We start from the raw sequence: 254,399 nt of genomic DNA, 5'->3' as shown, positions 1-254,399 counted from the left end.
TTTATTAAAGTAAAAGGTTAATGTCTTTCATGTTAGATTCCATCTTAAAACTAATTGGTATCAAGTGAAGGTGCCCAACTAATATTTAAACACATGTCCATTCACACACACAATCAATGTGGGATTTCCCACTTCAACACTCCCCCTCACGCGTAGGGTGTCCGGGCCGATTAACCAATCCCCTCTCACGTGCAACTCACGTGGGCCGGGCCAAATTCAAATTGTGTGAATGGACAAGACTTTGATACTATGTTAGATTCCATCTTAAAACCAATTGGTATCAAGTGGAGGTGCCCAACTAATATTTAAACACATGTCCATTCACACACACAATCAATATGGGATTTCCCACTTCAACATTTCAAACTTGTGTCTCAAAACCAAATAAATTCATTTTAACTATTTTGGGTGAATTCAATCTTCGAATTTGTGTTTTTGGATAAGTCATTTTTATTCTAAAATATCTTGTGTTAACTACACGTTTAACAAACAACTTTCAAAGAAAAAGTACACCAAACATATGGTATTCAATCTGAATACAGTACTACTTTTAAACAACCCATAACTCAAAGGAAAATATTTTACAAACTCTCGTACCGGACTCTCGGTTGGTTATGAATTATTTTGACTTATTAAAAAAGTACAATCGTTTATAATAGGCAAAATGAATTTATATTCATAATTTTAAGTATTTATTTAAATAAATCTTTAAAATATATTTTGGATATTCCGATCAGCCAATTTTAAAAATGAAATAAATATATCCAAACTTCAAATTACATTAATCATTTTTAAAATTTATTTTTATAGATTTCTCATTACATGAATGATTATTCTACACGTACAATTGATCTTTAATTCAGTTTAGGAAGGGTAATTTTGCTTTAAAATAAGAATTATGTGTCCAAATATAGGGTTGAATTGAAGATTGAATATATTTATTTTAATTTATAAAATTGACGGATCAAACTATCGATATTGTTTCTTAGAGATATATTTAACAAAATAATCAAAATTATGGATATAACAAATCATTTTATCTTGATCATATCTATCTTTTAGAGCTTCCTATTTGAAACAGTCTTCATCAAATTTATGATTGCCATTTATTTTCACAAGAAACTCAATCCATATTTGATTATTCACGCGTAACACAATGCACGGAAAACAAATACAAAATCAAATTATTTATTTTGTCCATTTTATTAAATGAACATCAATTTCTTGTGTTACAAGCAAATCTCACAAGAAAGAACACAAACAGTACACCAAACATACGGTAAATCAACCCAATTAGACTAAGCTTCATTATTGAGACACAAACACCCAAACTCATGACCTTAGAGTCGGAAGACGCTCAAGACGACGGACTTCAATGGCATTTAGGTCCGGCGGTAGAATTCTTATTTTCGAGGAATTTCTTGAACCACCCGACGGAGAGTTTCGGGTATCTGATCATTGTACTTCGGTCTACATCATATATACCCATCTTAACCGTATACCCATTTGCCCATTCAAAGTTGTCCAAAAATGACCAAGCAAAATATCCTTTCACGTTAACCTTGTGTTCACTGCCCAAAACAAAAAGAAATCAGTTTTATGTTATGAATAAATTTGCTGGATGGTCAAATTAAAATTGGACTTACCATATAGATCTAAGTACGTTCCAAATATGGTCCTCAAAATATTTTATCCTCATCAAATCTTTACGCCCATTTTTGTCATTACCAATACCTTTACAAAATGTCAAAATTCAAACGTTGTAAACCATACAATTAATTAATTGACCAAATCTATCATGAAAAACAAAACAAAAGGAACTACTTACCATTCTCTGTAATGTAGAGTACTGGATCGTTATATCTATCTTTGGTGTAATTTAGAACATATCGAATTCCTTCTGGAAATATATATAACCAGCTCGGAGAAGCCTGCAAATTTAATTATTTTTATTTTAGACAAAAAGATACTATTATTTTCTTTATTTTTCTTTGTAATTATTCTTTTTACTAACCTGTAAACCAATGGGTTTTCCATCTCTAAACTCTGTACATAAGAAAAATAAAATTGTGAATCTTAGAATTTGTATGGTTAATTAGGAATTTATCTCATTGTTGAAAACAAAAAACTTACTTGTCAAATTAACAGCACTTTCAGTTGCAAATCTAATATGAGTTGGATCAGGGTCGGGAGTAACATTTGCAGAAGCAAAATTTGAAGTGTAATAATTTAAGCCAATAAAATCGGCGGATCCCTTTAATAGCAAAGCTTGTTGCTTGGTGAAATAGGGCAACCGATTTCCAATTAGAGTTCTCATTATCTTTGGATAATAACCATAGGTTAAAGGTTCCATAAACCTAACAACAATAAAAAAAATTCATCAGCATTAAGATTAAATACGAAGGTGTTCTTTCAATAATGGCGTGTTAACTAAATGTTTTGATTAATTAAGACATAAGTAATTGACTTAATTAAGGGTGGCGTTATTTGGATAGCAATGATTGCTATTTGCTGAGATAGATCAAAATGTCATACTTTGATAAAATTGTCCAAAATGGTTCAGAAAAATCTTGCTCTAACGGCACTCATGGTTAATTAACTTTGTGAGTCATTAAATCTTTGAATTATTTCATTTTCATCATAAAATATTAATATATTTAATTTTTCTTTTATTTCATCGGAAAGATTTTTTTGAATTCAAGTTAATTTATGCATACATGACAAGATTTCATTATTTATGATAAATCACACGTTATTATTTTATATAAAATTATAAATAGCCAAAAATCAACTCGATATTTATGTGTAGTAGTTTTCAAAAAATTATTTCCATAAAAATTTAATCATCAAAATAAAATAAATTAAAATAAAATAATATGACAGTTTATTGAATCCAAAGCCATCCATCATCACTTCACCTATTAATTAATACATACATATAATTTATTTTATAAAACAAATTTGTAAAGGCAAGAAATATAGCTTATGTACACTCACCAACCATAAGAGAAATCAAGGTTTCTTTGGGCAGCTGCGCGATCGGCTGCACTGGTGGAGTAAGGTTCGGGCCAAGTTACATCAAGTGTTATTCCAATCTTGCCATTTTGACCCTATATATATAGCATGATATGTGAATAAAAAATATTATAAAATTTCTGATCTAACCTTGCCTACAAGTTAATTATGTACCTTTTCCTTATACGCTTGAACACCAGCTGCATGAGCAAGAAGCACATGGTGGCCAACTATATATGGTTCAACCGCTGAGTTTCCAGCTCGGCATGCCTTATTGACCCAAGATGAGCATCGCCCCGGGGCCAAATCGCCACCATCATAGCCATGTACAGTGAAAACATACGGTTCATTTATAGTAATCCAATGCTTCACTCGATCGCCAAATCTTTCAAAGCAAACCTTGGCGTAATCCTTATAATCAGATCTATAATTTGAAGTTATATATTAGCCATTTCAACTTGTAATATATAATTAGAATACATTAGACTTGCTTTTAATGGCACGCTTACACTATCTTAGGACTTAAGAAGCCGCCATACTCATCTTCAAGGCCTTGAGGAACATCCCAATGGAAGATTGTTGCAAAAGGAACCAAGCCTATATGTATGTATCAAAACATTAAAAGAATTAATATGAGAAAGTATACTAATTGTACAAATTGCTTTTCTTTTTATTATTATATGATTTTGAGGGTATTTATACAATTTTTTTATCCTCTTTAATTTAATTAAAACCCATCTTATGCATATAATTAAAAAGTTGACTTTTCATTATTTAAAAATTCACAATTTTAAGCAAGCTATAAGAACTATGTAACATGAATGGTGGGTGAGTTTATTCTCTTTCTATGTAATTAATATTTAAATAATTTTTGTTGGATTTACCCATGACTAAATAAGTTTAGAGATAAAAATTAATTTTACATAATACTAATAAAAATAAATAAATAGTTCAATAAGTAGATTAAAATTAATAGTAACACAAGTTTTGTGCACTTGATGTATCATTCTCAAGCTGTGGAGTTTCTGCAATAAGGTAAAGCCTTGAAATGTGAACTAGAGTTGAAATGGTTTGATATGCATGCATTAAAGTTGATCCAAAACATTAAAATCGCCTAGAAATGGAGAAAATGATCACCATTCTGTAGAGATTCATTGATAAGTCGGTTGTAGAAATCAATTCCTTCTTCATTCACTCCTTTGCTTAATTTCCCACCTGCATTTAAAATTATAATTAAATGTTATTCTATGTTACAAAATACTTTTATATTCTGTAAGTTATATAATTGCTTCACCCCATTAAATACTATACTTACTAGGTATTATTCTGGACCATGAAAGGGAGAATCTGAAAGCATTCATACCCAGATTCTCATTCATTTTTTTCAAATCGTCCTGAAAAAACATGACAAATCATTTTATATCATCTATAAATATGAATATTATTAATTTGAAGGGTATAAAGTTCATACTTTGTAGAGATTGTAGGAATTAGTGGCAACATCTCCATTGCTACGATCATCTATCCGTTCGGGAAACGTGTGAGTAAATGTATCCCATATGCTAGGTCCTCGTCCCTTTGAGTTTGCTTCACCTTCAGTCTGAATTTATATAAATACACTTCATAAGTTCAAATCCATCACAAAATTATCACACATATTGGAGTAATAAATTAGCGACGCTTTTGGAAAACTCCATCGGTAGTAATATGTACACTGTTTTCTAGCAGCAGAACTTCTCCTTGAAATAAATATGTAATGAAACAGCATGGAAGTAGAAAATTATTAGATATACGACGTACCTGATAAGCAGAAGTAGCTGTGCCCCAAAAGAAACCTGGTGGAAAATAACTACTGTCAAACTTGGAAACCGGCGATGTGGGACTCTCCGCTTGATATGTCGGAACCGGAGAGTTAACTATGAGCAGCAGAAGAAGCAGCATTGAGAGATTGGAGCTTTTTGCTTCCATTTTCATATTTATATTCAGTACTGTTTGGTGTTCTTGTTGAGACGCAGCGATCCCTTTATATACACAAAAATAATGGCATTATTGTAAATTCTGGCAAATCAGAAATCAGATCGTGATGAGTCGGATGGCTGATTTTGGACATGTAAGCAAGATACACGGTTGACTTGGAAAATGAAGGGGGTTTTTCGTCTACGCCACCAAATACTAATACAATGGATGAATGTTTTGAGAACCATACAACCAAGATCGGATAAAATTCTAACCTAAACTTGTATCATAATATTTTTATGGATTTATCTAATGAGATGTTAAAAAAATTAAGATAAATTTTTTTTTATTTCTTTTTTTTAGCATCTCATAGGATAGGTTCATAAATTTTCTATAGATCGGGTGTAAATAAGAATTTCCCACAAGATCGGTGAGTTCAACCTGATAAACCGCAAATTGGAAGCTATTCTGATTTTTTTTTCAAATGTTAGAATCCATTAAAATAAGATTAAAGTACAATCAAAAAAATCATATGATAAAATTTAACAATATAATCTTTTTAACTCTAATTTATTAAATGTTAAGCAAAATAATACGCAGACAGAAATAATAGTTTATTTATAACATAAATAAAAATAGTGAAATCAATTGAAAATAAAAAATGTAACTAAATCGAATTGAATCACGTGTATCACACGCTTTCCTTAAAACAGATTTACCCTCACCGTATGTGAATTGCAACTGTTTCCCGGGATAAAACGAAACATAACAACACCGAAGCGTTGTTCTCAACGAATTAGAATTATCGTCCGAACTCTAACAGAAAGAATATAATTTTGGAAAGGAAAATAATTTTAAACTTTTTTGGATCTCTTCTTGCATTGGAATTGATGGCTTTATATAGCCATCAAAATTCCATAACATGCATCTCTTTTATTGTATAATAAGGGAGACATGCTACAAAATTTAAATAGTAAGTTATAAAACTTAAATTGACAAGTTAAAAAAATAAGCCGAGTGTTTTGTAATTTTAAAATAAAATTAAAAATGCAAAATAAAACTTGCACGAGCTAATTTTGTTGTTGCATTCGCGTGCGCAAATCGAGCGCACACGCATTGTTTCTTGAAATTGGTTAATTGAATTGCGAGGTTAAAGGATCACTAGCTTGTAACTAAACTAATAAATAATTCAATATAAAGCACATCAAGTGAAGTTTCCCAACTAATGTGGGAATAAATAATTTCATGTTTAAATTTATTTTTTAGAGTGACTTTTGAGCATCAATTCTCATTCATCTTTTTAACCATTTTGAATATATATTTTACGGTTTTGATCTACTCACGGTAGAGAATACAAAACCACCAAGATCCGACACTTTCGAATAGTGGGTCCATCTTAAAATTAAACATTAAAATGACAAATAATCATGTCATTTTAACACCCATGTTTAATATTTTTCAACAATAAAAACTTAAAAAACATCAAACAAAATCAAACAAAAAATTAATCAAAAATGAAAAAACTCAAATTGTGGTCTCGCTAAGACTATATTTAATTTTTATTAAATATTATATATATAGTTCAGCTATTTCAGACTAAAAGACTATATAAATCGGCGAGGATTAAACTATAAAAATTGACTGGTATGAGAAATTGAATCCATGATTTAGCAAATTGCTACCACGCGCTCATACTATTTGAGTTATAATTTATTGGTTATAATAATTTTATACTAATTTATAATTAAAGAAATTATAAAAAATTGTCATTTATAATAGTCTAATTATATTTTATTATTTAAAAGAGTCTTTTATTTAAGACATATATGATCTTTTTTTAGAGCTAATAATAGTATAATACATATATGATTTTTAAAAAATATATAATACATAAAAGTATAAATATAAATATTTTATTTTTATTTTAAAGGTTAACCGGTTGATTGTTAACCGGTGATCATAATGATTTGTTTTTCTGAAAACTGCCAGGAATAACGAACACATGATCTATGAAAACAATCATCATTTCTTTTCCTAAATTACAATTATATCCTTATTAACCCTAATCCTTAGCTTGATGCATTAATTAAAAAAAGAAAAAGAAAATCCTGTTTAAGCTTGAATAAAAAATGAATGGTAGTTTGGCATGACTCTTGCTTAATCTTTCAAATCAATATACAGTTCTGATTTATATTCGACTCAGCTACTCCCAAAACCTGTTTTAGTTCTTTTCTTTTTTTAATAGGAACAAAGGATCACTTTACCCCCTTAACTTGGTAAAAAATATCAAAAACGTCCAAATTGGCAAAATTGGACCATATTTATCTCGAATTTTTCAAAACCGGCTCAAAAACCCCCCTATGCTGATGTGGCACCTTAATTGAAGAGTGTGTTTTATAAAAATCATAATTTATTCTAATTAATTATAATTAAACTCTAATTAACCGTAATTAAACTCTAATTATTCAGGGGCTTTTTTGAACTTTTTCAAAAAAAATCAATTTTTTTAATTTCCGACAAGGAGGAGGCTCCTCCTTGCCGGAAAGAGTAGCTGCGTTGGGTTTTCTCGGTTGTCTCAAAAAGTGGCTTTCTCTGAAACCCAAATGACATGGGTTCGCCTCAGGCAAACCCAAATGCAAAAGCATCTGGGGTTGCCTCAAGCAAACCCAGATGCAAACGCATGTCTCAGGCGAACCCAAATACAAACGCAATTGGGTTTGCCTCAGACAAACCCAGATGACGATGGATTTGCATCAGGCAAACCCATTGTTCGTCGGAACATGAACAATTGGTCTCAAACAGCAGCGGTGTCGACGGACCGACAAGTAGAATTTTAAAAATATAAATTTTATGATGAATATGATATTTTTTATTTCAAATAAAATTCAAAGTAATTATAGTATCCATCAAATATTATAAAAGAAATTTATTTGAATCAATTAAGTTTGGTAAAAAAATTAAATAAATTTTAATCAGCGTTAAATAAAAAATATTATTTGTTAAACATATATGAATTTTATTATAATATAATTAATTTATTAATTATTAAATTTAAAAATTAGTTTCATTTTAAAATTAGCTCTAATCACCAAAAAATATCAAATCTATGCATTTTGTGTCAGTTATAAACAAATTTAATTTAAACATGACAGCTGTCATGCCAGCCAATTGTATAGTTGGCAGTGACGTGGACGACAGAGTGTCAAAAAACCGGTTCGATTTAAAAATGGCTAAAAGAAAAACAGAATATGTAAGGTTTGGCTATATCTGGTAGTTTTTAAAGGTTTGGCTATAACTGACACAAGACGTATAGGTTTGCATTTTTTGACGACTAAGCTTATTTTATATCAATAATTATATTTATATTTATATAATTAGAGAATCAATGTTGCATAATCATGAGATCTCGAGTTAAATAAACTATTTATACAAACGTATATTTTTTAAATCTTTATTATTAAATTCTAAAAATTCATTTTTTGATTCAGCCGTCATTTTCCCTTAAAATATCGTAACGAAGTTGAATCATCATATAATTTATAAAGCATCATTAGAATTAATTTTTGATTTATATGAGTTTACAATTTATATGAGTCCGTAACAATATTATTATATTAAGTTCATATTAAGTTTGAATTTTTTTATCTAATATTAATTAATTTTAATTTTTTTAATATAAGTTTTAAATAAAACGTGGGACCATTATATAATTTTATTAACTGTCTCATTTATGGCGGAGAAAAGCTGTGGTTACAGAGGCAATGGGAGAAATAAAAAATAAAAATCTTCGCAAGGCATAGTAGATTGTATAATATATAAATTAAATATTAAAATTATTCTTTTAAGAATTCGGGACATTTAATTAAAATTATAAAATGTAAAATCAATAATTCAGAATTACTGATAAATTGCCGAAAAATAAAAGATGATAAGATCAATCTCCGGAATTTGAGATCAAATCTTTTTGATATTTTGAAAAGTTGTAAATCTATTTTAACTTGGCTTAGTTACTGAAAATTTATTCAATTTTTAAAATTAATTTAATATTTTTATAGTCGATTTATCTAAATTATATGGCGTTGCAACTGACAATTCTTTTTTTTTTCAATTTTAAACAATCTTTACACATTTGATTGCTATTGTAAGCACAATTAAATCAATTTTATAAAATATATAGATTTTCAGTGAATTTGTCAAATTAAAATATGAAATAAACTTTTAAAAGGTCTAAAAAAAATGTTTTTTTAACACTATTGAACCTATTATAAAATGATAAGCATTAAACTAATTAAGTATTCTCCAAAGCAATAAGAATTACGGACCGAAGGAAATACACAAATAGAAACTATACATATTTTTTTATCCATGATACACTATATAGCACTTGAATTAATCAATTATTAACTTCTCTCTTCTATAAGGAATACAAAAATAGAAACTATACATATTTTTTTTGGCTTAATCGCCAAAAAATGCCAAACCTATACGTTTTGTGTCAATTATAGTCAAACCTTTAAAAATCACCAGATTTGTCAAACCTTATATGTTCTGTTTTTTTTAGCCATTTTTGAATCGAACCAGTTTTTTTGACATTGTGTCGTCCACGTCACCGCCAACTAAGCAATTGGCTTGCATGGCAGCTGAAATATTTAAATAAGGTTTGGCTATAACTGACACAAAATACATAGGTTTGGTATTTTTTGGTGAATAAAACTAATTTTAAAATTAAATAACTAAATAATAAATTATATTATAATAAAATTCATATATACTTAAAAAATAATATTTTTATTTAACGCTAATTAAAATTAATTTATTTTTTTATTAAATTTACATAATTCTAATAATTTTTTTTTACATATTTGATGGATATATAATTAATTTAAATTCTATTAAAAACAAAAAATATCATATTCATCTTGAATTTTTTTTTTAAAAATTGCAGTCGTCGGTTTTTTGACACCGCCACCGTTTGAGACCCAATTGTTCATCTTCCGATGAACAATCTGAGAGTAATATACACAACAAACATACGACAGTATTCATAATTCAACTATACACACATAAACATAAAAATAATCACTGAATAGACTGCTTATTTAAAGGATGAGTGTAATTATTTTCTCATTTTTTTTTCTTTAAAAAGTGAAGCTCATTGTGTTGTAATCAATATATATCATGATGTTTATAAGCATAAACGCATATGTCATTTTACTCGGCATAACCAAAAATTTATCTTAATTTACACATAACTATTTTATTTATTATCTAAACCTAGTCATAACAAGATCTCAACAACATTAAAAATAATAAATCAAGTTCAAAATCATCATGAACATTAAACCCTTTCACCAAATTTAATTCAACATTAATTCCTAAGTAATACATTAATTCATTTTTTTAATAACATATTCATTAAAATATATTATAATATAGATTTATTAGATTTAATTAGGTTTAATAAAAAATTAAAATTAATTTTAATTAGTATTAAATAGGAAATATTAATTATTTTTAAATATATATAAATTTCATAAATGATATAATTAATTTACTAATTATTAAATTTAAAAATAGGCATGAATTTAAAATTAGGTTTATTTACCCAAAAAATACCAAATCTATTTTTTTTTGTCAGTTATAGCCAAACCTTATTTAAATATTTCAGCTGACATGTCAGCCAATTGCTTAGTTGGCGGTGACGTGGATAACACGATGTCAGAAAAACCGGTTCGATTCAAAAATGACTAAAAAAAACAGAACATATAAGATTTGGCTAAATCTGGTGATTTTTAAAGGTTTGGCTATAATTGACACGTATAGGTTTGACATTTTTTTTGGTGATTAAGCCATTTTTTTTAATCCATGATACACGCTATATAGCATTTGATTTAATCAATTATTAACTTCTCTCTTCTATAAATGGTACATGATCTCCAATAAGTAAGTACACACCACTTAATTTAAGGCTTAATTACTTAAAAAACCTCCATCTTGTAATATTTTTTCGTTTATACCATGACCTAGGAAAAAGTTCATTTGTACCCTTTTTTTGATTTTTTGTTTTCAACTCTACCCTAAAGCACTAAATTGAACTTTTTTTTATCTAGAAAAAGCTTAAAATAATCCTTCATTTTTCAACTTATTTGTATTTTTTCAAATAGAAAAAAGATGATATAACCCTTCTATTTAATTATTTTTAATATTTTCATCCTATAATTAATTAAATTATCAAAAAATAAAATTTTGGGGTACAATTGAAAACGAAAAATCAAAAAAAGGGTACAAATGAACTTTTTCCTAGGTCAGGGTATAAACGAAAAATTATTTCAAGGTGGGGATTTTTTAAGTAATTAGGCCTTAATTTAATCATTAGACATTTTGTAACTTTGAAAATTTTAGATCAAATTATTTCCAGACCCCTCGCATTTATTATAATTCACAGTTTGATACTTCTTATTTGAAAATTAAACAATTTTATACCTCAACTTTTATTTTTTAAATTATAAGATCCTTCTGTTAATTCTGTTAATAATTTGATATTTACTTTCAAGTGATTTGCTAACTCAGTTTCAACTATATAAACGATTTGGTATCTCACTTTTAATTATATTAACGATTTGATACCTCATTTTCAAACAATTTGTAAACGATTTGATACCTCACGTTTTATTCCATTTTAACATAAAGGTTTTATGATTTATAAAATCAAAGTTGAAGTATCAAATTGTTTAATTTTTAAATAAGAGATATCAAACTGTGAATTATGAGGGGTCTTAGAATAATTTGCTCAATATTTTATTTGCTTCACGAATCATACGCCAACTATATTTTTTATATGAAAATAAAAATCTTCAACGATACATATCTGCAGTCCATAATTGAGTGATAGTCTGTATATAAAATTGCATGATCAAGACTGCATATTCTTACAAGCAAATGATACAGCTCATATAATTAATAATTGAATAATTTCACAATATACATCAGGGAACTACCTCCAATCGGCATTGAAATTGAACATTATTTATAGTTATTTCACAGGTTAATATATAGTTTAATCTCAAAACTTGTACTCATTTATTTATACTAGTGTCATTTTACGTGTTTCATACGTGGCTCGTAGTGTGACTCGTCAAATTATCAAATAAATATTTAAAATAATTATTAATTTAAAATAGTTTATTTTATTAAAAACTTTAGATTACTATTTTAATTGTTTTAAAAAAATTAATTGTATTTAAATTTTATAATTATAGATAATTTTAATAAAAAATATAAAGTAAAAATCAAAATAGTAATTCATTAAAATAGTTTATATTATTTAGAATTCTATACTATTATAAAATAATTAAAATAATAATCATTAAATAGTCAAAGTAGTATATTTTAATTAATACTCTATACAATTATCTCAACATAATAGTTTATTTTGTTTAGTACTCTAACTTATCTTAATATAATAGTTTATTTTAGTTATTACTCTAATTTTAATAATTATCTTAATAGTTTTTAATTAATAGTTAAATTTTATAAGTGAAAAGAAAACCCTCCCCCCCCTCCGTACTTTTATATATAATATAAATAACATCTAAATTTAATGTTTGACCTAGCGAACTTATGAACTTGTTAAATAATTTTTTTAACCTTTGAATTTAATAATTTGTAAACTTTTAACCCCTACTCATCCACCTGACTTTGGCGCGTGTGTTCAAATAAAAATTGGCGCGTCAAGTCAGAAAAGAAAAATTTAGATGGACAAAATAAGATGGCTTAATATGTCGTTTGATCCTTGAATTTGTATTAATTTACCTACCTGGTCCCTAAACTTTTTGTTCAACCCATCAGACCTGTAAACTTGTTAAATTATTCTTCTTATCCCCTAAACTTGAATATAATCTTAAATTTATATTAATTTATATTTTAATTTTAACATATATTTGAATTAATTAATAATTGTTAATAGAATAATTTTATATAAAATAATTATTTATTTTTCATACTTTATATACTACCTTTTTTAATATATATCGTTAATTTTTTATTTATTTTATATACATTATTTTTTATAATAAAATTTTAATATAAAATAGTTATACTTTATATAATAATTATTTTCATTTAATCTAATATTATTTTAGTTTATTTTATTTGTTAATTTTAATTATTATTTTCTTATATAATATTTATGTTATGATTATCATCATTTATTTATGTTTATTATCTATTCATTTTAAATTTATTTTTTTATTCTATAAAAAATTACATTTACAACTACAATATAATAGTTTTGCTGGCCATTTAAGCTGTCTCTAACCTGATTCAAATCTCATCTCGTTCGTTGTAATTGCAGAATAAATAAAAATAATTGTTAAAATATGGAAAAATAATATTTTTTTATTAATTATTAATTAAACTAAATATATATTAAAAATAAAATATCATTTAAAATAAATTTAAAACTCTCAAGTTCAGGGGTTAAGAATGATAATTTATTAGAGGTGTGATGGGTTAAATAAAATGTTCAGGGGTCAAATAGGTAAATTAGTTGTCACGACCCAAATTATTGAGTTAAGATTGGCGCTAGGAAATGGGAATGGTAGCTCTGAAACCCGTAGAAGCCTAAAAATCACAAATACTTGTTCGCAAACCATTGACAAATAACGATTATACAAACAGAAGCAAACATGTATACCTATTTTACACCAGTCGGTTGATACAATACATAAGGGTATTTCACTTCTGTATCAAGTACGTACTAGTCTGACTATATACGAACATAAATAGTGTATTTACTTCACATGACGGCTAACTAGCCCTGTGACACAAAACTATATCCGACGTAGCCAACGACAACTATAAACATAACAGCAAGTATAAATAAAACCATATGACTTCATGCTGTGACGGCTAGCGGTGTACAAAACCGAACCGAAACCAAAAACCGAACCGAAACCGAATCGAAAATCGCCGGTTCGGTTTTAGAATTAAGATTTTTTGATACACCTCGGTTCGGTTCGGTTTTGAGTTTTCAAAAACCGAAAAAACCGATATTTTAAAATTTATTAATTTTTTATAGAAATATTACTATTATTTTTAAAAATAATACTATTTTCTTTAATATTTAAGTGTTATTGTGTGTAAAACATCACAATTGATTTACATTTGAATTTTAAATTTAATTTTTTTATTTTAATTTTAATTTTTTATGGGTAAAATTTAAAGAAAAAAGAATTATTTTCCTATTTCGGTAAAACCGAAAACCGAACCGAACCGATTTTTTTGTTCAAAGTTCCGACCGGTTTTAAAATTCTTAAAAAACCGATCGGTTTTAATAATTCCACTTCCGAACCGAACCGAAAAACCGAATACACACCCCTAGTGACTGCTACGACTGACAACCAACTGCTGCAGCTTCTAAATAAGATTGTGCACTATACATGTCCAAAACAAGACTCCTGAAAACATGTTAGGAAGCCTTGTCTGTCAAACTATTAATTAGCAAAACAATTGATAATTTATTTTTGTAAGTAAGATCTGCGAATCAGATAACATGTTGTCTGTTCCATGTCAGGTCACCAAGTTTAGTTTTTGATTTATTCCAAATTTTTTAAAAATGTAACTGTTTCATATTCGATTTAATGAGATTTGATGAATTCAAAAAAAATTGAGTTTATTGTTATCTTTTTGGTGGATGTTGATCGAAAAATGATCAAAAACACTTATGTGTATTAATTTTAAGATACTGAAACATTAATTTAAAAAAAAAACGTTCAGATATTTAAATTAAAAATTTAAATTAATCCAGATATCGCAGGTGTAATTGTTTTTTAAAAGGTCTAATGCCATAAAAAAGCTCGACCTTATAGCCACTTCGATTCTACCCTGACGTTGAAAACTTGTTAATTTTATCCTATATATTTTGCATTTTATCATTTCAATTGTACCCTAATTTTTTTTAATTAATTGATAAAATTATTCAATTAGTCATGTTTAAAGATAAAATTAAATTCATTTTCATTCAAAAAAGTACAAATAAGTCCTTTATTTTTAAAAACTAACTAAAAATCATAATCAATTAAAACCAATTTAAATTCTTAATTAATTTTACTAAATCTAGATAAATTTTAAACATGTACAATTAATATATGTTATACATGGAGAATGTATTTGAATTTTTTTCAAATAAAAAAAACATCAATTTAATATTTGAGGGTGTAATTGAAACGATAAAATGCGAAATAGGGTAAAATTGACAAGTTTTAAACATCAAAGTAGGATCGAAAAGGGGTTATATAATCAGGTTTTTTTTAGGTATTAGGCCTTTTAAAAAAAGGGTTAATTCCATAAAAGTCACGATCTTTACATAAAATTTAATTTTAATCACGACTTTTTAAAAGTTGTCATATAAAATGATGACCTTTCATTTTTTTTCTTTCAAATCTATCATTTTAGTGTATTTGGTTTTACTAAATTCTTATTAAACCATTATAAATCGACACCAAATATTATTATCTTTTAGTTAGAGTATGTAGAATAAGTAATTTTTAGTCAGAAAAAATACACCGAATTTTACTTTTCTGATAGATTTGAAACAAAATGAAAGGTCGTGCTTTTGGCTTAATCATTCAAAAGCCCTCCAACTTCAAACTTTTTTTCAATTGCACCCCGACGTAGAAAAATCCTCTCAGAACCCCTCCACCTTTAGATAATTATGTTTCAATTGTACCCTAAAGTATTAAATTGACCTCTTTTCACATGAAAAAAATTTAATATAATTTTTCATTTTTAATCTGTATTCTAATTAAACAATAATATCATTAATAATGTAAAAAATCATCCTTCCTAAAATTATATCCAATAACTTTTTAAAATCAAAATTATAAAAAATTTCAATTTAGGGTACAATTGAAAAAAAATCTAAAGATGGGGGGATTTTGAGAGGATTTTCCTACATCAGGGTACAATTGGAATAAAATTTAAAGGTGGGAGGGTTTTGGGAGAGTTTTTCAACATTAGGGTGCAATTGAAAAAAGATCTAAAAATGGAGGGCTTTTAAGTGATTAGACCTTAATAATTTTTAAAGATTGTAATTAATATAAAATTTCGTGTAAATATTGTGATTTTTATAATATTAATTCTTTAAAAAAACTCACCCATTTTCCACTTTTTCACCTTTTCTTTAATGTTTTGAACTAACTGGCTGGCTCCATTACCGTGAACTCTGGCGGCCACTATTAATATCTCGTGTTAAACGTTTACCAAACAAATTTTGCAAAGAAAAAACCCAACACCAAACATATATGGTCATCAATCCATACTAGTATTCTTAATCAACCCGTAACTCAATGGGAAAGATAGTCAAACTCTCAAAGCCAATATAACAATTATTTTAAGACGTATTAATAATAGGATTATTTGAAGAAGAGAAAAAAACCAACCATGTTTATAGCAATTTAATCACAACTTTCAAAATATAAGGAAATCCAATTTTTTAGTAGTTTGACATTTTACAGTCGTAGAATATATTTTTTCTGTAAAATGACAAAAAAAAAACATTAAAATATTTCGTACTATATTTAAAAAAGACTTAATGGCAAAAAAAAACCAAACTTTTACGACTTGTTGCAATTATATCCAAATCTTTTAATTTTTGCAATAATATACAAATTGCATTATTTTGTTACAATAATATCCAAATTGCACTTTTTATGTGAATTGTTTTGAGTTTTTTGCTATTTTTTTGGACTTTTACTATATTATTATACATAAAAACATAATAATAGCTTAATATCTTAATTGAAAACAACAAGTTTAACCATCAATTTGACTATTATTGCTACAAAAATGCAATTTGGATATTATTGCAACAAAAAATGCAATTTGGATATTATTGTAAAAATTAAAAGGTTTGGATATAATTGCAACAAGTCGTAAAAGTTTGAGTTTTTTTTACCATTAGGCCTTTGAAAAATTGTGCTGCAACAGACATAAAAAAAAATTAAAATTTCTTTTTTCAAATATCGATCAAAATCCACATTTGGGTCCGCCGGTGGAATTCTTATATTGGAGAAATTTGTTGAACCAGGCAACCGAGAGTTTGGGGTATCTTGCCATGGTTTTTCGGTCAACAGCATATAAACCCATCTTAAGAGTATATCCACTTGACCACTCAAAATTGTCCATAAATGATCTAGCAAAGTAACCTTTCACATTCACTTTGTAATCACTGCCCAAAAATAAAATTCAATTATCATAGTCTGTTGAACCAATTATATCTATTCTTGAAATTAAAATAGACTTACCATATAGATTTAAGAACATTCCAAACATGCTGCTCAAAAAATTGTATCCTCATCACATCTCTGCGCCTATTTTTGTCATTGCCGATACCTTTAAGAAAATGTCAAAATTCAAAAAAAATTAAACCATAAATTTAGATGGTGTTTAATTAAATTAAAAACTAGATACTGAATTTTAAGTGTTGAATAAATTAATTCCATAAGCCGTTATCAAATACCATATAAATTATTTAATATAAATTGTTAAGCACACTTTACTTAATGAAAATAAATACTAAAAATTTAATATAAATTGTTAAATTGGTTATCAAATACCATATAAATTAACTGATTGGCTCAATTATAAAAAAAAAAAAAAACTTACCATTTTCAGTAATATAAAGTACAGGATCATGATATCTATCTTTGGTATAATTTAAAACATATCGAATTCCTTGTGGAACGATATATAACCAACTCGGAGAAGCCTGTAAATATGATTACTTTTGTATGTTAGACAAAATAAATCTCTGTATTTTTCTTTACCAGTTGTAATCAAAATCACAATTATTTTTCACTTACCTGTATTCCAATGGCTTTTCCATCTCTATACTCTATTTATAAGAAAATGAAATTGTGATTCTTTAGAATTTATATGATTAGTTAGAAATAATTTGGCAGAGAATAAAACAATTTACCCGTCAAATTAACAGCACTTTCAGTTCCAAATCTAATGTGACTTGGATTAGGGTCAGGAGCTGTAACATTTGCAGAAGCATAAATTGAAGTATAGTAATTTAAGCCAATAAAATCATAGGATCCCTTTAATAGCAAAGCTTGTTTCTTGGTGAAATAAGGCAATCGTTGTCCGATTAGAGTTCTCATTATCTTTGGATAATAACCATAGGTTAAGGGGTCCATAAACCTAACCACAATATGAAATTTCATCAGCTTTAAGATTATATATACGAGTTAAATACTGAAATGTTCTTTCAATAGATAGATATATAAATGGCCTAATCACTCAAAAACCCCTCACCTTTAAACTTTTTTTCAATTCCACCCCGACGTTGAAAATTTGTCAATTTTACCCACTTTTGAATTTTCCATTTTCAATTGTACCCCAATATTTTAATTTTTGTTAATTTTTTTACTTAAATGATGAAATCATTCAATTAATTAAGTCTAAACATGAAATAAAATTCTTTTTTATTCAAAAAAGTACAAATAAGTCCTTTATTTTTAAAAACTAACTAAAAACCATAATCAAATTAACACTAATTTAAATTCTTAATTAATTTAACTAAATTTAAATAAATTTTAAAAATATACAATCAATATATGCGAGACATGGAGAATGTTTTAAACAAATTTCCAAACGCAAAAGACGTTAATTTAATTTTTCAGGGTACAATTGAAACACAAAAATGCAAAATAGGGTAAAATTGACAAATTTTCAACGTCAGGGTATGATTGAAAAGGGGCTAAAAGGTCGGGGGTTTTTAAGACATTAGGCCTATATAAATTATATGCTTAGTTAATTAAGACAAAAGTAATTGATTTAGTAATTTCAGTTTTAATTTCGTAAGACGATATGCAAACGCAGCTGCACATTGTTTAGCGCAATCTTCTCGTTCTATGTCAGGTCAGCAGGATTGGTATAATAACTTTCCGGCATTTTTTTACAAATGTAATTGCTTCCGATACATAGACTCAATCATTTAAAAATATTTCATTTTTTTTTGATACTTTTTGGTTTATGGTCATATCATTTAAAATCTTCAATTTTAGCTCATTTTTTAATTTTTTGTTTCAATTATAGTTATTTATTTAAGCTGCAGTGAAAAAAAATGTAAATATACCCTTCATGTTTTTATATTTAAAAATTGTATGATAAAAATACAAATTGAAATAATATAAAGCAATAAAAACGATTTATTTATACTTTTTTTTTCAGTTTGGACAAATAGTTAAACTTACAACTGAAAGTTGAAAAATTAGATAAAATTGAAAATTTTAAAAATAGAGCATTTTCGAATAATTAAATCTGAACATATATATACTTTTAAAAAAATGAGATTTATAGAGGAATATCGAAACCAGTTTGATGGATTATATAGCTTGAATGTGTGCAGGGTACTCACCAACCATAAGTGAAATCGAGGTTTCTTTGAGCAGCTGCACGATCAGCTGCACTTGTGGAGTAAGGTTCGGTCCAAGTTATATCAAGTGTTATTCCAATCTTGCCATTTTCATCCTATATATTGTGGTATTAGCATATGATATATAGGTGCGTAATATAATGATGCAAAAAGAATTATTATATCACAATTATGAAAAAAATGATACATTTATATATCTCAAATAAAAAGTTTAACAAAATGAAGGGTTCCATTGATAAATTTGTTTTAACTTTGTGTATAATAATTCATTTTGCCTGTAAATGAATACAAAAATATTGCAAGATTCTCGATTTGAATCACAAGTAGAAGTCATGTACCATTTGCTTGTACGTTTGAACAATAGCTGCATGGGAAAGGAGCAAATGATGGCCAACCATATATGGTTCAACCGTTGAGTTTCCTGCTTGGCATGCCTTATTGACCCAAGATGAACATCGTCCTGGGGCCAAAGACCCGCAATCGTATCCTTTTGTAGCAAACACAAATGGTTCATTCATACTAATCCAATGCTTTACTCGGTCTCCAAATCTTTCGAAGCAAACTTCCGCATAATCTTTAAAATCAGATCTGCATAATTATTTCAAATAAATTTGATTTACAATAGCTATTTGAACTTCTAATAGTATTATATTTCACTTATTATGGCCATTTGAACTTCTAATAGACTTACAATATGTAAATTAAACTCATTTTTTCATAATATGGTATTTGTTGTGTATGCTTACACTATCTTAGGGCTTAAGAAGCCACCATACTCATCTTCAAGGCCTTGAGGAACATCCCAATGGAAGATAGTTACAAAAGGAACCAAACCTACATGTATGCACAACATGAGAAATAATAAACTGTACTATAATTGTTTACTAAGCACACCTATTTTTTAAATTTTAATATTTATATTTTTTATTAATTACGACTAAATTTTTTTAATTTTTAAAATTATATTTAGTTTAAATTTTATTTGTTTTTTATAGTTGGGCCCAAAATTTTGAATTTTATTTTTAAATTTAAATCTTTCTATCTATAATGAATTATGATCAAATATGAGGAAATTACAAAAATAAAAGTGGGAGACCATATTTTTTTTTTAAATTAATTATTTTTTTAATTTAGTCTTTTAAATTGGTTGACTAATATCAAAAATGGACAGAAAGATTACACAAAGTGAGAGATCATATCGTTTGATTTTCAAAAAGGAGGGACGAAAGTGTGACATATATGGAGAGTCTAATTTGCTCTAAATTTTTTAACTTATCGATTGAAATTATGTTATTATTCTTGGATAATTATTAGTTAAAGTTTATTTTTTAGAAAAACCATTTATAAATTATAAAAGTGATGTTTACTTACTAATTGAATAAATGATAACTAGCTAATTTTTGATAAAATTATGTAAATATTTTTTTTTATTTATACTTCCTCCGTCCCATAAAGATAAGGAAATGGCAAAATGCATTTAAAGTTGAGCGGTAAAGGATAAAAATATCACCATTTTTTAAAGTTTCATTGATAAGCCGGTTGTAAAAATCAATTCCCTCTTCGTTCACACCTTTGCTTAATTTCCCACCTGTAATTTTTATAATTTACAATTAAATGTTCTAAGTTAGAAAATATGAATCGGTAATAATATATTCCCACCAAAAATACTATACTTACTGGGTATTATTCTGGACCATGAAATGGAGAATCTGTAAGCATTCATACCCACATCTTCATTCATTTTTTTGATATCATCCTGAAATAACACGCCAAATCATTTTATATCATTTATATGATATGATCATCGTAATATTAATTTCGTTTCATACTTTATAGAGATTGTAGGAATCAGTGGCAACATCTCCATTGCTACGATCGTCTATCCTTTCTGCAAAACCAATATTTCTTTAGGTTTAGATTCATCTTGTTTGATTAATTTAGAGATAATAAAGACTGAAAATGAAACCTGGATACTTGTGAGTAAATGTATCCCATATGCTAGGTCCTCTTCCCTTTGAGTTTGCTTCTCCTTCAGTCTGAATTTTACTTATCAGAGTTCAATTATTCGTCGCAAAATTATCACAAACTTTCTCACTTAGTAATAAATAATTAGCAGCTATTCAGAAAATTCCATGTGTAATATACTGTTTTCTACTAACGGAGACGCGTGAAAAGATGGCTAACTCAAGTGGTAAGAGCGCTCCACTAATTACAACCGATAGGCTCTAGTTTCGAGTAATCGCGAGAGTATGAGCGAAATCATTTAATTCTTATGAAAATAATTAATAATAGTAATGCGCACATAGATACCTGATAAGCAGAATTGGATGTTCCCCAAAGAAAACCTGGAGGAAAATAACTACTGTCGAACTTCGAAACTGGCACAGCAGGAGTCTCCGTCTGATACGTCGATACTGAAGAGTTGATTATGAGCAGCAGCAGAAGCAGCATTGGCATATGGGAGCTTTTGGCTTCCATGTTCATATTCATATTCAAGGTTTGGTGTTCTTGTTTATGCACAGCTAACGTATGTTTCTTTTATATATGCATAAATAATGGCATTGTTGTGATTCTTGCAAATCTGAAATCAGATCGCAGATTCTAGACAAGCATGCAATATGCATGCTTGACTTAGAAAATGAAAGGGGAATTTATGACTATTTAACAAAATTCTTCTATAAAAAATTAGGTATTGCAATAAAATAAGCAAACTAAACTAAAGATATTTGATTCGGTTTATTTTATAATTTTTTCAAAATTTTGGTTTACTTGGGTTCTTAATTTTTAAAAAACTGTATTCACAAAAAGAAATTGAAAAATTGGAAAACTGAAAAAATTAAACTACATAAAATATAATGTTTTAAAATATAACATTATTATCTTCATGCGCTGAAAAGATTAAAATATATGATATGTTAGAAGATCTACCATAGATTTTAGTTCCTAAGTTTAATATCTTTAGAATTTTAAAACATAAAAATATATGCTTATATTTTAATAAAATATTTAAATATCAAACCAAGCAGAATTAAATTTATTTTTTTAATTTACTTTAGTTTTAATTTTCTTTAAAAAAAACTAATTTACCAGTTTTAATATTTTCACTATCCAACCGAAGGTACACTCCTACAAGGAATATATGAAATATACATGAACGCTTAATTAACCCATGTAGCCATTCCTATATTCTTCGAATTTTGTTCAATAAATCCTTCTTATTTAATTTCACCTTATTTTTATAGTTTTTTTACAACTACCTTTCCGATTTATTAAGTCCCTCTATGGGCGGAATTCTCCGCGTTAGTTTCAGTTGCCGTTAGTCTAAAAAGGACCTCTTGAACAAAAATGGTATAATATAAGAATTTTAAATAAGAATGATATGATTTAAGACTCCTAGATGAAATTTATGTATAATTTTTATATCGTAAATTTTTGCATCGTTAGTACATGGAGAATTCCGTCTATTGAAAATTTAATACGAAAGTCCTATTGAACAAGAAGAAGAGTACCACAAGGGTTCTGCCATACATGAATCTTAATATTTCTTCCTGAAATTCAATTTTAACGTTGGTTAACTCAAATCCTTGCTTGATGCAGCATGCTCAATAACAAAAACTGTTTAAGCTTGAATATAAAATGAAGGGGTCGTTTGTCATGACTCTTGCTTAATAAAAATTTGTAATTTATCAGCCAGAAAAATAGCAATGTAGCTTCTATAATGAGTTGTGCATCATGCCAAATTATATCCCCAGTCAGGGACTTCCTAAAACCATTTTACTCTTAATTTTTAATTCTTTAAGAAAGAGTACAAAATAAGTTTTAACAGGAATTATAGTAATACTTACTACAACAAAGAAGAATCCTAATTTCATAATTTTACATAACATAGTTGACCAGCACACAGATAATTTGAGTCACCTAATTGGTGAAAGAATGGTGTAGAGCAAAAGAAAGGAGACTATAAGAATGGCAACAACTAGAGTAAACCTTGGACCGGTCCACAACTCAAGATTTGACCTCTCCGTTCTCTTGATCGGATCAATCTCTTCCGATATCGGATAATTGGACTGCCTGGGGTTCCATGTCACATATTTGTTCGGAGAAAATTGTGAGAAGAGAGTTTTTTTTCCTTGCTTCTTGAAACTCGACCATGCCTTGTCCCAATCTGTCGACAATTTATCACCTGATCGATCGACCCAGCCAATAATTAACCTGAAAAAATATATGCAAAAATTTGAAATCCAACGAGAGCATACGATTACGCACCGTTATTGTCAGGGGATTGTTGAGAGTTTCTTGGTGAGCTGCAGAGAGGCGTAAATGGAGACGAAGATTTGTGTAATCTTGATGAGCAAAAGAAGAAGCGAATATCCATTTTTAATTTCCTCAAACTACAACAAAGATTCTCCACTCCTTAATCTCTTATCTCAAATCTATTCATCTCATTGAATGACACGTGGCCATCCATCTGGTGGGACCGAATATTACCATTGCGTCTCCCGGTTCATGGACCATGTTTGTTCATAGTCGGCAGTTTGGCCAAACCATCACCGCTGCTGAACCACTTGATCTCGTTAACGCCCAAAAGTTTTTAATTCACCGTTCGATCCGAACAATTAATCCACAGCCGTTGGATCGTGGGGTCACCTGGAACAGACGGGGATTAATTTCTGGCCACCAATTTTTGTTAGTGGCTTGTAATGACTGAAACGTTGCTTTCGCAAATCTACTCATTTGGCCCCCACCTCCGATTAATCGTGGACGATGAAATTGGCTGACTCGCCTTGTCGGGCATAGCTGTAGAGATAAGATGGAATCCTTCATGGAGATCCAGTTCTTTAAATTTAATCAAATCAATTGTTTCTTTTTTAAAATTTTGGGATAGTTAACAAAACATATCATAAAATTTTATTTTTTAGCGATTTAAATTTAATAGACATATTTTTAATACATTAAATTTTAACGTTTTAAAAATTTACAGATAAAATTAAACCTTTCGCTTTTTTACACGCTATAGCAGTGTTTTAAAAATCGAACCAGACCGGCCAGTGATCCGGTCTAAAACCACAAAAAATCGGATTGAACTAGTTTGAACTGGAATTCACCGGATTGAATCGGTAAAAAATGGATGTTGAACCGGTGAACAAGGAGGCGAACCGATAAAAAAACCGGTGAATTTTTTTTTTTTTTAAGTTTATCAAACCGTTTGAACCGGTCAATGAATATATTTGACAAAACTCGAAAAAAAAAGTCCTAATTACTTAAAAACCACCCACCTTATAATTTTTTTTTATTTATACCATGACTAAAGAAAATTTTCAATTGTACCCTATTTTCAATTTTTATGTTTCATTTGTATCCCAAAATTAAAAAATTAAAAAATTTATTTAATTTAAAGATGAAAATATTAAAAATAAGATATATAAATGATTAACATTAACGTTTTATCAGAATATAGGTTAAAAATGAAGGACTAATTTGAACTCTTTTTCAAAAGAAAATATGTCAATTCAACTCATTAGGTAGAGATGAAACATAAAAATCGAAAATAGGGTACAATTGAAAATTTTCCTAAATCATAGTATAAATGAAAAAAAGTTACAGGGTGGGTGATTTTTAAGTAATTAGGCCAAAAAAAATTGACAAAACTAAAATAAATTTTAAAATTATTGATATATAAGATATAATAATTGAATAAACAAAAATATTTTTTGTAAAATAAAAAAAATAAAAAGTCGGCGCGCAGTAGACGATTAATTGAAAGGTCTGAAATCAGTTACTTTTTCTTCACACACACAAAAATTCGGCCAGAGTCCGCCAGCGCCAGTAACGAATTTAGCCATTTTCTGTCTCTTTCCTTAAGCACAAGAACCTCTCTGTATCCACTTCTATTCTAATCCACGCCTGGATTTGTTTTGGAAGTTCTCAGCCAAAATGATAGCCACCGGAACTTCATCTTCATCGGCCAAACCGCCGCCGCAACCTCCTCCTCAACCGCCCCAGTCATCATCTACTGCTACAACCACCACCACGACAACAGCAACTACTAGTACATCAGCAGCAGCAGCAGCAGCTCCTCCTTCTACAACCTCCATAGCAGCCGATAGCTCAGGTGGCAAGAAGGTTAGAAAGCCTTACATCATCACCAAATCACGTGAGAGCTGGACAGAAGAAGAACACGACAAGTTCCTCGAAGCTCTTCAGCTGTAGGACCTCCCTCTTACTCTTTTTTAATTTCACGATTTCCCCTCTTTTCTTAACTTGAAGTCCAATTTTCAGGCCTCGAGTATAGATTTACTCGGGCAGTTGCTGAACACTTTTTGGTTATACAAATCTAAGGACTTCATTTTGACTGCAATGACTTACTTTCAAATCCATTCTGTTTTTAATCAGTACTGATTTGGACTCAAGTTTTTACTTCACTTACTAATTGTCATTTCTCCTCGTGACTAGTTATTAGGGAATTGTGGTTAAATTTCTTGCTGTTGTTTGATTAGTTATGAAGAGACTGTTTGCAAGTAAAAAATGGAGAATTCATGCTGTTTTCGGGTCTTTCGAATTTTATTCTAGTGCAGCTGAGTCCTGAGATTGTTAGCATTCTTTGTGTTCAAATTTAGGTTTGACCGTGATTGGAAAAAGATTGAAGATTTTGTGGGTTCAAAGACTGTGATTCAGGTTTGAGCATGCTGGTTTTCTTCTTTGCAGGCTGTCGGTTTGGGCGTTCAATAACTGGTTATAATTTGTATTTGTAGATACGAAGTCATGCTCAGAAGTACTTTTTGAAGGTTCAAAAGAATGGCACAACTGCACACGTTCCTCCTCCGAGGCCTAAGCGCAAAGCTTTACATCCTTATCCGCAAAAGGCATCCAAAAACAGTTAGGGTCTCACTCATTTATTCATTATGGTACTGCATTTTATTGTAGCTGTAGAATAACAGTATGGCATTCTGTCAATGTTGCAGTTTTATTGCCACTCCCAGCATCGATGGCTTATCATTCCTCAATGGATGTCTGTGCACCTGGATATGCTCCTTGGGATGACACTTCCATGCTAATGAATACTGCAACAAGCGAAATCATGACATTGCAAGACGGATTTACTCTTCATGGAGCTGAAGGTATGCATGCCTCTTTCTTGTTATTTTATTTATAGACTATCTTTAGTGGAACAAGCTTTCCAGCGTTTCTAATGCCGTATAACATTACTGATTCAGATGATCTTGCATCAAAGGGGGCATCGAGGTTAAGTGAGAATAGTGCTGGTGGCTTGGAGAGCCTAAGTAGAACAGTGCCAAGCTCTGATATGCCGAAACAGGGCAAACAAGCACCTGTTCTTCATGGTAATGCTCTGTCATCTAGTCTTATTACGCTTCATGAAAGAAAGGGAACTCTATTTTCGTTACCATTAAAATTTTGTGTTTGCAGGTTTACCGGACTTTGCTGAAGTTTATAGCTTCATTGGGAGTGTCTTTGATCCAGAAACCACAGGTCATGTGCAAAAGCTCAAGGAAATGGATCCTATAAATTTTGAAACTGTAAGTTGAAATCCACATAATGGCAGGATACCCCATATGCTATTGTTTTCTACATTTTAGTGCTCTATTTTATCAAACAGAGGTCAGATTTTCTAGTATAGTTTGGAAGTGTTTCTGTAAACAAACAGTCAATGTGAGGTGTTCTGTTTCTAATTTTGCATCAGAGAGTTTTTCTTGGGTGTACAATGTTAGTTCAGTCTAAATTGTGGTAGGGAAAGTATACCTATTAGAAGTTTATTCTGACATAGAAGTATTATAATCATTCCAAGCCTAAAACTAAACTCATGCATGGTTTATTGGAGTCCGCCTTGTGAGTTCAACGTTCTTGTTTGTTTTACCTCTTCCAGATTACCTACATATCAATATCAAAACTTTTGAAAGGGTAAACACCTTCTCCACAAACTCTTGGTTAGGTTTTCTTCATATGGGGTAAATTCTTATAGAAAAGAAAGGCTGTGGAAATGACTCGTCCCTTGATGTGTATAATCTTCTCATTTCATTCTAGCATTAGCGTTAACACACTTGGTGTTTTTTTGTCTTCTTCCGGAAGTTACAGTACTATTTAAGTGATAAATCACCAAAATGGATCTGATCCGCTAAAGCCTGCAAACACTAATAAACATAGGTCAGAAAGAACGCCGGAGGGGGGTCTCCCGGCGTTCGCTCCGACGCTCAAGTCAAACTTTGTAGTAGGGGAAAGAAGAAGAAAAGAAAGAGTAGTCTTGAGTGAGTAGAAAGAAGTACCTTAGGGTTTCCCCATAGTGTGACTTATATAGACCATGTCTCGTGGTTCTTTTTCCCCTGTTACGTAAGTCCGTGTTATATCCCGGTATTTTGTATCTCAGAATCTCGGTGTTAACCTATTAAGTAGGTCCCGCGTTATATCTCGGTATTTGTATCTCGGAATCTTGGTATTAACCTATTAGAACACCGGAGAGTACGTCATGCTATCATTGTGGTGATGCTAGGTACGGTTTTATTCATAGCTCGATATTGGTATCTCGGAATTTAGGATTTTCGTAAGGTACTTGTTTTTGTATCTCGTCCAATGGTATCTCGGTTACCGATCTGGCATGGTTAAAAACTCGGTTAGCTGGACTTGGTGTCCTCTCATTTTGTCGAGGTTGCTTCGCCCCTGTGATCATATATTATCCATACGTTATCATTAAGCATATTGCATTTTCATTCAGTTAAAAAACTGACCTTTATATAGTTCTGGTTGCCTATTTGATTATTTGTTTTTCTCTTTCATTTGTTTCCAAATGTATGTTTACACAATTGTATTTGATGACTTGCAGGTTCTATTACTGATAAGGAATCTCACTATTAATTTGTCTAGTCCTGATTTTGAGCCAATGGTAAGTGTTAATGCTCCTTAATACAATAGTAGCTCTTAACATCATAGAACCCATTAATGTAAAACATCCTAGTAAAAAAAAAATCTGCGGTAGGACATATTGCGAAACTTTGGTGATGCTAGCATAACATGCTTTCTTATGTTCGACTGATTGGAAGAGCTCCTTTTCATATAGCTGTTGTGATCTCCTTGCATTTGTACTTCAAAGTGTGATTTTTGTTTATCACATGTTCTAAACTATATTAAATGGATATTCTCTTATTTGAAATGACTCCGGTCTAACCCTGGCTAGTTGATATCCTTGGTTGATTCAGCGGAAGGTTCTGTCATCGTATGATACGAATGCCATAACAGTGGGAATTGCTGCTAAGAGCCAAACCAGTGATATATCATGTTGAACTATTTGGACGCTGGTTCCCTAATATAATCTTTCTTCACAGTAAACAGGAGGTGTGGAGCTAGCTTTCTTGGGGCAAAATGAGACAGTTAGAAGTGCATGCTCAGAAATATGTGTAAAGACGAAGAAGCCGTAGAAGAAAGTCGTTTTAATTGATTTGTAAGATCCACCATGGTCTTAATTTGCCGAGACCCACGTAGGTATATACGGTATCTATCAGCATACAAGACTGTTCCTTCAACCAAAAATCTGTATATTTTGTGAGGTTGGCTATTTAACCATTTGTTAAAATAGTAGTAGCATAAGTTTTGATAGTGCTGGTGGTGTGTGACTATAACAACTTCGGCACATATGACTGATAAGTGTTGCCTCCCAAACGTGTTCATGTACTGGGAACCCTTTTTTTTGTTGGGTCATATTTGGCAAACGATATTGATAAAACTCTTGTGATGGGAGATTAGGAATATTTATAGTGAATGAAGGACTCGTTTGAATTTATGTATTGTAAAAATTTAGTATAAATTAATCTCATTGTCGCAAAATATATGTTTGTTTAATGTGGTTTTATAGTAATGTGTTAATTAATTATCCACTTAAATAATGAAGTGACAAAAAATGAAGAGGTGGTTAGGAGAAAGGGTGAATACTTTAGATGTAAAGAAAGAGGCATTTTTTGCCGATCGGGAGGATCAATTTTTTATTTATTATGATCTCGCACAATTTATATTCGAGTTTATTTTGATCATCACAATTGCATACTTGTTTAAAGTAGGTATTAAAGTATGTTTCTCTAGTTCAAACCGCTATCTCGTCATTAGATTATCACTATTTATCTAATGATATATCTCATGTTATACTGTGTGTTTTTTTTTTTAAAATAACATTATACAGTTTCAATGATAGAGCTTGTTTGTACTATTTTTTTTTAATATAAAGATTTAAGTGAGGTTTTGATTCACCATAGATAAGTTAATTACAATGTTACGATGTTACAACCACTATTTAGAACTCTAGAATTGAATCAATCTAAATATTTATTTGTAATTCAGAATTGAATAATTTGATCAAATTGATGAATGGAATTGGAATGTCTCTAAACTGAATAATGGCATAACCCAAATTTTTCATAAGATATGGCCTAAGGGCTTAATGCAGTTCAACACTTGACCCCAAAATCGACATCAACTACCTTCAAACTAAACGATCTGTCGTCTACCATCTCCAAGACACAATAATCAAAATTGATAACACCTACATTTAAATTCAATTCTGGCCTAGGGTTCCGCCAGGCCGCAGAAAAATGCTTCAACACCAGATAGTACACTCTCCGGCGAGACTAGGCCTAACAAATCCAAACTCACCCACTCCCCCCAAATTCCCTACCACCTCCTCCTCATCGTCACAACCACCGCCCCAACAGCAGCAGCAGCATGCTTCGTCCTCCTCCACCTCCTCCGCCCTCCTCCCACTCCTCCCTCCTCTCCGTAGAGCTCAAACACTTCTCCTCCAAATGGCATCCCTAGCCTCCACCATCTTCGAAGTCTCCCCTAACCGCGCTCTCTGGCTCTCCGCTTTCCGCGGCTCATTACCTACATTTCTCTCCTCTCATACTCAATCAATTCCGCCGCTCGAATACACTCCGACTTCCACTAAAGAAGCTCTTACTCTCTTCACTTCCCTCCAAACTCAGCTCTTCGAAGCCGTCGCTGAGCTTCAAGAAATCCTTGACCTACAAGACTCCAGACAGAGACTCGCTCGAGAAATCAAATCTAAAGATTCTGCTCTACTCAACTTCGCTAATAAGCTTAAAGAAGCTGAACGGTTGCTCGACATTCTCGTCGATGATTACTCCGATTATAGAAAATCTAAACGAGCTAAGTCGAAGGACGTTAACCTAGACGACGATGAGGAGGAGGATGATTTTGAAAACGACAATTTGTATGATGTAAGCAGTAGTACTACTATTGCTTCTCAGCTTAATTTGTCTGATATTTTATCTTATGCTCATAGGATCAGCTACACTACTTTTGCACCTCCTGAGTTTGGAGCTGGGAACGCCCCGCTTCGTGGCGCGTTTCCTCCTGCGCCTCAGGATGAGCAAATGAGAGCTTCTCAATTGTATGCTTTTGCTGACCTTGATGTGGGATTGCCTAAGATTGAAACTAAGGAGAAATTTATCGAGCCAATTATTGAACCTCCTCCGCCGCCTCATCCAGCGGAGGCTAATTCACTTGCTAATTTGAGTGGTTTGCTTCCGCCTAATATCACTGTTCCGTCGGGATGGAAACCTGGGATGCCTATTGTGCTCCCAATGGACTTACCCCCGCCGCCTCCTGGATGGAAGCCTGGGGATCCTTTGCCATTGCCTCCATTGGATTCTCTTCCTTTGCCTAGGATGGCTGAGCAACATTTGCAACCTGTTACTGGTCCTCAAGGATTACCTAAGCCACCTGAGACTATACAGGTTCGACATGTGCAGATTGATATTCTTGATCAAGATGACGATAGTAGTGATTATAGTAGTGACGAGGGGAGCTCTGATGATCAAGATTGAGAGGCTTTTGAAAATGCTGGTATGAATGCTAACTATGCTTTTTGTTCAGAATTCTATAATACTTGGCAAAGAGAGTGAATGTTCAAAGTTTAGTTTGATGTCCCCTAACCTTTCCATGTACAAGCTAGGTGGAAATGTCATTATTCTGTTTTCTTCCTGTACTTTACAACGGCTATTAACATAATGCGGTTGCCATATTTTTTACCATCAAATGTTTAATTTGTTTAAATGAAAATCAAACCCTTGCATAAGATTGTAAAGAACGTCTTTATATTGTTGTTGCAGTTGTACATTACTTAACATTTATAGGAGATGACTTAATATGAGTGTACAATAACTTGTAAAGAATTGCTTATATTTGTAGCAAGTCCTGCCTTTTTTGGGGAAAATGAATGTAAAAAATTTCTGCATGAGAGAGAAGATTTTGGATTCCTCTTTCTCAAAATTTGGCTGTGGCTGACCTAAAATCTAATGGATATTTAGGACTTATTTACCCAACTATATGTAAGATTGACGCCTTGATATTTATTTCCATAGAAACTCTACATATCCTGAAAAAATTTATTGATTATTTCTATAGCTTTTACATATTTGTGCTATCATCTCTGTATTTTGTCTATATGGGTTTTTTCTTGCCTCTATCAAAATTGCAACGAGTTATTGTACAAATAATAGGCTCACTTCTAATGGGTTTGATTAGAGTAGCCCTTGAGGTCTATTTATGCAAATCCAGGTTTTGTGCTTGAAACTTCTAATGATATGCATTCTTTACAAGGTTTGTTCATTCTCTTGAGTTTATATTGAGCTGATGAAGCATGTTTTAGAATCATCGTATCCTTAGCAAATGTATTTTCTGTCTTAGTTGAGTGCTTCTTATGAGTCTTAGGTCTAGTATCCTTTGAGCATGTGCAGTAAAATACCGGAGGTTTAATTGGAAAATAGTGATTAACTAATGAGGTTACGCTGACCTTTGCCTCATTTCTATTTGAACCAACTTCCTTTCAGCACTTCCGGTGTCAATATTTTGCTAATGAGATGCAATTATTATCTTAAATGACAAGTTAGCCTACTGATCCAGTTAAGGGTTGTGATCTGCAGATTTGACCACTGAATTATCCTTAATCTAAGGAAAACAGCAACACAATAGTAATTAATAAAGTATCTACTCATGATGGTTGTTGTTTGATCATTTTGTGACATTGTGAGTCATTCATTTTCTTTTAACTTGAATTGATTGCATTACCAATGACATATAGTTCAGGCTAAGCCTTTTTTCATAACTATTTATGGGCTTGCAATTTGATCTGACCATTGAGTTGTATCCTCTATCTTCTAGCCCATATACTCTTAGACCCCACTCCTTGTCTACTAGTGAAGTCCCACTTACCAGTGTTTTCCAGTCGTTTTGTCTCGTGTCTTCATTTTCATCATGTAGAAGCTGTCTTGTCGCAGAAAATTATTTTCTGGTGACACATTCCTTTTATGAATTTTTGTGACAACCAAACAAATCCCTCTTATAGTGGGATCAATAATTTGCAAGAGAGGGCAATAACCCTATCTTCCCTAGGATTGTCCTAGGAAATCATCAGAACTTTAAGCTACAACAATATATTCTACTGTTGTTTAGTATCTTTATTTTCATAATTTCTTACATTTATTGGATTTTATTTTATACAATCATCTTTAGAGAATTAATTCGGCATTTCTTAATTGTAATCAAGATTGTAATCAAATTTGCACTGTTTTGAGGTTCCAATCTTGAACTTATTTGACCAATATTCTTGATTCTCTAATGTTAAATGCAAATGATAGTGCTACAGATCTGTGGATACGAATTTTTCAAGTTGCTTACGTTCATAGGCTCACTCGGTGCAGTGCGCAGACATTATGGAACATTTGTAAGAAGCTTTCTATTGTAATTTGAAAATAGTTTGTTTCTTTCCTTATTTTAATGTCATCCGGAGAATATTGAAACAGAATTTTGCTTGCATAGGTAATTGCTAAAAAATTGTTTTCCTAGCAAATATGTATGCTAAGATATTTGGAATGTCAGTTTTTTTTCCAAAGAAACAAAAAAATCAACAACCTTTAAAATTTAAGGTTCTGAGTCCTGGGTATGGAGCAACTTCATAAATCTTCTAGGAGATTTTTATTGCTTTGACAGGTCTTACCCGGCTCGACCTGAATTAGTTGGGACGATGGCTTCGGGGAGGTACTTGTACCTAGGGGTGTGCATATTTGGGTATAATTGAATTATCCGGCCAAACTGAACTAAAAAATCAATTTGGTTTGGTTTTCAGTTAATTCGGCTCGGTTTTGGTTATTCGGTCTGGTTTTCAGCATGAAATTATTAAATTATCCGAACCAACCGAGTTACTTCTGTAAATGTTTTTACAATTTTAAGGTGTTTTTGTAATTTTTATAGATCTTAGATATCAATTTGCCATCTACATTAGTATTTAATTAAAAACTCGTACAAAATTAATTTACTTAATTTTTATTTTTCACGTTCTTGATAATGAATATTAATGCATTTGGTTATTCGGCCAACCAAAATATTCGACAGAACCAAATAAATATTTTGGTTCAGTTACAATTTTATATATGTAATTCAGTTATGGTTACTGTTATAAAAACAATTGAAGAAATTTGATTACGGTTGATTCAGTTTGGTGGAAATTTTTTGGAGAAATTAAAGAAAAGATAGTTTATGCTTAACTGCTTAAGCATTCTAAATTTGGATATATTCTGCGGAATTTGATAAAACCGACCAAAGTTGTTCCTTAAACTTTGCACTTTTGAGCTAAACATGGTCTATTATTCTATTCTAATTCCCCATCAAATTAAATTCAATACCCAATAACCCAATTCTATCTATTGATTTGAAGTATCCCCACTTGGATTCCTGATTTTAGCAAGCAATGTCTACCAAATTGCACTATTTGCATGCCCAAAATGTCAACCATTGTTGATTGATCAATCAATCCATCAGATGATGTTTTGCTAAAATATTAAGCTAGTCTACTAATCTCATATCATTATTTTCTGTAACATAAATCAAATTATTAATATCTTACTCGTTTAAAGGCTCGTTAAATTCTAAAAAGTTCATTATTAAAGCTCATTAATGTTATTCAGTGAAATATTTTTTTCGTACATGTCGATTATTTTGTAGTATATTTATTTTTGAACATAGATAAGTTTATTTGTATTGTTGGTCATTTTTAATGTAATTGTTTTATGCTGGTGTTTTTAACTTAAGATTTCATTCGAATTAAAGTACATATAATCACGAGCAGCATATGTTTTTCTGTAGTTATTTACATCTAAAATTGTTTGATCTGGTTTATGCAGTTTATGGATATATTTAAGTTTGAAATGAAAATTATAGGTTAATACGTATATTTGACAAAAAGAAAGATAAAGATAAAAATGAGAAAGGACAAAGAAGAAGGAAGGTAGGCCCAAAGAGGTGGGGGCCCATACTTTTAGAGAGAGGTGCAATGCAATAATAGATATTTTGGGAAGACTAGACGACGACGTGTACGGATATTGCCCAATCAGCGCTTTTCTTCTTCAACCTAAGACACCACATGCCTATTTTTATTACTGTTTTATGGATTTTTGTTGTGACCTACATTTTTGGAACAATTTCATGTAAATATGTAATATCCCAGCATTTAGGGTTGTAATAAATTTAAAAATTGCAACTTTCATGAACAAAACAATTTCAAAGATAATCTTTTCACTTTTTTTAAATTAATTTGCACTGTTTTAAATATATCTATTTAAGAGTACATACATTAACTATTATTCAAAATAAAAATTGACTTATGTAAATATATTGGTTAAATTGCAATAAAATACATTAAAATTAAAGTTTAAAAATTAGACTTTTTTTTATTTTTATTCAAAAATTGTAAATATATTTCAATTTGATCAATTTATTTTAAATTTTATAAAAGAGTTGTCGACAGAGATGTTATTTAGTTTGGACAAATTATAATTTTATATTTTATGCCAATTTGGCATTACCACACACAAGATTAAATCGATTTTGAAAAATTGTATAAATTTTCAGCGAATTGATTAAATTGTGATAGAGATATAACTTTTGAAGGTTAATATATATTTCTAAGAAGTCGACAATATTTAGCTTTTTTACATCATTAATCTTAAATTAAACAATCTAATTTAAATTTTTAATATTTATATGTTTAATAATTTGGAATAAATAGTACTTTATTGAAAATGAAATAAATTTAAAAATATTTATTTAATTATATTTTTTTATCACAGATAGAATCTAATTATATTAGTAGTTATTAGTTTTATTTTTAAAACCGGCTTTAAACACTGGTCTAATTGAGTCTCGAAACTGAAATTTCAAAATTACACCGGAGCACTTCAGCTGTTTAAATTGATCCTCAGTCACTTTTAATTATTGAGTGTTTATCCCATGCAATCGTTGCGCCACGTCATTTTCACATCGAGCCAACGAACATTTGCGATAGAGAATTTTTTAATTATTACTTTTTTTTTATTCAATATTCCACATGGCTAATGCACAATTAGTTTGTTGTATGAATGATATGGCGCAACAATTGTGTACAATAATTTTTCTACTTATGTTAACAAGTGTAGAATTTATAGATAGTATTTAATGAAGTAGAATGATATTCCGAGTGCTAAAAATAAATTAAGTAAAAGAAGGTGATAGCTCATATCATATGTCCCATCTTCTTTTTTGATAATTGAAAATTAATTAGTAACAGTAACACATGACTCTCACACTCTTCTTCTCTACTATTACTATTTGTATTTCATCTTCTTCCTCCCCAATTCTTCAAATCCACCGTTATTCACATAACTTACTACACTCTTCTCTAATTCTTCCACCGTCAACAATGGATTCCGGCAACTTCTGCCGGCCCTGATCCCTCTTACCCACCCACTTCTCTCTAGCTCGCTCGCCGGCTGTACTTAAACTTAAGTTAACAAAAAAAAGTAAAAAATAAGCATTAGAATAAGAGATGTTGGATCTTAATCTCTCTGTACTTCTTTCCTCTGATTCTTCCTCTCCTTCTCTTCCTCCGGTGGAGAATTCTGGAAGCTTTAATTCTTCTTCCATAGTCAATGCTGCCGGCGACGAGGATTCTTGCTCTAACGACGTTGTCCAACCCTTTGCTTACTCTTTCAGCATTTTAAACAACGCTGACTGTGATTATGATGATGATAGTGCCGGCGATGGGACCATCCAGCTTTTTCCTGTGGAAGGGCAGTCTTCTGATTCTATTACAAACCAGTGGCTGAACCTGCGCTACAGGGAAATCGCTCCTGCTGAAGTGCCGCAGCATCACCGGCGGCCTCTTCCTCCTCCTCCTGCTCCAGCTCCAGCTCCGGTGAAGAAGAGTAGGCGTGGGCCCAGGTCTAGAAGCTCTCAGTATCGAGGGGTTACGTTTTACCGCAGAACTGGGAGATGGGAATCCCATATTTGGTCAGTTAATTTTGTTATATTAGTCCATAACAATTCATGTTAAGAACATTTTTAGTTATTTCAAGAGTCAATATGGTTTGTGCTTTGTTTTGTTTACTCAGGGACTGTGGCAAACAAGTCTACTTGGGTAAGCCAGTTCTTGAGAAATTATCAAGTTTCATTTTTATTTCCTTAATTGTTGGAGCATTATTTTTATGGATGTACTGGGTGCTGGTTTTTATTCTTGTAGGTGGATTCGACACTGCGCATGCTGCAGCTAGGTAATTCTAGTTACTGGGTCAACTTCTTATTGTGATTAATCTTTGGTTAACATGTGTTGCTTGTTGTGCTTAACTTGGTTCTTGATTTTTATCTTTCAGGGCATATGATCGAGCTGCGATCAAGTTTCGGGGAATTGATGCTGATATCAATTTCAATGTCAGTGACTATGATGAGGATATTAAACAGGTGGAGCTCGTGGAGATTTCAGTGACTGATTTTTTCAATCATTTTTTTTTTGCTGGATTGTTTTTGAGTGTTTGTTTGGGTGCTTTTCAGATGAGTAATTTCACGAAAGAGGAATTTGTGCACATCCTGCGTCGCCAGAGCACAGGATTCTCAAGAGGAAGTTCCAAGTATAGAGGTGTCACACTGCATAAATGTGGGCGATGGGAAGCTCGTATGGGCCAGTTTCTGGGGAAAAAGTAAGAATCTCCTGCTTTGTTTCAAATAAAACTATTGCTGCAACTAATGCAAGTTGTTAGTGTTGCTATTGAATCAATCTATATTATCCTGCTTTAAACTCGTCAAATGATGATTTAAGCACCTGAAATATGCAGGATCGTAATAAGACTATGGCACCTGGTTGTTTATTGGGTTGTATTCTTTGCTTGCCTGCAGGTACATTTATCTTGGGCTATTTGACAATGAGCTAGAAGCTGCAAGGTTTTAATGATCATACTTTGAGTCTTCCTTTTTCTCTATAAGAGATGAAAAGTTGTGAATCTTAGCCGTCTACCTTCTTAATACATGAGGTGCTGCTTTTCTTTGGTATCCAGGGCTTATGACAAGGCTGCCATAAAATGCAATGGGAGGGAAGCAGTCACCAACTTCGAGCCTAGCACGTATGAAGGTGAAATATTGTCCGATGTCAACAATGGAGGTACTCACTGTTACTAAAAGCTGAGTTGATCTTCATCTAAATTTTGAGAGTTGGTTTTTTGTCTAGCAACCTTTGACATTTTAGTTTTGTTATAGATGGCAATCCAATTCTTGACCTGAAGTTGGGAATGGCTCCTCCAGTTACCGCTGGTGGCCAAAAGATAAACACAGAGACGAGTAGCTTTTGTCATCAGAATAGCTGGGATGGCAGGCATATTGACAGGAGACCAATGGTAATACTAATAACATTTTCTGATCTCAGTCTAGCTATGTATTTGTCTATTCTGCAGGGTTCTATTAGTAGCACCATTTTTTCTGGGAATATCATTTTTTCTACTGTTCTTTAGCAGATTTTTAACTCTGTTTCTATAACATTGAAGGATGAGCTTCCGTATGACGCGTCATTGTCATTTCAGCACCCTTCTGTATGGGGTGGCTTGCCTTCCAATTTCTTTCCCATATATAAGGTATTCTTCTCTAATCTAGTTTTCATTTTAAGTAACACCTTTAGTTTTTTGTATGTTCTCTTGGTTCGTTCACGGGAAAGCACTCATATGAATAGATTGTAGCACCATGCATTCAACCTGCACATAGCATCTTACTTAAGCTGTGTTTTTGGCTGCATAACATAAAATAAAAATGAAAGTTGCTGCAATTCTACAACCACAGAGAGCTGAATATGACTATGTTTTATCCACTTGTGTGCAAAATGAAATGATAATTGATAGATATAAAATTTAATTCCTCTTGTTATAACAGGAAAGAGCAATAGAGAGGAGGATGGAAGTGGATCCAGTGCCAAATTGGACAAATTCACTGCCTCTTTTATCTGCTGCAGCATCATCAGGATTCGGATCGTCGATACTTACGGCACCTTCAGCAGCTACTGGCCAATTTCACTTACCAAATTCAACAATTCCCCATCATCATTTTCCTCCTTCCATCACCAATCCCACCAAATTCTCCCATTTTTATTGTAGGAGCTGAAGGTAGCCAGTGGTCAAGTTTTTTTCTTGGATAGAAAAAAGCCATAGCCATGAAAATGTAATCTCAATTGCAATTATGAACAAGAATCATTAGATTCAGCATTTGTGTTTCTTGTAAAGCTCATTGTTAGCGAATTTGGCCTACACATTCTCCATCACAGGCCATAAATTTCATATTACAGCTATCATAGATTTTGTTTTCTTATTTCTTTTCCAACTCCTTGTAGTTCTGTTTTGAGCATTTAGATCTCAAAATTAGTGCAATAAACATGAGCTGAAGATCCAAAATTCGGTCAAATTTGAAACAATTAGCAAAGGTGACATTGATTATGGTAATGTTGTTTTTAGTCAGAAGATCCAATTTGGCCATCGAAATGGTTCAAGTTTTGTTGTATGAGAAAAAGCTGACAAAAAAGTATATAAAAAAATTGGTACTTTTTTTAGCTACAGTTGATTGGTGCATACATTTTATGATATGAAGTACAACAGACTTTTCATGCATCTAATAATCCACACAGTGCCTTTTTTTTTTTCTTTCTCTTCTGCTATTCCAAAAGCCAGACCAGTGCAGAATTTTGTGACCCAAAAATGAAAAAAAATTGTCTTTAATTGATCAAAATGGTCGAAAAATAAATTATTTGACATTGGATCATAAATTTAAAAACCGGATTGACTCTTTACTCAATTTACTTCATACTAAAGAAAGGGCGTTATCCTCATTTTCAAAATCACAATTTCTTTATGAAAGTCCAAATCAGTGAGTCCTTTTTTTCTCATTAGTTTAGTATTTCATTTTCTTTACTAAAAAGAACACGTCTTTCAGATTTGTTACTTTTATTAATGGATATTTTCCTTTTTAATAGATATCATAATATCTTTTATGGGATTTTTGATGTTCAATAACAATTTGCTATTTTCTTCATGTATATGTGGACGCATTAATGGAGCGTAAGTTTGAAATATAACAATAATCTCTTACTAAGACTAATTCAAACATAAAATAGTAAATTTATAGTTTAAAATTATTGAATGGACCAGACGGATCACAAAATTTGCACATTCAAAGATTTCTATCAACGATATTAAAGATTAAAGATATAAGATTCATTTAATTAATATACAAATTATTTTAATAATCTCTTACTGAGACTAATTTAAAGATGAAACAGTAAATTTATAGTTTGAAATCGTTGAATGGACCAGATGAATCACTGAATTTGCACATTCAAAGATCTCTGTCAATGATATTAAAGAATGTGGATATAAGATTTATTGAATTGATTGAATTATTTTTTTGTATTTCTTGAACATATTATTTTATATAAAATATGACTAAATTATATTTTTATTTTCTATTAATTAAATATTTATTATTATTAAAAAAACAGTCATAATTTTATTCTTTATCAAGTTAAAGTTTTTTTTGAAATGGCAGTCTCTAATTAAAAAAAATACTTCATGTACCTAATTGATAAACATTTTAGAAAAAAGAATATTAAATAGTTTTAGTTATCTAGATAATATGAATTAATTTATAAAATAAATCACATTTATTCTTATTTAATGTAATAATAACTTTTTATCTTTCAGGCACCTTTTGGACTGAAGGTTTTTGAAGTATATTAATTTTAAATTCAAAAAATGTGAAATCTCATCATTTAGATAATATAAAATTTATTTAGAGGGATTTTTTAAAATAATAAAATAATACACAATTTATTATGCGTAAAAAATGATGGCTATTAATTTCTCACCTCCTATGTGAAAATCAAATTAAAAATTTTAAAAGATGATGGAATTTCAATATTCAAGATTCTCGTCATTTTTTAGCATATAAAACAATTAATATTTAAAATGACCATGCATTATGCAAAATCTATAAATTTTAATCGTCTAAAATCTATCAACCCAACGTTATTTTTGGTATTTTTTAATTTTTTTTATTCAATGCATCTACTATAATTACTGAGAATAAGAGTATATACGTTAATTATTCGACTAATAAATAACAGCAACAATTCGAAATAACAAAAAGTAAAAATATTGTCTATCAATTTGAGACGTAGAGAATATATTTTACACAAAGCAAACGAATTTCTTTAGAATTTTAGTAAAGCAAGTAATTAAGATATAGTAATATAATAATAAATGCTAATAGTCCTTTTGTTTTGTTGGCAGGGATCTATGCTTTCCATAAGGGATATTGCCTAAAGAGGGGGATACCTTGACCATGTTTTAAAAGATTGCCATTTGTAGGCAGATGCTAAGAACTGACTGTAAGCTATAAAGATGAATAAACTGATGGGTTTAATACTAAGCTCTTACATTCAATAAATCAGCTTTACTCCATTTTGTCCCAGTTTTTAAGGCTCTTACACCTCTTAAGAGTTGGTCTATATTTATGTCAGATGATATCAAAGCCATTTCACTTCATATCTACTTTTACACAAATCTCTTAACTATCCAACAAAAAAAAAGCAAAAAACTATCAAAAACATTCTTAATAATCCAAAAAGAATCATAAAAGCCATTAATCTCTTAATCCAACAATCTTGTTCCTAGTCTACAAGTGGAATGCTCCATGTTCTTGTTAATGCAAAGGAGATTCCTTTCTTTTGAGACCATTTCTTTGTTCAAGAAGATGTCTGTTCTAAAAACAGCAAAAACATGTTAATCAAATGGTTGTTAAGGTTGATTAGTTCATCTCATTTAATGATGTTTTTACAAATGCTATATCTAAGCATGTCAAATCAATTAAACAACCAAATGAAAGAATACTCCTTTCTAACCACAACTTAATTTCTGTTAGGAGTATAACAGCAGATGTTCATTTTGTCCTATAAATTTGATATAAAAGATCAATTAAATTTCATGGCTTCAAAAAACACTTTGAACTTGGAGAGATTGTTAAGTAGACCGAGTCAGTCACGTCATTCATAGACTAAACTAATTATATTATAACACATCATTAAAATGATGGTAAAATTATAATATTATTTAAAATCTAATTACATTTATTTTACATTTATTACAATTTTACTATCATTTTAATGAGATGTTATAATATAATTGGCTTAATTTACGGATGACGTGATAGACAAATTCTACCTAAGATTTTTTTTTAACTTGATATTTTAACTTGTTTTAACTTTTTAGATGAAGTGTCAAAAAAATATTTGGAAAATTACATACTAATTGGAACTAAAGAGACAAAAAAATTATTGGACAATTTAAAGTTAAAAATATTATTAAACAATTTGAAGTTGACAGAGTAAAACGTCAAATAAACCAATTTATGAGGTAAAATGAACTTCTATTGGAAGTAGAACCAAATCCATTGACTTCTTTAGCTATTTGATTCGAAATTGATTTAAACAAATCGAGGTCGAGTTTGAACTACAGCTACTTGAGTCATGTTCAAGCATTAAGATACTCAAATCTACAAACTTAATCAAATTTTAATTAATTATTTTTCATTCTTTATACTTGTATAAAATAAAATAAAATCCTCATTTTATACTAATTTTTAAGTTTTGAATATTTATACAATACTTTCAGCCAATTCTAACTCTGATCTCCATTATTTAACCGACCTCAAACTCGAACTTCTAAAATAGGATTTGACTGTAATCAAGTGGAGTTTCAAATTTTAAAATTGAATCCATCTCGACCTTGACACGATATCATAAGATGACACCCCCAGTTTCTATCAATCGATCAGTACCTTCAACCGATACTACAGCACTGTACTACTGTTGAATTCCAACTCTAAGCTATTCCGTTCCCTCCCACTATAAGAAACAGAATTACAAAACGCCGTTCTATTACCAAGTTTCAAGTGACATAAATTGCTAGCAATTCTCAAGGAAAGATGCATCTCAAATAACAAATATCAATCATATACTATATTTCTGTTTTTCTATTGTACTTAATAACAGAAGACCAAAGTAAAACTAACCAAAACTCGATGATGCAAAACCACGAGGCTTAGACATATAAAACACAAGCAAAAGCTGATTAATACCATTACGATATTTCATTCTCATGAAGTTGATGTATTCTTATATTTCTACAAACAGCAACAGATTCCACTGATTTAACACTTGTCTAAACTAGGTGGCTCCGACTGAATTCTACCTCATGCCTACTTGTCAAGTAATGAGGACGTTCAACCTCTATCAATGGACGATTACGACAGGATTTACTGCATCGCTATAGCAAAATGCCCCAACTATATTTGCCAAAACCGGTATTCTTGGTCCAGCTAACCTGCACATACAATACAAACACCACTTAATCGTCTATTTCGAGTTAATTTGCATGGAAAGTGCAAGCTTTCATAAGATAATAATACATAATATCAAGTAATGAATAATTATTTTCTGCAACAATTAAAAAGAGTAACCAAGGAACTGAGGCATAATAAGCTTGTTTATCACTTTTTCAGAGCTATGTAAACAAAGAAAGGAAGAGGATGTAGCTTACCTGGTGGTTTCCAACAGAGCAATGTGCAAGAAATCCGATTTCATTCAAAACAAGGTCAGCCGAGCCATTTACAGTCGCATCCTCCATAGTCTATTCAAGCATCAAGGACCTTCAACTTCAGTAAAAGAAAGTTACAGGGCAAATCCTCTATTGTATAGATTGCTGGAACTGGACATCTGATATCTCAAATCCTCGTGACTAGGAATAACTTTGTTGAATCCCAGCCTCCCATTCATGAGATATTCTGGTGTACCCAAATTATTGACACTCTTGATTTCATCCCAACTACCCCAACGGCCACTTGACATATGTACATTCCTAACTTGTTGAGCTGTCATTTGTGCAAATGGAGATGGATTGTTGGGAGGGGATTGGCACATAAACATTGATGGAATATTGTAAGCATCATTTGGGGGAGAAGAGAATCTACTCATGTGATCTGATAACCTATGGTTCTGCTTGACAGAAACTTGCTGCTGCATCAGCAACTGAAGCTCTCTATCATGACTTAACGGACTAAGATGTGATGATAAAGCTGGCCTCATGTCAAAGCCTGAATTATTCATCCTTGCTGCGAGTAGCCCATCACCAACTTCCATAGTTGCAGGATCAAAGAACTCAACATCAGCAGAGCCACCAAATTTCCTAGAGGAAAGTGCAGAATTGTGTGGGATGTAGTTTGCTGCAGGTTCACAAATATTTTAGAATTTTCCAATTAAATACATGCACAAACCATCATACACCGTAAATAACAAACCTTCATAGTTCAATGCCCCATTACTAGGAAAACCCGGTGGTACAGCTCTGCTTGAAATGGAAAATCCTGGTGGAGACGTTGGAGCTTTAGAAACTGCAACAGAGCAATACAAAAGCTTGAAAATGTTAATAACATATACATGAACAGTGATGGGTCTTGCCTGAGAAATCATAGTGCATAAATCCTCTAACAGAAGGTGCCTTTTTCTAGTCCTACTTTTTGTTGAATAGATGTTCTTTCCTCAATATACGGTTTAACCTTTTATTTCCCCCCCCCCCCCCCTTTTATTTTTTCTAAGAAACTTGTATATATCAACTCAGGCACTTTGATATTCACAGAACTAAATGAAATTCAGCGAACCATACTGCACTAACGGATTTCACCAAAGTAAGAAAGAGAATGTTATTGCAAGAAAGATGAAAGGGAAAAGAAAAGAAAGTACATCAGATAGCAACTGACCTGGGAATGTAGAAGCTGCAAAAGGATGACTGCTGAGTAAACTATTTGATTCCACAAAACTATGGTTTGAAGAAATATCACGATATTTGTTGTCCGTGCCAAGAAACTTGCTCTCATTAGAATGATGAGGAGCAGAAGTACCAATTACCTTTGCAGGCCATTGCCCCAGATTAGACCCCTGATCAATGAAATCATCATGTCTGGCAAAAGAGAACCTCGACTGACTGCTATCTTGTGCTTTTCTTATACTTGGCAATTTCAATTTACTGTGTTGTTTATCAGTTTCACTCAACAACTTGACTAAGCTCTGAGGCGACGTCAATGTATCTTCCCATGAATCCATATCCAAAGACAGAATACTAGATATAATGCTGTTTTCCCCTATATCCATAGAAGCCTTTCTGTCAGAACTAACTTTAGCATTATCACATCCTTCCATGTACACATCAGACAAGATACTGGAATAATCACAAGTCCTGTGCACTTTTGAATGGCTACTAAGTTGGTTATCAAAGAACCCACTAGACGGTACTGTCATGCCAGATCTCGGTGGTAATGCAGCATCATTGCATATAATTGGTCCAGTGCTTTGATGTGCATCATTTGTGCTGCTATCATTTATCTCACCTTGCTGCCAAGAACGATAGCTTAAATGTGCCAAATTCTGTTTTGAAGGAAATAAACAAGACGTAGATGGTAGATTATCAGTGTCTCCAGAACATTTGAGCTGCTGATCATCAAACCTTAACAAATCCTCAACAATTGAGCTTTTCCTCAATGCTGGTGAGGCTGAAGACTCAATAGGTATGTTGACATCCTGGTGTGAGCTGTGAGTTGTGGGCAAGTTATGGTTGTAAAACGAATTTTCTGGAATAGTAGAACTAGAGTTCTCATCATTAGGATGGCTAGCCGTGCTAATTGATGATATTGACGAGCATAATCCAGGAAAGTCTCCATCATCAGCTTGAAAATCTTCATCTTCATTCACAGTTGCAGGAGAAGATGGACTAGCAAGTCCTAAACCCCAACTGCCAGTAGATGGTATGGCAATATCACAACTTTGTTCTGCTAATTCGTTTTTTACATTATAAAATCCTTTTGGGCTCACAACTTCACACGCGAGAATTTGAGACCCGCTTGATGTTTCAGGCTTATGATTTCCAGCTGAACTTGACAAACATGCAGCTGGAGCTACATTGGAAGAGACTCGCATCACCCTGATAACAATTTAAAAAAAAAACAGAAAACAATTAAGAGATGACAACCAATCGAGATGCATTTTATAAACCACTTATCACTAAATCTTATACCATGAGGCTGCTGCAGGAAGTATTTTAGATTTTTCAGTACCACCATCGGCACAAGATTCACTGTCAGAGCTCACAACAGTCTGTAGCAACGATAAAGAAAAATATATTAGTTGCAAAGAACTGCACAAATGTATGTCCCAAAATGTATAATACCAACATATCAAGTTCGTTAAAACATCACCAGATTCCAAATTCATTTTTTCCCGCATATCAAGGCAACAACAATCCTTATGCGGATTGGATTATATCTTACCAAGATTATCCAGAATTAAATCACAAGTAATGACTATATGTTCTGAAAGAAATATACATAAAATGAAGTCTTACATTTAAAGAGCTTTTACAATCGAGTAAAGCTGTCGGTAATACATTTCTATCATCATAGTCATCTGTAGGGGATGGTAGCATATTTCCCGCACGTCGATGCAAATTATTTGTTGCACCAATATTTTGTGGAACTTTACTCCTTTAACAGCAAAGTATATTGTTTCAAATTAGATAAATTTAAATTGGTAAGGTCCTAAGACAAACTTAATGCCAATTAACAAACAAATAAGAATATGCTAATACCTTGTAAAAGCAGAAACTAAATCATCTTTTGTAAAACTGTCTTCCTGAGTGCCAAACTCATGCAAATACAAGCAATCTGGGATGCTGCAAGGCTGGATCAAGAGAATTAAAACAACATCAGCGGCGGCTGTACCCTTGGTTTCCAAACTTAACAAAAACAACAGTGAGTATTCTGAAGTTCTGCTTATTCATAAAAACATTTTCCATGAAACATTCCAACATCTACTAATGCCATGAAACAATTGAAATATCAAAGCTAATACTAGCTCTTTTCCAGATCCTAGAAGGAACAAAAGATTTTATCTTTATCATTCTTTGGAACTCCTAATCTCCAGTTTGCTCATAAGCATGGGAATAGGTGAAGGTTGGAAGAATTTTCCGGGTGTGGAGGTCTGTCCACAAGATTGAGCATACATACCAAGTTTCTAAGCCATGAATGACAGTACTTGGTGGTTCCAAAGCATGCCCTGCAAATATAACGTATAGTTAACTATCAAATAATATTTGAGAATATCAAATCTAAGGAAAAACAAATGAAAAATTGAACGCAGAATGCTCCAAACCAAGAAAAGGAAAAACAAATGTTTATGCTTCATAGATATGAAAATATGAAACTAAGGTTAAAAATTAAAGTAAAACTGGCACTCTCCCCAATATAATTTAAGTTAAACTACTGAAAACATTTTCTTTTGGACTGGAACTTCTCTTATGTAGCATCAAATCATAAGAGACTTTATATGTGCTATTATAGTGTAATTCTACAAAGCAAACTAGAAAAACAATAAAATTCACGTGCCCAATTAATTATAAGAAATAAAAGAAATGACACCTCTGCTTTATTGCAATATAAATGACATGTAAAATTGTTATAAAGTAATATCCAATAGAAGTAATCTTCAAATGCAAAATAAAATTCATTTAGGTCCAGCTAACTACCATAAGATCCTTATATACTGCATTCCTTAAATGTTTCCCGAACAATAAAATAATTAAAGATTTGTCCCTGTCAGTGTCAAGAACAATAATGTGCTTACCTTAAAGGTCTACCTTCTAAGACAAAACTGTGCACTGACTGAATACAACGAACAGCATCATCCTCTTTCGAATATGTTATATACCTGAATACGAAAAAAAGAAAACCACTTTATATGACAGCACACCTCGCGTGAGACTCGTCCCACATAAGAGAGTTAGTGTGTGAAATGGGGTGCAGAGAATATTAAAAAATGACGACAGATGTCTAAGACACTTACACGCAACAGCTGTTGTTTGAAGAATGCTGAATAGCCCCAGTTGAAGTTTTAGAAATAGACACCTTCAATACCTTTCCATATTGGCCAAAGTATTCTTTTCGTTGAAGAAGCTGATGGAAATCAATAAGAAGATTTTCTGATCAGATCGAAAAGGATAGCGGAATAAAAAGTAAAGCAGGTATAAGACACGAAGGCAACAAGGTAGATTTGATGATGACATGTTCAAACTGCCACTTACAGCTTCATCAGCAAGGTTCAGAGGCAATCCAATTATGTACACAAGATTCCGCTGAATAACTCTAACGTTGGTGAGATGCATCCTTCCTTCAGGTTGTTTTGGCTTTGCCTTCTGTGATTTTACTTTTCTCTCAGAATTTATTTCAGCAACGAGTCTGTGAAATAAATATTGCATTATAATAGTGACCATCAACAACTCATCATACAAAACAGAAAATTAACAAGGGATGCACATCTAGGAAAAAGAGCCAGCACCTTTCACAGTTAGCAGCCATCCCAACTATTCTTTCTTTGTCATAACTTGAGCGACATGCTGGGCACAGACCCTCAGTTTTCTCCTTTTCAGCCATTTCCATGATATGATTCCAGCACCAAACACAAATCTGTCAAAATACATAAAAACATGTCAACACACAGCCAAGCAAGATGCATCTTCAAGACAAAACTAACTGTTGGTAAAATTACTACAAAAAATGTAGAAAATAAAGTTTAAAACTAAAACCTCATAACCACATTGGCACGGCTTCAATTGTTGATCAGTCAAATCCATCTCCTCGGTGCACAACGGGCACACTTTGTCCCCCTTATCACTCATGATTGCCTAAACATTCAGCAGCAAAGATAGAACAAATCACATTCACATTTGGATAAACAATATTTTCAGTTTGCTATTTTATTCTATTTCGCCAGACGTAACACTAATCCCTATCCTTCACAACACTGACGCAAATGCAACAACAAAATTTGGAAGTGCTTAACATCTAAAAATTAACTAAAACAAAAACAGACTAAAAAACCACAGTTAAATTAAATCTTAACACAAACAGTAAAACTATCAGCAGCATAAATTCAATAATCTAAAGTAGAATTTACCGGAAAAAAACCTTATAATCAGTATTCATCTACATAAACTGAATTACACTATGCAGTGAACAATTCAAATAAACAGAAACGAAATTCGGAAAGCTATACCTAAAAAATTAAACTCGAAACGAAATTAAAAGCAAAAACCAGAAGTCGTCTCTCTCTCTCTATCTCTCTCAAATTCTCCAACAGAAGCCAAACAGCACAGTGTCAGTCGTACATTTAGTAGAAATAAAATAAAAAAGTTAACCTAATGGATCCAGCAAAATTGAGATGACATAAACAGTAAAGCAAACGAATAAATCTGAAGAAATCAAAACAAAATCTGTGAAGCTAAAAACAGGATCCGAAGAGAGAAATGGAGTTGAATGTTAGATTTGAAAATTAAGGGGAAAGTAAAACTTACAGTGAGAAAATGAGAGAATCTGAAGAGATGGGGAAACGGAGGTTTTGGTTGGATAATAATAGAAGGCCACAGAGTAGTGCGAGGAGTAGAAAAGTGGTGAGGTAGTAATTACAAAATCCCTTTTTTTAATAAATACAAAAAAGGATTTATTGTTTATAATCATATGAGATGATGATGGATAGATGGATGGATGTGTTTGTTGTGGACTCAAACTCAACTTCCATCATAAGCCCATCCAATGCACCATGTTAACGGGCTTATTGGGTAAGGCCCATAGGGGCTTAACGCCACATAAGATTGGATGAGTGAGCCCAGTTACTCAAAAATGATTCATTCCATTTGCCTTGTGCAATCGGTCGGTCTGGTGAGTTTCGGTAACCGAACCAAAAAACTAAGGTTGAAAATCGGAATCGGAATAGAAATGGGAGGAGAAGAAATGGAAATGGAAATGGAAATGAAAATGATTGTTTTCATTTTTTGTTTGATTCAAAATTAGTGTATAAATGGAATTAGGTAAAATTAAATTAAAAAAATATTTATTATTTATTGAAAAAAAATATATTTTTTAAAATATTTTCTCACTACCACTATATAAGGAGTTTGAAATATGTCTAAACACAATTCACAATAAATACAATTATTCTCCTTTAAGCCTAAACTGACTTTACTATCGGAGAACTAATCGGACAAACCGTCCGATCAGCCATCTATCTTCTTTTACAAGTTAAACGCCGTCGAGATGTCCAAATCCACTAAGAAGTTATTAGATGAACAAGTAAAAGCAAGTGAAGCATCTCTAGTATAAAAAAAAAATTAAAAATTATATTATTTCATGAATACAACTTCTTGATAATTATTTTTTGGTTTAATATTAAGTTGATATTTTTTTAAACTGAACTAAAATAAATTTTTTTATATCGAGTAACTGTGAAGTTTATTTAGTTATTTTTTATAATATAATATTAATTTAAATCTACGAATGTGGATGCTTTAAAATATATTTTATACTTTTTATAATTTTTTTATACAAATTCAATAAATTGATAATTATTATAATTAATAAATATTTGATTCATCATGTATATTAATTATTAGAGTGTTGACTGTATGTTCAAACCACATTGACCGAACAAAAAATATCGTAGGTTCAGTTAAAAACAAAACCTTTTTTTATTTTCTTAAATCAAAAAAAATTGACAAATTCTTTCATATATGCTATTAGTACATTTAAATTATTCTCCTTAATTGCTACCGGTATGATTAATACATTTTGATGGAGTCTAATAGCTTATTTTATTGAAATTTAAGCAGTTCAAGATAGGGAATAGAATCAGGAAACTGTTAAGTGGGAGAAATACTTGCGTGAATCTAGTTCATCAGGCATGATTACACAGACTATCCATAAAATTAGATGCTCTTTATTAATTGAATATGACATTTAATTACGTCATATATCATGCATTCAATGAATGATCAATAAATACGTGGCGACAAGATTCACATAAGAACTATCGTTGAGTGGAGAAAAAGAAGGGCTAATTTAGCTGCCATCAGATAAGGCTCTTTTGTACGATCTATTCCTTCATCCCCTTGTTGAAAAATATGGTGCAATGAATATGATAATTTTCTAGCAAAATTTAGCTATGTTCCTCCATATGTAATTGCTACATCTTTTATTTAGCTCATGATGAGGATGTATTATTTGAGATTCCTTAATTTCTAGGAATTAGTCACTTCAACAGTATTCGACAGTTCTACGATTATTATGCAGAAACTCATTTGAAGCTCTCAAATTTGTGGTGAGCAAACATTTTTTATATCCATCTACATGTTGCATCATCTTATTATATATTTTTCTTTTTTATATTCAGATTTCTTTAATGCTGAATGAAGGAACAGATATTGAGTAATTGCAGCATGATTTTGTTGGTTAGTGATCAGTAAAGCGGCTGTGCTATCGCAATCACTATTTTCTTAAAACTTTGCCGTATATATTCACGAATATGTGTTATCAAAATTTCAATGAAATTCAAATAAATTTGTGGTGTTTCTTTGTCTTAATTCCTAAACTTTTTTATAAAACAATCTAGGTTTACACAAAAGATCAAATGAACGCATCTTGTCCAAACAGATCGAACCTGAGAGAGTTCATATTTCTTTAGGATCCACTCAAGCGTTTAGAAATTGGTGGCATAGGTAAAAGGGAACGAGGAGGCAACCCTCCTAACTTTTAGCCCAGTTACAATTGCATAATTTATACAAAATAGTCTCAGCTGGAGCCCATCAAAAGTTACATTCCCCTGTCAAGACATTATCTAAAATTAGAAATGTTAATATGGATTATGATTCGTTTAGCACGAAACATCATGGTTTAGAATCGAGGCCAAGCGTGTTAGTACTTTTGACTTATGCAAATCTATTTAATCCATTTATGACATGATTTAAAATATGTCATGTTGTGTCAACTAGATGTAACACGTTATTAAAAATATGCTAAATCTACCGTATTTATTTATAATTGACTCATTCTGACGAAAAGTTAATATATGACCTATATTTGATCCATATAAATAGTTAAACAGAATGTGATACTGTTTATATGAATATATTCTATCCAAATTTAATGAACGTGTTAGATAAATTGTGTTATTATAATCCATAATCGATCCATATAACATTAAACCGATTATACGAAATTGGCACACAGTCAATTTAATTTTGTTGGTATCGTACGTAATTGTGTTGACTCCATTATTAAAATGATATTCATTTAACCCTAATTATATCTGAATTGATACGTGCATAAAAATATGAGTTAATGTCATAAAAATTTACCAACTCTACATGTTTTCTCATTTTAATCGCGTTATTTAAAAATTGTCATTTTCATTCACGAACTAGTAATTTTTCTCAAATACATACATCATTCAAAAATCCGGTGAAAACTGTTGAGTTGGCAACCAGATTGACATCCATAACGAATCGGATAGTGTCAGCAATTTTCGTCGAATTTTTGAATGGTGTTTGAATTTGAGAAAAATTTATAGTTTCTGTATAAAAATGACAATTTTTAAGCGGTTTGATTAAAATAAAAAAACGTGTGAAGTTGATGATATTACCTCCAAAAATTTCCACCAACCCGGTTGTACATCTTATCTAAAACGGGTTCATATGCTTTTGTTATGTAGTGATTGTTGGATTCTTCTTTGTTTTGTTTTTGCATGGTATGCTTACAATTAGGTATTGGAGTAGGTGCAAAATATCTTAAATTCATACGTTATTGCCAAACAATATTAATAGCCACTACCATTATTTTGTATCTTTTCTAATTCTGTACAAACATACAACTAGATATAAATTATATAATATAGTTAGTGCTGGTCAGATCTTCAAAGACTTCAACACTAAGAAAAAGCTCATGTGTTATGTTTTACCATATAAAATTTAAGTTTTTTAAAAAAGGAAACTCAAATAATTGAGAATACCAATCTGTAACATTTGATTCCACCAGGAAGTGTAAATGGTAAAGAGAAAAAGTGTAAGCATTAAAAAACCAACAAGAGATTATCTTTTTAAAAAGTTAGGACAAAGCTATCTTTGATAAAAGGTAATGTATTGTAGGCCTTAAAACAATTCCATCAAAAAAGCATATATATCTTGTTCAACTTCAAAGTTTGTTAAAGTGAACTGAAATTATGCATTTGTATTTTACAAAAAATAATAACTATGCATTTCTATGTAGGGCTACAAAAAAATAATAACTATGCACTTCTATGTAGGGCTGTGCAAAATCGCACCAGACCGTAACATTAAACCGAACCGAATTAGAGTTGTAATTATAATACAGTTATTTAATAAACATTGGTTGGTTCGATTAGTAATTATATAAAAGTTCAGTATTTGGTTTAGGTATTTTAAAAATTGAAATAACATAAAAATCAATTAAAAGTAAAATATTTTTTTAAAATAATAATATTACATATATTTTTTTAAAAAATTAATATATATTTCTTAATTATAATTGACTCATACAAAAATAAATTTCACAAAATGGATAAATGTACTATAGATACGTATAGAAAATTATTTAATAATGATTTTAATGTTTAAATTAATTTTAAGATAAAAAAATAAAAGTAAAATATGAAAAGTTGGTTTCTTAACCGAATCAAACTGAAATTTAATAGATTTTATGTAGTCCGAATTTATTAGTCAGTTGAAAATCGAACAATTTTTAATTGGTCATTTTCAACCGGTTTCACACCGAACCGAACAGATTAATGCAAAGAACTAATTATATGAGGAAAGGCTTTCATCACATTCACAGAAAAAGACTTCTTTCTGTTTAAAACAACTCTTCCATATGTTTTTCCTTCTTACATTAGTTTTTATGCATTTCCATTGAACTAGGTTCTTTTTTCTTCTAATTATTTCAACTTCAAAATTGATTTCATCGGTATAAACCAGAAATGGAAAAATTCTTATATAAACTTTATTAATCATGCCATATGTGAATAGACATAATTATTAAAATAATTCTTTAATAAACTCTATTCATCACACCGTTTGTAATTTTATAATAATTATTTTATAATTTCAAGTTTTAATTATGTAAAATTATTTAGTTCATATATAACATACTCTCTCCGTTCTAATATAAATTTTCACTTTTCTTTCCAAATAATTCATTTTTAATAAACACAACTTTTAAAATTATTTTTTATATATTTTTATTTAATACTCTAATATTTATGTCCTTATCTAAAAACAATGAACCTAGTCATTAATATTTAATAAAAATATAATAAATTAGTTTGTAAAAATTTAAAATATTATTTATTTATTTTTAAACTGCGTGATTTTTTATAGTAAAATGAATTACTATTTTAAGCATATAAAATAGTAGAATCAATTCAATTTTGATTTTAATTGAATGTAGTAACTAGCATTTGCCATTTGCAAATCTATCGAACCACGTGCTGTTAGAGAAGTGATTAGTTCCTTAATCAAGATGAACAGCAAATGGAACACTTTACAACTAGATTTACGTATCCAAGTCAACATACACTTTGCTAAAATTTCTTGAATCTTAATTATGGAAACAGTTTTCATAAATACTTAATCATTAATCAATCAAAGATAGAAGAAAACTGTAGACTTGGAGTTCTATTTATGTTCCTACCATAAGGGTTACCAAACTATTTAAAATATCTTACCTAAAATACTCTCTTTTATTGGTAATTTTCAACCAAAATAATTGATTTTTAAAAGTCATGAAAAAATAATAATTAAAATTTGACGCGGAGAATATATTTAATAATTATCTCTTGATTTTTAGTCCAATTTGATTGAAATTAAAAAGTAATTACAATTAATCTGACTTTATAAAGTTAAAATATAATATCAATTTTTTTTATATGGTGTTAGATTGAATATAAAATTAATGATTAAAATAATTTATCATCCATAAAAATAACAAATTAAATAAAGACCTTGAATATTTTTTTCTATTCATCTTATTTTGTGTATTTTAAATAATATTATTTTAAACTAAAGGCTCATATGAGTTGGTAAGACGCTCTCCTAATTTAAGTGAGGTCGTGGTTTCAAACAGTATTCATGTATGTAACCGTTTAAAGTTTAAGGCCAGAGTCTATATCTCGTAAAAGACCTACATTACTAAAATAATAATTAATTTGAATATAAATAATTTAAAAGTCTCATCTCATAATTGAGACCTGTTTAGAAAATCCAATAGAACATGTAACAAAGTGTATTTGGATAGAGACCATTTGATGATGGGTGAAAATGGAAAGTAAACTAGTAAAGTGATGTAATAAGTAGTGGTGTGTATCGGTCGTTTCGGCGATTGAATTAAACCGAACGAAAATAACCGAAACCGAATTAGTATAATTTCCTATAACCAAACTATGACCAAATTATTTTTAAATCGAATCGTAACCATACTGAAATAATATTTCAGTTCGGTCAATAACCAAATTTTATTAAAATTAATTATTAAAAATTTAAAAATATAGTTAATATATAACTTCAAATGCAATTAAGTCTAAAATTCTAAAAAATATAAAAATACCTCAATTTTTTTGTAAAAATTACAAAAATAACATAATTTATTTATATAGTTCGGTTAATTCGGTCGGTTTGGTTAATTCAGAATTTTATATTAAAAATCAAAATAAACAATTTTTAAAATTTATATTCATAACCAAATCAAATTAACCGAAATAAAAACTTCAATTTATCCGGTCCGTTAATTCGATTATACCCGAACACTGCACACGTGACCCCAGTAATAAGGTAAGGTAAAAAGCAGTAGTAGTAGTAGAGAGTAGGGCCCACTGAGTGCATCTTCACCGTTCATCATTCATCATCACACTGGTAAAAAATTACAACCTGTGATGAAGTGAGTAACAGTAACACTACCCTCCATAATATGACTTCATTGGGTATGCGATTGATTAATGAAAGACTCCATAGCTTACCCAACTCTCTTTGTTTTCCCTTTCTCTCTCCAAATCAAAACAGACTAACAAACATTTACCATTTCAATAATCTATTATTATTTTAAAAAATAAGCAAGAAACCAAATAAAGTTGGTTTCTTTTCATTTTGTTTGGTTCAAATTTTGTATATAGCTTCTCTTTTTTGTTTTCACTCCTCACTCAGTGGGCTTCGCTGGACATCAACTTTATCCCACACTCTCTCAACTTTCCTTCTTCTTCTTCCTTTTTCTTCTTGTTTCTTTATCACCATTTGTGTTTTATGCTCTCGTTCCTCTGAAAAACAGTGTGGTTCATCACACTTTTGAATGAAAGATGGAGACTTGCCTTCTCCAATTCTTTCTCCTTTTTTCCTTTCTGCTTCTTCTTCTTCAACCCTCTTCAGCTCAGATGCCAGGTGCTCACTCTCTCTCTCTCTCTCCATACGTTTCATTTTTGTATTTGTTTGTATTTGCTTCTCGTTCTTCTTTTGTTTTTGCTTTTTCTAATGGGTGGTGTTCAAAGTAACTTTGTTTTGTTTTTCTTTGGTGTTTCTCAAGACGTTTTTTTTGGGTTTTTGTTGCTACTCAGGTGGAATGCTAATTTAAAATGATGATAAAATAGAAATATCTTTACTTTCTAATTTAGTGCTTTCCGGGTTTCTCTCCAATTTGTTGTTACTTGTTGTGTCATTGTTATCCAATTTGGGTTTTAAAAATAATCTGTTTTTTAATTGTTTTCACTAATATGAGCAGCATTACTATGTAAGGGTGAAAGGAGATTTATTTGTTCAGTTTTGTGTTTTTCTTTGTTGACAAACACTAGAAACAAGTACAGTTTCTTCTCGAGTTACATGATGCTGTCTAAAACTTGTAGTTGTTCATCTCCATTGTTGCTTTCGAGTAGTAAAATTAATCCTTACTTATACTCAGTAATTCGCGTAATGTTGAGTTATTTGGATGTGGATTCATGTTTTGTTGATTTTTTTGAGAAGCAAAGTAGCAGCTGGCATATACAAATTGAATTGTTATTCATTTTCTTGAAAATTAGCATATTTAACCATATTTGCATATTCTGATGCTATGTGTGGACACTTCATTCGATCAGTGTTCATTCCAGAAACGTGTCGGACACTTGGCGTTTCGGACAAGAAACTTCATTTTTAACATATGACACCTTAAAATAATACCGTTTCACTGTGTCCATGTCCCGGTATCCCGTTTCCCCGTGTCCGTGCTACCCACTGAAAACTAATGAAGCTATTTAAAACTGAAATTTGCTGGTAACATTATGACTAGAATAGCTTTTTTATTTGGCAACTATCGCTTCTTACTATAGTTTCCATTCTTTACAACAAGTTTCTAATCGATAATTAAAATCTTACTTCCTCTACGAACAATGATGTGAACCTTTGAAAACAGGTTTTGTGAGTTTGAACTGTGGAGGCAAAACAGATTTCATTGATGAACTTGGGTTGGTGTGGACTGCGGATGATAATTTGATTTTTGGAGAACCGGCAATAATATCCGTTGCAAATGAGACAAGGAAGCAATATAAGACACTGAGACATTTCCCCGCGGATTCCAGAAAGTATTGTTATACTTTGGGTGTCACAAGTAGGACAAGGTATCTTTTAAGAGCAACATTCTTGTATGGAAACTTTGACAACAATAATGTCTATCCCAAGTTTGATGTTTCTGTTGGAGCAACTCATTGGTCCACGATTGTAATTTCTGATGCTAATACCATAGAGTCTATAGAAATGATATTTCTGGCTTCAGGTCCTACAGTTAGTATGTGCTTATCCAATGCTACAACAGGGCAGCCGTTCATATCTACTCTTGAGCTTCGACAGTTCAATGGTTCAATGTATTATACGTCATTCGAAAACCAGTTTTATCTAAGTGTCTCTGCAAGAATCAATTTTGGTGCAGTTAGTGAAGCTCCGGTTAGGTATGTACAAATATCTGGTTGAAGATGCAGTTCATCCTGAATTTATGTTTATCTGAATGTTTGTTCAAATAATAGGCCATCATTTGTAGTTAACCAAATTGATTTGACATCTGCCTTTGCCGCTTATGATTTAAAAGCTCAACTAGGAAATTTATAGCAGTACATCTGCACTTAAGATATTTAGTTTTAACGAAAAATCTGCTATTGAGAGAGAAAAATAAGACTGTTTTGTTTTTCAGATATCCTGATGATCCATTTGATAGAATATGGGAATCCGACTCTATTAAGAAAGCAAATTACCTTGTTGATGTTGCTGTTGGTACTGTGAAAATATCAACTAACATGCCAATAGATATCAGTAATGATGAAAGGCCTCCCGAGAAAGTAATGCAGACTGCTGTAGTTGGAATGAATGGATCACTAACCTATCGGTTGAACTTGGATGGTTTTCCTGGTTTTGGGTGGGCAGCGACGTACTTTGCAGAAATTGAAAATTTGGCTCCTGATGAGTCCAGGAAATTCAGGCTAATACTCCCAGGCTACCCTGACATGAGCAAACCTATTGTTAATATTCAAGAAAATGCTCAAGGGAAATACCGTCTGTATCAACCAGGATATCCAAACATATCACTCCCCTTTGTATTGTCTTTTAGATTTGGGAAGACTTCTGATTCCTCAAGAGGTCCACTCTTAAATGCTATGGAGATGAACAAATATCTAGAGAAAAATGACGGTTCACCAGATGGTAAGTACAACTATCGTTCCTTAAGCTAAACAGTGTTGTTTTGGATGTCGAAATTTGATGTAATGTTTTGGATTTATGAACTCTGTTTAATATCTTTCCACTTTCTTTTTTACATGGAACATATCATTCTTCATGTCATACATTGTGCTAACTCTTACAATCTAATTATATCTAATGTAATTTTCTGTAGGAGATCGCATTGCAAGTGTCATTTCACTCTACAAAACGGCAGATTGGGCGCAAGAAGGTGGTGACCCATGTTTGCCAGTGCCATGGTCTTGGTTGCAGTGTAGCTCAGATGCACGACCAAGGATAGTCAAAATGTAAAAAAAAATGACTTTGGGATTCTATTTTATGTTTCATTGTGATTGCTTAACTCAAATGCAATATCTCAAATGAAATTTACTTTTATTAGTCTAAATAACACCTGTTCTTTTGCAGCTCATTGTCTAGCAAGAACTTGACAGGAAATATTCCTTCAAACTTGCCAAAGTTGAATGGTTTAGTTGAACTGTGAGTGCAAAGTCATTTGCTTGATATTTACATGCACTTGAATTTTAACTATGGTGATGGTTTAGTCATCTTTTGTTTTTTGTTGCTCTTATGGTCACAGATGGCTTGATGGAAATTCTCTGACTGGTCCAATTCCTGATTTTACAGGATGTGCAAACTTGGAGATCATGTAAATTGATATTACGCATCCTCTGACTTTCATATAAAATTATTGCATTTAAGAAGATATTAATCTAACCAATATCGTTCTCTGGTATAGCCATCTCGAGAACAATAAATTGACGGGTGAGCTGCCTTCCTCTTTGGTCAACCTACCAAATTTAAGAGAACTGTAAGTTATCTGAACTTGGATATCTGTTTTTATAAATGCTTGACAACACGAAGGGTAAAGCAAGAAAAATGGTCGGAAATGATGATAAATAATATTCCCATTGATTAAACGATTTGCTGCAGTGCTTCTCTTTTCTATCCTTCCTCTTACATGTTAATCGTGAATGCAAGTGTTCTTCAATGTTTTTGAGTGCAAGATTTGGTGCATATTCAGATGTCATAGATCTTGATACAATGGATAACCTGCAGGTATGTGCAAAACAATTTGTTATCTGGAACCGTGCCATCAGGACTTCTCGACAAAAACATAGTTTTCAAGTGAGTATCAACTCTATCAAGTAGATATAAAATGCCTCCCCATTCTTAAAATTTTACCACAACCATTAACGTGATCAAAATTTTAGACCTTGCATCATTTTCTGCATTTAAAAGAGTGCTGTTTACTGTTATCCGTAAATTTTATTTCAAATCTTTCCGCTGTTCTGCTGGAACATTTCCAGGTTATGAAATCACCGACTGTGTGATTAATGAGGTGACATATTTAATCAAGGTTCTTGAGTTGCAATGCCTTCAAGCTAGGGGCACTAGATGGTTTTATTGAAATACCAATTTTATCACAATTCTTGGTGCAATCAATATTATTTTACTGGGCCTCAAAGTGTGAAAATGCAGAATTGAAGGAACGGTGTTTCATGATCGATGCGAGTGCCTAGTTTAAACCCGATAGACAAAAGATGTGAATTTCATTACATAATATATGAAAACCATAACACATGATTAGTGAATATCTGTTTCCAAAGTAAGGTCTAAAATAATGTTTACATGTACTTTCTTGATTACCACAGCTACTCTGGAAACCCTAATATTCACGGAGGAGGCAGAAAAAGAAAGCAAATAGGTATCATTATCGGTTCATCAGTCGGAGCAGCAGTTCTGCTGATAGCCACAATAACATCTTGGTTTTTCATACCCAGAGGAAAGAAAGGGAATTCTGATTATGGTATGTGTGCTTGATATTGTTCGAAGTTTATATCTTGTCTCTATCCGTAGGTGGTTAGTAAAAAGATACTTTTCTTTATTTCATTCAGAGCATCAAAGACTTCCCCCACCAGTTCAAAGACTAGTTTCTACCTTGAATGAAAATCCTTCTGAAGGATCATATTGCTTTTCATTCGCTGAGATCCAAGAGGCTACAAAAAAGTTGGAGAAGAAAATAGGCTCCGGAGGTTTTGGAATTGTATACTACGGGAAACTGAAAAATGGAAAAGAAATTGCAGTGAAAGTGCTGACAAATAATTCCTTCCAGGGAAAGAGAGAGTTCTCAAATGAGGTAACTTTTATCTATGTTCATTTTTATTCTGGAATCTAACTTTGTTGTCAATGGCAATCCTCCAAGCTTTTCTGTCAGGTTCAGTGATATGACTGTTTCCTATAGTTCTTTAAGGCTTATGTAAATTTTTTTTGTGAATAAAAAAATGTAATACGTAATAAGAAATATATGATAGTAATATGAGATTCACATTTGTTTAACCATTGAACATGAAGCAAACAAAACTTTGTGCAGAGTGGGATCATCCTTGAACAAATGAAATGATTATTTGAAGACTTCCATGCATATTATTGAAAAATATTATATTTATTTCAAGTCCTTAGCTCTATAGCATCTGTTAATGTTGATTTTTTCGAATGAGTAATTCAATTACCTGGGGGTATATCTGAAACTTGCTTTAGATACTCTAGAAAATCAAGACCTACCTGCATTTTAGATGTATTTTTTTTACCACCCTAGTAATTGCTAAGTCCTTTAGTTGATTACCTGCTGTTCGACTGTAAATTAATAATCAGTAATGAAATCAAGAGTTTGCTCTAAATTTTTCACTTTCCAAGTCATGCTACTTCAGGCTGTATATTTTTACTTAGAACTAAAATTGACCCATAATTTTATGACATAGGTGATTCTTCTCTCAAGGATACATCACAGAAACCTGGTGCAGTTTCTTGGGTTTTGCCAAGAAAATGACAGAAGTATGCTTGTTTATGAGTACATGCACAACGGAACTCTCAAAGAACATCTCTATGGTAATTTCAGGTGTTTTTGAGTTACTCTATATATACGATGTCAGTACTGATCTTCATACAAATTTTGATAGGCTCACAAGGAAATGGTATTGGTTGGATGAAGCGCCTTGAGATTGCCGAAGATGCAGCTAAAGGTTTATAATCCAACCCTTTTCCCCTTGTCTGTATGACTCGACCATCTCTTAAAAACAAGGAATTGTATTGCACTTTTCTTGACGGGAGTCTCGCATTTAGTATAGAATCTGTGAAGTGATCCTTATGCTTGCTTGCATCTCAATGCAGGGATTGAATATCTTCATACAGGCTGTGTTCCTGCTATTATCCATAGAGATTTAAAGACAAGTAATATTCTTCTTGACAAACTCATGAGAGCAAAAGTTTCGGACTTTGGTCTTTCAAAACTTGCATTGGATGGAGTTTCACATGTCTCGAGTGTCGTTCGGGGCACAGTTGGGTATCTGGATCCCGAGTAAGCACTTGTTCTCTTGCTCTTTCCTTTTTTCCCCACATCAAACCAATCATTGTAGGTTGAGCTTATTGTGGATACTTTATTGATCCTTCATAATCATTTTTAATTGGTTATAGTGATTAGTGGCGTACAGACAAAGAAGGATGTGGAAAAATCGAACCAAACGAACTGAAAAATCAGTTCAGTTAAAAACAAAATGTTCTCTTTCCGGTTCAGTTTGGTTTAGGACATTAAATTGTTCTAGTTCAAATTTTAGTACAAGCCAAACTGAAAAATCAACCACATCGACGGGTTTCTAAATTTTCATCTTTTTAAATTCGATTCAGTTAAAAGTAAAAATCGGTTTGATTCGGTTCAGTTTAGTTCGAATATAATGCATGAACCATACAACCAGCCAAACAAGTGGCATGGATTTTGGTTCATGACATAGTTTTTAAAACTCTGCAGCACCTTATAAGCTATGCATACAGGCATACATTTGTGTATGTGTTATCTTGTGTGAAGTAATAATAACTGATATTGATACTCAGGTACTACATCTCTCAGCAGTTAACAGACAAGAGCGACGTTTACAGTTTTGGTGTCATTCTTCTTGAGTTGATGTCCGGAAAAGAAGCTATATCAAATGAATTCGGCCCTAATTGCCGCAATATCGTTCAGTGGGTAAGTTGATCAATGTAGGCCATCACAGCATTACAAACAATGAACTTTTTGAATATATCATAACATTAATTCCTGAAATGTGTTTGATTCGGATAGGCAAAGTTACACATAGAGAGTGGCGATATCCAAGGAATAATTGATTCTTCACTGGACGGTGAGTACGATATACAATCAATGTGGAAGATAGCTGAGAAAGCTTTAATGTGCGTGCAGCCGCACGGACACATGAGGCCGTCAATTTCAGAAGTTATGAAGGAAATCCAAGATGCTATCGCAGTCGAAAAGGAAGCTATGGCAGTGAGAGAATGTAATAACTCAGATGACATGTCAAGAAATTCTGTACATTCTTCCCTCAACTTAGGTTCCTTGGAATTTGGTGGAACTGAGAATTATCTATCCCTCGACGAGTCGGCATCACGGCCAACGCCTAGATAATAGCTCCTTGTTCATCATGCACAGCCGCATAATCCCACTTGCTGCTAATTACAGAAATTTTGAAGATTGTTTCTTGTGGTCATCATATTCTTTGATCTAGGATTATATTTACACTTTACAGTGACATTTGCTATGTTTAGGAAGGAGAAATTAAAAAAACTTGTATATTTTCCATCTTTCAAATTATATGTGCTCCATTTTTGTGTAAATGTTTATTGTGGTAGAGTTCTATTTTTCATTCAGCAACTTGATGATTAATTTAAAGTTATTTTGGTTAGTCAAACTCCATATAATGTTATGTTAGGGTATAATGTGTTTTTAGTGAAACTACATTATATATTTGTAAGATTGCATTTTTCATTACTTGTATATTGAACTTTTCTTGAATGTATAATTCTTTAATATCAAATCTTGCTAGAATTTAAAAATTATATCAATAATGTACTTTTGACAAATTTAATCGACTTTGAACAAAGGATAAATTCACCCCTTAACTTGCCGTGGAAGATCAAAATGGCCCAAATTCGTCAAACTGGATCAAACAAATCACCTTCTTTTTGCGTATATTAATACTTATTTGTATGGTTTTTGTTTTGTATTAAATAAATGCTATCAACATGGAGTTTATTTTGTATTTAAATTAATTATTTACAATTTTATTTTTGGTTTGCAAATCAATTTTCTTAGATTGAAGTTCTTGATGATCCAAAAAATTTTGGTTGTATTACGAGATATCTCTTCGAGTCTCATTTAATGTAATTTTAAAACTAACAGAATAAAAAAAATCCAAACATACGATTTCATGTATTATTAATTGATACTTTAAAGTTATGGCGAAATTTACAATAAACTATGTAAAATTCTAGTGGTTACAATCTATAAAATCATAGTAGATATTCAATTTTATACGATATGTATTCGATGAGTCGTTTAAAATTCATTTCATAATGTAAAATGCTAATTTAAAATATTTTAATAATTAATTTTAGATAGGGAATATTTCAATGAGATAAATAAAATACAAAAATACAAAAATAAAACTATATTCTGTTTAAAGCTAGTCATTATTTTAATTAAATAATAATATTATTGGCCAAAGGTAAAGGTAAATTAGATTAGTCAAAAATGAAATACATTATATTAAATCAAATGCTACAAAAGATTTGGAAAACAAATTAAACCTAACACCTGATTTATGCAAAATAAAAAAATACATTTTAATTCAAATTAAATCACAAACTTTATCCTGATTTGCAATTACAACTCGAACTTTGAAATTGGACAATATCAGTAACAACTTTCAGTTTTTGGCAAATTGGTACACCGAGCTAAAAACAACACTAACATGGACATCGTAATATCTAGCCACATGTTGTTTCATGTCGGTATACCAACTTGTCAAAAAATGAAAGTTGGTTGATGAGTCGGTGACATTGCTAAATTTCAAAATTCATATTGTAATTACAAATTACACTAAAATTCGTGATTTAATTTACAATTAACCTTTTAAATTATCAAGAATTTTTTTATCAGCACAACATTAATTTGGACGAACTCGCATGGCATGTACTTTCAAAAAAGCTCACATATCGAGCTTCAGTCTTAAACCATACTTCAATTAATCATAAAAATCCCCTTGAATCATCAAAAATTTAAATGCGAATCTCGAACAAACACATTATAGTCCTAAATAATCCAAGATTAGACCCATGCAAATAAATAAAATTCACAAAAATCACATCAACTCAAAATAAACTTCAACTCACATCAACTCAAAATAAATACTAACATTTTCGATTTTATTGAATAATAACTCAAATATGATATTAATACTAATATTTAAAAGAAGTCCACGAATTTTTCTTCTGTAATAATGGATGCAGCTAAAAGTGTGTCCTATAATAAAATGATAGCAATACCAACAAAACAAAACAAAATAAATCAACACAGATTGGAGCATTATAAAAAAAATAGAGATGAAGATTTAAAAGATTATTGGTCAATTTTAAATTAAAGGAATAAAACGAGTCAAACTGTCAACCTGAACGTTTTTATTTAAAACTTCAAATTTTAAAATATTTTATTCAAACTCGCGAGTTTGTCCATATTTTACACTAAGTTGAAGCGGAGAAATGATTTTTTGTTGGAAAATAAATAAATAAAGATTCATTTTTCCCACACAATTTGGCATAAAATATCAATTAAAAACAAATTTATGGCTTGAGACAAAAATACTCACAACTTAATTAATTTGTCTCATTTTGCTTTCTAAGCTGAAATGACATAAAATATTTGGAGCAAATAGAGTTGATATGGCAATAAATTATCGGACCATTTGGAGTTAACAAGATTAGATGAGCCTTTATTAAGATTGTTTATTTTATGAGTGTTTTTGTTTATATCCATAAATTTAAGTTTATCTGATCTTTTATCCAAAATTCAAGGGGCAATTTGAACCTTTATTAGAAATGATAAAAGAGGAGAATGAAGGAAAAGAAAGGAAGTAAAGAGAAAAAGAAAACGAACGGTGTTGATAGAACTCAAAATCTGATCAGAGTCGTCTCCTATCTCCTCTCTTTTCCAGCGTCCGATCCTTTCTCTTTCCTCTTTCTCCTTTCCAATCTGATTCCCTCGCGCCTTTTTTTATCTTTTTAATTAATTATAAAGGTGAAACATCACCACCAACGACATTTCATTTCACAATCTCTCTGTCTTCACCTTTCTACAAAAAATGTCTGATTGTTTTTGTGACCTAGGGTTTTTCCGGCTATTATGGCGACGGAGGCGCCACCACCACAACAACTGCTCAGTCCTGGCGGAGGAGGCAGCCATGACCATGAGAGCGGCGGCGACCAAAGCCCTAAGAGCTCTAATAACTCGAATTTTCGCGAACAAGATAGGTATCTCCCTATCGCTAATATCAGTCGTATCATGAAGAAAGCCTTACCTGCTAATGGTAAAATTGCTAAAGACGCCAAAGAAACTGTTCAGGAATGTGTTTCTGAGTTCATCAGCTTCATCACCAGCGAGTATGTACTCATTTTAAGTTAATTATTTTTAGGTTTTTTACTGAGTGATTAATGAATTAATGAATTATTGTAGAGCGAGTGATAAATGTCAGAGAGAAAAGAGGAAGACGATTAACGGTGATGATTTACTCTGGGCTATGGCTACACTAGGTTTTGAGGATTATATTGATCCTCTTAAGATTTACCTGACTCGTTACAGAGAGGTAGGTTTCTAAGAAAATATCCATAATAATTGATTTTGCTATTGTTAAATACTAATTTTGTTGAATTTCCTTGTTGTTGCATGTTTTTATTGGTGAATCTGCTGCTGTTGATGATGATACAGATGGAGGTATGTTAATTATTGCGAAAGATTTACTTTATGTTTTTACTGGTTTTTTCTGTTAAATTTGTGAATGTGGAATTTATGAAATGTTATTTTTGACAGGGTGACAGTAAGGGATCTGCAAAAAGTGGAGAGGCATCTCTGCAGAAAGATGTTCAGCAGCGGGGACCAAATGTCCAGGTGAATTGAAATAGAGTTTATGTCACTCAGTTTTTTTGTCAATATATGTATGTGTTGCTATAGAGTATATAGACAATTTTGAATGCACGATTTGTTTATCTTATTTGACGACATTTGGCGAATTGCAGATTTCTCATCAAGGTTCTTTCTCGCAAGGTGTCAATTATGGAAGTTCTCAAGTAAATACATTTTCTCTTTCTTTCATTTATGAGATAGCATATGCGTCTTATATTCACTATCATGCTGATCATTCTTTAGTGTATGTCGTTATTAATATCAACAAATATATTTTTATGCTTAATGAAAGAATAGGCCTTTAAACTCTGCAACGGGATAGTGTTTTTTTAATAGATAAGATGCTGTTGTTCTATCATGATACTAAAGGATGGTGATAAACGCTTTGTTTTGTTGAATTCTCATAATTTTGTTATAAGTCTAATGCTTATTGCTTTTGTAATGTTGTTTGTGGGTTATCTTGTCTTATGTGTTTATTTTGCAGTCATTTGGCTGTTGGATTAGGGATGACCATAAGAGCAATTGCTTATTTGATCTGCATTTATTAGCTAGTATTAGGCTTGTATTGCGGCTCATTGAATTATTATTTTTTATCTTGTATTGTTTGTCCTATGTTTTCACTTCTACAGTATTTAATCATCGTTGATACACAGCTTATCCAGTGCACTTTGCCTTTTTCATATCATTGTTGCTATTAATTTTTTGCATTAAAAACTTTTCCATATAACCACTAGACTCTCATAATCACTATAGCATGCTCACAATAGTCCTCATCCGCGGTTAATAACATCACGTGTCGCTGATGCATGTAACAGTGCATGTGCAAACACATCCAGAGTGACATGTGCAGATGTGTTGCTATGTCAGTATAAGCACTTCAATTTCTTAATAACCTATGTTATGCTGTCGAAACAGGCACATCTTTCTTCCTGTTTGTCCTTTAGGTATTATTTTGTTCGTCGTCTCTTGATTACACCTAGTTTTTTGTAACTTATATTCTTCATGTTCTGATTTTACATGTCCTTATGAACGCACAGTGATTTAGTTTTAGAAACTAATGGAATTCTTGCTGGACTTGCAATTTCTGTTACTTTTCTGGCTATAATATTTTTTATTTACTGGACTTATGAAAGCTTTGCAGTCGCAGGTCCAGCATATGATGGTTCCTATGCAAGGCACAGAGTAGTAATCACTGGCTTTCCTGTCGATAAATGCCTTCACTTAGAGCCCTATTCAGTATTGCACTCCATGCTCGTAACAAATATCATACCAAAACCCGAGTCCAGTTTAGTCGATAAATTATGGATGGTTTTGGTTCTCCTGTTGGTCTAAAGTTATTTATAGTTAATGATTGCATTAATTAGGCATCATTAGTTGTAGAACGTGTAATTTGAAGAACAATTGTAAATCTTGTGAGGTTCAGTGCCCTATTGTTTGCAGACTGGATATATGCATGTTTCTGTAATTGTATGATGAATTGATTAGCAACCTTTCTATCCATGTTCTGACAAAAAAAAACCTTTCTATGCATGTGCCTGAGAACCGTTAACATTTTCTTTCTTATGATATGTTTGTCTTAACTCTTAAGTGAGAATTAGTTGATTGAAGGTCCGATCCTACGTAGTGGTAAATTCAGAACTTTTTATGCCTCTTCATAATTGATTAATGGATCTTGTTTCCTTTTTTATGGAATAGTTTAAGTTAATTTGGTTTCTTACATTGAATGTTACTATGAGAACCTCAGTAGCACGCACGCTTCATTTTGCCATTCTTGTATCCGTGTCCATGCTACATTGTTGAGAACCATTACTATATGAATTGTGTATATTAATGATGAGTAACTTTTTGCATTTTCATTTTCGCTACTATTTGTTAATATTTGAAAATGAAACTGTTTAATGATGAAGAGATGGCATAGTTCGAGTCGTAAGACTGTAAGACAGTTCCACCTAAGACGGGTAGGTCCTGGGTTCGAATCACCACCGGAGCAGGAGTGAAATCCTTTAATCCTTTTAGAATAGAGTTAAAAAAAACTATTTAATGATGGATATAGAGAGGAATAGTAGCAAATTATTGCTTTTAAGCTGATATAGTTTATTTTATTTGGTCACGTCAAGCTTTCAATTAGCTACCGAGTTGAAAGTGAATTAATATAATTTGGTCTTATGCATAATCAGAGTGAGCATGGACCCCAATGTTTCTGCTTTTAGGCCTTAATTTTCAACTATCACTTGCTTTCCATTTGTCATATCATGTCCATTTTACCCATTTTTTGAGCATAAAAAGACCCCTGCCTGTGAATTCATCAACAATTTGACACTAAGCAATACCTTTTAAATTAAGGGTTCATCTGACGTTACATCCGAATTGGTTTCTATAGTTGCATGTAACTGCATTTAAGATGATGCATGCACATCAAAACACTCCCAAATATTTTTGTTTTACAATTAGAGTTTGTTGCCGATGGTCACATGATACTGAGTGGAAGGCAATGAAAAGAAAAGCAAAAGAGGAGCGGCATGTTAGATGATTGATGATCCTCCTAATCACGGAGAGGGCAAGGGCAATATACACATACACTTATCATTTTATTGATTTTTATTTTTTTGTCTGTTTTATTAATTTTACTATTAAATAAAAATAATAATAATTCATCCACAAGTAAATAAAATAGTAGTATTTATTTGGTAAAGAAAATAGAGGAACCCTACCTATTAGGGCTTTTTAATTTAAATGAAAAAGAGAGGCCCCTTGCATTAATCCTATTAATCATATTCTTGTACAATTGTCGGCCAGGTCATCACAAAAAAAAAAGATACCTATCTAGGGGTTCTTGTTATTTATTATTTTTATTTAGCAGTTAAGAGCGAATAAAAATACTTGCCGCATCAAAGTTGAAATAATGGTAGATGAGAGTTTAGAAAGATTGAAAGTGAATGATAAAAACCTCTAATATAAAAGTGATATAATACTTTTGGTGTAATCAAAAGAAAAATACTTTTGTGTTGAAAGTAAATTACTAATGGAAATTGATTCAAGTGGTAAGCGGTTTGATATCGTTTAAGCAATGTCTCGAGTTCGAGTCTTGTAGATGCAGAAAATTCCCACTAGCAGACTCGCCCACCATTACCAAGCGTGCGCGACGCGGGTCGGATCCGGATTAGTCAAGGCGAATCTTTGGAAATTAGATGGGTCACCAAAAAAAATTATATTATTTTTGCAAATTTTGTAACTTTTTGTACATAATAAATCACCATATAGCATTTGGTTGTGAATTTGCTTGACAATTAACCTCAGCTGTAAAACTCTAATAATTTAAGGATATGATATGATATTGACATGCTAATGGATCAAACTTTCCACGCAAATCTTTCTGTTTTACTTTGTTTTTAGTAAAAGTATAATTTTTTTATGACAAATGCTACCAATATTTACTTTCAACTTGAATGTGTTTAATATCTAATTTTTATTTCTAAAAAGTTTGATTCAAGTTTTGAATTGTGACTTTGTATAATACAAAAGGAGCACTTAAAAATTCAAAGAAATCGAAATTTTCTAAGAGCATTTAATAGGAAATGAAGTTGGGTAGATTTCCGTAAGAGATACTACATAATCTTTTTGGGATCAGTAAGTTATTGAGATTACTTTCTGATACAGAAAAAAGAGGCAAAGCCTAAGAACACCTAATACATAACAGGTCTATCATAGGACACTCCATGGAGATCGTGCTGAATCCATGGAATAAGGCTGTCCGGAGGGGACTCGTGATAAATAATCCCGATACCATCATCATAACCCAAAGAAGCTAAATGGTCCGCCGCAAAATTTGCTTCTCTGTAGACATGCAAAACACGCACTTCCCAGTCTCTATTAATCAAAGCACGAATAGCTACTAATAAATTGGAATACTGAGCTGCAATACCAGTTCCATTAATCTTCTCCACTACTAGCTTATTGTCCACCTCTAGAATAATTCTCCTCGCCCCCAGACTCCAGCCTAACAGTAGCCCATAATAAACACCCTTGAACTCTGCTCCCACAACTGAATCCAGCCCTATAGCCATGGAGAAACTACCCATCCAACCTCCCATATCATTACGAACGATACCTCCTGCTTTAGCAAAACCTGTTTCAGAGTTAAAAGCTCCATCTGTATTAATCTTAGACCAACCAGTAGGGGGAACACACCATCCAATAGAAGAAACCCGTTTATTAACCATAGGATTCAAATGAATAATATTAGCTGCTCTAGCCAAATTTATATATTTCACATGATGCAAAATTTCTGAATGAATTTGAGCAACCGGGATAAACTTATTTCCCATCACGGAGTGATTCCTCCAAGACCAAATTCTCCAACTCGCCACACCAAAAAGAGAAACCCAGTCTAACACGGACTCATTAACCGCAGATCCGGACAAATTATCAAGCAACCAATCATCAAAAGAAGAGTTAAAGAACTGACCTCTATCCGGCAGAGCAACAAACCTGTTCCACACTTGTTTGGCAAACCAGCAACTTCTCAAAACATGATCAACGTCCTCTTCTCCATCTCTGCATCTACTGCAGCCAGTCTCCGAGGTTAAATGACGTCGATATCGTTCAACATTCGTAAGCAGTTTCTTGTGCATGACCAGCCAAAGAAAGTGTTTTATTCTCTCCGGACCCTTCCACCTCCACACAATCTTCCAACAAACATTCGCATCAGACCAATTCGGGCTAGCAATCGCCTTATAAGCAGATTTGGTAGAAAACAGCCCAGAAGAAGACAAACCCCAATACACAAAATCATTTCCGTAGTCATCACTAGGGGGCACATATTGGCAATTTTAACTAACCAATCATACGGAATAAGATTAGAGAATTTATCCCAACACCAACTATTATTATCTGTATAAAAACCAACAGTACAATAAAGATCATGTTGAGGGATCAAACCTGTAGCAACCTGACTCAAAATCACTTCAGAATCCAGCCACGGGTCGAGCCAAAATCTGATTTTCTTGCCATCGCAAAGAGCCCACCTGATGCCTCTAATCACCTGATCCCATATACGGTTCAAAGACTGCCATAAATGGGAGGCACCCTTTATTCGAGGAAGATTATGGTAATTATCAAAGCTAAACTTGTACTTCTCACGCATGATTTGAACCCAAAGCTTGTCATGATTCGAGATGACATTCCACCCTATCTTCATCAGCAAAGCCGTGTTCATATTTCTCAAATTCCTATGGCCTAAACCTCCATAGCCGCGCGGTTGGCAAATAGTATCCCACTTGACTAAATGAATTTTCCTATTCTCTGTATTTTCTCCCCACAAGAATCGCCTGCAAGTCCCCTCAATATCATCACAAATACCTACAGGAATAGACATAGTTTGCATAGAGTAAGTGGGCATGGCAGAAATAACTGAATTCACCAGCGTAGAACGACCCGCCATTGACAAAGTCTTGGCCTGCCAATGAGAGAATCTGTTACGAATACGCTCCATAAGACCTCTCGAATGCTTCTTAGTAACTCTCCCATGAAGCATATCAATACCCAAGTATTTGCCTAAATCCGTAGTCTTAGCAACACCTAACTTATTAGCAATTTGATTACCCAGAGAGGCGGAGATATTAGTAGAGAATAAAACTTTAGTTTTCTCTTTACTCACTTTTTGACCCGAACAACTACAAAAAGAGTTCAGGACCTGATTCACTACTTCAGCTTGCTTCATGGATGCTTCACAAAACAAGAGCAGGTCATCTGCGAAAAATAAATAGGACAGCGGGGGACAATTCTTGCCTAGCCTAATCGACTTCCACCTCTTGTGCAAAACTTCAAAATTAATCAAATGCGCTACCCTTTCAATACAGAGAACAAACAGATAGGGGGATAGGGGATCCCCCTGCCGTATACCACAACTTGGATTAATGGGGGAAAGAGGACTACCATTCCACAAAATGCTAAGAGTTGCAGTAGTAACACACTCTAAAATAACATTGCTAAGCAAGGACGGAATACCAACAACCTGTAAAGTATTTTTGAGGAAGTCCCAAGAAATTTTATCATAAGCTTTTTCCAAGTCGATTTTAATAGCCATAAACCCCTTCCGGCCTCTCTTCCTTCTCATAGAATGCATCACTTCTTGAGCCAAAATAATATTATCCGTGATGTGCCTGCCCGCCACAAAACTTGTCTGAGCTGGGCCAATAATCAGCGGTAAGATCTTTTTCAAACGATTGGCAATAAGTTTGGTAACAACTTTATAAGACACGTTACATAAGCTAATTGGCCGAAATTGCTTTAGAGAAACAGGATTATCGCACTTCGGAATGAGAGTGATAAGGGTTTGATTCACTTCATTAGGAATAGGATTACCTGCAAAAATGCCCATCACAAACTCCACCAATTTCTTCCCCACAATATTCCAATATCTCTGGTAAAAGAAAGCATGAAGACCATCCACACCCGGAGCTTTCAGAGGTTTCATCTCCCAGAGAGCGATACGAATTTCCTCCTCCCTAATAGGGGCCTTTAGGTTAGACACCATATTCTGATCCAGCTCAGGAAAAGACTCACAATCAGCCATAACATCATCTGTAACAGTGCTTCCAGTAAACAAGTCTGAAAAATAGGAAACCGCTAAATTCTTGAGCACCTCCTGGTCATCAATCAAACACCCATCCTCCCCTTTAAGAGCCACAATTTTATTGAAACGTCTCCTTTGCTGAACTTTATTGTGGAAGAATTTGGTATTACGGTCACCATCAATAATCCACTCACACCTCGACTTTTGTAACCAAAGGAGCTCCTCTTGAAGGAGAACTTCATCCAACTCTCTCTGAAGCTTGTTCTCAAGATTCATTAAGCTCTGGGACCAGAAAGTATCCCTAGTTCTTTGAATTCCTCCGATACGCGCCATAAGACTGTTTTTTCTCTTGAAAATGTTACCAAACTCATGATGGTTCCATTGCTTAGCTGCAGCGGCAAAATTACTCACACAATTAACAAGCGGCTCGTCACTACGCCAATTATTTTCCACCAGCCCCTGGAAATTCTTATCTCCTACCCACGCTGCCAGAAATCTAAACGGCTTAGGAGTGAAACGAGTAGGAGTATGGCAGCTGAACTGAAGAAGGATAGGGTTGTGATCAGATTGCACCCTAGGAAGATGATTAACATAATAATCCTTGAACTTTTGAGTCCAATTGATATTACAAATGAAACGATCCAGCCGTTTAAGAACATTACCTCTCCTCCACGTAAACTGAGACCCAATAAACCCCATATCAATGAGTTGATTATCATCAACCCAGTTCTTGAAAAAATTACATCTGCCCGAAGTCACAACACTACCTCCCCTTTTCTCGCTATCACAGAGAGTAGCATTATAATCTCCCCCAATAATCCAAGGACCCTGAATCGACCTAGCCAAAGCGGAAAGGTCATCCCAAACCAAACGACGAAGTGTAGCATTCGGACTAGCATACACAATGGTCAACAAATACTTGCTAGCACCATTCGTAACTCGTAAATGAACAAAATGTTTGTTATTTTGCAGAACAACAATATTCACATTCGATTTCCACAGAACCCAGATGCCTCCTGAGAACCCAGACGCTTCAATTCTATGAGAATTATCAAACCCACTACTTTTCACAAACATATCAGCTTTAATACCGCTAATTCTAGGCTCCACAATACCCACAATATCAAGATTATACTTAGAACAATACATTCTAAAAGTTCTGATAAAGGCTTTCGACCCAGCTCCCTGAACATTCCAAATCAAAATTTTTTGTTTATCAATCATTAAAAAAGATAAGGGGGAGAAGACAAACCAATATTCCTCAAGCAGACACATGACTCCCGTTTTTCAACACATGACTCCCATTATCTTGGTTATTCTCAATCTCAGCACAACTATCAATCACCATCACATCTGGGAAATTCGAAATGTTCCGAGATGGATCTATCTCTGAGTTTGCATGCCCAACATTAGTAGCTATTTTGTTTCCAATATCAGGAGGATCTGGATCTTCAATCACAATATCCATGTCTTGCGCGTCTCTTCTTTTATTCAAACTATTATCAACATGAATTGAAGAAGAAGAAGGATTATTTTTTTGATGATTAAATGAAACTGTGACCACCGAATGATTTTCTGGGTTTAGAGAGGATGGAGCTTTTTCAACAGTGAAACGCTGCGTATTCGATTTTGGGATAGGGATGGGCCTTTTTCCTTGGGCTTTTAGATTCTGATGAGCCTTAAGACTGCTTGGGGCATCTTGGTCTTTTATTGCATGTTGTCTACTTAGAATATGTTTTTGCACGTTAGGATTCTGATTTTCCTGATTGGCATCAATCACCACTTCCTCTAAAACCGGGATTTCATCACAATTGGTAACTGATTCCATCTCATCCTTTTCTAAAACATGGAATCTGGAACCAGAAATATCTTTTTCCTTATTCAAAATAGGAATGCGATTATTTTTCTCCCGATTACCCACAGGACTAGATTTTCCTTTTTTACCCACCATCATCCAAGGACCAAAGTTAGGAATGCTGACTTTCTCAATTGGTTTATCAGCAACTGTTACCGGAGAAACATTCTGATGAGGAGTTATCCCTCTATCTTGAACAGTAGTTGGAATCAAATCAGGACAATGGGCTTGAACATGTCCAAATTTACCACAATTGAAACAAATCCTCGGCAGACATTCATATTCCACAAACTGAAGTTTGCCATCAATATAGAATTGAGAAATCAGAGGCTTCGTAAGATCTAATTCAACCGCGATTCGAGCAAATTTGCCTCTTTCTGCTGATTCAGTGCAATAATCGATCTTAATCACCTTCCCCACCATCTGACCGATGTATCTAAGAACTTTTTTATTATAATAGTGAATAGGCATACCTGGTAACCGGATCCAGGCATTCACCGATTGAATACAATCCTTGGTGCAATCAAACTCAGCATTCCAAGCTTGAACTGAAAGATAATGACCAAGCATAACCCATGGTCCCCCTGTTAGAACAGTTTCAATATCATAACTACTCTTCAATTTAACCAAGAAATATTCATTTTCTAGGTCAATAACATCAAAACCTTGTGTAAAGTTCCACATAGAGTCAAGGCGATTACAAAGATTCCGGTAACCTATTGGTCTTCCCAATAGTTTCACAATCACCGCTGAACGCCAAGGCTTGGACAGTTCCTCTGTAACCCGTTTCGAGAACGTAATGGCAGATTGAGATCCATATTTGGTCATTGTAACATCATCATCCTGTATAACAAAATCATCATCATCATTTCCAGAGATAGAATCTACCTTCTCCCTATCTGCTTGTAGAACTTTATCTCTAAAAGACATGGCTTTAGGGGATTCCGGTGTAACAACGTCTTCCCTAAACTTAGCTTTCTTGGTAGAGCGGTCTTCCTCTAAAGGTTCCCTTCCATCATCCTTGCGAAAATCCAACGAGAGAGTTTCAGAGCGTATTTCCTCCATTATTATTTAGAATAAACTTTTCTAAACTTAGCAAATAAGTAAATTTTAACTTTATGTTCTTAAAATGATATTTCTTTCCGTCTTATTCCAAATGACAACAATTCTTATTGCACATTTTTTTTACAATATAATAATTTTACTTTTTTTTTCATATAATATTAAATACATCACATTTAAAAAAAGAACATTATTTCTACATACTTAATTAATTAGTTGACGAGTCACACTATGAAACACATGTGAAACACGCAAAACGACACTAGTATAAATAAAAGCCCTGATTTTTAAAAACACCCGATCTTTTAGCCCCTTCTTTTTTATCTTATTCTGACCTTGAAAATTGGTCAATTTTTGTTTCGCATTTTCTCGTTTCAATTGTACCATTAAGCATTAAATTGATTTTTTTTTCATTTGAAAAAAAATCATTTTTTTCTCAAATTGATCCTTTTGCATGAAATTGACCTTTTTGCATTTAATTGACTTTTTTGAAGCATTTTTTTAACCTTTTTCCAAATAAAAAAAAATATTAACTAATGCTTAAAGGTACAATTAAACCGAGAAAATATGAAATAGAATAAAATTGACCAATTTTCAACGTTAATTCAAAAAAGGACTAAAAAATCAGATGTTTTTGAGACAATCTAAACTAAAGAATTTCTCAAGCATAATAAAAAATTGAGGAAATTAGACTCTACACCATTAAACAACTATTTATTCTCAGTAATACGAACACGCTTATCCCCTTGCCAAAATACATCAGTCTTCTTCTTCCCTTCTTCTTTACGTTTTTTCTTGATGTTTTTTACGCTCAAAATATTGAAATATACAGAATCCACATCACCGACAATAACAAAAGTACTTTGTATCGTAAGGCTGCCGCTAAAGCGGCGATGAGTTGCGGATCTATCGGTTTGCTGGAGATGGCGGCGGCGATGGGTTGTCAATTAATGGTTTGATGGCGGCGGCGATGAGTTGTCAATTGCTAAGCCGATAACGGGCTCTCGATTGTTGGATTCTTTGGCGGAGATGCTGACAGCGGTGGGATTGCTGGCAACAAGAACAATGACAACCACAATAACGAAGCTGAATTCGGCTGAGATTATGATTAAGGTTAGCTGAAATAGATTTGCGAGTTAAAAATTTAAGTTGTACCAAAACTTTATCAAAATGTTTCAATTTAAAATCTCACATTTCATTCATATTAAAGAGTTGCCAATTTTTTGGCTATATTTCAATTTCGTTTCAAATTTTGTTACCAAGTACTAGACAGAATGACTTTATGTTTATGATATACTTAAATTTTTATATTATTTTCTATTTATAAATTTTAGGAGTCTGATTTATTTTTTAGTAAACATTAGCAAACCGTTAGTAAAACGGTTAGTAAATTAACTTATTCCATAGTAAACTGACTTATTTTTTAGTAAACTGTTAGTACACTAACTTACTTTTCAGTAAAACAATAATAAACTAAATAAAATTTATTTTATTATAAATAAAAACAATAAAGTTAAAACTAATTTAGTACATGTTTTATAATATTGTTAGTAAACTGATAGTAGATCATTAGTAAATTGTTAGTGAAAACCGATAACAAACTGTTAGAAATTGAATACATATAATTACAAATAAGAAAAATATTTTTATAAAAGAATTTGATCAAACTGTAAATTTCAACTAATTTTATCAAAAAGTATTTTTGAGAATAAGTATGTGTTTGATGTGTATTTGTCTAAAAAATCTCTAAAAAATTCACAAAAATGACAGTGGGCTGGGCCGACAGTAAATTAAAATAAATCAGAATCAAACAAACTGTAAAAAAAGTAATTATTTTTGATAAGGACCAAATAACGAATTAAGAAAAATAAAAAAGGAAAATGCAGTAGTAGTAATGGAATTAAGCTCAATTACTGTCATCTTCCAAGTTTAAACTTCTCCATTAAAAAGATAAAATTTAATTTGTCGAATTTATCTCCAACCTTCCGCCCAAAGAAACCTAAAAAAATTTAATTTTTTTTATCATATAAATAGAAAACATAAAATAATATTAAAAATATAATAAAAGAAATCAACTGCCTAGCCTACACACACATATATTAAAACACATCCTCCTCTGTTCTATTTCCATCATCATCATCATCACCACCTTCTTCATTCTCATCCTTTGCACCACAATAACAATTCAGCTTTTTAGGGATTCAAATATCAGAACTGTTTTAGGTCTTCGATTTTTTTCGAAGGCCACCATTATTAGGTACTTTTATTAATTCTTTTTTTTTATATGTTTGATGTATGATACAATACAAATATAATAATACTATATCAACTTTTTTTTTTCTTTTCGAACTGATGATCACTGCTGTTCTTGCTATTGTTCTTTTGTAATGTTTTGTTTTGCATGCGTTTATATCGTTTACTGTTGTTTTTTACCTTTGCTGTGATGATTCTGCTATTTGATTTTTGGTTTAATTTATGGCGTTAATATGTGTGTGTTTGTTTGGTTGATTGTGATGATTATTGGGTTCTGGATGGTTTAAAGTGCTGACATGAATAACGGTAATGCTTAATCTGATCACTGGTTTGACCTTTTTGTTATTGCAACGTAATTTTGATCAACTAGACTTTGTTTGGGTAGTTTCAGAACTATGGTGTTGTTCCTATGATCAACTTTATTGCTTTTGTTTGACCTTTAGGAACTTGTGTTTTGTGAATTTGTGGGAATGGGAGTGGCAAATTTTTCCATATTATCTGATCAAAATTCAATCCGTTGTAGGATTGAACTGTTTTCTGATTGAAGTCTTAGACACTGACAGAACTAAAAGACTATGGGAAATCGTGGGCAAAAACGAGCTGAGATGCCTGACGAATTGCCGGCAGATAAGAGGGCTTGTAATTCTTCGGAGTTTAAGCCAAGTTCATCCAACTCATCAATTCAAACTCATGTTAATTCCACTAATTCTACACCCGAAGCACGGGAAGCTGATATGGACACTTCATCCTCTGCTTCAACTTCGGGTTCAGCTTCAAGCCAATCAGAGGAGGAAGATCCTGACAGGGATTCAGCTTATGGCTCTTGTGATTCTGGTGGTGGAATAGCAAGACAGAGTAGTTTGCGCCATGTGCAGAGGCAGAGATCACTTGGCGATAATGGAAGACTGACTACTGTTTTATCCAATTTGACTGAGGGGACTGAGCCTTCAGGGAAATTAGCGGCTCTTGCAGAATTGTGTGAAGTTCTATCATTCTGTTCCGATGATTCTCTTTCTGGTATGATGGCAGATTCATTATGCCCAGTTCTTGTTCAGCATGCGAGGAATGAGAGCGACCCGGATGTTATGTTGTTGGCTATAAGAGCTTTAACTTATCTATGTGATTTGTTTCCTCGAGCATCTGGTTTTCTTGTTAGACATGATGCGGTTACTGTTCTTTGTCAAAGATTGATGGCCATCGAGTACTTAGATGTAGCTGAACAGGTATATTTGGTAGATTTCAACTAATGCACATTATTTTACTTCTGGTTTTATTTACGTGAAGGAGACATGTTTCACATGTATGATTTATATATGAGTATTATTTGAGTACACATATGTTGTTTTACTGTAGTGCTTGCAAGCATTGGAGAAAATATCAAGGGAACAGCCACTGCCATGCTTACAGGCTGGAGCCATTATGGCTGTTTTAAGTTTTATAGACTTCTTCTCCACAAGTGTACAAGTAAGTGACCGTGGAAAGTAGATATGTGCAAATATTTGGTTTCTTCTTGCCCAATTTTCACCTGTGTTGGCTGTTTGCGATTGTTTTTTTGTGGATAAGCAATTTATCTTTGCTTTTCCTTTTGTCTTTGCTAGAGGGTTGCACTTTCAACAGTGGTTAATATATGCAAGAAGTTACCGACTGAACGCCATTCTCTTTTCATGGAGGCTGTTCCGACATTATGCAATCTTCTACAGTATGAGGATCAACAGGCATGAACTACTTTGAATTTGTTCTAGGTAGATGTGTTTTTAACACTGCTATTTTTTCAAAAAATTGGACCTTTTAAATGTGAACTCTTGTGTCAACTTTTCAGGTTGTTGAAAGTGTAGTTGTTTGCTTGATAAAAATAGCAGAGAGAGTCAGCGAGTCTCCTGAGATGCTTGATGAACTTTGTAAGCATGGAGTAGTGAATCAAGCTGCAAATTTGTTACACTTGAACGGCCGAACCACTCTATCCCAACTGATATTCAATGTATGGGCATTTAACGGCATCACTGTATCTATATTAGGATGTTTATTTTCTTAGTTCAACTGAAGATCTCCATGTTTTTTTTATGTTTTGTTGACAGGGTTTGCTTGGGCTACTTGTCAAACTTGCTTCTGGTTCATTAGCTGCTTTTAGGTCTCTCTATGAGCTTAACATTAGCAGCACTTTAAAGGACATATTATCTGCTTATGATGTAACACATGGAATGTCTTCCCTCTATACTGTAGATGGGCAAAGCAATCAGGTTTACAATTTTCACTATACAGCAGTTTTCTTACTTTATCTCTCTCAGAAATTATTTATGACATTTTTAGACAACATATGAAATACCTTAATAATGTTGTTTTTATACCTTTTAATATGTGTAAAAAAATGGAGCGTAATAAAATATAAAAGGATGTCTATCCTGACATTTCTTTTAGTGAAATTCTAAGAAGCAAAGAGTATAAGTTTGATAAATTTGATGATTAAGTAGTAGTAGGTCTTTTTGTTTCAAAAAAAAGGTCATTTAGTGGATGATTGAGAATGGGAGATTCTGGAAAAAAATGTTTGTACTTTTTCAACAGCATTAGAGTTGAGGCATGTACATAATTGCAATGTCATCACCGCTTCTACTTCATCAATCGCATCTCTTTTTCTTTGAGGTTATTGTGTCAATCGTAAATTAAATATTTGTTTAGTCGTATTGAAAAGAAATTAACAAAGGTTTCCTGTAGGTACATGAAGTTCTGAAGCTGCTAAATGAGCTTCTTCCTCCCGTACCAAAGGATCCAAATCAACAAGAAGTGTCAGATAAAGAATCATTTTTACTTAATCACCCTGATCTCTTGCTTAAGTTTGGGTGTGATATACTACCCATGTTGGTCCAGGTTGGTTGTCTGATACATAGCTCATCACTTGCTTTGTATCCATTTTCATTTCTTTATGATTTTTCCATCTCTCAAACAGGTGGTTAATTCTGGTGCAAACTTGTATGTTTGCTATGGCTGCCTATCTATTATCAAAAAGTTGGTTAATTTCAGCAAATCCGACATGCTTGTTGAATTACATAAGAATGCAAACGTTCCAAGGTGAACTGGGCTTTCTCATATTTAATTAGTGAACATTTGTTGTGCTTCGGTAAAGCTAACCTTTCATAATGTGGCAGTTTCCTGGCTGGTGTTCTTACACGGAAGGATCACCATGTGCTGATATTGGCCCTGCAAATTGCTGAGATACTTTTGCAGAAGCTCGCAGATATGTTCCTGAAGTCTTTCATCAAGGAGGGTGTTTTTTTTGCCATTGATTCTCTATTGATGCCAGAAAAAAGTTCAGACTTAATGTTCCCATTATGTAATAGCATCCAGCTGCCATCTGAGCCCAGTCAAAATTTTGCCTCAAAGGCTGTTCTAAGATGCTTATGCTATGCAGTTGACACTGGTCAGTCTCTTCTCGCCTCAGAAACAGCAACATGCAAGCTTGACAAAGATAGTGTTAAAAGCATTGCAGAGCACATAAAGTCCACTTACATGGCTCCTGATTTTTGTGACTCTGAGCATGAAGTGACAGATATCCTGCGGAAGCTCGGAGAACTTTCTGCTTCATTGAGTGATATAATGAATATGTCTGCAAAGGTTGATGTTTCCAGTCAAGATGAGGAAAGATTTTATTGTTTATTATATCAAGTTATGGAAAAGCTGAATGGAAGAGAATCTGTTTCTACTTTTGAATTTATTGAAAGTGGAATTGTGAAATCAATAGTAAATTACATAACAAATGGTCTGTATCTTAGAGAAAGATTAGAACTTGATAAACATGCCCATTATTATGTTGTGGAAAAAAGATTCGAGGTGCTCGCTAGGCTCTTTTCCTATAATTCAAGCCTCGCCGAAGAGTTGCCAGTGACAGTTTTGGTAAGAAAACTGCAAAGTGCATTATCTTCTTTGGAGAATTTCCCTGTTATTTTGACCAATTTATCTAATAAGCAAAGGAACTGGTACATAACTGTTCCTCATGGACGTTGCATTCCTTACCCGTGCCTGAAACTTCATTTCTTGAGGGGAGAAGAGGAGCAATATCTTTCTGACTATTCGGGTGATGCTGTCACTGTTGATCCATTTTCTTCTTTGGATTGCATTGAAGGATTTTTGTTACCTAAAGTTAGAAGAAAAAGAACTGAACAAAAAGAAGCAGTTGCTCAAGTGTTGGATCCAATGGAAAGTGCACAGTATGAAATTCCCTCAAATATGGAATCTAGCCAAGGTGAAACTTCAGCTCATCTGCAGTCCGACAGCACATCCATTGATTTGTCCAAGATGCAGGTCATTCTTAATAAATCTGTGAATAATCTTTTGGTCAAATTATCGTAATTCTGCATGTTCGTCCCCTTTGCCCCCTATTTATGAATAGTTTGGAATCCTTAGTTTATTTTGTTGCCTATGCTTTTTCAGGAGGGTGAGGCTAAATTATCAGAGTCATCACTGGAACAGTTTGTAAATTCTCAAATGAGAAATCATGGCAAAATTTCACCTTCACATGATACTGACGCAGTAAGTAGTTCTTTCCCCTAGTTGATTTCAAATTGCTTAACTAGATTATTGCTGTTGTTTTTACTTTAAGTATTTTTCATGCATCTGTAGAACTGTAATTGCTTAACTAGATTGTTGCAATTGTATTTCGGTTCCCTCAGTTATTCATGGCTTGCTTGCTCACTACTATGAAGGCAGGTTTTCTAAATCAGCTAATGAAAGCAAGGCACAATTTTTTATCCCCTTATATTGTTAGTGACTTTAGCATTTTTCAGGCTTCTGCAGAGCAGGTAATGCAAGCAGACATCAGTAGAAAATGTCAGAATTCCCCATCCTCTGGCAAGGATGATGCTGTACCAAAACTGGCATTTTATCTGGAAGGAGAAGAGTTGAACCGGTCTTTGACACTATATCAGGCAATTCTCCAGCACAAAATCAAAGCTGACCATGAATTTAATTTGGGAGCAAAACTTTGGAGTCAAGCATACACACTCACTTATAGAATAGCTGCAAAATGTGAAGATGATAATCCTGAAGAATGTCAAAATTCAGCTCAAACTTCCTCTATTTTGGATAAGATAGACAACTATATGCAGTGCACTTCATTTTTCACCAGCATGCTTAATTGTGAGCTTACTTGTGACTTGGACAAGTCGAGCCCTACTTATGCTATAATATTCATGCTTAAAAGTTTGGAGGGCTTGAACAGGTTTACATTTCACCTGACATCTCATGCAAGAGTGCATGCATTTTCTGAAGGGCTAATTGATAACTTGGATAATTTAAGGGTAGCAGTTCATTCAGTCTCACAAAATGAGTTTGTGAGCAGTAAGTTAACAGAAAAACTGGAACAACAGATGAGGGACTCTTTGGCTGTGAATGTAGGTGGTATGCCCTTGTGGTGCAATCAGCTTATGGCTTCATGCCCTTTTTTGTTCAGCTTTGAGGCAAGATGTAATTACTTCAGGTTGTCAGCATTTGGACCTCGGCCAGTTCAAGCAGACAATTCAGGAATTTCAAGAGATTGGCGCACAGGTTCAGGCAGTTCGCCAGGCAAGAAGTTTGTAGTTTGGCGTGACAGGATTCTGGAGTCTGCTTCCCAAATGATGGACCTTTATGCTCATGTGAAAGTCCCTGTTGAAGTTGTATACAATGAAGAAGTTGGGAGCGGTCTTGGTCCGACAGTGGAATTCTATACTCTGGTCAGTCATGAGTTTCAAAAATCCGGTCTTGGCATGTGGAGGGAGGACCATAATTTATTTGCAGATAGGAAAGGATTGCATATGGAGGATGCTGAAATTCTGATGTCCTCTTTTGGCTTTTTCCCTCGTCCTTGGTCACCAATGCTAGATACATCTTATGGGATGCAGTTTTCTGAAGCTATTAAGAACTTTGTCCTGATGGGTCAAATGGTAGCAAAGGCTCTTCAAGATGGAAGAGTCTTTGATCTGTCATTCTCCAAAGCCTTCTATAAGCTTATTCTTCAGCAGGTTCTCTTCCAACTTTTAACTGAAAGTATTAATGGCTTTACATGTGACTATTTACAAATTATTGATTTTGGACCTTGGTTACTGATTTTTTGGTTTCCTCTTCTTTTGATATCTAGGAACTTAATTTGTACGATATTCAGTCATTTGATCCCGAATTGGGCAGGACACTGTTAGAGTTTCAGGCTCTGGTTCAGAGGAAGAAGTTCTTGGGATCAGCTTTAGGAGAAAACTCATGTTCAACATTTGATGCATGCTTTCGGAATACCAGAATTGAGGATCTCTCTCTTGACTTCACTCTTCCTGGATATCCTGATTACATTCTTCACCAAGATCACAAAATGGCAAGTTATCCCTGAATTTGTAGAGAATATTTTTCTGACATGAAAATTACTAATTTGGTATGTGAACACTTATAATCTTTGTAAATGCTTTCTATAGGTAAATATGGATAACTTGGAAGAGTATATCTCTCTTGTTGTGGATGCTACTATACATGCTGGAATTTCCAGACAAGTTGAAGCTTTCAAGTCTGGATTTAATAAGGTGTGTTCTATCACATCATGTTTATTTGGTGAAGTAAACAATTGTTTAGGGGTGTCATTCATGGGAAGAATCCCCGAAAAGAATGAATTTTCTGTCTTTTATCCCTTTCCTTGATGTGTAATGTGTCACTTGATGTAACAATTTAGATGGATTTCTCAAGCTCTTTTATTTAAGCCCCCTATGAATGTCCACAGGCACTTTATTGGATAAAGATTGCCAATTTTTTTTATTCCTCTTTTCATTCATTCCCCTGAGCATTTCAAATTTCAAGTTATTCCCCGTAGCTGACATGCTGTTTCCTTGAATTGGCTAACTATTTAATAGGATTTTTATCTCTCTTGTCATGCTTGTCGAATGTACCGACTTTATTTCAGTTTCAATTACTTAGTTTATATGCAAAAATTTGAGAGTAGCATGTCTTGTCTATTTATTGATTCATTTGCCTGATCTCTTTTTCTATTTTTATTTTTTAGGTTTTCCCAATCAAGCATCTTCAGGTTTTTACCGAGGAGGAACTAGAGCGATTACTATGTGGAGAACATGACATTTGGGCGGTAAGGACATCAACTGTTAATTGATAAGCATATACTTCTGTATACTTGTTTTCATTTCTAAGCTGTGTTGTAATTTTTTTTTTGTTAAAGCAGTATAATGAGCTTTTGGATCATATCAAGTTCGATCATGGATACACTGCTAGCAGTCCTCCAATATCTAATGTTTGCTCTCTTTCTCTGTCATACCAACATAACTTCTCATGAATATACGTCACTGTTATTATTAGCATTCATCTTGCATGTTTGTAGACTTTGAAAAGTGAAAACTGCTTGCTCACCTTGCTATGCAAATTGTAGTTATTGGAAATTATGCAAGACTTCAATCGAGAAAAACAGCGAGCATTTCTGCAGTTTGTAACGGGGGCACCACGGCTTCCTCTGGGAGGTCTGGCATCTTTGAATCCAAAATTGACAATTGTCCGGAAGGTTTGCAGCAGTGATACATCTCTATCTGTCCCTATTCTCTCTCTCCCTTCGATTTTTGTTAGATTTCAGTCTAAGTTGATAATACTCTTATTCTTGTTTTTTTTATACAGCATTCTAGCAACTTCGTAGATTTAGACCTACCTAGTGTGATGACTTGTGCCAATTACCTGAAGTTGCCACCTTATACTTCAAAGGTAACCTTGATGGCCCTTTTAGCATGGATTTGTATACTTCACTGTAAACCTATGTTGCATGGGAGCTTCTTGAATCCTTGATTTCGATGTTCCATTTTCATTTCTACAAAAGCTTATGAAACTTCTAAACTCCTGTAAAAATATAGTTCCGACGTTCCTCATTTTGGCATTTCTGTTTCCGTGCTACAAATGAGATAATTTAAGATGGTCCGCGTATGTGCAGGAAAAAATGGAAGAGAAGCTTTTGTATGCCATAACAGAAGGGCAAGGCTCGTTCCACCTTTCGTAGCCGCATAGATTGTGAATTTGTAAGTATTAGGATAGGTGCTTATGTACAGGGAAAAGAATGAACGGCCGGTGAGCAAGCGCGACACTGCTGGTGGAGGTTTTGGTTAGAAAAGGAGCTGATTGTTATGAAACAAGAGGAAGCTCCTCATCTTCCGCGATAACACTTTGTTGTGACACGGACATGGGGTGAAGACAGAGGTAGTTTAGTTTATAGAGGTTTGGAAGTTGTACAGAGGAAGAGAACTGACTTTCGAACATTTTATGGCAGATCTGTGTACATACAGATAGAGCTAGTTGGTGGTTTTTGGATGGAAATGGAAATATATTTTGGATTTTGGGTTTTAGTTTTTTAGTTTTTTAGTTTTAGTAACATATTATTAATGTGATTGACAAACTTGCTTAACCCAAGCATGGCCAGTACACTCTCTTCTGCCTCTTTTTGGCTTGTATATAAACTTCTTATGATCTATGTTTTTGTTGCATTTTTACTTGAAAGAGGCTTAATCGCTCCAATCTTTTATGCATTTTGAATGTCAAAAATTCACCATTTGGTTGGATAAAAGATTGTGTGAATTTATAAATCTCTAAATTGATATTTAATTTTCCACCTTAGAGGTGGAAAAGTTGAAATCTATTATTGTGATGAATTGTTTTAAAATCTTAATATTTTAAAAATATACTCATAAATTAATAAATTATTTTCAATCAATGGAATTAATAAATCCATATATTTAGTGAAATTTATTTATAAATTTTTTAAAAAGTTAAATTCAAAAGAGTTTGTTTTGATAGCTCAATTCCTTTTCCAGTCTACTTTCGATAAGAAAATTTTAATCATAATTTCAATAAGGTTATTATGTGATAAAAAAAATTAAAGGTTATTTATTAACAAAAATTGTCAATTTCTTTTTGTTTTTTCTTTATAATTTATCTTTTAAATTTTGTCAATTGTAGTCTAAGTTTGATAAATTGTTTTGATTAAAGAATAATTTAGTTATAATTAATAATAAGTTTTTTATTAATATTTTTAATTGGCTATAATTAAAATGTAAATATCAAAATTAAACAACACTTAGTAAAATTTTAGTTAAATTATAAATATAAAATATCTGATATTTTAAAGTGATTCAGCCATTAAAAAAATGTATTATAGTGGGTTGACATGTGCTTAGGAGGAAATATTTAAGCAAAACCTGATTTGAACATAAGCAATTCATCCCATTACTCAAGTGGAGATGATTTTTTTCAAAATTCCATTACTTTGTAGAAAAAAGAAAATAAAAATTTAAAAATAAAAGGTCAAATATCATAAAAAGGCCAAATCTTTTATAAAAGTTTCACAAAAGTCTTGACCTTTCAATTTTGTCGATTTTGGCCAAAAGATTATTTGGTCAATTGTGGCCAACTCTCAATTTGTTTTCAATTTTGCCTATGTGCCTCCTACGTGGCATGCACATATATTGAAAGGTCGGGACTTTTGTGAAACCAAATAATCCATTTTTGGCCAAAATCAACAAAATTGAAAGGTCATGATTTTTGTGAAACCAAATAATCAGTTTTTGGCCAAAATCGACAAAATTAAAAAGTCGGGACTTTTGTGAAATTTTTGCGAAATGTTTGGTCTTTTTACGATATTTGGCCAAAATAAAAAGAAAGAATAAAGAAAAAGAGGATATAATGTGATGAACGTATTTGATGTTTTTTCCACTCAAAAACTAAAACGAAATTAACCATATTTCCCTCCTTCCCTTATCTTCTTCTTCTCCACACCACACTTAAAACTTAAGACTAAACTAATTTCCTCTCACTGCTCTGTTCTTCTGCAATGGACCATCTCCATCACCAGCCATGATTAGCCCACCTTTTCCCTCTTCTTCCTCCTCTACTTCTTCTCCATCTCCATGCCCACCTCCCCACTCCCTCACTCTCCACTGCTCCTCCGTCTCTTCCAAACCCACTCGCCACTTCCGCCTCTACGCCACTACTAACGCCCCACCATCCCCTGACCTCTCTTTAACCTCCGTTTCTTCTACTGCCCCCGCTTCTTCCGCTACTAACACTAACGATGATCAAACTCTATTATCTCTCCTCCGCCAGAGACAAACTGAAAAAGCTTGGAACTTTTACTCTCAATTACCTCATCTTCCTAACCCCACTTGCCTCAGCCGCTTAGTCTCTCAACTCTCTTATCAAAACACACCTCTCAGCCTCTCACGCGCTCAGTCCATTCTCACGCGCCTCCGCCACGAGCGCCAGCTCCACCGTCTAGACGCTAATTCTCTCGGTCTTCTTGCTGTCTCCGCCACCAAATCTGGCCAGCTACCCTATGCTGTTTCGTTAATAAACTCCATGCTCCGTTCTGGGTATCTACCTCATGTTAAAGCTTGGTCAGCTGTGCTCAGCCGCCTTGCTTCTTCTCCTGACGACGGCCCCCGACAAGCTATCAAGCTCTTTCATTCAATTCTCCGCCGTGTACGCCGCTTCTCTGAGGTGGCAGTGGTGGCTGATACCACTCCTGACACTGCTGCTTTTAATAATGTTCTCAATGCTTGTGCTAATTTAGGTGATGGGAAAATGTTCCTGCAGCTGTTCGATGAAATGTCTGAGTTAGGAGTTAAGCCCGATATTTTGACGTATAATATTATGATTAAATTGTGTGCGAGATGTGATCGAAAGGATTTGCTTGTGTTTGTTTTAGAAAGGGTGATTGAGAAGAAAATTCCTTTGTGTATGACCACTTTGCATTCTCTTGTTGCTGCATATGTCGGGTTTGGCGATCTCGACATGGTGGAGAAAATGGTTCAGGCAATGAGAGAAGGAAGAAGAGATCTCTGTAAGATACTTAGAGAGGCCAATATGGAGGATTTGAGTCAATATGAGGAACTTGTAATTGAGAATAATAAGAGATTGAATCAAAGTAGGAACAATATGTATGTGTTTGACAAGTTGCTTCCGAATTCTATTGAAGCTCGTAATTCTGAGCCACCGCTGTTGCCTAAGGTTTATGCACCCGACTCTAGAATTTACACTACATTAATGAAGGGTTATATGAATCAAGGCCGCATAAGTGACACTATAAGAATGCTCGAGGCAATGAGGCGCCAGGATGATAATAAGAGTCATCCTGACCATGTAGCGTATACTACGGTTATTTCTGCTCTTGTTAAGGCAGGTTCTATGGACCGTGCTCGTCAGGTACTAGCTGAAATGACAAGAATTGGTGTGCCTGCTAATCGGATCACGTATAATATTCTGATCAAGGGCCATTGCAAGTATCTTCAGATCGATAAAGCTAAGGAGTTACTTAAAGAAATGGCTAATGATGCTGAGATTGAACCCGATGTGGTTTCATATAATACTCTGATGGATGGGTGTATACAGGCTGGTGATAGTGCAGGGGCTCTTGCGGTTTTCAACGAGATGCGAGAGAAAGGAATTGCTCCGAGTAAGATAAGTTACACTACTTTGATGAAAGCATTTGCCTTGTCAGGTCAACCGAAGTTGGCTGATCAGGTATTCAACGAGATGTTCAAAGATCAGCGAGTGAAAGTTGATTTGATTGCGTGGAATATGCTTGTTGAGTCATACTGTAAACTGGGATTGGTTGAAGAAGCAAAGAAAAGAATCCAGAAAATGAAGGAGAGTGGGTTCTACCCGAATGTATCTACATATGGAAGTCTAGCAAATGCAATAGCATTGGCTAGAAAACCAGGGGAAGCACTTATATTATGGCAGGAAGTGAAGGAGAGGCTGATGAAGCAAAAAGATGGGGAAAATTCTAATTCCAATTCACCTTTACCGCCGGAGTTGAAACCCGACGAGAGCTTGCTTGATACCCTGGCTGATATTTGTTTGAGGGCTGCTTTCTTCCAGAAGGCACTGGAAATAGTGGCGTGTATGGAAGAAAATGGAATACCGCCGAATAAGACTAAGTATAAGAAAATATATGTAGAAATGCATTCTACGATGTTTACTAGTAAACATGCCTCACAAGCTAGGGTCGACAGGAGAAAAGAGCGGAAAAGAGCAGCTGAGGCTTTCAAATTTTGGTTAGGCTTGCCAAATTCTTATTATGGGAGTGACTGGGGTCAGACCTACTGAATAATACTGATGGTGCGATGCTTATACTTGAGATGTAATGTTACGTTGTACAAAAGAAATGCACTCAAATGTGTCATGTTGAATAGAGAATTCTGAATTGATTCATGTATAAACAGCATTCTTTATACAACTTTTACAAAAAACTGCTGCTTTTTCTATACATTATGACATCAACTGCGTGTTTGAGGTCATGACTTACAAGTTTTACAGAGATATTTTTTTGTGAAAATTACCTGAGTTTTCAAGTTAGGCAAAAAGAACTTCAGCACCTAGACCTTGATGATTGACTTCGCGTATAAGATGATGTTAGCACCTGTATCAGAAATTGCAGTCGTTAGAAAGAGGTTCCCAGCAAGCTGCAGCTGGTCATTAAATCAACCAGTAGCTGATAGAAAAATTACGTTCACGTAACTGAATGTTAGTGCGAGTAACAGCATAGAAAGAATCACTTACGATACTAGACACGTGTATTACCGTTAGTGGCTTGATTAGAAGTTAGTTACAAATGAGTCAATAAGACTAGCAGAGAAATTTGTTTGTAACTATAAGATCAGTAGTATAACATTTGTAACCCCAATTTTTTTATCAACAATAAAGATTCTCGCTTTCTCTCTAAATATGAAGATTTGAACAAAAACAGAACAAGTTGTTAATGTTTAAATATGAATAAGATGGCAATATTTGGACGTTAACAAGAGCGTAGTGAGCATTTAGATCTTCAGATTACACATCACAGTACCTGAAATGTCTTTGGTCCCTTCTTGAGTAGATAACCGACACTGTTTAAGTTGTCCACAAAAGTGTCAATATCCGGAACTCTTAGACCAATCCTATCTGCCAAACTGTAAATCTCCTGAAAATACACACACAGCATCTGTTAGGGAGTGACTTGGTTTTGAAAGGCATAGATAGCAAAAGAATAATTGACCATACAGAAATAGAAAAAGTATCTTTCTGCTGCAATTCTGACTGCTTATTGAGGGCACTTAGAAACCGTTTTGCTTCTTTCTGTTGACTCATTCCTCCACTCCGACCAAAATCAACCATACCATGCTCATCAACATACTTATCATATAAGGACTCTTTCATTATTTCAACAACATCCTGTATAGCAGATGCCAAAAATGAAATATTGTTAGGAAGTTATTAAAATCAACCAGAAGCTAATTTGCTATGATGCTTGAGGTTTATTTAAATGGCACACGTCCTTCAAGTAAAAACACGGATTCTGTGAAATCTTTTAGCACTTGATCATCTAAAAAGGCGAAGAAAGCTATTATTATAGTGTTCATGAAGTCGTCACCTGTAAACATCTTTATAAAAAATTTAACCTGCATGAGGTAAGCTTCAAGAATTGGCAAATGCTTCATTAGCCAAAAAGTTTGAACTCTCAGCACGAGTTGGAGAAAATTCTAATACGACTAAAAAATGAATACAGGCTCGAAAAAAATTAAGATCAGTTGAACAACGAAATCACCATTGCATCTTGTGCTGTTATTTCTTCTCTCAATTCTAGCCGAGCCCGAGCTTCAGCTAGTCTCACCAAACTTTCCAGTTGCCTTGCTGTTATTGGTGTACTATCAGCAGATGTATTATGATCTCTAAGCCGTAAATAGAACTTCTGCAGGATTTCTGCTGCTGGTCTTGACATCCTATTTCATTGGGATAAAACATGCACAGGCTTGATTCTGAATTGGCAAATGTTTACAGTTGTAGAAACAAAGTTAAATTCGAAAAGTAAGAGATATACATCAAATCACCTTGGGAAGATATAAGTTCTTGCATAAGCAATATACTTTCGAAGAAGTGGACCAGGCAGAGGAGCAAAATCAACATCCTTCTTTGGTTCAAGTCTCAGCCTTGAAATTAGGGAACCACTTCGTACACCTATATTTATGCCCCCATTGCTCTGTGATGCTGCCAATTTATATATACATGTCAAAACTTTATGTAAAAGAATATTTATCCATAAGCAAAAACACTCTGTTAATATCTCCTCAATCCATTAATGAGAAAAGAAAAACATGGAGAAACATAAGAACACTACCTATTCGTAGCTTTTTGGCTGCCGGTGCATGTTCCCCATAGCCAGCATGAAGCTGCAAGATGGAAAGAGTCATATGCTCAAGAAACACATCAGGATCTGTCGTGGTCCTTTAGAAACTAGTTGATTTATAATCCACTGTTTGTTTTATTAAATCTAGATCTATTACAATTTAATATAAATTTAATTCTAATACAAGTTCCATTGCTACATTGTTTGGAAATTTACTACAATGCTTATGACACTTGGACATCATGATACACAGATATGAACAAATTCAGGTCAAATCCCCAGGAGTTTTAAGAAAGAACAACTTACTTGCATAATGTGGTCCGAAACTTGTTTATCCAATACTATATCAGGTTTATCAAGTAATATGAAAACCAAATCAAATCGAGAGAGAAGAGCAGCTTTCATTTTCAAGTTCTCATTCACCGTCTTTGCTCGGCTGCAATTTGGATTTCACGTATCAACTATAGCAACCTCTATATATACAAGGATTACAAATTTTACAGGCATTGCATGAATTCTTATTATATTATGTACGAAACATGGAATGTTTGCCAGAAAATGTCTACTCTCCGTGACATTCCACTTCCATTTTTAGTTTATTATGTAGCACCATCCACTTTCTGAGAAAAAAAGAATTCATAAACAGACATAGAGAAGGACTTGCTTATAATGACCACCAACTGGGTTTGCAGCTGCTAGAACAGAAGTTCGTGCTGACAAACTTGCTAGCAGGCCAGCCTTTGCAACAGAGACACATTGCTGCTCCATGGCTTCTAGAAGAGCCTGTGGTTACTATGCATTATTAGCAGACGTCAAATGAATTAATGAAAGAAACTAGCAATCAACCAGGAATCGATGACAAACCTGATGTTCTGCGGACATTTTATCAAATTCATCAATACAACACAGACCACTGTCTGCTAGCACCATTGCACCTATCAGTAGATCTCAGTGTCAATAATTCATTCTTACAACAATTCCAAGCTGCAGGCATATCTTTGAGCTCAAGGTAAACCGAATTTTACACTTTTCAAATGATACAGATACTGAGACACTGCTAGTTAATTTATTGCAGGGCATCTTAAGGAAATTCCCATCTTGAGTATCTTAAAAAGTTTAATTGTTGCTTATATTTTCAAAATTTACATATGGAATTTCTGATTTTGTTCCACGAGTCTAGGAGATATATGGTGTAATCACAATTCAGATAGCTCAATATCAGCGTTCGAGAGCTGCTCTAACAATTTAGACCAGTAAATATCACCCGTCAACATGTTCCCTTCCTATTTAATTATAAACAAGTTAATGCACCTAGGTTCACTATAGATCGGGCTCACCACCAATAAGTGTCCTGCCATCCCCTGCTTTTTCTCTGAGAGGCTCGTTTCACTACTCAAACCGATGACTTCATGGTCCAAAGCAGCAAGCTTACCATTAGGCTAAAGCTTGTTTAAATCTTTTTTCATTCTAAGAAAGATTATGCTACATACTTGCATAACACTTAAGTAGCACTTAAACCTTGAGGAAGCTGCATTTCTCTATTTCCAAAACGTTTCCGTATATCCAAAACTCATAGGAAATATTCAGGGCTGTTTCGGTAAATAACAAAAAATAGACACCCGTTTCCTAATAAAATACTTATTTCCTAAAAAAACGCAAAAGTTACCAGTAAACAATAAAAATCTAATCAGTTATCCATAAATTTTATTATTAGTGTGATCCATAAGAAATTTTATCTTCTTATTTTTATTGAGTTATATATATTTTTATTATGATTGTGAAACTTCAAATGTATTAATTTCAATTATTGTTTTAGAGTTTAAATTAAATTATTATTTAATATTAACTAAAATCTTAAATATATTTAAATAATTTATTTCATTAATTGTTAAAGAAATTACAGCATTTACATGAAAATATTTTTTTTATAAATAACTTTGATATATTTGAATTTTAATATTTATAATTATATCCTTATATTTTTAACATTAACACATTTTCTCCCACCTGTACTCTAATTAAAAAAATGCCGGTTTCTGGTATCTGTTTCATGTCGTTACCGTTTTCTATTTCCGTGCTATTTAGTATAAGATTTTGGGTAAGGATAATGTGCAAAATCTTCCCTTCGCTTAGCAATGAGGTTATCTCTGCAGTTTGAACATAGGACCTCCTAGTCTGCTAGTCATAATGGAGCAACCTTGATGAAACAAAGATCACATATGATGTTTTCACTTGCATTTATATAATAACTGAAAGGGTAGAGAAAATGTAGGCATTGAAGCAAACAAGTCCAAGTATTGAGGTTGAGCCCCTTTTTATTTTGAAATTGTAAACCAATTAATCACAGAACAATGCTAAAAAAAGAGAAGTGAGAAGCATTTCGTACCAGCCTCAAATGCATAATCACTAGTTATGGAGTCCTTGACTACAGCTACAGTGAGACCAGCATTGGTCGTAGCATTGCCACAGACATAAATGCCACGTGGAGAAATAGCAGCTGCTGCTTGCAGTAATTGACTCTTGCCTAATCCAGGATCACCTAGCAAAAATAGGAAACAATTTTTAGCAAGTTCATGTTCTCTTTTGTTAACTGTAACAGATAAAAAAGATTTTGTTAACATTACACTCACTCCCATTTACATAGATTATCCTATTTTAATGCCATTATAGGAGAAGACAAGAAGCATACCAACAATTATGACATGGATATCTCCTCTAACAGGGACCTTATTCTGATCCATTGAATGCTTGCGCACACCTCCAAACAGGGCTAATGTTATTCCCGCTGTTTAAACGTAGAAAATCACAATGCATGCATTACTCTCTTATTAAAGATAAAGACAACATTTAGACAAAAATTAACTTGAAAAACTAGAGAAAACCAAGTGATTTCTTTGATTGATATATTGCTCATTCAACTGCTTAGCATTCAATAATATGGGACGAGGTTAAAAATAGGACTAACACCTATAATGACAAGGGCAAACGGAGCCATTGAGAAATCAGAATCCAAGGTAGACTTGAATTTAATGATCGACATTCCAACAAATGCATAGGTTGAAAATGTTACTTGTTTTTCAAGCTAGAGGCTGCTACAGGTTGCAAAGATATGCAAATGGGACTGAACAATTTCAACAATTAATTTCTTCACTTCTCATATTCTTTTAAGGATGATAGTGGGAGTGGAATAGTAGTAAGAGTGACACTTGATGTACCTTTAACATGTTCATGTCCATAAATTGAAGGACATATGGATTGAACTAATTGCCGGAAGACATCTGAACCATATTCTTCCGAGAAGTTAACAATAAATTCCAGATCTCGAGGAGAAAATGAGAACAGATCAGAGAGTTCTGTAGCTCTGGCATTAGAACCGGAATCTTGCAAATCACATGATGTAGACTGTGATTTGGAATTTTTAATGGAAACCGCCTCCAGATACAAATAGTAAAATCCTTGATTTCTGCCTTTTGATTTTCCTGTGAATATTAAGAATTGAAGAAGCCTATGTCATATACTGCAATGCAACTTTGATATTGTTAGTGGATGAAAGATATCTGAATAAAGAACTGATAAGTTAACCATAAGATAGCAATGATCCATAATTTGGAACCTCATCGGTCGTGCAAATCCTATGAACATATCTTTCACCTTACCTCCTCCAATATCTACATAATTGTTGATTGTTTTTATAATTCCAGTAACAGTCACCACATCTCCAGGAATACATGCATCAACAAGATCTTCAGTCAGTTCACATTCCACAGTTCGAGGAACCCGGCCTTCCTCGTGATCTTCTGATCTCAGTAACTCCTGTATCCTACATGAGGAACACAAAAATAAATTAGAAGAAAAGGAAAAAGGGTATCTTTATTAGATGGAGAATAAATTGAAGTGCTTGCCTTATTTTCTGGAAATCTATGGCTTGGGCAGAAGACCGAATGGGACGAAATGCTTTACTCTTGCAGCCATTCAAGTTACAAATAGTTGGTGGCGAAAATTTCCCATCAGGAAACACGCGTACGATATTACACTTGCATTTTTCACAGTCAAAACTCATTTGTACTACTAGAGGCCTAACAGTGCTAATTTTCACCACGGTTCCCCTGACAGACACAAGCTTATCTGCCATTTCGCCCAGTGATACAAATCATTCATAGTCTTTAAGCAAAGCTCAAAATTACAATTAGAACTTTAAAAGAAAATTACCGATGTATGCTGCTTTAAGGTTTCTCAAAGCAATCATTGATTCAGGATAGTTGTGAAGACGAATGTTGATCTTGGTGCCATCATTTAAAACGTTGTCCTCCAATTTGGTCAAAAGCACCTGTTTATGAAAGTTGATGCAACAAAGCAAATGATAGTAAGTAGTATACACAAGAATAATTATACGAACACAACGGTTGTGTCATGTCATTCATGCAACAAACGAATGAAGCACTTGCCATGTGGAATATTTAATGATAAAAAACAAGCAATAATTAAAGCAAATACTCGTTGCTTTGTTATAAAAATTGACCACAACCGTTGCGTGAGATACACACTCGTATACACAAAGATACAAGCTAAAAATAATATATGAGCCGAGGTGAGGTTGCAGAACAACCTTATGAAGAGCAGCAGCCAAGCAAGAGAGAGCAACTTTAGGTTTATCTTCTAAAATTGCATAGAATTCATCAACATCGCATATCTTTCGAAATTGTTGAAAGTCAATTGGTAAAAAGAAGGCTCCACTGTCTTCCTTCACCTGTTCCAATTCAATTTCAAAAAAAAACCTAAGCTAACCAATGAAAAATGCAATCATTTCTACAATAAAAAAAAACTTGAAGAATAGATTCCTGAGAAATACCTGAGAAGCGAGATCTCCAATGGAGAAGAAATTGATGAGTTTAGAAATGAGAACGAGCTTGAGCTCGTCGACTGTGAAATCATCGTTGGACGGAAAGTAAGCGCTAATGATATCCATGTCACTGAAGTTGTTCATGGAAATAGAATGGTTGCTGAATTTGGTAGTGCTCTCTCCATTACACCCATACATTACAACTAATCTGCTAGGGATTGATCGTTAGATGTCAGCTGTCGTCTCTCTGCTTGGCGCCGTGCCTGTTACAGTAACGCACTACCGCGGATGAAGTGTTTGTCAAAATTTTGTTGGCGGGAGAGACGATCTCTACGATAAGTCGTTTAGAGGGCTAAGTTTACTTCACTACATATCAGAAAGGGAAAGGTACGAAAATAGCCCTAATGTTACCCCAAATCTCACATATGGCCCTTTTATATTTTTAAATTTCAATTATAACCCTCATACTTTTTCCGTTAATAAGAAAACACATGTTTTAACGAGAACATCCATTCCCTTTATGTAATTTGACGTGGCACTCCATTCGCGCTACAAAACTCCAACGTACCATTTGCTTAAGAAAAATGTACAAAAATGACCCTGACATTTGTTTTTATTTTGAATTTCAATTATAATTTTAATGTTTTTTGAATTGAATTTCTCTATTTAACAAATATAACGTGACATGGACATAAAAATATATGGGCATGAAAAATTCTAGTAACATAAAAAATAAATGACATACTTTTTATACAAATAATTTATAGGGCAAATGTTGTAAAAAGGCCAAACCTTTTACAAAAGTTTCACAAAAGTCCTGACCTTTCAATTTTGTCGGTTTTGGCCAAAAACAAATTATTTGGTTTCAGTTGTGGCCAACTCTCAATTTGATTTCAATTTGCCTATGTGACGCCTATGTGGCGCCTATGTGGCATATCAAATATTGAAAGGTCAGGACTTTTGTGAAACCAAATAATTCATTTTTGGCCAAAATCGACAAAATTGAAAGGTCGGGACTTTTGTGAAACCAAATAATCAGTTTTTGGCCAAAATCGACAAAATTGAAAGGTCAGGACTTTTGTGAAATTTTTGTGAAAGGTTTGGCCTTTTTACAACATTTGGCCTAATTTATACTATATCAAGATTTTCAATATAATATACTATTATTTTCTATAATACTAATTTTTACCAGGGTTTTTTATATTTATAATTTTTTAAATATTAGTAACATGAATAAAAATTACTACAATTTAATAAAAATTAGTAAGTTGTCATCTACTTTTTTAAAATTATTAATTTTAATTGAATTATGATTTTGCATGCTCATAAACCTTAAAATTGGTGTCAATTCATATTTGTTAATGAAGATATCCAATTCGAAAAACATTAAAGTCATAACTGAGATTCGAACAAATATTAAATGGTTAAGTGAGAATCATAGAAAATAATAAGATCGTTTTTATACCTTGGGCATTATCATATAGGAGGCTTGTGGCACAAAAAGAGCTTCACATCAGATAATTCAATGAGAATGAATGTTCTCGTTAAGTCGTGTGTGGTTTTTGTTAACGGAAGAAATATGAGGTCATATTTGAGATTCAGAAAATATAGAGGGGCCAAAAGAGATTTTGGGTAAAAGTTAAGGTCATTTTTGTATCTTTTTTCATATCAGAAATTATCCTCGTCATCATCAGCATAAACTGTGAGTGTACATCATCAAACGGCCTACTTTGCTTTTGGACTGTCAAAGTGATATACACGAGAGACGCTCCCACTTTCTTCTTCTTTTTTAACACCGTATATAAATAATTTAATTTATATCGTTTTTTTTGTGTAATTTTTTTTAACTTTAAACCGCCGCTTCTCCAAAATTCAAAAATCTACAATCTTTTTCTCCCTCTCTGTCTCTCTCCGCTCATTTCCACTGCCAGTTCGATTTCTTAAAATCGATCAAGAACAGCTTTGAAATTTCTTTGAGTAATCTATTAGTATTATAAAATGAATGAATCTGAAGAGCATTTCGGGCAAAGCCTAAGCCTCATTGACGTTAGCTTCGAGGATGATTGCCTCTACAATTCTCCTTCTCAAGACCCTCAATTTTCAGGTAACTTAGGACTAGCTCAATTTATTGTTGATTCTAGTGTTAATTTGGAGCTAATCCAGTTACTTAGGATTACCTCAGATTCGAGAAAACACTGGTTTTTACAGATTTTGATTTGTTCCCTTTTCACCCGAAAAGCTCACATTTTTGTTGTTGAAATTTGGTATGGCTAATTTTGCAGAATATGGGCATAATACTGTGTACGCAGATGATCCAACAGAGCATAAAACTGTTCTGGGTATCCATACCTCAGCGGATTCTCTTCGAGGAGATGAACAAGGAACTCAACCCTTAGAAAAAGAAAATACGAGGAAAAATGAGAAGTACAATTTACGGAAAAGTTTAGCTTGGGATACTGCTTTCTTCACGAATGCCGGTATTTTACTTTGCTCTTTGTTTGTTTCATATGTTGGAGCTCGGCATTCGTTCTCAATTGTGTTAAGAGATAGAGATATAGCTTCTGCCATTTTGTAATGTACATTTGATATGCTTGGGATTCTAAATTCTGTCATTCGTGTGTTATGGTCTTATGTCTAAACTAGGTGTTCTGGAACCGGATGAGTTATCTAACATTATTCAAGGAGCTGAGAGAAGTGAGAGGAAACCTATGTTACCGGGAATAGAGGAGGATGTACACAGATCTACCGATTCAATATCCACATTGGCTACTGATTGTTCAACGCTTACAACTCTTGAGGATGACCTTTTTGGAGATATAAGAGCTTCCATTCAGAAATCTTGTAAAGCATCCAACATTGCAGTTTCAGAGACTAAACTGGGATCTGGAGTAGATAAAGTTAAACTTAGCAAACGTGAGTGCTTTTTCATTATACTCCCTCCGTAAAGATAGAAAAAGTACCCATTTCACAAGAATTAAGAAAGTAGTTATTTATAGGTAATTTGTGATAATTTGTCTAAATTACCCTTTGTACTTTATTAGTTATGTACATTTGCCAAAGCCACTCTACTAATTATAGCACTTATAACTCATTTGTTTATCTTTTCAAAATATGCATTTAATGTTTTATGATAAGCATGTAGGGGTATTTTAATAATTTTTAACTTAATTAACTCTACTTTTTCTATTTTTATGGGACAAAAAAAGGTGGTACTTTTTCTATCTTTATGGGACGGAGGGAGTAGTTGTTTTGGATCAGTAGAATATTTTCTCTGAGCCAATCTCAGTTTGTTCTTGTGGCCTGATACATGTTAAAGTTTCTTCCAAAGAGACAAGATTTAAAGATACAGGAGCCTGTTTATAAGACTAGATCTTTTTCCTGGTTAATAACTTGTCTTTCTTTCTACGCTCAGATAACAGAGTAGGACAGGTCAAAGTATAATTTAAATTAGCTCTATTTCTATTGATGTTTGCTAAAAGGTTCTCAGCTATCCTTCCTTTTCTTGCCTGTAAGTTTATCGTATTAGTTCATGCGCCGTGAAAGTGCTCATTCCATATTCATATAGATTTTGGCTGAATAATTTATTTCATGTACTTGTGCATATCTCTTTGGATATAATAGTCTTAAACTAACACAGGCTTACCTTTCAGCCTCAGGGAAAGTGAAGATTCTTCCTCAAAATAAGGTAAATTTAAGGGTTGTCAGCCTTACATTGTTATATTGTGAATTTCAGTTGAAGACTAAAGAACTTATTTGTGAATCTCAGTTGAAGACTAAAGATGCTCTCAAGAAGCCAAATGTTACCGTAAAAGGGCCAGGGAAAATGGTAAACCAAGCTCCTCCTAGTGCACAAACTTCTAAGGCATGTATTACTCTATACTTTGGCAATGTATTTTATTTTGAGCTGTACCGGTACATGAATTGTCTCAGTGTGCAATGTACCTCATCTAACTAAAAGTAGACTAGGGCTATTCTAGTCCTCCACAAACATCAAAAGGAATGTGTTTGCTTGATAGTTTGAATTTTAAGTTTAGGTGATTTGGATGAAATACATCAGAAGAATTGTATCACCACTTTTGCTATATGTAGACATTACTTGATGAACAAAATTACTTTAATGTTACTCGTCTATTGGGCTAATTTAGCCATGCCACGTTGTAGCTGATTTTCTGAATCCTGAAATCAAAAGTGTGTGATGCATATTGTATGCCGTACGCTAACTTGGATCTTATGTTGCATATCTATGTTGACATAAACAAGTACAAAACAAGCAGTTGAGCAATGTGAAGTTGAATCTGGTTCGTATGTTCTGACTTGAGGTATTCTTGCAGTCTGCTTTGGGAAATGGTGAGGCAACTTCTTCTCTTTGTAAACCACCCAAGATAGTAGGCAGACCTAGTGCCATTACAGCAGCGGCAGCAAAAAGAGATTCATTGGGATTGGGGGCCAACCGGGTCAAATCTGAAAAGGATAATGCTAAATCTTCAATTGCTCATTCAGGTAATGCAAAAGGTTTGACTGGTATTTGAATCCGGTATATAACTCCTTCCAGTCCATGATACTTGTCGCTTTTGCAGAAATTTTTAGGGTGCATAATACTTGTTAGTTGTCACTTTAGAATATCAAGAAGCATTTATTGCTATTTTTCTAAGCTTACCCATTATTAATTTATTGAAAGAATACAATAACACAAATAAAAAATTAATCATAAATGTCAACAAGTTTCAAGAGGGTTAATTTAGTAAATATTTTATAAATTTAGACATATTTATTATTTTCTTAATTTATGTGTCAAAGGCTAAAGCGACAAATAATATGGACCGGAGGGAGTACCATTTATGCTCTTCATATACATGAAATATGCTCACATTTTGATTTACTTGACAGTGCCAGCGAGAGGAGGAAAAATTCCTGCTATTGGTGGTTCACGAAATATTGTGCCCAAGCCCATGCAACCTGTTAGATCCTCTCCACGTCCTTCTGTGGTTACTAAGAACCAGCTGACAAGTTCCTCTATTGATAGTCTGGAAAGCCTCTCATCTAATGGTAGCTGTAACAATTCATTGAATATTGTGAAAAGAAACATTGGTCCCAGAACTTCTTCCACTGGATCAATTGTCAAAACCACATTGAGAGCTGCATCAAGAATTAAGAATCAACCTATAAGTGCTCGTAATGCACCTCATTTGAAGTCTGTGAGTAAGCTATCTTCGAACATATCACCTGCAAGCTCATGGTCTTCAGAGTCGTTGTCACCAACTTCTACCCTTAATAAAATGTCAAACAGCTCAAGACCTATCCCCAGCAGTGGTAATCCACCCAAAGTCTTGGACTCGAAAAAACATTCTCATGAAAAATTCTCAGTTGGACACGGTACCAAAGCAACTGGGTTGCCAAGCGATTGTACGACGACAGTGTCAACAGGAAGTGGTCCACTTGTTTGTCCAGACTCTGTCAAACCTTCAGGGCTTCGGATGCCATCAGCAAAGATTGGTTTCTTTGATGGGGTAAGTTCTGATTTCCCTTTTATAAGTATCAAGAACTAGTAGGAAACGCTTTTGTCAAGGTTGGCAGAAAAAATGAAGATGCATATTAATCTCCCTTAACATAATTCATTGCTAAATCTGAATTTCCATTTTTAGGCATGCAGTACATTAACATGTAGTTTTCATGCTATGCAGGGAAAGTCAGCAACGCGCACTCCCAATGGAAACAGGCAATCTCTCCCAACCGTATCTACTGATTTACCTAGATTTGATCCAGCAAATGTTAGCCCAAGTGGAGGGCTGAACAAAACAAAGCCTGGAAAAATTCAACCTGCTAGAACTATAATAGTTAGGGGCACTAAAATTGGTACTCAGCAATCAACCACTGAGATCCAACCCATATCTTCTTTGCCTCTTCAGGAATCCTCCAATGCTGCACTAAACGTTTCTACTGCTTCAAGAAATGGAAAACACCTATCAGGGGTTATACCGAGTAGAAAGAGTCCTAACTTGAAGGCTGAAAAAATTCGTAACGTTGAGATGAATGACAGCCTAAGTAAGGACGAAATGAGCCCACAAAGCAAGGATACTGCCCCTGTAAATGATTCAGAGCTTATTCCCAACAATGAAGGATCTGGTACAACATGTAACTCGAGTTCCATATCTAAGGTAGAAAACATTATGTTGCCGCAGCAAGTAGGCGAGGATGCAATATGTGGTGAAAGGAAAGACCTGCATTTTATTTTTGATGTCGAGAAGGGAAAAACTTTCATTGATGATCAAGTCGATTGTTTGGCCCAACGACTTGCAGCATTGGATCTTCATCGAGAGGTCCAGCCAAAACCTATCAATGAATGTCTTTCTGTTGATCGACTTAATGAAAGTGCAGAAGTTAATGCTGGTACCATACATGAATTTGTGAAGTCATCAATTCCTGACCCTTCCTCACAGCAATTGAAGGCGTAAAAGCAGCCGTGATTGATAATAGCTAGTGATATTGGAGGTATTTTGATCATTTACAGTCATAGTTTGCCTTCATTATTATCTTGCATTTAATTCAATTTTTATTCCACTGTTAGATCATTTTTAATTCCTTAATTAAATGTTTAATTCTAAATTACCCGTGTTTTGCTGAAATTGCATTGTTGGATAATATGCAGGCACTTCTGTCCCCGGAACAACTTGATAGGGTCAGTTTATGCTACTATAAGAACCAGAGACGCGTGCAGAATCTGGGATCCAAAACTTCTGTTTTAGAAAGTTCTCAGTCCATCTAGTTTATATTAGAAACTCCATGTACATTTCGTGATCATCTGTCCTATTTTGATTTATTCGATAGGTTTAATATCTTAGCAAGTGAGTGTTGGCCCGGATGGCAACACTGCACTTTGCATCTTCAGAGGGGCGTGGGTTCGACCCACCCCTCTGCCAGCCAGTGGGCTGAAAATGAATTTCTAAAAATACTAACACCTAACATCTAACCTAGTGTAATTCTACCTTTGAAAAAAAAAGATAGGTTTAATATCTTAAAAATGTCAAACCTTTTCGAATAATGTTAATTCTTACTAAACTTTTTAAAAATATCAATTTTAGCATATGTTGTATTTTTAATAGCATAATCATTCAGAAAATGCTGAACCTTTTTCAATATTTACAATTTCAACCAAACTTTGTCTTTTAAAATTGTAAAAATATTTATTAAAATTAGAATATAAATACAAAATTTATCATAATTAAAATAAATTAAAAATGTGAATTTTTTAGTAATAAATAATTGGTTAAAATAAAAATATATTTAGCAAAAATTGATTGAAAGATTTGATAAAATTCTCAACATTTTTAGAACATTAAACCTATTTAATATTTTGTTTCAACTTTTTTGAATTACTTATAGAAAAAGATTTCAATCGTGCATAGAAATCTTTTCATCTTGTAGCTATATTTAATCTTCAATTCAGTTAAGTTCTACTTTTTATTAAGTTATTAATCTCAGTTTGATTCAATTTTATTAATATACTAGTACGAAACCCTCGCGTTGCTTCGGACGAAATTTTATTTAATTGTCTTGCCAAACCGTAATTTGTTAATAAATTAGTGTGGATTCATAATTTTATTGGTTCTAAATTTTTATATATACAAAATTAAATAATATATGGACATGTCCCTACATACCATTAAGAACATAGGTCAGATGTTGTTTAAACAAATACTTTGCTAAAATATTGTAATTTTAAAAGGAGATTAATTTCATATGATTGTGCAGGTAAATTTAATTTTTTCATTGCCACACTTAGAATATCAATTTTTTTTATTCAATACAAAATGAAGGCTTGTAGCAATAAAAAGAGTTTTACATATAAACAACAAATAAAAAGAGTGAAATACAAATTTAGCTAACGTGTGTTAAACACGAATAGGTGTTCTTGAACATAAAATAATCATGGTATTCGAAAAATTGTAATAGATGGAGATAGTTTATTAAATTTTAATGTGCTATATAAATTAATTAGTTTCGGATCCATCATCTGATAATGTGATTGTTATTTTTAAATTTTAAAAATTAATGTAATAACCTGATATTAAAATTATTGGTCTTAAAATTAAATTATCCAATTAATGTAATATTCTTTGTTTTTTTTTTTGCCAAAGATAGACCTACTTTACTTGTTAGCGAGGTTAGCGGAAGTTAGTTGTGGTTATATATATATATTCCTTTTCTAAATCAGCCCACTGGCTGCTGAGGCCTAGGTCGAACCCATAATTTCGAAAGGATGTCTTATGAGTTTTGCCAACCAGACCAAAGCTCTCAAACGTAATATCCTTTGTCAATATATATAGTATAATTATTAAAAATTAAATCCAAATAAATATTTTTAAAATTGCATATGTTATAATAATTCGACACTCTCATTTTTTATTATATACTCCTATATATTATTCCTAACTTAAATTGCATATGTTATGCTAATTCTACTATTTTTATTTATTTGTTAGACTGTAAAAAATTGTCCTAATTATAAGAAAAAAAAATAATCCTATGCATATTTTTGAAATCACGTCGCAATGGGCAAGTATGAGCAGCTCCCATATTTAAATTTGATCCTTTTCCATTTGATCCTTTTCCATTTGGTCCATTGGTTGTTTGGGTGGCTAAGATTGGTCAACAGCTGCATTATTAAAACTCGAGCAATGACAGGCATTTCTTGTTCAAAACTCAACCTTTGATTAACACAACGTCATTTACAGCGTACCCTTTCATCTTCTTCCTCACTTTTCTCATTTTTTTATCTGGTTATAAAAAAAAAATCTCTTCAAATTTTTAATATTTGCTTTCCAAGTCCCCAAGAGAAAAAAAAGATAACTACACATCCTCAATTGATAAAGTTTGTTTTCGAATCGAAGATCTTTTTTCCCTCAAAATACTTAGTTCGGTTTGTAATGTCCAATTGAGTCAAACAAATTTACTTACCATGGAACAGATTAAAGAGCCGTTCCACCTAATTTGTAACACAACCTGGATAATTTAATTAATTCCTTTTAAGTTTCGGTGATAGAGGAGATAAATATGCCTCAACCAACATATTCAAGATAGATTAGCAAAGATCGATACACATAAGACGTTAAATTAGTTTTGAATCTGTCAAAACAGCTGGTCGACACGCCAACACCGTTAATCGGAAGCATATATATATATATGTATATATGTATATATATCATCAAATCATATATATCATCAAGTGGAAGAAAACTAATTATACGAAACTCAAGTTATTTTTCTTGTTTCCGTATGATCGAGTTGCTGGGATTACCTTTTAGCACCACAAACATGGCAACAATACACGATCATTGCATACAGAAGCAAAAACAAATGCAAGAAAGAGCTGAAGAAGAGGAAATTTGATTATGATGAAGTGAATTGAAGTGGGACTAATTTATAGGTAGTTTATCTTAGGGACAAAAGAGGAAAAGAAAAAAGAACATGGCCATAAAAAAGCCAGCACCATAAAAGACGTGGCAAGCAAAACATGACTTAGGTGTACTGTAAATAACTTAGTCACTAAGTTTTCCCAAAAACAAAGCAAACGAAGTTGCAGCTATTTGTAACGGTGTTATACTATAGTAATATGTATAGATTTTAGGGCTATAAAAGAGATTTCAAAGGAGAACCAAAACACTGTTCAATGTACAGTGTTTTTTGGTTCTCCTTTATAAGATAGTATATAGATACATCAATCTTATAATATGAAACAAATATAATTATATTTCTTTAAAATTAAATTATACTCCCTCCGTCCCGTTTAAGAAGTTCCATATTCCATTTTAAAATATCCCATTTAAAAAGTCCCATTACCATTTTTGGAATGATTTTCCATTGAATGCCCTATTTTACCCTTGTTTTAGTTATCTTAAAATAGTTCTATAAAAAATTCCACTATCATTAATAGGGTCAAAACATGAAGAAACAGATACTTAATGTTTTCTTAATCTGTGTGTAAAATCAAATGGGACTTCTAAAGTGGGACATAGAGGAATATAATTTGAAACATAATTTCCCATATGTTATGAAATGCAACTCATAAATAAAGTAGTACTGTAAAATTGAGCAAGAACTAAAGTAAGTGAGGCAATTTTTAAAAGGTGCTAATGATAGACAAAATTTAAAACCAGAAACATTCAATACAGCAACTAGAAAAATTAAAAATGGTTCAACAAATCCACTCAAAAACAGAGAGACATGGCTATAGTTGAATCTCTCTCCATTGCAGCAGTTTAAGATCTTGGTTTTTCCTTCTTCTCCTTGAAAAGAGCAAGAAGAGAGACACCAGAGACCTTCACAACCTTAAATCTAACACCGGGAATATCTCCGACAGCATGACCCTTACGACCAAATCCAGCAATCAAAACCTCATCCTGCAATCATTAAAAGCAGCAATATTAGGAACACACTCCCTCGGTAACCAAACACAATAATGGCACATTAATTTACTTACATTCTCTTCAATATAGTTTAAGCAACCATCATTTGGAACAAAAGCAGCAATCTTCTTTCCATTTTTAATAAGTTGAACTCTGGCACACTTTCTGATAGCAGAGTTAGGCTGCTTGGCCTCAATACCGCTGCAAATAAATGGACATTTGCCAAAGTTAGGATCTGAAGTTATAAAAAGAAAAACTGAAATAAAATGAAAGCAACTTACATCTTTTCAAGGACAATTCCTTTGGCATGGGAAGAACCAGCAAATGGCTTCTTCCATTCATTTCCAAGATGGGATTTCTTGTATGACTTGTCAGCCCACCTTTGCCTTCTGCGGTGGGACTTCAGTTTGCGGGCAGCTCCCATACCTCGTGTTTTACTGAAAGAACAAAACATTAGGAACTTATTACAGAAATTAATCAAAACATGACACCAGAGCAAACAAGCACTAGGATATGCATAGTATATAAATTTGACCTAATCAACCATGAAATTCTCCTTACCATTCTGATAGAGAACAACATTTGTCCTTACAATAGTAATCTTTAGATTACGAAAATTAGCTAAAGCTTTTACAAAATCAGTATGTAAACACGACAAATGAGGATAAAGCAGCAATCAAAGTAAACCTTAAATCCATTAAGGTAGCATATATTTTCTCAAGCACACAATCACAATCTGTTTCGAATTCATAACAAAGCAGTAATGTAGCATAGCTAATAACAGAACAACTTGAAGAACATTCGTCGAAAATGCTGATTCAAACACAACTGTCTCCTAAATCATCAAATCTACTTCACATTCATAGCAAGACATCTACAACTAATACCAACAGCAGACAGATTTCAAATCTTAAAAAAAACTGATAATGCAACTACGTATCACTAATTACAGTTCCCAAGCAATTTTGAATCTTCGGCAGAATCAACAATTAAAAATCAATTCATAAAACTTCTTTAGTATGAATAATACATTTAACCTAAACAGACGACAGGAGCTCAAAGTACTTATAAAATGCCATTTTTCTACAAACAAATGTCTTTTTATATATAAATTCATAAACACATTAGATTAACTACAGAATTAGAATATCCAAGATAACAATAAGCATAAAAATTGAAATATTTCCAGGTCCCTTATAAAAATACTATGAACGTCTCTAGAAAATTAGTTAGCTCAAATAATATTAAAATGAGTGAAAAAAATTGAAGAAGTGATCCTACCCCATAGCTGCTGATGTGAAGGTACTTGGACGGCGACGAGGGTCTCTGAAGCTTGGAGTTTAAAAGAGAAGAAGAGGCCGTCTCCGCTACTTAAAACCCTAACCCTAGTTAATGGAGCTCCTTTTATATACAGAGACCGATAAGCCAAAAGGAGTTAGTCCGTTTGGTTTATGAGCCCAAATAAACTTGGGCTCTTTTCGATTTTTTTGTATTTTTCATATTTTCAATTTCTAAAAGAACTAGTACTATTTTTACATCAAATGCTAATTTTCATTAAATAAAATATGAAAAATACAGATATGAACGACTTATCAATATTTTGAGTGAGCTATTTCATAAAATAATAATGAGTATTTCAAAGACATTAAAAATTAATTTTTGAAAATTAAAAAACTAAATTAAAAATGTCTTCTAAAATTATTTCGGCAGATCTATCATTAGTAAAGGAGGAATTAACAGCATTCATCAAAACCTGACAGTTGCATTCAAAAATTTGATCACCAATTAAACAAAACCTAATTTATACTGCAAACTATCTTTAATATCCAAAAAAGGGTTAATTTTGTTTGCAATTACCAAACTTTTGATTATCAATTTTCAAATTTTATATTTTTAGTTATCAAACTTCGATTTTTATTAAGGTCAAATTAATCTTAAGGTTTTGTATTTTTATTTTTTATTTATCTGTTTTTTTTTTCAAAAATTTGTGTTCATTAAGCTTTTATACTTAAAGGATTTGATTTTTTAGGTTATTTTTATGCAAATCATTACGCGTGTATACAGTTGCCGTTATCACGCGAAAAAATGATAAAGTAGATTTGGATAAATAAATTAAGTTTTATTCAGTAGGTATTTTTTAATTTATGTTTATCTAATCGTTATACTTTTAAATTTTTGTTTATCCGATTCCTTTTTAAATTCGGCTTCACACACGTTACATAGGAATGTAGTGCGCACTCCTTTTCCATCCTCATACTCTCGATATTGGACGATTATTTTGTCATTTAAAGATTACTATTTTTTAAAATTAAGTATATAATTTAATAACTCTAAAATAAATTAAAAATCGCAATCTTTTTTTTCAATACCACATAAGTAAAAATTCATTGGAAATCATTTAATAACCCCTCACTGCTAGTAAAATTGCAGATTGGTTAACACAATGTAAGAATTTATAAGTGGCAATGGCTTTGTAAAAATGGTATAGCCTAATAACTGTACAAAAGTTTACCACCCAAGAAATTTCATCTTCAGGCACCATTTTATGTTTTTTAAGTGAAAAAAAATAAGGAGAAATCAGAGCTGGCAATTTTCGTGATAAAACATCGTATAATTATAAAGTATAAACTCCATTTTTGTTTTTGAAATAATAGTCTTGTCAATTTTTCAAAACAATGATTAAAAGAGAAAGCAATTATGCAATCTACATATTTAGGCTGGCCTGCTTCATGTATCATTATCAAGGATTATACCTTAAAAAATAAAATTAAAAATAAAAAAGGTCCTTTCATTTTTAATATTAACTGTTCCAAATTAATACATAAACTTGCATTGAACAGCAAAAAGAAAAACTGCTTTGTACAGCATAAAATAAGATGTCAAGGAGAAAGCTGAAACATTAGAGGAAATGGTAGTCTTTAGATGCCATTACAAACTTCAGGTTAAACAAAATGGATATTCCAAACTTTTCCAGCTTCCACATTAACTATACAGTAGTAGTCTGCAAAATAGATCAGTCTTCAAAGATCCAGCATACTCAAACTTAGCTGCCATCAACCATTCAATCCTGTTACAAGTAAAATCAACAATAGTTCAGAAATTACTCAAAGGAAAGTAATCGAGAGACGATACGGATTGGATATCAAATGTTAACTGGAATGCAACCTGTCAGATACTATCTACTTCTGACCCTTCTTCCACAAGACACCGAACTTCTTCAGCATATTCCCGTTTTTCTTCTTTGGCGAGTCGTCGTCCATGTCTTCCGAGTAAGGTGAACCCATCGCACCGCCAATAGTATTATAGTTATTATCGAGTGAACCTGTTCTTTCCACAATTTTCCCGTTGTTCCCTGTTGAAAGCATAGCAGCAGCCGCCTCAGCTGCCTTCCTCCACTGATCTGACTGCACCTTTAACCTCCTCAGCTCGGCTTCCATTTCTGTGTTTGCTGCCTGGACTGCGTCCAGCTGCTCAGTCACTCGTGTCGCTCTTCTGCTACTTTTATCAACTTCTTCCGATAGATGACCGAGTTTCATTAAAGCCTCTCTCTCTGCAGCCTTCGCAGTCTCTACCTCGGAAACAGCTTCATCATTGACTTTATTTCTCTCCATTTCCACCGCATTGATTTCCATCTTGAGCGTTTCATTTTGCTCGGTCATATTTTGCAATTCAGACTCCTTGTCCAAAAGCCTTGTCTTCAACTCTGTGAAATCATGCTCTAACTTCTTCAGTTCCTTTGCAAGTTCAGACTCTCTTTCACTAAGCTGGTTTTTCTCAACCTTCACAGTCAATCCCTTGTTCTCCTCTGAAAGACTCTGCAGTTCCGTTTCCTTATCCATCAGATTAGCCCTCAACTCTTCAATAGAACTCTTAGCTTTCTTTAATTCAATCTCCAGTTCAGATTCTCTTTTTGCTGATTCTGATTTCACTTGCTCAACTTGTTCATAAGCACTTCTAATCTGCAATGTGCTCTGGATGTATTCTTCCTGGTACCTGGTCTCAGATGCCTCCAGTGCAGATCTCAACTGACTCATTTCAAGTTTCAACGAGCTTAGCTCTGAGCTGAGCTGGTTTCTTTCCTTGTTTTCTCCACTTCCTTTTGCTGGTTCAGCATCCCCAGTAAGATTCACCAAATTTTCACCACCCTTATTGGCTAGATCCGCCTTCATTTTGCCAATAAGTTCCTCCAATGACTTTACTTGAGCTTTTGATTCTTCAAGCTCTCTATATAAAGAATGGTAACCCTCCATAGCTTTGTTGCCATCTGACTGATGCATATCAGCAGTTGCATTTGCTGATTCCAATTGATTTTGAGTTTTACTTACTAGTTCTAAGGCTTGAGCTTCCGATTCTCTGCAATCGCTAAGCTCATTTTTCAGTTTTTCAACAAGAGAGAGAGTTTCAGTTACTTCCATTCTCAAGCCTTGTGAATCAGCATGTGCTGACTCTGCATATTTTGTTTGTGTAATTTCAGATTCCATTACCATTTCCAGCTGACCTTTCAGTTTCTGGATCTCATTCATGGCAGATGCTAATGCTGCAGAATCCATGGAATGCTGCTTCTGCACAGCCTCAAGTTCAGACTGCCAGGCTTTATCACGATCATGTGAGATTTGACGTAGTTCTTGAACTCGAGAATCCTCAGAAGCAGAAAATTCCATCAGTTGCTGTTCAGTTTCCTCAAACTTAGCTGACATAGTCAAGAGCTGTTTCTTGGTGTCTTCAGCTTCCTGCTGAGCTCGTCTTTTCAAGGACTCGGATGAGCTTAGTTGTTCCTTTGCCTTCTTCAGATCTTCCTGAAGCTCAGCAAGCTGTGATTCTAATTCAGATACTCTGCTTGGGCGCTTCTTCTAGAGTTCACAAAAAAAGAGATGGAAATTGAATGAACAAGCAACCACAACAATAACTCGTAACAGAAACATAAAACAAAATATCTTAAAATAAAAATCCATATAGCTAGAAACCTCTTAAAGATTTAAGAAACATGTGTTTCCCCCAGAACACATGAAATGCCATTAATTAACAAGCCAAATGATTTCCTACGCAACTTCCCTTCAATAGAAGTTAGTTTTGTTCCATGTAATCAAATTAGTACCTCAGTTGCTGGACTTCGTGGCGATCTGCGTTCAGTGACTTTAGGACTTTTGTCTTTTGGTGTTCTACTAGCTGAATTTGGCGATGAAACCGAATCAGAATCGGTCTTCAGTTGGCGTGCAGTCCTTGGTGTCGCAGGAGACTTTCTTTGAGGGACCTCGGAAGAGCCAGTTCTGCTTGCATAGTTAATAGAATAACGATCAACATCACTAGACATGCATACAAAGATTGAAGTGCCTGATTCTAATAACTAATGCTCAAGAAACGGCAGAGGAATATATACCAGAGACTGAAATAATGTTCCAGTAATCTTTTAATATTTGTTACAGAAATAACAATGGTATTAATATGTGTGTTCTGTTGGGTGATTTAATTTTGATACTACTACCTCTTCAATAAACTAAGCATGCTCAAGTTCAGCACCCACCCACCACATGGATAATGATGCATCACCAAATCATAAATACATGTGATGTATGCTAAGGATAAAACTTCTTTCCCCTTTTCATTAATTTTTCAAATATTATGGTTATGGCTCTAAAAGAGAAATATAAGTTCTTAAGGAAAATTAAACAAAACAAAGTTTTTCAAGAAAAGGAAAACAAAAGGGACAGAATTTCTATTATGGTTGAGGTGGATGCATCATCTAATGTATTGCATACAAAAGCACCTGGTTTTATGTTGGCATATTGACATCGAAACCAAACATGAAATGTATGTCAAATAAATTGTTTTTAACATTAAGAGACACCTTCAAAAGGATTCAGCGACACCTCTAGTGCTAGATAAACTGAAAGCTTGGAAGCTTCCTTACTAGCAAAAGTATGGTTAAATTTTTACGCCATTCATAAGTCATTAATCACAAACTCCATTGATAGACTCTTTGCTTTATTTGTTTCTGATTGTAAACGAGATTCAAACAAATGGCATTTTGTTATAACTTGATTCAATCCTTGTGAAAACTGGTTTTTCCAGTAAACTATATGCTCATAGTTACCAAAATGATTTTTCTATCATTAATATATACAATGCAAAAGGGAAATGATACTGAAAAATAAAATAAAAGGCAGCCCCAAATAACAAAGAACTAAATGCACATAACATACCAGCACAAGTAAATTGAGCTAACATTGAGTTATGCAAACAGATAAAAGTAATCACTTTAAAAACAAAACAAAACTTAGTAATTCTCTGTCAACTTGCTCTTACCTTGCTTTTGGGGTCTGCATTTTTTTCTTCTCTAATCTTGAGTAGAAGAGCTAAAAGAGAAAATTAGTAAATTTCTAGTTGAAACCAACAGCTGACCCACACCACCTGCAATAGTTCAGAGCAGTCTTTCAAGTTAGATGAAAATTCATGAGACAGAAACTATTTTATATGCATGTAAAAGAAAAATAATGCATAGCTAAAAAAGGGATAGCCACCTCTAATTGGTTTGCACATACCATAACAAACTAACAAAGAACACAAACAAACAAACAAACTATACAATCCCTTCAAAGAAACTCCTCAGAAACTACCCCCACTACCACCAACCATAACCACAAGACAAAAATTAAAATCAAAGGAAAAAATATTCAAAGATTTCAACAAATATTCAGTATATAATCCAGTTTAATAACTTTCATTTCTTCCTTTATCTATACTCCAGTATTTATGTTATGCTACATACATGGTGACGAGCCGACGACAACAATGGCCCAACAAAAAAGAAAAATGACAATAATATAAATATATTGTATCACCAAACAAATTGCTGTATATGTGTTTGATTAAACAAACATTTTGTGTTTCTATGTCTATGCTTGAGCATGCTTTTACCCCCAACAGGACATTGCAATCTTAAAAGCAAAATCAAAAAGATATACTTATAACAGTAAAAGAAAAGGGAAGTGGACTATCCCTGTAGATAAAAAAAAAGGAAAAATGTATAAGTTTGCTCATCTAAACTCTGATGTAGCAAATAAATATGTCCTAACCAATAAACTATTTCACAAATGAAAACTGAAATAAACTATTAATACAACTGCGGCTAAAAAGATTTCACCATGTAACACTTTGAAAACCAATTTTTTTTCTTCCAGAAAACAACAAGCAGCAGAACATTATCAAGTGCTGACAACAAAAAATTTGGTAATAAAAAAATGCTACCATATGAAGTATTTTAGAGCTTAACAATGTTGTTAGTTTTCAGGAGTTAAGCACTTAGATCTAGGAAGTACTGATCTACAAGAAGCCACCCAAGAAATCAGCTGAAACATAAATCTAAAACTTGCAGTTAAACAAAACAAAAAGAACTGCTTAACTCTTTTATAAAAAAAAAAAAAAAGATCAACCCAGGAACCAGCCATGTTCAAGCTCTGCAGACAAACCAAAGATTCCACATTTTCTTTCAAAAAACAGAAAAAATGAATCATTTAAACAAAACTACTGAACAGCAAGTTCCTGAAAGAAACAAGCTTGAAGTCTACTAAAGAAAAAAAATATATTCAGCACCCAACATTCAGCCATGAAAGAACATAAAAATGAAATGTAGTACTAAACAAGCAGTAACAGATAACATCTGGGTTTCTTACCAGAAGCTTTAGTTTTGAAAGGGTTGGTTTAGTAATGCACTACAACTACAAAGTTTTGTTCTTTTTTGTTTGCTGTGAAGCCCCAGAAAACCCTAGTTTAGGTTAAAACAGACAAGGTTTTAAGAGTGCATTGGTAGAGAAGAAAGGTTCAGCTCAGCTGCTTTCTTCAGCTATTTCCTAACTCACTTCCCAAGAGTCTCTTCTCTCTTTGTTTGTCTCTGTTATTTGTCAGTACACAAAAAATATAATAAAAAATAAAAGAGTAAGTAAATGCCACTGTTCATGTATGAAGAGAGACCATTGGGCCACTTTTCTATGAAATCTGTATTTTTTCTTTTTAAAATTCTAATTTTAAAAGCATATTTATGAATCCATTACAATCCAAGGAATTTTAAGTGCTATACTAGGCTTTTGCCCATGTTACCCCAAAATGAAAAGAAAATTTTGAAGTCTAGTAGAACAAGAAAATGCCAAGAAAATCCAAAGTTTGAATAGTTTTGAGCAAGAAAATGACAAACATAGTTAATCTTATCTATAGACTTGGTTTAGCTTATAATTTAATTGAACAAAGGGTCAACGCACCCCCTGAACTTGTGACACGGGGTCATCTAACTCAATTTATACTTTTTTGAGCAACTAACCCCAAAACTCTTCATTTTTGGGTCAAATAACCCCATAATTTATATTTTTATTTTAAAAAACAGATTTAGGATAATTATATCGCAACAATTAGGGAAGTATCTAATTACTTTTTTGCATCCTTCACCTCCGATTTGTATTTTACGCGTTTTAAAAATACAATTATGGGTTACTTGACCCGAAAAATGAAGAGTTTTGGGGTTAGTTGCTCAAAAAAATATAAATTGGGTTAGATGACCCCGTGACACAAGTTTAGAGGGCGCGTTGACCCTTTGTTCTAATTTAATTTAAGAGAGGCTAAAATGGAATTCTTATAATTAAAGGCAAATGACAAACTCACAATCATCATCTAGGTGACACCTAGCTAGCTAGTTCTTGAAAACAATTCATTCATTAAACTTTACCTAGAATTAGTGGGGTTAAACTTGCTTAATGATGTTCCCTTTTTTTAGTTATCTAGCCATAATGGTGGAGCATGCTATGAAACACTTGTGATTTTGTCTTGCAATTTTGCTTTGGAAATTGTTCATGGACATAACTTACCAGTTTTTTTAGTTTTTGATTTCATGGTCATTTTATAAAGATGACATTTTATTTCAATTTATGAAAGATTATGAAATTACATCGGATTTAATATATTTAAATAAAAAATTAAATATATGTATCACAAATCGCAAAATTAATGGATCTAATTATCAATATATATTTTTTTCAATGTTGTTCGGCTAAAAAGACAATCTAAAAAAGACTCTTTTTTTAGAAAGCAATACATGAATGGAAAAATTAAAATATGAACGATCCAAACAAATGAACTATCCTTAAAGTGTCTCTGGCCGGTGGAGGGAGAGCCGCCCACCTCCACCCCCTCCATACGTCTTCCCTAAGGGTTCAATTCGATTATATAGTTGATATGGCTGTGTAGGGCCATAGGTATAGAGTTATGCAAGGGACATTGATGAGAATGATGTACTAATAAAGATAAGATACCAAATTCTTATTTACAAGTTGGACTGAAATGCAACAAATTAGAAAGTAGAAGGACATGAGAGTTAATGCGGGTCATTGTTTTTCTGCTGCATATGCACATGTGCCTACCTCTGCCTCAGGGCATGGGAATTCAAAACACTAGTCACCCAAAATAAACTACTAGCCATTCGACCATAATGCCTCTAATTGGTACTAAATTTGTGATTAAATTGGTATTAATTAGATTTGATTTGTTGTACTAAATTATTATCATTGGTGGCCATATAGCAAGTAACAAACTCACCAACAAAAGATGACTTGTCACAATAAATTTAGGCCCCTGTATTTCCTTCCTTGTGATAATTGTGTACTTTTAGTTTTTAAATGCTCATTTTGGAGTGCTGAATCATAACAATAATTGGAAAGACTGAAGATTTTGTGAGTCACAATCATGATGCCCTTTTAGGCTTTTAGCTCCCACCACTTCTTTTAAGGATTAATGCCAAGCAAGATTACATTAAAGTTTCCAAATGTTCTAAGTGTTTGCTTTGTTTAGAATGGAAGCAACATTATATAATTTTCATTGTGGCTTTCATAATTTGCCTTAAACTCCAATCTAACTACAAATCCTTAGTGACAACTCAATTTTGCCGTGCAACGTTATCACTTATTGAGTAAAAATAACAAATTTAATAGTTTTACATTATTTTTGAATAGTGGACTACTATTTACCGCCCCAAATAACCACCCACCGCCCAACTTTTGACCAAACTACCCCTAAATCATTTTCATTTTTTTAAAAAAAAATTCAATTCTCTCAAATCAATAAAAAACCCAACGAATATCCGAACGGATTTATAATAAAAATGTTAAAATCGACTAAAAATAAATCTAACAATTAATCGGTTTTAAATTTGTTCATTTAAAAATTTTTAATTTTTTTTTTAAAATTTTTTAATGGACAATCGCCCTAAGATGGCGATGGTCCAATGGACCATCGCCATCTCCTGGCGATGGTCCATTGGACCATCGCCATCTCCTGGCGATGCTCCATTGGACCATCGCCATCTCCTGGCGATGGTCCATTGGACCATCGCCAGGAGATGGTCCAATGGATCATCGTCCAGCTTTGGCGATGGTCCATTGGACCATCGCCAGGAGATGGCGATGGTCCAATGGACCATCGCCAAAGCTGGACGATGGTCCATTGGACCATCGCCATCTCCCGTCGATGGCCCATTAAAAAATTTTAAAAAAAAAATTAAAAATTTTTAAATGAAAAAATTTAAAACCGATTAATTGTTAGATTTATTTTTAGTCGATTTTAACATTTTTATTATAAATTCGTTCGGATATTCGTTGGGTTTTTAATTGATTTGAGAGAATTGAATTTTTTTAAAAAAAAATGAAAATGATTTAGGGGTAGTTTGGTCAAAAGTTGGGCGGTGGGTGGTTATTTGGGGCGGCGAATAGTACTACCCTTTGAATATTATAAAGTACATTCTTTTGCCACAAGCCACATCAACCAATGTTATAACAGGCGTGTCAATAACATTATATGATCTTAATGTGCCATGTATTATATAAAGTAAAAAGTAATTTATTATTCAATTACACGTTCAGCTCACCGTCACGTTTATTGTTAAAAATTAAAGAAAAAGGACTATGATTTGATAAGAGAGCAAAATAAGTTGAGGGACTTAGTGTAAATTACCCCACATAATAGCAAAAGATTAGTGTGCCTCGAGAGACTATCGGCAATCAAATTAAGTAAACTCAAATTTTGAACTTTCTTTCTTAATTGTTTCAACATCTAACAAATACAATTTGAAACTAATATCATATCAGCATACTACAGATAAATTACCTAACTAAGATGATCACAGACTCAAATTTCTTCCGGTGAGTTTGTCCCCTTGTAATGTAATCTTCCAGGAATCAACTTGGAACATAAAAATAGACGATCTTTTTGGCACAGCTGAGAACAACAAACGTAAAATAAGATTTTTTTGCTAAACAATGCAGATATATTTAATCCAATGCTTCAGACTGTTCCTAAATTCACGACCTGAAAATAACAGTCAACTATGTGCTGAAATAGATGTAAAAGATCACATATATTTCATGAACATTGCATGCACCTATTTTGCACGGAAACATAAATGCTAAAATGGAAAACAGCAAATGATATTATAAAAGTAGGTTCATGTTTTTAGAAGTTTCCAGAAACGGAAACAAAACGCCGACGGGATAAGCTTACGTGCAATATAGGCATGCACTGACAAAAATTAGCTCTTAGATACTGAGACTTCAAAATCTATTCTTAGTGTTCTCATACTATAATGCACATGAACGCAGACAGCATCTATAGGAATATAACGTAAAGTAAATGATCCTATAGAAATATAACCTAAGCAGATATATATGTACAAACTCAGCTGAGCTTTAATCCCAAACTAATTAACTATGTGAGTCAGTTCCTCATTTCCAGTTTCCATCAATTAAAGACTATACCCTTCAAGTAATTGTCCAACTTACACTGAAATTTTAGGCATTGGAGCAGAGCCACATACACAGGGGTGAAACCAGAAATTATTTTTAAGGGGGTCAAAATTTTATAGTTTACTATAAAATAAAAGATTAAGGGGGTCAATTTATATTAAAAATGAATATAATTATTTGATTTGGACAAATTTATACACAATAGTGATGTAATTTTTTTTAACAAAAAGTGGTCAATTGGCAATCTATTGCCCCATGTGGCTTCGCCACTGCACATACAGAAACCACAGATAACGAACCGACAACAATAGTGAAGACATTAGAACCACAATCATCGAGTAGAGCAATATGCCACAGGTTATAGCGAGATACACATACAGAAGTATAACAGGTTACACAACACGGTCATTGATGATAATTAGATCAGTTTTAGGTGTGTAGCTAAACAAAGTACCATGAAATTTGTCTTCTTGTGTGACTAACCCAAATGTTTCCGCTGTTTCACGGATCATTATACCACTAACTCCAGTGAAAGATGCTATCTTGCTGTCAACAACTACCACAAAACAAGAAGAGACGTTAACATAGTAAATGAAATAAATAAACTGCATGAAACTAGCAAGTAACAGAGAGAGATATGTGTCCAATCAATTGATACAGAGAAATTAAAACTTAGGTTCTGGTTATGATTGTGCCATATGGTTTAACTACTTGTGAAGCCGTGACATTTAAACTACACTAAAACCATCTTTACATAGTAAAAGAGAAAAACCACAATATAAACTGGAAGTGAAAGAAATCCGTAAGCCGTTACAATCAAAATATGTTCTTTGAGACTCATAAGCAACATACAAGCAACCAACAAAGAGTCAATTCACATTTTCAAATTAAAGAAAGAAAGAATAGCCGAACTGACTATATATAATAGCGCCATGCAGATCTGCTCCAAGAAGACATTGAGCTAACTGATTTTTCCTGCAAAATTTGAATCAAATTCAGGTTAAGGAATTGATGGACTGCAGATTACAGACACGGGAATAGCAAAATTATTGCATTATCAGAGTTAACCGTAATGAATATCTCACCCAGTATTTTTGAGGAGCTGAAACATGTAAGCTTTCCACATCTCATGCCTCGGCTTAACATGGTCAAATCTGCCATGTAAACCCAAATTAAAAATGAAATTCTTATTAGAAAAAAGTATAAGAATTAAAGGGAAGCTATTGTAGAATGATAACTTATTAAAGAATCTTTTAACAATGGCATGCTTTGCTCCTAGTGCATAAATCATCAGGATTCTAAAGAAATGCTAATTCATTGACCTCCACAAATTCAACTGCAATGAGTCAATGACATATTAAAATAGTCCAAATTCAGCCTAAACAAGACCAGATGTGCAACCAAAGTCATAGCAAGGATAAACCCACTTTAGGGAATGTTGGGGTAAATTTAATGATCCGCATTTCTTGTGTTGCTTCATAGACATGTGCTTTTTAGACCGCTTTGAGTGGGCTTCCAAAGCCCTAATACGAGAATTAGTAGATTTGCCTCGCCCTTGTACATAATTATCAAGAAGGATCCAATTGTCGAGTTTTTTATTTCTAGATCCCTGCATATATTTCTGGGCAGAATCACCATGCTGAAGAAGGTCATGTAAAATCATGTCCACCTTGCTTCCCTTATTACTCTGAAACTACAAGTGCCAGGAATAAATTCAGCCAAGAAGCTTAACACAAACGAAAAGATTGAAGCTGCTTTAATAGATCTTAGTTTAGAAAGAGAGAATACCTTCGCATTTTCCGTCAGTATATTCTCATGTACGGGATGGGTGAGCTGTGAATATGCTGGAATATTTTCCTCTAAATCTATAAACAATAAATAGTGTAGAATAGTTATTTACCCAATCAAAAGTTAAATGCACAGTAGACCTACACATAATTGATTGCAATATTAGTCTAACTAAATAGAAAACTACACCTGCTTAAATATTAAAATCAATAAAGAAGATATTTATCCGTATGCATAAATATTTAAGATTAAGCAATACCTGGTTTAAGCGAGCTTTTTGAAGAGGGAGTAACTGGAGTAGCCGGAAGATTTGCTGGGGAAACAAGAGAAGAGGAAGGATTGGTATTAGTATTATTTTCTTTTTCATATTCCTCATTCGATCTCGGTTTTTGGCTCTTTTTTTGTTGCTGAAGCAGCTCAGTTCTAGCTACAGCAAACCTTCTCTCCAATGCTTCCAAAGTTCGTTTCTTTTGGTCTGTACTCATTGCACCAAATGTAGCATGTGTGTGGATGGCGTCCCTAGAATATGAGGTGAAAAATCAAACCTAGCAAGTAAAAACCAATCATCAGCAGTGATTAGACAAGTACCCAGAAAAATATCAAGCATTACTAAATATTTCAAGGCTTCATATATGCAATTGCAGTAGCAAGGCATATAAAAGGTAAACTGTCACATTTAGTTGCTTCAAAGAAAAACTTCAAATGCAGGAAGTTGTTTTCCTTGAATATTCTAATGTCTCAGACAAACTTATTATCCATAAAGAGCACAATGTACCAAACCAAGCAATAATTCTTTCAAATTGCAATTTTTTTTTGGTCAAGCCAAAAGAGATTTCATTAAAGCAAAAAACTGCAATACAACTTAGAGTAAAACTAATAAAATGAAGATCAATCCACCTATCTAAAAGTTGTTAATCTGAACGACTATTACAAAATTTCAACAACAATTAACTTCTTCAACTTTGCTATAAACTCTATCCGTAGAAAATGAATATTCTGAAAAAGAAAAGAATTTCTAGCTGTTCCAGACCATAAAAACAGTCGCATTGAAAGCAAACCTCCTAATCCTTACCAAAAGAGATTCTAGACATACTAGATTGAATATTTACTGTTTTAAGCTCTTTACTCCAGACTTCTTTAGAAACTGGGCAATCACTTTCACAAACCTTCCACTTCTTTAACTTATCCCTACGTTCAGAAACAGCAAACAACTTATCTAAACCCACACCTTCAACTCCAAATTCCACATTACTTACAAACTGCAGGGTGTAGTGTACCGCATTCCGACCTGGATTCCACACATTCTAGTACAATTTTTGGGTAAATTATAGATATCTACAATGGTTTATGAACAAAACTTCATGTTTCAAGCCAAAAAAAAACAGAGTTCTTTTTCTCTAGGTACTCATGACATCACAATTATATAATATTCAGTAAATTTGCAATTGCCAAGCCAAAAAAGGAAGAGTTAAAAAAGTAGCAAATAAAACAAATTCATATAGAGTACCTTCCACAACTGCAAATCACTTGTTCACTCTCTCTACTTGAAGCAAACTAAAAACTTTAGGTAAAGAATTGGAATTTCAAGAATAATTAAATCGAATTGTTTTTTGGCTTGTGAATTGAACCAGCCCAGCTCAAATTAACAAAACTATTTTATACCAATAATCTAGCAGTGAACCAAATCAACTGAATCATTTAAATTTTATTTATTTTTGAATCAAAGAGACCAAATTAGTTGAATTATTCGTTAAGTTCAGTTCAATTACCTTCAACTCCACGCTCGCCGGCGGTGAGAAATAACTTTTGTCTTACGTGGCAAAGTCGTCGTTATCACATTGCCGCAAGAAAAACTTGAGAGGATTAGTTAATAGGTCAATTTTAAACACTTTTAATTAAACAAATAAACAGATCAGATGGTCGTCATAGCCAACAGTTTCCGCGTCATCTAGTCGTCGACAGTTACCGGAGAGAAGTGACGCTTTTGTATCTCTCTTTTTTGGCGTTATTATTTAGAAGATTTTGATTCCCCCTTTAAAAAATATGGTCGGCTAGGGTTTCTTTTCCTTTTTTGATTAAACAATCAATGCTTCAAATTCACGCCTCTAAAGTTTCCGTTTCGCTTTATATAAACTTTTAAAGAGTGGAGGAGTGACTGTTGTTTTACCTAAAATGGTGGAGGTGAGAGGAGCTTCCACGTGGACAGAGGAGTTAGCCAGTTTAGTAGCGGACACCGGAGTAATCTACTCCGCCGGAGAATCACTCGGTATATCAACGCCGGCAATGATCTTCAAAGAATCGGAATATAAAAGAGAGGAGAGTGTGAAGGATCAAGTGACGGGGTTTATGAAATCATGGGGGGAAATGCTGTTAGATTTAGGTCAAGGATGTAAAGAGATTTTGCAGCAGAGTTTAGTAACTGAAGATTCGTTCATAGTTCAAAAAGTTGGAAAACCAATGGCCAAAGTTTCGGATAGATTCAAGTTTTTGAATGAGTTTTTACCCGAGGATCGCGATCCGGCTCATGCTTGGCCTGTCATCCTCTTCGTTTTCATTCTCGCTCTTGCTGGTTAGCTCGCAATCTAAATTGATTTTATTAAATTAGATAATTAATGTCTGTTCCTTTCAATTGATTTTGATTTTTGTGAATTTTGTGTAATCAAATGATGCAGCATTGAGTGTAAATAGCACACATGATAGCTCAGTCGCGCCAGCGAGGAGAATGCGTATACATCCGCCTACTGCTACTCGGATACTGCTTCCAGATGGTAGGAACATGGCTTATCATGAAGCTGGTGTTCCTGCTAATAGAGCAAGGTTTTCCATGATTGCTCCTCATTCTTTTCTTTCGTCTAGACTTGCAGGTAAAATTAACTCCTTTTTCTTTATTATCAAAGAAAGTAGGTTTACTGGATGAAAATAAGTTTGTGTTCCTCCAATTAAAGGTATACCTGGAATCAAAACATCTCTGCTTGAAGAGTTTGGTGTTCGCTTGGTGACATATGATCTTCCTGGTTTTGGAGAGAGTGATCCACATCCTGGAAGAAATCTTAACTCGTCTGCATTCGATATGCGCCACCTAGCAAATGCTGTTGGTGTTAATGGCAAGTTTTGGGTGCTGGGTTATTCCACTGGAAGCAAGCATGCTTGGGCTGCTCTCAGATACATTCCGGATAATGTTGCCGGTAACTGACCTTCTCCTTTAGTCAATTTATTTATCTCCAAGCAGACCATTGATGTGCAAATTTGTAATAGGTCCAATTTATTTTTCCAAGCAGACCATTGATGTGCATTGATATACTGAAACTTCTTGTGTGATTATCTTGACTGAATTTGCAGGTGCTGCTATGATTTCCCCAATGACTAATCCTTACGAGCTGAGTATGACAAAGGAAGACAAGAGAAGAACATGGGAAAAGTGGTCGTCGAAAAGGAAATTCAAGTACTTCCTAGCTCGGAAGTTCCCGAAGTTTCTCTCTTCTTTTTATCGCAGAAACTTCCTATCCGGTTTCCATGGCCGAATTGATAAGTTGATGTCTCAGTCACTTGGGAGGAAGGTTTGTTCCATATCCCCAATTGTATGCTTTAAATTTAATATTCTTCTATTTTTCTTATAAGAATTAAGAAAGTTTAGCTATTTCCTGGAGAACCGATTTCGAAAAATTTGGTATGATTCTCTGTTAATAACTTAATACATACTCTTCAGTCCACCAAATCCTAGTTTTAAATTAAATGAAATTCTACATACGCCACATTTGATTAGTCTCATAAACTAATATGACTAATTTAAAAATGTGTGCTTATCATAAATTAATTATTATAAGAAGTTGCATAACAAAGGCTTGGCACACTTTCAGGATGAAATGTTGATTGAGAATCCAATATTTGAGGAATTTTGGCATAGGGATGTGGAAGAATCAGTCCGTCAAGGGAGTACAAAACCGTTTATTGAGGAAGCTGTGCTACAAGTTTCAAACTGGGGTTTCAGCTTGGCAGATCTTCAGGTGCAGAAGAAGTGTCGAAGTCAAAGCATTCTTCATTGGCTCAGATCCATGTATAGTCAGGCAGAATGTGAATTGGCCGGATTTCGTGGCCCAATTCACATGTGGCAGGTTTAAACACATTTTTCTATTTTGTTATTACTGCTTAATTCGCCTGATATATAGCTCACTCGTCACAGCAGCGTAATATCTTGATAGGATGCAAATTTCTGCTAGTTTGTAATGTTAAAAGCTCACATCATAAGAAATCAGATTTCATCTTAATCTTAAACCGAGGATGGCATAGAGTTCCTACCTGTTTGGTTGTGAACTAATTGACAGCGCTATAACAAAATGTTCTGTTCTGTGGAACAATTGTGCCATTAGGCATTCAAATCTAGTCCATCATTAAGTGCATTTTGTATATACAATTCATAGCAAAGCAACTTGTTCCTGTCATTACAATATTCAATCCTGACATAATTTCTAAAATGTTCCTTTTGTAATTTAGTATTTTCTTTGATTCTGAACAGGGGATGGATGATCATGTAGCACCGCCATCAATGACCGACTACATAAGCCGGATTCTACCTAATGCGATATTGCATAAGCTTCCAAGTGATGGACATTTTTCATTTTTCTACTTGTGTGATGAATGTCATAGACAGATATTGTCTACACTTTTTGGAGATGCCCTAGGTCCTCTTGACAAGATGGAAATGGATGAAACTTCATTGGAAGAGGTAGCATTATGAAATTTGACTATAGATGAACCCTTGTTGTCTCTCTTTTTGTCAGTTTTTGATGTAAATATCACAGCCATGGATGGCTTCTTATGCTGCGGAAAGCGTTAAATGATATCTTGAGGTATTTTCATCCCAAATTTTTGGAGGATAGGTTGAAGAAAGCGGTTAAAAGCAAAGAAGCTTCAAATCTCAATGAAGGTTTTTCATTTCTTTACTTAGGTGGATTCTCATAGTCTTAATGATGCACTTGTAATTTCCTTTTACCTGTACAGAGATTTGAAAATAACATCTAATTTGTATTTGTGAGTGTTTCTTCCCTTTAATTCCTCGATTAATCAATCATTATATTGATCTCTTGGCGATGGATTGCGATAATATTAGAGCAGGATAAGCGTAGCTTGTGAACATGATTAAATTCTAGAAGAAATAATTACATAAACATAAATTTTGAAGTTTCGTTTGAAGTTGGTTTGAATAATGATAAAAACCATATTAAACCAAAATTGAAAATCAGTTTTTTTCATACATTTACATCCAAACCAATCTTCTTTAATCATTTTAATAGAATCCGAATAAATTTTGATTTAGTTAAAATGGATAAATAGATTAATTTGATTTTTGCTCAGTCTACTAAGAAGTGCTTCCTAAGGAAAGATAAAGTTCAAACATCAGTGATCATTGTTTGACCAATGCATTTAGACAGATTGCTTGTTAAAGCAGACAATTTAAGACTTTTGACTTGGGTTGGGCTAGATCTAAGCAAAAGAGATTAGACCTAATTACATTGCCATGTGCATAACATGTTCTGCCCTGCCCCGTAAAGTGAAGCATATGCATTGGGAAAATCATGAACAACACTCGGTTATTACTATTATTAAGAATCATCATAATCAAGTATTACTAGTAGATTAGCATATGCACTGAATATGAAGGAAAACTGAAAACAGAGGAACGCAAATTTCAAAAGAATCAATAACATTAATTTAATGGACACAATTTTTCTTTAATCAAATTACATCGATGTGGGTCCTATGATAATACCTTGGACAAAGACCGACGAATTTCAAGTTGGAGAATCGGACATGAGATTGTGCGTACGGTCTCACACATTCAGTTTGAGTAGTAAGCTATAGCAGAATGATCCAGCAAATTCGGAGGAACAAGTCAAAAGCATCAAAATGCAGAGCCACCACCTTTCATTTTCCCAAGAAAGAGATCTTTTGCCTCATTAATTTTAGAAGCAAGATAATGGCTACCGCCTGAATCTGGATGATTTGCAATCATCATTCTCTTATGTGCTTCCTTAACTTTATCCATCGGAGTGCTCTCTCTGAGAAGACACATCTACCAGTGAGAAAATTAACCAAAGAAAATGCAGAATCGAAAAGAATAAGAATACAGCCAAACTGGCCTGATCATGTAACTCAAGCATCTTATAGCAAAGTTGCAATTACAGAGAACACAGCAATTTGCTCACTCTCTAGGCAGGCATATCTAAACAAATATAAGTAGAACAAGTTATCCTGTTTTAATAGGCATGAAGATCATATCATGTTGCACGAAAATGTAAAAACAGAAAACAGCGAAACACCAAAATACAGGACTAGTTAATTTTTCATGCAAAATAGCTGATCATAGTTTATATTCTATAGTCAAGGTCCACAAGCTTTGGAAACTAACATAGTAGATGTATGGTCTAATAGCTAAGAACTCCATTACTTTAGTAATAACCTCAGTTTCTCCAGGTTCAAAAGCCGAACCAATCCACTATCCGTTTTATGTCAATCAATATGTGGAGTAACTCCAGTGGTTTGGAAGGTTCCATAATGTGGTGGTTCGGGCTGGTTTTCACTAATATGCTATTGAGCTTTCTCTCTTTCTACGCAATGAAAACTGTGGTATCTTCATTCTTTTGATCTATGTTGATGGATCAATTGCAAGGGAGCAAAGAAATGCCATGCTCTCTAAAGTGGTCCGCATCTCATTTCATTAGAGATACCTCATTTAGAATCATCAATTGATGGTTTTGAAAAAGCACAACTTAGGTCGCCAATTTTTTAGGTAGCAATTACCATATTATATGATCCAATTACGCTATCAAAAATGCACGAACTCATTCTTGTACATCTCCAAAAACAACAGTTACGCAATGCTATAAACAGTTTGAGAAAAGACATTTTCACAACAAAAGTTGTCCAATGATACCTGACTCCAAGTATTAGTGCAGCTTCCCTCTTTGTCATGGCAGATTGGAAACCACCGTCATAAAATTTGCGTAACCTTGGCGGGCTCGCCTTTAACGCCTGCCAAGCCTGAATGCTGTATCTGCCAGCATAGGCAGCAGCAGCTACAGCAGCCCCGACTACAATCTCCGCAACCTGATAACAATCAAAGTTAAGCTCATTGATAATTAAACAACATCATTGAATAATCAAGAAAATGAAAAATGATAATTAAAGAACAAGAATTTCGGGTATAACTTTATAACAAAGACATCACATGAAATAAATTAATAAATAAATCATCTTTACAATAGCTGAGCAGTAAGAAAATCTTCCATACTATATCATTTTAATCCTAATTGAGATTAAAACCGAAACTAAAATGTAAAACTGATTATGCTGGTATAAAGGCCAAATTAATCACGAAATTATACCTAATTGAAATTAACACCGAAAATTTTCCATACTATATAATCAGGTCATGAACAGCTCAATCAAAGAACAAAACTCTAAAAACTGGACTCTAGAAATTGAATAAAAATAAGAAAATTAGACTCAAAAGAACCGAAATTCGCAATAGACTCACCATATCTGTGATATCGTAGAGCTTGGAAAAGAAGAATTGAAGAAAAGGAAGAACAAAATACCTAATTAATAAACCTTTTAGAAATAAAGTTGTATAATCACTGCCGCCACTTTGAAGTTTCAAGAAGTTTCTTGTTTGGAGAATAAGAAAGCAAAATCATTTTTGTTCGTTCTGAATAAATTAATAAAAAAAATATCTTCCAATAAGAAAGCCGATTTTCAATTAATTATAAATAAATTTAACCCTTCAAATTAATTTAAAATTTAGAATTAATTACTACATTTAAAATCATCATTTTTACGCCAAATAGATTGCAATTCTATCACAATATTTAAAAACTGGCAATTTCATACTGTCATCTTTTAATCTTTTACATTATATGGTCGTTTGAAAATGCGGCGCTTTCTCCCTCACTCTCAAATCTCTTCTATTGTAGTGTTTGCTTTCAATAATTTTAGATTTTAGTTTTATTTTGTGCTTCTTCTCTTCCTTTATGGAGTTTTTGTCTTCCTTTGTGGAGTTATTTTTACCCTTTGTGGATTTTCTTATTTCCTTCATGGAAATTATCTTGGGGTGTAGATCTAAAGTATTATCAAGAGAATTTTTATTTCTATTATTCTATCAATCGGACTCATACAAAGACCAAAGAGTCGATTTGTGGTTTAAAATAATCACCGAGTGGAGCGGGCGGATCGCCGAGTTGCACATCCAAAGAGCTCCGTCAACGCGTTTGAAGAATTTAGATATAAATTTCTGCTATTTTACTGATGTCCTACTCTCTATGTACTTCTTGAATGTATTGTTTAGCTTACATTTAGATCAAGTTGTACGTTTATTTATCTATTAATGAAATATTATTATTATTATTAAAAAAAAAAAAATGCGGCGCTTTGTAGCTGATGTGGCGCGACGAGTCAAATGCCACAAATAATTGATTTCTATAAAGTTGATTATTTAGTTTAAATTTTAATTTAAAACCACATATTTTTGTGAAAAATAAAATTATAAAATAGCAAATTATTCTTCAAAATATTAGTTACATTATGACCAACTACTAGTGGCCTGTGAATTGTCACGCCTGGTTGCCACTTCAACTGCAAATCGCCAATATTTATGAATGTTGATATAATTACAAAAGATTAAAAGGTGTTGATTGACATTGACAATTTTAAATGGTGTGCTAAAATCATAAATTAATATAAAAGTGATAACTTTACAAATAATTAGTCATATTTAAATTTTAATTTAAAAAATAAAATAAATTATTATTAGGTGATTCGAGCATAAAATCAAGTTCGACCTCGATTCGTCTAGAATACGAATGAACACGAGTCGAGCTCTTATCGAGCCGAACACCGAGCTGCTTGCAAACTGCTCTGTTCGTTTACACCCCTAGTTAAAACAGAGATGAACTAGTTACTAGTGTATTTAAATGAACAAAGGATCAACGCGCCCCTTAAACTTGTGACACGGGGTCATCTAACCCAATGTATACTTTTTTGAGCAATTAACCCAAAAACTCTTCATTTTTGGGTCAAATAACCCCATAATTGTATTTTTAAAATGCGTAAAATACAAATCGGAGGTGAGAGGTGCAAAAAGGTAATTAGATACTTTCCTAATTGTTGCGATATAATTATTCTAAATCCATTTTTTGAAATAAAAATACAAATTATAAGGTTATTTGACCCAAAAATATAAAATTTTTGGACTAATTACTTAAAAAAGTATAAATTAGATTAAATGACTCTGTGTCACAAGTTTAGGAGGCGCATTGACCCTTTGTTCGTATTTGAATCCCTCCACTATTTCAATCTAAAAAAATATTCATGTCAATTTCTTTTCCATGTTATAATAAAAAGAAACTAAATCTAGAATTTTGACAAAATCTATCTATAACTTAAAAGTATGAAATTTCTTAACTTGAATTTTTCATTTACATTTTTCATCTGGAGTAGGTCACTACTATAAATAAGTTTTAAAACCAACAGAGATTGAATCAGAATGAAGAGCAAAAATTGAAACCTGTGGCATACAATCAAAATTGTCATGTCAGCTTGACATCCAAAAACTCGAGTCAGGCAGGCAAGTTTGCACTTCACAATCTAAAAACAAACAGGAGATTTTCTAATCCGACACTAGAAAAAGAGAACCTATCCGACCAAGTTGTTCAGTATTATTGTCGAGAGCGAGCTTTTTAAAAGATATTACTGCTAAACCAACACCATTACAGTTGCAGAACGGATCAAAGTCTGGTATTAAAATGAAGACCCGCTAATAGAACCCAAAGCACCTTGCCACCTAAAACTCTGCCAGTGCCACGGCACTGCTGCTTTACGTTTACCCCTATTATCCCACACCTTGCTCTTAGGGTTCCACTTTTCAATCTCACTCAGAGAGAATGCGCTCTTTCCGTCATTTTGATCTCTTATTTGTGGAGCAAAAAAAGCTGGTTTTGCCCCAGCCACTGCTATCCTCGGAAGATTAAGAGAATCGGCAGGGGAAAGATGGCGAGTTCCTTTTTTGATCCTGGAAGAGGAAAAGGCGGACATGAACACATCCCTTACGCAAGTCTTTTTGCTTCCTGCAGCATGAATAGTGGTAAGACTCCTCGACTCAGAAGTCATTGCATTTTGAAGGCCAACCACTGCATAAGTTCCTGTTCGTCCAGGGGAGCTAGTTGCCTTTGTTTGATCCACTACCCTAGACAGGGAAGCCAGGGAAAACAGGCCACGAGTGGTGGTTGAAATAGGTTCAGGGTTCTTGCATGGTGGAACAAACTCCTGCTCAACTGCCCTGCTTTTCTTTTGGAACTGTTGGTGTGCACCCTCAACCCAACGTACCAGAGCAATCCGAGAGGAACGGTTTGGGTCATACTCTATCCTTTCTATAACACCCATAGCCGGTGTGCTTCGCTTCATATCAATTCTTCGATACAATCGCTTTACACCACCTCCTCGGTGAAAAATTGTAATACGCCCTGCAGAATTCCTACCAGCAGTCTTTCCTACATGTGAAGTCAATTGTTTAGGGGCTCCACTTACCTCCTTGACTTTTCTAGTACTTCCCCTGATAACCAAATAAATAAGTAAAAGAATATCAGCAAGGATCACTAAATGCTTGCAGACCTATGAAAATGCATAAGTGATTTAATGTTATGACCCATACAAGAATGTGTTTAAAGAACTTTTAATAAATCAACTTTTTATACACATTATACATGGCTTAATAATGTTGCATCACCATCTAAAAACTATTTTTTCAGTCTATACAGAAAATGCAGTTAGTTAGGATTTTGGTGTAGGCCAAAAGAAACTTGAATTCAATTTTATTTATTGAAGTTCTGAGACTGGGTTATGACAGGCTTCACTGGCCAGTCAAGCAGGCATAGGAGGGTGATGATGTCTTTCCAAACTCATGAGTAATGAGTTAAGATATGGAAAAAAATAAAGCAATGGCAAATTCTATTTAAAGAGTACCAAGTTGGTAATATAAGCAATTCAGAGTAAGAGATTAGGACCCAAGAGTAAGATAAAAAATTAATTCAACTTTCTTGCACTAGTCTAGGAGAAAGAACCCAAATCTAGTGAGGTTAACCAGAATCACAAGCTTAAATATTGTCGAGAAACATGATAAACCAAGCTCTAAGATGCTCTAAATACATCCAAATTTACTTGAGCCCCTTAACATCAACTAAAAGCTGATTCTCAGTTTGCCAAAAATCAAATGAGAGATGTTAAACCATAATATGGGTTGTCACCAAAGGTAGTTCCTTTATGTACTCTAGAAAGCTATTGAACACTAAAATTTCATCAGAAAAACAATAGACACAGGATCGGATCAAACATAATGAGGATACTGTAAAGCAAGGATATTCATCATTTTATACAGCATTTTCTGGAAAAAGATAGCTAAAAGTGTTTGCATCATCACTAAGACTTATAATATGGAAACTTAATTAACCAATTAAAACAACCCCAACGTAGTTGTTATTGACTTAGTTGCTAATTTTTTTTTTTCTAAAATTCCGATTAATAACTGTGCTGCTTTTCTTTGTGAACCCTTGAATGAACAATGGGCATTATAACCATAATGAGGTTTACATTATTTTAATTTAGTAGAAAATTTTAATGATGTAAATTTCATGAAGCCGAATCTATGTTTCCAGCACTGCAATTCCCACTAAAAAATGTTCCCACACTTTACAAGCGGTTAAAATGCTTAACACGAACAAATCTAAAATCCACATTTTTTATCCACTCAACCAATTGAACATCCGGATTAGTTAGCAGTACCTGATTCCAATAGCAGCTTCCTTTCCCACTGCTGGTGATTTTGCCTTGAAAGACTGCCAAGCCTGAGATCCAAGCTTGGCAGCATTTGAAACAGCAGCCTCTGCATTGCCTGCCATCATTGCTGCAGCCTGATGCAAAGAATTTTTTTATAATGCAGAACCAAATCAGAAAATCAAGAAGCATAGAAAAACCAAGTCATGATTGAAAATAATGAAATCCCCAAAAAAAAAACAGCCCGTAAATTGATAGAAATTATTAGTACAAAAGAAAACGCCCTCTAAAACCCTAAATTAAATCCTGAACATAAAAAAGAAGATAAAATAATGATCACTACATTGTCAATAAGAACAGTAAGACAGAAATTCAATTGCGGTTTCTAAAATTGATTCTGCTAACTACATACAAATTTACTTTTACAAAAAAGGAACGCTAAAAACTCACCATTTCTGCAAAGCCCTAGAGCTCTTACAACAAACACAAGCAAAATTGAAATGATAGAAATTAAACGAGACACTTCCTCTGTAAATATAGTCTTCACTTAAACTTGCATTTCAGCTCTACAAACAACGCTTTGACACTGGTTTTCTTGATTAGGGCTTGGAGATTGGGTTTTTAGTGCATTTTTCTTTTCTTTTTTGAATTTCCTCATTTATTGAAAGCAATTTATTGTTTGGTCCTCGAAGTTTTCCACAGTTTAAATCACATCCCTCTAGTTTCTTTTTTAAACTTCACATAAAAGATTTAGAACAAAGGGTCAAACACCCAACCCCCGAAACTTGTGACACGGAGTCATCCAATTCAATTTATACATTTTTAAGCAATTAATCCCAATACTCTTCATTTTTTGTCAAATAACCCCATAATTATATTTTTAAAATGCGTAAAATATAAATCGGACGTGAAGGATGCAAAATAATAATTAGATACTTCCCTAATTGTTGCGATATAATTATCCTAAATCTGTTTTTTGAAATAAAAATGTAAATTATGGAGTTATTTGACCAAACAATAAAGAGTTTGGGGATTAGTTGCTCAAAAAAATATAAATTGGGTTAGATGACCTCATGTCACAAGTTCAAAGGACGTGTTGACCCTTTGTTCAAAAAAAGTTTATCAATTAAAGACTCGATTTTTAAATTTATTATTACGTCCGTCATAAATTGATAGGCATTTTAAGATAAATATAAATATTGAAAAGATTAATTTATCTATAAATATAAGTTAATTTATATAAAAATATCACTTTTTATTTTATTTGGTGTTGTAGTAATCTTTATTTTTTATTTTCTTTTTAAAGCATGACAATCAATTATTTAAGTATAAATGACTGTCTATTATTTAGAACAAAAAATAGTGTCAACGAAAGGAGTATTTTAGTATCTGAATTATATTTCTTTTGAATTTACTGTTATATATCAATTGGAAAGGAGAAGGTGTTGTTTAATGCTTATAACATTTGAGTTAGAGTCCATTGATACTATTATAAATTTTTAAAAGTATGTAAAATGTAAGTTTTAAATATAATTCTGTAAAATTGATAAGTTGTGATTAAGCACTTTGCATGTATCTTATTTTATTTTATTGATAATGAAAAAGTTGTTGTCATTGATTGTTAAGAGGAGAATCATGGAAAAGGTCCAAAGAAATCATAAGAGTAAGCAGCAATTACAAGTAAACTCAATATATTAATGATTTAAACAATAACAAGCTGTTCAAAGATATATTATTTTTCGATCATAATACACATATCAAGGTTTGAAACAATGAATAACTGAATACATAGTCACAAATAAAAAGTGAACCAAGAGAATCTAATTTCAGGTTTTCACCACAAAACAACTCTCTCTCAGCAATGAATAAATACTTTCACAAGCTAGCCCTGTTGAAGAGCTACCGAGGCACTCGTCATCTCGCACCGATGATCCTGCAATGTTGTGCCTTCTAATGATTGTGCATTAATCATGCTTCTGTTGTCGTCGTCTGCACCTCCAATGCTGCTCCTTGGACTTGCTGGCTTCAATTTTCTAGCAACTACCGAAAAGGCTGGCTTAGGAGTCAAAGGCGAACATGTGCTCTTGGTTTGCCTCATCTTCTCACTGTCTACTACTGAAATTTTATCAGAATTCCACTCTTCACAGATGATGGTCATTTCTGAGTTCTTTCTTTGCCATGCCGCCTTTCTCCCATGGATAGGCTGCCATCCATTGTTCCAACCAGCTCCAACCCCATTTCGGGTTGCCAGAACTCATCATAAACATAGGATTTGCAGATCGTGAAGGGTTCTTCATGGTTTTCTGTCAAGAGATACGAATGAAGCTAGATTAACCTCAGAATAATTCTAGAGCTATGGCAGATTTAAATGAAGATATTGATTACCTGATGGGAGAATGAATAAGAAAGTGCATACTCATTTAAATGAAGATATTGGTTATGCTCAGCTCGAAATTAAATTGATTAGCACCTATACAATGATCAAATACTAGATAATTAAACTTCGTTTCAGGATCGCAGGACTGCTTATTTGTTTCTTCCTATGGGTTGTAGCTGCCATTAAAGTTGGAAACAAAAATCATTAGTACAATTAAATTAAAACGAACAAGGTTAGAAAAGGTTCGAAATATGATTGACCAAAACAAAAAAGCGTCAAAATACCTGAACTCCTCGCCATCAATACAAATTTTGGGGACATGAGAAATGTTGGACAAATCTTGTACAAGTAATTTACAATTAAATATACTTATTTCTTGAAGATCACTGAGGCAACCGGGCAACTCTTTCATGTTGGGTAAGCGATCAAGAGTTAAGTTATGAAGAGTGTTGGTGCAACTATTGAGTAGCCACCCTGGAAATTTCACCAATTTTGGTAGACTTGAAAGTATCAGTATTTCAAGGCGGCAGAATCGAGTTTGATTATTGCTCTCTTCCTCCTCCATTTCCAAATCAAGTTTATCACAGTTTACGATATCAAGAAACTCTAATGAAGTCAGGTATTTTATACTCTGCGGCAAACGTTTTAAGCTTGAACAATTCACGATAGCCAGTTTTCGAAGGCTGTTGAGACCCTGCAAATCTTCAAACAAGAATTCTATGTTTTTACATGCGAAAATTCCCAAATTTCGAAGAGATTTCAAACAGCCTATTCCATTATTTGGCAAACACTTCTGCTTTGTGGTTATTATCAGAGACCTAAGGCTGATGAAGCACCTCATATCACTGGGTAACTCTTCAATTCTATAACAGGCGAAAAGCCATAATGTTTGTAAGCTCTGTAACTTGCAAACAGAATCAGGCAATCTTCTTATTTTGGAATAAACTAAATTGAGAAATCTCAAATGCTTTAACATACCAATACCTTCCGGCAGTGTCTCTATTTCTGAATAAGACAAATCCAAGTATCGCAGAAATTGAAATCTTGGCAAAAACAGCGTCTGCATGAGTGATGGGCTAATAACGTCAGAGGACACAAAAGGTATAATGGTTCGTACACCGGCTAAACCTTGTAAGATCGTCGGGAGACTTTCAGGAAGTGAATTAGGGTTAGCAAATAACAAATGCCGAACATTTCCAGGTATTTGTTGGGTTGCTGATGTTACTATTGAGCACTCTTTTTGTGTCAATGATAATGCAAGATCATGCATCAGATCATGCATTTGGCAACAAACCCCATCCTTCATTCGAGAAAAATCTTGCAAAAAAGATCTCGAACATAATTCTTTAAAGTAACGCAATCCAACGTCTTCCAACTCTTCATGCTCATTCTTACACTGAAGAAGCCCATGTGCCATCCAAAAATAAGTTAATTGTAAATCACTATAAATAAAATCCTTTGGAAAAAACGAACAATATGCGAAGCATCTTTTTAAGTTAGATGGCAACTGATCATAACTTATTCTTAGTGCAGGCATTATGTCATCCTCCTTCTGCTCTAGTTTCCACATCTCACTATTTCTTACAGATTTCCACTCATGCTCACTTGTGATGGAGTAAAGCAAATTTCCTAATGTTACTACTGCAAGAGGAACTCCTTTGCATTTATTTACAATTTCTTCACCCATTTTTACAAGATTTGGATAGCGTGCCACATCTTGTGCGTCGTTAAATGCACATTTGAGAAACAAAGACATACAATCCTTAAGAGAGAGATCATTTAACTTGTAAGGTGGAACACTAGCCATAACGGAGGCAACGTTATTTTTTCTTGTCGTGACTAGAATCCTACTTCCATTAGCACCTCCCGTCAACAAAGCTCTCAATTCATTCCATTTTTGACGGTCCTCATTCCACACATCATCTAAGATAAGCAAGTACTTTTTATTGTTTATAGTCTCCCTCAAAAATGCTTGCAATTGTTCTATATCCCAGCCTGTACAATTTTGAGAGGTGGCAGCCTGGTTGATTTTTCTAAGAACTTCTGGCAAATCAAAGTCATTAGATATACATGCCCAAACCTTCATCTCAAAATGCCTATGTACCCTTTCATCATTATATACCAGCTTAGCAAGTGTAGTCTTCCCTATACCTCCTATTCCCACAATTGGAAGAATGGAGACATTTTCTCCATCGAAAGCATTCAATAAATGGTCTATGATCTTCTCTTTATCCTCGTCCCTCCCAATAACAGTTGCAACATCCACAAAAGAGTAGGTCAATTTCCTCTCCCTGCGAATGACTTGTGTATAGTTGGCCCCCTCAGTCAAACCGAAATCAGACTTAAGTTTAACGATTCCAGCTACTCTCTGTCTAAGGTTCTTTAGCTTATGGGCCATTTTAAAACGGAATGCAACTGAATTAGAGTTTGAAAAGAAACGTTTTACCTTTCTGGTAGTATTCCCTGTATCTTTCACCACCTGCCTTCTCAATGCTTCGCGCTCGAACTCATCCACTGCATCTTCGATGTCATAAAGGACATATTTGAGGTCCTCAAGCCACACTTGTATCCGGTGGTTGCGTGACTGGTGCTGCTCGGCGTCTAGAAGAACAGCAGTTATGGCCTTTAAGGAATTATTAATTTGTTGAAGATGGCTTTCAAGTCCCCATGCCAAGAGAACTTCTTCAATTGCAAGAGAGGCTAACTTTTCGAGGACGGTCTGAGCAAGGTTGAGCAGAAGAGATTCAGCCATTCAAAAGTATGAAAAAAGAATGAGATAATGAGTTCTATGCTTTAAGCATGAATGTATGTATATACAGACTACAGTTTAACCTACCCAAGTAAACGAGTCAAGAAAGGCAACTCTGCTTGTGGCCTATGAGTGGCACATGCCATGCCAGCATCTCCAAATTATTATTGGCTTAACCAATTAAAAGGTCCTTCTATTTTTAAATTTTATTAATTTGATCCCTCTTTACATTTCGTTATTCAATATGCTCATTTACTTTTTTTTGTCTAATGAGTCCATTAGATGAGAAATTGGAAGCGAGCCGCTAAATTGCCGTTAAGGATAGGAGGAGCGCTTAGGGAGAAATTAACCCCAACCTAACGGTTTATTGGCCAGCGCTTATATTATTTGGGTTATAGTTTATTGGTAAATTTTATAGTATCTTTTAAATTTTTATGTATCTAATTCCTTCCAAAAATGACAATGGAAAAAAGATCATTTCCCACGGAAACCCTAATAGAATGGAAAATATTAATTAGATTCATGAATACCGAAAAGGAAAAATTCATTCTACATACAAGAGAATGGAAAGACAATGATAAAATCAAACAGTAATTTCAGACATAACAAAACTTAACAAAAGAAATGAAAAATTATACTTCAAAAATAAATGTATTAATGAAATTTGATAGCAATTTACTGAAAAAGGGGTTTTCTTAGCCTCTAGATGTAGTTTGTGTAATGTGATTCCATTTATGTAGTGAACCTTTTTAAGAGAAAGCTCATGCTAATTTTCTGGAAGTTAAAAGTGAAGTGGATTGCCTGTTTAAAGTATGTTTATGTCATTTATTTTGTGGTTTCTCATATTTTTAGAGAAGGTAACGGGGTGGCAGATATTTTGGCCCATAATGGTGTTTCAATTCAGGGTTCAATATGATGGATTTTTTTTTTTTTTTTTTTTTTATCAAAGATGGAAATCGACTTTTTCGAGTCTCAATTGTTAGTTTGTTAGTTACGGAGACGTGGTTCGAACCCACAACCTCTTGATGCACTTAGAGGTGCCTTAGCCATTCAAGCTAGGCCCACATTGGCAGATATGGTGGAATCAACCCCCAAATTTCTGCAATAAATCTTTGTATGGAGATTTTTCTGGAAAATAAAAGTTTCAAATCGGTTGACTTATGCACATGTTGGATAAGAAATGTTGGGGTGCCGAGGCTGTGCCTTGATGATTTGTTTCTAGGAGAGCATTTTTATGGTAGTTTATGGTTTGGACATTTTTGCAGTCATTTCTTCTGCAGTGTTATTTTTTGGTTTGCACTGCCAGTCAAGGAGATTTAAGAAGTTGGTTGGTCTCGTCGAGCAGGTGGGACACCTCGAGTGGAATCCAGACTGTTCTGCCTGTGTCTCTAGCTTACTTCTTGTCTCATCGACCTGCATTCTTAACTCGAGGGGATCTCGTGCTGCTGTGCATGGGGATCGAGGTTAGTGATTATTCGTGGAGCAGGTGGGATACCTCGAGTGGAATTAAGTCTGTTATCCGCATCTCTGGAGACTAACTTATTGGCTCATCGAGAGGAATCAATACCTCAAGAAAAATAAACGATATTAATAAATTTATACTTTTAATAGCCATAATTTACTGACCTGAAGAAGAATAATCATGGAAAAAATCCAAGGAAAACATAGCAAGATAGCAGAAATTACAAGTAAACTCAATGTATTAATGATTGAAACAATAACAAGCTGTTCAAAAGATATTCAGATATTATTTTTCGATCATAATACACATATCAAGGTTTCAAACAATGAATAACAGAATACATAATCACAAATAAAAAGTGAAATGACTGAACCAAGAGAGTCTAATTTCAGGTGTTCACCACAAAACAACACTCTCTCAGCAATGAATAAATACTTTCACAATTTGACAATGACCCTTTATCCTTTTCTTCGTGTCTTCTATACCCATTTCTCAACATTCACAACCTAGCCTTGTCCACTAGCCACAGCTATTTCTGCATTTATGTTGTTAAATTCCACCTTTTTTGGAACTGACTGCCGCCTAGCTCTGGCGGGTGAAGGTGGGTAAGAAAGTCGCTTCCTTGCTGGCCCCAGAGGTCCTTTTTCCTTCTCCGGTGTCCCGTTTTGCTCTACCCCAGCTGGACTTTGTAACCTGGACTTGGCCCTTGCAGACTCCGTAGCCACCATGTAACTCGGAACTGTTGAAGAGCTACCAAGGCTCTCGTCATCTCGCACCGATGATCCTGCAATGCTGTGCCTTCTAAATCGATCTGATTGCACACTAATCATGCTTCTGTTGTCGTCATCTGCACCTCCAATGCTGCTCCTTGGACTTGCTGACTTCACTTTTCTAGCAACTGCCGAAAAGGCTGGCTTAGGAGTCAAAGGCGAACGTGGGCTCTTGGTTTGCCTCATCTTCTCACTGTCTACTGGTGAAATTTTATCAGAATTGAGCTGAAAGCGAGCGTAAGACTTGCTAATTTCTCCTCCAACCATGCTGCGGCTTCCACTCTTCACTGATGAGTGGTCATTACTGAGTTCCTTCTCTGCCATACCGCCCTTCTCCCATGGATGGGCTGCCATCCATCGTTCCAACCAGCTCCAACCCCATTCCGGGTTGCCAGAACTCATCATAAACATAGGATTTGCAGATCTTGAAGGGTTCTTCAAGGTTTTCTGTCAAGAAATATGAATGAAGCTAGATTAGCCTCAGAATAATTATAAAGCTCAAGTTATCAACTTCATCACTTTAAACCACCAGGTATGAAACTTTGACACAGCAGATAAGAGCATGAAGCTAGCAATCTTCTTTAAATGGCTATTTTTCATTTCTGAAAATAGCCAGATCAAAAGCTATGGCAGAGAATAGATTTTTGACTATCCACTATTAAATGCTCTTAATGCCCTCATGCAGGCAGAAATAAATAAAGAAATTGATTACCTGATGGGAAAATGAGTAAGCGAGTGCTCTTTCCCTTCTCATAGCCGCCTCATACTTGTGTAGCAGGTTAGCTTCAATCTGTTCTTTTGACTGTAGGCTGTCATCCCATTCCTCTCCCATCTGTTGCAGTATGCACACAGGTTATTCTCAGGAGAAACGACAGATTAGAAAGTGAGATGCTGATGATGTAAATTACGTTATCTAGATGTATACTGACTTGATTTCTTGAATATGAAGTTACTGAGAAATCCAAGTTTTATGCAGAGAATATATAATTGTTTACATTTTGAGGAGACATGAATTTATAATTCTTAGAGTAGGTGTGTTTATTTTAATGGACAAAAGGGCAAAACTAAAAGAGTCCGCTGCAGGCATAGCCTTGTGATAGGGATGTAGTAATTCGACCTGAGAGTCTCAGTTTAGCTTTTTAATAAAAAAAATATAAATCTAAAAGGGGGACTCTTTAATGTGACAAATAATCATACTATGAGAAAAGGCCCAGTTAAATAGAGAATTGAAGGGACAAGAGTGACAAGACACAAACCCGCAACTTCTCCAGCTCTTGCGCGTGTTTCTGTAGGAGTTGTCTCTGGAGGGCCTGGTTCTCTTCCGACATTCTAGCCCTCCTCGAATGAATCTGTGACTGCACTCTGGCTAGAGTTTGCATGCACCGCAAGGTGTGTGTGGCTTGTCGCTTTACAGTAGGCCCTTCCATCAGTGATTTGAGTCTCACTAGCCCTCTCAAAGCTCGTAATGCTCTTCTTGCCTGAAAACATGAACTATAATTAAAAACCAGAGTAGCTTAGTAGGTCCACTTATCAGTAATTAATACAACTATAAGTGAATGAGATTAAAATCTTCTATCTACCATGTTCAATTCCTTCCTTCAGGCCAGTAAAATGTATTCTAAATGGAAGTAAAGCCCCAAGTTCGATGAGTTATTACTTCTTCTAAAGTTAGTAGCATACGGTCTCTTCAGATGTTAAAATATATTGGTTCTAAAGTTAGTGACTTGCTATTTTATTTTTCTCAAAATATGGCATTTTTATGAGAGAGAGGCATGTAGTTAAGCACAAAAGAGTACAACAGCCGAATAGATACTGGGTAAAACAGCATATAACGTACCAAGTATCCTCTGAATGCAGTTTGAATCTGCATTGCTGCTGCTTCTTCTCCTGATTTTCCAGCAAACTTATTAACCTTGACAACTCGAACAACCTCCACAGGGGTCTCCACAGGATAAACAACAGGTTCAACAGCAACATCAGCCGGAACAGAATAGGCACCGTGCTGATTCTGCTCATTTGTTGTGTCAATTGTTTTCACCTCTTCCACATAAGGTGGAGGGATAGGAGGAGGAGAAAGATCTCTGACATTTGCTAAAGAGGTGGAATCAGAATCCAGTTGATGATGTTTGCCAAACCATCTCTTCTTTGATTTCTAGAAACATGGTATTCAAATTACAAAATAATTCATTTAAACCAAATGCATTACTAATTAAAAACTGTGAAATTACAGGTACCTGTTCTTTCTTCCCTTTGGAATCAGGGCTAAGAGCTTTCTTTACACTAGAAAACCATTTTCCGTTCTTCCCCATCTTCTTATCATTCCCTAATCAAAATATCAAAATTGAAACCTTTAGTTGCATTGGATCACATAAACCTCAAAAAGATAAGCTGATTGATAATTAAAGAACAAAAATAAACAACTAAGCTAAAAAGATTAACTTGGTTCAGTTTCTCATTTTCGTTCAAATTCTTCAGCAATGAATTAAAAACAGTTGTATGATAAAATTCACATAATTACACATTTTTCTCAGAAAACAAACAAAGAGTTTCCACAAAAACAAAGGCCACCGACAAAACTTGAATTCAAAGCAATGCTGTTTTAATCAAAGAAACAACTTTGACGAAACCCCATTATTACCCAGAAAGAAAAAACTAAAATTGAATCAAACAAGAAAGTAAAAGATAAATCATGTAATTGGGGTCCATAAAAACTGAGAAAAAAAAGTACCAGCAAGAACAGATCTTGAAGAAAAAAACGAGAGAATCGTCGCAATCAACAATAATTCTTCCTCCTCGGAGAAACAAAAGGGCAAAAAAAGAAAAAGGAGGAGGAAAATTTGTTGGAGATGAGTGAGTGATGATGTTTTGGAGAGAATATGAAGAGCTGGTTGAGCAGCTAAGAGTGAGACCCACTACTTCTCTCTCTACAAACCTTCTCACTTCATTGAATTGGTAAATAAGAGATGGGGTCCACTTCTATTAATTAATTCACCTCCCATTGTTTCGGTGGCAGGGATCTCATGTTCTGTCTTTTTCCGATCGTTTTTTTATCTTTTAGTGCCGTTGCCGGCACTGTCAAACTGTGCAACTTACTGTCCTTCTCTAACTAACAGTAATATTAAAATGAGTTAGCTTTAAATTTAGGGCTTTTTACACAAACAACCTACATTGACTAATTGTTTACTTTTATACATGTCATATTTTTCACTTACTAAACTACCATACACGGAGCTGATTCTAACTTCTATACGGATCTTATATATTCAACCCTAATAGCACAATCATCATAATTTCATTTATTTTCTCTCTCCTCGTCATTCAATTCTCTCTTCCTCTCTCTTCCTCTCAGCTCATCTTCCTCTCTCTTCCTCTCCGCCGTCTTCCGCTTCGCCGTCCTCTATTCCTACGCTCCTCCGTCATCGTTCTCATCATCGTCTCTGTTGTCATCTTCGCCAACGCCATCATCTCCTCTGCTCGTCTTGTCATCTATTTGATTTCAGATTTACAATTTATTCATTCTTCTTCTTTTTCTTCTTTTTTATTTTCAGATCTACAATTGTTTTACTGTTTTTTCATCATTAAACATGTATATAGATTATATTTCAAGAATATAATGTTAATTTCATGTTATATAATATACAATTATGGTTATATGGAATAATTTTTTGTTATTTCTGCATTTTGTTTTTGTGTTTGGTTGTATTTCTGTGTTTATTTATTCCGCAGCTCGATTTTTTGATGATGGTTGATTGTTGAATTATTATAATGTTACAGTGTTGTTGATTTTGTGTTGATAATCAGTTAGTATTTCCTTGATTTTAACATTGGAATTTTTTTTTTAAATTGGCAAATTAGATAACTTTGTCAGCGAAATAAATTAAATAAAATAAAATTTAACCGATACTAGATAATTATATGTTTGCATTATTATGTTGACATGTTGTTGATTTCTTGTTGATATTTTGTTAATTGTCACAGTTTTTCAAAAAATTATGTTTTATTTTATTCCTTATATTGATTCGTTGTTGATTTATTGTTGACATTATGTTGATAAGTATTTCAACTTTTTTTGATTTTCAATTTTATGTTGACATGTTGTTGATATACTGTTGATAATATGTTGATTTTTCAATCATTGAAAGAAAAATAAATTATATGTTTACATTATTATGTTGACATGTTGTTGATTTCTTGTTGATATTTTGTTAATTGTCACAGTTTTTCAAAAAATTATATTTTATTTTATTCCTTATGTTGATTCGTTGTTGATTTATTGTTGACATTATGTTGATAAGTATTTCAACTTTTTTTGATTTTCAATTTTATGTTGACATGTTGTTGATATACTGTTGATAATATTTTGATTTTTCAATCATTTAAAGAAAAATAAAATTAGTCTTAAATTATTGTATTGATGAGCTAGCAGCCGCACAGTTCCTTCAATATTACTTGTATAATTTTTTCCCGTTTTCCACCTCTCATACCTAACTAAATTTCGACAAAGCCGGTTATGATACAATTTCATTTCATCCAACAAAAGTTTATTTCACTGACAATATTATCTTATTTGTCAATGTTAAAATAAAAAAAATCAGTTGATATCAACATAATATCAACATAAAGTCAACATAAAATCAACAACACTGTAACATTACAATGATTCAGCAATCAATCATCATCCATAAATCGTTCTGCAGAATAAAAAAACGCAGAAATACAACAAAACACAAAAAATGCAGAAAACAACAGAATTTTATTACATAAAATCACAAAATTATTCTAAATAACATGAAATAAGTATTAGATTCTTTAAATATACTCTTTATACATGTTTAATGGTGGATAAACAGTAAAAGATAAACAAATTACAGATCTGAAAATGAAAAAAAAAAGAACAACAAATTTCAGATCTAAAATCAAAAAGATAAAACAAAGATGGCGCGGCGAGACAAAGACGAAACGGCGGAAATAGAACGGCGGAAATAGAACGGCGGAGGCGGAACGGCGGAGGCGGAACGGCGGAAGCGGAACGGCGGAACGGCGGAACGGCAGAGGCGGAACGGCGGAAGCGGAACGGCGGAAGCGAAAGAGCAGAAATCGTGGAAATTTTCTTTCACATCTCAAAAGAAATCATGGAGAAGAAGAAGAAGAATGATTGAGAGAAATAAGAAAAATCGTATAAAAGAAAGAAATTTGAAGTACAAGTTATTAAAGTAAGAAAATGAGGTAGGTAAAGTAAAGATTTAACTTGTACTGTATAAAAGTAAATGGGCTGCCAAAATCAGTATTTTATATAAAAAGCCCTAAAATTTACAGAAGTTAACATCTTTGCAAAATTCTCTACCCTGATTTAAATTGCCTAACACAAAATTTTTCTTTCTTTTTTTTATAATTTGAGTAGGGGGAGCGTTTGTGGGAGAAATCAAACCCACGATCGAACAGTTTATTACTTAGCGCTTATATCATTTGAGTTATAACTCATTGCTAACAACAAAATGTAACTAAAATTAGTAAATTATAGTGTAATTTGCACTTTTAATATTAATTCGGTTTCAGCAGGTTCATAGGGAAATGTTTCGTCCTGCAGGCTAAATTGTGAGGTGCTCTTGATGGCTTTGAAATTGTTTGGAAAAAACGTTATCCAATATTATTTTCGAAATGGATAGCAAGAATGCCGTAATCGATGTGCATATTGGATGGCAAATTACGGTTTTTCCCTTTCTCTAGGTCCGACTCTCTACGAAAACATGTTTAGAACGTTTCTATTTCCATAATGTGTAGAAACGTTTTAGTTGTTTTTTCTTTGGCCTTGGTCATTTCTTGTGATAAAAAAAATCTATATTGCTGTAATTTCCAATTCTCTCTCTCCTATTCTTAAATTTTTTTAAAAAAAACTTTCCTTTCGGTTTATAATATTTGACGCATTTGTCTTTAATATTTGAATTAAAAAAACGATTAATATGTCTTAATTTGTAAACACTTTTACTAAATTATCCCGACATTAAAATTTGTTTACGTTTATTACTACCATTTTTATTCGTTTATTATATTTTTTTAATAAATTAATGGGGCAAATATGCAAAAAATAGCAATTAATGCTTTCTTGATATAACATGACGCGAAAAAAATTCAAATGCGACAAATATTATGCACCGAAGGGAGTAGCTCTCAAGAATTATTTTTGTGCCGATTCGGCTGTCATCAATGATTTATTCTTACCGTTGGCACTAGTCATTCCTTCCTTTATTTTATTTATGTACAGTAATATAAATAGCTGATTTTTTTTATTGGTTAAAGGGAAAAAGGTCATCTATGCCCCTATATGAGGTTAGGATTAAGTGAGCCTCAACATTCAGAAAGGTTCAATTATGGCCCCAACATTTGAAATTTTAGACAAAAAATGTCCCCCAGTTTGACACCTTCTATGACTTCGTTACTTCAATTCTATGTGGCTATTTTTGCATATCGTTGTCATTAATGACATGATTTTCCTAACTGAAAAAGATCATCCATGCCCCTATGGTTTAAGGTCGGGATCAAATGAACCCTTAACGCGCGAAAAGATTCGACTGTGCCGCTTGAAATTTTGAACAAACAGACCTCCTAGTTTGACACGGTCTCTAACTATATTACTTCAATCCTATGTGGCTATTATTTTACTGTTGGCATTAATGACATGAATTTTAATTAATGATATGGCTTCTTATAAAAGTCATATTCTTCTAGTCTAATCCTGAATTTCCGAATTTCCAATCAAATCCTAAATTTCCCAAATTTCACAAAAAAAAAAATTGAGTTGTAATTTAGTTTTCTCATCGTCGACTTCTTCAGCAAGGAGTATGAAAAGAAATGACAATGTCAAATACACTTATAAAGATCACATCAGGTGGTGTAAATGCTTCGAAAATCATATTGCACCAATGTATACATCTTGGATTGGAAAGAAACTTTGGACTGAGGTTTTATAGCTGCCAAAATTATAAGGTTAGGTATTTCTCTTAGTTAATTTTTGGTTATGTAGTGCCTGTAATGCAAAAATAGCCACACATGATTGAAGTAATGAAGTCAAAAACGGTGTTAGACTATGCTTGATTTTTTTATTAATTATTAGAATTATTAATTTATTAAATATTAATTATTAGAAAATTTACTGCAGTTTGAGTTTGAAATTCGAATTTAAAAATTAAGTCCATTATCACATCCATATGCTTAAATGAGACCACTTTGGTGAACATATAGAAAATAAGCTGCTTCCTATTGTGTACACTTCAATAAATAAATAAAAATGTTCAGATCAATTAATAAAGAGTTGTTATTCAAATTTTATTACCGAATTTAAGGTTTGAGTAAACAGTTACATATTACATAATAATTTAATAGATACAGTGTTGATATTTTTATGTTTATATCCAACCCAAATTCAAATCGGTGGATATTTAATTAAATAACAAGAAAAAAGAAACTGCAATATTTTGTTGAAATGAAGGAGTGAATAATAGTATACCAAACAATAGCACATGGTGATTAGCCAAAACTATAATCTTTTTTCTCAATTTAGTTGGCTGTTTGTTGGTTCAAATTTGACAGAAGGGTGATATTGATATATACAATCAACCAGGTGGGGTAGGCCAGTTACTTAAGCATAATTTGGAAGCCATAATCAAATTCTAATGAGTGGCATTCATGTTTCTAATATCCACAACAACTCATCTCATTACCATAGTAGGTTTAGCATCTTTCATTTTTTTTATTCATACTTCATTCTACAAAAATGTTGAAACTCAAATTTACAATTTTAAGGCAATATTATTCATTTCTCTCATTTTCTTCTTCTTCTAGGTATGGTCGCATTTGCCAATAATGAAACGGTTAAAAAAGGAAAAAAAACAATAAAAAACAATTGATAACAGATAGTTGAAAGAACGGTCGTTCATCATAAGCGAATTGTCTAATTGTACCACTAGTTCATTTCGTTTTAACAACTTATTTCATGAAGATTTGTAAAGAATCTCGAGTTTGAATCTCCATACCATCACATTATTTTTGGAGATGAGAGAGCTTAACCTTTATGGTTGTAATATGTTATGGTTGTGCATATATTTCCAACTACAACATAAATGTCGGTTGCCCTTTCTTTATAGTGGGAAAATTGACAGTTCAAAACATAACAAACAAACTTGTTGAGATAATAAGTAGTTCGCATGTCCAATTCCAATATTTTCTGGTGACATTTCTTCACAGACTGTGGTGCCTTATCTAGTTTCTCAGCTTAGATGATGTCTTGTCTTGATTTCATTCAATTTTTCATTTATGAAAATAATCTTGAGACATTGGATTCAATGTATATGACACAGCAATTTTAATGAATGAGACAAATAATTCTATTCTTCATTTTAATTAAGTTCAAAAAAAAAAAATCAAACTCAAATTATATTCTGTCTTATGCTACAGAATGACATAAACAATAGCTTCAATCCTAAATTACATTGAGTACGCATTTTTTGTCCTTCGAAATCAAAATGTTAGAAATTCACTGAGGAAGAACAATTTCAATAAATGCACTTATGATTAGGAAGAAGAAATCAAACAGTTACTCTATTCGCTACATGCAAATGGATCTCTAGATTCATAATTTACAAAGCAGAAAAACCATGATGAGCTTCTGTTATACAGGATTTGGAATTGCTCTCGTCTATCAGCTTATTCAACAACTCCATAGTCCTCGCCGAAGTATCTATCAACTAAACCATTAGCCATATTTCTTAGGTCTTCATTCTCGTGAAACTGAAACCTTTCCATTGCTTCAATTCCGTCTTCTCGTTCCACAAGTTTCGGGCCCTCCCCGTTTGGCATCCCCCTTAAAACCTGCAAGTAAAGGTTATCAAAACAGCTATTCACCAAATTTTCTGCCTGGATATTCAACCTTATCTTCGTACACAATCGATTAACATGGCTGTAATCTAAGTTTTAAAAACTAGTAAAAAAAAGAAACTTTTAGATTCTTTTAACTAAGATTGCAGTGCTCCTTAGCAATATGTGTGCCAGTTGACTAACAAAAAATTAGGGAAGTTCTTCGCATCTGATGATTAAATTTCCACCAAACTACTGAAGCACAACATCAAAAGAAAAAGAAAATGATACTTCAAAAACATAAGCGCACTCTTCTTTTATGAACTGTTAAGTGCATAAACTGTTGTGATGCATAATCAGCATATAAAAGGATATAAACAAATTTGCTTACCAGCTCTATAAACTGAAGACCTAATCGTGCAGCCTCTATATCTACGGATCTAATCAAGTCGATAAAACCAGCAAGGCATCCTTTACTGACCAGGGAAACTAAGTGCTCTAGAATGAGGTCTGGTTTTCCATTGCCTTCTGCCGGGGCAACACAAAGATTACCCAAAACATAAGCTACTTCTTTTCTTATATCAAATGGTGCAGTTGATAGAAGGCGCAGTAATAATGTCACTGCCTCACTAGAATAAATCAACTGCTTATGCTCAACTGAACCAGCAGCTATATTAGACAACACCCATGAAGCTTCCTGCATGATTAATGAAACTCTTAATAGTGCACGGTAAAAGTAACACAATTTAAGAGTCTAAAAGAAATAAAAATGAATAAAGAAAACCGACAAACTCACCTTCTTCAAAACCCTGTGCTCACTCTTCAAACATTTTACTAGGACCTCAATGATATTGTCTGATAAATTAACATAAGCTATTTTAAAAAGCATAATATATAGTAAGGACCAGAAATTTTTAAGTTAAGCAAGTATTCCACTAACCTGTGATTTCACGTCCAGGAAGAAGAACAGCTGAAATTGTGTGTGAATCACCAGCTATAAGATTACCTAAACTTCGTAAAACCTGAAAAGGATATACTAGTCAGCTGGTTAAAGAAGTTGGATGATAATAAATTCACAGCCATGCCAAAATTAATTAATCACATGTCACTTAATGTTGGTATAATTCTTAGATAAACCCAATTTAAGATGTCAAACCTCATGTTCATGTAAATTAAAAATATCATATTCTGATCAAAAAAGAAAAATATCATATTTGCAGAAGGCTTGAATCTGGAGAGCACCCCATCTATATACTTGTATGACCAAACTCAAAAAATTGACAGATAATTGATAATCATAAAGTTAGATTTGCTTAAGTTTGGAGAACTCAGTTCCGTCTTGAACGTCAGTGAAAAGACGAATTAAACTATAGCTATTAAAAAGGATCCAAAATCTGCATAGTTCCTAATACTCAAGAGAACATTTACCACCAACCAACATAGCATCATAGCTCATCAACAATTTATTACAATTACATCTTTTCACATCACAATATAAACTGCATTTAGTGGGATCCAAAGTCAAAAAGGTATGAAAAGTTTGAGCAAGTGCAGAAATGAATGCATTTGTGTAACATGAAGAGGGAGCCATCTTAAACTTTCTATCCATGGACTGACAGACAAGATATAATAATAAATGATTGCACAACTAAACAGAAGTTCTTGAAGATACTGCAGGTTACCGGAATGAGCAATTGCAAGCTGTTTGACGTGGCTAATCTTTGTATAAGAAGTTGAAGAACATCGCTTTTCACCAGCATATTGGTAGCAGCATTTGAAAGGGCTGAAAGATACACAACTACCCAGGCTACTTCAGTAGCCAACTCTTCATCCCTGAATTTGAAAAGCATTTAAATTATTCCTCACACCCACAATAATGTTGCCCATAAATTTTAGAATTTTATTGCAGTGAAATTATTTCCAGCCAAAATTAAAAGAGATGGAATGTCAAAGCAATTAGTTCTCCAGGAATTCTTCCCATTAACACAACGGACAACCTCAAAATATTCACTCCACGGAAATATTCTTGCAAATAAACAAAACCGTCTAAAAGTAGCTTCATCTAGAAGACTCATTCCTTAAAAATATACTGTTCTGTAAAGCTTGTTATTATTGAGACTGGAAAAAAAAAAACTTGAACTGAAGGAAGCCTAGGAATAGGATAATCAAGCAACCATCAGGTTTGATTGGCTGAGGATGTACAAGCATATATAACTCCTTACAGTGTCCTAATACAGCCATATTGCATTGGAAAAAATGCGAGGCCAATCAGACATAGATACAATGTCAATAAATGATGACTAGCAATACAAATAATATAAGATACTAATAACAACATTAAAGGGCAGAATTGAGCCAACCAGTCCCATAATTTCATCAAGTGACTATTTCATTTTTATGCATAATAGCTAAACAACCTCCTAAATTTATGTATTTTTAATTTAGAACTCAAAAGGTCTCGCTTTAAATGATCCTCAGAAAACATGGCCAAGAAAACAGCAAAACCATAAAATAAAGCTCTCAATGCATCAGGCTAATCACGCTAGCCTTTTGGCCTACACAGGACTTAATATGGAAATGCCCCAGCAAAATATTTTGATAAAGGGAGTCCAAAGATATTTTAGAAGGTCAGTGATAACAATCAAAACATGCCACAACTACTATATATCCATAAAAGAGTTTGCTTACGCTTTTCTTAGGTGCCGAATAATTGCATCCAGTAACCCATCAACTCTAATCAGTTGTGTTGCAGCTTTAGGATCTGGTCCCTATATTCAAGTAAACTGAAGCTATGTTGTAAATGGAATTTGAAAAGAACAGGCAATTAAACACATTCATAACGAGATTAGGTAAAAACTCTTATAATGTAATCTATCAAGCTGATCATAAAATGGGTAGGTTAAATCGCTAGAATAATGCATAATCAATGCTTTTGATCCGATTAATCAAGAATTTAATCAATGTAGGAGAGAACATAACCACTATTAGAAAATACACAAAAAACTGATCCAAATTAAGTTTGAGCACAAGGATGAGATACAAAACCTTGATTAGGTTTGACAATGCCCAAGCAGCTGTTCTGACAGTTGAACCCTTATTTGGCAGCATCATTCTGGCAAGAGGAGGTAAGGCTCCTTGGGATAGCAAAACATTTCTCAAATCTGCTCCTTCGCCAGCTACATTTCCCAATGCCCATGCGCACTGCTCCGCAACAGGCGACGAACTCTTTTCTGCAAAAAAATGCAGCTATAAATCCAATTGTAGCCAACAGGTCCACTACTATATAAACCAATTATAGCATAAAACATGGAAGAGTATGTTCTAAATAAGTAAATGAACAAATTTCAATGTTAAGAAAAGATCGTCAATTGTTGCAATCATGAACAATAAATGCTCAAGAGAATTCCAACTGACGGATTTAGAAGTAGAATTCCAAGGTTACCCTGACTATCATTCAATGCTTTTTTAAAAATGGGATCCTTTTACTGCAATCATGTTATTTGCAGGCTTACTCTTAAAGTATTTACAATATTAGAAAAAAAAAGTACATATATAAGCAGTAACTTTGACATTAGCAAGAAATGAACCAGCCACACCAACCTCCAAGATGTGCAATGAGCAATGGTAATGCAGGCAGTAATTCCTTTGTTTCTTCTGGTTTTCCTGCTGCAATGTTTGTTAGACACCAAGCTGCCTCAAGCAACTGCAATTATTAGAAGTCCGGAAAAGAAAAACATCAGACTTCCCTTTCTCATAGCTCATCGTCATTAGCAGACATAAAACTAGTTCGCATTTTGTTTGTAGGTCTCGAAAAGAAAAAAACAGCACAATTTCAACATAGTTTGAAAATCAAAAGACGCTGAATAAACTATAGAACCTAACAACAGTAGAGAGTGTCTATTTAACTATTTCTTTAAACATAAATAGCTTAGGTAAAGAAAGTATAGCATACAGGAAAAAATAGCTCCAAATGCACCAATTTCTAAACCGCAAACCTGTTCATCAGGAGAGCCAAATGAAAGACATTCCACAAGTAATTGGATCGCTCCCGCTTTAAGTGCAGCTTCAATGGGAGGGAATTCAGATCTTGATAGCAAACGCCTCAGTTCACGGAGGGCAGTAACTTTCTTTTGCATCACTCCTTTCCCTCTAATGGTTCCAGATCATAAAAAAACATTTGTTTTGTTAAAAAAAAAATATCAGGGACATACCCGAAGAGAAACAAGCATCCAACAAATCCAAAGATTACTATACAACATGTTGACAATGCAAATAATTCAAGAAAAAAGAAAAAAGCTCCTAGCACAGTACTAATTTAGAGAAAGTTTATTCAGCTTCAGCTAATTTTTATAGAAAAATAAGCCCAAATTCTTCGATAATTTAACAAGCTAAACACCAGAAAATGCCACATCTGAAAAATGCCATTTCTATTATGCTTTACAAAATAAAAGAAATGATCATTTTACAGTCATGTCCGCTTCATTCGGTAAGCTCAAAATTACAAGACTAAACTGCAATCTATTTGGTCAATTGTTGTGTCTGCAAGTATTTGCTAAAATCAATTATTTCAACTAAAAAAAAGGCATTTTCAAAGCTGAAATCTCCAAGAATTCAATTCAATTAGAACATCAATTAATCCAAACAAATAATCCACACACAAGCATACTAAAAACAGCATAGTCAGCTACGCAAAAACAAAAACAAAAACACTTCTTCCATGAATTATAGACAACAAGTTGACATACTGAAAGGCAACAGCAGATTTCAATTCTTCGACAGCCGTAGAAGTTTGAGCATCAAGAATAGACTGCTCTTCGTCAATCATCATTTCATTATCAAGCAAACTATCATCATCACCGCCACTAACATCACTGGTTCCAACTCTGCATAACCGCTTGGCTCGCACCAACGATTCTCTCCGTTCCTTCCCAACCGCCACCGCATTCTGCTTCCTCTTCACCGTCGCAACATTTCCAACTACACAAACACAAACACACGCATTTAAAACAAACAAAAAGATCTCAAAAACAATAAACAAATCGAATTTTTTTGCATACAAAACCTAAATAGTACAGAAAAACCTAGAGAAGCTAACCTGAGGACTTGATAGGGTCTCTTTTGATTGAATTTAGTCCATCTTCTGCCATTTGAAAGAGATTTAAGAGATTTTTTCTTTGTTAGCTAAGCTAAAATGTTTTGATTAATTTTGAATTGCAACGAGTTTCTCTTTTCTTATGAATTTCACGCGCCCAAAATGAAAATTCGTCCCAATCTGTTGCAAGCTTTTCTTAGATATAAATTTACGAAATAAGACTCATATTTTCTCAAATTATCAATTAAGGTCCTTCTATAAAAATATAAAATATAACCTCCAAATTAAAGAGCTTACAATTTTTTTTTATTGAAGGTGAAAATCGACTCTTTGGAATCTCATGTTAGTTGTTAGTTACCGAAGCATGAAACAAACCAAACCCGAAAGGTTGGGCTTGAGGGTTTTGATTTTAAACAAATGAAAATAACACTCAATTTAATAAATTTTAAATAAAAATGGCACAATATTGCATATGTGCCACGTTGTAACTGACACGGCACTCCGGTCGGCCACGTATGATTGAAACAGCAAAAAATATATTCAGACTATACAATATAAAACACGAAAGGTTGAAATATTATTTATAACATTTTAAAACATTGAAATTTAATTGCTACAAACATTAAACATCGTAAGTTCACATGTCAATACCCTAAATTTAAATTCATAGAAGGTAAATTTTTTAACAGTAGCCTAAAAGTTTATGCTGGTGGTCACTGGTCGGCAGCCGCATATTTCATTCCTCTACTATTTGATACTATAAAAATCCACGTGTCTCACACGTCCTGGTTCCATCGTACACGCTTTCTTGTTTCCTTTTTAACGTCCTACGACAAACAGATTCTCGAGAAACAAACACCAAACTAACACAAACCATAAAAGAATAAACTAAACCAAACCCGAACTCCGGTCAGCCTGCAGATCTCTCCCCCGCTGATTCTCACCATGGGCAGTCACCATCCACCTCTAAAAGCGTTAACTCTAACACACATCCGTTACCAAAGAGGAGACCATTTAGGCCATTTTCTCGCATACATTTCACTAATCCCAGTCTTCATCTCCTTCGGCGGTTTCGTCTGTCATTTCATCTTCCGCCGCGAATTACAAGGCATGTGCTTCGCAATCGGACTCATAATAGCGCAGTTCATCAGCGAATTAATCAAGAAATCAGTCCAACAAGCTCGCCCCGAGACTTGTATAGTTCTCGAGATGTGCGATTCTCATGGATGGCCGTCGAGTCATTCACAGTACATGTTCTTTTTCGCTGTTTATTTTACGCTTTTGACCTTTAGAGGGATTGGATTGACTGATGTTAAGAATAAGTGGGCTGCTTGTTTCTTGCCGTGGTTATTGGCTGTGTTGACTATGTATTCGAGGGTTTATTTGGGTTATCACTCTGTTCCTCAAGTGTTTGCTGGTGCTATTTTGGGGATTTTTCTTGGTTCTAGTTGGTTTTGGTTTATTAATAATAAATTTATTTATTTCTTTCCGATTATTGAGGAGAGTAGCTTTGGGAAGATGTTTTATGTTAAGGATACTTCTCATATCAAGAATGTGTTGAAATTTGAGTATGAGAATGCTAGAAGAGCTAGAAAGGAGATGGATGTCAAGGATAATTGATGGATTAATCACGGTTTATTTGGGTAAGTGAAAAGATTTAATCTTTTTTTTTTCTTGGTCGTTGTTAAGTAAACTTTGTAAGCTGAATGTTGAAAGATTGCATCTTTGTTTGCATGTTACTTGGTTAGTAGAAGTTTGAATGAGGTTAATTTGTGAGTCTGATATTGGTTACTTGTTTATTGAAGATTGTTAAAGATGCTAATTTGTGATTCTGATATTGAATTGGGCTGATAATTATAATCTTATCAAACTGTCATTGGGATAGAGATTGATAATTAGCTGGATAATTCTATATAACAGTCGCAGATGCTACTGAAAGATTGTTTCTGATGTCTTAGTTATTTGTATATTTGTTTGACTTGAAGCTGGTTTAGGTTTATGTAACTTTTCATCCCCTTTTCATTAGTAATGGAAGCTTCAAACAGGAAATCATATGCATGTACCTTATATTGAGTGAAATAGAAATTCATGTTTTAGGAGGTGAAAATAATTTGCAGAAGATCTGTTTTTCAGCTCATAAAGTGCATTTGCTAGTTCAAAAGAAGCTGAATCGAGTTGCACTCGTAAGTGGACAGATTGTACATTACAAGTTTGCACCTTACATATGCATAGAATAAATAAGATAAATGAGGTCGTAGTTGTACTTTGGGTGACAGTTGAAACTGTTGGGAAGTTTCCTTGAAGGATTTATTGTGTCTTCTATTTGCCAATACTGTGGTCATAGCTTGAAAATATCTTGAACAAAGGACTACACTTTGAGAAAAGAATTGAGGAAACCTAAAAATATTAGAATAACGATCTTATGTAATTTTAGTATCCAAGTGGTTGTATCATACACACTGAGCAGAAAGACTTGTTAATTTTGAAATCAATCTTATGTCGGTAGGGTTTCTGCTTCTGTGTTTTATCTGGTCTCGAAGCACTTTATGCTGAGACAATGCTGCGGGAGGATCCATGAAAATCATTTCTGTTAATGTGGCAATTGGTCTAGCTATTAAGAATGCTCTAAACAGAATAGAGAGGAAAATCAGAATGGCAAAATGAAAAGTAAAGGATACAACCTATATGGCTAACGAACTTCTAAATTAACCGTAAGACTCTTCTCTCTATACACTAGCATATGAGAAAGGTTTAGTGGGGATCAGATGAGATCCGTAGATTAGGGGTGTACAAATTTGATTTATGTGGGTTATAAATTTTAAGAGCCCCTTTTTTAGTGGGCTAATATTCAAAAACACTTTCAGATTGTTTATATTACACTAAAAATACAATCTCATCCAATGTTCATAACCCACATAAGTTATAAGCCATATTTGAACACTCCCGGCGTAGATGATCAAACTAATGACTGTTGAGACAAAAAAATGCGTGCTAGGGTTTGAGGAAGTGAGTATTCATGAATTAGTATAGTTGATGCGAAGAGTTGAGTAGTACAGGATGGATAACATTAGAAATGAGTGAAAGCATTTAACGCGTTGCTTATAATTGAACTTTTGAGGTACTATGAGCTCTGTAAGGGACACTTATCAGTTATTGAGTCTGGGCCCTGGCTTGAATTGTATTCTCATTCTTACATGAAATGTGGACTCTTTGATTGTTTTGTTTTTGTTGTGATTTTGAGTGAGCATTCCGTTTCTACAAATTCTGCATTCTCAATACTGAAAGTGCGTCCGTGCTTCATTTTGCAGGTCAAACCGCTGTAGAGTTGGTTTTTAGAGTTATGTTTATGTCTGTTTGTAGGGATGACGAGATTAAGCAAGTTCATGTCTTAGTTATATCTTTTCAGTGGAGAAGACGAATGCCGAAAGCTAGTTGGAGGGACAATTGCTAAGGTTTATATTGTTTGACATTAGCCGTGAAAATATGATTCTTCATAAGTTCATATTCATAGAATCTCCGCAAAACTAAAAGATGTCTCTGTAAACATATAGCTCTTTGGACGATTTAAAAATTTACTGATTTAATACTTCATTTTTCAATGTTGCGATGCATTATTTCCACAGTAAAAATTTACAGATATAATCATACTTCTCTGACATATGAATGCTCTGTTTTTAAGGTAAAAGATGAAATTTTGGATCGCAAATTGTCAAAGTCTTGAGTTTAAATCCTCCAACAAGCTATCCCCTCCCTGATTATTAAAAAAAAACATTTGAAAAATGTCATGAGATGACAATTAGTCGGACTTATTAAAATTGTAAACTTGAAGGTTTATTGAAAGAAATGAGATCTGGAGGCATCTTTGTAAACAAAACATTAAATGGAGATGCTAGGATATGAATTTGAGAGCTAAAACGCTTATTTTACATTAAAAAAATGTTCGCACGGACCATAAAAACCTTCCTACTTCAAATTTTTAAAAGAAGAAAGATTCACTCATTCAAAAAAATAATATAAATTTAACTGATATTTATCAATTCTAATCTAATATCTTGATTTTATTAGCTTGATTTAGATAATTAATTATAATTTATTTATAGCTAAATGGTTTATTTGAGTCAATGTCATTCAATTATATATGGAGGAATATTCACTGTTATCCTCTCAAATAGATATTTAGCCATAATTAAAATATAAACAAAAATTAGGAATAATTAAATAATAGTAATTAAAATTTTTTAAGCTGCTGGATTTTGCAAAAACAATGGACCGCTCATTGTGTGGTGGCTCAATGTAATTAGCCAGAGATTTGATAATGAATCCAAAACGACATCCAAAAAGAGTAATTGAATTAATAATTACCAAAATTGAAAAAAATGGAATTAAGCGGGAACCATGTGAACCAAAACCAAAGAAAGAATCCAAATTTGGAAGTCACAACTCTCCGCCACCTAACTCTTTCACCTTCCTCCTCTCTCTAATCTGTACACCTCATTGTTAATACACCCACAGTCACAGCCCTCTGCTTGATTTGATCTTAAGAAAATGTGGCAACTAATTTTAGCAGCAGCCATAGCAGGATCTACAGGGTTCATTGCTAAACACTTACTTAATCACGATAAAGAAGACCAATTACCTACTCAACCCTCGTTTGATTCTACATTTGCCACTCCCCAAGTGGTTAATGATAGTAATTTTGAGCTGCAGTCAAACAATGACGGCATTTTTAGGTTTTCTAGCTCTTCGCCTTCTTCTTTGTCTGGTAATCACAATAGGAACTCCAGGAATAAATCTCTGATCAAGGGCCGCCGCTTGAAATTTGGCACTGAGAATAATAAGGAGAGTAATAACCAGAGATCTAGCGGTTATGAAGGCGGTTCACGCCGATTTGGTGTTTGTTTGAAGAAGAGAAGAACTGCTAAGACTCTGCCTTCCAAATGTGGATCGCGTTCTTCTCATGGTTTGATTTTTGATTTTTGTTTTTTGCTTTTGATATTTTTGATTGTTTGTTCATTGTTAAAATAATAGGGTTTTGTCTCTTTTAACTGTTTTGAGAAAGCTAATTATTTGGATGTTGATCAGATAGGCAGAGATGGTGTTTATTATTACTAGTTAGGTGTATGTTTATCAACTTTCCAATACGTTTAATACTATATTCGGGACACTTTATAATACTATATTGAAAGTTTGAAACTAACATAACACTCTATAACACATTTTATTATTGGTGAAGATTCTATGATCAAATCATGTATGTGGGATACGCAGTTTATGTAATTCGCCTCATTAAATACTTCATAATTTAGGTTCAGATGTTTTAGTCGAGTGAGTGCATAAAGGGGTTTTAGCTATTTAACAAAAGAATAAGATTGAATTTTGATTCTAATACCTCCGAATATACTGTGCTATGCAGATAAAACTTCTTTTGATAGGGGACTAGGTGCTGGAATCATGTACATGATGTCAGCTGGGAAAGCGGAGATCAGAAAATTGAGCGATGCCATGGATGAGACTTCAAAAGTTGTTCAGGAATTAAGAACCGAGCTTTACAAAAGAAAATCTGCCAAAGCTGCTGCGAGCTCCCTAGATATAAGCTGTGAGCATATTCAACAGGTGCAATATAGTTCAGGCTCAGGGGATAGAGACCCTAAAGATGTTAGGGTCTTGTTGGTTCCGATGATTGATGATGTTGAATGCCTAAGTAGTGTTCTTACTGAGGAGCCGGATCCACAGGCTCTGGAAATGGATCAACTGGAAGCAGAACTTGCTTCTGAACTACAAAAACTTCCATGGTCCGACACTGGAACTTCTGGACATGAAGAAATAGAGCCAACTATGGGCAAGGTGAGCCTCTTCTGATAAACATTAGCTCTCTAGGTATATTAGCTGACGACTTAAAGGATCGGGGGTTCTGTTGGTGCATTTTCTACAATGTACACCTCTCCGTAAGACTTGATAAAGCTTACATCTCAGTTTCCTATAATTTTCACTTCATTTTGAACAGAAGTTTTGGTTATTTATTAAATGCATATTACCTCAACAATTAGCTTCTGTAAGTTAACTATAACCCCAATCAGTTCGTGATTAAATCTTTGCAAATGCGGGTTTACTAAGAGTTATAAGTCAGAACCTGGAAAATGAATATATCTGGCAAAAAGTATTTATAAGCATCTGGATCCTGAACTAGTAGTTTGTGTTAGTGTGGTTTATAACTTAAAAGGAGAGTTGAATAAACAGCCTTCAGACCTGATTCTTGTGTGACAGACTGCAATCCGTGTTCATCAATAACAAATTGCGAATTGTATTATCAGATCATGTTTTTGAGCTGTACTGAAAAGAAAATTGTATTATGAGCCTGTGATTGGTGTTTGTATTGCTTGATTTTGACCACAGAAATGTTGTGCAGAGTGAGATTTCGTGCCATGAGATTCTTAAACTGGAGTGCCAGAGCAATGTTTCTTACCAATGCCAAGGAGTCTTGCCGTCTGAACTGGACAAGAAGCTATGCCACTTGCTTATAGAACAACAGGAAAATCAAATTGAAGAGCTGGAGTCTGAATTACATATGGCCCAATCCAAACTCAATGATAAAGATGCTGAGCTTCAAGCCTTAAAGGACTGCGTTAGACGCCTGACTGAATTTTCTCTGTCAACTGTATCAGGCAAGTTTCAGCCGTCATTCGCTTAAACCTGTATGCTTTTATCATATTCTTGCAGAAAAAATTAGAACACAACAACTAGATTTCTAACCTGCAGCAACTATTTTATGCATTAGCTAGTACAAACACTTCATTTAATCAACATTTTTGTTTTGAAAACGTGTCGGAAACTTAGCATTTCAGACTCTAAACTTCACCTCTAACATTGAAAATCTCAAAATAACACAGTTCCGCCATATCCATGTCCAAGTGTTATATTTTCCCGTATCCGTGTCCGTGCATTTGGTTTAGACCAAATCAAACTAAGTTAAAAAGTTAATTTTTTTAACCAAACTGAACTAGTTGGTTTAGTGGAGTTTTTTGGTTCAGTTCAGTTAACCGAAATGCTTTACTTTCAAAACTTAAGAGCTGAATTTTTCTTTTATAATGTCAAATCGGTTTGGTATGTTATTCAGTTTGGTTTGATTTTTGCACACTCCTATTGACATGTTCTAACAATTGGCCAGTGTCTCAAAACCTTTAGCATTGTTTCTCAGATGATGCAGATGAAGAACTTGAGGTACAAGTAGAGCAAGATGGCATCAGATGGGGCAATAACAACAAAAACGGCTATGAATCGGAGATGATAAAATCAGCGGTTGGAATGAAAAGACCAATAGGCTATGCATAACCCAGTTTCTTCAACAGCAGCTTTCTGCATAGTGAGATTACTAACCTATCTATAGTATTCATACCATGTCAATGCTCAAGTATAGGATGCTATGTATATATGTGGGTAGAAATGTAATTTACTAGGCAGTCATAGGATATTTTAGTAATTTTCTTCTTTCTTCTCATGTCTTTAATTTACTCCAAGTTGGTGCTAGAAAAGAACTGAAAAAATGTCCAGTCTAGAGCTGATTGACTTGCCTATGCTGATTCCTTCTAGGTCAAGCTCTGCCAGAAAATGTCCTTGCAACCACAGTTGACTTTCTGTTTTCTTTTTGGAGTTACATTATTACTAACCGATCCTCATTCACACTTATTGTCATAGAATAGGGACCCTCAATCTAAAGCAAAGAAAAGGGTAATATAGTAAAGGAATAAAACTGGGAAAGTAATAGTGGGGTGTTGTGGTGGTGGTTGCTTGCTTGTGCTGAGACAGATTATAAGATTGGTGGTAGGATAACCTTTGCTCATACTATGGTCTGGAGTAGGAGTACTGTTGAACCGAACCGAACCAAACCAACCAATACACACCCTCTTGAGCAGTGATGTGCATTCAGTTTGAATTGAACTAATCATAACTTATAGTAGTAAAATTTAAAATATTTTAAATGAAATCAAAACAAACCAATTGGTTTTGTTAATGGTTTATGGTTTATGGTTTATTTGATTTTTTTTATTCAATTTAAACTGAATGCAAAGTGAATTTCTTTTCTTTTTAAACGAAACCGAATAAAAATGATGACAAACTGAATCAACTGAATTTATCGGTTTAATTGAATTATTCGGTTGAAGTTAGTTTTTGAACGCCACTTCTCTAGTCATTAGCAAGCTATGAGCATTCTGTTATATCTGCATTCTGCTTAGGCTAATCTCCTGAAAACCCCCCCACCTTTCAATTTTCTTTCATTTGCACCCTCACCTTTCAAAATCTCCAATTTTACCCTAATTTCCACCTTTCACTTTCAATCACACCCTTAAATATTAAATTGACCTATTTTTACTGCAAAAAGTTCAAATTAATACTTTATATTTCAGCAAATATTATAAATAGTATCTAATTTAATTAATTTTATGGAATTAAAACGGTAAAATTAAATAAATGTGAATGTGAAATTTAGTAATTTAGTAATTTTTAAAATATTTTTTAGAGAAGATGCTTTTATTGTTGAAATTTTAACATTTAGTACTATTTAGAAAATGAGTAAAAATAAAAAATATTGATTTGAAATTTTTTGAGTGAAAAAAGGTCAATTTAATATTTCGAGGGTGCAATTGAAAATGAAAGGTTGTAATTAGAGTAAAATTGGAGATTTTGAAAGGTGAGGATGCAAACGAAAGGGGTTTGAAAGGTGAGGGGATTTTTAGAGGATTGGCCTTCTGCTTATGCCTTTCTTCAATAACCTGAAACGGCATTTCGTATGGTGTGTCCAATCTTAAAATTTGTTAATCTATTACTACTCTTTTGCGTTGGATACCTATATTAGTCGACTTGATTGAAGAATGTAATCATTAGAATTTCTACATTTATTTATTTTTCTAAAATATTTATACGATCATGAATATTAAGAATAAATTTTAAAAGTATTTTATTTATATTTATATTTTTTGATTTTATGCATTTTTGTGAAAGAAAAATGAATTTAAATACTTAATTAAAATGTAATTATAACAATAAAATCTAGTATATTTTTACTCAACTAGTAAGTTAATCGAGGGAGAGAAATAACATTAAATTTAATCAAATATTATGAAAAAATAATTAATTTTTTTAAAATCAAAAGAGAGTTGGATGGTTCATCTAACTAAAATTTCCTTTTTATGATGGAAGTTCATCTAACTTAATTAACTCTTTAAATAATGGATGGCTTTCTAAAACTCAATCAAGAAGAAGAAAATCAACATAACTAAACTAAACTAATACAAGTACTATTTTGGAAAAGTCTTAAGCATAAGCAACTATAAAAGTGTAGGATCACCATTCATTGTCCTTCCTCTTAACAATAAAATAAATGAACGGTCCTTGATTAAAAAAGGAACTAAACCTGTTTGTTGATCAGTAATTAATCATCCATTAATCATGGATGCTTAAGTGGAATAACTCCTCTCACTCACTAGTGGTTAGTTGCATGTCCAATTCCAGCTTTAGTTATTTGCAATACCACATTTTGATATTTATAATTATTTTAATTATTTTAGTTCAATTTTATTTAAATAAAAAACAACTTGTTTAATTTGGTTCGATTTATGAAATCAAATCAAAACAACGATGAAGCAAAAACTTCACCAAATCAATTGGTTTGATTTACGAAATTTCACATCTTTAAAAAGTCATTCTTTTCAATTTACCAATAAAATTATGATATGATTTAATTTGGCTGGAATTGAATGGAACTCATAATTTAAAGATAACAAAGTTTTAATTTAATTTTGTAGGGCATCTAAAAAATACTACTAGTACATACTCATTTATGGGTAAAACATATGGTTAAATAAAAAAAAATGAAAAATAGAGTTAAAGTGAGACCTCGAAGAGCAAGCCAAATAGAAACCTACAACCTCGAAATAGAGAAATCTATTAGTCAGATTCACCCATCCGTGCAAAAAACATAAAAATAATACACAAACAATTAAAAACAAAAATACAAAAAACAATTAAAAACCCCAAAATAAAAAACAATTTTAAAAGTGAGTGAGTGACCACCATATCCTCTCCCTTCTTCAAGTTCATCAACCCAAACCGATAACTCTCACTTCTCTGTCTCTCCTTTTCTTATCTAACCAAACAAAAAAACAGAGTAACAGACACACTTTGTTCAACATAATGAAGTTATCTTCAAAACCCATTTCCAGTCCGGGTCGGGCTGAGAAATATCCGCCGCCATTAATGAGGTTTTTGAGAAGCAATGTTGGCAGCAGAAGCAGAGGCAGGTCACGTTCTAGTCCCATGTTCGTTAGAAAAAAGAACGCGGCTACTGAAACTCAAGAACCCACGTCTCCTAAAGTCACTTGCATGGGTCAGGTAAGAGTTAACCGCTCTAAACAACCCAAGATTAATCGAACCGGAACTGGTAAAAGTAATAAACCCAGACGAAGCTGTGAATGGATGAAGAACTCATTGTTTTGCTGCCGTTTTAGCAAGAAATTTCTCAAGCCGAAATGTTCAAGACCCTCTTGGAATAAATGGAAGCTGTTATTTCATTGTGGGTTTAAAAGAAAAAACAAAAGAGAAGACTGTGAAGAGAATGAACCGAAATTTAGTAACAGAGACCAAGAATTCGACGAGGAAGACGACGACGATGAAGATGAAGAAAATGAAGTTAAAGTCTATATTTCTGAAATTATTACACCGCCGAGGAATGCTTTTTTATTAACAAGAAGTAGATCTGCTCCTTATAGATCTTCATCTCTAGCTTGTAGAATTTGGGGTTCGCCTTTAAAAAATGAAGAAACAGAGCAAAAACAGAGTGCAGATCAAAAAATTACAGAGGAAGAAGAAGACGACGACAATGAAGAAGATAATAGTTCAGCGTCAAACAGAGAGTTACTTTGCAAAGAATCTGATCAAGAAACTGAAGAAAAGATTAAAAAATTAGAAGAATTAGAAGGTTCAATGGAAGAAAAAATTGGAAAAATTCAAGAATTGAAAACAGAGGAAGATGATAAAACTACTGTACATGAACATCCTTTGATACTGACGAGGTGTAAATCAGAACCAGCAAGAACTGAAACAAAACTTGATCCAGAGATTAGTTTCTGGAAGAAGAGAAGGTTGGGTTTTACTTGATTAATTAATTAATTTCAACCATTTCTTGTTGTTTATTAATTGTTGATGTTCTTGGTAATTGAACTGAATATAGATTTTGAAACTTTAAACAATACTATAATTATTAATGACTGTTAGTATCATTTTATTATATGTGAGGCTGTAATGAGAGAATCTCTATGGCTTTCTGCTAATATTTACAGTATGAAAACGAAATATGGAACCATGAAACTGTTGATTCTTTATATAATAATGTTCTTCTTTACTCTATTTTTGCTCTGTATCTGCTCATGTGCTCCTGTTTTTATTTCTGTCTGTTTTTATGTTCTTTGCTTTTTATTTGGAGAAAAGCTTATTCCAGTCCTTGAATTTATTATCCTTGTTCATAATTTTGATAGATTTTTACAATTTAGTCTAGGACTCTCTAAAAGAATACCAATTACCTCCACTCTTGTAATAAAATTAATGTAGGCTATTAATTTGAAAATATAATATCCTGAAATTGACGTAAGATGTTTAAGAAAAATATTCACGGCTGTTGTATTTGCGCTCTGAAAACACAACACTTGATGCAAATAAAATTATGGAAAATATATTAATTTAATTTTGATGACTTTTTTCCTATAAGTTTAAGGACCCAAATAGTACTTTACACTTTTCTATTTTGTTTGATTTTAGATGTTCTTTTAGCAATCTCATGGCACCGTACAGTTACCTTTTCCATATATTTTCTTGAAAGCTTCCTTTTTTTTCTGTGCTTTATGGGCTACGCAAGAAAATTGTGGTTTTGATTTGAATAGTGTAATCACCTTTGGATACTCTGACCAACTTTTGATAAAAATATAACAACATTTTCTTCATCAGATGAGCTGACCCACTTCAATTTCTACTGTTTATTAGTATAGGTAAATTTTTGGCAATTTACGCTAAATGTCCATGGATTATCGTCTCTCTCCTCGATCAGTTCCTAAATTTTACTTCTTATATGAACGCTTAAAACTATCACATGTTGCCGTGCGATAAAATTTTATTTTACACGTCTATAGTTTCAATTGAGACATCATATTATTAGAATAGATGGAATAAACACGGAAATGAAACAGAGACGGTTAAATTGTTAAATAGAAAACTAAAATAACTAAAATATTACTTGTACTAGTTAAAATTTAAAGACTGATTGGAGAGGCAAGAGTTCAGAAACAATGGGTGCAAGTTACATGGTCAATTAGGTAATAGAGACAATATAAGTGTCTTATTAGAGTTGTTTGTTTATAGAATTTCAAAGCAATTGAGATCTGTTAGATATTAGTATAATATTGGAAAAATTGTAGTCAAAAGGATTCATAATTAGGTTTAAATAAGCATTTATGTGACTGATACAGCCTTTTCTTGCAGGTCTTTAGGACCACAATCTGTTTTCATTTTACAACAAAACAGAAAGAGATGGAGTAGAATACTTCAGACTTAAGTAGCAATTTGCCCCCTCAACTTGTATGCAATGGGCAATTAACACATAAATTAATTTTGTGGGCAAATTAGTCATGAATTTGCATATTATGGGCAATTAGCCCCATTTTGGCAATTTACCCCCTAAACTTGTAAATTATTTGTCCCTAAATTGGCAATTTGGCCCATAAAATTTTAAGCTAATTTTTTAAAACGGGGCGAATTGCCTATAATATACAAGTTCATGACTAATTTGCCCATAAAGTTAATTTATGTGTTAATTGCCCATTGCTTACAAGTTGAGGGGGCAAATTGCTATTTAAATCGAATACTTAATAAGTCATCCTTTGAATTTATCATTTTTAAAATTTATGCTTCCTCCATATGGACAAATGTAACAATTGTCACAATGTAGTTAAATTGATTTAAAATTTATTATGTTATTTATTTTAATTTTTTTAAATATAATAGTAGTATATTAATTACTAGTTTCTTTTCTTTATGGTGTTATCGTTTGTAAAAAAAGACAGACATCAATGTTTTTACCTAGCAGATAGAATTTGAAACGTTGAAACTTGAAAAATTATACTTTCTTTTGTTTTTTTATTTTATCAAATGATTGATTTTATTTAAATTTATTAAATTTTATAAAATTAGAAATGTTATTTATTTAAATTTTCTTAATACAAACTGTGTCTAACTATGTGGTAAAGTGTTAGCGAGGGCTTATATTCAGTTTACAATGAATGCTTATATGAGAAATAATTGCTAAATTCTCAATTATAAAAGAATTAAAATATGAAAGCATTTCAAAATAGTACTCCCTCCGTTTTATTTAGTTGTTCATTTAGGATTTCAAAATAACATTATTATTTTTCAAATCTATCACTTCCTAATAAATGACTATACAACTCAGTTTATAAAGCATTTATTACATAATAGGGTTATATTAGTATTTACTCTTATAATTTAAGACAAAACAAAAAATTCACTTTATTACTAATATTTACAATTTTGGCTAAATGGACAACTAAATAAAAACGGAGGGAGTAATAAATTATAATACCAATATTAACATTAAATGGTATTTAATTTCTTACACAAATGGCTCTCATAAATTGAAAATAGAATTAAACCAAACTACTAAGTCCGAACACTATTAAATTGTTTGTTCCGAATTAAGGGCATATCAATGAAGCAAGCCGGGAATACTCTCACTAACTTAGAAATTAGAATAGGACCACATTGGCAACATTAATTTCTTGGTTAGATAAGAATGTTGTGGTTGAAAATTTCTCTTAAACCAAACTTGATTGGTGATCTAAATATAAAGTTTTTAATGTGGGGCAAGATAAAAGAACTATAACTATTGTTATAGATAAAAGAAAGAAAATAAAAATTACAAAACTATTTTAAAAACTCATTCTTTATAAATACTCATTTTATGCTCAATTTTTATTTTTTTATCTAATAAATCATTTTACTTTTGTTTTTCTATACTTTTATTCATCATTATAAAAATATTTCATAACATATATGTAAAATATTTCAAAGATACATTGCAAACACATATCTGATACGGAACATACAAAATAATTTTTTATGTTTAAAGCTAAAATATGAAGCGTGCAAATTTAAAAAAAAAACATATTAAATTTCTTTTTTGACTTATTTTAAGCCATTTGTTGTCTATGGGCTCTTATTTTGTATCCCTTATTTTGATGATAACTAAAATCCACTAAATATTATAAGGCCCGTTATCTAGAAGCATTTTGATCTTTCTATGCAATATGGATGGATGGTATTTTCGGAATCAGCTTGGCATAATCGAGTTCAGCCAACAACAAATCAGGTTGGCAGTGTACCTTGTACTACACAAATCAGGCTGCCAGAACTAGCAAACAAAAGTGAGCTCAACCTGATTGGCCAGATCAGCCTAAAATAGACTCCTACTCTTATCACCTTGTACACCTTGCATAAAAGATAAGAATTGAAGGAATATTGAAGATATGACTCAATCCTACTCTCTAGAAGATTAAAGGAGTTTATAAAATGTAATCTTCTCCATTTGTAAAGGTGTGAAATATCAAGTGAAAAGGATCAATCTTCCACAAAATCATAGAGCTATCAATTTTGATTATTACTCTCAGAAAAATTAGGATTTGTTTGAGTGAGAGATCATGCCACCTTTTTGTATACATCTTGTGAGGAATAAATTAACTTCTGGGTAGAATTAGATTTATTCTCTCTAAAGGGTATTAGTTTGCTGAATCTATCAAATTAACTTGTAAATTACATACTAGTTTTGGGTAGAATTAGCGCTGTATTTTTATTGGATTTATTTATAGCCCGTAATAGATATTGAAGAGTAAAATATTTAAGAATGAAGATTTCTAAGGAGTGGATGTAGTCGGGGTTGCCAAACCACTATAAAAATCTAGTGTTCTGATTTATACTACACTTCTGCTCGATCAGCTTCTAACAAAACTGTTTTCAAAAAGGAGATTGCTTTAAACTAAACTTGCTTTACAAATCACTTGGTTTTCACACTTACTTAAAAAGATTTTCACAAGTCAATCTTATAATACTTTCAAATAGATTCATATTTGATTAGCCGGTATAGAATTTATATCATTCACCTTAAGCTGTTTCATTAGCTTATCATATTTTAACAAAAGCTTTTTGTCTCAATTCCCTCTCCCCCTTGCTGGACCCAACACCATTTTTGTAGCATTCTCTAAAGAAAGGGAGGAAAAGAGAGAACTAATATTTATACTGATTTTTGAAATTAAAGAGTTGCAACATTCATATACAATTAACCAACCAGACTACATTAAAATTTTAATTTTGTTTGATTTTTATTAATTTAATTTTGTAATGGTTAAAATGTTTAATTTGAAAAAGTTAGATAATTCTATTCGGTATAAAATTATCGAATTAGTCAAACAGGCCAAATTAATGTCTAGAATGTTATTCTGTAATTTTCTAAAAAAATTAAGATATTTTAAAATATTGTATATGACTTAGAAATCTATTTATCCTCTAAATTTATATTTAACGAGAAATAAAAAAAATATTTTTTTAATAAATAATATTGATAAAATTGATTATTTAATTAATTAAAATAACTGAACACACTAAATAATTTATTTAATTTGTTTGATTATCGGCTATGAGCCGATGAACATCAAGAAAAACACAAATAAAATCAATTGGAAATTGGACATAGTGCATCTTGTTGACAAAAAGAAAATCACAATGTCTAAAAAGTGGCACAAGTCAATGGCCATACCACCTAATGTAGTCTTACTAGTCATGGTGATAAGTGAGACCCACGTGGCTGGTTTATATAATGGGAGTAAACAGTTTTTAGCAATAATTTTTAATCACCAAACCAAATTTATAATTTCTGTTCGATTTCACACCAAAAGACCTTCAGTTTTGGTTCCATTTAATTGTAAATTTTAAAATATTACAGTTGAATTTTAATGTAAACTGGACCAAAAACCAAGTTGATTAAATAAAATAACCAATTATAGGCATTTCTACTCTGTTTATGAACGGAAATACAAAGACCGAATGACAGAGAATTTACTTTTTAAAATTAATTTTTTTAATAATATCATCTACATCATATTTAATACTATAGTTTTATCCGCTTTAAAAATATTTATATTATTTTATATTTTTATTCATTTTATGATTCGTTTTGAATTTGCTACTACGACTTTGCTATGTCATAAGAGCTTATCTAATATCTAGTACGATGTTGTCAATGCATGTATGGTAAAATAATAAAAAATTATTATTATCTCTTTGAATTCAGGTCTAAATTTACTATATATTTTTTGAATTTTAAAAAATATTAATTTTTTTATTGGTTTTCATCATTATATGTTTATATATTGAAATTCTATTACACATGAGATTTGAGTTAAAAAACAAAAATCAAAATCAAAATTTATAACAGACAATAATTTATCCTGAGACAAAATTGTGAGTTGAAACTTGAAAAGGTGAGATCTGATGATGATGCAGCGGTACACCAAAATATGAAAAAATAAGGATCTAAAAGCATGAAAGGAGCAGAGTCCTGATGGGCTATAGCACTCAAGTCCAAGGTTTTCCACAATATGACATGACTAATCAACTATGTAGGCCTATGCTTCTTGTTCCCAATTCATATAGGAGTAAAGATCAATGCGCACTCTGAATTTAATTTGTGATATAAAATTATTTAATTTAATTTTTACTATTTTAAACAACTAACCCACTCTTCATCTTTAGGTCAGATTATCTCATAATTTATATTTTTATTTAAAAAATAAATTTAGAATAATTTTATTGCAATAATTAGGAAACTGGAAAAAGAGTAAAGACAGGAGGACAGACTTTCCTTCAAATAGAAGGGCTGTCATTTTCGCATGAGAGGTAATTAAAAAAACTGTAATCTAATTTCTTTTTCTCATCTCTCACCTCCGATTTATACTTCATGCATTTTCAAAATACAATTATGGGGTAATCTGGCCCATAAATAAAAAGTGTTAGGATTAGTTGCTCAAAAAATAAAAATTGGATTATGTGTCTAGGAGTACGTATTCGGTATTACGGTTCGGTAGTGTAAAGTCTAAAACTGTACGGTTTACGGAACATGAAAATGAAAACCGAACCATAAATTTATAGAGATAATCGAAATTTATTTTTACCATAAAAAATTCGGTTTGATACGATTTTTGATTTTTAATTCGGTTATAAATTCAAAATAAATTAATTAAAATTCTAAACTTTTACAAGGTTAAATACATAATAAATATGAAACAATCTATATTTTCTACCAATACAATCAATTATATTGTGATTTAGGTTGGGTGGAAAGAAGAAGATAAGGTTATTATATGTAAAGTCACAGGGTTGTACATTTAAACACACAAAACGACGTCGGTTTGCTAATTTGGATTTTCAGTTTATTCGGTTTTAAAATAATGATAACCAGAATTTCTCTTTTGTCAAACCAAACTTGTCACGACCCAAATTATAGAGTCGAGACCGGCACTAGAGAATGGGAGCGGTAGCTCCGAAAGCCGTAGCAAGTTTAGGACCACCCTAACTTTTTTACAAAAACATGTATTAACCAACATATACAAACATGTAACAACAAAGACACGTTTGTAACTATAACATGATATCATATATAAATACGTCGTCGATACAATCATAGTGGGCATTGCACTTTCGTAATGTCTTACGTACTAGCCCAGCTAATCGATCTATACACAAATGATGTTAACACTAAACAGCATCAAAGACGATCATACGAACTAGCGTAGCCTAACAAATGACATATATATATCAAATAGCAGGTATAAACGTGTACAAGACATGTAAAGACACTGCTATATTAGCCCATAGCTGGTCACGTAGAGTACTGCAGCTCTAAAGGGAGTCGTTCTTTGAACAAGTCCAAAGAACTCCCGGCACAAAAGATGATGTCTATCTAATCCGAAACTAATCACCTGAAAGTGGTAAACATCAACGGGGTCAGACTATGCTGAGTGAGAACATATTACTAATGGTACTACTCAAGATAACATCACATTTAAAACAAAACGTGTATATATATATATATATATATATATATATATATATATATATATATATATATATATATATATATATATAAACACATATTATAATTCAAGTATTTGATCTGATCGAAACCCTAATACCAAACCAACCTGAATTAGGGTAGAATCCCTAATCAGAACGAGCAACTACGATTTCTCAAATCCTTTTGGTAAGGTGCCGGGATAGTTCAACCGAGTTTAACCTTACCAAGTGGTACCGTCAGGGATAATTCAACCGAGTTACACCGGTACCATTTCTTATATCCAAACGATCGATCGATGAGTCCCAGAATAGTTCAACCATGGTGACTCAATAGATACATGTCGCGGGATAATTCCACCAAGCTGGCCTTGTATCTAAACAAACGAGGAGAGTACTCTAATAAGCGATCGAGACTAATTCTATCTATGACGTACCCTGACTCTGGTGAACACAGCCTATTGACGTCCAATAGGTAGCTCGTTCCCCCAGATCATATACTAGTTTTCACAAACAAGATATTTTATAATACGATACACAAATTCATTTATAGTGATAAAATACTATAGCATGCGATGTAGTTGATATTCCTAATTATATTATCAAAAATATTACGTAATAATACACAAAAGTAAAGTATAACTCACAGAATATGCTATTCAATCAAACGATACACCAATATGTCGACCTATATTTCACCGGATGTACTAACCGATCGATCTCGTAGTTCGTCGATACGTCTGTGACAAATTCAAATCATACGTATGTTTAATTCATAAACGTCAACTTAATACCAAATCCCTCAGTTACAAGCTTAGGTCAATATGATCTTATTCCTAATATGATTCTTAAATTTGCTAACTCTTAATCCTACTCTTATACTTAGCCAAAGTAGTCGTCGAATTCCTCTTATCGATTTCCAATTACGTGTTATATTCATTACTAAACCCAAATCATACACGTCGTGTTCTATTTCATAATTTTAGAATCTGAGGATCGATATCGGGTCGGGGTACGTCGTGTCGGGCCTCGGCACGTCGTACCCGAGTTCAAATTTGATTGGCACATTGTGACAGGCCTTCCTTACATGCTAAGGAGCTTCCTCACGTCGTGAGGAGCTTCCTCAGGTCGTGAGGATCCTCCTCACGTTGTGAGGAACTCCAAAACGTCCCCAATTTTCATTCCGACGTGATTCCGACCTCCGAAAAATAGTTAAATCCATCTTGTCATGCTTCCACATCATTCTAACACATAACCCAACTAAAAAATTATCAAAAACGTCAAAAATAACATGATTTCGACATATTCGATCCAACCGTAACATACAAAATCAAAACAACCATAAAACCTTCAAAACCCTAACCTAAAACTCAGCCCTTACCTTGATTTGATGCTTGAGAAAGATAGAGGTCGAGTTTTCCACTTTAACCAATGCCGATATCCAAATTTTTCTATTCAAATCCTTAAACTTGGACGTCCATTATCCGGTTCTTTAATATCCAAAATCTTATATTTTTGCAACTCCGGTCCCTCTCTGCAGGACACGTTACACTAATCAGCACTTGAACTTACGGGGTATTACAAAACTGCACCACATTACCTATTAACCTAACCACTTTTCAATTTTTGGTTCGGTTCGGTGCAGAACCTTTGTTGGGTTCGGATTTTGCACAGGCATATCCGTGTCACAAGTTCAGAGAGCGCATTGACTCTTTCTTCATTCATATACACCCACATACTATAAGGATTTTTATACAAAATACCTAAATTTGTAAAAATATATGTTGATTATTTTGTTTATAAAAATTTAAATTGACTTAAAATTTGTAAAATACGAAAATATTTATAAAAATACGGTATGAGTTTATTATTGATGTAATTTTAAGGGTTAATTATATATAAAATCAAGACTTTTACGCTAAGTTTTAAAAACAACATAACCTTTAAAACGTGTCAATCACAGACATCATTTTTTATTTCTTTTTAAAAATAGCATAGGTAATTTTTAGTGGCATTTTTACTGACGTGACATGACACGTGGCAGATCTATCGGGTGTTCAAGTCAGCAAAATTACATTAAAAAATGCATCCATAATAAAATTAAAAAGAAATGGAAAATGGTTTCTGTGATTGGCACGCTTTAAAAGTCACGTTATTTTAAAAATTTGGCGCAAACATCATGATTTTATATGTAATTAACTAATAGGTCTTACAAGTAATTTGTTCATATTTTATTTTATTTCATTTATTTATTTTGTTATATTAATATTTATTTGATAAATTTAAAAATTAAATACCTATCAACTAGTTCTGTATATTATGGTGGACATATCAATTGAGTCAGAATATTGTGGTTCTGCCCTGGGGTAGAGTCATTTTCTCAAAAGACAGGGGATGTGGAAAATGTTCATAATATAGACCTACGAATTTTGCAGTCAGAATTCTCACAAAAAAAAAAAAGCAGGTAAGTTAGTTAATTAAGGAAACTGGTAGAGTTGTATCCAGGCAAGCCATAGCTGTTGATGTTTGCAGCTTGCCATTTGGGACCATCACTTCCTCAGCATCTCACCTTCCCATTTCCCAACTACTTTTAATCTCTTTATTTTAATTACTCTACTTTATTTGATTTTTTATAAGTTTAATCAAAGTTATAAGAATTTAATTTTGGATATTAAGACGATTTAATAATTTGTTCTAATAGCATATGCCTAATTCCACACGGTAACCAGAGTCACAAAACCATGCCGATATGGAGTCCATTAACTAAAAAAATTATTGTGAAAAAAAAACTAAAAAATTTAATCACCCTGCATTCTCATAATTATTGTGTAAACATATCCAGTGCCTAAATTAAGGAAAGATGGAACGGGTATCCGTTAAAGATAATCCCACATTGTTTGGAAGAAGAAATATAAATGATTTTATAAGTGTAAAGGTTCAATCACCTATTAACTAGTTCTAGTTATTAGATCATGGTTGAACCTAAACATTCTCATAAGTATGTGGAGTTGTCACATTCTCACCAATTTATAATTAATTACTCCCGCTAATATTTCTAATATGGTATTAGAGCGGGTATGGCTCGGGTTCTTAATTGGGTTTTTTACACAAATCCCCTAAAAATGCTATGGTGTTTCACTTTTCCCTCACCATTTTGATTTTGGCAAAAATCTCTCAAAAAAAATAAAAAGTTTACAAAAATCCCTCATAACCCAAAATAAAAGAAAATGAGACAATATTGTCCTTGTTATTTGTCAACATTTCATTGGTCTATGTTTGAGTCAATCAAATGATGACACGTGGCAAATCTAGATTTGGTTAGACAATCTAACCAACCGCCACCGACCACCGGCCAAATTCCGGTCCGACCGGCCGGACAACCGCGGTCAACGCCGGTCAACGGCCGGACCACCGCGGTCAACGCCGGTCAACGTCCGGACCACCGCGGTCAACGGCCGGACCACCGCGGTCAACAGCGGTCAACCCGCGGTCAACAGAAGTCAACCCGCGGTCAACGGCAGTCAACTGTAGTGGTGAGATTTTAAAAGAATTAAATAAAATATAAATTTGCTATTAGTAGGAATAGAACCCATGACCTCTCACCGCGGTCAACAGCGGTCAACCCGCGGTCAACGGCAGTCAACTATAGTGGTGAGATTTTAAAAGAATTAAATAAAATATAAATTTGCTATTAGTAGGAATAGAACCCATGACCTCTCACACTTTGTCCATGTGTCTAACCATCAAGGCAAGACATGTTTGTTGTCTTTAATTACTCTTTAATATATATACATATACTCTTTAATAATGTATAAGGAAGCATTTAAACTAAATATAAACATATTAAAATGGTTGATTATAAATTATATATTATTATAAAATACTAATAAAATATTATGCTTGTTAAAATTTAAATTAATTTATTCTAATTAAATTAATACTAGTGTAAATTAAATATTAACTTAAAGTAAATTAAGTTAAAATAAATTTATAAATTAATGTATTAGAAACACAATTAACTTAATGTCAACTCGATATAAACTCAAAATAAATTGTATAAGTTAATTTAGTTGATATAAAGTTAGTTTTTAAAATTATAATAAATTACTAAAAAAATTGCTTTAAATTGACATGTAACCTTCATCAAGTTTACATTGAGTTGACATTAGATTTATATCGAGTTGACATTAGGTTTACGTTGAGTTGATATTAAGTTACATTTCAAAATTAAAATAATTTACTATTTCGGATTGACATTAAATTTATACTGAGTTGACATTAGGTCTGCATGCATTGACATGAGATTTACACTGAGTTGACATTAGGATTACATTGAATTGGCATTAAGTTTACATTGAGTTGACATTGAGCTGTCATTAAATTGATATTAAGTCGACGTTGAGTTGATATTAAGTTAATGTTTAAAATTATAATAATTTACTAAAACATTTACTTTGAATTGACATGTAGTTTACATCAATTTTACATTGAGTTTATATTAGATTTATATTCACTTGACATTGAGTCGACGTTGAGTTGATATTAAATTTAATTTATATTAAGTTTAAATTGAGTTGATATTAGGTTTATATTGAGTTGACATTGAGTCATCATTGAGTCGACATTAGCTTTACATTGAGTTGACATTGAGTCGACATTAGTTTGACATTGAGTCGACGTTCAGTTATTAAGTTTGCATTTAGTTGATATTAATTTACATTTCAAAATTAAAATAATTTACTAAAAAATTACTTTGGATTGAAATTAGGTTTACATTGAGTTGTGTTGGACCAAGTCCCATTTGAACCCTAATTTTGAGTTTGACAATCAATTTAAAGAGCCTAATCATGTTTATTAGTGTGTAGGAACATATAGAAACCATCCCGGGTCGAATCGAAGCTTTCTAGCGAGAATCGAAAATTCCATTTTCCGACTAGTTCCAGTAGCATATCGCGCCCGAGATCCCTTTTCCATCACGGGCGTGATACATGAATCTCGGGCGTGATACATAACATCACGGGCGCGATACACCACTCATCAAACAGCTTTGGTTTTCCAAATGTATCGCGGGCGCTACATGTACATCGCGGGCGCGATGAATATGAACGTTGAAGGTCCAACGGCTATATCAGAGCCCTCCATCAGTTGCTTGACAAGTGGCCTTCAACCATTGGTTGAATTCCTGACATTTGAATATCGCGGGCGCGACATAGGAATCACGGGCGCTACTGGGTGCTTTTCAGCACAAACTTGAGCTTTCTTCTAGAAGATTCAAGGGTTTGTTGTTGGGGTTATAAATACCCCTTGTCTACCTCATTTATGAGGTTAGACACTCCAGCAACAAAACATATACTCAAGCATTCAATTTATTCTCTCTACATTTATTGTGCATCAATTAATTGATTGCTTATCTTTTTGTTGATTGATTAATCATTGTGATTCAATTATTAGTGTTGTAGGTTTTTGTTTATCCTTAGAAAAACATTTTGTGAGTTTGAGATTATCTCTTGGAAATCTCTTTTGTAAAGTTTGTGTTTAGCTTTAAAGCACAATCCATTAGTGAATTCTAAAATCTCAATCCTTGATTGAGTAGTGGAGTAGGATTGGTTTGTAATCCGAACCACTCTAAATTGCTTGTGTCAATTTCTCTTCTCTTAAACTCCTACTAAATTTTAATTACTCACTAAACCTTATTCACCCCCTCTAAGGTAGCTATTTAGGGATTTCAATTGGTATCAAAGCTAAGTTACTCATCTCATTGCTTAATTGCGAGTTCTTCGATTCAAATGGCTACCGAAAACTTTACTCACACTCTTCGTCCCTTCTTTGATGGAACGGATTATCCAAATTGGAAATTTCGTATGGAAAACTATCTCGATATGGATGGTGTGAACTTATGGCATATGGTTCTTGATGGTTATGTGGCTCCTACTCAAGAGTTGAATGGTGCTATTATACCTTGGCCAAGAAAAGATTGGACCAAGGATCAAGTTCTAGCTAATGCTCTCAACCGGAAGGCTATTTGTGTGATCATTTCATCTTTGTGTAGAGAAGAGCAAGGAAGGGTTCAACATTGCACAACGGCTCATGATATGTGGAAGATTCTTGAGAACTACCATGAAGGAACGGTTCAAGTAAAGAACAAGAAGGTTGAGCTTCTCATTGGAGAATATGAAGGGTTCAAGAACAAGCCAAATGAGACCGTCACCGAGACTACCAATAGACTTTTTGGCATTACCACCAATCTCAAGAAGCTTGGTAAGCACTATACTCTTGGTGAAATCAATGGCAAAATTCTTCGTTCATTGCCTCTCCTTGATTGGCAACCGAAGATAACCGCCATTGAGGAATCACATGACATAAGGAATTTGAGAACCGATGAGCTTATCGGAAACCTACTTCTTCATGAGATGACCTACATGAAGGAAATTCAAGAGTTGAAGAAGTCTCAAGAAGAGAAAACTAAGGGAATTGCTTTGAAGGCTAAAGCAATTGAAAGTAAGGTTGAAGAGGAGCTTAATGCAAGTGATGAAGAAGATGATGAAGAGATGGTGCTATTGTCTAAGAAAGTAAGGGAATGGAGAACAAGGAAGAAGTCTCAAGTTCAAAAATATGAGCAAAAGGGTGAGTCCTCAAACTTCAAGAGATCATCCAACTCCAAACAAGAGACTCTTACTCCTAGAAGAGATGTCACTTGTCATGGGTGTGGCAAACCGGGTCATATTAGACCGGAATGTCGACAAGGGCAAAGGAAACCCTTTCAAAAGGATAAGAAAGGATTCATCACCACTTGGGATGATGAAAGTGACTATCAATCCGATGAAGATTGCCAAGAAGAGGCAAGAGCAAATCTTTGCTTCATGGCTCTAGTTGATGAGTCCCCATCCGAGGTAAGTACTCTACCTTTTATTTCTTGGGATGGTGTAGGGATAGAACCTCATGATAGCTCTAGTGATATTGTTGTTGTGAAAAATAACCCTAGTGCCTCTTGTGTTGTAAATGTTGAGAATGTGTTGGTTGATGATTCTTTGGTGTATGAGATTGATGATGAATGTCATGACATGATAAATGAACTAACTAACAAATGTAGTGACTATCATGCCAAAATAAAACTTTTCAAAAGGGAAGCCTCTATGGCTAAACTTGAGATGCTCAATTTGAAGAAAGAAATTCAAGACTTAAAGTCTTCTTTAGAATCTATCCCTAAGCAAGATGTAAATATTTTGCTAAAGGAAAATGAAACACTAAAGAGTGAAATTCTTTCTCTAAATAGCTCTATCTCAAGATTTCACAAAAGGAAGGAATCTTTGGACAATCTTCTTGATTCCCAAAGAAACCCAACCATAAAATTTGGACTTGGCTATAGTCACAACTCCTCTTCCTCAAGTGTGACTACTTTTGTGAAGGCTTCTTCACCTCAAACTTCTTCTATAGAAGTTCCTCCTTCTTTGGTCAAACCAAAAGAGGTGAATAAGAGGTATGCTCAAGCTCCCAAGACTAAGTCATTTGTGGCTTCTAAGTCTAAGAGCAAAGTGGGTACAAGACCCCCTAGACATACCCATGCCTCTCAATATAGTCACAAATGGGAGAAGAGAAGTATGAAAAAGAATCATGTTCATTCATATCCCTATGCTCATTCTCACAACAATGCTCATGCATATACTTATGATCACTCTTGTGCACATTGCTATGCTCACTCATGTGAGGCTCCTAGAGCCAAGACCTATCCATCTTATGCTCACATATCCCCTAGACTTCAATGTGTTTATTGCATGAGATATGGTCATAAGAATGTTGATTGTTATGTTAGAAAGGTCCAATTGAGGTTAATTCCCTTGGACTATTCTAGTGCTAACTTCCAAGGACCCAATGTGATTTGGGTACCTAAAGGTTGAGCTTGTTTATTCTAGGTGCCAAAAGAAACCGTGTTGAATAAAACCAAATGGTACGTCGATAGCGGCTCTTCTAGGCACATGACGGGCCACATCTCCAACTTCACCCAATTGGAACATAAAAAGTTGGGAAATGTCACCTTCGGTGATGATGCCAAAGGTCAAGTTGTGGGAATAGGCAAGATAGGTAACTCTTCTTCTCCTTCTATAGAAAATGTGTGGCTTGTTAATGGTCTAAAACATAATCTTTTAAGTGTAAGTCAATTGTGTGATAAGGGCTATAATGTCAACTTCGATTCCAAGGCTTGCTATGTTATCCAACCAATGGACAACACGGTTATCTTCAAAGGAAATCGAAGACAAAACACTTACATAATTGACTTGGATACGCTTGAAAACCGAGATGGCAAGTGTTTACTATCACTTAGCGACGAATCTTGGTTGTGGCACCGTAGACTTGGTCATGCTAGCTTAGACCTCTTAAATGAGGTTAGCAAGGATGAAATTGTTAAAGGTTTGCCTAAGCTAAATTTTTCAAAAGACAAAGTGTGTGGACCTTGTCAAATGGGAAAACAACACAAGTCTTCTTTTAAAGCTAAAAATGTTGTTTCTACCTCTAGACCATTACAATTGATTCACATGGACTTGTGTGGACCTATGAGAGTTGCTAGTTTGCGTGGCATGCATTATGCATTTGTGTTAGTTGATGACTATTCTAGATTCACTTGGGTTATATTCTTGGCTCATAAGAATGAAGCTTTTAGCGGTTTTAAAAGTTTTGCAAAGCGAGTTCAAAAAGAAAAAGATTTATCTATTTCAAATATTCGAAGTGATCATGGAACCGAATTTCAAAATGAATCTTTCAAATCTTTTTGTGAAGAAAATGGCATTTTTCATAATTTTTCTTCTCCTAGAACGCCTCAACAAAATGGGGTTGTTGAAAGGAAAAACCGAACCTTGGTTGAAATGGCTCGATCTATGCTCAATGAGTATGACTTACCTCATTACTTGTGGGCCGAAGCTATGAACACCGCTTGCTATGTTTCAAATCGCATTTTTAAAAGACCAATTTTAAACAAAACTTCTTATGAGCTTTGGGTAGGAAGAAAACCCAAGATATCCTACTTTAGAGTATTTGGATGCAAATGCTTCATATTAAATACCAAGGATAACCTTGGAAAATTTGATTCCAAAACGGATGAAGGTGTCTTTTTGGGTTATGCCTCTAATAGCAAGTCTTTTAGAGTCTTCAACAAGCGCACCTTAGTTGTTGAGGAATCTATACATGTGGTATTTGATGAGTCCTCCAAGGATTTTCCGGAAAAGGACTCGTTTGTTCATGACTTTTTAGGTACTTTTGAGGATCTCTCTTTGGTTGAAAATCAAGGAGCTACTACAAGTCAAGTGGAGGAAACTCAAACACCTCTAGAGGAGTCCAAGGTGGAATCCGAATCTCCTCCTTCGGCTCAACTCATTCATGATCTACCTAAAGATTGGGTTTTTAACAAAAGTCATCCTCAAGAGTTGATTATCGGTGAAACTTCAAGGGGAGTAAGCACTCGCTCTCAATTTCGTTCTTTTGCAAATGTTGCATTCCTATCTCAATTCGAGCCCACTAAAGTTAGTGAAGCCCTAGTTGATGAACATTGGGTGATTGCTATGCAAGATGAACTCAATGAATTCACAAGGAATAAAGTTTGGGAGTTAGTCCCTCCTCCTAATGGTCATACCATTATTGGAACAAAATGGGTCTATCGGAATAAGTTGGACGAAAGCGGAGCAATAACTCGAAACAAGGCCCGATTGGTTGCCCAAGGCTATAATCAAGAGGAAGGCATTGATTATGAGGAGACATTTGCTCCGGTTGCTAGATTAGAAGCAATTCGTATGTTGTTAGCCTATGCATCATGCATGAATTTCAAACTTTTTCAAATGGATGTCAAAAGTGCTTTTTTAAATGGTTTTATAGAAGAGGAAGTTTATGTTAAACAACCTCCCGGTTTTGAAGATTTTCGGCATCCACAATATGTCTTCAAACTCAACAAGGCTTTGTATGGTTTAAAACAAGCTCCTAGAGCTTGGTATGATAGGTTGAGTAATTTTTTGCTTTCAAATGGTTTTTCCAAAGGAAAAGTTGATACAACTCTTTTCACAAAAACTCATAAGCATGATATTCTTTTTGTCCAAATCTATGTTGATGATATCATATTCGGTGCTACTAATGAGTCTCTTTGTGGAGATTTTTCTATGTGTATGACTAGGGAATTTGAGATGAGTCTCATGGGGGAACTCAAGTTCTTCCTTGGACTACAAATCAAACAAAATGCGGATGGCATTTTCATAAATCAATCCAAGTACACTAAGGAAATGCTCAAGAAATTTGGCATGGAAACTTCCTCAAGTAGCAAGACACCTATGAGTACCACCACGAAGTTGGACAAGGATGAATCGGGTAAATGCATTGATATTACAATGTATAGAGGTATGATCGGTTCACTTCTTTATCTTACCGCTAGTAGACCCGATATTATGTTTAGTGTGTGCCTATGTGCTCGTTTTCAAGCTTGTCCTAAGGAATCCCACTTGCATGCCGTTAAGCGTATTTTCAAGTATTTGCATGGCACTTTAAACCTAGGAATTTGGTACCCTAGAAATGTAGACCCTAGGTTGCTTGGCTACTCCGATGCCGACTATGCGGGTTGTCTTTTAGACCGTAAAAGTACCTCCGGGACTTGCCAATTTTTGGGTCATAGCTTGATCTCATGGAGTAGTAAGAAACAAGTATCCGTGGCTTTGTCAACCGCGGAAGCCGAATATGTAGCGGCCGGTTGTTGTTGTGCTCAAATCCTTTGGATTAAGCAACAACTTTTGGATTATGGTGTTACACTTAGTCATATTCCCATCAAATGTGACAACACTAGTGCAATTAACCTATCCAAGAACCCTATTCAACACTCTAGGAGTAAACACATAGATATCCGTCATCATTTTATACGTGATCATGTGCAAAAGGGAGACGTTGTAGTCGAATTCATCGATACAACTAACCAATTTGCGGATATTTTTACCAAGCCTCTAAATGAAGAGCGTATGAATTTTATCATTCGAGAGCTTGGTATGCTTGATGGGAGCACTTTGAATTGAATTGCATGATTGGTTTGCCTATTTGATGTTTTACTTTACTTGTCTTACCGATTTCATTGCTTGGACCAATACGTATATGTATCCCATTTTATGATATTCATATATTTTGGTGTTTCCTGCTCATTAATTATCCATATGTGTTGGAATTAAGGCTTGACATTGTGAAAAATTGTGTTTTTGCATTAAAATTGCATTTTTTTTTAAATATCATGTATCACGACCGTGATGTATAAATCACGACCGAGATGTTCAACCAGAAAGCAAGAATTTTGCTACTGCTCGAATCTCGGGCGTGATATGTATATCACGGGCGCGATATTCAAACAGTAAGCAAATCTTTTTGCCACTGCTTGAATCTCGGGCGTGATTGGTGTTTCGCGGGCGTGATATAGGCAGCTTTTGAAAATAACGGCTATTTTCCTATATCACGGGCGTTACACATGTATCACGGGCGTGATACGTTGATTTTTTTCAAATTTTTGCCCGTTTTTAACACTTGTCAAAACGGCTAGATTTTCAAAAACTAGCCGTTTATGACCGTTTTAAGGGTTTTAAAGGCCTATAAAAAGCCATTTTGAGGGCTACATTCATTTACAACCTTTCTCCCATCTTTCCATCTTTTTCTTCAACAAAATTCTTCACTTTTAATCCTTACACTTCAAAATTTTGCTTTTTCTCATTCTCATATCATATCACTCATATCATGGCTCCCAAGAAAGTCATTCCTTCAAAAGGCAAACGCCCTATGGGGCAAACTTCTTCGGCATCTCCACTTCCGACTTTAGACATGGAAGAAATTGCTTCTCGCCGTGCCAATTTGGAAATTGCCGAAGTAGAAGGCACTCGGTTTCCCGATTTATCCAACATGACCTTTGATGGGCTTGCGGATCAAGTCTATGCCTACATTGATGCCTTGGGTTGGCGAAAATTTGTGTGCGGAAACCGTGAAGACACTATAGAGGATTTGATGAAAGAGGTACTATCTACTCTCCATATCATTACTAACGAAAATCATCGTTCCGGGTTTTATGGGGTCACTTTTCAAGTTAAAGGTACTACCTACAAGTTAACCCCCAAAGACATTGATGATTGCTTCGGTTTTGAAGAAGGTTTCGCCACTAATTATCTCCGGGTTGAGGAATTTCACATTCACGAGTTTTGGGCGGAAATTAGTGCCGATGTGAAGCATGAACCGAGAACCGCAATTGCTAAGTCTATCACCTCTCTTCCGCTCTTTGTGTTTCATCGCATTATCACTTACTCCATCAACGGGCGGCATGAGGGAAACGAAAAAGTCCCCATCAAGGACCTTTTCTTCTTATGGTGTGCGGTTAAAGGCGAGAAATTTTCATGTGCTCGCTACTTTATGGAGCATCTCGTCTCCCTTGGCAAGAAAAAGGGAACTCTTCGAGTTGGTTCGTATGTCACCGCCATGGTCAAGAAGGCAAGGGCCTACACTCCCGCTCTTCGCCAAGCTCCGGGTGTTGTGTTCCCTTGGAAGGACTCTCCTCTCGATCTTGACTATTTCGTCAATAGGGTCAATGCCTTTCAAGTTACAAATGACCAACATTATATTTATCTCTTTGGGGAAAGGTGGATTCAACAAGAAGTTCATAGGCTTGCTAGGAAGAGGCAAAGGCAACTACAAGAACCGGCTCCTCCGGAAGTGTTTCAAGCTCAAGTTGAGGAAGAAGCGTTTGGCGGCTTTCAAGAACCGGAAATTCCGGCACCGGCAATGGATCCCACTTGGCTCCCACCTCCCGGCTCTAGCACAAATCAAATGCTCTCGCTCATTTATAGTCAAAATGAGCGGATGTTTGGACGTATGAACTTGTTGGAAACAAATGTGGATTCCCGTTTCAACAATTTGGAAAATCGCTTTGGGAGAATGGAAACGGAGTTTGGTGGTTTACGGTCCGATTTTGGCATTTTGCGGAACCGCTTCGATGCTCAATTTCCGCCTTCTCCGGTTCATACTCCGGTGCTTGAGGAAGAAGATTTCAATGACATTGAAGAGGAGGATTGATCATTTGCATTTCATCCATTTCATGCATTTTTTTTATGCTTTAATTTTTTTTGCATTTTTCACCTTGTCAACAATGCCTTGTAAATCCTACCTAGTTGTGGATTACATGCCTATATATGGTTAATGTCTTTTGTGTAAGCCTTGTCCTTATTTCCTAATTTCAATGTGGTTTTTATCTTGGTTATCTATGAATCCTTGTTTAAAATTGAGTTTATTTCTATTTCTTGCACTTCCGATTTTTTATAGGCCATTACTTCTTTTTGATCTTGACAAAGGGGGAGAGATATTTGCCTTTCTAAAGTTTTTTTTCATATCTCTCAAAAAGTGCAACTTTTATTCAAATGACTAAGCTTTTAAAATCGTATCTACTTTATGCTTGTCTAGATTTATTTAAAAATTCTTGTGCATAAAGTGAGGGGGAGCCAAAACTCATTTGAACTCCCACAAACTTAGCCATTTCCGTAAATTGATTGTCAAAATCAAAAAGGGGAAGATTGTTGGACCAAGTCCCATTTGAACCCTAATTTTGAGTTTGACAATCAATTTAAAGAGCCTAATCATGTTTATTAGTGTGTAGGAACATATAGAAACCATCCCGGGTCGAATCGAAGCTTTCTAGCGAGAATCGAAAATTCCATTTTCCGACTAGTTCCAGTAGCATATCGCGCCCGAGATCCCTTTTCCATCACGGGCGTGATACATGAATCTCGGGCGTGATACATAACATCACGGGCGCGATACACCACTCATCAAACAGCTTTGGTTTTCCAAATGTATCGCGGGCGCTACATGTACATCGCGGGCGCGATGAATATGAACGTTGAAGGTCCAACGGCTATATCAGAGCCCTCCATCAGTTGCTTGACAAGTGGCCTTCAACCATTGGTTGAATTCCTGACATTTGAATATCGCGGGCGCGACATAGGAATCACGGGCGCTACTGGGTGCTTTTCAGCACAAACTTGAGCTTTCTTCTAGAAGATTCAAGGGTTTGTTGTTGGGGTTATAAATACCCCTTGTCTACCTCATTTATGAGGTTAGACACTCCAGCAACAAAACATATACTCAAGCATTCAATTTATTCTCTCTACATTTATTGTGCATCAATTAATTGATTGCTTATCTTTTTGTTGATTGATTAATCATTGTGATTCAATTATTAGTGTTGTAGGTTTTTGTTTATCCTTAGAAAAACATTTTGTGAGTTTGAGATTATCTCTTGGAAATCTCTTTTGTAAAGTTTGTGTTTAGCTTTAAAGCACAATCCATTAGTGAATTCTAAAATCTCAATCCTTGATTGAGTAGTGGAGTAGGATTGGTTTGTAATCCGAACCACTCTAAATTGCTTGTGTCAATTTCTCTTCTCTTAAACTCCTACTAAATTTTAATTACTCACTAAACCTTATTCACCCCCTCTAAGGTAGCTATTTAGGGATTTCAAGTTGACATTGAGTCGGCATTAGGTTTACATTGAGTTGACATAGAGTCGCCATTAGGCTTACATTGAGTTGACGTTGAGTTATTAAATTTACATTGAGTTGATATTAATTTACATTTGAAAATTAAAATAATTTACTAAAACATTACTTCGGATTGACATTAGGTTTACATTGAGTTGATATTGAGTTGACATTGAGTCGATATTAGGTTTACATTGAGTTGACATTGAGTTATTAAGTTTACATTGAGTTGATATTAATTTACATTTTAAAATTAAAATAATTTACTAAAAAATTACTTCGGATTTACATTAGTTTTACATTGAGTTGATATTAGGATTACATTGAGTTGACATTGAGTCGACATTAAGTTGATATTAAATTTACATTGAACTGATATTAAGTTAATTTTTAAAAGTATACTTACTAAAATACATCAAATTTACATTGAGTTGACATTAGGTTTACATTGAGTTGATATTGGGTCGTCATTGAGTTGACATTAAGTCCATATTGAGTTGACATTAAATTTACACAAATTACTGTAATAAAAATTTAAATAATTTACTTTCAATCTACTATAGTTTATTTTTGAAAGTATAAATTATAGAAAAATAATTTTATACAATAATATAAAATAATTTCATTTTAAATTTATAATTATTTATCAAAACATTTACTTTGAATTAACATTCAGTGAACATTAAATTTATATTGAATTTATATTGAGTTCACATTAAGTTTACTTTGAGTTTATATTGAGTTCACATTGAGTTAATATTAAGTTTATATTCAGTTCACTTATATTAAAATTACTTTCGGTTTATTTTATTTTAATAAAATCTTAAATAATTTACTTTCAAATTACTATTAGTTTATTTGTTATATTATAAATTACTTTTAATAGTATACATAATGAAGTTGACATTAAGTTATCATTGAATTGATATTAAGTCGTCATTGAGTTTATATTGAGTTCTTATTGAGTTTTCGCACACCACGGGGGTCCCACTACCACATATCCGACTACGACCACTAAACCATTATATTTTTCAATTTTAAAAAGTGAAATATTTTTACTAGTTTTACTTATATATTAATAAATTGTATAAAATATAAATATATGTATATTTTATTTTTTTATTGTATAAATATTTAATAAATAAATAAATTTAATTAGACTAATTTAATATTAAACTTATAATAAATTTAATTTAAGTTGATATTTAGTTGATATTTAGTTTACATTATAAATTAATTTCATTCTAATAAGTTAATTTAAATTTATAATCAGTTATACATATATATTATAGAGTAATATTGACAACAATTAGCCTTTGCCTTAATGGCAAAGCACAACCTCTCTCTTATAAGAGGTCAAGGGTTCAAATCCCCTCAATCCCAAAATGGTATTTTATTTAATTTTTAATTATCTAACTAAAATTGGTCCAATCATTAAAAATGGTTAGACCACAAACCATTAATGGTGGTGGTCTGGGCGTTGACCGCGGTGGTCCGGCCGTTGACCGGCGTTGACCGCGGTGGTCCGGCCGTTGACCGGCCAATAATGGTCTGGCCGGTGATGGTTCGGTTAGAATTGGCCCGGTTTATGTAAAATGAGGAGAAATTATTAGGTGTAATAGAAACACAATAGGTAAAATACACCATAGGGATAGAATAGTAATCACAACTATTAAAAGGTAAAGATGAAAAGAATCTTTTAAAATTTAGAGATTTTTGCCAAAAAAAAAAAGTTGGGTGATTTATACAAACTTTTGAGTTTTTGGATGATTTGGTGTAATTTTCTCTTCTTAATTTGCCGGTTGTCCGTCTGAATGTCCAGTCCCAGCGGCGCGGTCCGGTGTTGCTGCTGCGTATTAAATCAAAAATTTCAGTGGGTCTGGCCCAGATTTTTAATTTGTCGGTTGTCCGTCTGGATGTTTATTCCCAGTGGCCCGGTCCGGTGTTGCCGCTGCTTGTTAAATCAAAAAGTTTCAGTTTTAAGGGGAGTCAATTTCAAGTGACAACCGGATGTCCAGTCCCGGTTGCATTTGAGGGGGAGTGTCAAAGATAATCGTACATTGCTTAGGAGAAGAAATATAAATGAGTTTATAAGTGTAAAGTTTCAACCACCTATTAACTAGTTATAGTTATTAGGTCATGGTTGAACCTAAACACTCTCATAAATATGTGGAGTTGTCATATTCTCACCAATTTATAATTAATTACTCCCGCCAATATTTCTAATAGTATCCGTCTCTCTAACCGCTAGTTGCTGATTGTTTTTAATTATTTTATTGTACTAACTTTTTTAATCAATTTATCTTTTTTCTTTGAGCGATTGATTCTTTTTCCTTTTCAATTGTTTTTTATTTTGGAATTTTAGAAGAAAAAAGAGATTGGAACGACAAGAAATTAATAACAATAATATACCATGTGAATGTTGTTTTTTTCCTTCTTATATTCTTACTACAACTCCCATTTCACAACCTTCCATTTCCATTTGACATTATATTATTTTTAAATTTACTTTCCATCATAAAGCCTATGTTTATGAGATGATAATCGAGTTTATTCAAGGACAAGACGTATAGTGGAATTAATTCACCCATCAGTTTTGACTGATAAGTTGGTAATTAGCATTCAGCTACACAAATTCAATTTCAATGATTAGGAACGAACAAGGATCAATCTAATTTTCTGCGGTTCAGAATTAAATAACTTACTTTTAGCTATTTTATTCAATAAAAAGTAATTTTTAAATTAATTAATAATAAAATTATACAATATAAATAAATTTAAAAATTGTTATGATTTCATTTTTAATTGACATAAACTAAAGCGTATTGTTATTTGTTTATCTAAAAATTAAATAATATCTTTACTTGATCAAAATAAAAATTTCTAAATATAAATTATTTAATTTTGAATTATAAATTTAAAAACTGAATTGACCCTCAATTAATTATAAACTCACCGCCACATATCCAACTAGCATATCCACGCAACAATCATTTTAGGTCCACTAATAATAGTTTTCATGAAAATGATTCTTGTTTAATTACCAGTTTTTGATTTTTCATTTCTTTCTCTTTATTTCTAGATAAGTAAAGGAAAATGCATGTAATTAATTGATTAATAATATCTTTTGGTTCAGGCTAGGTTGGGGCTGGCCTGCTCTCTAGAAAATTAAATTTAATATTCGATGAAAGAGTTAATTTTTGTTACTCCCATGGGATTTTTTTTTCTTCAAAATACTATTTTTTCTAATAAATTTTAAAAATATTATTTTCCTCTTTTATAGTTGAGCTTTCTTACTTTAAACTCTATTTTAAAGAAAGTTTCAGTTAACTGAAACATAAAAATAAAAAAAAGAATTAATGACTTTTACAAAATTAAAAGAGAAAAAAATATTTCGAACTTGAATTTATGAAAATAAATCCTTAATAAAATTAGATATAGGATTTCTACGGTTCTTATAATAAGGTATATCATGAGGGTATTATTCTCTTTCTTTTCTTTTGTTATTCAAACTACATATTTAATTATTTATGCTATATAAAGGATTAAAAATGAGATGTAATTGGCACTCTTAATTAATAGTATTTTGAAAAAATCATATCTCAAACTTAAATAGACTTAATACTATTTTTTTTGATAATTACTTAATATGAAAAAGTAATCTTTCTTTGCGATTAATGTGCATACCAAATTTACCAGAAAAATAGAATTAATTAGGGAATTAAACAAATATCCACCGATTTTTTCTTCGTTCCCTCTCTTGTACAGTAATTACACATATGGTTGGCTATAGAACGGTGCAACAATATTATTTGAGTCGTATAATTTAGGATCCATTAATTCCACGAAACATACTCACCAAAATTTTATTAATTTCCACCCATATATAAAATAGAACAAATTATTTTAAAAACTTATTGCATATATTATAATTTATATTTTTTTTTTCTTTTTTTAAAATAATAAATTTTTATTTTTATTTCTTTCAACGATTTAGTCCCTGCATACATATTTAATATTAGTTAACTGAATCAAAAATTTAAGTAAAAAACAAAAATTTAAAAAATTATTTTTTTTCAAAATATTAACATATAATAAATAAGAATAATAGCTATTTACACCCCCAACCCCGACATTAGATCGTAATTACTAGTTCTTCTACGAGTTTAAAAATTAATTGTTTACCCTCTGACTTTTAATTAAATTAACCATTATCCTTTTCTGTTAATTAACTCAGTTATTTGATTTAGTCAAAAGGTCAGATTATTGAAAATAAAGTTTAATTTGACCTTTGAACTTATTTTTCTTTCAAAAATCCATGAAATTATAAATTAAATTCAAATAATTTATAAATTTATTTAATTAATTAAAATCAGGTTAAAAAATAATTTTTTATCAAAATAAATTTAAAATATTACAAAATTAATTAGATTTAATGTTATTTAGTTCATTAAAAAAATTAAAATTTAATTTAATTTATTTTGTTTAGTTTAAAATTTAAAATTTATATGATTTAAAATCAAGTTATATTATAAACATGTTGTACTATAGAATTTCTCAATAGAATTGAAATAAAATAGATAATGTCTATCATTTTTAAAAACTAATTGATTTTAATTTTGAATTTTTATTAAACGTATTTATAAATAATTATATAAATATTTTATGGTTTATCAAATCATTATAAACAAACAATAAAAATTTATTTTGAATTTTTTATATAATTTTTTACTTTATGAGTTTTTTTAAAAAGTAAAATTATAGGCAAAATTAAATTTTTAATTTTAACAAAAAGATCTTTTAACTGACGAAGAGAGTGTTGACAAAAAATCAGGGGGTAACAATTGAGTTACAAAACTTATTAGTGAACTATTATAACCTAATGTCAGGGGCACTGATAATTATTTCTAATAAATATAAAAATTAATAAAGCCGGTCACTCGCTAAATTTTATAAAAATAAAATTTTATTTAGACATTAAAAGTTGAAGTTTAAAAGTTTAATTGAGATCTATTGTTTTTCAATTTAGTCTTTTGACCTAGTTGATTAAAAATGAACGGAATGACTAATCTATTAACATAAACAAAATCAAAAGTTACATCGTTTGATTTTTAAACAGAAAAAATAAAAATGCGCATTAAAACATTATATAAGAGCCTCAGAGTAATTTATTCTTCCTCTCTCTTTCTACACACACACATATATATATATATATATATATATATATATATATATATATACAAATATATAACTGACACGAATAGATCTCAAACCAAATATAAATCTAAATCAAATTGAGTGTGGATTAAAATAAATCAAACCAAATCATATTTGAATTAATCCAAAAGCAAAATATGATCCAAAACTAACTAAAATGTGATGCCAAACCTCCTTTTAAGAAATATTATCAAACTTAGCTAGAGTTTTGCTAATTAATCAGAATGCCCGTTTTTTTATCAGGTCATCAAAAGTAGAGTTGTCACTTCTCTGAATTTCTCACAAATATAACTGCTTTGAACTTAATAAAAACGTACGTGATTCTCAAAAAAAAAAATATAGTGGCATAGCTGAATTTTTTGTTTTGGCGGGATAATATTTTTGATGAAACTATACATTATTTGACTATTTATTTAGATGAATGACATGATATTTCATTTTTTTTAAAAGAATCAGATTAAATAATGACATGTTGTTTAGCTCAATTTTTTTTAACAAAATTCTTAAATTCTATTTGAAATAATTTCTCATTATTTATCGGTCTCAAATATGTCGGGACCGGATTGGAGCAACCACCCAACTTTAACTTACCCTAATTCTGCCATACATACATACATACAATATATATATATATATATATATATATATATATATATATATATATATATATATATAACCCTCTAATAGTTAATATTCAATAATTAATAATTTTAATAATTAATAGAAAATTAAGGGAACCAACTTCATTCCACGTCGGATAATTAATAATTTTATTATTCAATAATTAATAAAATTTAAAATATATTTTATAAGAATATTAATTATTAGAGAGATTTATTTAATGAAATATATAATAATTGATGATTTATTTGGAACAACATTAATCTTAATCCATAAAGTGGAAGTTGAAATACTATCAAATTATGACTTTTTTATTCGTTTGAGAAAATTTTAAGGGAAGTTATCAAATGAATAAGTAAAAGGAAGTGAAATATCTCTGATACATAAAAAAGTATTAAAAATTATTTTATTTCATGAATACAGCTTCTTAATAAATATTTTTTAGTTTAATCAATTAATATTTTTTGAACTGAATATTGTATTGAGTGATTGTGAATTTTATTTGGTTTGTTTTTTTTATAATATAATATTAATATTAGGTCTACGAATGTAGATACTTTAAAATATATTTTGTATTTTTTATAATTTTTTCTATACAAATTTAATTAATTAATAATTATAATAATCAATAAATTTTTGATCCACTATATATATTAATTATTAGAAAATAAACTATATATATGTTAGATTTCATCTTAAAACCCATTGGTGTTAAGTGGAGGTCTTCAACCAATATTTAAACACATGTCCATTCACACACACAACCAATGTGAGATTCTCACTTCAATACTCCCCCTCAAGCGTAGTGTGTCCGAACCGAGTAACTAATCCCCCCTCATGCATTTTATGTGAGCCAGGCCAAATTCAAATTGTGTGAATAGACAAAACTCTGATACCATGTTAGATACCATTTTAAAACTAATTGGTGTTAAGTGGAGGTGCCCAACCAATATTTAAACACATGTCCATTCACCCACACAACTAATATGGGATACTCATATTTCAACATTCCCCCTCACGCGTAGCGTGTTCGATCCGAGCAACAACTCCCTCTCACGTTTCGCGTGGGCCGAACCAAACTCAAATTGTGTGAATGGACAAAATTCTGATACCATGTTAGATTACATCTTAAAACAATTGGTTTTAAGATGGAATCTAACATAATATCAGAGTCTTGTCGGTTTTAAAATGGAATCTAACATGATATCAGGGTCTTATCTATTCTCACAGTTTGAGTTTGGTCCGGCCCACGCGAAGCGTGAGGGGGATTTGTTGCTCGGCCCGGAGACGCTACGCGTGAGGGGGAGTGTTAAAGCGGAAATTCCTACATTAATTGTGTGTGTAAATAGAAATGTATTTAAATATTAATGATATATATTTAAATATTAGTCAGACACCTCCATTTAACACCAATTAATTTTAAAATAGAATCTAGCAATATAAACTCCAGCCAATTGTAACATCCCGTATTTTTCCGACTAGTTTCGTTAGGCCTAAACGGTACTTTGGGTTCGTTTGAGTGGTTCGACCACTTCGGTTCGCGGTTCGAATGTTCCAAACCTTTTAAAATGTGTTTTAAGGTGTATTAGAAGTAACCTTGGAGTTTGGAACGTTTTCGATTTCATTTTCAAAATCTCAATTTTTCATCGGAGGCAGTAGCTTTTCACGGGCGCGATGATTCATTCATCACGGGCGCGATGGAAGTGTAGCGGGCGCGACTCGTGCACTGTTCAGTTCGCTGAATTCTATAAATAGACCCCTTAAGTGACCTAAATTCATTTCTCTCGTTTTCTAAAACCCTAGAACGGCCTATACTCTCTGAAATTCATATCCTAGCTATTCCTAATCCATTGGTGATCATTAGTAAGTATTCTAATCATTTCCTTAAGGTTTAATTAGTGTTTTATCATATAATTGAGTTGTGTGATCTTTAGCTATCGTATGGTTTGTTTGTAGGCTGATTTTGGAATTATATTCTCTGGGTTTTCCTTTGATTGTTGTCCTTAATCTATCTCAAGAGGTTAGTGGATTAATCCCTTATATTTGTGTGTTGTGATTGTTGTGGCTCGATTTAAAATCGATACTTTGGGTGGTTTGTGATTATATTCTGTTTTGTGATTGTTTATAATCTGAGATTTCATTCTATGGTGTTGTGATTGTTATACCTTGGATGATTATTCTAGATGGCTTTGAGATTGGTGGTTTCGATTAATGGCATGAAAGAATTGGTTTATAAATGAATTTAAATTCTGTTTTTCTTATGATATAAAATCTGGAAATTTTGTAAATATGAATCATAGGTTGTTAGATGTCTAATGTTACTTTAAATGGTTTGGGTAAATTGCCTAATTGATTTGGTATAACAAATGGATTAAGTATTTGAGTTAAAAACTGTTTTGAGTAATTAATTAAAAGCTGGAAATTTATTTGTGATGTTAAAGAAGGTTGATTTCAACAACTATACTTTGGGTGTACTTGTCAAGTGTTGGCAAGGTAATTGATTTGTTACTTTGGTGTTCGTGGTAGTATTAAGTTAGGTATGAGTTCTTATTTAAAAATACTTTGGTTTCATTTAAGGATTTATTAAGACTTTGGTTTTAAACTTTGGTTTATGGATGGGTCGGGTTAGACGTGGTCTTCCGACATGTGTTGTTGAGCTATACTGCAGTTGAGGCTAACACACTACTTTGGGAAATCTCTTTATTTTAAATAAAGTATTTAAGCTATGAAAGGACTTTGGTTTTGTTTTAAAGATAAGAACTCACCTAAGCTTAATTTGCCTAACTTATTATATGGTATACTTTGGTTATGATAATACGTTGGTTATGTTTGATTACTTTGGTTGTGTTTGGTTGTGTTTGAGATACTAGTCCTATGTGGTGTCTAGTAATCTTAGAGTTAGGAGTTGAATGAATTTTAACTTATACCTTGTTTTAGACCCGTCGTCTGTTCGTGCTTCGGAGTCCGCTCAGGGTTAGCTGTTTGCCAAGATATTCACGTGGATACGCAAGCGGTGAGTTGATAGTGTTATTTACCGCTTTATTAAGTACCGCAAATTATTTTAGTATATCAAATGTTGTGAACTGTTTTAAGGATTATGGATCTGGATTGAAACGAGCTACTCGATAGGCTTGTATCGAGACTGTGTGCACCGGTAAGTACTTTGGGATCGGCAGACTAATGTCTAGCCTACTTTGGGATCGACGAGGATTTGTTCCCGTCTACTTTGGGATTTGGTGATGATACGTCACACCTACTTTGGGATTTCATTTCAATACTGTCTTCCATAATCAAATATAAATATATTAGTATAAAAGGATTTGTTTTGAGGTTTTAATCTTAATAAATGTAAATAACATTATGAACTCATCTCAGTATATCTGACCCCGTTGCTTTCCAAACTTTTCCAGGTTTATGATTTTGAGAGCGTTGGTCATCTCCGATCTTTTGGTTCCTCGGAGGTCTTTTTATATTGTTAGACTTAGGTTGGAGTCTCGGTTGCCCCCGAGCATTGGTTTTCTTGCAGGTTTATTTTGATTATATGGTTTTCCGCGAGGCTTGCTACGGGTTTTGGTACGACCATACCCATACCCTAGTGCCGGTCGCGATCCATGAAATTGGGTCGTGACAAAGTTGGTATCAGAGCTTTAGTTTCGAACTAAGGCCAAATTTTTGCATGTTATGTGTTTACTGCTTTAAGGCATGTTAAGTGTTACTGTTATGTCTTAGGGTCTACTGCGGAAATTAGGATTCAAGTTTTGTCCTTTGAAACGTCATCATTTGTTTTCAAAACTTTCTACCTTCACCTTTAGGGATGTTGAGTCGGTCTTACGTGTTATTAATGTTACTTTTGAAGTTTATGCTTACTTTGGAATATTATTGTTATTACTTTGGTTGCAATTTTGATGTTTGAGCTATTTAAATTTACTTTGGGTGTTGCCTTGAGGGCTTTGTTTTGAGAATTGTTTGTTTCATTCTTAGGAATGAATACTCGTAGGCGTGCTGCAGCTCAGGCTGAGGCTGAGGCTGATGACGCTATGTCGATTGAGATTGACCAGCATGAACCAGAGGTTCAAGTTGGTGGGGGTCGTGCAGGCGGAGTTCCGGCCGGCCGAGGCCTAGCCGGCAGAGGTCAGGCTGGCAGAGGTCGGGGAGGCAGAGGTAGGGGACGAGGTGGTGCAGGCATTCATCTCGATCCATTCGATTTCACGACGTTTTTGGCTGGGATCACTGCACTTCAGAATAATCAGGTGCAACTGCAGGCAGGACAGATTGCCATGCAGAACCAGTATGCTATGCTGGGTCAGATTGTTCAGCAACAGGCACCTCAGGCTGGTGGTAATGCAGTTGGTGGTGGCGGGACCACTGACAAGGATTTGGTGTTGGCTTATGCGAGGCTTAAGTCGACAGAGTTTTCGGGCGATGGCGATGCCCTAGATTTTCTGGAGGAAGTTGAGCGAAATGCTCAGAGGTTGCAGGCTTCGGAGAGGCAGACTGTTATGTTGGTGGAGATGTCCTTGAAGGGCTCTGCAAGTGATTGGTTTCGTAGTGCCATTCGTGCTGAGATGGCTACTATTTCTTGGGAGGATTTTGTGACTCGGTTCAAGAACTTTTACTTACCTTTTTCAGTGACCGAAGGTCATAGAGACAGATTGCTGGTTTTGAAAAGGGGAGATAGGTCGGTGAACGAGTACACTACTGAATTTGTGAGGCTGTGTCGTTTTGCCCCAGAGCTGCTGACTGAACAGCAAAGGGTGAATGACAGGTACGTGAAGGGTTTAGGCGCTGATTTTATTAGCCTTCTGACTGAGTCGAACAAGGAGTTTTCGGATGTAGTAGACAGTGCTCTTCGAATGGAGACTAGTTTACTGCACTTTGGAAAAATGTCTGAGACCAATAAGGCGAGCGGTGTTGCGCAGGGTAGTGTGCAGCAAAGTGGTAGCAGCAGCTATCATTCCAAGTCTTCTCAGTTCAAGAGTAAGAAAGGGGGTGAGCGGAGGGGATACCAACCGTATTCCCATGGTGCTAGTTACAGCAGTGGTAACCGTAATTCTGGGCAGGATAGCAGTGGAGCATCCAGTGTCCCTTTCTGTCAGAACTGTAGGCGCAGGCACTTTGGAGCTTGTGCAGTAGCACCGGGTAGCTGCTATGCTTGTGGCCAACCGGGCCATTTCGCGAGAGAGTGTCAGGCATCTGGGCAGCGAGTGTCGTCGGCTAGTGTTGCTCAGCCGTCTTTTCAGCAGCAGAGAACTGCTTTTACTCCTTCGGCTGGGTATTCCCAACCTGCCGCTTCGTTTGGTGGCCAGCGGGGCCGTGGTTCAGGAGGACGTGGTTTTGGTGGCCGTGGAAACGGTGGTAGAGGCTCGGGTAGTTACAGTTCTTCCCAGGCACCGCAGCAAGGGCAGGGTCAGGCTAGAGTGTTTGCTCTGACTCCTCAGGATGCTCGTGCATCAAACGCAGTGGTGCAAGGTACTATTCCCATTTCATTTGTAGATGCATTGGTTTTATTTGATGCGGGTGCAACCCATTCTTTTGTTTCGTCGAGTTTTGCTGCTAAGTTGGGTGTGACACCATCTAGGTTGTTAGAACCTTTATCTGTATCTACGCCTTTGTCTGACTGTGTTGTGGTGGATGTGGTGTATCCTTCTTGTTCTGTGATTATTCATGGTAGAGACCTTAGGGCTGATTTGATTGTTCTCGATGTGTTATCTTTTGATGTCATCTTGGGGATGGATTGGCTTTCACGCCATTTTGCTTCTATCGACTGTCGAGGGAAGTCGGTATTGTTCGGGATTCCTGGTGAGACGCCTTTTTCCTTCCAAGGGGAGAAGACGGAAACACCTAAGAATCTAATTTCAGCGATCAAGGCCAAGCGTATGATGGGCAAGGGTTGCCAGGCTTTCTTAGCGGTGGTTCGTGATTTAGAAGGAGGCTGTGGTGATGTGCATAGTGTTCCGATAGTGAATGAGTTCACTGATGTGTTTCCAGAGGAGTTACCTGGATTACCACCTGATCGAGACATTGAGTTCTGTATCGATGTTGCTCCTGGAACAGCTCCTATTTCGATACCTCCGTATCGAATGGCTCCTGCTGAGCTGAAAGAGTTAAAAGAGCAGTTACAGGAATTACTGGATTGTGGTTTTATCAGACCAAGTACTTCCCCGTGGGGTGCTCCGGTGTTGTTTGTCAAGAAGAAGGATGGGTCTTTTCGGTTGTGTATTGATTACAGACAGCTGAACAAAGTTACTATCAAGAATAGATACCCTCTTCCTCGCATTGATGATTTGTTCGATCAATTGCAAGGGGCGAAATGTTTTTCCAAGATTGACTTGAGATCCGGATATCATCAACTTCGGATTCGAGACGTCGATGTGCCTAAGACTGCTTTCAGAACGCGTTATGGGCATTTCGAATTTCTGGTCATGTCTTTTGGGTTGACTAACGCACCAGCAGCGTTTATGGATATGATGAACCGGGTATTCAAGCCGTTTCTGGATCAGTTCGTTATTGTGTTTATTGATGACATATTGATTTACTCTCGGAGTGAGGAGGAGCATGCTTTTCACTTGAGAACCATACTGCAGACTTTGCGTGAGCATCAACTGTATGCTAAGTTCTCGAAGTGTGAATTCTGGCTGGATCATGTTACTTTCTTAGGACACGTGGTGTCTAAGGATGGAATCAAGGTTGATCCGAAGAAAATTGAGGCAGTCATGGATTGGCAGAGGCCGAGGTCAGTTACCGAGATCAGAAGTTTTCTTGGGTTAGCTGGCTACTATCGTCGGTTCGTGCAAGATTTCTCCAGAATATCTGCACCGATGACTAAACTGACACAGAAAGGTGTTAAGTTTGAGTGGACTGATAAGTGTGAGGCGAGTTTCGAGAAGCTCAAAGAGATTTTAACTACAGCTCCTGTGTTGGCTTTGCCATCTGGCATCGAGGGATTCACCGTGTATTGTGATGCTTCTCGTATCGGTTTGGGTTGTGTTCTGATGCAACATGGTAAGGTGATTGCCTATGCTTCTCGCCAGCTGAAGAAGCATGAGGTGAATTATCCTACTCATGATCTGGAGTTGGCAGCTGTGGTTTTTGCTCTCAAAATTTGGAGGCATTATCTGTACGGTGCGACTTGCGAGATTTTTACTGATCATAAGAGTCTGAAGTACATCTTTGATCAGCGGGAGTTGAATCTAAGGCAGCGGAGATGGTTGGAGTTACTGAAAGACTACGATTGTTCTATTCAGTACCATCCGGGTAAGGCTAATGTGGTAGCCGATGCGTTGAGTCGCAAATCTTCGGGCAGTTTGGCCCATATTTCTGAGGTTGGGCGGAGACCCATGGTTCGTGAGTGGCATAGTCTGTTAGCTTCGGGATACCGATTTCAGGTTTCGCAGAAAGGTTGTTTGTTGGCACAGTTGCAAGTGCAACCAGTTTTGATTGATAGGATCAAAGCTTCACAAGCTGAGGATCCACAATTGAAACGGATTATGGATGAGATCCATCTGAATGGAAATTCCGAGTTTGTTCTGGCGGATGGAATTCTCAGGTACGGTTCTCGACTGTGTGTTCCAGATTCGGATGGTTTGAGAGACCAGATTCTGGAGGAAGCGCACAAGTCAGCTTACAGTGTTCATCCGAGTTCTACCAAGATGTATCATGATCTCAAAGGTACGTACTGGTGGAGCGGTATGAAAAAGGATGTTGCAGAGTTTGTGTCTAAGTGTTTGACTTGCCAGCAAGTAAAGTTAGAACATCAGAGACCGTTTGGATATCTGCAACCGCTACCTATTCCAGAGTGGAAATGGGAGCGGATCGCTATGGATTTTGTGGTTGGTTTACCACGTACCCGGCAGGGGTATGATTCGATTTGGGTGATAGTTGACCGTTTGACCAAGTCAGCTCACTTCTTACCGATCAAGGTTTCATATCAGGCTTCGAAGTTGGCACAATTGTACATCGACCGGATTGTTAGTCTCCATGGTGTACCAGTGTCGATAGTTTCGGACAGAGGTTCAGTTTTCACCTCTCGATTTTGGAAGGCGATGCAGGAATCTTTGGGCACGAGGTTGGATTTCAGTACTGCATTTCATCCTCAGACTGACGGTCAGTCTGAGAGGACGATTCAGACTTTGGAGGATATGCTCAGAATGTGTGTTCTGGATTTTCAGGGTAGCTGGGATACTCATTTGCCTTTGATTGAGTTTTCCTATAATAACAGTTACCACGCTAGTATCGAGATGGCACCATATGAGGCATTGTATGGGCGCAAGTGTCGATCTCCTATTTGTTGGGAAGAGGTCGGCGAGCGTAAACTTTCTGGAGCTGAGATCATCCAGATTACCTCTGAGAAGGTACCTTTGATCAAGCGTAGGCTTGAGACTGCTTTCAGTCGGCACAAAAGTTATGCTGATCTTAAGCGGAAGGATTTCGAGTTTCAAGTTGGCGATTTTGTGTTTCTTCGAGTTTCGCCTATGAAGGGCGTTGTGCGTTTTGGTGTTAAGGGAAAGTTGGCACCGAGGTTCGTTGGTCCTTATGAGATCATAGAGAGAGTTGGAGCAGTTGCTTATCGTTTGGCTTTGCCGCCAGATATGTCGTTGGTGCATCCGGTATTCCATATCTCAATGTTGCGGAAGTGCGTTTCGGATCCTTCGCAAGTGATAGTACCACAGAGTGTCGAGATTGACCAAGAGCTGTCTTATGAGGAACAGCCTGTCGAAATTGTTGATACGCAAGTGCGTAAGTTGCGGAACAAGGAGATTCCGATGGTCAAGGTTCTGTGGCGAAATCACTCGGTCGAAGAATGCACTTGGGAGACGGAGTCCGATATGCGTAATCGTTATCCTTTCCTTTTTCTTTGAGGTACGTTGGGTTTGTGGTTGTTTTGTGTTTTGAGTTGTGCTACTACTTTGGGAAATTGATTGTGTTTTACCTTGGGCATGTTTTATATGAGTTACTTTGGTGTGTTTACTTGAGTTTGGGCTTAGTTTCGTTGTTTTAAAATCGAGGACGATTTTGTTTTTAAGTTGGGGAGAATGTAACATCCCGTATTTTTCCGACTAGTTTCGTTAGGCCTAAACGGTACTTTGGGTTCGTTTGAGTGGTTCGACCACTTCGGTTCGCGGTTCGAATGTTCCAAACCTTTTAAAATGTGTTTTAAGGTGTATTAGAAGTAACCTTGGAGTTTGGAACGTTTTCGATTTCATTTTCAAAATCTCAATTTTTCATCGGAGGCAGTAGCTTTTCACGGGCGCGATGATTCATTCATCACGGGCGCGATTCATGTTTCACGGGCGCGATGGAAGTGTAGCGGGCGCGACTCGTGCACTGTTCAGTTCGCTGAATTCTATAAATAGACCCCTTAAGTGACCTAAATTCATTTCTCTCGTTTTCTAAAACCCTAGAACGGCCTATACTCTCTGAAATTCATATCCTAGCTATTCCTAATCCATTGGTGATCATTAGTAAGTATTCTAATCATTTCCTTAAGGTTTAATTAGTGTTTTATCATATAATTGAGTTGTGTGATCTTTAGCTATCGTATGGTTTGTTTGTAGGCTGATTTTGGAATTATATTCTCTGGGTTTTCCTTTGATTGTTGTCCTTAATCTATCTCAAGAGGTTAGTGGATTAATCCCTTATATTTGTGTGTTGTGATTGTTGTGGCTCGATTTAAAATCGATACTTTGGGTGGTTTGTGATTATATTCTGTTTTGTGATTGTTTATAATCTGAGATTTCATTCTATGGTGTTGTGATTGTTATACCTTGGATGATTATTCTAGATGGCTTTGAGATTGGTGGTTTCGATTAATGGCATGAAAGAATTGGTTTATAAATGAATTTAAATTCTGTTTTTCTTATGATATAAAATCTGGAAATTTTGTAAATATGAATCATAGGTTGTTAGATGTCTAATGTTACTTTAAATGGTTTGGGTAAATTGCCTAATTGATTTGGTATAACAAATGGATTAAGTATTTGAGTTAAAAACTGTTTTGAGTAATTAATTAAAAGCTGGAAATTTATTTGTGATGTTAAAGAAGGTTGATTTCAACAACTATACTTTGGGTGTACTTGTCAAGTGTTGGCAAGGTAATTGATTTGTTACTTTGGTGTTCGTGGTAGTATTAAGTTAGGTATGAGTTCTTATTTAAAAATACTTTGGTTTCATTTAAGGATTTATTAAGACTTTGGTTTTAAACTTTGGTTTATGGATGGGTCGGGTTAGACGTGGTCTTCCGACATGTGTTGTTGAGCTATACTGCAGTTGAGGCTAACACACTACTTTGGGAAATCTCTTTATTTTAAATAAAGTATTTAAGCTATGAAAGGACTTTGGTTTTGTTTTAAAGATAAGAACTCACCTAAGCTTAATTTGCCTAACTTATTATATGGTATACTTTGGTTATGATAATACGTTGGTTATGTTTGATTACTTTGGTTGTGTTTGGTTGTGTTTGAGATACTAGTCCTATGTGGTGTCTAGTAATCTTAGAGTTAGGAGTTGAATGAATTTTAACTTATACCTTGTTTTAGACCCGTCGTCTGTTCGTGCTTCGGAGTCCGCTCAGGGTTAGCTGTTTGCCAAGATATTCACGTGGATACGCAAGCGGTGAGTTGATAGTGTTATTTACCGCTTTATTAAGTACCGCAAATTATTTTAGTATATCAAATGTTGTGAACTGTTTTAAGGATTATGGATCTGGATTGAAACGAGCTACTCGATAGGCTTGTATCGAGACTGTGTGCACCGGTAAGTACTTTGGGATCGGCAGACTAATGTCTAGCCTACTTTGGGATCGACGAGGATTTGTTCCCGTCTACTTTGGGATTTGGTGATGATACGTCACACCTACTTTGGGATTTCATTTCAATACTGTCTTCCATAATCAAATATAAATATATTAGTATAAAAGGATTTGTTTTGAGGTTTTAATCTTAATAAATGTAAATAACATTATGAACTCATCTCAGTATATCTGACCCCGTTGCTTTCCAAACTTTTCCAGGTTTATGATTTTGAGAGCGTTGGTCATCTCCGATCTTTTGGTTCCTCGGAGGTCTTTTTATATTGTTAGACTTAGGTTGGAGTCTCGGTTGCCCCCGAGCATTGGTTTTCTTGCAGGTTTATTTTGATTATATGGTTTTCCGCGAGGCTTGCTACGGGTTTTGGTACGACCATACCCATACCCTAGTGCCGGTCGCGATCCATGAAATTGGGTCGTGACACCAATGGAGCTAAATGCAAAATGTCCCTCAACTAGACATTACAATAATATCTTACACATGACTTTGTCTATGGGCCAACTTGAAACAAAAAAAAGGAAAACATAAATTTCATGAGCAATTTATATGAAAAATGAATTAATGCACTCACATGTGCACGAATATGATCTGTTATCAAATCGACAACTAAAAATTAACATTAATTCGTATTTAAATCCATATTATAAGATTAAACACAAAGAATGATTATTATCAGAAAGCATATATTAAAAATGAGTTAAAGTATATTAATTAGGTATGTAACATATAGTGTAGGTATACTACATAAATGTTCCAACCCAACACATCCACATCGCTAGCTAGCTACTAATTGCTGTGTCGACTGTGATGGTCTCACTATAAGATTTAGCAGAAACAAAAATACATACCTCAAATGCTTCACCCTACCTTGTACTGTACGTAACCTTTTTATCCTTTAATTTCCCTACCCTTCTCTCTTAAATTTATATGCAAAACTTCATATTATCTACTAAAGATTTAATTTCCATGGAGCTCAAGTTCTTGTTTCTGCTATTTCTCCTCTTAGCTTTGCCTTACATTTCAAGAGGTAAACTATAAATATGTGCTTAATCTACCAAGAAATTAAAGTAATTATATTTTAATGTTTATATGTTTGTTTTGTATTTTTAGGTACAAATGATGAAGTGGTAGATTCAGATATATATGATATCGATTATAGAGGACCTGAAACTCACTCTTCAGCTATGCCTCCGCCTCATCGCCATGGAAGACCTTTTGTTAATCAACAAAATGTCGTTTCATCTCAAAGATCGTCATCTACAAGATATGGAGAAAATGTATGCTCTCTCTCGATCTCTCTCTTTACGTTTTTGTTTCTTGATAATTGCCTAATAACCTAATTCCATCACAATTTTTTTATAATTCCGTCATAAATTTGTAACGAATTTTTTTTTGTCATAGTTTGATTGTTTTTTTAGTAGTGGAACGCCTATTAGGTAATTGTATAATTGCCGGGGAATAATTTGATCGATGCTATGTTTGTGCTATTCTTTGCAGGATAATAAAATAATTCACGGATGAATGTGTTAATTTGGGGACTGATGATGATACGTTGTTTTTTTCCCTTAAGTCATCACAGTTTTTATTAACTAGTTTCCACTTATTAATTTTTATTATTAGAAGTCAAAATTAATATTGATAGATGGCAATAATATATATATGTAGATGTTTCTCTTTTCATTGTAGATGTTGTTTAAGATCGTGTGATGTTTTCTTTTCTTCTATTTGGAGTTTTAATTGTAATTATGTTTCTTAAATATTACTCAATCGAGACAGGCTTGTGAAATGTATTTAATTTTTATCACACATTAATTAGGATGCAATACACCATGAGCTCTATATAGAGATAATTTAATTATTTCTTACTTCTTTTAATATTTTGGAGATCTAATAAACCATGAGCTCTATAATAGAGATAATTTAATTATTTCTTTATAATAGATAGGCGATAAGTTTTCGTCTAAATAGATCAATTCAATCGTCCTTCAAGGAAGGCAAATTATTGTAGACCTTGAATCGCACTTTGATTACCCTAATTCTCAAGACGCAACAAACCTTCTCGAGTATCAGATTTCTGACAAATCATCTTATGCTTAATTTATTATAAAATTATTTCAAAATTCTTGCATTTAGGCTACAACTATTTTTTTTAGAAGAGAGAGAATGTTAGAACAAATTCAAAACACTTATATTTTTTTTTGAGAAATTCAAAAAAGTGACAAAACTACTCATGATGACCTGAAATAATTAAACTAGAGTATTGTGCAAAAACATGCGCCGCCTGATTTGCAGATCGTCTCACGAAAATAAAATAAATATTATGAAATTGTTTTGCTAAACCCGTACAATCATCAATAAGCAAATCGCAGTTGATAAGAGTTGAATTACTAATTTCCAACACCACCTTTATCACGTCAGATTTGAAAATAGTATTGGCTTTTCTTTTAACCAACTAAGTGCTTCTCAGATCCCCATTAGTTCTGCCGTTCTCGGGGGAATAAACACCAAGCCAGCTACAATGCCGAGCTTGAACAAGCTCTCCCTTCCAGTCACGAACCACTACCCCAATTCCAAGCGCTCGCTACCTGGAAAGACTGTTGCATCAATATTTACCTTCAATCAACCTTCAAGAGTCGTCATCGAACCGATCATCATCCAAGCCAACCACCGCTTCCCTCTTCCGGATGTTTAAAGAGTGCGCTGCTTGCCAAGAGGATAGCTGAAATGGAAGATTTTTTCAACGAGGGTGCCGGAGTGAAGGAATGAGCGCGGCAGTCAGACAGTCAGAATGGAGCGGAGACAGCAAATCCATTCAACAAGGGTGCCGGAGTAGAGGGGAACTTTTGACCGATTTCACACAGTTGAGGGGCCTCAAATCTCACTCTCTTTGGACAGTCTTGACTGTTTTTGCCAAGTTATGAATTTGTTTGATCCTATTTTACAAATTTGTACATATTTAATCTTTCGTGCGGAGTTGAGGAGGTGAATCGATCCTTTGTTCGTTAGGAAACAAATAAGGGTTTCTAATTTTGGGAGTTTGCATTTTGAAATTTTTATTTTTAAGTTTGTCTCTTTTTGGAATACCTCATCATTGTTGTAGTAATCTTTTTATTTTAAACCCACAATACCATTGATATAGATTTAAGTGTGATGTTGCGGGTTAATGACGTTTTTATTTGTAAAATTAAACAAAATTCTTAAACTAACCCCAGATTAAAAAATTTTCCCCATTTATATCATACAGACCGCGGAACACTTAAGCGGTTTTGGGTAAACCGCGGAAGTGTTCCGCGGTCTGCACATGTGGCTCCACCTGGATGCAGGTGGAGCCACGTCACTGTAAACCGCGGAAGAGTTACGCGGTTTACAGTGACACGTCACTGTAAACCGCGGAACTCTTCCGCGGTTTACAGAGGGAATTTATTCCCTGTCAGAGGGAATAAATTCCCTCTGACCGAGTGGTTGTAGACCGCGGAAATTTTCCGCGGTCTACACCACTATAAAAGGGGGAACCAACCCGTTCCCCCTTATATCACAATTTGAGAAAAAAATTTATAGAGAGAGAGAGAGATATGTAGAGAGAGAGAGAGAGATAGTAGAGAGATAAAAATTTTAAATCGGGGTATTATTGTGGAGAAAATTTCGCGGAGTCGGTTTTCGTGGCGAAATATTATTTTTTGGCGCATTATTGTGGAGAAGATTTTGCGGAGTTGGTTTTCGTGGCGGAATATTATTTTTTGGCGCAGAATATTATTTTTTAGCGGAATTATCGGGTGAGTCTTTAAAATTTATAGATATGTTATTTTTAATTATTGAATGTAGTTAGATTTAAATAATGTTTGATGTGTAGTTAGATTAAAATAATGTTTGAAATGTAGTTAGTTAAATAAATATAGAGTTAACCCATAGATATAGTTAGATTTAGTTAAATTTTTTAAAAATATATATTATAAAATAAATTAGATTAATGTGTAAATAAAATTAGAATAATGTGTATAAAATTTATATAAATGTAAAATAGAGTAAATTAAAATTAGAAAATCGAATATATGAAATTTTTAGAATATTTTTATATTAGGTTGGAATTAGTGCAAAATATTAAAATTTATGTTTTATATTATATAAATAGATTCGATACTAAAAAATTAAATATAATAGGTATTTGTTTTTAACAGTATTTAGAGAAAATATAATTTTTTTATAACTGTAGGTTTGTGAAAAAAGTTAACATAAAATATTCGTATTTACATTTAAATCGGCTAATTATTAAAAATTTGAACTTGACATGTAGAATATTTGAATTATATTTTAAATGAGAGTAGCCCTCTTTTTAATGAGCTGCCAGCCCTAAAAATGTAGTTAAAATTATATTTTTTTAATGTAGTAATGACGACAAATGAGCTGCCAGCCCTAAAAATTTATTGGGATGGTACAATATTATCGACTCCGGGTGGAGTTGATTATGTTTCTGGTAAATCAGAACTGGTTGAGCTGACGAGTGTAGTGAATTTTGCACAACTACAAGTCGTAATTAGAAGGGTAATTGGGCTGAAGGATGGTGACGAGATAGTGAAGATTTATCTACGAGTGCCTCGGTTCGATGAACATGGAAGATTTCAAAAATATGATGGTTTTCCTATGGAGACAGATGTTCATATGCAAGCAATGTGGCGTAATGTTTCGCGGACGCCACAAATGAGGGTACTTGAGTTTTATATTGTGTACAATCCGTTATCTCAAGTACGTGCGGATGTAGACGACTCTGTGGATGTAGACGATTGTGCGGATGTAGACGACTGTGCGGATGTAGACGATGGTGATGATTTTAGTGATGAGGATGAGGAAGAAGAACACTTCTACGGGGCCGTTGCTGATGACAACGAGGATGATGATGATGATGACATCGGTGGTGATAATGGAGATGGCACACATGGTGAGAATGTCGGTGGTGGGTCGGAACAAAATACAGATCATTTTGAGTCGCGCCTTCCTCATGAGTACACGCATCAGAATGTTGACGACATGTGTGTCAATATGAATCTGTGGCCTAAAGAAAATGCAATATGGGAAGCAGGCAAAGAGTTTGAATTGGGGATGGTTTTTAGTTCGAGGTATGCTGTCCAGACATGCGCGGCGAGTTATCACATTGCAGCTAATAAAGAATACAAGAGCAGTGTAACAAATGGTAAAACAATAGTTCTTGTGTGTGTGAACAATGACACTTGCAATTGGAGGTTGCGTGCGTCGCTTTTGAAAGGCGAGTCAGACTGGATAATAACAAGATATAACGGCCCCCACCAATGCAGCGGCCAATCAATGAACCAAGACCATCGCAATTTAAGAGCGCGACAGATAGCTGAACACATCGACACGCAATTGCATCTGCAACGTGACATTAGGATTAAAACGCTTCAAGAGGGCATTTTTCAAAAATTGCGAGTTAGGCCCGGATACAAAAAAACATGGTATGCCAAGGAAAAGGCCATTGCAAACAGGTTCGGACAATGGGACGACTCTTTCAAGGAGATTTGCAATTTTATGACGAATGTCACCGTTGCTAATCCCAGGACAGTCTGGCATGCTACCGATAATTTTTTAAAAATTTCGAGTATTAAAAATATGTTCGATTTAATAATTACTAATAACGGTGTATGCACAGGTACACCAATTGAAAACAATCCACAATTCAGAACTTTCAAGCATATGTTTTGGACTTACGAGCCAGTGGTGAAGGGTTTTCAGTATTGCAAGCCTGTGGTGTACATCGACGGCACCCACACATATGGAAAATACGAAATGACTTTGTTGATTGCTTCTGCAATTGAAGGGAACAATCACATCATGCCGATAGCTTTTGCCATTGTGAAGTCGGAAACTGCCGCATCCTGGAGGTATTTCATGAGGATGTTGAAGAGGTATGTTTTGGGTGAGCGAAAGGTGTGTATCATATCTGATCGCGGCTCCGGTATTATGAGTGCCATGGAGGGGCCTGAGTGGGCGGGTGATACCCACAAGTGGTGTATTAGACACCTAGTGAGCAACTTCCACAACGCCTTCAAGAAAAAATATCTCAAAAAGCTTGCTGAAAAAGCTGGTAATTTTCTTGTCATTTCATATAATACATAAATTTTTGGTTGATGGGAAAATATTGACGGTTTAATCGACGTGTAGGACGCGCATACCAAGAGCATAAAAGAGATCGGTACATGTCATTGATAGAGGCGGATTCACCTGAGGGTTATGCGTATCTTGACCGCCTTGATGTTAGAAAATGGAGCATGAGTGGCGACACGTCTGGAATGCGGCATGGTGTGATGACAACAAACTACGCTGAGTCGGTCAACGCGATGTTAAAGAACATTCGGGGGCTCCCTATCACAGCCATGTTGGAAGCAATATTTAACAAGGTCAATTCCGTATTCATTAAGCATGTGAACGACTATAAAATGTGGTTGGCATCCGGTTTCATGTGGACTCCAGTCTGTGCACACAGAATTGAGACTTGGGAAAATAAGTCAAAGACTCATACGGCTTCACAGTTCAACGTGGCACAGAAGGTATTCAATGTCTTGACCCAGTGCGACAATGTAAGACAAAAGGGTGGCAATACACAGCAAGTTCGTCTACTGAACGGGACATGCACCTGTGGAAAATTTCAACAATGGAAAATTCCGTGCTCCCATGCGATAGCTGCCTGCAACCAATATGGAGAGAACTACCGTGACTACATTTCATGGTATTACAAATGCGAGTATGGAATCTTAGCGTGGAGCTCTGTTTCATTTGAACCCTTATGGAATCGAAATCGTTGGATCAATTCCGCTGAAATTCCATTTGTTCCTAACAGACAGTGGATGAGGAAGAAGGGTAGGCCGGTTGAGAGTAGGCGTAGGAATGAAATGGACCAGACATTTAGGGACAGGCGGAATAGCAACTACTGTAGAAGATGTCTTACATATGGTCATAACCTTAGTTCATGTCCTTTTAGAGTTCAGTGATGTGAGAATTTCTGTTTCCATTTATCATGTACTAAGGATGTTGTAATTCCATTTGTGTTCTATTAAAATTTAAAATCTGGCAGCTCATTCTATTTTGTGTTTGTTTAGTTATTTAGTTTAAATAACAAACTCTTGTAACACTTTTACTTGACCGTATAATTGATGAAGTTATTTTTATTTAATTGTTTCATATTATTTGTGAACAAGTGTTTGATATTATTATGATTTAATTGTTTAATAATTTGCATTGAACAAATTGCAGCCATGGCAGCTGCTCACGATCACATGCAGCCGGGTCCTGAAAGACCGGCGCTACTTTTTTTACAGCATGACCATATCTCTCAGGATGTCTGGGATGGCACGGTAACTTACGTTTGCATCTTATTTTTTGTCAACAGTTACGTTTGCAACTTAATTAAATTTTTGAACTAACTTAATGTTTATTTTTTTCAGGGATCTGACGAGGGATTTCTGTCTCGCGCTAGCTGTACGACTAGAAGGAGCGCTGTTCTGCCGTTCGCTAGGTTGGACCACCGTATTCGGTCGATGATCGAGCCTACTGGATTTGCAGGCTGTTTTGCTATGCGTCACTACAGCGTCGACATGCAGCTGATCACAGCCCTTGTGGAGAGGTGGAGGCCGGAGACCCACACTTTTCACTTACCTGGCGGAGAGTGCACGGTTACACTACAGGACGTGGCCATTCAGACCGGATTACCAGTAGACGGTCATGCTGTTACAGGAGGTATTGTACATGATTGGGCTGCAGTGGCAGAGAGGGTTTTGGGGATTCCTGCGGGCAGATATCCTAAAAAGCCTGCAAATTCCACAGTCCAGACTTCTTGGATCCTAGAGAGTTTCCCCGACTTCGGTGCATTACCAGACCAGGCGACTGACGAGCTTGTCCATCGGTACACACGGGCGTATCTCTTGCTCGCTGTCACAGGATTGTGCTTCACTGACCTCGGTAGTGGAAAGACTTTGTTACGGATTCTTCCACTTTTAGAGGACTTGGCGGCAGTTCGGACCTACAGCTGGGGATCGGCGACACTGGCTTACTTATATCACGAGCTTTGCTCATGTTCGTTGCGGTCTGCGAATCGCCGCAACATGGGCGGGCCGTTGTGGATACTGCAGTTGTGGGCATTGGACCGACTTAGAGTTATTGCTCCCGCTCTTGCCGATCCCACTATTTCACCACATCTACCACTGGGCGACAGGTGTGTTTTACTGTTATTTAATATTTTTTAATTTTATTCTATTTCTTAAATATTGACGGATTAATGTGTTGTTGTTCTTGAATAACAGATGGGGAGGCCGGAGAAACGCCAGCCGTGCGGCTCGACACTCGCTGCCTGACATCCGTGTTCGGCTTGACACATCTCGCTACGAAGATGTAAGAAATTATGTTTCGGTTTTATTATCTCGTATGTTAAATAGCTCATTGTGGGAATGTTTTAATACTAAATGTCTTGTATTTTATACATGCAGTTTATCTGGCAGCCGTACACTGATGATATGCTGGACACTATCCCAGCGTATTGTTTAGATGGGCGCGCTATTTGGCGGGCCACAGTTCCACTTATTTATTTTCATATTGTGGAGTGGCACCAGGCAGACAGAGTTCTGCAGCAGTTCGGATTGCAGCAGGGTATTCCAGACGCCCCACTTCAGGACCACTCACAACACTCCCTTACCCTGAAGAGCAGCTCATCTTGGATCCAGACACACTCTCACTACATTCGTGTGTGGGACGACCGGCTCCGGTTTGTAATTTCAGGACAGCCCCTCCAGGACCCACCTCATTATCATTCCGAGTATATGGATTGGTTTCGGTATGTCACGCGTCGCTGGATCACACGACAGGGCGCTGAGCTCGGAGCACAGGTATTTTTTTAAATTATATGTTTTTCAATTAATTAATCAATAAATTGTGGGTTAATTTTCTACTTTTTTAACGTATTATATCTTTATTTGCAGGCCGATTTTGTGGAGCGTGTACGTAGGGATGCTCCTGTTGACACTGAGCTTCGGCGGTTCGCAGCCAGCACACAGAGAGGCACTAGAGAGGACCGCCGTGATGTTACATCGCCCCCTATCGAGCCTTCTATACCGCCGCATCGACTACCAGTCATACCTGACGCGCCGATAGATCCGACTACACTGCGACATCGACGGCGACAGCGGCGTCACCCCCCTGCACCACCTCAGCGTCCGACTGATCCTATGCCTCCCCCAGTGGTTTTTCATCCTTTCAGAGGGCATTACTATTACGCGGGGTCCAGCTCTGCACCGCCACCCTTTTCATCGGGTCCTCCTTCTTCTTCTGGCCAGTTTTACGGGGATTCGGCACATCACTATTTTGAGGGGTCGTGTTCATATCCAGTGCCACCAGGACCTTCTTCGCCTTTTGTTCCACCGCCGCCTGCTTATGTACCACCTACGGTGCCTCCTTTTCAGGTGCAGTGGGATCAGCCTACACAGGGTACACAGGACTTTCCAGCTTCACAGGGACTTCCACAGACACCTGGGACTACAGACTTTCTGTCATATGGTAGCAGTTGGTTAGGTCTAGACAGCATGGAGGCGATGATGTTCCGCCAACAAGGAGAATTTGTTACCCCGCCACCAGCAACGACGAGTACGGCCATTCCCCAGGACCAGCAGGGTGACGACGGAGCCGACGACGAGGACGCCGATGCAGGAGAGGGAGATGGTGATGGTCGCCCAGGTCGACGTTACCTCACCATCAGTACAGGCCGTCGGGCGAACCGTAACAGAAACAACTTGCGCTCGAACCTCCCGGTAACTAGCAGATATGACGATAGGACTCCTAGGTGATTTCTTTTTTGTACTTTGTACATTATTATCTGATGTAGTAATCTTTTTTAATTTGTAATTTTTAGTTTATTAAATATGTTATTGTTATGAAGTATATATTTGAATATTTGTTAATATAATTATTTTGTAGTATTTTATAAATTTATTTTTGTAGAATGTTAAAAAAATTAACTAATTCAAATGTTTTAAATTTAAAAAGTTCAACAATTAAAACGTAAATTTTTTTTAATAAAAGGTTTTCTCATTTTTAAATTTTTATTTAATTTTTTTTTAAATGATTGGGAGAAAACCTCCCAATCATTTAAAATAAAATCAAAATGATTGGGAGAATTTTCTCCCAATCAGTGCAGCCAGGGAATTAATTCCCTGGCTGCACAAGCAAACCGCGTAACACTTACGCGGTTTGCCACGTTGGCAATGCAAACCGCGTAAGTGTTACGCGGTTTGCTTTTGCCTATGTGGCTCCTCCAGCGAGGAGCCACGTAGGACAGACCGCGGAACTGTTCCGCGGTTTACACAAACCGCGGAACAGTTCCGCGGTCTGGAAGGTATAAAATGAGATTTATGAGTTTTTGGGTGATAATTTCGGAAATAATTAACAAAAACCAAATTTAATGGTCATTAACCCTGATGTTGCGACTATTATTTTAGAGAATTTTCTTTGTAAATATAATTTTGAAATTCACCAGTTTTATATTTTGCTGAATAAACAAATGACAAAAAGAATAATCAATGGTCTCAGTAAAACAAACAAAAGTAATTTAATGTTTTAAATTTCATTAGTCTCTAAAGCTAAGTGGTACTATAGAATGACAAATAAGTTAATAATCCACTAGCATTATCAGTGCAAAGCTCTGTTCGGGCCTAGGTAGCACGAACACTTCATTCAATCGACGTTTCCCGTTTCGGAAACGTTTCGGACACTTGACGTTTCGGACACGAAACTTCATTTTATACATAGGAAACTTTAAAATTATACCGTTTCGCCGTGTTCAAGTGTCCCGTTTCCCCGTATCCGTATCCGTGCTACCTAGATTCGGGGTAATTTGTACGTCCGAATTTGGAACGAAATATTAAAAAATTCATTTGGGTCAAACAAACCCGTAGCTATGCAAATCGTATCAAAAACATTTTAAAAGAGTGAGAATTATGGCCCCTTCTAAATTATGTAAAACCGGATCAATTTACCCCTCCATTCCCACCGTAAACTGCTCTATTTCGACCACCGCACCCACTGGAAATTGTCCTCGACTCTATATCCATCGTCAGAATTTTTTTCCAACAAATACCACCGACCCGCCGCAACCGACCATCGTCGGGAAATTATTTTCCAGTAGCCACCACCGTGAATAGAGTAGACCTAGATCTCAAAGAAGAGTAAACCTACTCATCGATGAATAATAGATCCGGATGGATATGCTATTCACCATGGTGCCAATGTTTTTTCCAGCGGCGGTAGTCGGTAGCAACAGATCGTGGGTATGGAGGGATAAAAAAGTACAATAAAATTTTGAGCAAATTACTATAAGGTACCCCACATTTGTCATAATTCATAGTTTGGTACCCCTTGTTTGAAAATCAAACGATTTATTACCTCAGTTTTAATTTTATAAACTATAAGGTCCTTCTGTTAGTTCCGTTAATAATTTGAAATTTACTTTCAAACGATTTGATACCTCAGTTTCAATTATATAAACGATTTGATACCACAGTTTCAATTATGTAAACGATTAGATACCTCATTTGTAAACGATTTGGTACCTCACATTTCATTCCGTTAACGATTGAGTACCTATATTTAACAGAAGGACCTTATAGTTTACAAAATCAAGACCGAGGTACCAAATCGTTTGATTTTCAAACAAGGGTTATCAAACTGTAAATTATGACAAATGTGAGGTACCATAGAGTAATTTGCTTTAAAAATTTTAAATTTGTAAAAATAAAAAATAAAAATCTTCAAGTACTAATTTAAAAAATTGAAAAAAATATTAAAGATTATTTTAGACTATTTTCCAATTTTTTTATCAAGAGTGTGTTTCAAACGCGGATTAAAAGTGGGCGAAGATGAGGGAGAGGCTGATTTAATGCAATTTGATATAGTGAAATGATCGTTTGTTCAAAGAAATTATCGATCATAATTTGAAACTCGCTCTCATGATTAAATTTTCTGGCTACATCAGTATATATGTTAACTTTAGTGAGGATGTCTAATTGTCTATAGTTGGCAATTCTCCCTTTTGAATCTAGATTGTTCAAGAAACAAAAACAATTAACATGTCTCAAACAATAGGCACTCAGAATGACAAAAATCCTTCAATTCTTTATACTTCTGCTACGCCAATTTATTTGGTCATTTGACAAAAATCTTTCAATTCTTGAAGTGTTTTTCTAATTTTCTTGCTTTGAAATTCTAATTTTCCCAAGAAAGTTATGGAACTGAGCACCTAATTACAGTCGATACTGATAATCTAAACACTCTAGCACTGACGGAGAACAGCGATTTGCAATTAGTTTTAATTTAATTATTTTTTTTGTTAGTTTTTAAAGATGAAAGATGTTTTTGTACTTTTTCAAATGAAAAAAATATAATTTTATCCTTAAATTTAATTATGTGGATGATTTCATCTTCAAGTAAAAAAATTGTCAAAAGTTATTAAATGGAGTACAATTGAAAACCGAAAATTAAAAATTGGGCAAAATTGACAATTTTTTAACGTCGGGATGAAATTAAAAAAAGACTTCTAAAAGTCGAGTTTTTAAGTTATTAGGCCTTTACTTAATCCTTACGTGTGTTTTTAGAATTATTCCAAACAATAAACGGTGTTATACTGTAAGACACGGTCCATTACTCTTAACCTAACCTCTACAATTTTCGAAAAAAATTAGCTTCCTTGTTTATTTATAGATCCAATTATCCCTGTTTATTGATTCTCGATCTCTCCAGAGAAATCTAAAATGGATGACAAGACAAACGGAAACCTTAACAACAATTTTAATGGGGAAGAATCGAGTCCTCTCTTGAGCAAGACTTTTCAAGATGAAGACAAGAAACCACCCACCAAAGCTCCTATTGCTGATTCTCCGGTGGAGAAACCGGCGCCACCGCAGTTGGGTCAGCCTGAATATGGATGGACGGCTAATGGATTGCCTTTGAGCCATGGGAGCGTCGTTGGTGAGCCTATGGGTCGTGCTCAGTGGCATTCCAGCCTTGGTGCTTGTCTTGGTCGTAATGATGAGTTTTGTAGCAGCGATCTTGAAGTTTGTAAGTCTGTTTTTTTTTTAATGTTATTGTTTGTTATTTGATTTGACTTTTAGGAGTTTCTGTTGTTTTTCGTTGAAGAAAGATTATTTATTTATTTATTGATTTGGATAAAGTATCGATCTTTGCGGTTGATGCATTGCCTATGGTTTTGAGATAATTGATTGATTAGTTCAATTGTAGGAAAATCCATTAGTCTTGCAAAATAATGTAACTTTTGGCATGATTTGATTTCTTTTGAAGTGCCTGTGGTTTTTCTTTAAGCTGAAAAAGTTCAATTTTTAGCAACCTAGAATTTCCTGAACATTATAATTGACCAAATAGCATTCAATTGAATTTGATTCTTACACTTTTAGGTTCCGATTCTTACAGTTTAGGATTCCAGACACGATTTTGAAGGCTAGAAACTAAAGAATAGAGCCATTTCTACATATAATTGTGATAAAAGAATAGTGGATAGCTCCCCACTAAATAAGGATTACCTCATCCACAATTGTTAGATAACGATAAAATGTGATCAAATATTAATGTGCTGATATGTTTAAAGGTTGACATTTGTTTCAATGTGAGTTTCTTTAAAGCTAAAAAGCAGGTGCTTTGTGCTTATTGTAGGCTCAGTCTGATAGCTTTTAGCTTTGGTTTAGATTCATCATCTTGAGGCCTTTTTTTATGATGCTATATGTACCAGTTTGCTTCTCGTGCAATCATGATACCGAGAAAAAGCATAGCTATTGAACTGAATCTTTGTTGAACATTGTAGTCATAAACACAATGCAAGAAAAAAACATGTTGAACCTATTAAAGGAAGAGGTTAGATACATAGATGTAGTCAGAAGCGCCGGAGTGCAATGCTAGTTTCTCAGATTAGATAAGCAATTGGTTTATTTTATTGTTTGATAGATTCTGGTTTTGCGGGTATGGATTTTACTTCTATGTATACTTGTTGATATGATAAAATTTTCAGGTCTTCTTGGAAGTGTTGCCCCCTGTGTGCTGTATGGAAGCAATGTTGAGAGACTCGGATCTACCCCTGGAACCTTTACCAACCACTGCTTGCCTTACACTGGTCTTTATTTGATTGGTAATTCATTTTTTGGTTGGAACTGCCTTGCACCATGGTTTTCATATCCTAGTCGCACGGCTATGCGTCGAAGGTTTAACTTGGAGGTGAATTATTTTCTAAATCTTTGCCCTTTGTACCTATGTATGGAAAGCTCGTGTAGGCGTAGTTCATCAATTATAATTTATCATTAGGAATATGTTCATAACATGTTCTTTCTTGCATTATGTTTATAACTATGCTTCGCTCTTAGTAAAGCTCACTTCTTGACTGGAGCTTATTTCATATTTTCTTTTAGAGACCTTGCTCTGATTTAGGGATAGGATACATTGATCTTCATCACTTGCTTGATTTTTTTCCTGTATAAATGTTATTGTTGGTGTGCATTATAATCTACAGTGTTCAATATGCCATATGTGCTAGTGCTGGAGTCGTCGAGCATTTTCGGTCATTTATTTGAAAGGATTTTGATGTTAAACAGGGTAGCTGCGAGGCACTTAATAGGTCATGTGGTTGCTGCGGAAGCTGTGTGGAAGATGAGATGCAACGTGAACACTGTGAATCAGCCTGTGATTTTGCAACCCATGTGTTCTGCCATCTATGTGCTCTATGCCAGGAAGGCCGTGAGATCCGTCGCAGGGTGCCTCATCCAGGGTTCAATGCTCAACCAGTCTTGGTTATGATCCCTCCTGGGGAGCAGGCTATGGCCCGAGGCATCTAGATGCAAACTTTGTTGGCGTGGAAAACTGATATTGTCTAGAAATATATATAATGCTGCGACATTGTAATACTTTTCTTTGTGAAATTGTCTCGATGACTCGTATAGCATTGGAAGACCTTTTATTGGTATCATAAGTAACGGAGTGGTGTACATGTATACATTGTTAACTAGATATAATATTTGTGGGTTTTTGCTGTATTTATTTTCCCCAAAATTTTATTTGTATGATGCATAAGTTTCAGCCAGACTTGATGGGAGTTTATGTAAATGTTGTTATAATATATGGTGTCACTGCTATTCTGAATACGATCTGGCATTTAATTTGTTGTTGGAAATGCCGCAGGTTTAGTTGCTGTTTATATGTAAAATGACCATAAAAGATATAATTTTTTTCATTTCTTAAATTATAAATATATTATATTACACTATTACTTAATAAAAATAATTTAAGTAATTTTTTTATATAAAAAAGCAACATTTAATTTAACCTTATTGATATATTTGATTTGATAATTTTATGATTTATTTTATAGCTACTCTGATATATAGCGATAACTTGCTACAATATACTATTTTCTATTTTATTTATAACTTTACCTATCGATTTTTAACTTTTTTTTTCTAATTTTTTTTATTCACGAAAAATATCTTTTTTTTTAATTTCATAAATACCTTGTTTTTTATTTTTTAATGATTTATTCACTTTTTTTATAAATTTTTTTTCTGGTATCTTTTTTATCTTTTTATCGTATTTTTAGTTTAACTATGATATATTATAGTGTTTCTATTTGCGTTTTTTTAGTGTAATTATGGTGTTTTTATAGTGTAACAATAATGTATATATAGTGTATTTATGGTGTTTTTATAGTGTAACAATAGTATATTTATGACATTTTTGTGGTGTTTTTATAGTGTTTTTATGGCGTATATCATAAAAACACTGCAAATACACTATAAATATATACACCATAACACTACAAATGCACTATAAATATACTAAAAAACGGCAGAAATACACCAAAAAAAACATAAATATACCGAAAACACAAGAAATATACTATAAATACACCAAATATACACTATAACATAAATATATTATAAAATCACTACAAATACACTATAAATCAATTTGTTATTTACAAAATTAGTAGCAATGTTTCTAAAAAAATCAGTAGCAATAAACAAATCTATGAATAAGAGAAACACAAAATACTTATATGAATAATAGACAATTTTATAAATAAAAAATTATAGGTCTACAATAATTTATTTACAAAATGTTTAAATCATCACAAAAAACCTAAAAATCACACAAATCTAAAAACGATGTTGAGAAATCCATATCGCGAACGGAAGAGACGAACGACCTAGTGCGAACGAAAAAGATGAACAGAGAAACGATCGGAAACGATGAGAAATCCATCGGAAGTAGACGAACGGAAGCGCTAATGGAAAAGCAACCGGATGAGATAAACTGAAAGTCAAACGAAAAAGAAGAAGAAAATAAGAGAGAATTTTGAGAGAGGAGAGAGAAAAAAAACTATGTAAAAGTTTAATATAAAATGACATAAGACTTATGTATATAGTAGGTACTTTTGTAAATAAATTAGTAAAATAGGTAGCGATGGAAATTAAGGAAAAATGGTCAAAATTTGTGTAAATAAGTTTCAAAAATAGGGTATACTATAAATAATCCCTGATATATAAGATAATTTTATTTAATATAAATAATTAATATTTTTTAAATTATTGTAAAAACAATATATTTTAGTAGGAACAATTTTGTTTTAATAGTTAACTTTTTTGAAATAGCTATTAGCTATTTGTAAAAAGTTCTAAAATTTAATTTTTCCAACATTTGTTGAAGGTTCAAAAAGCTCCAAAAGACTTTTAGAAAAACTTCACCAAACGTTTAAGTAGAGCTTTTCAAAAAGTAAAAGCTCAAAACTCCACCGAAAAGTTGAACCAAGTATCCCCAAGTCTGTGGTTGGAGAATAAGGATGAAAAAAACCGAACCAATCTAATAATTTGCTGTTTGGTTTAAATGTTCAGAAAAAACGAGTTGGTTTAGTGAGTGATTTAGAAAAGTTTAGAGTTCGGTCTGAAAGTTTGTAAAACCAAAATAATAAAAAAAAATGATGAAACTGAATATTTCAAAATAATTAAGGATTTTTCTGATTTTATGTCTAAATTTCCGGGCTTTTTTTGTTATTTTACCAAAAATGTCAAGGTTTTTATTTATATTTTAGAAATATGTCCAAACCGAAGAACCAAACTGACCAAAAAGTTCTGTCAAAAAAATTCCAGTTTGGTAAAAAATAACTGCTGTTCAATCGACCATTGGTTTCGGTGGATTCACCAATTCTCATCCCTACCCAGGGGAGCATGCAGTCGAACTGTACAAGACCACTAGGGTTTAATTTGAATCGTGTTAAAATATTATCAGTTTTAAATTTGACTCAACTTTAAAATTTAAAATTTTATTCGAACTCGATGGAAGCTTATTTTAGAAGCTCGATCTCAAAACTGGTAGAATAATTAAAAATCGAGTTTAGTTCGACTTGCTTAATTATCTATATAAATATTTAAAAAGGATAATGTGCATTCTGTAGGTAACTAATCTATCCAAACATAGCACTGATTCTGAACTTCCAAGTTAAAATTTCCGACTTTGAAAGCTAAAAAGAGAAACAACAGAACTCTCGACATACATGAAACGCATGAAATGTTTCGAACACAGTTCAGCGCAGAGAGATGGATAGGTAACACTTATTGAAGTTCACTCTCCTGGCGCAGAGACGCCTTGCTTCAGTCTTTCCTTCTTCATCTTCTTCTTGGAGACTGGCTTCTTCTTTCTGGGTGGAAGGGTCTTCTGAGCATACATGTAGAGAACATAATTTCCGATTAGGAATGTCAGAACTATCCCCCCAATAACAAGCAGAACAATCAATCCCGGGTTGAATCCTTTAGCCTTAGCAACATTCCCCTATTGACCATGAGAGTTAAACCACATAAGCATACACAAGACATCAAACAAGAAGAATTCCAGACATAGAATTAACACAACCTTCAAGCAAACAATCAAGGCAGCTCATACATCAAATTATATTCCTTCAATAAAGTCAATAACATTACATGTTTTCTTTGAATGGCTGATGATTGATCCTAATGCTTTCGCTAGCCGCTAAAAGTTCTATTAAATCCATTAAAGTAAACTCTAAAACGAATAAGCAAAGTGTATCCCCGAACAGTGAGGAGATGCTTATACACACACATTCATGGCATTCTACTATAATAATGTGATTCATGAATTAGATAAACATCCAAAGACAAGGTTAAAGGGCACAACCAGGAATGTAGATCAAATAGCTTCCCGACCCACATGACGATTTTAAAAACGTAGCTAACCATATGAATTGCACAGCATATCAACAAGTGGAAACAATGTGCAATTCTATAATATTGTAACAATTTGGAATCTGTAACTAACAAAAAAAAAATTATTTCATGCATAGATCAAGTGCAAGAAATATAAGACCAATTCATAACGAGTTTTTGTTCCAGAGAATACAATTGCGATAATAATAATAAACCTTTCACATTGGGTTAGGTTACACACTACATTATCAACGAACACCCAGAAAAAGAACAGCAAAATCAGTAAATTAGCCAGCCAAATTATCTAAACCAAAAAAAGTTCGCATAGATTTGATTAATGGACAATCATCTCATTAATTTGATATAAAAAAAATAAAACATAGAATGCCAAGGACTAAACTTAATACAACACTAGCTTAAACAACATCATTCAGATTCTAACCAAATTACGTTCCGACAACATCAACGTAGAACGGATCAAACAATAAAAATTAGGATCTCAAAACCTAAAATTACACCTGAACTAAGAAAGATAGATCTCAAATAACAAATAGCAGCAAAATTAAAATAGATGTTGAAAATCGGAGAAATCAGGCAAGTGCATTCACCAAATTTTGGAACGACGGATCGTCATCCATGTCTTTCCTCCGGCGATGAAGCTCCGGTGAGATAAATTACACAACAGAACAGAAGATTCTAGAGAAGTGTGTGTGAGAGAGGGGGGGACAGATCCAAAAAAACAAAAGGAAAAGAAACCGAGGTGGATATATATATGTAAAAGCTCGTTTTAAGGATGATCTTGCCTTTTCACCCTGCATACTTTTTGTATTTATGTTTTGACCTGCCTAATTTACTTAATGTTCAATTAAGTCTTAGAGCCCAAGGAAGAGTCCGTGTACAATGGGTTTATATTAATTGGGCTCTGAGCCTAAGAAGGATAAGTATGGATCTGTCTTGGGGACATATGTCTAACGTGCTCGGTCCATAATTTGTTGTTTTTATGTGTAAATCAATATTGAATAAACTATATCTATTTTAAGGTCCCTATATTGTATTATTTTTTATTATCCGAGTTTTTAAAAAATTATTTTTTTTATTTTTCAACTTAGAGAAAACACATTTCAACTCTCTAAATAATAAAAATAACGCCATTTCATTAATATTCAAAGACATAATTTTTTACCCTAAACAACATCATTTTTATTATTCAAGTATTTGAACATGTATTCTTGTTAAGTTGGAAGGCTAAAAAAGCACTAATTTTTATTTAAATATTACATAATAAAAAATGGTACAATTTTAGAACCTTAAATAGGTTAATCCTATTAAACATTCCTATGATAACTAAATGGCACAAGATGAGAATAATTTTTTTCCTGCTAAAAATAAAAATATAAAAGAAAAAATGACAATTTCATAAAGAAAATGAGCTATTTTTCAAAAACAAACATATATGGACTTAACAATTATTTTATGGGCCATCACTTTTTCGTTTAACAAATTAAAAAAGAACACAACGTGAACAATTTTATTAAATAAGAAGCAGCATAATTTTTAAACTAAAATTAGAAAGATACTTGATAAATCCCTAAATGCATATGTTGATCTAATCAAATTGTAAGACTTGAAAACAGAAAACACAGTCAGGGAGAACACCGGAAAAAAATTATCAGGCGTTCACTCCGACGGTCAAGCTGTAAGTATGGGGGAGAATACGAAGAAGAAAGAAAAAAAAGAAAATAGTAAAAAAGGGATCAAAATAAGAATACTTAAAGATTTAATGATAAAATAGTTTATATAGATGCTCTTGGTTTTTCTTCATTCGTGTTTCAGGGTAAAGTGTCCTTTTATATTGTAGACTGAGCTGACGTTTCTGTTACTCTAGTAAAAAAAGTGTGTATTTGGCTCAATTTTCTCCGCTTGTCAAAGAATTTTATGTGATTCACTTGTCTAACGTGGTCTTTATTATATATTTTCAACAAGTAAAGTGAATTATACCTGAATCTCAATGATGTATCTGATAGCTCTGGTCCAAGATACAGTCTTAAGACAATATTAGACTGCAAGTGACCTCAACCGAGATTGACATTCTCATGACCGATGGGCCCGATTGTACTATTTTATTAAAGTACTACTGAATTATCAATACTCGCCATCACTTTGTAATGTTTAAAAATTAGCATCAATTTTATAATATTTGCAAAGTATAGAATTAAAATGTATGAATCATTCGTCCATTCAATATAGCATACCTGATTATTTGAATTAAAATAATATTAAAATCAGATTTTATCTTATTTGGTAGTGGAAGTGTTCAATCAAGTAGTCGAGGAAGAATAGGAGTTAGAGGGTCATTTGTATCGTATATGACATACATTTTATTTTTTAGTGATTTTTATAAATAAAAATGAGCGAATTAATCCTAATTCTAACTCATAAGCCCAATAATCATTATATTTCAGTTGTAATATTAGAATTAACTATAAATCATGGGTCACATTTATTAATCTAACAATAATGTTTAATAAAACATTTAAATCGAATGCATAACCTAATTCCTAAAAATATGCATAACCTAATGTTTTGGTCATTAATTTAGCGTCAAAGATGTATGATTTGATTGGGAGTGCAAATGGTTGGTAAGAGTGCTTAATCTGTGTGCTTGGTGACGGGTCAAGTAGCCAAATCAAGCCATTATGCTGAATTATATGCCTTCAAACAAATAATACAAGTAATCTTTTATTTTAAATATAAATCAATTGACAATTTAGAAACAAGACAAGATTCTCATTTAAACACTGTTAACAAATAGGGTTCATGGTCGGTTACTTACAGTCCATTAACATTTCTTAAATTATTCAAAAATCTTTATTGAATAGGTTAGGTTGATGATTGTAGGAGTAATAAGTTTTTTTTTTATATGTATAATTTAGGAGTAATAAGTTAGAGATAAGACACTGCATTCAGAGGATGCATGGAATTGGGAATTTTTCTGCAATATTTTGAATATAAATGCAGGAAGACAAAAACCTTAAAACCATAACTTGAAGAGAATATTTGCTAATAAAAACACTTGTCAATTCATTTATCTAGATATTTCTGACACGGTGAGTTGTACATGGACCATAAAATTTAGATGGCATTTAATAAAATTTAAGTAATATTCTAAATTGTAAATGTTAAATCTTATAAATTTTGACTATTATATTAATGGCAAGAGAAATTATTAAATATATTCTATTAAAATTAATTTTAATTTCATTGATTATCAATAAGTATAGAATTGCAGTAATAAATAGAGTAAATTACTTTAATGTCTCCCATATATGTCATAGTTTGCAGTTTGATACATCTTGTTTAAAAATCAAACAATTTGATACCCCACTTTTAATTTCGTTAACAATTAGGGGCTTATGTTAGTTCTTTTAATAATTTTTTGTTCACTTTCAAACGATATAGTTCATCGCTTTGATACCTCACTTTCAATAATGTTGATAATTTGGCACCTCATTTTTAAACGGTTTGGTAGCTCATTTTTAATTTCGTTAATGGTTTGTTACCTAGATTTAACGAAAGGCTATAATTGTTTGTAAAATTAAAAGTGAGATACCAAACCGTTTGATTTTTAAAATAAATTTTTAAAATAAAAACATATTAATCAAAGCTAATATGTTTAATTATATTAGCTTTAAAATAAATTGTTTGTCGATTACATCAATTTAATTATATAATTTATAAAATATTAATCTACTTTTTTTATGGTAAATATTAATCTACTTACTTCATAAAATGTTGATAAGTTCATTCAAATGAAATAAAAATTCTAATTACTCTAAATCTAAAACTAAAAATTTCTTAAATTATTACTAAATAAATTTAAATGACTACAAAAAAGTAAAATACAAAATTAATAAAGTGCTTAGTTATTATAATTTTATTAAATTATATATATATATATATATATATATATATATATATATATATGTAAAAATTCTGTTGAAAAATTGAACCAAACATCCACTATATATAAAAGCACGGATGATGGGACACTTACACTATTATTTATTTATTTATTTATAGAATGCTAATTAAAATAAACTATTTTTAGTTAAATATATTAAATACCGATTAAAATAAGTTACTTCTAATTAATTATATTAAAGTACTTTCTCCGTTATATAATATTTGTCGCATTTGGCCATTTCAGATAAATTTTAAAAAGCTAATAAATATGTATTGAGTGTATATACTTTTACTAAATTATCCATATTAATTATTACTAGTTTTATGTTTTTAACCTTATAAATTAAGTTACTGCTAGGGATAAATTTGACAAAATAGCAATTAATGCTCTCTTACAATTCTAATGTGACAAATATTATGAACCAAAGGAAATTCTCAAATACGATAAATATTATATACCGAAGAGAGTAGGTTTCTCTTAAATTTTAGGAGAAAACTCTTATTTCGCACAAATAATTAATTGATGATAAATACATACATACATTGTAATGTAATAATTTTCTCTTGATGTATGAAATTAGCTAAAATAATAATATTGAGTCAAAAGATCTAAATTTTAATATATAGTTCATATGTAAGTCATTTCAGTTGTTTATTTTTCAATTACATATCTTTATTCTTTGATGATTATTAGTGTTATTTTAATTTAATTATTACTAAAATTATATTATCATTGATATATTATATTACGAGTCACGTGCATAGCACGTAATGAAATACTACTATTGTATTAAAATTAGAGAGGTCTTAAGGCTATTATAATATCGTAACATCTTTATAAATTTAACTTTTTGTATTAATATGATACTAGATGTAGCATGTGTATTATAATGGCGAATTTAATTTAATATTAGGTGAGAAATGTGATACAAGAAAAGCATGCTCTTTATTGAACAAAATTCTTTTTAAAGCTAACTTGAAAATATTTATTAAAGCTTCAAACAAAAGGCTATTTTATTAAAAGTGGATTAGATTAAGTGGATTCCTTCTCTATGATTATTATTACCCTTTTCTGGTTGCCTCTAGTGCAATTCGATCCTAGATTATTCCATAAACCATATCATGTGCTCACAATTAAGAGTGTGCAAAACAATTTAATCAAACTAACTGAACCAAATCGATACATTCATTTTAGTTTAATTTAATTCTAAAAAAAATAAAAAAGATCTAATTGCTTATGATACAAAATGAGCCAACTAGTTTAATATAATTTAAATTCATTTTTTTTAAATGATAGATCTAATTCGATTTTGAAATTAAAATAATATTTTAATTTAATTTGTTTGATTTGATTTGTGGATTTGAATATAATGCACACTTATTTTTGTGAATAATTTTAATACATAAATGTGCATAATTAAAAAATATATAAAAAAATTAAATTCAAAAAAATAAAAATATATAAAAGAGTCTTTATTTCCAAACAAAAAAATCCACCAGTTAGGCTTTATTGTAGTGGGAGAATGGTGCTAGTTAATTTCAGAAAATAAATGTATACTTTTTGACACTATACTTTACCAATCCTCTACTCAAACCCAGTTGTGTGATTTTGACTTATAAATCCTTTGCTCCTACAGATTGCTGCTTGTGAAAGCAACAAACCAGAGTTTTAAGAATCGTGAGTTTGGTTTGATTCTTTATTAAAAATTAAAAATATAGTTAACCTTTCCGAATAAATTTTTTACAAAACTTAAAAACCCGATTGAACAGTAAAACCCGTATAATTCTTTATCTTCTAACTATTAGAGCGTGATCAATTTACTATTTTTAATCTATTTGGTAATTAGAGTATATGTTGAACCAGTTTAACACTGTTTTTAAAACAATGCAACAAACTATCCAAGCTAAACCCATCTCATGATAACTAAAAAATGACTACCGTTATATTTCGACAAAATGAGATAATTTAAGTGGCAAGAGCTCGTTCAACAAATCAATAAAATATATAATCTTTTCTTCTAATAACTATACAAGCATCAAAGATTAGATTTCTTGTGGAGGTGATGAAGAATAAATATTATTTCCATTGCACAATTGTACTAAATATATACTATACATTGCATAAATTAAACACAAAACTTGTCCCTACCTAACAATCTTGTCTTGTGATTACATTGAATGATTAAGGTTATTATGTCAATAGACTCAATACATACATCAAAACAAATACTAATAATCATATTTATTGTTAGCGCAGCAGAAAATAAATAAGAGAAGAGAAAAGAATCACACAAGATTTTTTACGTGGTTCGATCAATGCGATCTACTCCACGGCAGAGAGAGAATTTATTCTATATGTTTGTTGTGAGTTTACAATAGGGTCATCACCTCTATTTATAGTGAACCCTTAAGACACAATTTAAGTCCTAATCCAATAAGGAACTAGACTATAAATCCTAAAAGGAAAACAATGCTAAACAAAGGATTAAGTATCCTAATCTAAATAGGAACAATATATCCTAATCCAAATAGGAACAATATGAGCCATAACTCAACAATCTCCACCTTGGCGAATACATCCAACAAGATTAATCTTGAAACCTTCTTCAGCAAATCACAAAGGCCACCAAATTGCATCACAGAATAAACTCTCCACCTTGACTTAAAATTACTCCAAAGTCAAAGTTAACCAAGACCAACTCTCTCTCTGCCATCCATGCCCCTTAAGGGCCTCATGCGCTGCGTACATTGACCAAGTCAGATGCTTCTCTACTCTGCACTGCCTCTTTATACGACTGCGGCTCATCGGAATCAATGATCTCACTTATTGCCAAAGCATAAGCCATAGGATTAGTATCAACTGTATCAACACAATCCACATATCTCATTGGTGTTCTGATTTGCCTTCTTCCTCTCCTTGTTGCTATACTCTCTTCTACCACTTCTTCATTAGGCTCGTTTATAGGATCAGTAGTAATCCTATTTGGAGCTACAAACTCCACCTTCTGGCTAGCACCCAGATCAGTTTTTCCTGCAAGATCACCAAGTTCCTCTTTCTGGCCAAACATAGTAGATTCATCAAAGGATACGTCTCTACTAATAATCAGTTTTGGAGTTCTATCCATCTCTGTGCACCACAGTCTGTACCCTTTAACTCCAGTCGCATACCCTAGAAATATGCATTTCATTGCCCTCGCCTCAAGTTTACCATCATTAACATGAGCATAGGCAACACAACCGAAAACACGCAAGCCAGAATAATCAGAGGGTTTACCATACCATACCTCTTGAGGTGTCTTCAAATCAATTGCAGTAGATGGCGATCTATTCACCAGATAACAAGCAGTGTTAACTGCTTCAGCCCAGAAACGCTTTGGAAGACCCGCGTTTAACCGCATGCACCGAGCACGCTGTAGTAGTGTTTGGTTCATCCGCTCTGCAACCCCATTCTGCTGTGGTGTGTACCGTACAGTGTGATGCCTCACTATACCTTCCTTTCTACAGAAGTCATCGAATGGTGCATTGCAAAACTCTAACCCGTTGTCCGTCCTGAGTGTCTTGACCTGTCTATCAGTATGTTTTTCAACCATGGTCTTCCACTCCTTGAACCGCCCAAACACTTCATCCTTCGATTTCAGAAAATACAACCACACCTTTCTCGAGTAGTCATCGATAAATGTCACAAAATATTTGAGTCCCCTGTGGGATTCAACCCGAGCAGGACCCCATAAATCCGAGTGAATATAATCCAGGATGCCTTTAGAAGTGTGCCTTCCAGAAGTGAATTTCACCCTGCGTTGCTTGCCAAGAATACAAGTTTCACAGAACTTCAGCTTCCCCATTTCCGCTCCTTCTAACAACCCTTTTTTACTCAATATGGATAGCCCCCTCTCACTCATGTGACCTAACCTTCGATGCCACAACTCGGTTTTACCATCATGTACTTCCAAGGATCGAGCAACCGCCACAGTTCCCACTACTGCACTTCCTGTGAGAATATAAATGCCGTGTTGTAGCACACCCTTCATCACAGTCAATGCACCTTTAGAAATTCTGATCTGTCCATCTCCGCCTGAGTGGTTGTACCCTTGCTTGTCAAGTGTACCCACAGAAATCAAGTTCTTCCGCAGTTCAGGAATATACCAAGCATCAAATGTTCTAACCATACCATCATACATCTTGATCTGAACAGAACCACTACCCTTGACAGCAAGCTCCTTATCATTCGCCACCTTTACAGTGCCATTCCACTCCTTGAAAGAATTAAACAATTCCTTTTTAGAAGACATATGATAAGATGCACCAGTATCTAGGACCCAGGTACTATCAGAACTTGATGTACTCACAATCAAAAACATCACCGCTTTCTTCCTCATCAGAACTCTCCTGTACCATAGCTGCATTAGCATTACCGCTTGATCCCTTGTTTTCGCCACCCTTTTTCAGCTTCGGACAATCTCTTCTAAAGTGCCCCTTCTCCTTGCAGTGATAGCATCGTCGTCCATTAGACTTCGATTTGGAACGCGACCTGTTTCCTTTCCCACCATCTCTCTCATGACTCCTGCCCCGACTCACCACAAGACAAGAAACCGATTCCTCCTCATTAGAGTTAGAGACCTTTTTCTTTAGTTCTTTGGATTGCAAAGCATCCTTTACATCACTAACAGAAATCGAATCTCTACCATATAACATTGTATCAACAAAGTTTTCATATGAACTGGGCAAAGAACATAAAAGAATGAGGGCTTGATCCTCTTCTTCAATTGAAACACCAACACCTTGTAAATCTATAACAATTCGATTGAAGTTATTAACATGATCTCTTACCTGAGTATTTTCCGTCATCCTCAATGTATACAAACGTTGTTTCTGATACAACCGGTTTGTAAGAGATTTCTTCTGAAACTTGCTCTCCAACGCTCCCCATAAAGCATCAGCAGTTCCTTCACCGATAACCTCTCTCAACACCTCATCAGAAAGACTCAATAGAATCGTACTATGTGCCTTTGACATAATATCTGCCTTCTCTCCCACAGACAAACCTTCCGGTAAATTGCTTTCTCCTCCTAACGCCGCTACGCATCCTTGTTGAACCAAAACAGCCTTCATCTTGACTTTCCACAAAGTAAAGTCATTCGACCCATTGAATTTCTCAATATCGAATTTATGAAGCGACATCTTCAATCAACAAAATACCTAGAATCTCAGATTTGAAATCTAGGCTCCGATACCACTTGTTAGCGCAGCAGAAAATAAATAAGAGAAGAGAAAAGAATCACACAAGATTTTTTACGTGGTTCGATCAATGCGATCTACTCCACGGCAGAGAGAGAATTTATTCTATATGTTTGTTGTGAGTTTACAATAGGGTCATCACCTCTATTTATAGTGAACCCTTAAGACACAATTTAAGTCCTAATCCAATAAGGAACTAGACTATAAATCCTAAAAGGAAAACAATGCTAAACAAAGGATTAAGTATCCTAATCTAAATAGGAACAATATATCCTAATCCAAATAGGAACAATATGAGCCATAACTCAACATTTATAATTATAAGTCATAACTTTCTCATAAAAATCCCACCTATCAGAATCAAACTATGTCATCATTATCACCAATAATGTAACCATTTTCTGAAGAAGAAGTTGAGAGAGTGATCATGCCATTACAGTCTGATACACTATCTTGCAAGCTCAACAACAGATGTGAAGTACTAAAACTCATAGTTGGTTTGGTCCTAGGAACCATAGGGACCTCAGCTTCACCCACCAACATCTGGACCACACTTCTCATTGTGGGTCTAGCCAATGGGTCAGGGTGCGAACAAGCTAACCCAACCAACAGAACCTTAGTCATTTCAATCTCACTGAACTCACCTTCAAGTCTTGAATCAGCTGCACTTACTAATTTTCCTTCTCTGTGTAGACTCCACACCCATTCTACTAAATTGCTGTTTGCTCCAATTTTGCTTGTTTCTTTCTCAATTGGTCTTCTTCCGCTAGAAACTTCTAGAACTACTGCTCCATAGCTGAACACATCGGTTTTCTCTGTAGCTCTGCCTGTTAGTAAATACTCAGGAGCTAGATATCCCATTGTTCCGGCCGCTACGGTTGCGTCGGGGGACTTATCGTGCTCGATTTGTCTAGCTAAACCGAAATCGCCTAATCTCGCGTTAAACCCTTCATCCAACATAATGTTACTGCTCTTAATATCCCTATGAATCACTTGATTTTCGCATTCTTGATGCAAATATGCTAATGCTGAAGCTACACCAAGTAAGATTTTTCTCCTATGTGGCCAAGGCAAAACTGTTCTTGACTCGAATAATGCTTTGTCAAGACTTCCGTTAGGCATTAGATCATAGACTAGTAAAATTTCACCTTTCTCATGACACCAACCTTGAAGCCGTACGAGATTTCTATGTCTGAGAGTGCCAATTATTGATAATTCAGATAAAAATTCAGTCTTTCCTTGACTACTATGACTACATTTCTTCACTGCAATAATCTCACCGGAATCCGGTAAGATACCTTTATAAACAATACCAAATGCACCGTGGCCGATGATTCTATTAGCATTAAAACACCTTGTTGCTGATCTGAGCTCTTTATAGCTGAATTCTTTTGGCATTCTTATTATCTCAGACGCAAAAGACTCTTTCTTGACGTGTTTGTACTTTTTAGAAAATACCCAGATGAGAATTCCGGCGAAGATTACTAAAAAAGCACTAGCGGTGACCACGCCGGCGACGGCGCCTGGCCCTTGTTTACAAAGCTGGTTATGACAAGAGGAAGAGGATGACTTACTACTCTTTTCTTGCGCGGTAGAAATAGAATCAGCACTGGCCGGGGCCAACGACGGCGGCGGTGTTTTAACAGAATCAGCCGTCGGGTTCATCAAATTAGCCGTAGGAGGCGGTGGGTTATTAGACCCAAAACCTGAATTAGAATCAAATGACGAACTAAAACTCCACCATTCAACGCTATGAATCTCTGTACTCCCTTGTGTTGACCCAGAGAATCCAACATACATGAAATCATCAACGTACTGATCAAGATCAAGACTAACCGACAAAACAGATTCTTTAGGTTTAAGATTTGAGTACGAAACCGAGACATTGATTCCTCTGTTAGTACCATCGTACTCGATCCAAACGTTAACTAGATCCCCGCTTTTCAGATCAATATTAACGCCGTCCAAATCAACAGTCTCCGTAGAAACCATACTGTTCAGATCCAAACCGACATGGTTACTGTTAACATCTTTAAACTCAACGTCCATAAGGGTATCAAATTCAACAGCAACAAACCCAGAACCAAGACCATCCACCGTGAGCAACCCGAGACACCCGCCGGCAGCGCCGATAGTTTCAGAGTCGGGTGATATAACAAATGCAAGACCGCCGCCAATTGAAGACGGGTTTAGATTCGTAACGGAGAAAGAGAAAAAAGTAGAGAAGCTAGTGATGGAGTGAGTTCCAGGTTGCCGGAAGCGAATAGGTTTGGAGTAAAGAGCTTTGCCAGCGCCGGAATTGGGGACGGCGAGGTCACGGGTGAGACGGACGTTGCCATTGTTTAAATGAGCGTCGCCGAGGAGCTTTAAACTGCTTAAAGTTAAAGTACCGAAATCAAACTGCGTACCAGCAGAAGAAGAAGAAGGAGTTGCAGAGAATAGAAGAAGAAATAGAATGTGTGAGATTTTGTAGTTTAAAAAAGAAAACATTTTACATTTGGTTTAGAGACTGTGAATGGCCATTAGAGATGAAAATGGAGCTTTTATGTGACGGATTTTTATGGGTTGAGAAGTGAAGAAGAAAGTGAAAAGGTAATGGAAAGGAGGAAGCTGAATTTGTGAAGAGAGCAGGGAATCCAAAGGGGAGTTGAAGCAGACAGGTGGATGGATTGCGTGCCACGTGTACTTCCCAACGGTTATGTTTTAGGTGGTCGTAACGAAAACTATTTTTTATTTCTGTTTGTCTTAACCATTCTACTATTATTACTGTTGGCTTTTGTCTTAATTTGCTTTTGGAATAATTGCTATCGTGGTGCTTGAAGTCATTGGAATCTACCAATTTAGTGTTTGAACTAATTTCTTGACAGATTGGGTACCAAAATTCATAAAATTATATTAATATAGTTCTTCTGATCGATTTTATCTAATTATATGCCAAACCTCTAACTGCTCTCTAAAATACAAACCTTGTTTTTGAGGGTAGTGTTGCTGTGATTTCAACCTAGAGCCGGAATTCGTCGTTTCATCGTCTCCATGTCTATTATTGTTCCATTTTTGGAGATGTATTGATTTTTTTTATGTGGTTTGTAGAAAGATTTGGTGATTTTAACTAGTGTTATGTGCATCAATTCTTAATTTGATCAAAGATTGTTTAGTGTTTGTTCAAGTTTCAAATTCAAGTTTCTTACAAATTGAGGTTCCGGTCCAATCGTTTGAAGCATATTTGAAATAGAACAGATTAAAGATAGAAGTACAAGAGTGAGAATTCATCATTTTCTTGTTTTGTTTTGATTAAAGTCGATTAATTGTTCGTGTTTCTTTTGTGTGTTTAGATGTTTTATATATAACAGTTGATTTATGATATATTCCGATGATTATTATAAAATAGTATATTTTTATTAAAAAATATCAATTTATGTACGAAATTACCTTTCAAAGTGTCTCAGTTGATTCAGAGGCAGGGCAGTTCTCTGGTATTTTGGCAGCTATTAGAGCCATGTTGGCTAGAGAGTGGGAAGTTAAAGTTCTCCACATTTAAAGGGAAGCTAATCATACAGCGGATCATCTAGCCTACATTGGTAGCGACTCTCTTACTGGGTGTGTTTCGCATGATACTCCTCTGACTAGTGTTCTTGCTTGGTTAGCGCAGTTTCGTACACTAGAAGTGTCGTTAGTGTGTAATTTCTTTTTTTTAGCCTTTGCCTTTCTTTTTTACCAAAAAAAAAAAGAATGATAATTATACAAAATTGAATTTTATATCTGATTTAATAGATCCAAATTTATATATGGATAACTGATTAAGTTGCTTTATACATGATTTTTTCTGTAGTCCGTGTTTTTCTTAGATTAAATCAGTTTAAAATGTCGTATTAAATATAATTGCTTAAAGTACAATAACTAATTTGTCTAATAGCCAAAACATTATCTCTAAATCGTCACTAATTTAATAAAAAAATCTACTGCTCTACACTAAAGAGTTAAATGCCACTAAATAATTTTTAATCAAGCTTCAAGATCAGTTCTCGAACTCTTTTGAGTATCCTACTGACTAATTTGAATTCAATTTAATGATATTTCGATGAGTTGTTTAAAATAATTATTTTTAATTATAGTAATAATCTTTCCACGTCACATTTGTTTTGTAGTGTAGGGCAATTTTCCAAATATCGTGATTTGTATACTATGATTCCTTATCTAGTGGAATATGTTATATATATGGTTGCAAGAAAAGAAAAGAAAAACAAAAAAGAGGCAAAAGTAGCCTAAAAATATGCTAAACTTTACCCGCAAACCATACAATTCCGTCATCTTTTTCATATTTGTTTGGTCAAATGTTGTAAAAAGGCCAAACCTTTTACAAAAGTTCTGAACTTTCAATTTTATCGATTTTGGCTAAAAATTGATTATTTGGTTTCAAAAAAGTCCTGACCTTTCAATTTTGTCGATTTTGGCCAAAAATTGATTATTTAGTTTCACAAAAGTCCTGAACTTTCGATATTTGGCATGCCACATAGGCGTCATATAGGCTCCATATAGGCAAATTGAAATCAAATTGAGAATTGGCCATAATTGAAACCAAATAATTTGTTTTTGGCCAAAATCGACAAAATTGAAATGTCGGAATTTTTGTGAAACTTTTATGAAAGGTTTGACCTTTTTAAAACATTTGGCCTATTTGTTATTGTTGAATTATGCGATAGATTTGAAGTAAATAATTTTGACCAAGATCGTCACATGTGCAGACACTGAAAATTGCGTAACGGTACACATGATTATTCCATTTGATAAATTATCAAACTAAATTAAAACTTTATTTTTTTTCATAATTAAAATGTAATCATATTATTAAATTTAAAAATTATTTACTTGAACTAAACCAATTAAATTATTATTTATTATTCTAATCCTTATATAGATTGATTTATATTAAAATTTAATTAGAATATATTTTTTAATAATAAATTAAATGATTTGATTATAACGTTAAACATAAACCAAACCAAACCAAATCAAAATAAATTTATAAATTTTATTGATTATTCATTTTGATTTATTTTTTGCACTCCCTTAATTATATTTTATGTTATCTTAGCTTTATGACGTACTCTAACTCAATTCATATGCCTTATAAAAGGTCTAATCATCTAAAATATTCAATTTTTTTTTATTTTTTTGTGATTAATTTTTTTAAAAATATCTATTTGAGTCTAAGTTTGATAAATAAATTTTTAGTGTAGCCAATAATTTGGCTTAAAAGAATAAAAAAAATTATTTTTCATTTATGACCAAACATTATAATTTCGTCAATTGTAGCCAAACTTTATAAAATATTTTTCGATTAAAAAAAATTAGATTTAGCAATAAATAAAAAAAAGAAAAATAATGGTTTTTTTATAAATAAATCTAATATTCTATAATTGAAATTTATATATCAATATTAGATTGAAATTGACGTTTTTAAAATGTTAACCATTTAAAAAGTTAAAAAAATTAAAATATTTTTGAGTGATTAAGGTAAATAAATTGTTGCCGAATTAAGCTCATTTAGGAAGTAAAAATGATAGATTGTTAAAAACCAAAGAAAGACTAAAAAATAAATAATTTTCTCACACTCTACACCAGGAAAGACAAAATATAAATAGATTATTGTCCAATATGAACCAAAAAAATTACCCAAATAGTGATTGATGATGCTGAAAAAGTGAAGCTCCTACGTAAGTACAAGGAATTAAGAAAAATTGGTCCCATTTTACAAATTCTGGAATGGGTTTGAGAGTACAATTTGTAAGCATATGACTTTTGATTTCATGTGAATCATTATTGCTCCATAGACTTATTATACATTACATACATTAATTATAATGACAATATTAATATTTCGATCATATGGTGGGTGGGATCCTACCGTTAGGTGGACATGCATAACTATTTAATGATTGAGATTGATCCATCAGACGGTCCATGTGGAGGCACTGCTATACTAGAGTAGACAAAAGTGCAGCACTATAACAACTTATGCTTTGAAACCCTTTGAGTGCAATTTCAGTGTACTTTTTTCTTTCATTCTAAGCAATAAAATTCTATGAAAATCATATTTAACACTAAGGGATATTATTGAACTCGTATTTAGAATTGTAAAATCTAGACTAATTTTGAACAGTGAATGTCAATAATTAGAGAATATTTGTAGAAATTGCTAGTTTTATAGAGGATTATAAAGAAGAAAAAATGATACAATTGATAAAATAAAATAAATTTTGGTTCTTTAAAATATTTGATCACCTGTCACACCCTTCCTCCATTCAAATCTTAACTGTCTTTCTTTTTTAAAAAATCTCTCAAATTCTAGTAAGTTTTTTTTTTTTCATTTGGAAGGTGGTTTTTGATAATTTTTGACCAAAAAACACCTTTTCAATCTCTCAAATTCAGTTTTTTCATATTTTTCTGTATTTAACTTTAAATGAAGTTTCTTTCTTGGCCAATTTTAATCTAGATTTAGAAATTATTTTCTACCCTAATATCTTAACTGGATTAAATATGATTTAATCGAAATTTAAAATAGTTTATTTTTCATCTTTGGAGATGAATTTGTTTTTTGCGGTGCAAGCGACTTGAATCTTTGAAATAATTAAACCCACCATCTTACGGAAAATTTCACTAATTTGATATCAATGATGTCTTTAATGTTCAATAGAAGATATATATCACAGAAGATGAGATCAAAAACTTTAACAATAAAGTTCTAGTTGTTAGCTATGTATCAGTCGTGCGATTAAAGTTAGTATTATCATATTAAGCGAAACTATTTTTTTTTAAAGGTTGTAATATATGCCTTCAACAACATTTTTTTTTACTCAGTTTGATAGCACATGACTATTTTAACTTAATTAAAACGCATAAATATTGTTTTAATTATCATAGAAAATCTCATGTGATAGCATGTGATTATTTTAGTTTATCTAATTGATTGAGGTGTGTGCGTCCATTATCAAATTATATCTACTGGCTGATCAATAAACTTTTAATTAATAGAATTTTATATTTTAAAACAAAAGAAAAATTATAATTGTTGTTATGTTTCTTTTTATTCTAAATAGATCAAAATTGTAATACCCCGCAATTTCTAATCGTTGCGCTATGTCACGTGTCAAGATTTTATACTGGGGAGTACGTAAATTAAATTTAAACGTGAATTTAATTTATAAGTGTTCGGAGAAGTTTATCTTAATTATTGAATTTTAAAATTTAAATTTTGATAAGTGGGTTAAGTAAGACTAATGAATTAATATACCAATATGCATTTCTAAAAGTTTCGGACAAAATTCAATATTGGTTTTAAAACATTCATTTCATTCCAAAAATAGTTTTAGATTGCCATAAAGAGCATTGCCCAAGATTAAAATCCCATCAACATTCACTTTATTTCATTAAAATTATTCTTTTATACAATTGGAGACTCAATGCACCTGTGAACTACATAATAAGAAATAGTTTATATCCTTACATGTTCACCGTAAAGGTAGTGTTACACAATTATTTTCATTCCAATTGCTGTATGCATAAAATGTAACATAATCTTAACCAATCAATCAAAGTAGATGCGTTTTTAATTGCTATTCACATAGCGGCAATCTTTTCTTATCTCGCCTTGCTCGCCAGTAAGCGGATTATTCTCCGACAACAAGACGATAGCCCTAGCAAACTGATCGTGAAAGTAGCCGTTATCGGCAGCCATACGTTGAACATAGGGAGATGTAGTGGGATCAGAAGCCAATTGTTGGTCAATTGAGAGCAACCCTTTGTGGTTCAATAAGTTCTTGTAGTAATAATTATCAAGAATCATTGGCGTTTCTCGGTCATTTCTTGCATATAGAACAGCTTCTGGGTCTGGGTTGGGAGTTGGACACCGGCCTTTAAGGTAGTTAGCATAGTCAGGGTTCAACGTTGGATCAACTGTAGGGTAGAGTCTTTGCACTAAGTTTACACAATGAACTCTGCCCACTGAGTGCCCTCCTACATTGTACCATAGAACAAATGGATTGAACAAATGTATATTTCTTATGCATTATCACGAAAATGGAATATATAATAAAAAAACATCGAATTAAAGATAGCAGAAATAGATCATGGAAATATAGCTTTGAAATTTTCGAATCGTTTCTCAAAATAAAAATGAAATTCCAGAACTAAATTGGAGAAATAATGTTTTTTATAAGAATAGCTTTTAACTATATAATTTCAGATTTCCAAAGCATTTTAGAAAAAGAAAAAAGAAGCGCTAAAATAAAAGACGGCGGCATTGTATTTTTTTAGATAAAATGAATATAAATATTTAACAGTTTGGTCCAATAACTTTACTTTTCTTAATTCTATTATATGCGTCTAGTGTTATAAAAATTAAGGATATAATTGATAGACGGAAAAAGGTATAAAAAAATTCTTGTAGGTTTCTTAAATTTACACATAAGCCTTTAAACAAATTCTGGGCACAATAAAACCCTCTTTGTTTTCAAAATTAAACAAATAACTCCTTTCGTCCAACAGTATTAGAAACACCCGTTAATTGCTCACATGTCTCTCATAACCAAATAGCAAAAAGGTTCAAAAATAATTTTACTGTTTAATATATTTGCCAAAAACTTGAGGAGGGGCTAAGTATCCAAAATGTAATTAAAAGTGCTTAAATGCTCTTTCCAAAAAAATTAGAGGATTTTTTTTGCACAATTTTTAAAAATTGAGGGCTTAAATAGCCCACAAAACATAAAAGCTTATGTGTTTTTTTAACAACTTAAAGGGTTCCTTTTACCTTTTACCTTGATAAAAATAACAAGTAATTCAATATCTTAAGATATTTTCATTAGAAATTAGTGTATATTTTTTTAAAATCATAAACTTATTGATTATAACATACAAATTCACAAAACAAATTATCTCGATAACAACATACAGATTTTGATAAGTTTTGGTAGATAATTTTTTAAAACTATAATATCTTTTATCATAAAAAGTTAATGAAATAAAAACTAAGTTATTTATTAATTAAAATATTTATTTTTTATTTACTTTGTTGGATGTAATTGATAAAAATCATAAAAAAATTCAGAGTATACTGTTTCACTTTGTTATTATTTTAGATATACTAACTTATTAATTTTACTTATTTTTTTTAACTATACTAGATACTAAATTGGGAATTTTGTATTAAAAAAGGGAAGTTTGAAATTCTCGAAGCATTTTAAAAAATGAAAATGGTAAAACGGCACATCGTGAAGTTTTGGTGAAGCAGGGGCAGATCCAGCCCATTGGACTGAGGTAGGCCCTGCCCCTGCCCTCATTTTTTTTTCTTTCTAAATTACCCCTTTAATTTAATGTTTTTGAAAATTATAGTTATTAAATTTTAATTTTTATATAATTATCCTTCCCATATATTTTTTGTACAAACTAGCCCCCATACTAGAATTCCTAATTCCGGCCTTGCAGGGAACTATATAATTTGCTAGAGCTGGACAAAACATGTAATTGATATGTACCTAACAGAGCAACTGCTCCTTCAGTGTCAATGCCAAGAGATTGAAAGCGATCAAGCACTACTGAAATTGATTCATTGTGATTTGGTATGAAATTTTCAAGCACTGCTGCGTAGCTTTCCTTGCTGTCCCTCCTCCCTGTTTTCATCTCAATTCTTGGTCCTCCCAGCTATATTCATAACATTCAATACCAATTTAACTTATAGTTAATCAAATTTTTGAATATATATACCATGATTAAAAAAAGTCCTGATTTTGTTAATAACTTTTTTGAGAAACATAAATTTATGTAGTGATATTATTAAGATCTTATTGCACGCATTAAAGTCAAATAGACTCATAAACTTATAATTTCAGATCAAATCATGAATCCAAAATTTTCTTATTATTCTATCTAAATTTGGATCATTTGAATTCGATTAATCTGATTTTAAAAAGTTTTAGATGTAATTGACCTTAATTGACTATAGACATAAGTTTATGGACCAAAATGATTATTTTGATAAAATTGTACACCAATGTGGACTAAGGTGTAAAATATGTAAGTTTTGGCTTGGATCACACAATTAAAAACAGACTTACCATGACAATACCATCTCTAGCGGAGAGAGCAACGATATCAGCACAAGAAACTTTCAAAGGGCATTCTTTTTCAAGAGCCTCTTTGATAGTGTTCACGTACTTAAAATTTCTCATTCCGAAGCTTCTTTGCGATGCTTTCTCTGATTCAATTCCGTTCACCGTCTCTAACAACAGCGACGCATCGCATGACTGCACCATTAATTAATCAATGAACCCAACTCTTCACATCGTAGTTCTCGACAATATGCGAATAGAAAATTTCTTACCTAGCACCGGTTTATACTTTGTTCATGCACCCAACTAACCGAAGTTGGAAACAAATTATGAAAAATTCGCCAGTTCCGATTGGTTTGTCTTTATGAATTAAATACAAAATCGTGCTAGTTAAGAATTTCGGTACTATTATTCGGATAATGTAAAGATTACGTACCTTCACTCCGCAATCATGGAAGAGATTTCTAACCCAAGAAACGGCTGTGTTTCCATGCTTGTTGTACAGGCTAATAACTTGCTCTTTGATAATTCCTTCAGCTCTTGGGCAACTTTGTGCATAGTAATTTGATTGGAGTTCACTTTTGCCTGAACGACAATCAAATTTAATATGTTATTGAATCATATACTTTCTAACTTTATCTATCTATATTATTGTAGTATTTGTTAAATATACATAAAAAGGGAACATGTCACATGCTATATATTCTTTTGGGCAACCACCAATTTGTAATTAATATCAAGTCTATAATCTTGTAGCCCTAAAAACACTATAAATACATATACCATTCAATCAAAATTAAACCCAAAATGCAAAGATAATCTCAAAGCGATGTAATGAATTTATTTTTAATGACACAATACTATCATTAAACCTATATTGATTCCAAATACTTATGCTACTTATTATATGGTCATATACAATATCAGATAGTTAAAAGAAATGTTATTAAATTTAGATAGTAACCGAAATTGACGTATAGAGTGAAAAAAGGTAGGAGTAGACAGTAACCTAATTCTTACCAAAATGAAATTGCAAGAATAACGGTAATAACAGAAAGAAAAATGCTGAAGAAAGCTTGTTGGCGGCCATTTCGTAAGCTTATATAATGATGGGTTTGTGTGTTGGATTTGAGGGAAATTGGCATCTCTTTATATAGGAATTGGAATATGACTGCAAGTTAGCAAAAGGCCGGAAAAAAAAAGAAAAAAAAGAGCAGCCTCTCGTTCTCCACTACGCCATTTTGTTTGACCTTTCAGCCATCTTCTCCTCACGCTTCATGTCCCACTTACACCACCCTTCTTCTTCTTCTATTATTAAAAACTTAACATTATCTTAATGCTACATCCAAAATTTTATTAAATCAAATACTATCTCAATAATTAAGGGTACCTAGATCGATATGGACAGTATTATTATCTAAAATGCCTAATAATTGGAAAAGGATAAAATGGTTTTATTTATTTATAATTATTGATTGAATTGATAAAAATATTTTTAACAATTTGACCATAAATTTTCTGAGTTGTGGTAGGATATTTCTAAAAAATAAATAAAAAAAAAAAGTCCCATTAATAAAAGTAAGATATAAGTTAGTAATTTCGGTTGATATTATGATAGATCTATATTTTGATAATGGTTTATAAAAAAATTGAAAAACAAACCGACCAATTATAAAAATAACTTAAGGGATTAATTTATTTTTTTAATTTTTTTTATCAATTAGATCCTTCATTTTTATTATTTATAATTTGTATACATTATTAGAATTCATAAAATTTAATGGATCGGAGTTCAATGTTTTACATCATCATATTTATGAATAAATAGAATTATATAGTCTTTAAGAATATATATTTTTTAATTTTTTTATCAATTATAACCAATATTTTATATTTTATTAATTTTGACCTATTCAAAATATTTCATTTTAATTAACGGATTGAAATAAATTTTATTTTAATTTGGGCATGAAAGTTAATTTTGCCAAACTTATTTAGTAGCTGAATACAAAGCAATATAATCCACTCAAACCATCCTCAAACTTTCGATGTATGTTATTTATGGTCTACTAGGGATAAGATAAAAAAAATTCATCATAACTCGTTTTTTTTTTCAAACGGCTTACCATTTTCATCCTTGTCAAACTTTATATTGGTGGCTATTGGAGTCTTATTTGCATTGCTTAATTACATATTAAATATTTTATTATTAGATTCTTAAACTATACATTTTTTAATTAATTAGTTCTTAAACTTAAGTTTTGTTTCTTTCTGGTCTCTGAACTAAAAAAACGTATATTCAAATCTTTCGATGAATCTCCATTAGAAATTATATTAGTTATGTGGCATTTTTTAATAGGAAATTCGCCATTTTTGGAGGGTTGAATTGTACGCTTAAAAAAAACGTATATTCAAGTCCTTCGATGGATCTCCATTAAAAATTATAATAGTTATGTGAGTTTTTAATAAGTAACTCGCTATTTTTGGAGGATGGAATCGTACGCTTGGTTTAATTTGCAATACAAAGAAGAATTTGAGCAAATTCATAATAAGGCTCATCTCAAATATCTTAATCATGCATTTTGAAAATTTCTCATACATTAATTCATATGAAGCAATATAAGAGAACTAAGCTCTAATAATGGTGAAACAAGGGACGACTAAGAGAATGGGGTGCTGTAATTGTTATGAAAATTTTTGCGGATTAAGAAGTTTAGCAAAGATCCAAACTGGGTCAAGTAAATTAGAAAACTATAAATTAAAGGTCGATTGTCGTAAAAAGGCCAAACCTTTCACAAAAGTTTTACAAAAGTCCCGACCTTTCAATTTGTTGATTTTGGCCAAAAACTGATTATTTGGTTTCACAAAAGTATATGTGCATGCCACGTAGGCAAAATATAGGCAAATTGAAATCAAATTGAGAGTTGGCCACAATTGAAACCAAATAATCTGTTTTTGGCCAAAATCGATAAAATTGAAAGGTTAGGACTTTTGTGAAACTTTTATAAAAGGTCTGACCTTTTTACGACATTTGGCCTAAATTAAAGTAGTTCAGTGAGTTTTTTTGCTTACATCCACTTACCTCAAACTATATATTTTCAGTAACAATAAAGTTTTTACAAATTTATTCCTAATTTAAATTTTTTTTATCCCAAGCTCTATTAATTTTTTTTTTCACTAGGCTCACTAAATAACTTAAACACGTAAATTTCTAAGGCAAGTGAAACCAAATAACAAAAAATGGTTTACAGTTACACTGAACCACTTCAATTTGTATAAAATTTTAAAATTGAAGGTTTTAAAAGAGCCTATTTATTGAAATAAATAAACAAAAGGATACACTCATTTATTACTCGAAAAATAGAGATCAAATTATTTAGTCAACTTTCTTCATTTGATTAAGCATTTTCTTGTCAGTTTGTAGTTCATTCACGTTAAGGGCTAGCTACAATTAACCAATTTGCATCATTGATTGGATAAGCGTTGAATTTCCTTATTTTAGGGTATAATTAGAAATAGAGACCATATATCACATGCATATGGATTTTGGAACCATCCTTTGAGATTGAAACTTAATTTTCGACAATTAAAAATATACTATAAATAATGTAACAATTATTATTGCTTGGTTTAATTTGACTTTGTAAGCTCTTGATTGGTAGATTAAGCGTTTTTATAATGTATAAAAAAGTTTTTAGTCAAATGTTTCTGATCTTCTTAAATAATTAAATATGTGGCGAACAATAGATCAATTCACACCTCGCAAAAGAAGTTTATGATAAATTTTTGTTTTAGTTTTTAATTGTCCAAATAATATACATAATGCAAGGATCTTTGAATTTTTGCATAAGAATGTATTATTAATTTAATTATGTAGCTATTAGTGTGCATTTTCGTTAGTGTACACAAAATCATTTCTTTTGATTGAAGAAATTAAGTTGGATTGCTTACAAGAAAACGCTAACCTCTAATTGTGGAGTTCCATGTCAAATGTTAATCTCTTCATTAATTGGGTTTTTGATGGAATTAATCATTATCTTGTAGATACCATTCATTTGTGAGTTGGTTAGATCATTAATTTTGATTCCACTATTCTAATTTCAAATTAGAGGATCATGATCTGCATTTATTTTGTGAGTATACATTATTTAATTGAACAAAGGGTCAATCCATTACTGAATATATGATTCAGGATCCAACAACTCACTTTCAGCCATTTTGATCAAATAAAAACTATATTTTTAAATTTTAGAATGATAGTATTTTTAACCCCAAAGCGTAGATGAGTTGGTAAGGCACTCTTCTAGTTTAAGTGAGATCGCGGGTTCGAACCGTACTCATGTATGCAGCCGTTTAAAACTTGAGGCCAGAGTTTGCCTCCCGCAAGTGACCTACACGGCTCGAGTGGGGATTAGTCTGAATGTGGAAGGCTTAAAGGTGCCGTCTCATAATTGAGACCCGTTCAGGAAACCTCATGTACCCTGTACCAAAAAAAAATGACAATATTTTTAATATTTTTAGATCAACTAAAGATAAATTTGAACTAATTTTGGTTTTAAGTTTATTCATATTATTTAATTTTATCCTTAATTAACTAAAAAATGAGAAATAATGTCGTTAATTGATTAAAATGACCGAAATTATTTAATTTTAAATTATAAATTCAGAAATCGGATTGATTTTTTTATTTAATTTGTAATTTTTTTTGGAAAAATCTCCACCAAAAATTAATAAAATTCCTTTGGTTATTAAACAATCACTTGCATCTAAAAAAAATGCTGATATGATAATAATATGGTGGAAATATGTATATGTATATGTCCAACAGGACATTTGTGCCTCACGAACGCCACGTGGAAGCTCCAATACTCCCCTTAAAACAGTAAAAATAACTGCTCTTCTCTGAAATTTTGTTTCTGCTTATAAGGCATCACATTCAGTCACATCATTCCCTTATTGTCACAAAATTACAATTCAGGTATATTCTATTTACGAATTGAAATTGAATAAGGAATCAAGTCCATTTTTAAACTAGTGATCAGGAATTAAATAATTTATTTTTAACTATTTTAATTAATTAAAGATAATTTTAAAAATCAATTATGGATATTTCAATTTTTGAACTTGCTTATATTGTATAATTTATTGTTAATTGATCAAAATCAAAAGTATTATTCTTATTGATTAAAATGACTAAAAATAGACTATTTGATTCCCGGTCATAAGTTGAAGGACTGAATCATCCCTTTATCCAATTAAAATTTAAGCATAGTAAAAAACTGTCCAGACAATTAGTAAAACAATTACAGTATTTCTTACCATAAAGGATGAAAAAGTTCAAATAATCGTGATGTATATAAATTTCTATTATTGGACTATATTTATAGTAATTAGTCATGCTTTATTTATCCAAAAAAAGGATTTATCCATAATAAAAAAAAATTAGTCATGCTTTTATTAGTTTCTATGAGATAAAGTAATATTATATATTTATATATTTCACGAAAATGATAACTATATTTAAAAATAATTATAAAAATTTGTTAATTTTATAATTTGTGACAATCATATTCAATTCTCAATTTACGTCTATAATCCAAATTTATTTTTATAATTGATGATTCAGTTAGATTTATCTTTTATTTCATTCTAGGGAGATTTGTGTGCATTTAAAATGATAATTATGAAAATTTAAAAGGAGGATTGAATATATTTATTACAAATCACAAAATTAACGGATTGTGTTGTCATAATATATTTTTAAAAATTTATTGGTCATTTTAGTCAAAAATATAAATGTATAAAATCATATTGCATTTTTTGGAGCTATATATACCAAAGTACCTTTATTTTATTTGCTAACAAACAAATACAATATAATACTAGCTATTTACATTGTTGTTCTCAAAACAAACAGAAAGAAACGGCTTCTAACCCTTATTTGATTCCATTTACATAACACCTTATTTCCATTATATGAATTCTTATTGAATCTTTATAGATCGTCATTCTTTTGTTTTTTCAAAAGCTAAAATAACAGAGATAAAGTAAAAATTACATAAAAAATAATTCCTTAACAAATTGAAACAACTAATATAAAATGATGATAAGAGTTGTTTAATACAGTTATCGAATAGGGCTTTTTTTAACCATAAGTTATCCAAATACATAAATATTGAAATGACAATTTTAAAACCGCTTGATTATTGAAACTTCAAATTTTCAAGTCTTATCTTCAATATCTAGAAGTTATCTTCAAACCGCTAGATTTATTGAAAAATCATATTTCCCGATCTTCATCTTTAAATAAATTTTTAATTTTTTTTACCTCACAACACCTTCGATTATCAAGAATATTTAACAAAAATTACAATAATTCTTAATAAAATTATAGATCTATAAAGATTTATATTTAAAAAGATATAAATATATAGAAAACTGTAGAAATAATAATAATTTGGACGGAGAGAAGATGATTTTCCGATAAAGATTGAAAATCATCTTCTTCCATCCTTCACAAGATCAAAACAAAGAGAGTTTTTGAAGAAAATGTTGAGCTTTTTTTAGAGAGAGCAACCAAGTGATTTCGAGAGCAAATTACATCAGGAATTTGTGAGGGTTTTTTTTTTTTTTTTTTTTGAAGTCTAGCATGCCAGAGATAGTAGATAATGAAGTAAAAGATATTTTATTAACTTTATTTTCGAAATGGAAGACTTGCCCATGGCTTTATTTGTAAAAGAAATTTTTTTAGATAAATTCCGTTCACCATGTTATCTTTAAACTAAACTAATCATATTATAAAACGTCATTATAATGATGTCTATATTATAATATTACTATCGAAACTCGTACTTATGCATCAATATACCTTGTTTTTTCTGTGTAAAGACTATTTTTGAATACATCTTAAAATACGATTCTGTACCACTTATGTATTTTTCAATAACTGCCTTGTAGATATATTTTGGCGATTTTTTGAATCGCTATTTTCACTTAGGCCTTTTCTTTGATAATTGTCTTTTATGCGTTTGTTGGCGAATACTTAGATTTGACAATTGTTTAATATAATATTTTTGACAATCTTATTTTAAAATATGTTTGGCGAATCATTAAAGTTTTAATTCTCTATTAGATTTTTTTAGTGAATATTTAATTAAGTGATTGTTAATTAAGCATTTCTAATAATTAACTTTTAGATATTATTTGATGGATCTTTAAATTCGATAATTTTTGTTTAAATATTTTTAATAATTTTTTTATATTTAATAATTGATTACATATTTATTATTATCACGCGTCACATAATTACCGGATGGTTTATAATCCTATGAACTTATTTCGCACAACAATTTCTCGCATGTCAGCAGAAATCTAACAGCAACGGGTATGAGCTGGAAGGAGCCATTTTGGAACAAAACAAGGCTAATCTTATGGAAATGGTTGGACCCATTTATGAATGAGATAAAGATACTATTGTCTCTAATTAGACCTGATGGGCCCACAATTGCTGTATGCTTTTTTTTTTTTTTTTATCAGGAGATAGAGATTTATACTATATTAATAATATTTCAAAATTTTGTATGTTCTCCTCTTCTTCATCCAAACCCCATCACATGGGCTGGGTATCCTTAGGTTAACACGTGACATACTTAATTATTTTTAAAAAATAATTTTTCTAATTTTAATTGAGAAAATGTCACCATATACCTCAAAATCTGAAAAGTTTATGTTAGTGATCCAACATAATTTTTTTAGCAAAAATCCCTCTTTTTTAATTTTCCATTTTCAGCTCTACCCCTTTCATTTACAAATTACTAAATTATCCTTGTCTTTATACTTGCTAATGTGTACTTTATACAGCCAATTCCCTCCCCTTCACTTTCTCTTCTCTTCTACATTAGCAGTGATCGGCGGTACTGATGCACGATAAATTTGTTGAATCTAAAGCCAATGAATTGGCTGTCACTATTGCAGATGAGGGAAGAAATTCCAAGAACGAACAGAACTCTTCTAGGTAACGTCACTTCTGCTGCGGAGAAACTCGTCACTAATAGTGGCCAATGAAGATCACATCGCCGTTGCCGTTGATAGAGAAGTTGCAGAAAAAAAAAAAAGCAAAAAAGATTGGCAAAGGATATGATGAACTTTATAAAATCAATACAGATAGTGGAGCAGAGTATAGATTAATTGGGGAAACTGATTTTGAGATTCTTTTCTCTCAAAATCATCGGAAATGGAACTAATTACTCCATCAGAGACATCGACGCCGCTTCCATTAGTACAAGTAAGGTATATGTTGAGAGTTTACGGTATAAAATTTGTGAATTTAGCAATTTTGCTGCTGCCGACGATTGTAATAATAATTGTAGTAGTGACAATATAAAAAATGGACAAATTGAAGTGTTGAAGAAAAAATAGGGACAGGAGGAGGAGAAATATGTTGATACACAATGAATTGAGCAGGTGATGAAGGTGAGAGAAAAGTCATGTCTTTAATTTTGTATTGTAGATTTGGATTCACTTGATACTGTTTAAATCCTCATTTTATGCATTGCAAAACGTGTCTGTTATTACTTGCTCCATTACAACTATTTCCTTCTAATTAACCTTAATGTTTACCTTTTTGACTTTTATCAAATTAAATATTAATAGTTTCAAATAGTTATTTAGAGTAATCATTGTTTTAAGCTTTGTGAAATTTGTTTATTTAGGTCTAATCTGAATCACATTTCTAATTTGTTTTGGCTATTTTATTTTTCTTTTTAACTTTTAACATGCTGATTTGTTCTGATATAGATTTAATATAAATTTAATGTAAATTTAATTTAAATTCATTTTTTAGTGAATCCAACAAAACTTGTTATAAATGTTTCAATTTAAGTGAAATATATTTGACAGTCTATAAAATTAAAAATCTACTTGATATGAACCGGATGTAAACCTATATCAACTGAACTATCTTCATTCAGTTTTTAATAAAATTTGTCTTATTACTCTTTACAATCTTAAATGATATTTTAAACAGAGAGATTAGTGCAATATACAAATTGAATATTTTTTTAAGTGAAATGGATTTGACAGTCTATGTAACCAAAAATTAACTTGATGTTAACCGGATGTGAACCTATATCAACTGAACTATCTTAATTCATTTTTTAATAAAATTTGTTTTCCTGCTCGTTATAATCTTAAATGACATTTTATATAAAGAGAATTTTGAGATTTAGTGTAATCACAAATTGAATATCTATTTTAAGTGAAATATATTTATCAGTTTATAAAACCAAAAGTCAACCTGATGTGAACCGGATGTGAATGTATATCAATTGAACTATCTTAATTCATTTTTTAATAAAATTTGTCTTAATGTTTTTTACAATTTTAAATGCCATTTTATATAAAGAGAATTTTGAAATTTAGTGTAATTACAAATTGAATATTTCTTTCAAGTGAAATATATTTGTCAGTCTATAAAATCAAAAATCAACCTGATATAAACCTGATGTGAACCTGATATGAACCTGATGTGAACCATATATGAACCTATATAAACTGAACTAATTTAATTTAATTTTTAATAAAAAAAATCTGATTGTTCTTTTACAATCTTAAATGACATTTTATATAGAGTGAATTTGAGATTTACTTTAATATACACACTGAATATCTCTTTTAAGTGAAATGTATTTGATAGTCTGTAAAATCAAATATCAACCCGATGTGAACCGGATGTGAACCTATATCAACTCAATATAAACTAATCTAAATTAAATTATTAGTAAACTGATTATAAATTTAAAATTAATTTATTCTAATTAAATTAATAGTTGTTCAATAAGAAAATCATGATCATCATCAGAAATTCAAGAGACTAAATTTGTAATAATGAGATTTACTAAATTTTATATTTCATTTCACTACCAAGATCTAAACTAAACTAACTATTGGGTACATGAAAATTTCCAATAAAAACTATAAATTTTGTTAGTCCAGCTTGTTGAATTTAGTTGTTTGATAGGAGAGAATCAGTTGCAGTACCAATTTCACTATCCAAAATAGCATGCCTTGTTAAAACAATTCACAAGGTTCCTATTAATGCATCAATGATTAATTAAGAAAAAATAAACAAATCAGCTATAATTAGATAAATTCATTGATCTTTTTTATAAATTACAAGATGCAACCAAGTGTTACTCAAATTCCAAACTTAACTGAAAAGATAGCAGAAAAATGGATGAAAAAATAACAAACAGTGATAGCTGAGTAATAGCAATTAAAAGACCGTTATAGAGAAGGACAATACTAGAAACTTAATATGCTAGAATCACACCTGCACAACCAAAGTTCCTTAGCCTTCATTTTGTTTCACTGCAACAAAACAATTTTACCCAATTATATTTGACCCGACCTAATCTATTTCTTATGGACCCATCCCTTGCTCTTCTTCTACCTGTACATATGATTTCTTTCTCCAATTTCAACACATTATGTTTGGACGTTACGAATCACGATTTGCCCCAAAAATCCATCATATATCAAAACAATTGCCACTTAAAATTCATACAGATTCTTCTCTTTCTTATACTCATAGTCTCTATTCGCATTCATTTATAAGTCCGACGAATAATGACACCGCCGGAACTCCAAGCACGATCAATCCGACCATTCATAGCATTCTTCGTTAGTGCGCCTTCTTTCTAATTTTTCAACAACTGTCGCCGGACCGTTCAGTGGCTGTTCCTCCGCTGGAACAAATTATGGCTCATTATTTCAGCTTTAATGGCGACAATTTAATGGAGGTAGAAGATGAATAAGGTTTTGTTTGTTTGTTTGAAAAGACACGTTGTTTTTTCTTATAGGGTTATAATTGTCCTATTTTCTCTTATTTTTAGTCTACTTTGGGTTATGGGAGATTAATGTAAACTTTTTTATTATTTTGAGTGATTACTGTAAAAACCAAAATCTTGAGGTATAAACAATAGGTAGCATCTCTTTTGGGGGATTTGTGTAAAAAACCCATTTTAATTTTGTTTTATCAAAAGATAATAGATAAATATCAAAATACAGTGTAAATTGATTGATATAAAAAATTTAAACACAACGAAACGCAAATAATTCATCTACAAAAATTGAAAAATAAATTAAAAATCTAAAAATAAATTTTAATGCCGATAGAAAACACAAAAAATTAGATCATAAATTTTTTTAAACATCATTTAAATCTTAAATTTCTTATCATTTCCATGTTTTGTTTCAATTCAATGATCTGAAAATTTTTTATAAAAAAATTTGAGTTGGATGTTCTAAAAAATTTAACTGAAAAACACATCAAATCGTAATTACTAACACTCAGCCACATCAAACTATAAATACATCTCCATTATTCAGCTATCAATTCCAAAAAAAAAACACAGAAATAAATGGATAAAAGACGACAGTATTTAGCTAGAAACTGAAAATCATAGGCTTGAAAGAAGGAAAACTGTCTTTCTCATATATGAGTTTTTTTGAATTACCACTATATTTTTTAAAATGAATGTAAAAAATATCATGAACTATATATATATTTTTTATTTTAATCACGTAATTTAAATTTTGTCTTTTATGCACGAATTACCTTTTTTCAAATTCATGAAATTTGTCTTTTCATAAAGCTCAATAAAAATCAAAGAAATAAGGAGTCAAAATTCCAATAGAGTTAGAGTTTCTTTTACCATACAAAAACCAATAATATTCAATGCATATTAGAATAAATTAAAATTCTAAACTAATTAGAATTTTAAAAATAATCCTATCAGATTTTGTCTAGATAAATTGGAAAAGATGGCGAAGGATATTGGGTGATGATAAAACCATTTTTTTGGTTTGACTATGAGATATCCTGAACATGTTCCACCCATGAAACGATATCTTTAAACTTTTTATATTCAGATTAAATTTTATTCAATTCAAATAGGTCTCTTTCGGGAGGCTAAGCCATTTTTTTATTATTCTTTATTATCTCATCTCTATTTCATTGTAGGTTCCCTTTTCATTTATTTTTCTAAACCATATTACATTTATGCAGTGGGAGACACAATTTTTTTGGAAAATTCGAATTAAAAATATAAAATAAAAGTATATAATATATCTTAAAACAAAAAATATATTATATAATAATATTTAATTTTAAAAATTCATAAAGTAATATAACTATATCATAATGTTGCAATTTTTGTAATTCTTCAATCTATCCAATAATGATATTTATCGCACTAAATTTTTTAAAAATGATATGTTTTTAAGCTCCATTTATCCTTTTAAAAAATGTGTTGGTTGACATAAAGTTTTTAACAGATAAATTATATGAATCAGATCTCTAAAATCATGTGGATTATGGTGTAGTCTCGGATCGCTAGATACACTTTTTAAATCTCTATCTAACACTTGTTATTTTGTTAATATCATTGTATATTTCAATGAAAAATAATATACAAAAGAATATGCAATATTATAAAAAAATATTATTACTATTATTTTCTTTTAGATACTTTTATATTGTTTCACATATTAAATTTAAAAATAGAAAAATATTTTAATTTGAAAAAAGTAAACTGAGTTTAAAATTTGTTTACTATAAAAATCTATAATAGATAATTGAATTTACATTAATTTGTATTTTTAAAGAATAAAAGTTTTGAAATTATAGAATATTCTCTTATTATGTACAATTAAAATAAATCTTGTGTATCTATTAATTTTAAATATATAGAATATTATATGGTAATTCTTTTAATATATGTTAAAATGTGGTTTTCATTGGATGAAAAGGGTATTGAAAAATTATACATTCAAGGTACAAACGGTTTATGAATTGGACAAATACATGAAAAAATCCTCTATCTAATCCATTATGCTCATGAAACACCCTATATATGTATATGTCTTTTTATTCCTTGGCTCCAATGTGTGTTCGTCTCTGCATATAGGGGGTGGAATAAGGGAGCGAGGCTGGAGACAGACCTAGTGTTCTGGGCTAAGAGGAGAACCACCCCCTAATTATAATTGTTTTTACAACTACTTAAACTTTTTAAGTTTTTAAAAATATGGCTATTAAATCTTCGTTTTTATACATTTGCCCTTTCAAAATAAAAAATATATAAACCAGCCTTACCTTGCTAAAAATCCTAGTTCCGCTGTGTATGAATGAACGGAAATTCCTCCTTTTGTCGG

The 254,399-nt window shown here is 33.2% G+C and overlaps 33 protein-coding genes across 42 annotated transcripts; 17 read left to right on the top strand and 16 right to left on the bottom strand.

Moving 5' to 3' along the window:
• Window positions 1-1,172: 1,172 nt before the first annotated feature.
• LOC126678511 (beta-glucosidase 13-like) lies at window positions 1,173-7,738 on the bottom strand. Its single transcript, XM_050373406.2, has 15 exons — window positions 7,704-7,738; window positions 6,315-6,366; window positions 5,697-5,787; window positions 4,816-5,036; window positions 4,487-4,615; window positions 4,331-4,409; window positions 4,153-4,230; window positions 3,525-3,612; window positions 3,190-3,439; window positions 2,998-3,110; window positions 2,134-2,357; window positions 2,015-2,046; window positions 1,829-1,931; window positions 1,647-1,734; window positions 1,173-1,571 (listed from the first exon to the last, which is right to left on the bottom strand). Exons 1-15 carry the CDS (start codon window positions 7,736-7,738, stop codon window positions 1,373-1,375), a joined length of 1,782 nt encoding a protein of 593 aa, XP_050229363.2. The 3' UTR covers window positions 1,173-1,372.
• Window positions 7,739-16,865: 9,127 nt separating this feature from the next.
• On the bottom strand, window positions 16,866-22,130 carry LOC126676987 (cyanogenic beta-glucosidase-like). Its single transcript, XM_050371386.2, has 13 exons — window positions 21,725-22,130; window positions 21,381-21,450; window positions 21,244-21,302; window positions 21,092-21,170; window positions 20,925-21,002; window positions 20,161-20,248; window positions 19,753-20,002; window positions 19,397-19,509; window positions 17,951-18,177; window positions 17,835-17,866; window positions 17,638-17,740; window positions 17,277-17,364; window positions 16,866-17,200 (listed from the first exon to the last, which is right to left on the bottom strand). Exons 1-13 carry the CDS (start codon window positions 21,902-21,904, stop codon window positions 16,999-17,001), a joined length of 1,569 nt encoding a protein of 522 aa, XP_050227343.1. The 5' UTR covers window positions 21,905-22,130; the 3' UTR covers window positions 16,866-16,998.
• Window positions 22,131-23,154: 1,024 nt separating this feature from the next.
• LOC126676990 (uncharacterized) lies at window positions 23,155-23,890 on the bottom strand. Its single transcript, XM_050371394.2, has 2 exons — window positions 23,681-23,890; window positions 23,155-23,597 (listed from the first exon to the last, which is right to left on the bottom strand). The coding sequence occupies exons 1-2, from the start codon at window positions 23,787-23,789 to the stop codon at window positions 23,329-23,331; spliced, it is 378 nt and encodes a 125-aa protein (XP_050227351.1). The 5' UTR covers window positions 23,790-23,890; the 3' UTR covers window positions 23,155-23,328.
• Window positions 23,891-25,203: 1,313 nt separating this feature from the next.
• On the top strand, window positions 25,204-29,260 carry LOC126676989 (protein REVEILLE 8). Of its 2 annotated transcripts, none has more exons than XM_050371392.2 (8): window positions 25,204-25,620; window positions 26,032-26,089; window positions 26,167-26,290; window positions 26,377-26,532; window positions 26,629-26,754; window positions 26,840-26,949; window positions 28,248-28,307; window positions 28,621-29,260. In XM_050371392.2, the coding sequence occupies exons 1-8, from the start codon at window positions 25,349-25,351 to the stop codon at window positions 28,702-28,704; spliced, it is 990 nt and encodes a 329-aa protein (XP_050227349.1). In that variant the 5' UTR covers window positions 25,204-25,348; the 3' UTR covers window positions 28,705-29,260. The 2 variants fall into 2 exon arrangements, with proteins under 2 accessions (XP_050227349.1, XP_050227350.1); XM_050371393.2 differs by having other exon boundaries at window positions 25,205-25,620; window positions 28,747-29,260.
• Window positions 29,261-29,920: 660 nt separating this feature from the next.
• Window positions 29,921-34,997, top strand: LOC126676988 (mediator of RNA polymerase II transcription subunit 4). 2 transcript variants are annotated; one of them, XR_008790566.1, is made up of 3 exons: window positions 29,921-31,276; window positions 33,070-33,155; window positions 34,649-34,997. XR_008790566.1 is itself a non-coding variant. In XM_050371388.2 (2 exons), the coding sequence occupies exon 1, from the start codon at window positions 30,004-30,006 to the stop codon at window positions 31,255-31,257; it is 1,254 nt and encodes a 417-aa protein (XP_050227345.1). In that variant the 5' UTR covers window positions 29,921-30,003; the 3' UTR covers window positions 31,258-31,276; window positions 33,078-33,236. The 2 variants fall into 2 exon arrangements, 1 of the variants encoding a protein (XP_050227345.1); XM_050371388.2 differs by lacking the exon at window positions 34,649-34,997 and having other exon boundaries at window positions 33,078-33,236.
• A 1,005-nt stretch (window positions 34,998-36,002) lies between these two features.
• On the top strand, window positions 36,003-39,085 carry LOC126679425 (APETALA2-like protein 3). 2 transcript variants are annotated; one of them, XM_050374448.2, is made up of 10 exons: window positions 36,007-36,754; window positions 36,856-36,881; window positions 36,984-37,014; window positions 37,114-37,201; window positions 37,292-37,437; window positions 37,634-37,678; window positions 37,792-37,895; window positions 37,991-38,127; window positions 38,275-38,361; window positions 38,654-39,085. In XM_050374448.2, the coding sequence occupies exons 1-10, from the start codon at window positions 36,291-36,293 to the stop codon at window positions 38,879-38,881; spliced, it is 1,356 nt and encodes a 451-aa protein (XP_050230405.1). In that variant the 5' UTR covers window positions 36,007-36,290; the 3' UTR covers window positions 38,882-39,085. The 2 variants fall into 2 exon arrangements, with proteins under 2 accessions (XP_050230404.1, XP_050230405.1); XM_050374447.2 differs by having other exon boundaries at window positions 36,003-36,754; window positions 37,114-37,437.
• Window positions 39,086-42,874: 3,789 nt separating this feature from the next.
• LOC126679424 (uncharacterized) lies at window positions 42,875-49,337 on the bottom strand. Of its 2 annotated transcripts, none has more exons than XM_050374445.2 (14): window positions 49,222-49,337; window positions 48,454-48,552; window positions 48,207-48,334; window positions 47,953-48,106; window positions 47,715-47,824; window positions 47,496-47,579; window positions 46,880-46,928; window positions 46,462-46,553; window positions 46,219-46,357; window positions 45,892-45,971; window positions 44,582-45,798; window positions 44,123-44,215; window positions 43,366-44,047; window positions 42,875-43,149 (listed from the first exon to the last, which is right to left on the bottom strand). In XM_050374445.2, the coding sequence occupies exons 2-13, from the start codon at window positions 48,544-48,546 to the stop codon at window positions 43,497-43,499; spliced, it is 2,790 nt and encodes a 929-aa protein (XP_050230402.1). In that variant the 5' UTR covers window positions 48,547-48,552; window positions 49,222-49,337; the 3' UTR covers window positions 42,875-43,149; window positions 43,366-43,496. The 2 variants fall into 2 exon arrangements, with proteins under 2 accessions (XP_050230402.1, XP_050230403.1); XM_050374446.1 differs by lacking the exon at window positions 49,222-49,337 and adding an exon at window positions 48,924-49,186.
• Window positions 49,338-55,755: 6,418 nt separating this feature from the next.
• On the top strand, window positions 55,756-63,117 carry LOC126677282 (probable LRR receptor-like serine/threonine-protein kinase At1g67720). The gene is made up of 15 exons (XM_050371829.2): window positions 55,756-56,139; window positions 57,143-57,674; window positions 57,914-58,419; window positions 58,610-58,742; window positions 58,861-58,932; window positions 59,033-59,101; window positions 59,192-59,263; window positions 59,512-59,580; window positions 60,108-60,262; window positions 60,351-60,592; window positions 61,215-61,341; window positions 61,413-61,475; window positions 61,624-61,810; window positions 62,341-62,473; window positions 62,570-63,117. Exons 1-15 carry the CDS (start codon window positions 56,058-56,060, stop codon window positions 62,906-62,908), a joined length of 2,781 nt encoding a protein of 926 aa, XP_050227786.1. The 5' UTR covers window positions 55,756-56,057; the 3' UTR covers window positions 62,909-63,117.
• Window positions 63,118-65,397: 2,280 nt separating this feature from the next.
• LOC126676289 (nuclear transcription factor Y subunit B-8-like) lies at window positions 65,398-67,957 on the top strand. Its single transcript, XM_050370460.2, has 7 exons — window positions 65,398-65,575; window positions 65,665-65,937; window positions 66,011-66,140; window positions 66,263-66,268; window positions 66,365-66,442; window positions 66,571-66,621; window positions 67,599-67,957. Exons 2-7 carry the CDS (start codon window positions 65,681-65,683, stop codon window positions 67,641-67,643), a joined length of 567 nt encoding a protein of 188 aa, XP_050226417.1. The 5' UTR covers window positions 65,398-65,575; window positions 65,665-65,680; the 3' UTR covers window positions 67,644-67,957.
• A 10,071-nt stretch (window positions 67,958-78,028) lies between these two features.
• On the top strand, window positions 78,029-86,665 carry LOC126676965 (E3 ubiquitin-protein ligase UPL4). Of its 2 annotated transcripts, XM_050371347.2 has the most exons (18): window positions 78,029-78,205; window positions 78,725-79,424; window positions 79,555-79,665; window positions 79,800-79,916; window positions 80,021-80,179; window positions 80,277-80,438; window positions 80,911-81,063; window positions 81,143-81,264; window positions 81,342-82,494; window positions 82,624-82,722; window positions 82,977-84,191; window positions 84,308-84,532; window positions 84,630-84,734; window positions 85,208-85,288; window positions 85,382-85,450; window positions 85,586-85,714; window positions 85,825-85,908; window positions 86,132-86,665. In XM_050371347.2, exons 2-18 carry the CDS (start codon window positions 78,777-78,779, stop codon window positions 86,195-86,197), a joined length of 4,698 nt encoding a protein of 1,565 aa, XP_050227304.1. In that variant the 5' UTR covers window positions 78,029-78,205; window positions 78,725-78,776; the 3' UTR covers window positions 86,198-86,665. The 2 variants fall into 2 exon arrangements, with proteins under 2 accessions (XP_050227304.1, XP_050227305.1); XM_050371348.2 differs by lacking the exons at window positions 78,029-78,205; window positions 78,725-79,424; window positions 79,555-79,665 and having other exon boundaries at window positions 79,855-79,943.
• Window positions 86,666-87,899: 1,234 nt separating this feature from the next.
• LOC126677135 (pentatricopeptide repeat-containing protein At3g09650, chloroplastic) lies at window positions 87,900-90,410 on the top strand. Its single transcript, XM_050371605.2, has one exon. It carries the CDS (start codon window positions 88,045-88,047, stop codon window positions 90,295-90,297), a length of 2,253 nt encoding a protein of 750 aa, XP_050227562.1. The 5' UTR covers window positions 87,900-88,044; the 3' UTR covers window positions 90,298-90,410.
• LOC126677134 (probable DNA helicase MCM8) lies at window positions 90,371-97,557 on the bottom strand. The gene is made up of 17 exons (XM_050371604.2): window positions 97,203-97,557; window positions 96,960-97,100; window positions 96,563-96,680; window positions 96,256-96,478; window positions 96,010-96,173; window positions 95,569-95,832; window positions 95,043-95,138; window positions 94,740-94,892; window positions 93,218-93,288; window positions 93,018-93,136; window positions 92,660-92,789; window positions 92,345-92,396; window positions 92,058-92,214; window positions 91,775-91,949; window positions 91,231-91,401; window positions 91,037-91,150; window positions 90,371-90,610 (listed from the first exon to the last, which is right to left on the bottom strand). Exons 1-17 carry the CDS (start codon window positions 97,389-97,391, stop codon window positions 90,560-90,562), a joined length of 2,388 nt encoding a protein of 795 aa, XP_050227561.1. The 5' UTR covers window positions 97,392-97,557; the 3' UTR covers window positions 90,371-90,559.
• A 1,453-nt stretch (window positions 97,558-99,010) lies between these two features.
• Window positions 99,011-104,017, top strand: LOC126679400 (uncharacterized). The gene is made up of 9 exons (XM_050374419.2): window positions 99,011-99,297; window positions 99,476-99,670; window positions 99,837-100,106; window positions 100,844-100,878; window positions 100,960-101,055; window positions 101,525-101,693; window positions 102,081-102,700; window positions 102,875-103,682; window positions 103,840-104,017. The coding sequence occupies exons 1-8, from the start codon at window positions 99,192-99,194 to the stop codon at window positions 103,643-103,645; spliced, it is 2,262 nt and encodes a 753-aa protein (XP_050230376.1). The 5' UTR covers window positions 99,011-99,191; the 3' UTR covers window positions 103,646-103,682; window positions 103,840-104,017.
• Window positions 104,018-107,299: 3,282 nt separating this feature from the next.
• Window positions 107,300-109,033, bottom strand: LOC126679368 (40S ribosomal protein S23). The gene is made up of 4 exons (XM_050374382.2): window positions 108,878-109,033; window positions 107,878-108,033; window positions 107,671-107,797; window positions 107,300-107,590 (listed from the first exon to the last, which is right to left on the bottom strand). The coding sequence occupies exons 1-4, from the start codon at window positions 108,880-108,882 to the stop codon at window positions 107,450-107,452; spliced, it is 429 nt and encodes a 142-aa protein (XP_050230339.1). The 5' UTR covers window positions 108,883-109,033; the 3' UTR covers window positions 107,300-107,449.
• Window positions 109,034-110,363: 1,330 nt separating this feature from the next.
• Window positions 110,364-115,511, bottom strand: LOC126677600 (interactor of constitutive active ROPs 2, chloroplastic). Its single transcript, XM_050372290.2, has 5 exons — window positions 115,267-115,511; window positions 113,900-114,004; window positions 112,692-112,863; window positions 110,762-112,446; window positions 110,364-110,663 (listed from the first exon to the last, which is right to left on the bottom strand). The coding sequence occupies exons 2-4, from the start codon at window positions 113,917-113,919 to the stop codon at window positions 110,776-110,778; spliced, it is 1,863 nt and encodes a 620-aa protein (XP_050228247.1). The 5' UTR covers window positions 113,920-114,004; window positions 115,267-115,511; the 3' UTR covers window positions 110,364-110,663; window positions 110,762-110,775.
• A 3,126-nt stretch (window positions 115,512-118,637) lies between these two features.
• On the bottom strand, window positions 118,638-123,043 carry LOC126677142 (ribonuclease MRP protein subunit POP4). 4 transcript variants are annotated; one of them, XM_050371617.2, is made up of 9 exons: window positions 122,931-123,021; window positions 122,255-122,349; window positions 121,421-121,706; window positions 121,162-121,238; window positions 120,801-121,066; window positions 120,459-120,527; window positions 120,290-120,348; window positions 119,828-119,929; window positions 118,638-118,849 (listed from the first exon to the last, which is right to left on the bottom strand). In XM_050371617.2, the coding sequence occupies exons 3-9, from the start codon at window positions 121,644-121,646 to the stop codon at window positions 118,752-118,754; spliced, it is 897 nt and encodes a 298-aa protein (XP_050227574.1). In that variant the 5' UTR covers window positions 121,647-121,706; window positions 122,255-122,349; window positions 122,931-123,021; the 3' UTR covers window positions 118,638-118,751. The 4 variants fall into 4 exon arrangements, with proteins under 4 accessions (XP_050227574.1, XP_050227573.1, XP_050227575.1 ...); XM_050371616.2 differs by lacking the exon at window positions 122,255-122,349 and having other exon boundaries at window positions 122,931-123,043; XM_050371618.2 differs by lacking the exons at window positions 122,255-122,349; window positions 122,931-123,021 and adding an exon at window positions 122,669-122,756.
• Window positions 123,044-123,333: 290 nt separating this feature from the next.
• Window positions 123,334-126,210, top strand: LOC126677141 (uncharacterized). Its single transcript, XM_050371615.1, has 6 exons — window positions 123,334-123,730; window positions 123,834-124,025; window positions 124,107-124,346; window positions 124,501-124,718; window positions 125,019-125,273; window positions 125,675-126,210. The coding sequence occupies exons 1-6, from the start codon at window positions 123,334-123,336 to the stop codon at window positions 125,894-125,896; spliced, it is 1,524 nt and encodes a 507-aa protein (XP_050227572.1). The 3' UTR covers window positions 125,897-126,210.
• A 635-nt stretch (window positions 126,211-126,845) lies between these two features.
• LOC126676254 (mitochondrial import inner membrane translocase subunit TIM14-2-like) lies at window positions 126,846-128,866 on the bottom strand. The gene is made up of 3 exons (XM_050370417.2): window positions 128,696-128,866; window positions 128,093-128,265; window positions 126,846-127,217 (listed from the first exon to the last, which is right to left on the bottom strand). The coding sequence occupies exons 1-3, from the start codon at window positions 128,696-128,698 to the stop codon at window positions 127,061-127,063; spliced, it is 333 nt and encodes a 110-aa protein (XP_050226374.1). The 5' UTR covers window positions 128,699-128,866; the 3' UTR covers window positions 126,846-127,060.
• A 1,823-nt stretch (window positions 128,867-130,689) lies between these two features.
• On the bottom strand, window positions 130,690-133,632 carry LOC126679342 (60S ribosomal protein L2, mitochondrial-like). Its single transcript, XM_050374357.2, has 3 exons — window positions 133,432-133,632; window positions 132,991-133,118; window positions 130,690-131,764 (listed from the first exon to the last, which is right to left on the bottom strand). Exons 1-3 carry the CDS (start codon window positions 133,432-133,434, stop codon window positions 130,954-130,956), a joined length of 942 nt encoding a protein of 313 aa, XP_050230314.1. The 5' UTR covers window positions 133,435-133,632; the 3' UTR covers window positions 130,690-130,953.
• A 1,050-nt stretch (window positions 133,633-134,682) lies between these two features.
• Window positions 134,683-138,224, bottom strand: LOC126679592 (putative disease resistance protein RGA4). 2 transcript variants are annotated; one of them, XR_007640894.2, is made up of 3 exons: window positions 135,643-138,224; window positions 135,367-135,534; window positions 134,683-135,284 (listed from the first exon to the last, which is right to left on the bottom strand). XR_007640894.2 is itself a non-coding variant. In XM_050374646.2 (2 exons), the coding sequence occupies exons 1-2, from the start codon at window positions 138,108-138,110 to the stop codon at window positions 135,522-135,524; spliced, it is 2,481 nt and encodes an 826-aa protein (XP_050230603.1). In that variant the 5' UTR covers window positions 138,111-138,224; the 3' UTR covers window positions 134,683-135,521. The 2 variants fall into 2 exon arrangements, 1 of the variants encoding a protein (XP_050230603.1); XM_050374646.2 differs by having other exon boundaries at window positions 134,683-135,534.
• A 1,565-nt stretch (window positions 138,225-139,789) lies between these two features.
• On the bottom strand, window positions 139,790-143,275 carry LOC126677808 (protein IQ-DOMAIN 2). Its single transcript, XM_050372598.2, has 6 exons — window positions 143,068-143,275; window positions 142,574-142,662; window positions 142,177-142,491; window positions 141,596-141,817; window positions 141,052-141,171; window positions 139,790-140,786 (listed from the first exon to the last, which is right to left on the bottom strand). Exons 2-6 carry the CDS (start codon window positions 142,646-142,648, stop codon window positions 140,076-140,078), a joined length of 1,443 nt encoding a protein of 480 aa, XP_050228555.1. The 5' UTR covers window positions 142,649-142,662; window positions 143,068-143,275; the 3' UTR covers window positions 139,790-140,075.
• A 5,611-nt stretch (window positions 143,276-148,886) lies between these two features.
• LOC126679302 (importin subunit alpha-9) lies at window positions 148,887-154,467 on the bottom strand. Its single transcript, XM_050374300.1, has 11 exons — window positions 154,285-154,467; window positions 153,935-154,166; window positions 153,185-153,338; window positions 152,790-152,892; window positions 152,235-152,419; window positions 151,878-151,957; window positions 150,872-151,022; window positions 150,130-150,211; window positions 149,986-150,044; window positions 149,581-149,886; window positions 148,887-149,204 (listed from the first exon to the last, which is right to left on the bottom strand). The coding sequence occupies exons 1-11, from the start codon at window positions 154,334-154,336 to the stop codon at window positions 149,040-149,042; spliced, it is 1,569 nt and encodes a 522-aa protein (XP_050230257.1). The 5' UTR covers window positions 154,337-154,467; the 3' UTR covers window positions 148,887-149,039.
• A 606-nt stretch (window positions 154,468-155,073) lies between these two features.
• LOC126678993 (lipid phosphate phosphatase gamma) lies at window positions 155,074-157,880 on the top strand. The gene is made up of 2 exons (XM_050373932.2): window positions 155,074-155,924; window positions 157,590-157,880. The coding sequence occupies exon 1, from the start codon at window positions 155,227-155,229 to the stop codon at window positions 155,899-155,901; it is 675 nt and encodes a 224-aa protein (XP_050229889.1). The 5' UTR covers window positions 155,074-155,226; the 3' UTR covers window positions 155,902-155,924; window positions 157,590-157,880.
• A 537-nt stretch (window positions 157,881-158,417) lies between these two features.
• LOC126676316 (uncharacterized) lies at window positions 158,418-161,918 on the top strand. Its single transcript, XM_050370494.2, has 4 exons — window positions 158,418-159,241; window positions 159,695-160,125; window positions 160,688-160,943; window positions 161,477-161,918. Exons 1-4 carry the CDS (start codon window positions 158,827-158,829, stop codon window positions 161,608-161,610), a joined length of 1,236 nt encoding a protein of 411 aa, XP_050226451.1. The 5' UTR covers window positions 158,418-158,826; the 3' UTR covers window positions 161,611-161,918.
• Window positions 161,919-164,149: 2,231 nt separating this feature from the next.
• LOC126676434 (uncharacterized) lies at window positions 164,150-165,681 on the top strand. Its single transcript, XM_050370640.2, has one exon. The coding sequence runs from the start codon at window positions 164,470-164,472 to the stop codon at window positions 165,430-165,432; it is 963 nt and encodes a 320-aa protein (XP_050226597.1). The 5' UTR covers window positions 164,150-164,469; the 3' UTR covers window positions 165,433-165,681.
• A 38,748-nt stretch (window positions 165,682-204,429) lies between these two features.
• LOC126678075 (uncharacterized) lies at window positions 204,430-205,412 on the top strand. The gene is made up of 3 exons (XM_050372945.2): window positions 204,430-204,653; window positions 204,737-204,903; window positions 205,124-205,412. The coding sequence occupies exons 1-3, from the start codon at window positions 204,554-204,556 to the stop codon at window positions 205,145-205,147; spliced, it is 291 nt and encodes a 96-aa protein (XP_050228902.1). The 5' UTR covers window positions 204,430-204,553; the 3' UTR covers window positions 205,148-205,412.
• Window positions 205,413-208,012: 2,600 nt separating this feature from the next.
• On the top strand, window positions 208,013-209,217 carry LOC126678509 (uncharacterized). The gene is made up of 2 exons (XM_050373405.1): window positions 208,013-209,121; window positions 209,199-209,217. The coding sequence occupies exons 1-2, from the start codon at window positions 208,013-208,015 to the stop codon at window positions 209,215-209,217; spliced, it is 1,128 nt and encodes a 375-aa protein (XP_050229362.1).
• A 27-nt stretch (window positions 209,218-209,244) lies between these two features.
• Window positions 209,245-210,624, top strand: LOC126678508 (uncharacterized). Its single transcript, XM_050373404.1, has 2 exons — window positions 209,245-209,720; window positions 209,798-210,624. The coding sequence occupies exons 1-2, from the start codon at window positions 209,246-209,248 to the stop codon at window positions 210,622-210,624; spliced, it is 1,302 nt and encodes a 433-aa protein (XP_050229361.1). The 5' UTR covers window position 209,245.
• Window positions 210,625-210,858: 234 nt separating this feature from the next.
• LOC126678507 (serine/threonine-protein phosphatase 7 long form homolog) lies at window positions 210,859-213,539 on the top strand. Its single transcript, XM_050373403.2, has 5 exons — window positions 210,859-210,987; window positions 211,078-211,844; window positions 211,933-212,020; window positions 212,116-212,511; window positions 212,605-213,539. The coding sequence occupies exons 1-5, from the start codon at window positions 210,889-210,891 to the stop codon at window positions 213,463-213,465; spliced, it is 2,211 nt and encodes a 736-aa protein (XP_050229360.1). The 5' UTR covers window positions 210,859-210,888; the 3' UTR covers window positions 213,466-213,539.
• Window positions 213,540-216,284: 2,745 nt separating this feature from the next.
• On the top strand, window positions 216,285-218,706 carry LOC126679199 (cell number regulator 8). The gene is made up of 3 exons (XM_050374175.2): window positions 216,285-216,730; window positions 217,692-217,894; window positions 218,269-218,706. Exons 1-3 carry the CDS (start codon window positions 216,424-216,426, stop codon window positions 218,506-218,508), a joined length of 750 nt encoding a protein of 249 aa, XP_050230132.1. The 5' UTR covers window positions 216,285-216,423; the 3' UTR covers window positions 218,509-218,706.
• A 2,337-nt stretch (window positions 218,707-221,043) lies between these two features.
• LOC126679392 (DNA-binding protein S1FA-like) lies at window positions 221,044-222,637 on the bottom strand. The gene is made up of 2 exons (XM_050374409.2): window positions 222,495-222,637; window positions 221,044-221,494 (listed from the first exon to the last, which is right to left on the bottom strand). Exons 1-2 carry the CDS (start codon window positions 222,522-222,524, stop codon window positions 221,288-221,290), a joined length of 237 nt encoding a protein of 78 aa, XP_050230366.1. The 5' UTR covers window positions 222,525-222,637; the 3' UTR covers window positions 221,044-221,287.
• Window positions 222,638-231,435: 8,798 nt separating this feature from the next.
• On the bottom strand, window positions 231,436-233,821 carry LOC126677792 (L-type lectin-domain containing receptor kinase VIII.1). Its single transcript, XM_050372573.2, has one exon. It carries the CDS (start codon window positions 233,572-233,574, stop codon window positions 231,445-231,447), a length of 2,130 nt encoding a protein of 709 aa, XP_050228530.1. The 5' UTR covers window positions 233,575-233,821; the 3' UTR covers window positions 231,436-231,444.
• Window positions 233,822-238,480: 4,659 nt separating this feature from the next.
• On the bottom strand, window positions 238,481-242,318 carry LOC126679568 (peroxidase 21). Its single transcript, XM_050374618.2, has 5 exons — window positions 242,208-242,318; window positions 241,624-241,772; window positions 241,194-241,382; window positions 240,615-240,780; window positions 238,481-239,097 (listed from the first exon to the last, which is right to left on the bottom strand). Exons 1-5 carry the CDS (start codon window positions 242,275-242,277, stop codon window positions 238,691-238,693), a joined length of 981 nt encoding a protein of 326 aa, XP_050230575.1. The 5' UTR covers window positions 242,278-242,318; the 3' UTR covers window positions 238,481-238,690.
• Window positions 242,319-254,399: the final 12,081 nt, after the last annotated feature.

Source organism: Mercurialis annua, linkage group LG4 (genome assembly GCF_937616625.2).
Source record: "Mercurialis annua linkage group LG4, ddMerAnnu1.2, whole genome shotgun sequence".
NCBI classification, from domain to species: Eukaryota; Viridiplantae; Streptophyta; class Magnoliopsida; order Malpighiales; family Euphorbiaceae; genus Mercurialis; species Mercurialis annua.
The sequence above is the reverse complement of the archived record's forward strand: the minus strand, read 5'-3'. Positions and strand labels throughout refer to the sequence as shown.

Coding starts and splice junctions, on each gene's coding strand:
- LOC126678511 (XM_050373406.2), bottom strand. CDS start 7,738: ATGGGTTTGCCTGATGCAAATCCATCGTCATCTGG. Junction 4,410..4,486: donor ATTCCTACAATCTCTACAAA/GTATGAACTTTA, acceptor ATGTTTTTTCAG/GACGATTTGAAAAAAATGAA. Junction 1,932..2,014: donor GAAAACCCATTGGTTTACAG/GTTAGTAAAAAG, acceptor TTAAATTTGCAG/GCTTCTCCGAGCTGGTTATA.
- LOC126676987 (XM_050371386.2), bottom strand. CDS start 21,904: ATGAATATGAACATGGAAGCCAAAAGCTCCCATATGCCAATGCTGCTT. Junction 21,303..21,380: donor ATTTACTCACAAGTATCCAG/GTTTCATTTTCA, acceptor TTGGTTTTGCAG/AAAGGATAGACGATCGTAGC. Junction 17,867..17,950: donor AAGTGCTGTTAATTTGACGG/GTAAATTGTTTT, acceptor TCTTATAAATAG/AGTATAGAGATGGAAAAGCC.
- LOC126676990 (XM_050371394.2), bottom strand. CDS start 23,789: ATGGATATTCGCTTCTTCTTTTGCTCATCAAGATTACACAAATCTTCG. Junction 23,598..23,680: donor ACAATCCCCTGACAATAACG/GTGCGTAATCGT, acceptor TCGATCGATCAG/GTGATAAATTGTCGACAGAT.
- LOC126676989 (XM_050371392.2), top strand. CDS start 25,349: ATGATAGCCACCGGAACTTCATCTTCATCGGCCAAACCGCCGCCGCAA. Junction 25,621..26,031: donor TTCCTCGAAGCTCTTCAGCT/GTAGGACCTCCC, acceptor GTTCAAATTTAG/GTTTGACCGTGATTGGAAAA. Junction 26,755..26,839: donor ACAAGCACCTGTTCTTCATG/GTAATGCTCTGT, acceptor TTGTGTTTGCAG/GTTTACCGGACTTTGCTGAA.
- LOC126676988 (XM_050371388.2), top strand. CDS start 30,004: ATGCTTCAACACCAGATAGTACACTCTCCGGCGAGACTAGGCCTAACA.
- LOC126679425 (XM_050374447.2), top strand. CDS start 36,291: ATGTTGGATCTTAATCTCTCTGTACTTCTTTCCTCTGATTCTTCCTCT. Junction 36,755..36,855: donor AGATGGGAATCCCATATTTG/GTCAGTTAATTT, acceptor TTGTTTACTCAG/GGACTGTGGCAAACAAGTCT. Junction 36,882..36,983: donor TGGCAAACAAGTCTACTTGG/GTAAGCCAGTTC, acceptor TTATTCTTGTAG/GTGGATTCGACACTGCGCAT.
- LOC126679424 (XM_050374445.2), bottom strand. CDS start 48,546: ATGAGTGATAAGGGGGACAAAGTGTGCCCGTTGTGCACCGAGGAGATG. Junction 47,580..47,714: donor TCAAACAACAGCTGTTGCGT/GTAAGTGTCTTA, acceptor TTTCGTATTCAG/GTATATAACATATTCGAAAG. Junction 45,799..45,891: donor CTTCCTGCAGCAGCCTCATG/GTATAAGATTTA, acceptor AATTGTTATCAG/GGTGATGCGAGTCTCTTCCA.
- LOC126677282 (XM_050371829.2), top strand. CDS start 56,058: ATGGAGACTTGCCTTCTCCAATTCTTTCTCCTTTTTTCCTTTCTGCTT. Junction 60,263..60,350: donor GAAAGGGAATTCTGATTATG/GTATGTGTGCTT, acceptor TATTTCATTCAG/AGCATCAAAGACTTCCCCCA. Junction 61,811..62,340: donor GTTGGGTATCTGGATCCCGA/GTAAGCACTTGT, acceptor ATTGATACTCAG/GTACTACATCTCTCAGCAGT.
- LOC126676289 (XM_050370460.2), top strand. CDS start 65,681: ATGGCGACGGAGGCGCCACCACCACAACAACTGCTCAGTCCTGGCGGA. Junction 65,938..66,010: donor ATCAGCTTCATCACCAGCGA/GTATGTACTCAT, acceptor GAATTATTGTAG/AGCGAGTGATAAATGTCAGA. Junction 66,622..67,598: donor TCAATTATGGAAGTTCTCAA/GTAAATACATTT, acceptor AAAGCTTTGCAG/TCGCAGGTCCAGCATATGAT.
- LOC126676965 (XM_050371347.2), top strand. CDS start 78,777: ATGGGAAATCGTGGGCAAAAACGAGCTGAGATGCCTGACGAATTGCCG. Junction 79,666..79,799: donor TCTTCTCCACAAGTGTACAA/GTAAGTGACCGT, acceptor TGTCTTTGCTAG/AGGGTTGCACTTTCAACAGT. Junction 84,735..85,207: donor TCAAGTCTGGATTTAATAAG/GTGTGTTCTATC, acceptor TTTATTTTTTAG/GTTTTCCCAATCAAGCATCT.
- LOC126677135 (XM_050371605.2), top strand. CDS start 88,045: ATGATTAGCCCACCTTTTCCCTCTTCTTCCTCCTCTACTTCTTCTCCA.
- LOC126677134 (XM_050371604.2), bottom strand. CDS start 97,391: ATGTATGGGTGTAATGGAGAGAGCACTACCAAATTCAGCAACCATTCT. Junction 97,101..97,202: donor TTGGAGATCTCGCTTCTCAG/GTATTTCTCAGG, acceptor GAATTGGAACAG/GTGAAGGAAGACAGTGGAGC. Junction 91,151..91,230: donor AAGATACTTTTTCTATTTCT/GTATGGTCAATT, acceptor GTGTATTTTCAG/GAGATTTACAGTTTGGCAGA.
- LOC126679400 (XM_050374419.2), top strand. CDS start 99,192: ATGAATGAATCTGAAGAGCATTTCGGGCAAAGCCTAAGCCTCATTGAC. Junction 99,671..99,836: donor TGCTTTCTTCACGAATGCCG/GTATTTTACTTT, acceptor TGTCTAAACTAG/GTGTTCTGGAACCGGATGAG. Junction 101,056..101,524: donor CTAGTGCACAAACTTCTAAG/GCATGTATTACT, acceptor GTATTCTTGCAG/TCTGCTTTGGGAAATGGTGA.
- LOC126679368 (XM_050374382.2), bottom strand. Junction 107,798..107,877: donor GGAATTGTCCTTGAAAAGAT/GTAAGTTGCTTT, acceptor ATTTATTTGCAG/CGGTATTGAGGCCAAGCAGC. Junction 107,591..107,670: donor TAAACTATATTGAAGAGAAT/GTAAGTAAATTA, acceptor TAATGATTGCAG/GATGAGGTTTTGATTGCTGG.
- LOC126677600 (XM_050372290.2), bottom strand. CDS start 113,919: ATGCAGACCCCAAAAGCAAG. Junction 112,864..113,899: donor ATGCAGACCCCAAAAGCAAG/GTAAGAGCAAGT, acceptor CTATGCAAGCAG/AACTGGCTCTTCCGAGGTCC. Junction 112,447..112,691: donor CACGAAGTCCAGCAACTGAG/GTACTAATTTGA, acceptor TGTGAACTCTAG/AAGAAGCGCCCAAGCAGAGT.
- LOC126677142 (XM_050371616.2), bottom strand. CDS start 121,646: ATGAGTACAGACCAAAAGAAACGAACTTTGGAAGCATTGGAGAGAAGG. Junction 121,239..121,420: donor AAAAAGCTCGCTTAAACCAG/GTATTGCTTAAT, acceptor TATTGTTTATAG/ATTTAGAGGAAAATATTCCA. Junction 119,930..120,289: donor GCATGGCGCTATTATATATA/GTCAGTTCGGCT, acceptor GTTTTGTGGTAG/TTGTTGACAGCAAGATAGCA.
- LOC126677141 (XM_050371615.1), top strand. CDS start 123,334: ATGGTGGAGGTGAGAGGAGCTTCCACGTGGACAGAGGAGTTAGCCAGT. Junction 124,026..124,106: donor TCTTTCGTCTAGACTTGCAG/GTAAAATTAACT, acceptor CTCCAATTAAAG/GTATACCTGGAATCAAAACA. Junction 125,274..125,674: donor GCCCAATTCACATGTGGCAG/GTTTAAACACAT, acceptor GATTCTGAACAG/GGGATGGATGATCATGTAGC.
- LOC126676254 (XM_050370417.2), bottom strand. Junction 127,218..128,092: donor GCACTAATACTTGGAGTCAG/GTATCATTGGAC, acceptor GTGTCTTCTCAG/AGAGAGCACTCCGATGGATA.
- LOC126679342 (XM_050374357.2), bottom strand. Junction 131,765..132,990: donor GAAGCTGCTATTGGAATCAG/GTACTGCTAACT, acceptor TTTGGTTATCAG/GGGAAGTACTAGAAAAGTCA.
- LOC126679592 (XM_050374646.2), bottom strand. CDS start 138,110: ATGGCTGAATCTCTTCTGCTCAACCTTGCTCAGACCGTCCTCGAAAAG.
- LOC126677808 (XM_050372598.2), bottom strand. CDS start 142,648: ATGGGGAAGAACGGAAAATGGTTTTCTAGTGTAAAGAAAGCTCTTAGC. Junction 142,492..142,573: donor CCAAAGGGAAGAAAGAACAG/GTACCTGTAATT, acceptor CCATGTTTCTAG/AAATCAAAGAAGAGATGGTT. Junction 141,818..142,176: donor CTGCATTCAGAGGATACTTG/GTACGTTATATG, acceptor TCATGTTTTCAG/GCAAGAAGAGCATTACGAGC.
- LOC126679302 (XM_050374300.1), bottom strand. CDS start 154,336: ATGGCAGAAGATGGACTAAATTCAATCAAAAGAGACCCTATCAAGTCC. Junction 150,212..150,871: donor GCTTGCAATTGCTCATTCCG/GTAACCTGCAGT, acceptor TATCCTTTTCAG/GTTTTACGAAGTTTAGGTAA. Junction 150,045..150,129: donor TCCTGGACGTGAAATCACAG/GTTAGTGGAATA, acceptor TTAATTTATCAG/ACAATATCATTGAGGTCCTA.
- LOC126678993 (XM_050373932.2), top strand. CDS start 155,227: ATGGGCAGTCACCATCCACCTCTAAAAGCGTTAACTCTAACACACATC.
- LOC126676316 (XM_050370494.2), top strand. CDS start 158,827: ATGTGGCAACTAATTTTAGCAGCAGCCATAGCAGGATCTACAGGGTTC. Junction 160,126..160,687: donor TAGAGCCAACTATGGGCAAG/GTGAGCCTCTTC, acceptor AATGTTGTGCAG/AGTGAGATTTCGTGCCATGA. Junction 160,944..161,476: donor TTCTCTGTCAACTGTATCAG/GCAAGTTTCAGC, acceptor ATTGTTTCTCAG/ATGATGCAGATGAAGAACTT.
- LOC126676434 (XM_050370640.2), top strand. CDS start 164,470: ATGAAGTTATCTTCAAAACCCATTTCCAGTCCGGGTCGGGCTGAGAAA.
- LOC126678075 (XM_050372945.2), top strand. CDS start 204,554: ATGCAAAACTTCATATTATCTACTAAAGATTTAATTTCCATGGAGCTC. Junction 204,654..204,736: donor TTTGCCTTACATTTCAAGAG/GTAAACTATAAA, acceptor TTGTATTTTTAG/GTACAAATGATGAAGTGGTA. Junction 204,904..205,123: donor CTACAAGATATGGAGAAAAT/GTATGCTCTCTC, acceptor TATTCTTTGCAG/GATAATAAAATAATTCACGG.
- LOC126678509 (XM_050373405.1), top strand. CDS start 208,013: ATGACGACAAATGAGCTGCCAGCCCTAAAAATTTATTGGGATGGTACA.
- LOC126678508 (XM_050373404.1), top strand. CDS start 209,246: ATGTTCGATTTAATAATTACTAATAACGGTGTATGCACAGGTACACCA. Junction 209,721..209,797: donor AAAGCTTGCTGAAAAAGCTG/GTAATTTTCTTG, acceptor ATCGACGTGTAG/GACGCGCATACCAAGAGCAT.
- LOC126678507 (XM_050373403.2), top strand. CDS start 210,889: ATGGCAGCTGCTCACGATCACATGCAGCCGGGTCCTGAAAGACCGGCG. Junction 210,988..211,077: donor AGGATGTCTGGGATGGCACG/GTAACTTACGTT, acceptor TATTTTTTTCAG/GGATCTGACGAGGGATTTCT. Junction 211,845..211,932: donor CATCTACCACTGGGCGACAG/GTGTGTTTTACT, acceptor CTTGAATAACAG/ATGGGGAGGCCGGAGAAACG.
- LOC126679199 (XM_050374175.2), top strand. CDS start 216,424: ATGGATGACAAGACAAACGGAAACCTTAACAACAATTTTAATGGGGAA. Junction 216,731..217,691: donor TAGCAGCGATCTTGAAGTTT/GTAAGTCTGTTT, acceptor TAAAATTTTCAG/GTCTTCTTGGAAGTGTTGCC. Junction 217,895..218,268: donor GTCGAAGGTTTAACTTGGAG/GTGAATTATTTT, acceptor GATGTTAAACAG/GGTAGCTGCGAGGCACTTAA.
- LOC126679392 (XM_050374409.2), bottom strand. CDS start 222,524: ATGGATGACGATCCGTCGTTCCAAAATTTG. Junction 221,495..222,494: donor ATCCGTCGTTCCAAAATTTG/GTGAATGCACTT, acceptor CATGGTCAATAG/GGGAATGTTGCTAAGGCTAA.
- LOC126677792 (XM_050372573.2), bottom strand. CDS start 233,574: ATGTTTTCTTTTTTAAACTACAAAATCTCACACATTCTATTTCTTCTT.
- LOC126679568 (XM_050374618.2), bottom strand. CDS start 242,277: ATGGCCGCCAACAAGCTTTCTTCAGCATTTTTCTTTCTGTTATTACCG. Junction 241,773..242,207: donor ATTCTTGCAATTTCATTTTG/GTAAGAATTAGG, acceptor ATTGTCGTTCAG/GCAAAAGTGAACTCCAATCA. Junction 241,383..241,623: donor TCCATGATTGCGGAGTGAAG/GTACGTAATCTT, acceptor TTAATGGTGCAG/TCATGCGATGCGTCGCTGTT.